General features: G+C 37.7%; 4 protein-coding genes, 3 long non-coding RNA genes, 4 other non-coding genes and 4 pseudogenes across 21 annotated transcripts; 7 read left to right on the forward strand and 8 right to left on the reverse strand.

The window, feature by feature from the left end:
* Positions 1-25,729: 25,729 nt before the first annotated feature.
* On the reverse strand, positions 25,730-26,985 carry LOC145630968 (uncharacterized). The gene is made up of 3 exons (XR_014112316.1): positions 26,561-26,985; positions 26,240-26,355; positions 25,730-26,108 (listed from the first exon to the last, which is right to left on the reverse strand). It is a non-coding gene; the product is annotated as an uncharacterized LOC145630968 (long non-coding RNA).
* Positions 26,986-40,411: 13,426 nt separating this feature from the next.
* Positions 40,412-40,518, forward strand: LOC145633509 (small nucleolar RNA R71). The gene has a single exon (XR_014112831.1). It is a non-coding gene; the product is annotated as a small nucleolar RNA R71 (small nucleolar RNA).
* Positions 40,519-48,644: 8,126 nt separating this feature from the next.
* LOC145633431 (small nucleolar RNA R71) lies at positions 48,645-48,751 on the forward strand. The gene has a single exon (XR_014112756.1). It is a non-coding gene; the product is annotated as a small nucleolar RNA R71 (small nucleolar RNA).
* A 16,477-nt stretch (positions 48,752-65,228) lies between these two features.
* On the forward strand, positions 65,229-65,957 carry LOC145633091 (F-box/kelch-repeat protein At3g06240-like). The gene has a single exon (XM_081685384.1). The coding sequence runs from the start codon at positions 65,229-65,231 to the stop codon at positions 65,955-65,957; it is 729 nt and encodes a 242-aa protein (XP_081541510.1).
* A 3,402-nt stretch (positions 65,958-69,359) lies between these two features.
* LOC145632215 (uncharacterized) lies at positions 69,360-79,329 on the forward strand. 4 transcript variants are annotated; one of them, XR_014112527.1, is made up of 6 exons: positions 69,360-69,536; positions 70,511-70,759; positions 71,169-71,276; positions 73,781-73,850; positions 75,599-75,726; positions 78,450-79,329. It is a non-coding gene; the product is annotated as an uncharacterized LOC145632215 (long non-coding RNA). The 4 variants fall into 4 exon arrangements; XR_014112525.1 differs by having other exon boundaries at positions 69,361-69,536; positions 78,196-79,329; XR_014112526.1 differs by having other exon boundaries at positions 69,361-69,536; positions 78,201-79,329.
* LOC145632214 (myb-related protein 2-like) lies at positions 69,881-72,645 on the reverse strand. Of its 2 annotated transcripts, none has more exons than XM_081684526.1 (6): positions 71,998-72,645; positions 71,815-71,891; positions 71,540-71,597; positions 71,372-71,450; positions 71,101-71,284; positions 69,881-70,804 (listed from the first exon to the last, which is right to left on the reverse strand). In XM_081684526.1, exons 1-6 carry the CDS (start codon positions 72,200-72,202, stop codon positions 70,145-70,147), a joined length of 1,263 nt encoding a protein of 420 aa, XP_081540652.1. In that variant the 5' UTR covers positions 72,203-72,645; the 3' UTR covers positions 69,881-70,144. The 2 variants fall into 2 exon arrangements, with proteins under 2 accessions (XP_081540652.1, XP_081540653.1); XM_081684527.1 differs by having other exon boundaries at positions 71,215-71,284; positions 71,998-72,642.
* Positions 79,330-85,455: 6,126 nt separating the features above from the next.
* On the reverse strand, positions 85,456-85,893 carry LOC145633092 (uncharacterized). The gene has a single exon (XM_081685385.1). It carries the CDS (start codon positions 85,891-85,893, stop codon positions 85,456-85,458), a length of 438 nt encoding a protein of 145 aa, XP_081541511.1.
* A 3,542-nt stretch (positions 85,894-89,435) lies between these two features.
* LOC145633093 (epoxide hydrolase 1 pseudogene) lies at positions 89,436-121,491 on the reverse strand (annotated as a pseudogene).
* LOC145630969 (translationally-controlled tumor protein homolog pseudogene) lies at positions 92,922-93,835 on the forward strand (annotated as a pseudogene).
* LOC145631261 (isocitrate dehydrogenase [NAD] regulatory subunit 1, mitochondrial-like) lies at positions 94,991-102,679 on the forward strand (annotated as a pseudogene). The gene is made up of 6 exons (XR_014112381.1): positions 94,991-95,023; positions 98,178-98,528; positions 99,888-100,126; positions 100,299-100,377; positions 101,116-101,212; positions 102,134-102,679. The product of XR_014112381.1 is annotated as an isocitrate dehydrogenase [NAD] regulatory subunit 1, mitochondrial-like (transcript).
* Positions 108,861-112,803, forward strand: LOC145632216 (uncharacterized). Of its 6 annotated transcripts, XR_014112531.1 has the most exons (6): positions 108,861-109,007; positions 109,217-109,321; positions 110,785-110,937; positions 111,065-111,445; positions 111,976-112,111; positions 112,562-112,803. It is a non-coding gene; the product is annotated as an uncharacterized LOC145632216 (long non-coding RNA). The 6 variants fall into 6 exon arrangements; XR_014112530.1 differs by having other exon boundaries at positions 110,785-111,445; positions 111,928-112,111; XR_014112529.1 differs by having other exon boundaries at positions 110,785-111,445.
* Positions 121,492-138,868: 17,377 nt separating the features above from the next.
* LOC145632218 (epoxide hydrolase 3-like) lies at positions 138,869-145,920 on the reverse strand (annotated as a pseudogene).
* A 20,898-nt stretch (positions 145,921-166,818) lies between these two features.
* Positions 166,819-189,855, reverse strand: LOC145632217 (epoxide hydrolase 3-like). The gene is made up of 3 exons (XM_081684528.1): positions 189,272-189,855; positions 181,629-181,861; positions 166,819-167,323 (listed from the first exon to the last, which is right to left on the reverse strand). Exons 1-3 carry the CDS (start codon positions 189,749-189,751, stop codon positions 167,077-167,079), a joined length of 960 nt encoding a protein of 319 aa, XP_081540654.1. The 5' UTR covers positions 189,752-189,855; the 3' UTR covers positions 166,819-167,076.
* LOC145633553 (small nucleolar RNA R71) lies at positions 170,407-170,513 on the reverse strand. Its single transcript, XR_014112865.1, has one exon. It is a non-coding gene; the product is annotated as a small nucleolar RNA R71 (small nucleolar RNA).
* A 91,271-nt stretch (positions 189,856-281,126) lies between the features above and the next one.
* On the reverse strand, positions 281,127-281,233 carry LOC145633438 (small nucleolar RNA R71). Its single transcript, XR_014112763.1, has one exon. It is a non-coding gene; the product is annotated as a small nucleolar RNA R71 (small nucleolar RNA).
* Between the last annotated feature and the right edge of the window lie 7,125 nt (positions 281,234-288,358).

Raw genomic sequence — 288,358 nt, forward strand, 5'->3', positions numbered from 1 at the left:
ACCATATATCATAAGACCAATTCCGAGCTATAATGAAAAAGATATGAGCAAAACACTAAACGCGACTTAAAACCGACACCCTTCCACTAAAACGGCCATATATTAAAATAAAAAAATGATTTTGACCTGATTCCAAATGTGTTGGAAATCAGACTTGATAATATTTCCAATTATATATTATATGCTTTATTCCAATTTACGGATCAAAAGTTATCACAATTTTAAAAACGCGTAAAAAAATGGAATCGTCGCGCAGGCAACAAAACCACCGCGTCGCGGGGGAAAGTGACGTGGCACGGGGCCTGGTACAGTGACATGGGAATTCTTAACGTGTCACGGTTCCTGGTGCCATGACACGGGAATTCTCGTGCTTGTTTAAATTCCCCGCGTCACAGGGGATGATGATGTGGCACGGGGTATGGTATCGTGACACGAGATTTTTTACCGTGTCACGGTGTTTTCCTGTGTCTTTTCCGCGTTTCATTCCCCCACGCTTAAGAATCTGGACGCAAAAAATCCAGTGTGTCACGGCATGTCTTCCCGTGTCACAGTGCACACCCCGTGACACGGGATTGCTCCGTGTTTTCTCCGCGTAATCCCTAAACGCGTTTTATCCTCTGTAGGTTTGTTTCTGTCCCGCGTCACACATTTTTCCACCGTGTCACAGGATTTTCCCCCATCTGACGGTGCTTGACACCGTGTCACGGTGTTCTGTACCGTGTTGCTGTGTTATTTTTTAGGGTTTTTATCTTTTTAGGGTTCCGTGTGTTCCCTTTACTTATTTTCCCTATAAATACCCCCTCCTTTCTGCAGTTCGGGGCATCAAATCCTTCACTCTTCCTCTCTTTTACACCAAAAATCATTCTTCTCTCTCTCTCTCTCCCATATTCTAAGCCTTAAACCTATAATCCTAATTACACCATTTTTCCCTTAAGCACTCCAAGGAGTTTATACTTAACCCGAGGTTCCGTCCTTAAACCAAGGCGTGAAAGGTACAAATAATTGAGGGTTTGGACCAAATCAACTCTACTTTTTAATTAATTTAATTTAATTTACATTTGATTTTTATTTTTTATTGAAGTTACTAACAATTTATTCATGATGTAGCAATTTAAAGGAACGCGCAGAATGTGAGTAATTAATTAATTTAATTACTCTTATTTTATTTTAATATTGCTAGTATCATGATTAGGTTAATTTTATATTTGATTTTACTAACGATATTATTCTATTTATATTCATTGATCACCATATTATAAAGGGAATATGTAATTGAAAATCACGCCTAATAAGATAATTTGGACAACCGGTTTAGGTTCCTTTTTAATCTTGTTATTAATTCAAGTGGTCACAGATATTTTAGAATTATGTGTTGCATTAATATTAAACCAATTTAGCATAATAATAGTTTGGAGCAAATTGAATCTTTGTTTGCTTGCCTTTGAGATCGCAGGAATCACTTTTCACTATAAGAATCGAGTAGAGGCCAATACGGGCGAATGTGACTCCATGACTCACTTCGTACCATCATCCCCGATCCTCCTTTAGTGGTTCCGAACCATGTGGAGTTAGTAATCTCATAGATTATGAATGGGGTGTAACCTTCACGGGTCAATTGTTGTTGCTTTTATTGTCCCTTATTCGTGGTTGCCTTAAATGATCCGTGAACGGTTTACAAGTTCCTTAAAAACTTGTTGGCGGCTCCCTACTTTCCTTGTCCCTAATCGTATTATGTCAATTCCCACTTCCTATGAGTGCCAAGCATATTCACAACATGCTTTTATGTATGCGCACTTCGAGCGACGCCTACAGTACCTTAGTAAGAAGAGCAAGGATAACGTCAAAGTTGATGGTTCCAACCCCCCCCCCCCCCCTCACATACTCCCTCTCAGTTGGGGGAGACGACCTTCAGCATGTTCTTGGCAAACTGATGTACATCTGGCCTTCAGCTGACATCTGCACATTCAACATCTTGTAAGTAGCTGACATAAGCTCGACCAATAGACCGAGTATCTTCATAGCTGCTAGACGATTGCTGGTAGGATTTGACCCTAAAAGGGTAAGGAAGAGGATTAAAGGTTATAATACCTTGAGGGATGGCTACCTCCTTAATTATTCTTCAGACGCCTCTCAAAGTATAAACCTGACGTGTGCCTGCCTGATGCTGTTGAGCCGGTAGCAGCGATGAGTGGCTTGCTGTAGGAGTTTATTGGTAATACGCAGCGGAAATAACATGAATCATATTCATAAAGCACCTAAACCAAGAATCGCATGCGTAACACACAAGACACATAATCATACCTTTGATGCGTGAATTCCACGTAGCTATTCGATAGGCAAATCAGGGAGAGAATAGAGCCCCAAGCGTTGCTTAGTCCACAAGATTCGAACGAGCCTTCCACCAATACTAGATTGGTCGAGTGATTGAGGAAAACCGCGATCACCACCTTTACGGACAACCGACCACCGCACGAACAACCACCACCACGAGACACCACCGGCGCCGAGGAGGAGGAGAGAGCCAGGTGAGAGAGAGGACTTTGAGAGGGGTTGGGTTTCATGTTTGATAATTAGGGTTTGATCAATAGATCAGTAAAGTTGCATACACGCAAACCTAGGCACTTAGTATATTTATAATCTCATTATAATTAGACTAGGGCATGAAGCCCAAAACCCCTTCTAGTCCTCCATATGGCCGGCTACCTAGAGTGATGAGGCCCATGATGGGTCTCGTCCTCTAATGTTCGATCTAGCCCCTTTGTGTGACCTTATAAGATCTGTCCAATTGGGCTTTGGGCTATTTTACTAGTCCAAAGATCGTTAGTACCTCTAGTTATGATAAAACGACGAACCAAATGTACGAACAATATTATCTCCATAATTTGATCCAATTATATATCTATTAATTGCACACGACAAAGACATAAATCCTTCAATATCCCAATTGTCTGAGACAAGGGTGCAATATTCAAATTCCTTAAGTCAATATAGTGTCGATTTGATAATATAATTGCATCACATGTCGAGATCATATTAATCTACAAATCATTTCTTGAAATCTGAGTTAGAATTACAAAACCAAATTATTACTGTGTGATGCATTTGAACGCGGCCACGTATTTTCTGAATTCTCCCTCTTCAAGCGGCCATGACACATTTCCTAATTTAATAAGTAGACTCTATCCAATCTTGTTGTAACAAGCCTCCCACTCAACTTCTAAAATAACCAGGAAACACTCTTTATAACCTCCAGTTACGGCTAGACGTTTGAGTGTACCATAGTCATGACATCCATTGAATGAAATCAATGTTCCACTCGTGTCAAAGGAATCCACTAATATATGCGGAATCTCTATACTTGAACTTCTAAGTAGGGCATTAGTTCGATAATGCATCATTCATGCATATCCAAGTGATTGACCGAGCATAACTATGCCCGTATAGCCCATGAAACTGCGTTATCCAATCAATCTTACATGCTAGTTCATTTATTGAAATCATTTATGTCCACTTTAATGATCTCAAACTAGGAACTTAAATAATATATGAATTTTGTTCACCTGTGGGGTTTCAATTCACCAGGTCATCAACCTGATGAGCCCATCAATTCATAATTATTTTGGATTTAATTTAATTTCCAAAACCATAATTAAATAAGAGAAATAATAAATTCTATTTTAAATATAATTCTTCAAATTGATGCATTTCTCATGTAATATGTTTTCTCAAAACATATACAACTTAAATTACATAACTTGCTTCAATCCTAAGACTTTAATATGACTCTCATACCTTAGTCCATGGAAGGGGTTTAGTGATTTCTCACTCATAATAAAACTTTGCAGAATGTGATCTTTCGCTGGTCAATGATCTCATAACCGAGGTGATATCTCATATCTATAAGTTTGGATTTGTGATGTGACCCTGGCTCCTTTGTTATTGGGCAAAGGTGACCTGTTAGTCACATGATATTTTAATCCGAACTTCCTCTCTAACTATCTTACTATAGTTTAATACACATATTCTGACATTGAGTATGCAACAGTGCTCTGCTTTGAACTCTTTAAGCTCACTGTCCTTCTCCATCCATGCACAAATATGCATTTAGATCACCATCTAGAATCATCTTTCCTGTTTGGAAAACTTGCATTCGTGTAACCTTTTGACAACTTGCTTAAATTACCTTTTAACATAATAGCTAGAAGAATTCCTTTTAGTGCTTCTCAAGTACTCAAGGATCTGTTCTTGGTAATTATTCATATGCTTATTCTGAATTTGCTTAAAACCTGCTACACATGCACAAGTCATATGCAACATCTTACTTTGTACATTTCATGGCACAAGTAATGGATCCTTTTGCAGAAGCATAAGGTACACTACTTTTACAACTCAACTCTATTAGTTTTTGAAGGCACTGAGTTTTACTGAGCGTAGTTCCATGAGACATGGGAAGACATCCTATCTTAGAATCTTACATCTTGAACTTGTCAAGAACCTTATCAACATAAGTCTCTTGATTAGGTCCAATCATTCTTCAAGATTCACTTTGTGAATTTTGATTCCCAATATGTACTCAACATCTCCTAAGTGTCTCATATAGAAACAATCTTTCTAACCACTGCTTGACTTATTCAAGCATTGATATATCATTTCATATGAATTGTATGTCAACTACATACTAGACTAAGAAGACCAATTACTCCCACTAAACTTCTTGTCTCTACAAGATTCCCTTTTTGTTCTACTAAGGAAATCAAACTGTTTGATTGTCTAATCAAAACGAATGTTCCAACTCCTTAATGCTTACTTCAATCCATAAATGAATTTCTGAAGTTTGCAAAACTTTCTAGGAATTTCTTGATTTCAAAACTCTTAGGTTGTATCATATACATGTTTACCATCAAGAACATTTCATGAAGGTGATTTTGATATCCATAACTAGAATAATCCAAATAGGCTTACCCAACTAATAGGTTGGACCCTATTTGTAAGACTATTATGGACTAACAAATCTTTACAAACATGGAGTCCATACTGGATTTCATGGCTTTAAGCCATTTACTGAGTTGGCACTTATCCAAAGCTTGCTTGTAGGGCATGGATTCTAACTGTTCTAATAAGAAAATTTTAGTATCCACCTTTTCTCAAAATTTCAACAAACTGTTTGTCTTGATCCCAAGTAACCTAAAATAAGTATGAGCAACAATAGAAATATTTTCTTCAACTCTTTGAAGTCTTTCATTCAAGTGGGAAGATAGAAGCCTCGCTAGTGGAATTAGCTTGCTTCGACACATGGTTTATCAAATTAGATGATTTCATATGCCTTTATCTCTGATGTAGTGCTATCCACATCCATTTTTTGCTCGTCTCAAATCTCATTGAGATATAACTTTACTCCCACTTGGCTTTGTAGGAAGAGATTTCTTTCTATAAAGACACTATCGCGAGCAACAAACACTTTGTTTCTACGCGATTGTAGGAATAATACTTCTTAGTATCCATGAGAAAACCCATGAAAAACTATTTTTCTGATTTAGGCTGCACTATGTAATCTTTGTAAACATTATACATTGATTTCATAACCCTTAATCCTGTTTAGAAAAGATAACTTTTGGAACATTTCCAAATCATAACTCTTATGACATCTTTTCTACTGCTTTGGTTAAGTTTCCTGTTTAGTATATTCGCAATTGTTGTTGTAATGTATGTCCTCAAAACGATATTTGTAAATCATTAAATCTTGGATCAAACAATGGCAAGCAAAGTTTGATTCCTTCTTCATAAACATACACTTTAATTGTAATGTTTCTGGATTGTGAATTAATTTAAAAATTCCCTTTAGATGATCATTCCTTTTGAGTTAAATATTTATCACCACAATCATATTGTGGTGTTAAATTGTTTATCTCAAACTGATTTTACATTTCATTTTGGAATTTTGAACATTTCAATGTTTCCAAGCTTTACTTCATTAAGCAATTATCGATATATTTACTTAAATCGTTAGTAAAAGAAATGAAGTAGTTAAATCACTTTGCTAATTTTGAACTTATTGGTCCATATACATCATATGTATAAGTTCCATAAGGTCATTTTAGCTTCTTTTACCCTTTCTACTAAAACGCAACTTGGTCATCCTAAGTTATCAAGCATGACTTCTAATTCTCAAGTGATTCATAATCATATAAGAATAAGAGTCCATCCATAACTTTGGATGTGCAAATGGTTAATGTGACCTAACCTTACTTGTTATAAGTAAGTGTACTTTGAATCATCTTAATTTTACTTTTGTGATCTACTTATATCTAGAAAAATGAAAGCAATTTATTACCTTGGTCATGAATCAACACCTGTCCAAGCCAAGTAAACCAAATCAGTATATTAACAAAACTGAAATATTGTCTCATCAAAACTGGAAATTGTTCTAAAATCATGATAAACTAATCAAAATTTAAAACTATGAAGCTATCTTTGGCCACTCAAATACTTCTAGTGCACCTTCAAGATCCATTTCCTTGCTAGCTTCACTTGTTTGCAGTTCCTTCGCAACATCATAATGTTAAGCACTGTAACTTGGTATTACATACCTAAGTGAAAGTTAAAATGTTTATAACATAATACCTGAGGTTGATGCTCCATTCTTCTTGAGGAAGTCGAGGTATTTCTGGCAATTTCTCTTCCAATGCCCCTTCTTCTTGCAGTAAAAGCATTCACTTTCACTTGCAGCCTTGGGCTTTAGAGTCGCCTTAGGCTTTTCAGGTGCTGAAGCCTTGGCAATTTGCTTGCCCTTGCTCTTGGCACTAGCCTTTTGTCCCTTCTTCTTGAACCCCTTTCTCTTTTGAATCATAAGAACTTCCTTCTTAAGTTCCTTAGGGATTTGTTTCTCAGCACTAACCAACATTGCATGCAATTGATTCATAGTCTTTGCAGTGTCAGTCATGTTAAAATTCATGATAAACTGGTTGAAACTTTCTGGTAGTGAATGGAGAATGATGTCTGTTGCAAAATCATCACTATATGGGTGCCCCAGTTTCTCAATACTTTGAATTAGGCCGATCATTTTGAAAACATGATCATGAATTGTGGCGCCCTTCTCCATCCTACAATCCAGAATCTCACGATGGAGCTCATACCTTTCAACTCTAGCTTGTTTCTTAAACAAAGCTTTGAGTTCTTGCATGATTGAGTAGGCATCCTGGTCCTCAAAACGCTTTTGAAGACTAGGCTCCATGGTAGCAATCATTAAGCAAGCGATAGGTACAACTCTTTCATGAGCTTCCTTATGCTTCTTGATCTCTGCCGTAGTTGGATTTTCTGGCAGAGGTCGTGGGAATGGGGTGTCAATGACATCCTCTCTACCTTCAGATTTCAGAACAAGCCTTAGCATTCTTTCCCAGTTGGAAAAGTTATCCCCTGTCAACCTATCCTTCTCAAGGAATGGTCGAAGATTGTAAACGTTGTTGTCATTGTGATTACGGCTACCCATCTATGTCAAAATAAGGCTAAGTTTAATAATTATGTTTAATTAAATAATTAAAGTACCATAAACGCATTCATTAGGTAACTTTAAAACACTTAATTCAATAATTAATTGATCCTAATTGAATTTTAAGTGATTCCAAGATCCTTTATTTGAGCAATAATTGACCGGACTGAGGCGCTACCATCAACCATTACATTTTCAAGGTGAGTAAACTCTTTACTGATTACAACTCTTGTAACTCTTGGTTGAATAATTAATCATCACATGTTTAATTATTACCCTTAGCTTCAAGGTATTAAACTCTTTAGGTAACCTTGTTGAGTATAACCAATTAAAATTGTAAAACGTGATTTACCCCAACTCCCCAAAGATATAATATGACACCCAGCTGATGCATGACCCATCATAATTAAATATCAAAGGTTTCATCGGGTTTTTAATTGGAAAAGCTACCTCAATATTACTAGGACCTAGATTTATTATGTTGTGATTATTTAGTGAACTCTAGTGCATCATCAATCAACAAAAATAAAATCTAACATGCATAATCTACTAATGCAATAAAATAAAGCATGACATAGTATGGCCCCTTAGTCCTAAGAAAACTAGAAATGAAAATGCTCCCACTTGAATCATCATGGATCTCCATCCACCTTGCTCCTTTGGGCCTTCACTTCATGGGCTTCTTTGGACTAACACTATTTAAATAACTGTTCTTTTTACTTTAAATAAAAGTTACAAAAATACTTAACGGTACGCAGATTGTATTTAGATTACAAAAATACTTCACGATGCGTAGATCGTATTTAAAAATCTATGGGTCATACTAGTCTATATATAGCAACATAATATCATATATTATAAAAGTTTCATATAATAAATCACTCAACATGCTTGTCTAAACTACAACATCGAATGTTCATAATAAAGTCAACACATTTCCTAAAATATCTTATATTTTAGTCATAATTAGATAATATCATATATTATTTATGACCGTTTATAAAATATCATATATTTAATTTAGTCATGAGATAGAATCAAATCATATTTTAATCAAGAAAGATAAATCATATTTAATTTTCTATGATTATCCTAACAAATTTAGGAGATTTTATCCTAATTACTAGCCAATCAAATAATTTTAAAATCAATTATATCCTAATCTAATTATGGGATAATCACATTATTTAAATCAATTATTATTCTTTTGGAATATGCTCAGAATATCCTAATCAATTTTATCCAAAATTAACCGCTTTAATTAGGATAATTACCACTTTAACAACTTTAAATATGGATAATATCAAATATAAAAACTTTTGAATATTTGATTTTATCCTAAAATAAAATATTTTATCCAAATAAAACCGATTTTATCATTTAAAATAAAAGATCATATTTTTAAAATATTTTATCTTATCCAAAATAAATCATATTTATCTTGAAATAATTTTTAAAATAAAATAATAATAATTTTTTTTATAACCGTGCCACTTATGCCGACCACCGTGGTTGCCAGCCAAAGCTAGCCACGGTGGCTGGCTGCTTATGCAGCAGCCACTGCCGTAAGGCAGCAGCGTGCAGCGCACCTGTTGTGGCTGTAGGCCATCGTGCGTGGCCAGTTAAGGCTAGCCACGGTGGCTGGAAGGCAGCCACTGCCGCAGAGCAGCAGCAACAACGACGCTGGTGGCCGTGGCAGCAGCCGTGCAACGCTTGCACGCTGCTTCCCACAGCCACCTCGGACCTCCTGCCCTTCCACCCTCCCTCTCGGACTGCCTCCTAGTTGGCAGCCGCGGTTGCCGACCTTAAAATTGTTTTTTTTTTTGGGTTTTCCTAAGCTGTACCCCTAAGGTATTCGAGTTTCTAAGGTGTACCCATGTTTTTTCAAGTTTCTAAGCTGTTCCCTTCAATTCCTTATCAATACTAAAATGTACCCTTATTAGTTATTTGAGAGTGTGATTTTGTGGCTTCAGTTTTCATTATTAGGGTTGCGGTGGCTAAGATTTCTTTCTCCTACCATTTCCTTACCTTTTATCATCTTTCTATTAAATTTATAGTTAACTTTAGGTGACGTGGAAGTCCCAAGGAGGGTACCATTCATTAATGGTAGTGAGTTGAGGGGCACAACTTAGAAACTTGAAAAAGCATGGGTACACCTTAGAAACTCGAATACCTTAGTGGTATAGCTTAGAAAAACCCTTTAATTTGTTTTGTGTTTTAATTTAATTAAAATAACTTTTATTAAAATTAAATTAAATCAGTCCAAAAATTAAAATTAAATCAACATTCAATCTTAAAATTAGGGTTCATCATAAAATTAATCCCAATTTAATTCTATCTTTTAAAATTAAATCGATGATCATACTCAAAAAACTTTTATGCATAAATCAATCCGATTAATATTATGAATTATAAAATAAATCGAAATCAAAATCAAGCACAAAAATCATATTTTAGGGCTAGTATTTTCGAAAAATACGAAAATTATTAAGGTTAGGGTTCGAAATTTCGAATGCTCTAGGGCTTAATTCGGTCATCTTCATGGCTATTTGAGCATAATTAAATCACATTTAATCGATTCCAAAAGTTTGATTACATTAAAATAATAATTGAACCATAATTAAATTAATTTCTCCCTCTTAATTGATTATAAAATTAACATGGACATCAAATAATCGTATTATTATGATCTAGCGCGTTCATGCAAAAGGCTAACTGATACCACTGTAGGAGTTTATAGGTACTACGCAGCAGAAATAACATGAATCATATTCATAAAGCACCTAAACCAAGAATCGCATGCATAACACACAAGATGCATAATCATACCTTTGATGTGTGAATTCCACGAAGCTATTCGGCAGGCAAATCAGGGAGAGAATAGAGCCCCAAGGGTTGCTCCTCTACTTAATCCACGAGATTTGAACGAGCCGTCCACCAATGCTAGATTGGTCAAGTGATTGAGGAAAACCGCGATCACCACCTTTACGGACAACCGACCAACGCACGAACCACCACCACCACGAGACACGACCGGTGCCGAGGAGGAGGAGAGAGCCGTGTGAGAGAGAGGACTTTGAGAGGGGTTGGGTTTCGTGTTTGCTAATTAGGGTTTGATCAATAAATCAGCAAAATTGCATACATGAAAACCTAGGCACTATTTATGATCTCATTATAATTAGACTAGGGAACGAAGCCAAAAACCCCTTCTAGTCCTCCATATGGTCGGCCACCTAGAGTGATGAGGCCCATGATGGGCCTCGTCCTCTAATGCTCGATCTAGCCCCTTTGTGTGACCTTATAGGATCCGTCCAATTGGGCTTTGGGCTATTTTACTAGTCCAAAGATCGTTAGTACCTCTAGCTATGATAAAACGACGACCCAAATGTACGAACTTAATTATCTCCATAATTTGATCCAATTATATGTCTAGTAATTGCACACGATGAAGACATAAATCCTTCACTTGCCACTCTTTTACACCTCATCGACGTCTTGCTTCTTTAGAGCTTCGAGGGAGGCGGGCAACTTGCCGCCATTGGTAGGGTGAGAATCTCTTCCAGACCTGGCGGACAAGAGAGTCTTATGCGACATAGTCTTTCTCGACTTGGTGGGAATTTGGACATCATTAGCTGATCACTTCTACGGCCTCTAGCCATAAGGAGGGCAAATGCAACTTGTTTTACCCCTCCTACAAAATAAGAAATCGAGGTATGTTAAGTGTCAGGCGGTAAAGGCCGCTTGTATACTAAAATAAATAATTAAAAGGGTCGTGAATCCTACGTGAGCCATGTAACACCCCCAAATCTCATTCTACGGAAATACTAGTAAAATACATATAATTATACCGTAGAGATAGACTTAGGCGTATTACTGCTGCGTGATTACGCAAGGATACCAAACTCTCTAAATAAAACCAATACTTTGCAGCAAAAAACTTCAATACTTTTTCTTTATTAATAAAACATATATAGTAACCACTGTCATGAGTACTCATAATTAAAGACAAGGACCAACATTCCTAATCTAGATGAAGACATTCCCGGGACTCCATATGCTCACATACTAACTTCACCTCAAATTAGTCAGCACTACTTCCATTAAGGCAAATAGGGCGAACCAAAACAAATAGGAAATACAAATTAGCAAAATATGCTAAGTACGATAAGCGCAAGATAATTAAATTCAATTTATTAGCAAACATGCTTTTAAAACTCAATACAATTAATTAATCCAATAATTATTCCAACTCATGATTCAAAACCAATTTCAATATTTCAAACAATTCCAATAACTCAATAATCCAATATTAATTAATGAAACCAATTCCTTTTTAAATCCAGTTCCTCACCTAAGTGTGCACACCCCCATGCTAATCTCCTTATATTGCAAAGCTATTCTTGAGGAAAGACTCGGTCATACAAAGTTCAAAGTCTTATCAACCAAATATACATGGAGGGATTACTAACATTCTTATAAGCTTTAATAATAATAATTCAATAAATCAATAAATTCCAATATAATCAAAACTCATTTTTATTTAATTCCACATGCTTTAAAATCAAACCTTTTTAAACATGATTAATACTTTAATCAATCACAACATGTTATAAAATCATTCCTCAATTTATTTATTAAAACCAATTATTAAATATACTTTTATTTCACAAACCACAGTTTTATTAAAAATCATTCAAGACATGATGTCAAGATCTATTTATTGAAACATATATTAAAATAATACTTTATTTCATAAATCACAATTCAAATCAATTTAATTCAATCACCAATAAAATCATATAAAACATGTTATTCAAATCAATCACTTTCTAAATAAGGTATCTGTAGGGAATATTTCAAGCATTAATCCCCTAGCTTGAACCCCACTGTGATCATACACTAAAGTACGGTGGCGTCCAAAGGGAAAGAAGATAGAGCAAAAGATTCGCCAACAAGTTTTTTAGGAACTTGTAAACCGTTCACGAGGTGAAGGTTATTACACCCTTTAACGATCCAAGAGATCGTTAACTCCAATAGGTCTTGAACCATGACTGGTAGTTCGGGGATGAATGTACAAATCTAACATAAAAAAGATTGAACCTGCCCTAATAATATGCCTCTACTTTATTCTGATCGTATTCATGTGCGTTTTCTGACTAACATGCAATCAATAGGATTAACCCTAAACCTGTTTATCTATGTTGGTTGAATATTAATGCACAAATAAATCTATTATCGGCGATCACTTGAATTATAATCATATTAACCCTATATAAGATTATTAATTATCTTATTAAGCGTGATTACAAGTACTAATTCCCTTTAAACATGCATAAAACGCGTGATCAAGCAATAATATAACAATAAATATCAAGCAACATAATAACAATAAATTATAATTATAATCATAATCATAATTATTATAATCATGTTAAAGCATAATATTAATAGCAAGATCCTAGGCATGATACTAACAAGATTAATAACAAACCCTATCATGTCACTAAACAATAAAAATCAAAGCTTTAACCCTAACATGGTACTAACAATCATAAATATTAGGAAAAACATAAAAGGCATCATACTTTTAATCATACTTGATATTACAGTTACCCTAGACATAATACTAGGAATTATAATAACAACCTAAGCATGATTTCTACATAATAACATCAATTAAACCATTAAAGTACTTACTTGGATGCCTCGTACCTCTTTCTAATAACAAAATACACACGTTAGTAACTTCAAGGAAAATAATAAACAAAACAATTAAATTAAATAACTGAAAGAGAGATTTGGGACCAAACCCTCAAAAATTAAACCTTTCACGTCTAGGGCGAAGGCAACTTCGAATATGGCTAGGTGTATCTAAGTCTTGAGAATGTGGAATTTTGTATTTGAGAAAAGGCTAGTTTAGAAAAGAGAGAGAGAGTAAGTAATCAATAAAATCTTGATGAGAGTTAGTGAATCAAGAAAATCCGGAAGTACAAATAAGGCATATAATATGTCGTTGGAAAGCTATTGAAGTCTACTTTCTAACCCAATTTTAATTAGATTAAAATATTTTGTAGATAAAAAGATATGGTCAAAATAGTGGAAGGGTGTCAGTTTTGGATAGAGTTTCATGTCTCATTCATATCTTTTTCGTTATAACTCGGTTTTAATATTATAATATATCATTGGAAAGATAATTTCAAGATCTATCCAACCATATAAAATTTGTATAAAGATTATGAGTCACGAAAATAAAATCTGAATATATTCCTCTTCGTACAAAACAAGGATTCTCAAAAGTAGTAGTTTTATTCAATTTCAAACTCTTTAAAACATAATTATCAATCCTAACTCCATTAGGATTTAAGAGAACCTTCTAGAGTATTCTAAAAGACTATAATCAATCCTAATAGTTTTAGGAATGATAATTAATAATAGGCCCTCCTCTAGATCATTTGGCCGCATATAAAAACCAAATCGGGCCCAGTTTAGTATTTTGGCCATAACTTCCTCATTATTCATCGCAATTGGGCTTATAATATATCGTTGGAAAAGTCTTTTCAAACCCCATCCAACTACACTATTATTGGACCCTTATAATGGACCAAACTAAACTATAATGCACGTTTTTAAAAAATAAGGTAAGAAAAGAAATATTTTAAAAAACAGAAAGAAGAGATATTTTAATAAAAACATCCTCATCACTAGACTTTTCACACTTTCGCTTTATTCGATAATCAAATGACGTGAAAGGTATTCATCACTGGGTTTGGTTTTGGGGAGACACAAATGGGTGTCTACAGAAGCCCCCACTTTGACTGAGTTTGGAGAAACGCAAGTTTCGAAAACAAAAGTCAAAGTATTGATAGGGACGGAGAGTAATTCAGAACGTTCTGCGATCCTTAATCATTCTTGTAATGCCGATACCTGCAAACTAGCGTTAGTTAAACAGATAAAAGAGTTAAGAAACGCGTATCTTGCACCGTCGAGCACACGTCTCTAAAGTAACCGATTTGTTGCTGCTTTTTCTATTTTGATGACCTCCTGCAAGTCAGAGAATGCCATCATGCTTGAAGACTGCTACGCTTGCAACTGCCTCCAATTTCTGCCTTGATAATCTTCCGCAAGCCAGGGAACACTATCGAAGATTGCTTTGCTTGAAACGATCCTCTTCCGCTTTATGACCATCCTCCACATTTTAGGGAACACGATCGAAGACAACTTTGCTTGAAATTACCTTCAGTTATTTGTGACAACTCTCCACAATCTAGGGAACGCCATCTTGCTATTTCGATATTCACTTGTCTCTGAACAAAGAGCTTCTTTTTTTTGGATATGTTCACGCGCCTCTGAACAAAGAGCTTCTTTTTTTAATATGTCCACGCGTCTCTGAACAATAGAGCTTGAAAGGATTGTCCACGCGTCTCTGAACAATAGAGCTTGAAAGGATTGTCCACGCGTCTCTGAACAAAAGAGCTTGAAAGGATTGTCTACGCGTCTCTGAACAAAAGAGCTTGAAAGGATTGTCCACGCGTCTCTGAACAAAAGAGCTTGAAAGGATTATCCACGCGTCTTTGAACAAAAGAGCTTGAAAGGATTGTCCACGCGTCTCTGAACAAAAGAGCTTGAATGTTTATTGCGATAATATTTCAAAGAAAAATTTCCGAAGACCAACGCTTGTCGATCTCTAAAGCTCGCTTAAACTTTGCTTCCGCTATGCCAGTACGTTGGCGGTTTGCTGCTTGTGAACCATTATGTCGGTGCCTCTGCTGTTTATGAACCAGTATGTCGGTGTCTCTGTTATTTAGGAACCAGTACGTCGGTGTCTCTGCGATGAGCCAATGCTTAGGCGCTTTAAGCTAAGTTAAACGATCTTTCGTCAGGTCGATCACCTATTGCGATTGTGATCAAGCTGACTACTTGATCATGTCAAATTGCTTATAGGGGCTAACTGGCGTACCAAGGAACCCGAAATTGCTCAAAGAGGTTGAAATATACTGCTCTGAGTGGTTGAGCTCTGTTGCCGTTGCAATGCCTCTGGCGCCGCGATTTGGCTCTGTCGCCAGATGCTGGGATCTAGCGCCAGGCGCTGAAATCTGTTGTCAGACGCTAGATGTTTTCGTCTGGCGCTGGAGTAGGGTCTTCCCTATTCTGCTCTTGCTGCCGCTGGAATGCACCTGTATTTATCTTTGACTATAGGACTTTGCTAATCTCTTTAATTATTTTAGGGTTGACATAAGGTTTAATGTCGCTTGACTCATTGATTTGACATGACTCAAGGTATAAACTTGACTCGTTGTGATTGACTCGAGGATGACTCGACTTAAAGTGTTTGACACATGTGTTAGACTCAAATTAAGGTTACATGACTTGTGTGTGCATTGTAATGTGATCGTGCGACTCGAAAATGCAAAAAAGCAAAAATTTTCCGTCATTTTTGTGGAGGGTACCGACTTTCTCCCAAAAAAGAAAGACGCGAAAAAAAAAGAAGTGAAGTTTTTGAAGGGTACAAGGATTGTAACATCTTAAACTATCCTAGATCACTCGATAATGAAAGTATTTAGGTAACTTAGGCACGTAGGCTAAGCACTTCATACTTTGTGATGCAATGATGATTATGATTGATGAGTGATTTTGATATGACAATAAATGCTTCAACGTTGTGTTAAGATTTCATGACAAAGGGTTCCTAAGGGAAAGTATATTTGGTCATGTATCTGTGCAGTGTGTGAAAGTGACACTAAAGTTAGGCCGCAAGGGCTAAGTGTGTGGAAAGATATTATTTGTTAAAAGAGTCAAATGGTGGTGACTCTTAGGCTAGGTAAGCTAATGATGTAGGGATCAAGCCCCCAAGTCTAGCTCTACATGGATAGGGATGAGCATAGGAGATCCCTTGATATGATCATGGTGTAAGTGTGTGAATTTGAATATGAATGCATTTTTATTACGGCCGCACCTCGATGTGAGGTTGCCTACGTATCCGTTAGGAATCAGGCCGAACGTAGCTCTAGCTGAACCTCGCACAAGTATGTGTATACCTCAAAAAGGTCTTTTTAAAGGTTGTAACGTGGTTAGGCTAAAGGTTATAGAAGAAGGGGATAAAGGCTCAAGACCATCGATAAGCCCCCAAGGTGTACAACTTTGCTTTTGAATATTTGTATTTTCATGCTTGAGGTTTTCTACTCTTTTTTAGCTCTTTCTTTTGCTTTAGCATTTATTTCATTTTTATAAGTGTGGGCAATCCCGATCATGCGGTCTATCACTCACTTGGTATTCATGTTTCTCAGGCACGGTACCGAGCACTCGATAAGAGACGCAATCTGAGACGTATTCATATCAAAGACATGTTCATGTCAAAGACATTGGAACACTTGCCCTTTTGTACACTTTTATTATTATTATTTTTTGCTTATTTTTTGCTATTTTAATCTTTTGAAGTCACTCAAGCTTTTTATGATATTGAAAATTGCATAAGTTGCACACTATCCCATCCCATGATTAGGTAGATATGGGTTGAAAAATGAAAGGTCTGTCATTAGACAAGGCTCAAAGTGGCTTATAAAAAAAAAGGATTGTATATTTGAAGGGTGAAATGTGATATGATGTGGCTACAAGAGGTGCCTCAAATCATTGGTATACCTTGTGCTTAGTTTGACATGGATTTTTTTTTTTTTTTTTTTTTAATTTTTTTTTATGCAATGCAATGTGATGATCATATGTAAGAGAATAAAATGCTCATTTTATTTAAGGAAAAGAAATAATGATCCTACAAAATAAATCTAAAGAGAATAGAAAGGTGCCTATGCTAGACTTATTGGGGAAAAGGTGAATAAAAAATAGAAAAAAGATAATGAAATCTTGTCGTTGAAGCTTTCTTCTTGTCCCTTGGCTCATCATCACTTGGAGTTCTTGCCGACTGGAGGTATTAGAAGCCCGTTATTGTCGATCAAATATTGGATTGCTTCCTTTAGTTTCCAACAGCTCTCAGTAGTATGACCCCTACCTTGATGGTACTTGCAGCGCACATTTGGGTTCCAACTAGGAAATCTCTTCTTAAGTGGGGGATCTTGAATAGGTTCAATAGGAGTAATGAGTCCCTTGGCATGGATTCGATCGAAAGCATTATCGTAGCTAATTCCAATAGGGGTGAAATCCTTTCTTAGTTGCTTTCTAAATCCTCGATTATCCATGGCTAAGATCTCATTAAGGTCGAAAGTACCAACACTGTTACAAGAGTAGGTGTTTTCGGAAGAAGAAGGATAGTCGTTCTTCTTTCCTTTACAACCACTGTTTTTATTGTTACTAATCTTGGCCTTCTTGTCGCGCGGGGGAACATGAAAGAGATTTGAATCAATGAGATCTTGAACACCATCTTTGAGGGCGAGACATGCTTCGGTGGTGTGACCACGACCTCTATGGTATCGACAGTAAGAATTTGGATCCCAATTGGGAAACCGTTTTTCGAGCGGAGGGTCTTGACTGGGACCAATGGGGTGAATAAGACCTTGATCGTGAAGATAGTCAAAAGCTTCATTGTAAGTCATTCCTATTGGTGTGTATTCTTCAATTGTCCATTTTGCCTGTGGCTTAGGAGCATTGAGTTCTTCATTAAATCCTTGGCGAGAATTTTGTTCGATAACCGTCACCCGATTTGCTAGTCCTTCTACCACATTCAAGAGCATGGCAACGACATCTTGCAGTTTTCGAACATCCTCTTTTAGACTTGACGAGTCTTTCCTGGTATTATCTAAGAAAAGACTTTCATCCTCCTCAATTATGGCCACTTCATCGAGAGAGGTTATATAAGCTGTCTCGATCATGGGCTCACCTACAGGTGTGATAAGATGATGGATCGAAGTATGTTTGATCTTCTTCAATGGCTAGAACCTCAGAAGTTTTATTGTCATCGATCAGATCTTGAATAGCTTCTTTGAGTTTCCAACACTCCTCAGTGTCGTGACCCTTTCCTTGGTGATATTTGCAGTGCTTATTAGGGTCCCACTTGGGTGGCCTGCCTTCTAGAACTAGATCTTTGATGGGCCCTATGGCATGACTAGTCCTTTGTGATGTAGCTTCTCGAAAGCTGTTTCATAACTCATACCGAGTGGAGTGAACACTCTTTTTGACCTTTGGATTCGCGATTTAGAGGCGTTCGTAGCATGTACCTCATTAATGGGAGAGGAAGAAGAAGGATGGTCGTTCTTATTTCCTCTCGCACTATTATCTTTCAAAAGGTCATCTTCAACGTAAATGCCTATATTATACACAACCTTGAAAGTATTCAAGTTGTGTTGATATTTTAAGTGCTTTGCATATTTTTCTTGAAGGTTTTTGATGAACATCCTTACAGAATCTTTTTCGGTAGGAACCTTAACCATATTAGCAGAAGTTTCCCTCCATTTGTTGAAGAAAGAAGTGAACCCTTCGTTTTCTTTTTGTTTTAACATCTCAAGTTGTCTGTGGTCTGTTTCGTCTTGAATGCTGCACTTATATCTATCTATGAAAGCGTTTGTTATGGAATCCCTAGAAGAGGTTTTCTCTTTGTCAAGGGAAAAGAACCATTGTTGACAAACGGTCTCAAGAGATAAAGAAAACAAGGAATGAAAGACTTTCTTATCAATCCCCTTAATGCTCATTATAGTTTCAAAGGCTCTTAAGTGAAGATAAGGGTTATCTGTTGCCTTGAATTTCGAGATATCGTTGGCATTGAACTTATGTGGAAGAAGTTTCTTATCCAACGAGACCCCTTGTGAACTAATGCCCTGAAACTTGTAGTCATTGGATATCTTGCTCAAGATCTCTTGCATGAACTCCATTTGTTGTTGCTTCACAGGGTCATTGATTTTGAGGGTTAAAGCCTTCAATGTTTCAGTCACGTCAGCCAACTGCTTCTTGAGTTCATTGACTTCTTCTTGACTTGCCATTATCTTCTTAGCTTTTCTTTTCCGACTCGTTGGTTTATCAAAAAGTAGAACTTGAACAAATATGTTGTCCTTGATTAATCGCCCTTCTTTTCTTGACCAAGTACTGTGGAAAGGAAAATTAGGGATATTCATTGTTAATTATTTGACTCAACTCTATTCAACATGCACATATGGAAGAAGGCAAGAAGAATGAAGGTTGTGATATGAAGGGATCATGTAGAAAATGGAAAGGTGATGTGGGTGGAGAGATGTGAAAAAATTAGGAATAGAATGTACCCCCAACTCGAATGACGGAAAAAAACTAACTCATGCTTGAACCTAAGACATGGTCATGGTGACATATACTCAAAGTGTGTGCTAATACTAGTGAGTGTAGGTAACATGTTAAGACTCGTGTCATGACCATGCGGCTAGACTATGTGACTAGACTCGAACAAAGACTAAGTTAAGACTTCACGTATATGCATTAAACTGGACAGGCTGTGATATTTTAGTCATAACTTTTTATCTGTGACTTTTATTGGGATGAAACTAACTCCAAATTAAAGATAAAACTCGGGGCTACAGATCCATAGTTTGTACGACTCGTAGTTCTTCCTAGAACTCCAGCTATGACCAAAACAAGTTGACGTTTGTGCAGTATACGGGAATAAAAATCCGGGTTAACTTAAAGATAATATGACTTGATTTTAAGGTATATTTATTAGCTCAATTTAATTAGTCAATTAATTAAGCAAAGTCCTTTAGATCTTAATTAGTTTATTTAGGCTTAATCACAAGTCAAACCAAACGGTTAGGAAAAAACACATAGAGTATGCACAACAAATAATGCACAATTAGTCAAGTAGGCACAATATGATGCAATGAGTTTGCAACCTAACCATGGCTCTAGTTCTCTAAAGTTCGGGATATGGGTTAGTCAATAGAGGGTCCATGGTTAATTGTCCGGATGCACCGCGCGGAAGCCTAACCGTGAAGGGTTGGCGCGAGTGGATGGGACACCGCAAGTTAAAAAACTTGCTTCCATGGTTTGGTGAATTCAACATTCTCGGATGTACCCTTTGTTGCTCAGAGCGTTCAATCAGGTAGATGGAGCATGAATTCCTAGAGGGTTATGTCCATATGTAGAACACATATAGGTTTCAGAAAAGTGAGAAAAACTCAATCAGGAAGTAGGATCGACCAAACAGTGCTAAAACTGGTCAAAATTAGAACGCATATTTCTGGCTCGGCATTGGAAGAACTTGGCGCCAGCAAACAGAGGCCAACGCCACTTTTTAGCTTTAGCGCCTGGCAACAGAAGTTGTCGCCTGGCGCTAACGTCAAAAAGTTGGCGCTACTCTTTGTTCGCTGACGCTAGTTCCTACATGCCTCAGCAGGTTTCTGTGCTCGATAAAATTTTCCAGTTTCGCGCAGCACTATTTCGATCCTAGTTGTGAAAGATATTCCTCAAATTTCCTACGTGTAAAAATCCTATGTTTTTACTCATTACGGATGGCCTTTCCAATGAGATCTTTTTTATGCATATGAAAATAATGTTAATCAAAATTACGCACATGAAATACTTAGAACTTTTCGAGTCTCATCCACTCATTCTAAATCTTTGCCGAAATAAATTTCAGGAATTAAAATAGAAATCCTCCCCAGTGGAGTCGCCAAAAACTGTAGGGAATATTTCAAGCATTAATCCCCTAGCTTGAACCCCACTGTGATCATACACTAAAGTACGGTGGCGTCCAAAGGGAAAGAAGATAGAGCAAAAGATTCGCCAACAAGTTTTTTAGGAACTTGTAAACCGTTCACGAGGCGAAGGTTATTACACCCCTTAACGATCCAAGAGATCGTTAACTCCAATAGGTCTTGAACCATGACTGGTAGTTCGGGGATGAAGGTACAAATCCAACATAAAAAAGATTGAACCTGCCCTAATAATAGGCCTCTACTTTATTCTGATCGTATTCATGTGCGTTTTCTGACTAACATGCAATCAATAGGATTAACCCTAAACCTGTTTATCTATGTTGGTTGAATATTAATGCACAAATAAATCTATTATCGGCGATCACTTGAATTATAATCATATTAACCCTATATAAGATTATTAATTATCTTATTAAGCGTGGTTACAAGTACTAATTCCCTTTAAACATGCATAAAAGGCGTCATCAAGCAATAATATAACAATAAATATCAAGCAACATAATAACAATAAATTATAATTATAATCATAATCATAATTATAATAATCATGTTAAAGCATAATATTAATAGCAAGATCCTAGGCATGATACTAACAAGATTAATAACAAACTCTATCATGTCACTAAACAATAAAAATCAAAGCTTTAACCCTAACATGGTACTAACAATCATAAATATTAGGAAAAACATAAAAGGCATCATACTTTTAATCATACTTGATATTAAAGTTACCCTAGACATAATACTAGGAATTATAATAACAACCTAGCTAAGCATGATTTCTACATAATAACATCAATTAAACCATTAAAGTACTTACTTGGATGCCTCGTACCTCTTTCTAATAACAAAATACACACGTTAGTAACTTCAAGGAAAATAATAAACAAAACAATTAAATTAAATAACTGAAAGAGAGATTTGGGACCAAACCCTCAGAAATTAAACCTTTCACGTCTAGGGCGAAGGCAACTTCGAATATGGCTAGGTGTATCTAAGTCTTGCGAATGCGGAATTTTGTATTTGAGAAAAGGCTAGTTTAGAAAAGAGAGAGAGAGTAAGTAATCAAGAAAATCTTGATGAGAGTTGGTGAATCAAAACGGAGTTTTTAGAAAGCTATTTATAGAGAAAATCAGCCAAAAAGATAGAAAATCGAAACAGAGTTCTGACGCGCATAAAACTTTATTAGCGTCGACGCTGGCAATTAGCGCCAGGCGCCAAGCCTTAGCGCCAGGCGCTAATGCTTAGCGTCAGGTGCTAATAATCAGTTTCACGTGTTATTGTTTTTATCATATCTTTTGATCCGGAAGTCTAAATAAGGCATATAATATGTCGTTGGAAAGATCTTGAAGTCTACTTTCTAACCCAATTTGAATTAGTTTAAATTATTTTGTAGATAAAAAGATATGACCGAAATAGTGGAAGGGTGTCAGTTTTGGATAGAGTTTCATGTCTCATTCATATCTTTTTCGTTATAACTCGGATTTAATATTATAATATATCATTGGAAAGATAATTTCTAGATCTATCCAACCATATAAAATTTGGAAAAAGATTATGAGTCATGAAAATAAAATCTGAATATATTACTCTTCGTACAAAACAAGGATTCTCAAAAGGAGTAGTTTTGCGGGTTGGTGTAAGAACAGGGGGTTGTGGTGGCTGAGTTTTGCGGTGAAGGAGATGGAGAAGGGGGCGAAAGCACGGGGGCTGGTGAAGATTGGGTGGGTTTGGAGGGTGGGGGAGTGGTGGGCGCCGTTTTCCGGCAGCGGGGGAGGGGTTTTCGGGGGTGGGGGTGTTTTTCCGGCGGGGTAGGGGTGGGGGTGGGGTGTTTACCGGGATAGGGGTGGTGGGCTGACTTTGGTTTTTTTTTTGTTTTTTTTGGACCTATCACGTGTTGACACGTGTCTGGCGACTTGCTATATCAGGTTAGAAAACCGGTTGGGTGCAATAGAAATTAATACCCCCTAAAGTTGGGAGTGATAGATAATAAACGAAAGTTGGGATTAATTTCGGCGGATGAGGCAAAGTTCAGATTAATGGGAGCAATTTTTCCTAATTAATAATAGGCCCTCCTCTAGATCATTGGGCCGCATATAAAAACCAAATCGGGCCCAGTTTAGTATTTTGGCCATAACTTCTTCATTATTCATCGGAATTAGGTTTATAATATATCGTTGGAAAGGTCTTTTCAAACCCCATCCAACTACACCATTATTGGACCCTTATCATGGACCAAACTAAACTAGAATGCAAGTTTTTCAAAAATAAGGTAAGAAAAGAAATATTTTTGAAAACAGAAAGAAGAGATATTTTAATAAAAACATCCTCATCACTAGACTTTTCACACTTTCGCTTTATTCGATAATCAAATGACGTGAAAGGTATTCATCACTGGGTTTGGTTTTGGGGAGACACAAATGGGTGTCTACAGTATCTAGCCACATAAAAGTACATTGATACTTGCTAGAAAAATCACACAAAAGAACCATAAGAACCTTAATTGAATGCACCCTACAAATAAATATAACCTTAATTAATTAAGGTTAACAAATAATCACAACATTGTAATTAAAAACCCCTAACTATGTGTACATGAACCTTATAAATTATTTTCTCATAAACATAATTAAAAATTTGATTTTTTTTAATTAAAAATTATCATAATAATTTTTATGAATCCCCTATAATAATAATAATTAATTAAATAAGAGAAGAGTAAATTAAAAGGTAGAATACCAAAGGAAAAAGAGGATGAGTGTAATACCCCGTATTTTCATACGTATTTTCTAATAAATTAATTAAGAAGTATTTTATAAAAAGGGTATTTTAGTAAATTTATTATTTGGAGCCAAAATAATATTTGAATTTTGGCGCCAAAAGCATTTTGAAAACTAATCATTATTTTGGATCAGATTTATTATCCATTTTTCTTATCTTAAAAACCGGATTATTTACATATTTCGGATATTTTAATTAAAGCAAAATAATATTATATTAATTATTTTATTACGGCCGAAATTTTCTAAATAATTAGCTAGGATTTTCGGATTTTCCATGTATGGAAAATCTGATTTTACTTGGTTGTTTATTGGTAGATAATTGGTAATTAATTAATTATTCTATATTTTTATACAATTATTTTATTCCTTAAAAATCGAGCAAAATCTTCCTAAATATATTTATAGAAATTTGAAAATTTGAGCTATGGTAAGCTCAATATTTTCGGCCCTAATAAATTATTTTGGGGGAATTTAATTGATAAAATTATATTTTTAATTATCTCCCATAATATCTTATTTTCCTTGATTCTAATTCTCCATCTTTTTAATATCCAATCATCATATTTTCTTTCCATTCATTCTTCTTAATTGTTCCCCAAGTAATTCTAATTTCCTTATTATTTTTCATGACATACATACCTTCCATATTCAATTATACACAATCTCTTTAATATCAAAACTTTCCTTAATTCTTTTACTCACTTCTCCAAGTAATCCCTTAAACCCTACTTACCATAATTATTCCCAAATTCTCTTGTCATAATTCTTGCATGAGCAAGCCTATAAATACCCCTTTATACCTCTCACATTCTTCACACCAATTCTCTTCTTTTCTTCTCCTCAATTTTACACAAATCATCCCGTTTATCTTTGAAGCCAATTTTCGGGAACTTATGGTCAGTTTTGGGGTATTGACGTTTCACTAAAAATTGTTACTCTCGAAAAATCCTTGAGGTTAGGCTCACGAATCACCCAATTCGGAGTTATAACAAAGGAGTTATAGCCTCTGCAAGTTCTGCCTATTCTTTCCAACGAAAATTCAATTCTCTTTAAACCTATTCCTTTATCTTCTTCATGGTCAGTTTTCCAAAATACAAATACCTATTTCAAAGCTATAATTTTATATAAAAGTATTATTTTAAGATTTTTATAGTCCATGCACATTAGATTTGAGTTTATATTGTGATAACCTTATGGTTATGTTATTTGCAAGGTGTATTCGTGATTGAACTTTGAAAGTGCGAAGTGTTGATTGATATTCGGAATCAAGGTTCTTGAGGTCCTTTTTGTGTGGTTTTTCTAGCAAGGATCAAGGTACGTTTAGGTGGCTAGATACCTTTTAAAGTGATTGGTTTGAATAACATGTTTTACATGATTTGATTGGTGATTGATTAAATTGATTTGAATTATGATTTTGAAATAAATAATGTTTGAAGGTATTGATTTTAATAAAAGCATTTTGAATGACTGATTTTTAAATCATGTTTTGAATGGTTTGGATTAGTTATCGTGTTTAATTAAAGGAATTTATTTTAAAAGGTTTGTTGAATTAAATAAAGGTTTTTCAAGGAAGAGTTGTTGATTTTGAAAAGTATTACACTACTACAAAAATTGGCAAAGAGACCCGTTGAAATATGCATGATAGACCGCCTCACAACGGGTCTCTATCTCAGGGGTCTGTTTGGTAAAGAGACCCGTCATTAGTGGGGGTCTGTTTTTGATGACAAAGAGACCCGTTGTAAGTGATGTCAGGTCTGTTACATGAGTTATAAATTTAATAAATTTGAAGAAAAAGAAACCCGTTATTAGAGATAGGGGGTCTGTTAAGTGGTACCAAACAGACCTACCATGTCAAATAACGGCTCTCTTTGTCCATTTAATTTTTTAAAAAAAATAATATTTTTGTTTTTTTTTATTTGGTACGGTTTTGGACGATTTTCATTTGAATTTTGAATATTCTACTTATATGCTATGTAAAAATTGGCGGATTATTTATAAATTGTAAATTACACTCTAAGACCACATAAAATATCAACAGATTAAATTAAAATTGATATAATAAGATCATCCAACATAAATTTGAAAAAAAAAATTAAAAAAAATCCTATGAATTTACTGAAATTTTACAATTATAATAACACCATATGTTCTTGAATACTCCATTTCCAATCTCCTCTGTTCGAGAATTTACTACTCGCATGACGAAATCACATAAACCTGACAAAAAAACAGAAAAAAAAACAAGACAAATTACTCTTAATGAAATTCATATAAAACAAAACAAATTCATTTATAAAACAATATACTACATCAAAAACAATTACTGTATAACATAGTTAGTTACCCACTTGAGTATAATCTCGGTGGAATGAATAACTCCCAAAAAATACAACAACTAGCTCCGCAAAACCTTCATGAATCAGCCCATCAAAGAAATGACCCGAAGGTGAGACCCGAAATAGGACTACAACCAAAATTGAAGATAAGTTGTAATTAAAAGCCGTAGCAAATGTAATTCATAAAAATGCAAAAAAATTGTAAAACTTTCATAACATTCAAATCATAAAATTTGTTCAATTTGAGAAAAATACAATTCAAAAGTTTAATAACAATCAAATCATAAATATAGAGACAATTTAAACTGAAAAATCAATATATAGATCAATTACCGTAATTTTAATCGGAACTTCAGTCATAAATTAGACAACAATTCTTCATAATTTGCAGATCTATTATCAAACATCATCGGAACTTAGCAAGTAGCGATATTCTCAAACTTTGGGAAAATAAGAGGATAAAAGGCAAGCATGTAAGAGGATAGAAAGAGCCATTTTTACCATTCTTAGAATAAATGTAGTGTTTTGATTTAATGGAGAAGAAGGAGATAGTATTGATTTAATGGAGAAGGGAAGAAGTGACGGCGGCACATTCATAAGGAAAGGATGAGGGTTTTAATTATGGGTTGGGCTTGCATTGGGCAGAGGATTTGTAGACTGAGAATAGGTGAATGACTTTCGGGAAATAATGATAAAATAAAAATAAATAGGTCAGGGCAATCTACTAGCATGAGTAAGAGCAAAGCTAAGAGACCCTTCATACTAGTCAACGACTTTTTCAATTTCCTTCTCTAATCAAAGGCGTGGGACCTAATTAAATAAGAGACCCGTTAGGATTGATAACAGGTCTCTCATTTCTCTCTCTCTCTCTCTTTAATACACATAAGAGACCCGTTATAATTAATATTGGATCTTTTATATCAAAGAGACCCGTTGGTTAAATAACGGGTCTTTAATTGGGGGTCTTTTTTCCAAGTTTTGTAGTAGTGTTAATGTGAGATTTTATTCTCAAGTATTTATTTACAAGGTTTGATTTTGAAAGCATATGGAATTAATTAAAAAGGATTTTGAATTATATTGGAACTATATGATATTAAAAGGATTTATTGAACCATTGAATTATTATTAATGCTTTATAAGCATGTTGGTAATCCCACTATGCGGATTTGGCTTATTGATAAGGCCTTGGACTTTGTATGACCGGGTCTTTCCTCAAGAATAGCCTTGTAATATAAGGAGACTAGCCTGGGGGGTGTGCACACTTGGGTGAGGAATTGGATTAAAAGGAATTGGTTCTAAATAAAGGAATTGGTTTTATTAACTATTATTTTGAATATGAATCATTAGCATCGGTTTTGGAATAATGAGTTTTGAATTTCTTGGATTAATTATTGGAATTGATTTTAAAAGCATGTTTGCAAATAAATTGAGTTTACATTATCTTGTACTTATCGTACTTAGCATAATTTGCTAATCCGTATTTCTTATTTGTTTTGGATAGCCCTGTTTACCCATAATGGTAAGCACTGTTGACTATTTTCAGGTGGAGTCATAAATGAGCATATGGGAGTATCGGGATTTGCTTCACCTAGTTTAGGAATGTTGGTCTTGTCTTTATTTGAGTACTCATAACAATGTTACTATTTTTATAAGTATCAATAAAAGAAAGTTGAGTTTCCGCTGCAAGTTTTGTTGTTGAGTTAAGTATTTTGAGTAGCCTTGGGTAATCACGCTGGGGTAATGCGCCCAAGTCTATCTCTACGGTATAATTATACGTATTATACTAGTATTTCCGTAGAGGGAGATTTGGGGATGTTACAAGGAGAGGTGGCGCAAGGTAGCCGGCGACTAGAGGCGGTGGCTGGTGACGGCAGGTGGCCTGGAGGTTGTGGCTAGTGTACGGTGGTGTTGGTGGTGGTGCACAAGGAGGAGAAAAGAAAATAAGAGAAGAGAATAAGAGAGAATTAAGAGAATTTGTATGACTGTTTGCTCATGAATTAAAGGAGTATTTATAGGCTAGCATAGGCATGAATTATGGTAAGAAAATGTAGAAAGAATTATGGCAAGAAGAGTTAAGGAATTACTTGGAGAAGTGAATAAATAAATATGGAAAGTTTTCATATTAAGGTGATGATTGCGCATAATAAAAATATAGAAGGTGTGCTGTCATGAAAAATAATATGGTAAGGGAGATTACTTGGGGAATAATCAAGGTAGATATAAGGTAGGAAAATAAGATGATCAAATATTTAGGAGATGGAAAAATAGAATTAAGAAAAATATAATATTTTAAGGAGATAATTAAAAATACAATTTTCCAAAATAACTCACCCAAAAAATCCAACCAAGTGGCCGAAAATTTTGAGCTTCCATAGCTCCAAATTTTCGAACCATATAGTAGTATTTAGGGAATTTTTGTTGCTAGATTTTAGCTTTAAAAATAATTGTGTCATAATATTTATTTTATAAAATAATTAATTAAATAAATATCAATTATTCACCAATAAAATAACTAAAAATATAAGATTTTCTATACATAGAAAATTTGAAATTCTGAGCCATAGTTTGGGAATTTTTGAACCTTTTTAAATAATTAATAAAATATAGTAGTTTTTGTTTTAATTAAAATATTCAAAATATGTAAATAAGCCGGTTTTTAAAATAACATAAATGGATAATAAATCTTTTCCAAAATCTAAAAATAACAAATAGGTGGAAGGAGGGGTGGAAGGAGGGGAGGCTTGGTGGTTTTGGGTTCGCACCGGTTAGGGTAGAGGAAGTGTGGGTTCCATTGGCCACTAAGAGGGGATGGCTAGTTCTGGGTTTGTGCCGGTCTTGGTAAAGGGTGGGTTTAATCGGCCGCTAGATGGGAATATTGCCAAACAAGGCTAGGGGTTAGGGGCTCGTGAGCATGGGCTGGGTGGGGGTTCGCGTTTGGGGGATTAGATGGGTGGGGGTCGCAAACTGGGATGGGGTTTCGTGGGAAGGGGGTGTGGGCGATTCACTAGTAAGGATGGAGGTGGCTGGTGGGTTAGAGGGTGGTCTGGCAATTGGGATGATTTTTTTTTTCTTAGTTTTAATAATAATAATAATAATAACAATAATAATAATGATAATATTAATTATATTTTTTGAGGAAATAATAATTATTAATACTTCTAATAATAATAATAATAATAATAATAATAATAATAATAATAATAATAATAATAATAATAATAATAATAATAATAATAATAATAATAGTTTTTTAGATCCATTTATTTATTTTAATGTAGTTAAATAACTAAAAAAACAAAAATCGGAAAAGTAAGCTAAAAATTATAGTTAAACTATTATTGAGATATACTATATTAGTTAGGTTTTAAATAAAATTAAAAAAAAATTATTTAATTTAAATCTCACCAATAACATTTTGACACATGGCACATTAACTTGTTATCAACCTATACAACCATTCCCGACTTAGGAGTTGATGAGTGACCATAAGGTTTGACTTATTTTTGAATTAGTTAAAGTTGGACTCAATATTGGAAGACCATTCAAAGTTTAACTTATTGCTATTAATTTTTCCAAAAAAGAAAAAAAAAGAAAAGAAAAAGGAAGAAACTTAGGTAGATTGAAAAGTCTACATTACTCTAGGTTTCTCAATACTAAGGCCGAAGGCAGCCAAATATGTCCCAATTGCCAACCACTCAAACTTAGGGATGTAGCTATGGGGAATTATCTCTTTCCTCTTCTTGCCCTCTATAGGTATTGTGGTGACTTTGAAAAGGTCAGGCGTAAGGATTTGGTCTCAACCTTTATTATAGACAGGCGGCAAAGTTGCCTTCTACCCTAGGAGATAGAGCCTTGACAGGGTAAAGTCGTATCCCCTAATCAAAAGTATTACCTAAGTCCTCTAACTAATGCAGATAGGGAAGTAGGGTCGAATCCACAGGGAAACAAGTCTTTTTACTCCTAATTAATTATTATAATCTAAATTATCAAGGTAACCAATGTTGTTGTAATTAAAGACTATACTACGAAGAATATGATCAGAGAAGATAAAGTAGGGAGAAATTAAATATTAAAAGGCATAGGGCATAGGTTCACTAATAAACAATATTCTAGGGCAAATCATAATAAACAATCATCAAGCATTGATTAACCAGATTATAAAGGGCTTTCGCTACGTATTACAATCACAGAGTTAATTTACCGGTATTAAATCTCATCTGTCGAATCTCGACTTAACCATTTATAAATTAGTCTGCCTATTGAAACTAAGCCTAAACATCCATTCTCATCTGTCGAATCTCGAATTAATATTGCTAAACTCATACAATTAAATCAGGCCAAACCTAATTGCATAGCATTAAATCAATCAATAGGAAATTAACCAAGCATTGATAATCAACAATCACAAATTTACCCCTTCATATTATTTATTAGATCTCCATAAACCCTAGAAATAAAACTACTCAAGCATAATTAAATCTAAACTAATCAAATAAATAAAGCAAGACATAATCAAAGAATTAAATAAAATAACTGAAATTAAAAGAGAAGAAATTGTTACCAAAAGAAATCTTTTTTATTGAATGTAATTAAGAACAATGTTGAGAGAGAGTTTAAGAGAGAGAAAACATCCTAAGTAGAGAGAGAAAATCTAAAAGAGAAGGTAAGCAAAAATTACGTCCCAAAATTCGTACTTAAACACTCCTCAAACAAAACCTTAAACAAACTAATCAGGTACACAGAAAAACACGCGCCCCATCGGGCGAAGGGCCGCCCGATCGGGCCCGACTTTTCCACTATGCCCTTGTTGGTGTGCTGCGCCCGATCGAGCCTACGCTCACCCGATCGGGCGCGCCTTCTTCCTTGATGCATCTTTGCGCGTGCCGGCCCGATCGGGCGTATGCTTGCCCGATCGGGCCCGGCTTCTTCTTCGAGGCTTGGATTTCAATTGGGCTCGATTCGTCGGCCCAATCCGGATTTCTTCATCGGGTCTTGATTACTTGATCCAATTGCCCCGGTATCACATACCGAGCCCTTAATCACCGGCTCTCACCGGTCCTGGGCTTCAATGATGGTCGTGTCCTCCTAACGCTCGTAGTCGCTTCGTGAAAAACCCGGAAAACTCTCCAAGTTTGCAATTTCCTACAAAACTCAAGCAAAACTACAAAAACACTAGAAAACACAAATTAGTAATAAAAGTGGCCCTAAAGAGCCAAAAACACTACTAATTATGACCATGGGACGGGGGTAAAACACTATATAAATTGGACATATCAAAATCCCCCAATCCAAACCTTTGCTTGTCCCTAAGCAAAGAGCTCATCAATGAACATATAAAACATGCCTCATCCCAATAAATAAAATCAAGCACAAACGATTCAAGATAAATCTAATGACATGCTTCAATGTCAATCAATCTCATTCATCTAATCATCCTTCATCCCCAACAATTGTCAAGTAGAGCAAACCACATGAGCATATAGAATTTAAGACTAGTGCTCACACACTCAACTCTCATTTATGTGACGAGTAAAAGATGTACTCGATCGCTCTCCAACCAACCCCTTTATTTGTGAACAATACCCTCCCAACTCACACTCTCGTGTGTTTAAAACAATGAACGCTCAACCTACTAGTCGACTCGAAATATGTCAAATCATAACTTGCATTGATAAACAACACTTTCACATTCATACAACTCTTATGCACAAAGGTCGGAAGGTCTTTAAAGCTTGTAATGTAAGGCTAGGGTAAAGGGTAGGATAAATTTAGGAAAATGTGAGAGTAAAGCCATGCTTAAGGGAGCCATATCCTAATAAAACCCAAGGTCACAACAAGTGATGACCAAAAGATATCCAATCACAACTCAACTCCACAAAAGTTCACCAAACAATCATATACACAACACAATCCCAACACTTACATATTCACTCACAAAATATGACAATATGAAATAGAGTGAATTAAAACAAACTTTGAACTACTTATTCTTTTTTCTTTCTTTTTTTTTTCAAAACTTGAACTTTTTTTTTCTTTTTTTTTTCTTGAGCAACCTTCAAATAGAACATTTGAACATATGAGACAACTTTTTATTCTTTGCTCTTTTTTACCTCATATTGGAAATTTTCAACTTTGTAGCACAAAACATTAATATTTTCCAATCATAATATCAAAGAACAATCACTCTTCTTTTATTCCCACATTGTGCAAATGATATGCACACCACAACTCCCTCACCTCACCAACTAATAGCTCCCCCAAGCCAAGCTTGGGACTAGTAACCAATGGGGCTCATATAGGCTTGTAATGTGGCTAAATAAACACTAAAAGGGCACAAGCAACAACATGGGTAACAAGAAGGGAACAAATGTATCTAATATCGTCTGAAGGCTTCCTAAGAGAACAAATGCCTTCGTCCTCCTCAATGTGCATAATATTGAGCTATATAAACATTACTAATAGTTGCAAACCAATACTCAAATTCATTGACATACCAGGAACTATCACACATTCCTAACCAAATCAACTAGTCAAGCACTATATTCACAAATAGTAGGCAAAATTGATGCATGTTTAGGAATCCAAACAATTAAACTTCAAATCATGATCAATAAATTCACAAAGCTCATTATCATATACCAAGGATCAAAAAAATATTTTCTAAGTATGGGACACAGGGAAGCATGATTTACAATTCATTGGAACGTATTTTTGAATTTTTTTGTTTTTTCAAAATTTTTTGTATTTTTTTCATAAAGGAAAGCAATAAAAACTACACTAGGAAAACAATAAATAGAGAAAAGAGAAAGAGAGTTACCATATATACAAGAAATCTCCCCCCAAGCCAAATTAAGCAATGCCCTCATTGACTTGGGAAGGTAGCTAGGAGAAGCTACTCTTCATCATCATCCATCCTCTCGTACCCTCCTCCATAGCTCGAGCCGGCATCACCCTGGCTCGTTCCAGCACCACCATAATCCGAACCACCTGCAAAGTAGTTAGGGTTCACATTTCCCCCCATACCCCCAAAAGGAGCATCACCCCCATATCCATGGACTGAAGAGTAGTTCACATAAGTACCAAAAGCTCCGGGGGTGGAATACCCACCTTGTGGGTATTGGAACCAAACGGGAACTAAGGCCTCGGGGGGAATAGCCCCTCGGCGTGCATAGTCATCGTACATCGGGTATAAACCCCTCCCGAGGTTCCTCTCTATATGACCCACCCGACTATCCAATGTGCCTAACCTAGCATCTAGGTTTTGCATCATCCCTTCCCCATCTCTATACAGTCTAGTTGGCTCCGAAAAGCCGAAAAGTCATAAGGGGCATTAGGGTCGATGTTATAATTGACTGAGGAGGTGGGCATGCCATAGGTAAAGGGTGGTGGTTGGGGGTAGTGTGTTGAATGGTGTTGGGGGGAATGTTCTTGGGGTGATTGGTGGGGTTGTGGTGAAAGCTAAGGTTCTTGAACCTCGCCTTGACCGTTTATCTCGAATGTGTAAGAAGGCTTCCCCTTCTCAAATTTGGTCAAGGCGGGGTTGGGTAGGGTAAAGACTTGGTCTCTCCTACCCGATTGCCGGTGGACTATCCACCAAGTCTCACCGCCCATGGGTTGCACCCAGTTTAGGCTCCCTAAGTAAGCTAGGTCCATAAGGGTTGAGCCCACTACTTTTCTATGCTCATCTGGGTTCCATCCTAGGTGTTTGATAGCAATATGGGTCACCAACCCCCCAAAATAGATAGGCGCCCTAGACCTACCCGTTTCGGCCGCATTGACCGCCCTTTGAAAGTGGTTGGCAATCCTATGAGGTATGTTTAATTTCTCAGCATTAGGGATCAAATAGGATGCCAACAATTCTAGTTCATCCCTCCTCACGTTTTCCGGTTCATGCCTCCCAAAAATTGTGAGACCGGCAAACCTTTGCCAAAACTTTGGGGCGGGGTGTTGAATCCACGTCCCTTTGGCGCGTTGGAGGTTAGCCAAACCCTCCCCAGTGAGTCTCTTGTAGACCACGGCAATGTGGTCTTGGGAGGGTTCGATAGGTTTGTCCGATTTTAGTTCAAACAACTTCCCAAATTCTTTTAGAGTTAATCGCACATCGTTGTTTAGTAATCGGAATTGTACATGAGTGATTAAAGCATTCATTTTAATAACATTAAAACTAGAAAAAAGTTCTAATGTCAAGTAATCATAAGTATCATGATGCATTTGGAAGAAACCACTCATGCCTATACCCTTAAATAATTTCTCTACATATTTATCAAGACCTAATCTAGATAATGTAGGATGATGAACAAAACGGGTTGAGTTACCTGCCTCTCGATGAGATTGAGCATCCTTGCCCGTTGTTCCGCCGAAATGATAACAACCTCCTCCCATCCCGGTATTTGAAGCTCTAGGTCGACCATTGGTTGCTCTTGCCTCGAACTTTCGCCCCTTTATTGTCTAAAACGTTTGGAAACCATTTGTAGAATGAAATTTGGGTATTGAAGCTTTCTCTCTCTAAGGGTTTTAAGAAATTATGAGAGAAAGTGGGAGAAAGTGGGTGGAAAATGTAGAGGAAGGCGTGAGGATTAAGAATATGTAAAAATTATAAGGTTTTGATGCATGAATTTGAGGAGAACTTGGAAAGAAGGTGAGGTTGAAGGTTTGAAAATGAAGGTTTTAGAGAGAGAAAGTGTGAATAGGGAAGAAGAAGTAAGAAAGAAAAAGAAAAGAAAAGGGGAGAAGGAGGATTAAAACCTCCGAAAAAATAGGTGCGCCCGATCGGGCAAGCCTCGCCCGGTCGGGCGAAAGTAGTTCCTTCTGGAATGTGAAGTGCACGCCCGATCGGGCGACCTCCGCCCGATCGGGCGCGAACACGAACCTTAAAATCGCCAGATTGCTCGCCCGATCGGGCGAGCTTCGCCCGATATTTCTTTTTGTGGCACTCGATTTCTCCAAATTTCCACCCGATCGGGCGGCCTCGCCTGATCGGGCGAAGATTCCCTTGATTTTCTTCCTCACTTGTGCGCCCGATTGGGCGATTATATGCTCCGATAAAATCCATATTTCGCGCCCGATCGGGACTCCTTGCCCGATCGGGCGAAATAATTCTCAATTCTGACCCTTAGGTGCGCGCCCGATCGGGCGAGCCTCGCCCGATCGGGCCCGTACCCAATCTTGGAGCTTCTCTTTTCTTCGCCTTTTTTCTTGAAATCTCCGTACTTTGTTATCTAAAACCTGTACAAAACACTTATGGAAGGTAAAATTTCACTCTCCTCACCTCTTTAAAAAAATAAAAATAAAAATAATGAAAAAAATTAGTCTAGAAAGCAAGAAATACGGGTTGCCTCCCGCAAAGCGCTGGTTTATCTAGGTCCCGCACGACCCTCTTACCACATTGAAGCTCAAAATGAATCGGAACCGCTTAGGTGAAGTAATTCAACTGCACCAATCGTATCCCCCTCATGATATAGCTTGAGTCTTTGGCCATTAACCTCGAACTCGTTTCCATGTTCATCGAAAACCTCCACAGAACCGAATTTATTGGCCCTTTTTACAATAAAAGGACCCGACCACCTTGACCTCAACTTTCCTGGGAATAGTTTAAGTCGAGAATTGAACAGTAACACTTTATCACCCTCTTTGAATTCTCTCGGAAGGATCATCTTGTCGTGCCACTTCTTTGTCTTCTCCTTGTAGACACGAGCACTATCATAGGCCGTCAACCTAAACTCATCGAGTTGGTTAAGTTGAAGTAACCTCTTTTCTCCCGCTAGTTTGGCATCCAAATTGAGCTCCTTAATAGCCCAATATGCCTTATATTCTAATTCGACCGGGAGATGACATGCTTTACCGTACACGAGTCTATATGGAGTAGTACCAATAGGGGTCTTGAATGCAGTTCTGTACTCCCAAAGGGTGTCATCCAATTTATCGCTCCAATATTTCCTTGACTTTGCTACCACCTTCTCTAGAATGGCCTTGATCTCACGGTTAGAGACTTCAACTTGGCCACTAGTTTGGGGGTGGTAGGCTAAACCTGTCCTATGGTAGACACCATACTTTTTGAGGAGGATGTCTAACTTCCGCTCATGAAAGTGAGATCCTCCGTCACTGATTATCGCTCTAGGCACGCCAAATCTTGGAAATATGGTCTTCTTGAAAAGTCTATGGACCACCTTGGCATCATTAGTAAGAGTAGCGATGGCCTCAACCCACTTTGATACATAGTCGACGGCGACAAGTATATAGCGGTTCCCTTTTGAGGAAGGGAACGGTCCCATGTAATCAACACCCCAAACATCAAAAATTTCAACTTCTAGAATTCTGGTTTGAGGCATCTCATGCCGCCGCGAGATGCTGCCAGTCCTCTGGCAAGAGTCACAAGCCTGCACAAAAATGTTAGCATCCTTAAATATTGTAGGCCAATAAAAACCCGACTCATTAATCTTGGCCACCGTTTTATTGGGCCATGATTTCCTCCATATGGTGAGGTGTGGCAACTAGTAAGCACACCGTGGACTTCCCATTCGGGAACACACCTGCGAAATAATCCATTTGCACACTCACGAAACAAAAAAGGATCATCCCAAAAATAATGCTTAACATCAGAAAGGAATTTCTTTTTTTGTTGGTAGGACAAGTCAAGAGGTAGAGTACCACCCACTAAATAATTAGCAAAATCGGCATACCATGGGTGTTGCTCTACAACTACATATAGGTTGTCATCAGGGAAAGAATCATCTATAGGAAGAGAATCCTTACCCTCATCATACCTGATACGTGACAAGTGGTCTGCCACTACGTTCTCTGCTCCCTTTTTATCTTTTATTTCGATGTTGAAATCTTAGAGCAAAAGAACCCATTGGAGTAGCTTTGGCTTTGATTATGCCTTACCTATCAAGTACTTCAACGCTGCATGGTTAGTAAAAACAATGACTTTAGAACCAACAAGATATGATATAAATTTTTCTAAAGCATATATAACAGCAAGAAACTCCTTCTCCGTAGTGGCATAGTTGACTTGGGCTTCATCCAAAGTTTTGCTTGCATAATAAATAGCATGCAAAACCTTGTTCTTTCTTTGTCCGAGCACGGCTCCTAGTGCAAAGTCACTCGCATCACACATGATCTCGAAAGGAATATTCCAATCGGGAGCACATATAATGGGTGCCGATATCAAAGCCTGCTTAATCCTGTTGAAAGCCTCAAGACACTCGTTAGTAAAAATAAAATGGGCATCCTTGAGCAAAAGCTGAGTCAGTGGTTTAGCAATTTTATAAAAATCTTTGATAAAGCGACGATAAAACCCCGCATGACCCAAGAAACTTCTAACTCCCTTAACATTAACTGGGGGAGGTAATTGCTCAATCACTGAAATCTTAGCTTTGTCTACTTGTATGCCCTTATCAGATACAATGTGACCTAGAACTACTCCTTCTATCACCATAAAGTGACATTTTCCCAGTTTAGAACTAAGTTGCATTCTTCACATCGTTTTAAAATTTTAGCGAGATTAATTAGATATGAATCAAATGAAGAACCATACACGCTAAAATCATCCATAAAGACTTCCATAATAGACTCTATGAAATCAGAAAAGATGCTCATCATACAACGTTGAAAGGTAGCGGGAGCATTACATAAACCGAAAGGCATTCTACGATATGCAAAAGTGCCATAAGGGCATGTAAAAGTTATCTTTTCCTGATCTTCAGGGTGAATCGGAATTTGGAAAAATCCCGAATACTCGTCCAAATAGCAAAAGAACATATGGTTAGCTAACCTCTCAAGCATTTGATCTATAAAGGGAAGAGGGAAATGGTCCTTTTTAGTGGCGATATTCAGTCTACGATAATCAATACACATACGCCACTCTGTTACAGTTCTAGTGGGAATTAATTCATTTTTTTCATTAGTTATCACAGTCATCCTACCCTTTTTAGGCACTACCGTACCTGCATAAGAGTTACCCACTTGGAGTCAAAAATAGGATAGATAATACATGAATCAAGTAATTTCATAACCTCTTTCTTGACTACTTCCTGCATGTTAGGATTCAATCTTCTTTGGGGTTGAATGCATGGCTTATAGTTATCCTCTAGATGTATCCTATGCATACAAAAATCAGGGCTAATACCCTTGAGATCATCAATACTTTACCCAATAGCTTTCTTATGGGTTTGAAGAACCCCTAGAAGTTGGGAAGTTTGTAGGTCATTAAGTGCAGTACTGATGATCACGGGGTATAGTTCCTGTTCATCCAAAAAAATATATTTTAAATGAGAAGGGAGAGGTTTTAGTTCAGGTTTCTTGACCTCTGCAGGTTTCGATTCCTGGACTAAATTTACTACCTTCATTGTTTCCTTGGGGTCTAACTCTTTTAAGGAAAGAGCTCTTTCAATATCCTGTACCTTATTACCCCAAATGCTTGCATTGTCTATAGATAAATTCCCGCAAAGAATTTCCTCCAGGGGATCCCTTGCAAGAACCTGTGGCAAGCTATCATCACAAATATCATCCATTATATCAATTATATCAATATAACAAAAATTTTCCTCTAGCATAGGCCCTTTCAAAACTTTCCCTAGATTAAAAGTAACATTATCATCCCCAATAGAAAGGGTTAGTTTGCCATTTTTCACATCAATAATGGCTCCTGTAGTATGGAGAAAAGGCCTACCTAATATAATGGGTATTTGCGTATCCTCTGCCATGTCCAAAACAACAAAATCAGCAGGAATAAAAAATTTACCAACTCTGACAGGGACATCCTCTAAAATACCTAAAGGGTATTTTACAGAACGATCTGCCATTTGCAAAGTTATATTAGTAACTTTTAATTCTTTCATATTAAGTTTAGCATATACAGACGATGGCATAACACTAACACTAGCACCCAAATCACACAAAGCTTTATCAATAAAAACATTCCCTATATGACAAGGGATAGAAAAACTATCGGGATCCTTTAATTTAGGAGGGGATTTATTTTGCAATAGAGCACTACACTCCTCTGTGAAAGCTACAGTTTCTACTTCATTAAAGGCCCTGTTCCTAGTCAGAATGTCTTTCATAAATTTAGCATATGCAGGAACCTGAGTGATTAAATCAGTGAAAGGAACTGTTACCTGTAGGTTTTTCACAACCTCTAAGAACTTACCAAATTGTTTATCAAACTTACTCTTCAATTGTCTATTAGGGAACGGTAGTTTGATAACCGGGCTCTGCTCATCTCCTCCCTTATCCTGAGATTTACCCTGCACAGAAACATTAGAAGGGTTAGTATCTGTTTGTAGCCCTGCAGGGTTAGTAGGATTAGCGTTTGGTATAGAAGAATCTAGATCAGGAACTGGTCCATCTTCCTTTGGCATAGGGGGTCCATCATAATGTGAACCACTCCTTAGAGTGATTGCATTGGCATGATCTGTAGGATGGATAGGTTGTGATGGTAGAGCTCCCTATTGACGGGATTGTAGGGTAGATGAAAGTTGTGCAATTTGATTATCCATGATTTTATTGTGGGCTAAAATAGAATCAATTTGCGCATCCCTACTCTCCATATGCTTTTGCATATTAGTAAGCATTGCTCTAATTTCTGTCATGGCAGGGTCGGAAGATGATGAGGGTGATGCTTGGCTTTTCTGGCCAGAATTTGGGTGGTAATACTTTTGTTGTGGTGGGGGTTGCTGTTGTGGTTGTGGTGGAGGTGGAGGGTTTTGTACATTGGTACTCCGGTAAGAAAGATATGGATGGTTCCGGTAACCGACATTATAAGAGTTGGAATATGGGTTATTCTGCCTATAGGTTTGAAAGGCATTAACTTGTTCCATGGAACTCCTACAATCTTGCTCCCAATGCCCTACAATTCCACAATTTTCACAAAAAGCTTCATTGTTAGCAACAGCAGAAACATTAGCTACAGAGTTAGGAGTAGTAGTAAGATTATCTAATTTTTGACAAATAGAAGTTAATTGAACTTGCAAAAAGGATACAGAATTGACATTATGTTTTCCTTTATTTGCAAACCCTCTCGGATTCCCGTATTGGGAATTGTGTATTGCCATGTCTTCGATAACCTGTCCTACATCGTCCACATTTAAATTCATGAATCTCCCACTGGCTGCATAATCTAGAACTGATCTAGAAGAATTTCCAAGTCCATTCTAGAAGGCTTGTATCAATTGCCATTGTTCTAGATTGTGGTGGGGGCATTCTCTCTGTAGATCCTTGAACCGCTCCCAAGCCTCAAATAGCGTTTCGTCAGCCTCTTGAGCGAAGTTCTGAATAGCACTCCTTAGTACCGCTGTTCTCTCTACAGGATAATATTTATTATAGAAATTCAAGGCAAGAGTTTCCCAGTCAGTAATACCAATTGCAGTTCTATTCAAACCATTAAACCATAATTTAGCTTTGCCACATAATGAAAAGGGAAAAAGAATCTCCCTGATTTGGTCCTGCGTGACCCCGGCTTGTCTAATGGTGTTACAATATTTGCAGAAATCTGCGATGTGAAGATTAGGATCTTCACCCTTAGCTCCACTGAATTGCTTCCTCTCTATCATAGTGATAAATTTGGGCTTGATCTCAAATTGAACTCCATCTAGAGCCGGAGTGGGAGTGAGGTGCGGGAAATCTACGAGCTTCGGCTGCGAGTAGTCACTGAGTTTCTTTTGGGGCGTCATCTCTGATTCTGAATCTGAAGTCACAAGAATCAGAGGGAGGGTCTCTTTGACTGTTGTCCTCCTCAAAACCCGCCAGAATTTGTCTATAAATTTTCCTTTGCCTGTGAAACGAGCGCTCGATCTCATGATCGAATGGAATGTAACCTGATCTGGAACACATGGGCATAAATAAGGAACTAAAAGATAAATATGAGAATTGCCTCAAAGAACTAACGTTCTCTGAGACAAAAGGGGATAATCTAGACTACAAAAAAAATAATTAGAAAATAAAAATAAAACCGTTTCCTCAGCAACAGCGCCAAATTTTGACGGGGTAAAGTCGTATCCCCTAATCAAAAATATTACCTAAGTCCTCTAACTAATGCAGATAGGGAAGTAGGGTCGAATCCACAGGGAAACAAGTCTTTTTACTCCTAATTAATTATTATAATCTAAATTATCAAGGTAACCAATGTTGTTGTAATTAAAGACTATACTACGAAGAATATGATCAGAGAAGATAAAGTAGGGAGAAATTAAATATTAAAAGGCCTAGGGCATAGGTTCACTAATAAACAATATTCCAGGGCAAATCATAATAAACAATCATCAAGCATTGATTAATCAGATTATAAAGGGCTTTTGCTACGTATTACAATCACAGAGTTAATTTACCGGTATTAAATCTCATTTGTGGAATCTCGACTTAACCATTTATAAATTAGTCTGCCTATTGAAACTAAGCCTAATCATCAATTCTCATCTGTCGAATCTCGAATTAATATTGCTAAACTCATACAATTAAATCTGGCCAAATCTAATTGCATAGTATTAAATCAATCAATAGGAAATTAACCAAGCATTGATAATCAACAATCACAAATTTACCCCTTCATATTATTTATTAGATCCCCATAAACCCTAGAAATAAAACTACTCAAGCATAATTAAATCTAAACTAATCAAATAAATAAAGCAAGACATAATCAAATAATTAAATAAAATAACTGAAATCTCGCATTGCTCTTCTCAACAACCGCGCCCGATCGAGCTAGCAGCTCACCCGATCGGGCGCGCCCTTGGCCACGCACCAGCACACTCTTGCGCGCCTTGCCTGATCGAGCTAAGCTTGCCCGATCGGGCCCTTGCTTCACCTCGAGGCTTGGAACTTCGATTGGGCTTATTTCTTCGGCCCAGTCTGGATATCCACTTAGGGTCTTGATCACTCGGTCCATATACCTCGGTATCCTGATTACCGAGCCCTTAATCACCGACTTGATGACTCTAACCGGCCATGGGCTTCAAAGATGGTCGTGCTCCTCTAATTTTCGTAGTCGCTCCATGAAAATCCGGGAAAATGCTCCAAGAGTGCAATTGCCTGTAAAATACAACTAAAACTACGAAAACACTAGAACACACAAATTAGTAATAAAAGTGGCCCGAAAGAGCCAAAAACACTACTAATAACGACCAAGGGACGGTGGTAAAACACTATATAAAATGGACATATCAAACTCCCCCAAGTCAAACCTTTGCTTGTCCTTAAGCAAAGATCTCATCAACGAATCAATAAACATGCTTCACCCCAAAAGTAAAAATCAAGCACAACGATCCAGGGTAAATCAAATAAACATGTTTCAAAATCAACCAATCAAATCCATCTAATTACCAATCTTCCCTAACAATTGTCAAATAGAGCAAACCACAAGAGCATATAGAATTCAAGACTAGTGCTCACGCACTCAACTCTCATTTTTATGGCGAGTAAAAGATGTACTCGATCGCTCTCCATCCAACCCCTTTATGTGAACAATGCCCTCCCAACTCACACTCTCGTGTGTATAAAACAATAAACGCTCAATCCTACTAGTCGACTCGAAATATGTCAAATCATAACTTGCATTGATAAACAACACTTTCACATTCATACAATTCTATGCACAAAGGTCGGAAGGTCTTTAAAGCTTGTAATGTAAGGCTAGGGTAAAGGGTAGGATAAATTTGGGAATAAGTGAGAGAAAAGCTATGCTTAAAGGAGCCATATCCTAATAAAACCCATGATCAAAATAAATAGTGATCATACATCTCCAACATAACCAACTCTAACATCAACCAAATATACTCCAAACAATATAAACAATCCCAACACTTACATTTTCACTCATAAGATATAATAATGAAGAAGTAGAGTGAATAAACAAAATTTATTTTCAAACTTGAATATTTTTTTCATTGAAGCTCTATTATTTTTCTTTTAATCAACCTCCAACTAGAACATTTGAACATTTTTTTTTCTTTCAAAGTTCACTTATTTTTTTCACATTTTTTTTTCTTTGAACTTCTCTTTTTTTTCATAATATCATGCTATATTTTTTCAAGAAAATATAACTCTTAAACTCATCAAAAATAAACATGAATAACAACAAAACAACTTCTCAAAAGCCCACCCAAGTTGTGCAAATAATAAGCACACTACAAGCTCCCTCACCTCACTCACTAATAGCTCCCCCAAGCCAAGCTTGGGACTAGTAACCAATGGGGCAAAATAGGCTTTTAATGTGGCTAATAAACAACAAAAAGTCAAGGCAACAACATGAGTAGCAAGAAGGGAACAAATGTATCAATAATATCTGGAGGCTACCTAAAAGAACAAATGCCTTCGTCCTCCACAATGTGCATAACAATGAATCATATAAATATTACTAATAGTTGCAAACCAATACTCAAATTCATTGACATACCAGGAATTATGGAACTATCACACATTCCTTACCAAATCAACTAGTCAAGCACTATATTCACAAGTAGTTGGACAAAATTGACGCATGTTAAGGTTTCAAGGCAATCAAACATCAAATCTTGATCAACTAATCCACAATGCTTATCATCAAATACCATGAATCAAAACAATTTTCTCAAGTAAGGGGCACAGGGAAGCATAATTTACAATTCATTGGAACGTATTTTTGAATTTTTTTTTTTTTTTCAATTTTTTTTTTGTATTTTTCATAAATAAGAAAGCAATAAAAACTACACTAGGAAAGCAAATAAAAACTATACTAGAAAGCAAATAAAAAGAGAAAAGGAAGAGAATTACCAAGTGAAAGAACACCCCCCCAAGCCAAATCAAGCAATGCCCTCATTGACTTGGGAGTGGAGCCTACTCCTCATCCTCATCCATTCTCGAATAGCCCCCTCCGTGGCTAGAACCGGCTCCTCCATGGTTAGAGCCACCACCTCCATAACCCGAACCACCTGCAAAGTATTTAGGGTCCACATCCCCCCCCAAGCCCACCAAAAGGTACATCGGTCCCATAACCATGGACCGATGAGTAATCGACGTAGGTACCAAAGGCACTTGGGTTCGTATATCCACCTTGCGGATATTGGAACCAATCAGGGACAAGTGAATCTGGGGGAATAGCCCCCCGACGGGCGTAGTCATCATACATGGGGTATAAACCCCGACCCTCCCTAGGTTCCTCTCCACATAACCTACCCTTCTATCTAAAGACCCTACTCTAGTATCCAAATCTCTAACCAAACCCTCAATTCTCCCTTGCCCCGTCTCAATCTGATCTAATTGGCTCCTAAAAGCCGAGAAGCCATAAGGGGCGTTGGGGTCTATGTTGTAGTTGGTAGAGGAAGTGGGAATATCGTATGTAAAGGGTGGAGGTGGTTGATAATGTGGTGAATGGTGAGGAGGTGAGTGGTCAATGGGAGAGTGATGGGGTTGAGGTGAAGGGTGTGGTGGTTGCACCTCACCTTGACCGTTAAGCTCGAAAGTGTAAGAAGGCTTCCCCTTCTCAAATTTGGTCAAGGTGGGGTGGGGTAAAGTGAAAGCATTATCCCTCCTACCCGATTCCCGTTGAATCACCCACCAAGTCTCCCCTCCCATGACATTAATCCAATTAAGGCCACCTAGATAGGGTAGGTCCATAATAGTTAGGCCGGCTACCTTACCCTCATCGTTAGGGACAAAGCTAAGGTGTTTGACCACTATATGTGTAACTAGGCCACCAAAGTAAATGGGTACCCTAGACCTACCCGCCTCGGCCGCATTGGCCACCCGTTGGAAGTAGTTGGCCATTTTATGGACTATATTGAGCTTTTCACTCCTAGGGATCATGTATGACCCTAGCAATTCAAGCTCATCCCGCCTAACATTGGCGGGTTCAAGCCTTCCAAAAATGGTAAGGCCAACAAACCGTTGCCAAATCTTTGGCACGGGATGTTGTATCCAAGTGCCCTTAGCATGTTGGAGGTTCAAATTAGGATCCCCCGTAAGGGATTGATAGACAACGACAATGTTGTCTTGGGGCGGTTCAAGGGGCCTATCCGATTTCAACTCAAAAAGTTTACCAAATTCTTTCAATGTCAATCTAACATCATTATTGAATAATCGAAATTGAACATGAGAAATTAAAGCATTTGATTTTATGACATCAAAACTAGAAACAAATTCTAAGGTTAAATAATCATAAGTATCGTAATGCATATTAAAGAAATCGCTCATGCCAACTCCCTTGAATAATTTTTCTACATGCTTATCAATTCCTAATCTAATAAGGGTAGGGTGATGAATGAAACAAGTGGGAATTACCTGCCTCGTAATGAGGTTAAGCATCCTCTGTTTTTGCTCTTGGGTGGTGATGACCACCCTCTCCCATCTCGGAATTTGCAAATCCGGGTCGATTCTCGCCTCTTGTTGCCTTGAGCTTTCCCCCCTTACCGTTCTTGATCTCTTGAAAGCCATGAGATTAGAAAATATAGGAATTGAATAGTTTCTATCTCTTAGGGTTTAGAGAAAATTGAGAGAAAATGGTAGAAAGTGGGTGTAGATTGTAGAGAAAGATGAAAGGATTAAAAATATGTAAAAAAAAAATTAGTTTTGATGGAAGGATTGGAGAAGATCTTGAAAAATAAGTGAGTTTGAAGGTGTAAAAATGGAGGTTATAGAGAGAGAAAGTAATGGGGAAGAAGATGAAATAAGAAGAAAGTGAGGAAAGAAAGAAGAGGAAAAGTATAAGGGGACGGCCAAAATAGGCGCGCCCGATCGAGCGAGCCTCGCCCGATCGGGCGGATAATTCTGATTTCCAAACCATAGTTGCGCGCCCGATCGGGCGAGCTCCGCCCGATCGGGCGCGAACAAGAACGAAAAATTCTCCATATTACTCGCCCGATTGGGCGAGCTTCGCCCGACATATCTTTCCCTTCACTCGATTAGCGCCCGATCGGGCAACCTCGCCCGATCGGGCAACCTCGCCCGATCGGGCGAAATTTCCTCGAGTTCCTGACTGCACTTGCGCGCCCGATCGGGCAACTTCGCCCGATGGGGCGAAGTAAGCTCCGATTTCCAATGGTCCTTGCGCGCCTGATCGGGCGAATTTAAGGTTGGAATTAAGCCTTCCTTGCGCGCCCGATCGGGCGAGCTCCGCCCGAACGGGCTCGTGCCCGGTCTGATTTCCTTAGCTTTTCTTCGTCTTCAAATTTTTCTAAGTCTTTCGACCTCTTAAACCTATACCTGTACAAAAACACTTATAAACGGTAAAATTGCACTCTCCTCGCCTCTCAAAAATAAAAAATAAAAATAAATAAAAAGGAAAACTAGACTAGAAAGCAGGAAATACGGGTTGCCTCCCGCAAAGAGCTGGTTTATCTGGGTCCCGCACGACCTTCTTACCAAGTACAATATCTAGGACCCTTGGCCTAACGCTTGATCGGGTGGTTTCTCACCCGGTCTAGCGGTGTTCAGGCTGTGATTCGGCTTCCTGACATACCCTGTGGGACGCCAAATTACCTTATCTGGTGGATCCTCCTTGAATTGGACTGGGGTATCTTCAATGCTACGCACTAAAAATCCTTCTTCGATCGAAGGTTGCTTCAAATTGTCATTGCGTTCAGCACTTGCAACTCGATTTGGCGGAACACTTACCGTAGGCTCGATTCGCACAACTTGCTCGATCGACTTCCTTCTGCCATTTTTTTATCTCATTTGAAAAGGATGCAACACAAGATACCGCCTCCAAGGGATCTTTTTCAAGAGCTTGGGGCTTGTTAGAATAATTTTCAACCCCATTAACACTGAAACATTTCTCCTCGGTCATGGAGCTTTTAGGGGCATTATTCAGATTAAAAACAACTTTATCATCCCCTACTGATAATGTTAACTTACCACTTCTTACATCTGTGACTGCTCCTGCAGTGTTAAGGAATGGTCTACCCAAAATAATTGGGGTTTGCATATCCTCAGCCATATCAAGAACAACAAAATCTACAGATATATAAAATTTACCTACTATAACGGGGACATCCTCTAAAACACTTAAGGGGTATTTGAAAGAACAGTCGGCCATTTGTAGAGTTATATTGGTAGCTTTTAATTTACCCATATTCAACTTAGAACACACAGATAGTGGCATGACGCTAACACTAGCACCCAAATCACATAATGCATTATCAATCAATAGATTGCTAATATGACAAGGGATAGAAAAACTACCCGGATCTTTTAATTTAGGTGGAGACTTATTTTGAAGTACGACACTACACTCTGCAGTGAAAGCTACTGTCTCTACCTCACTAATAGACCTTTTCCTCGTCAATATTTCCTTCATAAATTTTGCATACGAGGGGATTTGTGTGATTAATTCAGTAAAGGGAACTGTTACCTTCAAATCCTTTAACACCTCCAAGAACTTACCAAACTGCTTATCCAAGTTTGTCTTCAATTGACGATTGGGGAATGGAAGTTTGATAATTGGCTTTGGAGCATTATTACTCTTGTCTAGAGTAGCCACCTTCTCTGGAGTCGTACCCTGCAATGTAGAATTAGATATGTTAGTACTATCCTTTAGCCCTGCAGGGCTATCAACTACATTGTTTGGTTTAACGGAATCAAGATTAGCATTATTTAATAAAACAGGTTCATCAGCTCTGGGCATAGAGGGCCCTTCATAGTTTGAACCACTCCTTAGAGTAATTGCAAATGCTTGATCCGTAGGCCTAGTCGGCTGTGCCGGTAGAGCTCCCTGTTGGCGGGCTTGTAGGGTAGCAGAGATTCCGCAATTTGATTATCTACAATTTTATTATGCGCTAGAATTTGATCAATTGTCGCATCTCTACTCTCCATGTGCTTTTGCATATTAGCCAACATTGCTCTAATTTCCACCAGAGAAGGGTCAGAAGATGAGGAGGGTTGTTGTGGTTGGTTCTTCTGGCTAGCATTGGGATGATAATACTTCTGCTGCTGTTGCTGTGGCGTCTGTGGTTCTTGTGGTGGTGGATTTTGAACATTAGTGCTCCGATAGGAAAGGTACGGATGATTCCGATACCCAGGATTGTAGGTGTTGGAGTATGGGTTATTCTGCCTATAAGCTTGGAAGGCATTAACTTGCTCCACGGAACTCCTGCAATCTTTCTCCCAATGACCTATAATACCACAGTTTTCACATAAAGCCTCATTAGAATTATTATTAATCGCAGAAACATTAGCTACATTAGCAGTGCTCAGATTATCTAATTTTTGGCAAATAGAGGTCAGTTGAGCTTGCAAAAAGGATACAGAGTCAACACTATGCTTCCCCTTGTTAGCAAATCCTCTAGGGTTCCCATATTGGGAATTGTGTATCGCCATGTCTTCAATAACCTGACCTGCATCATCAACATTAAGATTCATAAATCTCCCACTAGCTGCAGAATCTAAAATTATTCGAGAAGAATTTCCAAGGCCATTATAGAAGGCCTGGATTAACTGCCATTGCGCTAAATTATGGTGAGGGCAATCTCTTTGTAAATCCTTGAACCTCTTCCAAGCCTCATATAAAGATTCATCGGCTTCTTGGGCAAAGTTCTGGATTGCACTCCGTAGTACAGCTGTTCTCTCTGCAGGGTAATACTTGTTATAGAAATTCAAAACAAGAGTTTCCCAGTCAGTTATACCAAGTGTAGTCTATTCAAGCCATTAAACCATAATTTAGCTTTTCTAGTTAAAGAGAAGGGAAAGAGAATCTCCCTGATTTGGTCTTGAGTGACCCCGGCTTGCCTGATGGTGTTGCAATATTGACAATAGTCGGCAATGTGAAGATTCGGGTCTTCACCCTTGGCTCCACTAAATTGCTTCCTCTCTATCATCGTTATAAATTGTGGTTTAATTTCAAATTGAACCCCATCAAGAGCCGAAGTAGGGGTGAGATGTGGAAAATCCGTAAGCTTTGGTTGTGAATAATCACTAAGCTTCTTTGGAGCCGTCATCTCTGATTCTGCGTCTGATGATGCCTCTGAATCGCTAGAACCAGTTGGAGGATCTCGGTGATTATTGTTATTATCACCAGAATCCGCCAGGATTTACTTGTAGAGATTTTTCTGTCTATGGAAGGAACGTTCGATCTCAGGATCGAATGGGATGTAACCTGATCTGGAACACCTAGGCATAAACAAAAAATAGAAGCAAATGTGAGATTTGTCTCAGAGAACTAATGCCCTCTGAGACAAAAGGAAAATAATCTAGACTACAAAAACAATCAGAAATAAAAATAAAATCGTTTCCCCGGCAACGGCACCAAATTTTGACATGGTAAAGTCGTATCCCCAAATCAAAAGTATTACCTAAATCCTCTAACTAATGTAGATAGGGAAGTAGGATCGAATCCACAGAGAAACGGATCTATTTTGACATGGTAAAGTCGTATCCCCAAATCAAAAGTATTACCTAAATCCTCTAACTAATGTAGATAGGGAAGTAGGATCGAATCCACAGAGAAACGGATCTTTCTATTCCTAATTAATTAGAATAATCTAGATTATGAAGTAACCAATATTTATATTTGAATAAGAAACTAAACTACTAAGATTGAGAATAGGGAGAAAACAATATATAAAAGGATCTAGGGCATAGGTTCACCAATAAATAATATTCCAGGGTAGAATATAATAACCATTCATCAATGCATACATCAATCAGATTATAAAGGGCTTTCGCTACGTATTATAATCACACAATTAATTTACCGGTATTAAATCTCATCTTTCGAATCTCGAATTAACCATTTATAAATTAACCTGCTTATTGAAACTAGACCTAAACATTAATTCTCATCTGTCGAATCTCGAATCAATATTGTCAAAGTCATGCATAAAAGATCAAGCCTAATCTAGTCACAGAGCATTAATTGAATCAATAGGGAATTAATCTAGCATTGATAATTAACAACAACAAATTACCCCTTCATATTATTTATGGATCCCCACAAACCCTAGAATGTAAATTACTCACACATAGTAGAAATTAAACTAATCAAAGGAATAAAGCAAGTCATGATGGAAGGAGTAAAGTAAATAACTGAGATTAAGAGAACAGAAATCGTTACCAAACTAACCTGTATTAATGGAAAATACTCAAGAACAAGAGTTGAGAGAAGAGTTAAAAGAGAGAAAAGATCCTCAGTAGAGAGAGAGAGTCTAAGAAAGAAGATAAGTGAAATTAATCGTCCTAAAACGTACTTAAACAAAACTCTAAACAACTTCCTAATTAGAAACTAATTGCTCGACAAAAGAGCTCTTCCAGAAACACGCGCCCGATCGAGCTAGAGGCCGCCCGATCGGGCGCGCCTTTTTCTCTCATTGCTCTTCTCAACAGCCGCGCCCGATCGAGCTAGCAGCTCACCCGATCGGGCGCGCCCTTGGCCACGCACCAGCACACTCTTGCGCGCCTTGCCCGATCGAGCTAAGCTTGCCCGATCGGGCCCTTGCTTCACCTCGAGGCTTGGAACTTCGATTGGGCTTATTTCTTCGGCCCAATCTGGATATCCACTTAGGGTCTTGATCACTCGGTCCATATACCTCGGTATCCCGATTACCGAGCCCTTAATCACCGGCTTGTTGACTCTAACCGGCCATGGGCTTCAAAGATGGTCGTGCTCCTCTAATTTCCGTAGTCGCTCCATGAAAATCCGGAAAAATGCTCCAAGAGTGCAATTTCCTGTAAAATACAACTAAAACTACGAAAACACTAGAACACACAAATTAGTAATAAAAGTGGCCCGAAAGAGCCAAAAACACTACTAATAACGACCAAGGGACGGGGGTAAAACACTAAATAAAATGGACATATCAGGCGCGACTTCTTCCTTAATGCTTCTTTGCGCGCGCCCGCCCGATCGGGCGTATGCTTGCCCGATCGGGCCCGGCTTCTTCTTTGAGGCTTGGATTTCGATTGCGCTCGATTCCTCGGCCCAATCCGGATTTCCTCATCGGGTCTTGATTACTTGATCCAATTGCCCGGTATCACATACTGAGCCCTTAATCATCGGCTCTCATCGGTCCTGGGCTCCAATGATGGTCGTGTCCTCCTAACGCTCGTAATTGCTTCGTGAAAACCCGGAAAACGCTCCAAGTGTGCAATTTCCTACAAAACTCAAGCAAAACTACAAAAACAATAGAAAACACAAATTAGTAATAAAAGTGGCCCTAAAGAGCCAAAAACACTACTAATTATGACCATGGGACGGGGGTAAAACACTATATAAATTGGACATATCAGGACTTTGGTTCCAAGAGTTAAATTTCCAATTTCTCTTGGTATCTGTAGGCGTCGCTCGAAGTGCGCCTACGTTAAAAGCATGTGTGAATATGCTTGGCACTCATAGGAAGTAGGAATTGACATAATACGATTAGGGACAAGGAAAGTAGGGAGCCGCCAACAAGTTTTTAAGGAACTTGTAAACCTTTCACGGATCATTTAAGGCAACCACGAATAAGGGACAACGAAAGCAACAACGACTGACCCGTGAAGGTTACACCCCATTCATAATCCATGAGATTACTAACTCCATATGGTTCGGAACCACGAAAGGAGGATCGGGGATGATGGTACGAAGTGAGTCATGGAGTCACATTCGCCCGTATTGGCCTTTACTCGATTCTTATAGTGAAAAGTGATTCCTGCGATCTCAAAGGCATGCAAATAAAATATTCAATTTGCTCCAAACTATTATTAAGCTAAATTGGTTGAATATTAATGCAACATATAATTCTAAAATATTGCGATCACTTGAATTAATTAACAAGATTAAAAAGGATCCTAAACCGGTTGTCCAAATTATCTTATTAGGCGTGATTTTCAATTACATATTCCCTTTAAACATGCAATATGGTGATCATAAAAATAATAGAATAAACATTAATATTGGAAGCAATTTAACAATAATATTGTAAGTCAAATCAAATATAAAATAACCTAATCATGATGCTAGCAATATTAAAATAAAATAAGAGTAATTAAATTAATTAATTACTCACATTCCGCGCGTTCCTTTAATTTGCTACATCATGAATAAACTGTTAGTAACTTCAATAAAAATATAAATCAAACGGAAATTAAATTAAATAAAAAGTAGAGTTGATTTGGTCCAAACCCTCAGTTATTTGTACCTTTCACGCCTTGGTTTAAGGACGGAACCTCGGGTTAAGTATAGACTCCTTGGAGTGCTTAGGGGAATTATTATGAAAGAATAAGGAGGCTAGAAATTAGGTTAAAGAGGGAGAAGAGAATGATTTTTGGTGTAAGGTGAGAGAGAATCATTATTGGTGCCCCGTACATCAGAAATGAGGGGGTATTTATAGAGAAAATGTGCTGAGGGAGCACACGGAACCCTAAAATGATAAAGACCCTAAAAAAGTATCCCGCGACACGGCAAAGTGTACCGTGACACGGGAAGTCCCACCGTCAGACGGCAAACTTTCCCGCGACACGGTACATTTTTAGTGTGACGCGGGAAATTTTCAGAAAACGGGAAAGAAAACGCGTTAAGGGTTTACGCGGAAAAGACACAGAATGTCCCGTGACACGACACAGGTGCCGTGACACGGCAGTATCCACCGTGACACGGTACAGTACACCGTGTCACGATATGGGAGACGCGGAAGTTACACGGAAAAACAGCTCCGTGTCACGGGGAATCCCACCGTCAGACGGTGTAAATTCCCGTGACATGGTGGAAAATGCCGTGACGCGGGAGTTGTTTAGGTACGAAGAACTCAAATAGGACACGGAATAGCCCCGCGTCACAGCAAGGGCACCGTGTCACGGGGATTCCCACCGTTAGACGGTGCAATTTCCCGTGACACGGTGGAATTGCACTGTGCGCGGTGATTCCAGGTTTTTACCCGTTTTTAAAACCATCATAACTTTTGATCCGTAACTCGAAATGAGGCACATAATATATCATTGGAAAGCTTATCAAGTCTAATTTCCATCCCAATTAGAATCAAGTCAAAATAATATGTAGATTTTAATATATGGCCGTTTTAGTGGAAGGATGTCGGTTTTAGGCCGAGTTTGGTGTTTTGCTCATATCTTTTTTGTTATAGCTCGGAATTGGGCTTATGATATATGGTTGGAAAGATTTTTTAAAGGCCTATCCAAAAAAATAATAATTGGATCAAAATTTTATATCCATAAAATCAGTTTCTCTCAGTTTTGCGATGTGGACACGAAAAGTGGAAAATAGGTTATGGTTTAGGGAAATGAGCTAGAAATTGAATTGGTTCATGAAATATGTTGGATAGAACATGGATTTAAGCACTCCAAAGGTTAAATACTCAACTGGACCAATAATGGCGGTGAAAGGTGTTCATCAACGGGTTTGGTTTTGGGGAGACATTTTTAGGTGTTTACAGAAGCCCCCACTTTGACTGAGTTTGTAGAAACGTCAGTTTCGAAAACGATAGTCAAAGTAGCCGATAGGGACGGAGAATTATTTAAGACGTTTTGCGATCCTTAATCATTCTGTATATGCCGATACCTGCAGAAAAATGTTTGTTCTACAGATAAAAGAGTAAAGGGATAGAATGCTTATCTAACACCAGTGTATTGGTGGAAAATGAGCTTGGTAGCTTCCTATGCTTGAAGGAATCCACCGGATGACGTCTGTTGAAATGCTTTCCATGCCTGAGGAAAGCCGACTGAGGAGTTTGGTAGTTTTCTAAGCCTGAAGAAACCTACCGGATAATACTTTCCATGCTTGAGGAAAGTCGAAGTATGAATTTGGTGTCATTCTATGCTTGAAGAAATCCACCGATGATGCTTTCCATGCTTGAGGAAATCCGACTTGGCGGTTTTCTATACTTGAAGAAAAATCCACCGATAACGCTTTCCAAGCTTGAGGAAAGCCGACTTGGCGGTTTTCTATACTTGAAGAAAAATCCACCGATAACGCTTTCCAAGCCTGAGGAAAGCCGACTGATGAATATGGTGTCATTCTATGCTTGAAGAATTCCACCGATAATGCCTTCCATGCTTGAGGAAAGCCGATTTGGCGGTTTTCTATACTTGAAGAAAAATCCACCGGATAATACTTTCCATGCTTGAGGAAAGTCGAAAGATGATGAGATTGCAAGTCTCTGTGTATCGAGAACCTTGCGTCATGAAATGATGGTGGTCCGCTTGTCCCCGGACGTGGGCTGTAGATGGTCCGCTTTTCCCCGGACGTGGGTTGTAGATGGTCCGCTTGTCCCTGGACGTGGGCTGTAGATGGTCCGCTTGTCCCCGGACGCGGGCTGTAAATGGTCCATTTATCCCCGGACGTGGGCTGTAGATAAGACCTGTAAAAATAAATTTTCCAATGGACTCGTATATACTGTGATTGACTTGATCAATAACTTGACCAAGTTTGACTTGATGTGACATGACATGTGTATGACTTGTGAGTGTGTGTGTGTGTATATTTGTGTGTGCAGACACAAGCAAACGAAGATGCAAAAGTAAAAAAATTTCCGTCAATTTTTGTCATGAGTGGAGGGTACCGACTTTCTCCCGAAAAAGAAAGATGTGAAAACTGAACTTTTATTTTCGAACTTCCTTCCAAAAGAAAAGACGCGAAAAAAGGAAAGAAGTTTTAAGCTTCCTCGTTGAGCAAGACAAAATAAATCGCATGGATTGAATTGCTTTACTTGAAAGTAATGTATGCATGATGCATGTTCTTAGGCTAGGAGGCTAAGGACAATTACATCATGTGACACGATGAATGAACTTAGGTCATGGAGCTAAGCATCATATATGGTGTAAAGAAACGATCTTGAACGTCACTTAGGTCTGGAAGCTAAGCACGTATACAGATGAAGTGATTATTGCATAATGAACGTTGCTTAGGTCAAGGAGCTAAGCACAATATGCTTTGTATGATTAAAAATCATTGATATATAAATGTTTCTCAGCACATTATGCGATGCATGAAACAATGAATATTGCTCACGTCAGGAAGCTAAGCAAGTATACAACGTTTCTTCTAATGAATGTTATCTTGAAAGATGATGAAGCATGTGCAGTAAGGAAATAAGATATCAGGATAAAGGGTTCCTAAAGGGAAGGATGATATGGATATGAATGTGTGAGTGAAATGTGTGAATGTGATACTAAGGCTGGTTGCAAGGGTTATGGCGATGGAAAGAGATGTGAGAAGAGTCAAAGTTGATGACTCTTTAGGCTAAGTAGGCTAAATGGTGTGGGTTCAAGCCCCCAAGTCTAGATCTAAATGGGTAGGGGTAAGCATTGGATATTCTTTGACTCGATCATGCATGGATATGAATATGAATGTGGCCGCACCTCGATGTGAGGTTGCCTACGTATCCGTTAGGAATCGGGCCGAATGTAGCTCTAACCGAACTTTGCACAAGTGTATGTACACCTCAAAGAGGTCTTTCAAGGGTTGTAATGTGGTTAAGTTGATGGTTTAAGGAAGAAAGGGGTAAAAGGCTCAAGACCCGAGAGAATCCCCAAGATGTGTAATTTTGAATTTGAAAATTTTGAATTTTGCAAGTTTATTTTCAACTTTTTTTTTTTTTTTGTTTTGAATTTCTTTTTTTCTCTTATTTTTTTTATTCTTTTGAATCAATGTAGACAATCTCAGATCATGCGGTCCATCACTCACTTAGCATTCATGTTTCTCAGGCACGGTACCAAGCACTCGATGAGAGACGCAATTTGAAACGTGTTCATATCAAAGACATTGGAACACTTGCCTTTAGACATTGTTTTATTGTTGCTTTGCTGCTTTTTTTTTTTACTTGCTTTTTGAATGTTATACAATTACACATCTTCCAATCCCAGGGTTAAGTGAATGTGGGTTGAAGAAATGAAGGCCAAACGTTAGACGAGGCTCAAAATGGTTGATGAAGAAATGGAATGTGATTGAACGGTTAACAGGGAATGACATGGTTGCAAAGGTGCCTCAAGTCATTGGTGTACCTTGGGTTTAGTTCGGTAATTGATTTTTTTATGTTTTTTTTATTGAGAATGAATGAATGAATGAAAAATTCTATGATCGAGATGTAAAGGAAAATTGCTCATTTTATTAATGGAAAAGGTGAACGAAACACATGAAACATATAAAAAAAATTCAAAGTGGAAAACCTATGCTAGACATGAATGGGGGAATGGAGAAGAATGATAAAGAAAGAAATCATGAAATCTTGCACGAAGGATCTGTGTGCCTTGTATTCATTACTTCTTGCCGCCTGGAGGGACAGGAAGTTTGTTTGCATCCATCAAGTCTTGAATGACGTCCTTCAAATTCCAACATTGCTCCGTAGTGTGGCCCCTTCCTTGATGGTACTTGAAATAGGCATTGGTATTCCATTTGGCGCTCCTTTCTTCAGGTTTTGGCTCTGGAAATGGCCCAATAGGTGTGATCAAGCCTTGACTGTAAAGGCGATCAAAGGCCGCATCATAAGTCATTCCTAAAGGAGTGTAAGTTCTTTTCTTCTTGGGCAATGGAGTATCAAGAGCTAACACTTCATTGAGATCAAATTAGCTTATATTGTTGGTAGTATTTTCGTGCTTAGAAGACGAAGAAGAAGGATGGTCGTTCTTCTTGTTTTTCCAAGTGTTATTATTGTTACTACCAGCAGTCTTTATTAGCTCATCCTCGATGTTGATGCCGATGTCGTATACAGCTTCAAAAGTGTTCAGTGGAAGAAATTTGAGATGTTCCCTATATTTATGAGTAAGATTTTGAATAAAGAGGCGAACCATCTCTCTTTCTTTGGGGGGATCTACCAAGAGTGAAGTTGTTTCCCTCCACCTGTTCAGATAAGCGGTGAAGCCTTCATTCTCTTTCTGTTTGAGAATGGAGAGTTCACGTTCAGAAGTTTTAGTTTGAATGTTACACTTGTAACGATTCATGAAACTTTCGGTGACATCTTGCCAAGTCACAGTACGCTTGGCATCTAGGGAATAGAATCATTGTTGGCAAGCATGTTCTAAGGAGAGAGGGAACACCGTAGGGAAGAGTGTTACGTCCAATCCCTTAAGAGCCATGGTTGCAGAGAACGCCTTCAAATGGAATATTGGATTGTCAGTAGGCTTGAACTTTGGAATATCAGCAGTGGAGAACTTTTCAGGGAGTCTGTCCTTCACATCCAAAGGAGTGGGAGGCCGTTCCACATAAGTGAAATCCTCAGAAATCTTACTCATTTGTTCCTTCAGTTTGTCAAGGGTGGAAACAGTGACCTTGTTTTGTTCCATGGTAGTGACCCTAGTGGTAAGGGTTTGCATCATGGCAGACAGTGCCTCGATGGATTTGTTGATATTCTCAATATCTTCTTTAGTGGCCATTGAAAGGTGATGCGTAATGGAGATGGAAAAGTTCTCTTTGAACGCCTATTAGATCTGAGAAATTGTTGCGGTATGACTCGAACCGTATTAATCTATCCCTGTTCCTTGACCAAGTACTGTGAAATAAAAATAATTCACTTAATTGTTTGACTCATTGCTCAAGATAGGAAAGGAAGGAAAAAATAGACATTTGAAAACAGGTGAGAAAACTCCACTAATTTTTTTATTATGACGAAAAAAAAAGGTGCATGAACCTAATATACGAACATAAACGACCTAGTGCACGACTCGAGTCGGAACATAAAGAAAGTGTGTGGACTATACTTGACTCGTGAGTGACTAAGTGATGTCATAAGACTCGTGGTATGATCGTATGGCTAGACATGTGAAAAATAACCAAAATGACTGACGCGAGGACCAAATTAACACGGAAGACTTAAAAAAAAGCCGACTGGATTTATTTCAAGGGCACCGTGACACGGAAGACTGTACCGTGTCACGTGACGAGCTGCCGTGACGCAGTGTTTTTTTTTTATTTTTGGAAAATCCACCGTGTCACGGTGGAAATTGCCGTGACACGGTGAAGTTTCCCGTGCCACGGTAAACATTCCCGTGCCACGGTGGATGCTGATGTGGCACGAGATTTTTTTTTTTTTTTGCTGCAGGTCCACCGCGCCACGGTGGACTGTGCCGTGACACGGTGGACAGTCCCGTGTCGCGACAACCCTTCCCCTTTTTTTTATTTTATTTTATTTTTCCTAATTACTAAGTGAGTACGGTCCGTTGGCAATCGTTAGTCATAAAATAATCCACCATAGACAAAGAAAGATCGTTAAGGTTAGGATCAAAACGACCAAACATAAAACATGTAGGCACAATGATGCAAAGAATAGTTCGCAACCTAAGGTCAAGTTCTATGTTTGACTATGGTCAAGTTTATTTGGTGTCAATAGGGTACCATGGTTAAGAGTTTGGACGCGTTAGCAAGGCAGCCTCTCTTGAGGGTGTATGCCAACGGGCGGCTCCGCGAGTTCGTGATGAAATCGAACTCGACTCCATGGTTTGGGTGGATTTAATAACTCGGATGAACCCTTATTGCCATGAGCGTTTTTGGGTTGATAGAGCTTAAATCCCCCGGGGCTAAGACGTATGTAGAACACATACGTTTTTTCAGAAAAATCGAAGGAAGTCGACAGTGAGGAAAGAAAATAAGCCACCGTCCTGATTTTAGGACTGCCGTGAAACGGCAAAAATTCCCGTGTCACGGTACTGTGCACCGTCAGACGGTGCACTGTACCGTGACACGGCAGATTTTGCCGTGGCACGGCAGTCAGAAGATCTGACTGGTGCCCAGTTTTCCTTCGCGCGCAACCAAGTTATCCAATTTTTCCTACGGGACAGACCTGAATGCGACGTTAAAACGTCCATGCAGATGCAAAAATGCCAAATTAATCACAGGAATATTTTTTTCAAGAATCTTCAAGTCTCATCCACTCATCTTAATTAAATACCGATCACTCAAATCGATAAATAATCAAGAATCCTCCCCAGTGGAGTCGCCAAATTGTAGGCGTCGCTCGAAGTGCGCCTACGTTAAAAGCATGTGTGAATATGCTTGGCACTCATAGGAAGTAGGAATTGACATAATACGATTAGGGACAAGGAAAGTAGGGAGCCGCCAACAAGTTTTTAAGGAACTTGTAAACCGTTCACGGATCATTTAAGGCAACCACGAATAAGGGACAACGAAGGCAACAACGATTGACCCGTGAAGGTTACACCCCATTCATAATCCATGAGATTACTAACTCCATATGGTTCGGAACCACGAAAGGAGGATCGGGGATGATGGTACGAAGTGAGTCATGGAGTCACATTCGCCCGTATTGGCCTCTACTCGATTCTTATAGTGAAAAGTGATTCCTGCGATCTCAAAGGCATGCAAATAAAATATTCAATTTGCTCCAAACTATTATTAAGCTAAATTGGTTGAATATTAATGCAACATATAATTCTAAAATATTGCGATCACTTGAATTAATTAACAAGATTAAAAAGGATCCTAAACCGGTTGTCCAAATTATCTTATTAGGCGTGATTTTCAATTACATATTCCCTTTAAACATGCAATATGGTGATCATAAAAATAATAGAATAAACATTAATATTGGAAGCAATTTAACAATAATATTGTAAGTCAAATCAAATATAAAATAACCTAATCATGATGCTAGCAATATTAAAATAAAATAAGAGTAATTAAATTAATTAATTACTCACATTCCGCGCGTTCCTTTAATTTGCTACATCATGAATAAACTGTTAGTAACTTCAATAAAAATATAAATCAAACGGAAATTAAATTAAATAAAAAGTAGAGTTAATTTGGTCCAAACCCTCAGTTATTTGTACCTTTCACGCCTTGGTTTAAGGACGGAACCTCGGGTTAAGTATAGACTCCTTGGAGTGCTTAGGGGAATTATTATGAAAGAATAAGGAGGCTAGAAATTAGGTTAAAGAGGGAAAAGAGAATGATTTTTGGTGTTAGGTGAGAGAGAATCATTATTGGTGCCCCGTACATCAGAAATGAGGGGGTATTTATAGAGAAAATGTGCTGAGGGAGCACACGGAACCCTAAAATGATAAAAACCCTAAAAAAGTATCCCGCGACATGGCAAAGTGTACCGTGACACGGGAAGTCCCACCGTCAGACGGCAAACTTTCCCGCGGCACGGTACATTTTTAGTGTGACGCGGGAAATTTTCAGAAAACGGGAAAGAAAACGCGTTAAGGGTTTACGCGGAAAAGACACGGAATGTCCCTTGACACGGCACAGGTATCGTGACACGGCAGTATCCACCGTGACACGGTATAGTACACCGTGTCACGGTATGGGAGACGCGAAAGTTACACGGAAAAACAGCTCTGTGTCACGGGGAATCCCACCGTCAGACGGTGTAAATTCCCGTGACACGGTGGAAAATGCCGTGACGCGGGAGTTGTTTAGGTACGAAGAACGCAAATAGGACACGGAATAGCCCCGCGTCACAGCAAGGGCACCGTGTCACGGGGAATCCCACCGTCAGACGGTGCAATTTCCCGTGACACGGTGGAATTGCACTGTGCGCGGTGATTCCAGGTTTTTTCCCGTTTTTAAAACCATCATAACTTTTGATCCGTAACTCGAAATGAGGCATATAATATATCATTGGAAATCTTATCAAGTCTACTTTCTAACCCAATTAGAATAAAGTTAAAATAATATGTAGATTTTAAGATATGGCCGTTTTAGTGGAAGGGTGTTGGTTTTAGGCCGAGTTTGGTGTTTTGCTCATATCTTTTTCTTTATAGCTCGGAATTGGGCTTATGATATATGGTTGGAAAGCTTATAAAGGCCTATCCAAAAAAATAATAATTGGATCAAAATTTTATATCCATAAAATCAGTTTCTCTCAGTTTTGCGATGTGGACACGAAAAGTGGAAAATAGGTTATGGTTTAGGGAAATGAGCTAGAAATTGAATTGGTTCATGAAATATGTTGGATAGAACATGGATTTAAGCACTCCAAAGGTTAAATACTCAACTGGACCAATAATGGCGGTGAAAGGTGTTCATCAACGGGTTTGGTTTTGGGGAGACATTTTTAGGTGTCTACAGTATCCGGCAAAGAATTAATAAAAAAAATTATTTCACCAATCATTCCATTTGGACTCCCTACCAACAACCATCATGTACCCCTTATGGCTGGTCAAGGTGTACCAGCCGGAACCACTTGCTTTGGGAGTCTTGCTTAAGTAGTGTATCTTGGCACTTGTAGAAAAAAATTCTATTTGAAACGGGCTATTTGTAACCAACAAAAAATATTTAGTTACAAATACCATTTTTGTAATTGACAAAATTAAATTCCGTTAATATTGGTTGAAAATTCAAAACATCTAGACATTAAGCATCTCACAAGCGACAACATACCCCATTATGTTCACCAAAGGATTTGGGGCAAGTTTCTAGATATCCAGACAGTACCCATCAAGAATTCTCTCCATAACCGAATGGAGAGGGAATCTAAGGCCTGCTTGAATGGCCGCTTTGTAACAACCAGAGGATTGGTCCCCATAGACGGCTAGACGGTCGTGTCATCTAGGTTAGGGACATGGATTTCATAACCAGCCCCCATGATATGGGTGGCATGTAATTTTTCCAGTTAACTTAGACATAGATTTGTGTGTGTTTGCAGTAATGTGGGTGTAGTACAGGGCAAATTCCTCTTGAGGAGAGGTGGAAGTCTCACCTCTCCCTCTCTCTACACAGGGGACCTCTTCTACTAATGCAAACAACGTAAAATCAACCTCAAAAACCTCAGACTCGTCATTTGACACAAACGGCTCTAATCCCACCACAGAACTACCAGGCGCATCCGACTAAGATGACCTCTGTACAAATCCAGATGCACTATTTTTGGATCCTCGTGCGACTCGTTCAAAATAGTATCACGTGGCTTGGAGGGTCGAGTGGATAGTTAAAGACCTCATTTCTAGGCACTTCAATGGTGTCGTCATCATCATCACTATCTATATGGCCTTGGGTCGTCCTCTTGGTTCGAGCCATGGTGTCCTACATTAACACAAAGACAGTCGGTTTTAGGGATATTCCTAGGGGAGAGTCTAACAAGGGGCAGGCGACACTCCTAGTCCTAGATTTAGCCATCCCGGGTGACCGGTTGTCAACTATCCTTGGTTGTGCCGTGTGTGTTGGTGAAACCATTTTTAAAAAGAAAAGCAAACACATACGGTAAATAAAGTAAGATAGAGAAGAAGAACACGCGGTTACCTTGTAAAAAGAAGGTACCGATTGAATTTGTTGAAAATTTGTGATAGGTGCGATGCAAGCGGATAGATTACAAGCAACATAAGTATTTCTCTCAGAAAGTCCAAATTGTCTCTCAAAGATTTTTTGTGAACGTACAAAAATGGGGGGGTAAAATCCATTTATAGTGGGGTAAATTTCAAGAGCACCTCGGTAATTTCCCCGGAAGATGAAACGGTTAAAAAATTTTCCACCTCTGCATGCGTGACAAGTGTCCTAGGCGTCATGTGGTACGCCACGTTAACCTTTTGAAAGGAAAATGATTAGGGTAAAAATGGCCAAGCCATGTAGACCAACCAAAACACGACACGTGTAACCCTAGGAAGCACCCAAAATGGTCCAACAAGGATAAAACATGTGGCACGCCAATGCTGAAGGGAAATGACGGCATTCAAGGGCCCAATTCCCGAGGCGTTGTAAAATAGTGCAATCCACCAACGTAAGTTTGGAGTGACCTATGGAAGGGCACATTTCCCAATGCCCTATGAATAGGGACATTTACCATATTTTGGGGACACGTTTATTAATTACAATTCACCCAATTATTACATCAATTACTATCCTCTTAGAATAGAGAAACACCTAATCTCGGGATCTAAGAAGATCTACTTTACTTTCCGCATATTTTCCCACTTCGACACGTACTAACTTGATCATCGAAGGCGGAACTCCGAACAACCAGAGCTTTTGTTTGTTGCAGGTACAAAGGTACGAGGATCCAGTCTTGGTGACGTAACTCTCCCGTAGGACACATCAGAAACCCTAAAACAACAATTATAATAAAGGACAACGAAATGCCACAACGATTGACCCGTAAAGGTCACACCCCCTTCATAATCCATAATGTTACTAACTCCATATGGTTCGCAACTATGAAAGGATCAGATTATCGGGGATGATGGTACGAAGTGAGTCATGGGGTCACATTCGCCTGTATTGGACTCTACTCGATTCTTATTGTGAAAAGTATTTCCTGCGATCTCAGAGGCACACATACAAAGATTCAATTTGCTCTAAACTAAATTAGGCTAAATTGGTTGAATATTAATGCATACATAATTCTAAATATTATTGATCAATTGATTAAACAATAAAATTAATAAAGGAACCTAAACCGATAGTCCAAGTTATGTTATTAGTCGTGATTTTCAATAACTTATTCTCTTTTAAACATGCAATATGGTGATAAACAAGAAAATAGAATAAGCATTAACATTGGAAGCAATTTAACCGTAATAACAACAATTAGTATATGACAAACATAACAAAAATTGTTAGAAATATAATAGGAACAAAGGAACATGATTCCTTACTTAGGATGTGTTTGCTTGCAACTATAAAACAATAAACATGTTAGTAACTTCAAGGAAAATTAAATAATGAAACGGAATTTAAATCAAATGAAAGTGAAGTTGATTTGGGGCCAAACCCTCAAACAGTTCTACATTCACGCCTTGGTTTATGTATAGAATTTTGCATAAAAGTACAAACTTCAGGGAGTGCTTAGGGGATGAATTATGATAATAGGGAAGGCAATTATTTAGGCTAGAGCATAAGAGAAGAGAATGAGAGAATTATTTAGTGCCCCAAAACTGTGAAATCAGCCTCGTATTTATAGAAGAAATTAATGGGGTGAGGCCTGTAACCCTAGAAATGAGGGGCAGCAGAAGAATAAATTGCTGCGCCACATCATTTTTGTCGTGGGACGATATATCTGTCGTGGTATGATAGTTTATTCTATCATTTCTTAAGGTCAAAATGTGTAAAAAGATAAAACCGGGTCAAAAGAATCGACGTGGCACAACAATGTTTGTCGTGGCACGACAATTTATGCCGTGGCAAGGCAAAGTCTGCCGTGGCTTGGCAATCTATGCAGTGGCATGGCAATAACTGCCGTGCCACGACAGTTTATTTTTCTGGAAATCTGCTTAAAATTCATTATTATCTTATATTTCACATAAAGTACAGAATAATTATGCGCCTTTTTCAGTTATTTCGGACTCATTTTAGGTTAAGGGTTTTAACATTTATTAATAGGGCTCAATCAATAAATAAATGAAATGGATTAAAAACGGTTTGAGCTAAACTGAGGATTGGACTATGCTTAACTAAATACTTGGACTGAAAGGTGGACTGATTTGTAAACTATGTTGGATTAATTATGGATTTTAAGCACTTCCGAGATTAAATACTCGACCCGACCAATAATGACGATGAAAGGTTGTTCATCATCGTGTTTGGTTTAGGGAGACATTTTAGATGTCTACACGTACACACTTTTATGCTTCCTACTGTTATTGCTACACATTTTATTAATGACATGCCAGGCTGCCAGCCTAGCTGATTAGTTTTTTTTCATGTGAGTAAGTTTACTAGATAAATTTTTCATTAATAAAATCACACTTTTGTATAGAAAATCAATGTTTTCACATTGACATGATTTCTTTCCAAATATACAGACTTAGTCAAAAAGTCTTAATTTGCAATCTTATTATAAATTTTGAAATATATAGACATACAAGTTTAATATAATCCTCCCAGCCTCCATTTTTATCTTACTCTTTCTAATATAAAGCATTCATTTTTTGCTATCAAGTATGGTGAAACAAAGGGAAAGTGAAGTTCCAATAGTCACACTACCAATAGATATATATATTCAAATACTCGCAAAATTACCAGCAAAATATTTACTTAGATGTCGTTGTGTGTGCAAGGTATGGTGTTCTTTGATTGATGACCCAAAATTTCCTTTACTCAATTTTAAAAACTATCAAATCAATCAAAAAATTTCTCATCTGCTAGTTCTAGAACCACCTCGAACATTTAGTACTTAATTTTTTTTGTGCAATTCGTAGTGCTAATAAATTCAAAAAGATGTATAAACTTGAAATTGATTGCACATGGTATGAACGTTACCAAGTTATTGGTTATACCAATGGTTTGCTTTGCGTAGGAAAATTCGTGCTGCAAAATCAATTTCACAAAATATTCTTGTGGAACCCTTCAATTAGGAAAGCCTTAGAACTCCCCTTTCCCCAATTTTTGCCAACTGTAGGTCAAAGGTTTAATATTGATTATGCTTTTGGCTTCGACAATATTAAGAATGACTACAAGGTTGTTGCAAGTCTTAATGGAAATGACTTTCAAAATCCTAGATTTGCTGAGATTTTTACTCTTAGCACTTTCTCTTGGAAGTCTGTTGATATTTCTAACAGGCAATGTTATTGGCATAATGCTTGTCCGAAGGCTTTTCATGATGGGATCATATATTGGTCAGGGGTTGATGTTCTAATTAATACGTTGAAAGTTAGGCGTTCCCATTTTGTGTCATTTAATGTACATACCGAGGCATTTAAATATATTATATTGCCTAAGTGTGAGCTTGTTAATGAATTATCAGATGATTGTTTAAGGTATCCTGTCGTTCTAGAACAATCAGTTGCACTCATGGAGATATTTAAAACTCACTGTCAAATATGGGAGATGAAAGAAATAGACGGCACACAATCATGGACTAAAAGGTATAAAATCAACTTACAATTATTTGGTAAGAATTTATATCTCAAGATGGATGGCGAGTTGCTGGTTTGGGAAAGCACCTGATGTGCAAACTCTTACAATTTAAAAAATCAAGAAATAAAAGTTCTTGGAAAAGGTTACAAGCTTTCCCCACTTTTCACTACTACTTACATGGAGAGTTTGGTTATGCTCAAAGGAAATTTCTCGCAGAAACTTACAATGTTTCCCTATTAGCTTCTTTTGGAGGGCTACAATATATCAGGGCAAATATTATTACTTTTTCTTCCTTAATCTATTTTATTTTCTATCTGTCTTAAAACAGAACTTTAATTTATTTTGTATTTTGTTTTTAGTTAGGCTTATTTTCAAACTTGGAATTTAAGTTTTACTTTAACCTTTATAGCCTTAATGTTATGTTAATGACTATTGTTGAAATGAATAATTAATTTTTTCATAATGTTAGCAAGATGGATTTTATGGCTCTTTCATTAGTTTCCTTTGCTAGCAAAGAATTTGCAACTTTAATTATTAGTAGGGGTGTGCAGAAATGGACCTAGACCGAAAAACCGACCGGGACCGGACTGAAATTGGACCGGACCGGACCGGCTGATTCCGATCCGGTCTTTGGTCCTCACAAATTGGGGATTTCGGGTTTCCGGTCAGGGTAAAAACCGGGATATTCCAGTCCGTACCGGAATGGACCGAAAAGTGTATTTTTGTAATTTTTTGGGTGACTTTTTAAGGGTATTGATCACCATAAATCATTACACTCAAAGGAAAATAGTGGCTCAAGTTATCACTCCAACAACACATACTTTTTACACTAACTACCATAACCAAATTCTTATTTATACTCCCAAAATAACAAGCTTCGACTTTTCTTTTGCAAAAATCCTTCAATTGTTAAGTAAAAAAAAAAGAAGATATGTTCAATTAAACTTGACCTTTTTGCAAAAAAAATATTTTCAAAACGCTTATGCTCTCATTTCACTCCAATAAGTGTTAGAATCTAACCCTATAAGTATGTATTAGATGCCTTTTCATTGCTTTCCTAGACTTTTCTATAAGTTTTCTATACTTTTTAATGTGACACTATCATTTCAGTGTTCACTAAAGACTGTATATATAATTGAAAATTTAGACTCTTTAGAGGGCAAGTGGTTAATTAAATGAAATCGAAAAGCCTTCAATCTGGTGTAGCTTTGCTTTTATGCTTGTGTGTACTTAGACTTTTATAGATATTGTGTCTTACTTGCATAATAGCTCCCCTCCCAACTCATTTTATGCTATAAGAACTTGTGGTTTGGACCTGATGTGGATGCCTTAACTTGTTGGCTTTCACAAACCTTGATCACCCGCACTTCCTCGCTAATAAGCGTGAGCGCCCTTGAGATATTGTTGCACGCTTATGTTGCTTTGTGATCACAATCCCCATTTCCGCACAAGGCTTGCTTCCTTGCCGCCAAATGGCAAGAGTGTGTCGCACGATTCGGTGCCAAAACACTCGAAATGATTTTCGAGGGGAAGGAGGGAGTTTTAGGGTGGGGAGAAGATGGTTGAAGAGAAGGGGAGGGACTGGGTGGTCAGGGTCTAGGTTAGGAGGGTATCGTGGGTGCCCGGTAGGGGAGCTCCGAGCGCCAGCGGGAGTGGGTGGTGGTGGGGTGGATGCCGATAAGGAGGAGGGGTTTTGTTTTACTTTTTTTTTTATTTAATTTCAGTTTTTTTATTATTATTTTAAGTATTTTGTATTTTTAAGGTTTAAAAAAACAAAATTGTTAAAAAAATTGATCAACAACATTGTGACACGTGTCATAGGTAAGCTATTAAATAGGTTACCAAAAGGTCACGTTCCATTTCGGTAAATGTGTGTCAAAGGTCCTTCCATTTTGAAATAATCTAAAGGTCCTTGCATGTTGAAATAATCTAAAGGTCGTTAGCCCGATGAAAAGTGGTGGTATTCCTGACAATTTATCCTTGTATTTTAATGTGTAATTTCTAATAAATAAATGCTTTGCAGGCTAATATGATTAATCTAATTACATTATAAATATTTTTAAGGGTAAATTTTTTGTTAAAATAGTAACTTTTGTAGTATAAAGAGTAACTTGAAATATTTTTAGTGTCACTTTAACACATCTTACAATAGCTTAATAAAAGTTCACCTTTAAAAAAAAAAAATTGAATATCATTAGATAATCAATGGTACCATATATGCATAAATTTAGTATATTATTAAATGCTTTTATTGTATCACTACATACATATATAATACCTACCCCATAGTATTCATTGGTATTAGAGCTGGCAATCCTGATCCGACCCGAATGACCCGACCCGTGATCCGAAATTGACCCAAAAATGTAGACCTAAAATTGACCAGAACACAAAACTGACCCGACCCATACCCGATTCGAAGTAGAGTTGACCCGAACTTAGCCCGATACTCGAATTGTCCCGACCCAAAATAACCCAACCCGAAGTTGACCCGATACTCGAAGTGACCAGACCCGAAAGTGACCCGATACCCGAAGTGACCTGAAATCGAAGTGACCCGACCCGATTTTGACCCGAATTGATTAACTCGAACGAACCCAAAGCCCTAGCAACCCGAAATGACCTGATCCAAAATTAACAAATATTGAAAATGACAACTTTACCCAAATAAACACTTATCAAAATTAACCTAAATTAAAAATTATATTATTGTGTGTATAATATTGTTGAAATGTGCGTATAATTTAGTACTCGTAATTCATAAATAGTTACATTTGATTAGGAACACTAGTTATTGTTATTGTTATTGTTATTATTACTATTACTCTTAGCTTCTTTTAAGTGTTACATTGAATTTTTTTTTCCACTATTCACTTTATCTAATTTGAATAATAACAAATTCAATGATAGAGATCATACACATGAAACAATACAGTCTTGTGTATATAGTAATGTTAGAATTGTCTAATGAATATATTATTAATATTCAATTGTTATACTTTATACTTATTCATAATTATAATATATTATTGGTCAAATTTCTACATCGACATAGACGAAGATTGACCCAAATTGACCAGATCCGAACTCAACCGGACTCGAATTTGACCCGACCCCAACTTGGTTCTATAATTGGACCTGAAGATTGACCCGACCTGAATTGACTCGACCTAAAATGACCCGACCCAAACTTAACCTGACTCGAACTCGACTCGAAGTGTTGACCCGATACCCAACCCGACCCGAATTACCATTGACCCGACTCGAACTGAGTTGACCCGTACCCGAGACCCATTTGTCAGGTCTAATTGGTATTATCATTTTATCATCCAATGTTAGTACTCAAAATTTAGGATATACGAAGTATATATTTGCTCATACATACATATAATTACTTATATAGCCCTTGTTATGCACAAGCCCGGCGGTGCCTCTTGCTTGCTTAAACCAGGGTTTGGGCCCGTTTGGGTTGGTTTTTTGGATAGCACAGCTCAAGCCACAAGGCACGAAGCCAGTGGGCCGCACCTAGAAGGTCCTTGACAAGCACATCTTCTTGTCATCTTCTTGCATATGGATGTGGTCCACTGAAGTGCGCGGGAGCCTGAACAATTAAAATACAGTTATGATGAACGAATTGAGTTCGTTGGCCTCTGCTTTGATGAATTCAAGGTTCGAATTCTCAAATTTTATGACAATTATCTTCAATTTTCTGTGAATTTATTGTTTTGGATTAGATGATTTCGTCTATTGTTTATCGTTTAAGCTTTGAAACCCTAACTTTTTTGCAAAATTCTCGAATTTTGCTCCTTTTTGTTCGTCGAATAATGTTGTTCTGAACAGATGCAATGGACGAGGATGGAATTAAAGGGGATTTGAAACATTTGGGGTGTGAATTCATGTATTAAATTTATTGATTTTTGTTTAAGTGAATGTCGCCCATAATGTGTTTGATGAAATGTCTCTATGAAAATTGCCATGGTAGAAATATGGGATGTTTTGAGATGATTTCATGCTAAAAGTAACACTTGTATATGTTATTCTGTCTTTCCTGTCAATTGAATAGCCATTAATGCTAAATTAGCGTATGAAACACATGATCAAGAAAAAGCCTCATAAATCTAATGGTATAGGAGGCGTACAAGAGGACTAAATTCGTGTCATTCAATTCTGTGAAAGGCTATGCTGTCAAACTGTTATATTGCTGAAAGTTCCATACTAGTTGAAGCGATGGATGTTGGTTCCGAATTTTGAACCTTTTGGTGTTGTTCAAGTCACTCTTATGCCCAGCTTAATCCGTTGAGGTCCAAGTGTCTGATGCTTGAAGGAACATCATGCTCATCTTGGGCATTTAAGTCTAGATCACTACTAAATGGAGCAAGTTTGTAGTTCTTATTATCGAGCTGAAATGTGTTCTTCTCAAGCTGATCTTGTGTATCTCCTCCGATCCCGACACTCATGGACAAATCACTACATGTTCCTTCCATTTGAAACACCATCTTTTCTGTGTCTTGTTGAGTTGTTGTAGGAAAAAGTATTGTTGCATGCTCTTTTAGATTTCCATTGAAATCATTTCCCTCCAAGAATCTGGTATCGTTGTATGGTCTTAACCCCAACTCACTATTCTGCATATCTTGCTCTCTCAGCTGAGGTCCATCACATGAGGTTAAGCAGCTATCAATTGAACAATCCCCTATCGGTTTGTGGGGTTGTATTTGCTGCTTAGGGCATACCCCGTGCTGTTCTTCTGCCATCTCCGCGAAGGCTAAGTTCAAGCATTGGTTGGATACCTTTGAAACCAATTCAGAGAGCTGAAGTTTCGCTGCTTCCAAACCAACTACACCAATATTCTGCTTTCCAAGAGTCTCCTGAGCTTTTTCTAAGACTGACTGAAGGTATTTTCCTTGAGCCTCTATCCTTAACTGTAAACGCCGCTGCACCTAATTCCACATAAATTCATAAGGGGATAAATAAGGGTTTATAATCTCAGAAGTAATTAACCCAACAAGAAAAATCTTGGAATAGATTAATTGTCTCATACATGTATCAAGCTTTTTCAGATGAGTGTAAATTTGGAAGTGTTTTAATTAATTAATTTATTTATTTTACCCTTTTATCCTGTAGTGACCTAACACTTTCTTGATATTATTTTTATTACAAAGCAATGCATATGAAGTATCGTTGGCATGTACAGGCACAAAATACAACAAAATTTATTCTTCATTTTATACCCCACATCTTTGTCACGACTGTTCTTAGGATGTCTCTGTAAATTCTGAGCAGCTGTTGTTGTTTCCGCATTAGATGAAAGGCCATTCTGTTTGAATTGGAAGTAGACAGGATCATGTACCTCAAGCTGCTCGTGTAGCCTTCTCTGGACTTCGATTTGCATCTGCAATGCTTCGTTTATATGCAAGTTCCTGAGTTTTAATATAAGCTGTTAGTGCAAATTATGGCATAAAAATCATTTTGTTGGATTTAATCACAGTAATGGAAATCATATTTACTTGTTTGTTTGGTGGGCAATGTTGATGCTGCTGGTATGGGAAGGACTGGTTTCTGGTATTTTGTCGCCAGACATGACAACTGTAAATGTGTATTATCAGTTAAATTTAACATCTTAAGATATTTTTTTAGAAGTATTATAAAGGATTTTGATGAGAAGGTTATCCTACCAGTTTTGTTGGCACCGCTTGAGGTTTGTCCATGAATATTCTTGCTCAGTCTGTATTTCTGCTAACCAATAATGAAAAGAACGTTAGAAACTGCAATTTATATTCCTCTTCCCAAGAAAAGAGTTGGAAAAGAGGATGTATTGGAACTTAGATGACCATCTTGGTGCGTATGAACCAAACCGAAATGTAAGGGGTTGCCAATTATGCCAGTATGCAAAATAGACAAATCAGCAAGGGTGAAGCCTGAACTCTGTCATTTAGAGAGTGATAATCACCTGAAGATGACTCTTTAGGTGGTATAAAGTCAGCCCTGGAATTCCCATGAGTTTCATAACTGTTTTCGGGGTAGCCTCTGCAAAATATACAAGGAATAGAATTGGTTAGCTGACCTATTTTATATTACATGTCTACTGCGTATCCCTGTTCAATATTTAACTTCAGGTTAGAGTTAGACATACTATCTGCTCCCCCGAGTTGATTTACTGCTTCTACAAATCGTTCGTGAAGATCAGGTGTCCATTTCAGTCTAGGCTTTGCATCAGTTGAAAGGACAAGATTTGAATCCCTAGAGCCATTTCCACCTTGCAGGAAGAGCTGCCTTTCCTGAGGAGCTGGCATTCTTGTAGAAGCGTACATGTTTGTTTGGGTTGGGTGATGAAACATATCCTGCCTTGAAGATGACCGATCTTAATTTGATATAAATCTAGAAAACATCAATTGCTCTTATCTTGTTGGAACTTTTACCTGAGGAAATAGATGTTTGCTTTTGTAGTAAAATTTACGAGGCTGAGCCTTGGTTTTTCCAAATTTTTTGGTTGTTTTCTTTGCTTCCTAAATAATATCTTATACTCTCTTGAGAAACCAAATTATCTTCTACTTCTTATGGAGAAAAAAAGGCAAGCTATGGGAGGCTTTTATAAGAAGGAGAAGAAGAGGTGATATAAAGTTGTGAGAATATGGAATCTTGGACAGAGCCAACAATGAACGCAACCTAATCTATTTTTCATAGCAACTCAAAAGAGATCTTGTCCTTCCTGTTCTGTGGTCCACTTTCCACACTCAGAACCAAACTTCTAGTTTGAATTCCTCTGAACTGAACTTTTCAGAACATCACATAAATTGCACTAAGTACCAGAATAAATGCACAGCAGTTTTCTATTATATCTGCTAATTATATTCTTAGTTTATGAAGCGGCTCCTTTTTTCTCCCCAAATTTATATTCTTTGATCTGGCAAAACTAGAACCTTATTCCCTGATGGTATATAGGAATCCTCTGACTTGGACAGGAGAATCCACTAACTGTATTCTCCTGAAATTTTCAAAGTCGTCCCTCTTACTGTACATCATATGGTAAATATTGCAATTTTAAGCCTTGTTCATTGCCTTCTAATAAATCATCATTTATTATCAATGACTTTGAATTCTATGCCGTTGAGGATGAACAACGACACCATGCTATTAAAGGGCTGAGATAGAGACATAAGCAAGTAAATGTAACTGTTTCTAATGTGGAAATTGCGAGGGGAAGATTCTGTTGACTGGAGCATCATAAAACTTTAGTATATGATATTGACAAAAAAAAATGAAGAAGATGCTTAATTTGGGACATTGTTTGAGGGAAAAGCATGGAATATGGAATACATACTATTATGTCTCCTTCAGTAAATATGGAACTTATTCAACCCACTTAATGTAAATACATCGGTGGACCCAAATCTGTCTCACTGCCATTTGGCTTGAGCAACTAGTCCCACACTGATAGTTTTAGAGATTAAGGCCTGGTAGAATTGCTGAGTATTGTACTTGCTTCTTTTCTCAAAGATGTGTCTTTCTTTTGTGTAGGACCATTTACCTTGCTTATGACTTGTTCTGTGATTCCCTCCAAATACACATTTAATACTCTGCTTTACTATTAAAACAATAAAACATGCATATACACATGTATTTAATATATATGTATATACCATGTGAATTAATTGAGTTTGGGCATGAATCATGATCCTCTTCATATTGTGTTATGTACTTTTTGTAAATAACATATGCTTGTGTAAAATCATGTCTGCTGCTGTAAAAACTGTGTAGATATGTCTGCTGCTGTAAAACCGTTGCAGATACGAAGTATATACATGCATATAATGTGCTCTTGTTTTTTTGCTCTTATATGTATTGTGCCCTTCTTGCAATTTGTACAAATCATACAAAAATTATTCTTCATATGATGAATATTTTTTCCTCTTCAGGTCTTTTGCACATAGACACACTGAGAAGCAAACTTTTACAGACCCTTTTGGAATACCATCAATTGGCGAGGTATTAAGGTTCTTAATAATTCATTGCAAGTTATTCTTGATGCTCTTTCTGAATTTATTTCATGAGATATTATCGTATACAAGTCTTTTCTGTTATAATAATGACAAAGTTGACAATCCATCAATTGTTAGCAGTACTAAAACTGGTGACTAATCAATGATGATAATGATAATAAAAGAAATGCTAGTGCTTTAACTATATCTACAACATAAGACTTCAAGAACAAATTCGTATTTTCAGCATTGATTCCAAATCAACCCAATAACTCAAAATCCACAAAAAAAAAAAAAAATAAATAAAATAAAATAAAAATTGTCGTACTGCCTAATCAGTATTTAACAAGCAATATTTCGCATGAAAGTATCTAAAAATGGGGAACTTTTCTTTAATCTTTGCACGGAAATTGGGGAATTTAAACTAGCGAACATTAATATATAGCATCATAGCAACTCCAGACTCAGTTTGCCTTTTTTTGTGGAGGATAATTTGATTCTGATTTGTCAGGATATAAATTTGGAATCAATAAGCCTTTTGAAAAAAAAAGTTTTAAAGTGACTTTGTTCACTAGTTACTTGGCATGTGGAAATGGAATAAGCTTCACCATGATACTTTCTACCATTATGATTCTGTTTATCAACAATTTGTTTAGGCAATTATCCTTTCATTAGGTTATTTAAACAAACTTGTAAACCTTGTTCTTAAAATCATTCTCTGTAATATGGGATCCTTTAGAGCCATGGTGTACCGGGTTTTGATTTATCTGCAACCTAGTTGGTTCTTCGTATCATTGTTCAAATAAAGAGCATTTTCAAAAGTTGGTGGAGTTTTTAAGAAGTGAAGAGAATGCCTATACGGTTGTAGTAAAGTCATGACGCATGAACCCTGACCCATGACATATCTACACGGAAGCAATACTTTGTTCAGTTTGATACGGAGTGAATTTTTTTGTGTCTTCTGCAAGAGTGCTCTCATACATATATTCAGATAAAAAAAAAAAAAAAAAAAAAGCAGTGTACCACCATTTTGTCAATTCTGTGTATAAATTCTTAGTTCATTTCCTTATACTTGGATGCATATTATTGCTCTCTTTCTGTTATATGCCTCTGTCTCCTGTTGCTCGCACTAGTGTGTGTTTCCTTATAATTTTCTCTGTATGTAGTTCCTGGATGAAGTCCTACCCAAGTAATCCTTTTACTCTAGACTAGATATTGAATGACTTCTGCTTATGACACATTGTTAAATATTCTAAATGCCCTGATGTTAAACAGTCAATGTTATACAAACTGACAGATTTACCCTTACGCAATGAACTAGAAAAGTGAAAATTGCAAGGCATGGTAAAAAAGTAAAAAAAAAAAAAAAACAGCACTCTTTCCCCCCTATTTTACCCTTTTTATTTGGTTAATGCTTTTGGTGTACTCAATAATATTTAAAAGCTAATGATAAGGTGATAATCAAATAGTACTGTAAAATACCTTATTGATTCTCTATGAAATGAACCGTCTGTTTTATTGGCTTCCAAGTTTGTCTTAGGCACTTAGGCATCTCTATGACTGTTTGAAGACTAGGAACTTGGCTAATTATACTATATGGGCCAATAACACCTGGGAAAGATGCTTCATTTCTGCTTGACAAACAAGTTTTATATTTATCAAAAATTTGTAAATGCAAGAGTATTAACTATTCCTTGATGTCCCAGAAAACCTTTTTCATCTTATCTTTGCTCACTTTGTTTGCTTCATGTGCAGGCTAGGAATAAGAATGCTCATTGTTGTACATTAGAGTACTCGCCTTTTCCACTGTTTGGATTTACTGTGGCTATCTTCTCCCAAAGGCGTATGATTCTCCACATTGGTGAAAGAAGGAAACTTATAAGGTATTGTTCGATTTCTGTACTTGCATTTCCTTTTAAGGCCCCTTATGTGATGTTAAGGCATCTAGTGATGGAAAAACAAATGGGGTGGGGTCGTGTTTGGATGCTCAAAGTCGACCTCCCCCCTCATCCCCAAAGCTAAATCAAAGGGGAAGGGGCCTACTTAGGCCGATCCATCCATCTCATACTATTTGGCTAATTTAACATTATTGAAGTTGTGTTACTTTCCGTACCTAATTATAACCAGGTGAAATGAACATTACCTTACTTTCCTTTAGAATACAACTATTGTTTCTATTATTATATGGTTCAAAATAATCTTATGATAGCCCTTGAAAATTTGTGTCAATATCTATATGCTCGACCACCTTACCTTAGGTACCTAGAAATTGAACTAATGCGAGTCACATCAAAAACTAAGTGGTGGAGGGAGAACCACCGCACTCGTGCGTGGCCTTTCCCTCAAGGTGGTGTCATAGATGCTCTTTGGAAGAGAAGCAGCTTGGTCTATGTGATGTTTTGATAGTACAAATCAAGCTGAAGTTGAACACCAACATGTGTTAAGATGCTTGATAATTGCTCCTTGTTGACCACACAAGGGTGGCCCTTGGATTTCCAATAGAAATTAAAAGTGAGAAATGACCACGGAATGATATTCCTTGTTGTAAAAAGAAAGTGGGGAAGAGCAGTATAAAGGTTATTTTATTTTATTATTATTATTATTATTATTATTATTATTATTATTATTATTATTATTATATTTTCCCCCAAATTCTTAAAGAATAAGAATATTAGAATCATGACTCAAAGTATAGCCGGTGGGTTTTATTCTTTAAGTCTAGAATTTTAATTTGTATTTATTCTCACAATTTGAAACCACTAAAAATGGGTGCGCATTTGTACTTTCATTCTTTACCAATATAGGATTTTAAATTGTTTTTATTTTCAAAAATTCTACTTTTAATAATGTTCATGATTGATTATGAATATGATCATCAGGGTTACATCTTCTATTTTTGATAGTGAAAGGTTTACTGCTGATGAATAATGAAGTTCATCAGTCGTCACCATCCTATTTTTATTTACTTTATTTAGATAAAGCTTATTTCTGCTTAAAGAAAAGACTACGGCGGCTCAAATTCTGTTTAGTAATTTAGAGGCCACTGAAATTTTTTTTACTAAAACATACTTCGTATTATTTTTGAAGCCATACAATTTATTCACGACCTTTTGCTTGAATATGAACACATCCAAATTGAAAATATTCCAATATCATTGAATAAATACTCCCTCGTTTTCAATTAAGACAGATGAATTATTGAGAATTCTTATTGAAAAAATGCTTATCAAGATTTAGTTTTTTTCTCAATTTATAGAAAGATTTTCTTAGATAATAATGCTAAAAGAATGACAATATCTTCATTCTTCAATTGTTGATTTTACAAATTATAGCTATTTTTTTACCGGTTCCAACAAACTGTCTATTTAATGAATTTTTTCTTAGTGAATCCCTCAACTTTGAATTAGTAGTTTCAACTAGGAAAAATGTAGACTCAGTAATAGTCAGCAATGAATCGCTAATTACGGTTCAATTATTATAAATTTGCTAAGTGCTAACTTAAGCGATTTACTGCTGACCGAGTCAGTTTAGCTGCTAGGGTGAAGAAAAAGTATGAAAACTTTTGTAAAACAAAGTATATGAGGAATTTTGGCTTTTTTTAGTAATGATCTTCTTTCAGATTTTTTTCTAATAAATCTCTTGGCTTTGTTATCCTCAGTTTTATTTTAGATAAGTCAAAATAAGATAAGAAAAATGCTAATAAGTTCAAACAAGATAAGGGCTAGTAATGCCTAATAATAAGATAAGGCTAATAATTTAAGATTAAATAAGACAAGGATTAATAATTCCTAATTAAATAAGTAAAATCCTAGTGAAAGTGTACCTATATAAGTGATCCCCTCTTGAGTAATCTTTGATCTTAGAGAAACAAAAGGGTTAATACACTGATTGAAAGCCACTAAAACAAGGTGTTTCTTCAAAATTAAAGCAAAAGTGATAGTTGCATTAGAGATGTGAGAAATGACATTATTTATTGCATTGTTGTGCATTGAAAATTTTAGCATTGGTAATTTATTTCTGCCTTTTGTATTTGGGTTGTTTGCGTATGTAAAGACATAAAGAGAGTGGGCTTAATATGTGATGTAACATTAGACAGAAGCAAATGATGAGGGAGGATCTTTGTGGATGACCAAAATGAGATAGACTTCCGGTTCATCCAACTGACTCCTCTTTGGGAAACGGCTATGGCTTTATTTTTCTCTTGACTCTTGTTTGTCTATGTGAAGAGATGATGAATGAAAAATGAAAATTAGAAACGTACAAAGAAGATGAATTTGGAGATTGATGAAGTTTGCTTTTTGAAGTGAAATAAAAAGTAGGTCTTGAAACTGATTTAAAATTTTTTTGTTTAGGAAAGGTCACAAGTCAGGCAAGGACAACACTTGGGGAGGTGGAGAAAACACACATTTAAAATAAAATCTAAAAACAAGGGGAATATATAGACATGTCATGCAAATTTTCATTTTATAAAATACTTAATAGAATATTCCAAATTTTCATGTAGTGCTCCATCCAATCTTAATGTTTTATCAATTTATTGCAACATTAAATATCAAGGGGGACTCAAGTTAAATGTAGATGCCTCCTTCGCTGGAGATCTGTCTAGATAGCATGGGAAGGTGGACTGCTGAAGTACTGATTCCGAAATCAACTCAGCTCCCTACATCACTGTGGTCTGCAAAATTTTCGAGCTGTTATATATGCCATGAGATGGTGCAGGAATTATGGATGAGACAATGTGATCATTGCTACAAAGCTGTAAGGAAAGTTAATTATTCCACCATTGCTCATCCTTGGAAATACCTGTGTACAATGTGCAGGGGAACAGCCTGCTAAGGGAGAGAGCCTGAGGAAGATTTAGTTTAAACCAAGATCAAACAACGCGGTAGGAAAGTTGATTGTTCTACCATTGCTCATCCTTTGAAATACCTGTGTACAATGTGCAGGGGTGTTGCCTGCTAAGGGAGAGAGCCTGAGGAAGATTCAGTTCGAACCAAGATCAAACAACGCGGTAGTTGATCACCTTGCAGGAGAGGAAATAATTAGTGGAAGTTTAGTGAAGTTGAATTAGTTGATCTTTAAGTTTTTGCTAAGATTGTTGTTATGTGGAACTGCTTGCTGCCTGTAATGCTAATTTTAGAACACGTGCCCCTATCAAGTTCCCTTGCATTCAAAAATAGAACTATGGAAAACAGGAAGGAGGGATCACTCATATTTCTAATTTTGATTTTTTTTTTTTTTTTTTTTTTTTTGAAATAAATTGCTAAACATCACCAAGAATTGCTAGGTACCGCTTCATTTTTGACGTCTCGTCTCCCTCTGTTTTTTTAATCTCCCTCCTCTCACAACCTAACTCCCAGTACCACCTTAGCTGCCTACCCAAAAACAATAAAAATTACGCCATCCAAAGACAGTGGAATGCGCCATTTGAATGATTGAATGGTGTCTGTGGTGATGATCATGGCGTGATTGCTATTAATTTTAATGACACCCTTTTTAGAGGATTCAAAATTCTGAAAGAAAAAGGATAAAATTAATTAATTAAAGGAGTCAAAAGTCCAAGAGGGAGCTAAATTGAAATAAATGATGGTAAAATGAGAAAAATAAAAATAAAATAATATTAAATCGAGGTCGGGTCAAAAAAAAAAATATTAAATCGAGGCAAGTAGGGTAAAAAGACATGAAATCATGCATGAAATTACTGGGAAAAGAAATACAAGCATATAAGAGAAGAATAGCGTGGTTTTGGGTGTAAGTGTGTAATTGTTGTAGCCTAATGCAATAAGAATGAGATGTACTTTTTTTTTTTTTTGTTGTTGTTTTACCCGGTTCACCCTTTGGGCTAATTCGGATTCGGAGATCAGTTCAGGGTGGTTAGGTTCTATTCTCCTCCCAATTGTTGTTACGGGGGATTGAACGTGGGTTTTCCCTATCAAGTGTAGTCCCAATTACCACTACACCAACAGCCAATTGGTATGAGATGTACTTTATTAATAGAAAAATTGTAATCTAATAATCTCACCTTTAGTCGATCTTCCATTAACAATCCCACCTTTTGAAATTCCAAAAACAATCCCACCTTTTACCCCTATCTTTCATTAACAACTCCTGACCAGTTGGATTGTTTTTGTAACGATTTTCTTAAGTTATAAAACATGTGTCAGATTTTAATAGGTTTAGTCTAATTTATAAATAAAAAAAAAATCTAATTAAAAAAAAAAAAAAAACCCAGCCCCGCCACTAGCCTAACCCTGCCACTGCACTCCTCTCCCCATCCCCGCCTTTGCATTCCTCGAAAACCCCTGCAACCACCACCCTCAAACCGGAAAACACCACTAGTTGCACAACACTTCCACGACCCCCGAAAACACCACCAGTCGCACACCACTTCCACGACCATCAATTTCGCCAATCCCGGAGTTCAACGATGATATAATTCGAACACCCAACTAGGCATCCTTGCGACCATAAATCGACAACTGAGGAGTGAGAGCGTTGGAGAGAGGGCTGCGGCGGAGAGAGGGGTGTGGGATTCCGTCGAGGCTGGCGGTTGAATTTTGAGGGCTAAGCTAGGTGGGTGTTTCGAGATTAGGGCTTGAGTTTTGAGATTTTCGTGGGGGTGGGATTTCGTTGGGGTGGTGCTTGGATTTTGTGGGGCTTTAGGCGTGGGTTTCGTGGGGGTGGTGGGTTTTGTATAGGTGGGTAACATGGGTGATTTTTATGGAGTTTTTCAGGCTGAGGGTTGAGTTTTTAGGGGCGGGAGGAGTTTTTTTAGGGCTATGGGTGGTCTTTTCGGGGCTATCGGTGGTGAAATCAGGGCCGTGGGTGGAGTTTTTGGGGCGAAGTTTGGGTTTTGGGGGCTGTGATGGTTTTCCGGCGTGGTTGGAGTTTCGTAGTGGCCTAATGGGTGGAGGTGGGGGTAAAGGGTGAGGGTTGGGGTTGGGGTGGCCATGGTGGTAACTGGTGGTCGGAGAAGAGATAAAATTTTTTTTTTTTTTAAAAGGGAAATTTTTTTTAACATGTTTAACAGGTTGTAGGTCAAAGGGATTGTTAGTGGAAGATCCCTATAAAAGATGGGATTGTTTTTGGAATTTCAAAAGGTGGGATTGTTTGTGGAAGAGCGACCAAAGGTGAAACTATTAGATTACAATTTTCCTTATTAATATAGAGCAGTCAACACCAAAGATGAAACAAAGATGGGTTAAGTGAAGACAATTAGGGCTGTTCATCGGTCCAGAACCGGACCGACGATAGAAAATTAGAATTTTAAGAACCGAATACCGGAAAGATTAAGCTAGGACCGAACCCGGACCGGACCAAAAGAATCGGTCCAAAACCCGAACTGGACCGCATTGGACCGATTTAAGAATTTTTTTAAAACGAGTACTAAATTTTTAATAAATTTATGGAAAAATCATAAAAAGTAAAGGAAAAACTATATTTTTACGTTTTTTTTTTTTTGTATGTTTAGTATAAATAAACTTAAAAAGTTAAAATTTTCTAAGCTTATTAAGGATAATTTTAACCATTATTTAAGGTTTTACTCATGTTTTTTTTAAAAAAATCGGTCTAATCCAAGACCGGTTTTTATAGGGTTTTGGACCGAACCAAACCGAAGACCGAAAAAATGAATTTCAAGACCTGAAGACTGGATCGATTAATTCGGTCTGGTCCGGTCCGGGGTGGTTCGGTCTAGTTTTTCGGTTTGAACTGATTTATGAACACCCCTAAAGGCAATAGGACGAAACTCTACCAAAGACAAGAAATGATGTAATAAAGACAGGAAATCATAGACGAATGTGAGAAGTTACACACTTATACTATCTCATTTTTTATAATGATCTTAACACTTTCTATTTTCACCTTTACTGTATACACGTTGAGGCAATGAGAATTAGGTATGTGGGAGACTGGTTTTGATTTCCCTGTTTAGTGTTTTAGTTAATGTTTGAACATTTTAATGTAAGACACTAAGAAAAACCATTCATGTTTTGGAGTAATATAAATTTCATGCAATATTTTATCATTATGTTTGCTATCTAATTGTAGTTTATGATTAAATAATGAGTCCATTCGATTATGAGAATATTCAAAATAGGGTATCAAGACCGATCTTGGTAAGGAAACACCTATTAAGTGAACATTGAATATTATAATCGAAAATTATCCCTAATCAAGGTTATTTAAATGATGGACGATTAATGACCATTTGAGATTAGTGTGTAGTTTGATTTATAACACCGTTTCTTGTGCCATAAGGACATGATTTTCATAAATCATTTGCACAGTATTGGTTTGGAACCATACTGGGTCGACATATGAGAATACTCTAAGAGATTAAAAATCGTCATAAGTATACTTCTTATTATGGCTATCGGAACCTATTTCCTCGACCATGAGTATTGTGAGTTCTCTTGTTTGAGTACTAGTCCGCTTTGATGTTGTCAACGTCTGCCGTAAAAGGGGATTATAACGACAACACTCGGGCGGCTAGGTCCTCTTAGTAAGAGAAGCTACATTACAAGACTGGGAATGTCCCCCTACTAAAAAATAGGGAAGATGTCTTTATTGTTTACAAGGCCTCTCGAAGAGCGAGACTATAAAATGCATAGCCGTGCTCGGATGGATTCTAGAAATCATCTGTTTATTAACAATCGGACTCGGGATCGAGAAACACTTCTGAACATAATAAGGATGACGAATAAACTAACCTTATAGTTCAAGAAGAGACATTAAGTGACATAGGAAAAAGACTATACACTAAATGCGCAGTTTTCCGGAAGGACAAGTGGGAGGTTGAAAGGAATGATGTCCTTCGAACAAGTATATTATTCCGATAGAGGGTTCGGAATTATTAGAAAGCTAATTATTCAGCGAGATCAAGTGATCGGAATGCCTAGATGGAGGCCGCTTCCGATCAGTAATATTAATGTATAATTAATATTACATCTTAATCTTGACTTAACCCTTCGGGTCACACCCAAGCAACTAACGGAGCGAAGCGACGAATTAAATCAGAAGAAATTAATGAGTCGCCCAAGTAATTAATATTTAGATGCCGGAAATTCGAGCTTAGAGCGTCGAATCTGAGCATCACAAGTCGAGTCAAAAATAATAAAAGACGAGACGAGAAAATTACTAATATATCAACAAAATGACTAAAATACCCCCAGCATCGGAATGTCCGAGTGATAGGGGCATATGGCCTAGCAAGGTGGCGAGCAATGTGTGCTAGTGCACCTTGGCTGACATGGCTAGCTAGAAGCCCATACCTAGTGCGAGGCATACTAGCAGCAAGTCGAGGCTAGCAGCCCGCACCAAAGTACGAGGCTTGCTAGCAAGCTGCGGCTAGCAGCCCGCACCTAGTGTGTGGCGTGCTACCATGCTATAGCTAGCATCCCGCACAAGTTTTGTGGCTTGCTAGCAGCAGCCTTCGGCCATAACCAAGCCCGCACAGCAAGCATGCGTGGCCTACTGGGCTGAAAAGGGTAGCAGCGGCAAGGCAGCCCACCTTGGGTGCCTTGGTGCCCAAGTGTGGGGCTTACACGTGGCGCGAACTAATTAGATGTTTGGTGTTGTGTTGGCCGGCTATGGGAGAGGGAGTGGGGAGCAAGTTTGGTCCCCCCCCCCCCTTCTCCAAATGGTCCTCACCTAACCTCTCTTAAGAGTATGACACTTGTTGATTATTAGTAACTTGATTATTAATTTTATTTTTAATTTAAAATAAAATGGAAAAATTAAATCTCCCACATTGATGGGTGAGCTTTTCTCACTCTTGCATTTCCCTATAAATACCCAACTTGGGGTATTAGGAAAAACACTAGAGTAAGTGTTGAAAAAGGCATCACCATTGTGAAAACCTTTGAATACAATTAAATTACTCGGGTTTAGGTCGGGCTTAGATAACTCCTAATTTAAGCAATAGACCATTTTCGGTGCTCGGGTTGCGTGTGAACTTCGTTGGAGGTCCTCGTGTGAGCGGGGCTAAGAGCTTTCGAAGTAAGAACTCAATTAGTGAGCGAAGCACGCGCCAAAGGTATTAATCTCTTTCTTAATCTTGTGTTTAAGTTAATTATGATTCATGGTTATAATTATTACAAGTGTGGTCTTGGCTCGGGTTTCCTTTCGTGATGGGTCGGACTCACCGAAATCCAACACTCTCAACCCTAGGCACTTAGTCTACTTATAATCATATTATAACTAGACTAGGTTAGGAAGCCAAAAATCCTCTAATCTCCTCTACATGGCCGGCCACATTAGGGGATGAGGCCCATCATTGGCCTCGTCCTCTCATACTCGATCTAGGCCCTTTGTGTGACCTTATAAGATCCGTCCAATTAGGCTTTGGCCTATTTTACTAGCCCAAAGATTGTTAGTACCTCTAGCTATGATATAGCGACGACCAAAATGAACGAATTTAATTATCTCCATAATTTGATCCATTTATATATCTAGTAATTACACATGATGAAGACATAAGTCCTTCACGGACAGCCCTCTCCCGAGCTTTGAGTTACTTCGTCTGATTCTGAGGACGAGGAGGAAGATGATGAGTAGGAGGGTGAGACTGAGCCGACTGGTGAAGAGGAGATAGCCAAGGTGTAGCCTGCCGATGATGCGACCATCGAGGGAGAGTCGACCTTGGAAGAGCCTACAAAGGATGATAAGTCGGCCGAGTGAAGAGCTCGGGTTCTCCAGCAGCAATTTTTTAAGATTTCAGTACTTAGTTATCTCTTACTTCACATTCGGTAGCATGTTTTGAGCGGTCTTGCATAAATTTGATTATACCGCCTTGTTTTGAGCGGCTTGGTTTTATGCAAGTTCTTTCAGTTTAGCATTTTTGAGCAATTTTTCATGCTTTTCCATACTTATCATTTTTGAGCAATTTTTCATGCTTTTACCTTTTCATACGACTGCTACTAGGGATAAGCCTCTTTGTTTGGCATTTGCCTAGTCCAAATTCTCAAAGGTTTGATTAACTTATTAGATTTTATGCCTTGAAGGGTATGAAGACTAGTAAATTAATCAAATCATAATAATGATTGCCCTTGGACAAGGTTAATGCTGAATTATCCCTTATATATACGCCTGTTGTATTGGATTTGTTTGAGATGTCCTTTGACACTATCGCTCGGACGCAACTCATGAAATTTAAAGTAATATCTCAACTTGGAAAGTTTTAAGTATTGGCTGGGCTCATACGCGTAGGCGTGCCCTTGCCTACATTTGGGTAGAAGTACCTTAGGCGATTTTTATGGCAACCTGATGCTCATCCGTCCGACCGTGGTGAGGTCAGACAATTTTATGGACTTTTCAGTCTTTGTGGCTGAGTTGTTTAACTAAGGGATGCCCTTGCTAAACAATTACTCAGACGCTCTGAAATGCCTTTTAGAGGTTGAGCTGCTATGTTACAAGCATCGTCGTTATTATTTTCATTCGGCATTTCTACTTAATGAATAGTCATAAATAAATGGCAAAAATTTAAATAACACTGTTTGACTTTTCATTAATTTTGTCAAAATTACATTGTTGGGGTCGTAAAGCATTGATTACAATGCTCGGTCATCTAAACCTAGCTGTATATACAACTTTTTTGGCTAAGTACAAAATTTTTAAGCATAATACTTTCTCAAGTTGTCCGTATTCCAAGTACATGGAATAGGACAACCATCTAGGGCTTCGAGATGATAGGTACTATCTCGGACTTCCTCTTTGATTCGGTAGGGCCCTTCCCAGTTTGGGGTTAATTTCCCATCCTCATTGGCTCGGCCTACCGCTTCCATCTTCCGTAGCGCCAAGTCTTCCATCTTCAGCGGCCGCTTAGACCTTTTGCGGTTATATGCCCTTGTCATTCTGAGACGGTATTCATGATTAAGCGCCGCATTGCCTCTAGCTTGTGGAAGGAAGTCTAAGGCGGTTTTCATGGTCTCCCAATTAGATGTTTCATCAAATAGCATTACTCGGAGAGTAGGCTCGGACATCTCATTTGGGAGCATGGCTTCAACATTATAGACTAGGAAGAATGGGGTTTCTCCTGTTGAACTTTTCATAGTTGTACGTATGGACCATAGTACATTGACCAACTCGTCTGCCCATTTGCCGCGTGCTTTCTCAAGCTTGCACTTTATGTTGTTAGAGATCAGCTTGTTGTAAGCTTCTACTTGGCCGTTGGTCTGTGGGCATCCGACCGAGGCAAAACAGTGAGTGATGCCCTGGTCACTTAGCAAGTTTTTGAGTTGGCCCGATTCAAATTAGGGTCCATTGTCGAATACCATTGACTGCGGCACACCATAACGAGTGATGATATTTTTCCAAATAAAAGATGACTCATCTGTCCATTTGAGCCTCAGACGACCTCATCTTCAACCTATTTTATGAAGTACTCTACTGAAGGATTTATGTCTTCGTCGTGTGCAATTACTAGATATATAAATGGATTAAATTATGGAGATAATTAAGTTCGGACATTTAGGTCGTCGTTTTATCATAGCTAGAGGTACTCACGATCTTTGGGCTAGTAAAATAGCCAAAGCCCAACTGGACGGATCCTATAAGGTCTCACAAAGGGCCTAGATCGAGCACGAGAGGACGAGGCCCGTGATGGGCCTCATCCTCTAGTATGGTCGGCCATGTGGAGTGAGTTTGAGGGTTTTGGGCTTTCTAACCCTAGTCTAATTATAATGAGATTATAAATAGACTAGGTGCCTAAGGTTTGCTAAGCAGTAACTATACACTTGAATTATTTGATTTCCTATGTTTGATTTTTCAGTCCTAAATCTGCAGTGTTTGATCCTCACAACTTGGAGCTGTGGCTAAAGGTGTGTTCACCATATCAAGTTGTGAAGTTTTTATTAGTGAACATTAAAAGTGTTTCTGTGCCTATGATTATTTAATAAAGATCTAAACTAGTTTATGTGACGAAAGGTTAATGGAGAAATAAAGCAAAAGGGGTCAACAAAAGATATGATATTCTCAGTTCCATTCCTCGTCAGCCATATAAGCTCTTTTGTCACACTTCTGGAAGGAGATGTGATCCTAACAGGTACTTTGATATCTTATTTATTGAAATTTTCTCCTTTGATATAAAATTCTGACTATTCTGCATTTTGTGCTTCGATCTATCATTGGTCATTACTGCCTTTATTTTTTTGCCCAACTGATTGGGAGCTGTGATTTTCTGGGGAAATCATCATTAATTTAAATAGCAGATTAGCACAATGTCAACAAATTAGCTGTATTTTCCTCTAACTCAGGATTTTCATTATGCTGTATATTTTTGCTATCCATTAAATTACCTCCCTCTGTTTTGTATTAATAGTCATATACTAATATATACCGCGAACCAGTTTAAATTGCAAGAAAAATGTCGCCTCCTTTCCTTAAAAAGGACTGTTTTGTGATTGATTTAACCATTATACCCTTGCTAAGAATGTATAGTGGAGAGTAATGCTATGTTTGGATAACAAATTAGAAGGTAAATGGAAGGGAGGGAAATAGGAGGAAGGGGAAGGAAGGGAAAGTGGAGGAAATGATGAACTCCATTTTCCCTCCAAATCTCTCCAATTTTGAAGGGATGATCTTTATTAAAGGAGGAGGGAAAATGGATCCCTCCCTCCCCCTCCCCTTCCCTCCCCCAACATATTATCCAAACAAGGAACTTTGTCTCCCTCCCTTTCCCTTCCCTTCCTTTCCTTTCAATTTTTGTTATCCAAACATAGCCTAAAAGTCATCTCTTGCAGAGGATCTTTGAGTGAATCTGTATCAAATACTCAATTATGAATGTTTAAGAACAACGTAACTATTTAATTCTGACTGAGGGAAATTTTTCTTGGTTTGCCAGACGCAGCTCTACACTATCCAATAGATAATCTCCTTTATGAGATTAACCTGATACTGTATGGCAACTTCTTATATTGATATACCGATATTGTATTTACTGACGCATAAAAGCATGTCTCTCCCCTGCACTGTCATCCTCTATTCTTTTGTCCCTGAAACCCATGCCTTCACGTAGCTAACATGTCTATTTTCAGCTGAAAGTTCACTGGTTATATTGTGCAGGCACCCCAGAAGGCGTTGGTCCTGTCAAACCAGGTGAAAATATAACTGCTGGTATAACAGGTCTCATAGACGCTAATTTTAAGGAAAATTTGCGAGGAAGGTCCTTTTATGAGGTCGACCTTGTGTGGAAGGTCCTTTTATGAAAAAGGTGGCACGAAAGGTCCTTATATGAACATTGGGTTGTGAGGAGGGTCCTTTGACCAAATTCCGGCGTTGACCAATTTTTTCCGGCCAAAAATAATTACGTGATGTGCACGTGACCACTTAAATGAGGTTTTTTTTTTCTTTTTCCCTCTTTTCCCTTGATTTCCCTTTCCCCCTTTAAATTAAGCTCGGAAACAACAATTACAATTAGAATTATGGTTGTTAATTGTTATGGTGTTTGATTTCACCAGAACCAGAACCGGCCACCTACGAAAACCACCCATTAAAACCCACACCTCGAACATCCACCACCTAAAAAACCTCAATTAAGTGGTCACGTGCACATCACGTGATTATTTTTGGCTGGAAAATCTTGGTCAACGCCGGAATTCAGTCAAAGGACCCTCCTCGCAACCCAATGTTCATATAAGGACCTTTCGTGCCACCTTTTTCATAAAAGGACCTTCCACACAAGGTCGATCTCATAAAAGGACCTTCCTCGCAAATTTTCCTAATTTTAATGTTGAAAAACGGATTGCACCAGTAAGGAGTTGATCCCAACAGTTTGGCATGTTATCTGTTGCGGTTGGCTCTGGTCTTTCTCCAAGCTAGTGGATAGCTAAGATGGGTGTAATAAAACAGTTTGCAATATGCAACTTATACTTTTAGTAAGTTGCAGAGGCCGTAAAGCAACCATGGTTCGAAAATGCGGTTTTGGTTACGATCACGGGAACGGTTGCGGTGTCGCGGAAACGCTTATGATGCGTTGGTTGCGGACCATGTCACGGTTGTTTCCATGCAAATTTGATTTCAAGATAATAGAGGATTAGAGCCATTAGTGAAGTGATATGGGGGCATAATAAGAGATTTGAGCCATTAGTGGGGAGATATGTGGGAATCTTTAACTATATCTTTGAATAGAAAGTAACTTTTGTGTAAAATAATAGATGTAACTTTGATTAGAAAGTAACTTTTGTGTAAAATAATAGATGTAATTTTCAATGAGGGATGATTTAGGGTAGAAATGTTTGATTCGGACAAAATCCAGGGTTTTTAATACCCTTGTTGATGCGGACAATCTCAGTTCGGTCAATTGAATTTTCTTTACAAAACGGCCCAACCAAGACTTCGCGTCCGTGTTTTAATACTATGAAAGCAACAATCAAGAAGTTGCAGAATTCCTTATTGCCTTTTTTTTTAAAGAAAAACTAAATAAAAATTTGGGTTGGTGGCTGTTGTTGTTGAGGTCATACATATCATTTGTTTAGCTGAACTATTTAAATAATTTGATGAAAATTATAGTAAATCAGCGTCTTTATGTTTTTTTTTTTTTTTGTTTTTGAGGAAACTTTACTTAACTTTGTTACTACCTCTGTCCGAAATTTGTTCAATTAGAAATTAATCTTTTATCAAGGGAAAGCCGGATAAATTCGTAGGTGTGATTGGATATCAAATCAGGCTTCTCTTGCTGTAAAAAATGAGCTACTCCTTCAAGTATGACCACATCCTTCAGAAGTGGTACATCGTTTTTCATCCCCCCGCCTTGAACATACTCCTTCACTCCAGGCTTAAGGTAAGACAGATCCAATTCTCCAACAATGAACTTCGCTGGTACGTTTACATGCGCTCCCATCCATGGTGCCATGAGCTCCCAATTTCTGCAGTAAAAATAAAGATGGTAAACAAAGAATGACCAGACAAACAGCATGCTTATTTATGCCGGTTTGCAGGATGGCTAGGCTGTATAACTTCAGTCTTAAGAGTCTACAATGTACTCAATATGAAAAACAGTAACACCGAAGACACTGAAAACGCCATCCTACACACTGCTAGCAACGGTGTGTTGCAACACTGAAATTTTCTCTATGGAGGCGGATGCACGATGCTTCGTGCATCCGTTTTCTCTTAAAAAAGGCAGAATGAACATTCCGTTGTTCAGTAAAGAACATACATTTATTTTGTAAAAAACATATAGCTATTTCATAAAGAACATCACATATAGCTGTATTGTAATGAACATATAGTTGTTTTATAAAGAACATATAACTATTTTGTAAAAAAAAACATCCAACTTCATGTTCTTTATATACATCTAAAGAACATCCGTAATATTAATTAAAAACATGATAATTAGAGGTGATCAACTTCGGCCCGACCCGAAAATAAGGCGGGTTAGACAAGCCTAAAAATGCATTTTTAGTTAAAAATCCAAACTTGGCCCATTAAAACCCGAAAAGCCCACTACATTTTTCGGGTTTTTTGGACACGAGATATTATGTTAAGGCCCAGTCCAACCCAAAATTTTTATCACCTCTAATGATAATATAATGTAATGAACATTATTTTTATTCAATCACCATAATCTAAAGACAAAATTCAAAGAACATTCAAAATAAACAATTAACATATGTCACAAATAAAAAGTATATTATTTGTGACATTCAAAGAACATGAACATAAAGAACATTATTTAACTAGACGTTATGTTCTTTACAATTTATAACATATTCTTTGCACTTTACTGAATGTTCTTTACATTTCTATACGATGTTCTTTATAATTCTATAATATGTTCTTTTCACTTAAACTAAATGTTCTTTATATTTCTATGCAATGTTGTTTCCGCTTTTTTTGGAAGAGATGCACCATGTGGATCGTGCATCCGTCTGCACGAACCATGCATTCTTAATAGTCTACAATGTACTCAATATGAATAACAGTAACACCGAAGACATTGAAAACGCCATCCTACACACTGCTAGAAACGGTGTGTTGCAACACCCAGCAATTTCTCAAGCTTGGAAGATAACCAGCACCCAACATTCAGGGATGCTGATGAAACTGAAGCAACAACCATTTTGGTGCTAACTGTTTTAAGTTTGCGAATTCCTTGTCATTTCTAGACAACCAAACATGCATCCCACAATGTTCTTCTGAGGCATGGCAGTCTCTAGCCATTGTTATGCATTCATTTATACTAAATAGTTGGATTAGTATCCCACTATCGGCTTTTCCCACTAGTGTAATAGATGAAGACTAAACATGAGTGTAAGTTTGAGGAGGGACATACAGATTTATAGCACGATAATAGTTCAATCCTCCACTGAAGCCGGTATGTGTAAATTTGTCCCGGTAGTAAGCAACATCTTCTTCCGACAACCAATTTGGATAAGGAGGCACATCATTGAAGGCTTGTCCTTTGGGCAACATTAAAGGTCCTGGATGGCGGTACGAAAATAATTTTCTTAAGAATTTGTCAGCACAACCAGCTTCAGCAATCTCGGACTCTATTTCTCCAGGTTCCTTCATGTATTAACCATCATTCATTTTTGTTCTGTATCAATTTAGTATTCACAAGATTGATATGAAAACTTTGAAAATGAAGCACTTGAATGATTAAAAATAAAAGGAATTGAGAGATAAACAAGAAAGAATTCTTGTATTAGTTATGTACTGGATTCTTATAAGCATTTATGGTACTAATGAGACTATTTTTACTCAGTAGGAACATTATCAAATGAGCGAATAAGCAAAAAAATAGTGTTGTATTATTATGCAACTAGTGGTAGCACAAACTTAGTCACTTGTATTGTCAAACAAAAAAAAAAAAAAAACAAAAAACCTTAGTCACTTGTGTATACGCATATAAATGGTGGTAAATACGCTAGATGTTTGGGACGATTTCCCTAGACATTGTTGAAATCAAAATTAATTCTTACTTTGCATTGTTTTAAAAATCTATCCTTAAATGGTGTCCACATAGTAACGGATGTTAGCTTTTTTTTTTTTTTATAATTTTTTTTAATATGTGTAGAACCGCAAATCCGCAAATAATAATAGCGGCTTTACCTTTACTGATTTACATGATACTACTGTAGTACGAGTACACAGTACAAATCTGCACAATGATGATAAAAATTCAAACTCTATTTTTCCATTTTCTCTCTCCTCTACTTTCATTCTTGTTTTCTTAATTGTAAACCTCAAATCTTGTTTGATCTTCTCTGTCCTTCCTTTCTCTAAACTCAGCTTTTAATTGTAATTTTGTTTTGATTTTCTAGATAATTTTATACAATTATGAATTTAGAGGAATATCTCAGCATTCAACCTCAGGAACTCCAATTCCATGTTTTTTTTTTCTTCCTGTTTTTCTTTGTAATTTTTTGCAATTGAGGCTGTTAATAAAAACTTGCAGGGTTAAATGGTGAGATTATATCAGATTATCAGTGGGATGGTTAAAAAAAACTTGCAAAAAGAAACGCCAATAGAAAATTAGCAATATTGTTTCTTCAAATACAACCGGTACCAACAATTGCGGTTGTACATGTAAAACCGCTATCATTACTTGCGGTTCTACACATAACCAAAAACCAAAAAAAAAAAAAAAAAAAAAAAAAAAAAAAAAAAAAAAAAAAACTAATATCCGATCCTACATGGACACCATTTAGGGAATAAGTTTTTAAAACAATGCAAAGTAGGAATTAATTTTAATTTCTAGGGAAATCGTCCGAATTCCAATTCACACTATTTAAATAAAAAAAAAATAGAAAATATAGCCAAAACTAAGTTATAGAGTGTAAAGTTTATGAAATAAAATCAACTCTGGCAGCTATAATCAATTTTTTGTTAAAGTTTTAAGAGATTGATGTATAGTTTAGGAAATTACATATCTTGTATGCTACGTTACCTTTGTTAGGTTTCCTTAATTTTTTCACTCCGTTTTATTTTAGGAAAGAAAAGTTTCCATGCCTTTGCAAAATTTGTAATTCTCTAGGATTAGGTTACTTAAAGGCGGTTCAAGTTTCTCTATATATACTCATAACAATATTACATTAAGACCAACAAAAAAATACACAAGAAAAAAAAATAGATTGATTCTTATTCTTAAAAAGAAGAGAGGAAAAAAAAAAAAAGTCTAGAACAATGATCGTGTACGAGGATATCATTAGCGGCGACGAGCTATTGTCCGACTCGTACCGGTGCAGCGAACTCTTCAATGGGTGTCTTTGGGAGGTAGAAGGGAAGTGGGTTGTGAAAGGCGGTCACATTGAAGTCGACATTGGTGCCAACCCTTCTGCCGAAGGAGGAGACGATGAAGAAGTTGTTGATGACGAGGAGGCTATCAAGATTGTCGACATTGTCGACAACTTTAGGCTGCAAGAACAACCTGCCTATGATAAGAAACAGTTTATTGCATGGGTTAAGAGGTACATCAAGAACTTGACTGCCAAGTTAGAGGGTGATAAGGCTGATGAGTTTAAGAAGAACGTCGAGGCAGCAACTAAGTTTCTGATGTCGAAGCTCAATGATCTTCAGTTTTTCGTGGGTGAGAGTATGCACGATGATGGTGCTACGGTCATGGCTTACTACAAGGATGGTGCTACTGACCCCACTTTCTTGTACTTCGCTCATGGTTTGAATGGAGTCAAGCATTGAAGGGTGCTAGTGCTAAGGGATTAATATACATGTAGTAGTGTTTGCCATAATTCTAGTCTTTTAGATTTGGTTATTCTGTTGTTTAAGTTTTTCTTCTGCATTAATTTGGTTAAATTTTGTTATGCACTCCATAATAAATTTCCTAAACGCAATTTTTTTTTCTTTTTTTTTTTAGAAACTCCTAAACGCAATATAATTCTTACTTTCTTTGCTTATATTGAAATTATGTTATCTTGCTAATATCTCTAATAGTACCATAATCCCCACAATAACAATATGTAATCAGTATAATTGAACCATAAAATATAAATAACAAAAAAGAATTAGGTACTTTCTTATCATTTTTTTAAACAAGACTCGTGCTGATTATATTGTTTATACATAACTTTTTATAACATCTAATCAAGTTGGCTAATTCTGGGTTATTTTGCGCCAAATTTCTAAGTAGATGAAAAAGACCACAAGATTTCCAAATTTCAAGATTAGAATATAACTTTCAATTATATATTTGCTCTGATCATTATACAAATTTGAACACACTTTTTACAGGTTTGGGCCATAGTGTTGCCCATTATTATGAGAAAGATTGGAATTTGATATATTTGGGTTTATGTAATTGGGGTGAACCAAATTGGAGGAATTTAATGAAATAAAATGAAATATACTGGGAATTCGATCTGGCCTGGGTTTTTATCTAATCATGGGTTTTGAGCTATGAAAGTTGAAAAGAAAGAAATTGGTTCTTTGATGAGAGTAAAAGTCACATAGAAAAATTGGTAAGAATTTGGTTTTAGTTTAGTGAGAGATTGTGCATAAGATGATGCATTTTTAGGAGATTATATGAAAGAAGTAAGATTAGAAGTTATTTGGGATTTCAAAAACCGTAGAGAAAAATCTCATAAATTTATTGAGAAATTAGAAAAATCAGTTGGAGAACCTCTTAAAAAAACCCTAGCCTTCTTTTCACTCTTCTCTCTCCTAAACCTAGTCTCCATTGTCAATTTTAAAGGGGCTTCCATCGGATTTCACCGGTGGAAAGCCCCAATCTTTATTTACTTTAATTTTAAGCTTTTTGTTTTGAGGTTGCAATAATGTCTCCCTCGAAATAAAGGGTTTCTCTCCTTCGAAAGACAAGATTTTTTCGATCTCCTTCGAAAGACAAGGTTTTTCGTACTCTTTCGAAAGACAAGGTTTTATTTGTGCTTAATTTGGTCGCCGGTTGTGCAAGGCTACTATTGATTGTGGCTCGGATTCGGGTTACGGAATCAGCACAAGAATTTACTTTCTCACAAAATTGCGAAGCGACGACGGATCCATTCAAAAAGCTGTATGAGACAACGAATCGAGAATATATGCCGAATTGTTAAATTTATGTATTTGGATTCTTAGCCCTTCCCCGATTAATTCTTGTTTGATTTTGTTAAATTCGTTTTCATTAGCGTTTATATTAATGAAATTTAGTGTCCTTTAGGACTTTTTTCAAAAAAAAAAAAAAAGAAAAATCAGATGGAGGAAGGTGTTGGCGGGAAACCCACAACTGTTTGAGAAAGTTTAGGCCTTTTCATATAATCACTTGGAGGAAGGTTTTGATGTTTATTATGGGCTGGCCTTTGGCATTTTAAGACACATGTGCGCCTCACATTGGGTAGCAAATCGGCTAGAGGTAAAGATGACATGGGGATAGAATGGCTAGAGAGTAGAGACACGAATGATTTCCTTAGAAATTGTTTAAATCAAAATTAATTTCCACTTTGCGTTGTTTTAAAAATTTATTCTCTAAATAGTGTCCCTGTAGGATCAGGTAATATCCCCTGTTTTTCCATTTTCTCTCTCCTCAACTTGTTTTTCTTTTTTTTTTTTGGTAGAAAGATAACGATTAAATTATGGGAGGTTTAAATAAGTTACATCATAGTTTCTAGCGTTTTGGTTAGATGGTGTATGAGTGTATGACCATCAGTAGCATCATTACAGACAAAAGATCGAGTTTTGAGTATCTCTTCCAAAATAATACTACTACAGACCAGGGGAGGGGAGTTAAAAACATTCAGCTTGTACAAATGATCGATTACTTTCGTGAAATGCTTATTCATGATTGATCAAATTTTTGCAGGTGGGGCTATTAAAAAAAAAACTTGCAGATGACTACATGTAAAATAGTGAGATGATATTAGTGGAATGGTTAAAAAAACTTGCAAAATGAATTGTCAATAGCAATATTAATTCTTCATATAAAACTGCTACCAACGATTGCGTTTGTAGTTGTAAAACCACTACCCCCAATTGCGGTTCTACAGTGAACTAATAAAAAAATATTAAAAAAAAAAAAAAAAACAAAAATAAAGCAAATACCCAATCCTACGTAGACACTATTAAGGGAATAAGTTTTTAAAACAAAGCAAAGTGGGAATTAATTTTGATTTAAACAATTTCTAAGGAAATCGTTTGGATGTTTGTTTGGTAGATTGTAAAATGTGGAAATATAAGATTTGCAAATTTATGAAAGTATGATTGCCCATAAAATTAGCTACTTTTGTGTGTGGCCAGCTAATACACGAGAAACCTCGCTCTGACCAACTAATCCCTAATTGAGTAACCCCTAATCGAGTAGTCATTGATCAAATTAAATAATCCTTGACCGACTGAGTAACCCTTGACTGACCGAGTGAGTAACCCTTGACTGACCGAGTAACCCCGACCATTCTTTCATAAAAGAAAAATTGTGGCTGGTTACAAGGTGTGATCAACCACATATGAAAGTTTGTGCCACAAAATACATGGAAATTGGCCCCCACTTAGTTACTCAAAATTCTTATTATTTGCGTGCAAATGTCTTCACAACAACAAAACGATCTAATATTTCTACGAAATTTGATGTAGATTTTCAACACCAATAATATAAAAATTCCTATGAGCATTTAATTCTCATGCCAACCAAATAATACCTCTAGATATCTCATGACTAAACAGTTTATGGGGTAACCATTGGCCTTGTGTACGTGATCTATTCCTCGACTAGAAAAGAAACAAAAATATCAACTACTCTGTATTAAAATTCTCAATGGTTAACGATTATGGTAAAATAATCAATTATATCACTTTCATCTCCAGATTTGTTTTAGATAGACAACTCTCAATTAATACAGGAAAAGGGACCTTGCATAGGTAATTAATAATTTGGTCAGTGGTGTTTCTGTCTGGGTCCGATAGCCCGAGAATCCGAACCCGAGATCCTGATTCTCCTATCGGCAAGCTGAGAACCTACACAATGAACAGAAGTTAGCTAGCCCCGGGGTGATCCGGGGATAACCACTCCGATGATAAAGTTAGAATGTGTTTAAGAGAAGGTAAGTACGAGAAAGTAGAGAGAGAAAGAGAGAGAGAGTGTGTGTAATAAATGCTTACCATTTAATGAAGCTTAATCTACTATTTATGATAAATTTCATGACAGGTGGTTATAAGACATGCAAGGCTTTTCTCGCCAAGTATCAATGATAAAACTGCCACGTGCCAAGTATTGAAAAGCCAATATGGCTGATATGTCTGCTTTTTGGAGCATATCGACCCTTGTCACATATCATCCCATACAACTAGCCCCCCAAGTGAGGACGTTCACTAGTGGAAAAAATCTTATTTGTAACAAGCTATTCGTAACGGGCATATGATTTCCCGTTACAATTACATCATTTGTAACGAGAAAATTCAATGTCCGTTACGAATAACTAACTAGCCGTAACCAACAAGTCTTGCCCGTTACGAATAACCAACTAGTCGTAACCAACAAGTCTTGCCCGTTACGAATAACCAACTAGTCGTAACCAACAAATTTTGCCCGTTACGAATAACCAACTAGTCGTAACCAACCAGCCTTGCCCGTTACGAATAGGTTTCAAAGTAAACCCTAACTTTTAATTTCCCCTTTCTCACTCTCTCTCTCTCAAAATATTATTTCTCCTTTCTCTCTCCAATGTTGAAGTAGCTCGGTCGTCTCAGATGCCTCAACTCCATTGAAGCAGCTCGGTTATCAGCTCAAGCTCCACTTTTTCTCTCTCTATTGAGAATCGAGGATGTCAGGCGTATCGTTGTAGTGCGGAGATTGCAGAGCTCTTCTGAAATCCGTAGAAGAATCTCAACAACATGCGGAGCTCACTTCTCACTCCAATTTCTCTAAATCTACTGAGCCTGTTCTTAATCTCGTCTGCTCTTCCTGCGGCAAACCCTGCCTCTCCAAAACTGTTATCTCCTCTCTTTTTTCCATTGTTCATATTCAATTTGAAATTAGGGTTTTTTTATTTGTTGAATTTGATTTATCAGGAGTGTGATTTTAAAGTAAACCCTAACTTTTAATTTCCCCTTCTTCTTGTTCCCCTTCTTAGGGTTTTCGATTTTTGGAGCTCAGATTTTCTTCAAGTTTTGCCGTCATGGGAAGAAGTAAGATCTTCATTTATGCGCTATTTTTTCTGGATTAGTGTTTCGATTGTACTGTCAGTTGTCAATTTTGTTTTTGTATGTTCAATCGATTTTGTGAATTCAGTTTCTTCGTCGAATTGGGGTTAATAGTCGAATTTCGCTATTTTTTCTGCTAGTTTTTGCTTGAGTTTTTGTGTTGATATAATCATTTTGAGTGATTATTTTCTATGAAGTCTGTAACTTTTCCTATTTTTGTTTCGATTCGATCAATTTCTTTTTTTGTTAGGGCACAGTCGAACAAGTTATTGATGCAATGCACGCGCCAATCGTGTTCGACAAGTACGAGGTTCATGGTGATATAAAGAAGATTCCAAAAGGTGTTCTTGAATCAATTCGAGAGAATAAGGTTTGTATCAAAGGTGGGTTGATGACACCTGTCGGTGGTGGGGTTAGTTCGTTGAATGTTCATCTGAGAAAGGAGCTTGAACTTTACGCTTCATTAGTTCATTGTTTTAATGTCAAAGGTATTCAAACTAGACATGACAATGTTGATATTGTTGTTATTAGAGAGAATTCTGAAGGAGAGTATGCTGGTTTAGAGCATGAGGTTGTTCGTGGTGTTGTTGAGAGTCTCAAGGTAAAAATGGATTATTTTTGTTTAATTACTGTTCTTATTATTATAATTTTAATTTAATGTGTGGAACTATTGTTAGTTTGTCATATTAATATTCTTTTATGCATAATTTTATGCTAAGTGTATTATAATGATTTTTACTTTCACATAGATTGATAATTTACAATTCTGTAGTGACTAATGGTATCTTGGAAATGATATGTATGCCCATCAGTGATTTATGGTCTGACTTTTCACTATTTTTGAAGGTATGCTATAGATATATAGATTCTAATATGTCTATTAGGAGGCAGAAGGATCATATTCTTTTTATTACTTTTTATTTAGGGATATTAGACCGAATTTCTTTTGTTTTGATTATTATCTTTATAACATTTCTATGTCATATCGTGGCTTTGAGGTTCTAAAACTAGTTTCTGTTTTGTTGGTAAACCAACTACATGGTGCAATGATAACCATCTTGTGTCGTCAGTGTAAGTTAGCTAGTATGTACTATCAACCATAGAAACCCCCCTGCCCCCAATTCATACTGTATTTTTTGAAAGAAACCATCCAACTGAAAGCACTTGAAATCTAATAAGTGTTGACTGTTAAATGATGGGAGTGCCGGACGGTTAATGTGGTTTTCTTTTGGTATTCGTTGCAAATCTCCTTGTTCTGTTCCACCATTGGAGTTGTCCTACCCTCAAGCTTACCTTAATACTTCTACAGTGTCATTACTTGAGCCATTCATTATGTTACGAGTACAACATGGCTCTTATTAGACCCATTACTGACTATGCAATGAGTATGCTACTATTGTTTAATTTTGCCTTGATGCTAACTAGGGCTTGTATATATGTCTAGATTTAATGATTATGAGATTTCAATCTGGTTTTTAATGACCTAAAGGCTAAAGCCAAAAGCTTTACCTAAATGAATGTATTCACCTATCTAAGTCTAGAGTATGTGGCCGTTAATGTGACCATTGTGGTAGCTAAAAAGCAATTTGGTTTATATCAAACTATTCTTCTAGAGCTCTATATCAATTTGGTTTATGTTGGCCTCTTTTTATATTATCTCTTGCTATCTTTGTATGTGCTTCTAAATGTCTGCAGATCTATCTCATCTCTGCAATGTGAAGTCATTTGTATTGCCCTGTAAGGGCTGTCAAGAAAAAAAATAAGAACTCATTTCTTTTGCAATTGACATTATGCTACTAAAAGTTCTGTTTGAAACGCAAAGCCATTGTGTTGCTGATAGTTGGCTTTTTTTTTCCTCTATGTTCTAAAAGATTGAGTTTAATGCTGTTTTTAAAATCTCTGTATAGTTATTGCCTTTATCTTATTGTCTAAAAGATTAAAGCTAATTCTATTGTACTAGGTGATAACAAAGTTCTGCTCTGAACACGTTGCAAAGTATGCATTTGAATATGCTTACTTGAACAAAGAAAGAAAGTGATTGTTGTGCATAAAGCCAACATCATGAAACTTGCAGACGGGCTTTTCTTAGAATCTTGCTGGGAGATTGCAGCACAGTACCCTACCATTGAGTATAATGAGATCATTATGGACAACTGCTGCATGCAGCTTGTGTCAAAGCCTGAGCAATTTGATGTGATGGTATATATCCTAATTCCTATTTCTTCTCTTCCTCATGACTATATCCTTTAATATCATGTAATATACTCTGACTATTCATATAGTCATATTCTCATATGCTTTTGTGAAAATAGACAATGACAGTATGATAATACATTTTCTGATGAGGTCTGTTGTGTTTTACATTTGACAGGTTACGCCAAACTTATATGGTAATCTTGTGTCTAATGTTGCTGCTGGTATTGCTGGAGGAAGTGGGGTCATGCCAGGAGGTATTGTCCTTTAACCTTTGCAACCTCACTCTTTTTCAGTTTCCTTTTGTTCATTAAATTTGCGTGTCATAAGAACTCTTAACTTTATATTGGTCTGCGCCATATCCGAAGTATATGCTTTTGGTCCTGTTTCTCTTTTTTGAAGAATTGGTGCGATGATTCAATGTTACAATTTTATTCTACCCTGAGTCTTTTGTAATGGGTTGTTTGACCTTCATAATTAGATTACTTACTTATTAGATCTTAAGTTTTAGTGGTCAATGAGGGGTGAGGTGGTGGAGGGGAATGTTTAAGTGGATTATATCCTGTATTGTGGTCGCGATGGTGGATAGTTGGACTTATTAGATGTTCGTTTAAGGTGGTTCCATCTTGAAACCAATTGGAAATTGTGGGAACGTCAAAGTTACACTCTAGTCGTTTAAAGTAAATAAACCTTTTTGATATGGGACTATTCATAAGACATTAGCTCATTACTCACCTATAAACTTGTTAAGTTGAGCAAATTGGACAGCTAATGACATCCTATTGGGGTTAAGTATCCGATAGATATTAAGTTCTTGCCTAGTTGCTTGATTGACAACCTTGAAGAAGTGCATTAGGTTCTAATACCTTTAATTGGTTTCCATTTGTTTCTCCAGGAACCTTTTTCTGTATCTCTTTCTGCCCTCAATCTTGCCATACAATTTCACGGTTGGATATAATTCTTTATTCTTGTTTATTACAAGTTGCCTTTGACAGATAAGCGGAAGACATATTATGAATATTCTGGATTGTGGCATATCTATGGTGTCTTGGCAATGAATTGTTGGTTCTGGGATGCAATTTTCCACAGTCGGTTAGTACTCATCCTTTTGTATTTTGCTGTGTAATTCATTCATCAAATTTATGCATCTCCAGTAGCTTTAAGATATCCCTGAGTTCTGCATCCTAAGCTATGTATGTTTTTGATAGCTTCTAAATACTTTTATGTTGGCATCTTGGCAAAAAAAGTGCAATTCAAGATTGATTTTTACACTCACACGGTTCTCACGCAAGGGAAAAGATATAAGCTAGAACGAACAAGACTTTTATTTAGTTATTTATTTTAATTATATATTTTATACTTATAAAATTGTTATATTGAAAGCTTAAAATTGGTAAATCTCTCTCTCTTTTTTTAATCTATTTAGTTTGTTGACTCTATGCTGGTAGGAATAGCTGAATCTGTGACGTGCCCTTTCTTACGGTGACAAGTAAACTAGCTAGACTTGAGAAATATTTGGGACCTTGATCATTACTAGTGGGCTCATTGTTGAAGCACATGAGCACCTAGTTTATGTATCAGGAGGTTGAAATCGAAACAATGTTGACTAAAAATTAGTTCCGTCAGTGGGTGGGATTGAAGGCTGATGCTCTTTATGGATGTCATGAATTTGTTGCTCAATTACTTTTAATATATACACGTATAATGTATGGTAGTAAGGCTTTGATTAATTGATAAGAGTGTATAATGTTGTTTTGTTCCTAATGGCCAAAGTTGGAACATTGACACTCTTTTGTAAATTGAGTATACACTAGAGTTTTATATGGATTATAAAAGATAATATACTTGTGAAGTTGATGAGAATATTTATCAAGATGCCTTCTTTAGTTCTTTACATGGGCTGTGACCAGATAATTTTTATGTGGTGCTATGTAGAAGTCTTTCTCTACTAGTGTGTTTTGTTTATAGTTTTAGTTTATCCGGACTATTAGATTAATATTGTTTTGGTTTCAGGTCTTGAAGTATACAGAAGGCTTGTGCTGGGTCATGCATTATTATTATGGAGTCTGCTCATGGGAGTGGTGAGGTAGTTTGACCACCATCTTCCTCTGTCATGCATAATCTTCCTGGTTCGATCTTAGGGAATATCAATACTGGTGATGAGTCCGAGAGACCGGTCAATAGAGTTGCAGGGGATATGTTATCTGCAAGTGATGCAGATAAACAACAAGGTGAGGAAGAGAATGCTGACAAGAGAATGCAGATGCAACTGTTCTAATGATGTCAGATGGAATTTGTTGTGAATTTTAACAGGAAGTCATAAGTGTATATAGGAGAGTATAAAAACCAAGTAGTAGTACAGTGTGTAATACATGATTTGTCTAGCATTTACATGATATTTTACTACAAATATGCAGGTGTTATTAATATTGTTGTTTGTCAAGGAATAATTAGTCTTTTAGAATGTAATAATTTGGGTGGTAAATGGAAAGAAGAATAGGGGTATTTGTAACTAGCACCTGAAATGCTAGTTACAAATGCCCCTAATTTTTTGTCTTATTCGGAGATTATTCGTAACGGACATTGTAATTGCCCGTTACGAATAAGTAGTTATTCGTAACGGGCACTTGAAACGCCCGTTACGAATAAGTAGTTATTCGTAACGGGCACCTGAAACGCCCGTTACGAATAACTACTTATTCATAACGGACATTGTAAGTGCCTGTTACGAATAAGTAGTTATTCGTAACGGACGGTGCCCGTTACGAATAATAATGGCCATCCGTAACGGACGCTGCCCGTTACGGATGGGCCCTTTTTGCTCGTTACGGATAACCTTTTTTACACTAGTGGTTGGACTATTGATCAACGTTCTCACTTTAGGATACTAGATAATTTAATGTTATGCTACGTTCAGGCTTTCTTTTCCTATCATCAAAATGTGTTATTAATTGATTTGGTTCAATACTATGTTTCTTGTACTCTGTTGAGTATATTTGGTAAAATATTTACTGTAATGTTCGGGGTTTTAAAAAAAACTCTGTTTTCCCCCCGAGTGACCTTGTGTACCGATAAGACACAAGGTCTACTTAATAAAAGGACTGGAAGCCAAAAAACTCCGTTTTCCCCCTAAGTGATCTTATGTACCGATAAGACACAAGGTCTACTTAATAAAAGAAGGGGGACCTTGTGTACCGATAAGACACAAGGTCTACTTAATAAAAGAACTGGGAGCGAAAAAACTCCGTTTTCCCCCCAAGTGACCTTGTGTACCGATAAGACACAAGGTCTACTTAATAAACGAAGGGGGACCTTGTGTACCGATAAGACACAAGGTCTACTTAATAAAAGAACTGGGAGCGATAAAACTCCCTTTTCCCCCCAAGTGACCTTGTGTACCGATAAGACACAAGGTCTACTTAATAAAAGAACTGGTAAAACGTAGTCGTTTAGGAGATGAATCGTTTGCTAGGTTTTAGTAAAGTAAGCGGGAAATATGCATTGAGGCAGGACACGTGTTGCTAATCTAATGGTTTGTATTTAAATTTTACAAATTTTCCTAGCCATTGGATTTCTGACTCAACCGTCACATCAGTTTTTTTTTTTTTTTTTTTAAAAAACAAATTTTCTCCTTCACTCTTATATTCCATTCTCAACTATAAACAAAAAGCAAAAAATCGGTTCAAAAGAGAGATTTTCAGAAAAAAGGGGTTTCATCTATACCTCCATTATTGCCATAGCAAAGTAATCGCCGGTCTTTCAGTTCGTCACTTAAAAGCACAATCGAAGTTCTACACTTTTGGCGAATAGCTTTAAGGTATTTACAGAATTTAATTATTATATATATATAGTTTTTTAAAGGATTTGCATGCTTCGTAATTCGATTTTTGTACCTCTCTTTTTTTTAAAAAATTCCAAGTTAAGACATTAGATGTCCAATAGTAGTATTGGGGAAAGACCTTGGTCGTTCTGGAGGGACTGCTTCTTCCCTTTCTGACAATATTGACGATCCATTTTAGCCGTTATCCCTAGAAGAACAAAAGAAAGCTTTTTACCGTCACAAATTGTTAGCCCACTGTGAGAAGGCTACTCGCCCTGTTAATCCTTGTATTTCGGAAGACATTGAAATTCTTGAAATCGAACCGGTTAACGTCCGTTATCATCTGAGGAGTTTTGATAATACACACTTTGATCAATACGGTTCTAACGTCGGGAATATTGGTGTAAGTACCACTTCTATGCCGAGAATGAAGCAAACAAGTTATCAGCCCAAAGTTGCCGCCAGAGAAGCTGCAGAATCAAGCAAAAAACCTGGGCAAGGCCAAGTGGTAAGACCTAGTTCTTCCGACTCCGATAAAGAGGAGCGTCCTCCAACTCGGCTAGAAGATCAATCATCTCATGTTCACGAGTCTGTAGTAAATTCGGTTCTTGGGGATGAGGATGATGACAATTCTGATGATGAGAGTAGGGACGATGTTGTTGACTTAACGGCAGAGGTAATTCAAGAGGAGAGATTGGATGAGGGGTATAACTCTAAGACCAATGACAATGATTTTTGGTAACCTCTTGTTTTATCAAGGAATAGTAAAGTAGCGAAAGCTATAATAAGCGACAAATTCAGAAAAACTGTAATAGAAAAAGATTATTGTCGTCGTGCTAAACGATTTTATAACCTACCCGATGGCTATAACCTTTATCTCCCAGCCGCAGGATCTTCTGTACTAGATTGCCTTGTTGGCCATGTTGCCGTTTACGCTAAGCACTTTGATTTTGGCTTACGGTTTCCCCTTCATCCGTTCGTGGCAAAAAATTTAAAAGCTTGGAACGTATGTTTAGTCCAGATAACGCCTCCCACAATTCGTGCCGTAATCGCCCTTGTGTGGGTTATGCTGTATAGGAATTTTCCTCTAACTCTTAATGCTTTTCGGAAGCTGATGACCTTAAAAAGAGATGGTCAATCTGAGGGCTGGTGGTCTTTATATACTGCTTCTAGGAAATACACAGTTCACCCCAAATTATCTAGTTGTAAGGGGTGGCAAGACAAGTTTTTCTTTTTATCTGTTCCCGATGATTATCCTATTCGGAGAACTTTTTACCGACCACATCCTTGATTTGACACTAATCATGAGAGGGAACTTGGCCGTCATGAACTCAGGGCCGTCAATTATTTTGACATTGTTGAATCCCAGGATGATGAAGGTAGATCTCGCCTTGCTCCAAAGGTGTGAGTTCCTTATGTGGGGTACATTCTCGGCAATGCCCCATTGTCACATGTCGGTCTATGCTGGACTGGCTGTTATGGTATTAATCCACCATTTATTATTATTTTTATGATTTTACTTTCTGTTGCCTTATATTTCTGCCTTATCAGCTTAATATAACTTTAACCCCCATTTTTTATATTTTATCTTTTATCTTTTTTTTTTTAAAACAGGTGTTGATAAGCTAGACAATAAGCAGCTTGGATTGTCCGCTGACGGGAAGAGAGTCATTCGGAGGTGTCCTAGAGCTCCCAGCTCCAGTTACGACACGCTTGCCTCCTATTGCAGCCGCGCTTCCCGAGTCAATCCCAAAAGAAAGGCTGAAAAGATGGCTGACGACCAATCAAAGAAGAGAAAGCTATCAACTTTGAGAAACCGTCGGGGTGGCAATGTCGGAGTAGTCAACACTAGACTATCCGACATCCAATCTGAGAAAAAATCGAGGGAGAACGACAACCAGACTAAACGTCCCTCTCCGTCTTCAAAGCCTGCTACAATAGAAGACAAGACAGTGGTTCAAAGTTCTGAACCAATTACTAAGAAGATGACTGATGGGGTGGAGATTGAAGATCTCACTCGAACCTCCGAGTCTCCCCCTCTACAACCTAATGAGACAATACCACCACTTGGCCCAAACATCCCCATCACGATCGGTGGTTCAGACACCAGTATTCCTGGGCTAATTTATCGGTCTCATCAATGGATCGAGCGCCCTGAAGGGAGATTTCCGGAAGTTGTTTTGAGAGGGTTCTCTGTTCCCCCTGGCCATTCGGGAGATCAATGGCAGCCAAATCTCGATGTGTACCGAAATGAATCTCTCTACACCGACGACCCAATGCAAGGTGGGAATCTCGGCTACCGCCTTCTGTGCAACTTGGCTCCTCCCCTGGATAGGCCTGTGGGCGAAATCGGTCCCCTCGTTGCTGTTCATATGCATAACATGATGAAGGTACTCAATTTGCACTTTGTCCCCTTACTTTTTATATATTATTTTGTTTATACATACACATATCTTTTTATTATAATATTTTATTTATGTATGCGAAATTGTGTTTTCTTTTCACCTTTTACTATATCGTCCTTACGTTGTCGTCTATGCTCTTATATCTGGACGACTTTTAAACACAGGTTGTTATGTCTGGTACCGAGCTTGTTGAGATGTACCGCTATTACCGGGAGCAACATCATCAATCTTCTGCCAACCAAAATGCCTTACAAACTGCCTTGGACAATGCTGACAAGGCTTTAAATCTACTGAAAGAAGCTAAGAAGAGGGATGGCCTAGAGTTGGCATCTCTAAAGGATAAAGCTGTCAAGCTCGAGGGACTCGAAAAAGAAGTCCAACAGCTAAAAGGTCAAATTGCCGAGAAGAACCTCGCTCTTGAGCGTCTTCCCTCCCTTGAGAAAGATCTCAATGACTCCAAGGCAAAAATTTTAAATCTTGAAGAGAAGGTTTAGAAGATGGAGGCTGACAAACCCGGCATTCGGCAAAGAGCGGTTGGCCATTACTTGGCTTCTAAAGAATTCTTCACGCGGCTTCAAGACCGCTTTGATGGAGGTTGGACAGCCGCTCAGAGATGCATTGCCCATGCTTCCGGCTGGAAAAAGGAGGATTGGGCTAAGGTTGATAAAGCCTTTGACAACGAAGCCTACAAGATACCTTCCGGCTTTGAACAACAACAATTTGCTGAGGAAGATTTTTTTAACTATGAGCCGAGCGCTGATGAAGGCCCCAAAGATCCCAGCATTTTGGATTCCCCAACATCTGATAATAAACAAGCTTGAAGGGGCGGGCAGTCATCACCGACATCTTCTTGTGGGTCTTGTGTTGTTGGACCTTATCAGTCTTAGTTTCAAGTGTTTTTCCTGTTTTTATCAAACTGTTTCTTTGTTCATTAATGCTGCTTTATCGGCATATACCCTTTTTGGTGGTGTCTGTTGATTGTTATCTCTTACTGTTTCAGACATGTAATCGCTTTTCAGTTTCAATAATTTATATTATGTGATTTTTATGACTACCAAATTTACATGTTAGTTAATTGCAACTCTTGCCTTTCATTACAAACTTTGTACATAGATCATTGCATTAACAATTTATCTAACAAATTCGCATAGTTACGACATTACTGGGCTTAACGCCCTAATTTCACTTTTTGGGTTTAACACCCTAATTTCACTTTTTGGGCTTAACGCCCTAATATCGCTTTTTAATTTCGACCTGTCAGTAAGACAAAGGAGATATTAAATTAACTCTTTTTCCCATACTTCCTGCCCCCCTAATGCATATGTTTGTTAAACAACTGTATGCACTAGAACGCATTTTTCGTTGTTGATTCAGAGTATAATACCGGTCGCTTACTGCACCAACTTCACTCAGTTAAGCACCCTCTCGGTGATCATTATCAAAGCTACGCCTCTCGTCGGCGTATACTTGATTTGATTTTACCGGAATTATATTTTGAACCAGCAACCTCGTGATTTAATGATCATAATTGATCATGTTGCGAGTACATTACCCTCACGGAAGCGGTTTTTAGCTGTCCGTCCCACTTAACAATGTTTTGTTAAGTAGAGGATGCCTTTTTCAATAGTAGAATTTGTAACTGATAATTTGTATATATTCGCTATTAATACTACTGTTATTAACATCAGGTTTGCTGATTACAAAATTTCTTCATACTTCTTAAACATAATACTTTTTTAGTACTGCAGTATTCCAAACATTCTTCAATGGTTTTCCATCCATTGTCTCTAAGTAAAATGATCCTTGCATCACCATGTCTCTTATCCGGTACGGCCCTTCCCAGTTTGCCGTTAACTTTCCATCTTCACTACCTTTCCCTGTGGCCGGTGTTCTTCGCAGCACCAAATCACCTTTACTCAAAGGTCGATATGCAACCCGTTTGTTATACGCTCTTTACATTCTATCTTTGAAGGCTGCTGATTTGACTTCTGCCTTTTCCCGTATTTCAGGGAGAAAATCTAACTGTTGCCGTAATAGCAAATCATTCTAATCTTCACAGTAATGCTGAATTCTGAATGTTGGCAACCCTACTTCTACTGTAACCACCGCTTCTGTTCCAAACACCAATGTGAATGGTGATTCTCCTGTTGCTTCTCTAACTGTCGTTCTATTTGCCCATAAAATTTCTGGTATCAAATCAGCCCATATACTAGTAGAAAAAATGCTATTTGTAACTCCCTATTAGTAACTAACATAAGTTAGTTACAACAAGAGTATTAGTAACTAACATAAATAATGCGGGTTAGAAATAAATTATTATTAGTATCTGGCATAATCAAGGCCAGTTACATATAGCAGGTCAATGATAGGCTGACTAACTATTAGTAATGGGCATAAAAAAGGTCAGTTACAAATAATAGGTTTAACTTTATTGACTTTATTAATTGTAATGGGCTATGCTAAAGTTAGTTACAAATACTTGCACGACTTTTTTTTTTTTTAAGGGAAACAAATACTTACACGACTCACCCTTCTTCCTTTTCCCCATTTTTTCACAAAATCCATAGCTTTTCTCTCTCCTCTCAAAACTGCTCTACAGCTCCTCCAAAATTGCTTAAAGCTTCTCCACAACCAAAACTCATTCTTCAACAATATCATTAAGGTACATATGCTCTCGATCTCCACCTAATTTACATTTTTTTAATCATTAAGCCATTAGTTAATAAAAAGATCTAAAAACAATTCTAGGGTTTGTGCTTCTGTTTGTCAATTTAATTTAATAGAAGTTTTGGGGTTTTATTACTTTCCGATTGCAAACTCGTTCATATTAAACTGGAATTAATGAAAGTTGATCTACTTTTGAGATGCTAGGTTGCGATATTTATGAGCTGATAAATTGAAGCTTATAATTCTTAAATCGGTGTCTTGTTGAACAATTTGCTGGGCTGAAAGATTCGGTATGGCTCTTCAATTCAGGTAAAATCTTTTATTGTGATATATAGTGTGTCTTCTTTTTAAATACTTCTATGAGAAATTTTAAAATTTTAATTATCACTATTTTAAGGGATTCAAAATTAACAAATATGGACAAGCTTCTAATTTGAAGATTTTAGTGCATGTGACTGGAAACGTTAGTTTTCGAAAAATTTTAAGCCAAAATTTGAGTTTATTTAGAAATTTTTGCTTGTGCTAGGGTTGCAAATTTGTGATTAAAGCCTATCTAGAGTTTGAGACACCCTATTGTCAAAAAAAAAAAAAAAAGAGTTTGAGACACCCTGCTTGAAAACTCAATTTATCTGTTTTATAGATAATTTTCATCTGATAAATTCTCAGGAAAATTTTCGACCACGTGATTAGAATTCATAAATATTGATAGTTCTTGGTTCCTGTGAAACAAATTTTGCTGCTAGTTTCTTAAAATGTAGGAATTGGACAATCCATACAAAATATGAGCTTGGAGCCATTCATATCTCTGTACTCAGATCTCTCATATATGTAGTATATTGATGCTAATTCTAATAACTTTAGTGAAACTTATCTTATTTATCTTATGGAAAACTTTGATATTTGAAAAATAAAAGTCGAGAAACATGAGTGCATAACTAAAGCTCATATGGCTAATAATTTCAAGTATTGACATATGATACAAATTTAGTGTTTTTAATCTAAATTAGCATGTATCATTATTGCTGAATTTTCCTTGCATGACTGTCTTACTGCCCTCTTAACAAGGCAATGTTGACTGTATTTTGCTTGATCTTCTTATTCCGATTCTTTTAGATCATCTTTCACAACATTGTTTTGTATTTTGCAAGTCGCTTAAGTCTGCGTAGCTGTCAGATCTCTTGTTTGAATTGAGGACCATGATGTTTGGATAGATAGTGAAGTAGTTGCTATTAATGGTGAAAATATAATGGTCTTTTTTTTATATATATGGTGAGTGTTGAATTGCCTAGTCTCATACTCTCATGGCATATATCTTAATGTATATATATAGCTTTGATTATAGCAGAAATGTTTATTTAAAGTAGGTTTGTATGAAGCCTCTCTTTAAAACAGTGTGCAAGTGTACATGCATGGCTGCTTACTTTCCACCAGATTACTTTTTATGTTCATCTTTGTTTATATATTTTTTTTCTCCAATTCAAGGATTTCATGTTTATTTTCAAAGATAATTTTTATCATGTTTTGTGATAATTAGTGACTAAAAAATGGTTTGTTAGTTGTTGATTTTGTAATTTTATTACTTTTGAGGAATATTAAGCCAATTTTTTTATTTGATTGTGAAATTGTTGCTTGTACTAGGATTTGTGTATTAAACGTAGAATAAATATGAACTCAGGTTGCAAATTTGTGATTAATACCTCTCTAGATTTGCTAACAATAAGGTCTTATCACAATTGAAAGTCCAAAGATTAACTAATCGTAATGGAGTACAGGCCGCATCAGGGAATTTGTTGTTGAAGTGGTGGCGCTTAGTCTAGCTGATCACCCTAATCTTGTGAAATTAATTGGGTACTGTGATGAGGGTAATCAGAGGTTGTTGGTGTATGAGTACATGCCACTAGGATCCTTGGAAAGCCATCTACACGGTACATAGGCGCCTCTGTGTGTTTTTTTTTGCTACAGTAGTCCTTCTCTAGCAATTTTTTTTCATATCCTAATGCATTTTTTTGTATTCCCTTGATAATGAATGCTGGAGACCTCTGAAATAAGCAGAAGGTTCTTGATTGGAACAGAAGGATGAAAATAGCTGCTGGGGCGGCTAGGGGATTAGAATATTTGCATGACAAGATGGAGCCACCTGTAAAATACCGTGATTTGAAATGCTCAAATATCTTTCTAGGCGAGGGCTATCACGTTAAACTGTCGGATTTTATTGGGCTGGCCAAAGTGGGTCCAATTGGAGACAATAATACTCATGTATTGACTCGGGTAATGGGTACATATGCTTATTGTGCACCAGATTATGCAATGACGAGTCAGCTGACTTTTAAATAAGATATATACAGTTTTGGTGTTGTTTTATTAGAGCTTATCACAGGAAGAAAAGCAATTGATAGCACAAAAGACGGGCGCAAACAGAATGTGGTTGCTTGGGTAAGATTGTTTTTGTTAGAGATGTTGTTTGGATGTGAAGTATTACCGCTTCTTTCTAACTTTAGTTGCATCTTATTGGGTTGACCTTACTCTAAATTGGCTGATTATATTGATTATGTTTACATCAGCTTACAACTTGTCTTGAGGTTCGATATCTAAGAGATTGAGAGCAAAGTTAGTGATTATAATTAAAGTCTTAGTCCAGATTTGTTTACTAAATATGGAGTGTTATAATTAGAAGTACTATGTCTTTTAGAGGTTAATTCTTTCCTTTAAATCCATTAATTATTGTCCATGATTCTGTTCTATGTCAGGCACCTGCTTTTACTGTCAAATCATGTGTTGTTTGAATCAGGGCTTATCTCAAACTATGGGCTGCTAGTGTCTAGCTTATGGAATATGGAAATAACAATTAAGCTTTGATAAATTGCCTTGAATTTTTGTGCATCTTTAGTAATTAGGTTGTATATTTACAATTATAGGTCACATGGCTGCTGTTCTGAAGCTCTTTTGGTAATTTACAATTATAGGTCACGTGGTACATATCTTCCTCAAAGTCAAACATTTATTGGTGCAGGCTTATTATTTGCTTCCAATGATTGTAGGCTCATTTGTTTTGCAATGGTCGGGGCTCATATGTTACTTGTAATGATGCAGGCTCATCAGGTATGCAATTTAAAAGGCTCACTTATCTTGGATATTTCTACAACTATAAGTGATGAAACATTGACCACCCGCCACTTCAGAAAAATAGATTATGCTAGTTCAGGCACCTAAGAAACTGAAAATTGAGCTAGTTTAGGCACCAAGCATCTGCTACCCTATGTTTTGTTGTATTTTATATGTGGGGTTTTGATTTCTGTATTGAATTTATTTGTAAATAGTTTTGTCTAATAATTGAAATTACTGGTTTTGATTTATGTGTTGAATTTATTTGACTAGTTTTGTCTAATAAGTGACTGAAGTTTTTCATGTGAGTTTTTATGCTTATTTTATTCTTTTATATCCACTCAATTTGTGCATTGACCATGTTGGAAGAGTTTACTTGGTGACTGTCTGAAACAACCTTTTTTTAATTTTGGCTTTTTTTTATGTTTTTATTTCTTTTCCATGCAGAATTTTGTTGCAATATCAAGTGCTTAGTGTGAACTGCTGCTATCCCATACAGAAGAGTCAAATTTGTGAAGCAGACAGAGACAAAATCGTCAAAATTTTAAGGTTGACCATTGTATCAATTAACTAACTAGCTTTTTTTAGTTATAGAGTATTGTTTATTGTGAATTGTGAGATAAATATTTGTAATTTACAAGTACATCAATTCAATATAATTTACAAGATGTCGTTTAAAGTTGGTCTTATATTGGTTAGATTGATAGTTATTGTATTTTATTAACAAATAATGGTCTTTACATTAAAAAAAATATAAATGTAGTGTACGGGTGGTGGCAGTAGAGGAATTTGCTATTTGCTACTGCTACCATTTTTTTTATATTTTTTTTTTATAATAAAAACACTATTCGTAACTGGCGTTAGGCTATTCCAGTTACAAATAATATTCTATTTGTAACCGGCGTAACTTAACGCCAGTTACAAATAATATGCTTTCTAACTTGGAAAATAGCCTATTTGTAACTGGCGTTAGTTTAAGCCAGTTACGAATAGTACATTATTTGTAACTAACATTAGCCGGTTACGAATAATTTTCATTAGTTGTAACGGTGGCATTCGTAACCAACAATGCCAGTTACAAAAAGTCAATTTCGCCAGTTACAAATAGCATTTTTTCTACTAGTGATAAACCCTTTGCATCCTCTATCTTCTTTTTGATTGCCGCTATAATTTGCTTGTTTGCCGATTCCGCCTGGCCGTTTGATTGTGGGTGACATACCGCCGCATACGCAAACTTCACTTTATACATAGACAACAAATCCTTTACTGGTTTACAGTCAAATTGAGATCCATGATCAAAGACCATTGCCATCGGTAACCCAAATCTTGTGAAAATATTTTTCCAGATAAACTTCTTCACCTCTGACGCTGTTATCTTTACTACTGGCTCCGCCTCTATCCATTTTGTAAAATAATCCACCCCCACTATGAGAAACTTCCTTCCGCCCGTTGCTGAGGGAAACGACCCTACTATGTCCATTCCCCATTGTGCGAAAGGGATTGGGTTAAGTATTGGCGTTAAATCATTGGGTGGCAAATTGATAGCGGGTGCAAATTTCTGACATTTCTCACATTTCTTCACATACTTAACAACATCTTCATTCATTGTCGGCCAGTAATACCCCCTTCTCATTGCTTCCCGTGACAATGCTCTTGCCCCAAGATGATTTCCGCATGTTCCTTCATGTATCTCCTCAATTAACTTGACATATTCAAGATCCGTTATGCACCTTTGTAACGGCAACGGAAATCCTCTCTTGTACAGCTGGCCTTGATACATTATGAACCACACGCTATCCCTGCGCAGTTTTCTCGATTCTTCCTTATTAGGGGGTAAAACTCCATACAGTAAATACGCCAGTATCTTGTCAAACCATTTTATGCCGTTATCGACATAACACACTTCTTCTGATTTTTCTTCTATACTTCTATGTTTTAACACCTCCACCATAACTGTTCTCTCCAAGTCATTAAAACTTGAAGATGCCAACCTTGCCAAGGCATCAGCCTGTGCATTTTGTGCTCTCGGCACTAGCTTGATTTCAAAATACTGCAACTCTACTGTTAATTGCTTCATCTTTTCAATATATTTTATCATTGTTGGCTCCCTTGTTTCATACTCCCCTGTATACTAGCTGAGAATCGGTGGTCAAAATTATTTCGCTTTGCTTCAGCCGCCATCGATAACTGGATCCCTGCTATGGCTGCCTCGTACTCAGCTTCATTGTTAGTGGCCTTCAACTTAAATTTGATTGCATACTCAAAAGTTTTTTTTATCTAGGGCTGTTATCACTATCCCTGCCCCTGAACCAGTTGATGTTGCGGATCCATCTACTGATACCTGCCACATTGCAAACTAATTGTAAATATTAAATACATTTAATATTTTTGTATCTTAAATGTTTAACTTTAAAACTTGTAATTGATTTTTATATCATAAGTATTGGATTATAAACCACTGAAACCTGCGAAGTTCCCAATTCTTCTTCTTCATCATTGTACGTGGTTTCCACAATGAAGTCAGACAAGGCTTGTGCTTTTATTGAAACTCTGGGCTTATAATTTATCTCATACTCGGACAGCTCCACAGCCCACTTTAACATCCGACCTGATGTATCCATCTTGCGCAAAGATTTTTCCAACGGATGGTTTGTCAAGACATCTATCGGATGTGAATCAAAATACGGCCTTAATTTTCTAGCCGCTGTGACCACTGCCAATGCCATCTTTTCTATTATCGGATACCTACGCTCAGTCGCACTTAGAACATGACTGACAAAATACACCCGCATTTGTATCTTCTTCCTTTCTATCAATAATACTACAACTATCGTCTTTAGGGAAGCCGAAATATATAACTGTAACAACTCCCCCCTTTCTGGCCTTGGCACTGTTGGAAGGGACCTTAAATGGTTTCTCACCACTTCTAATGCATCCCTTTGCTCCTTTCCCCACTCAAATGCCTTGTTCTGCCTTAAAGCCACAAAGAACGGAAGTGCTTTGTCAGCTGATTTACTGATGAATCGAGTTAACCCTGCCATCCTTCCGGTTAACCTTTGTATACCTTGGATAGTTTTCGGTTGTTTCATCTCAAGCACTGCATTCACCTTATCGGGATTAGCATCTATTCCCCGTTCACTAACCATAAAACCCAAGAACTTCCTTGATCGAACGCCAAAGACACATTTCTCTGGGTTCAACTTCATCTGATATTTCCGCAATGTCTCAAATGTTTCCTTCAAATCAGCTATGTGATCCTTCTTTTCTCTACTCTTAACAATTGTATCATCTACATATACCTCTACATTTTGACCCTTTTGCTTCTCAAAAATTTTGTCAACTAACTTTTGATAAGTTGCTCCTGCATTCTTTAACCCAAACGACTGTAGACACCCATTTGTGTCTCCTTAAAAATCAAACCCAGTGATGAGTACCTTTCGTGTCGAATCATAATCGAATGAAGCGAAAGTGTGGAAAGTCTAGTGTTGCGGATAGTTTTTAATTTCTTTTCTCTTCTTTCTGTTTTTGAAAACTTATTTTAAAGAAAACAGTCAATCCAGTTTGGTTGGTCCATGATATGGGTCCAATAGTAGTGTAGTTGGATTGGGCTTAACAAGAGCTTTCCAACGATATATTATAAGCCCAATTCCGATGAATATTGAGGAAGTTATGGCCAATTTACCAAACTAGGCTCGGTTTGAGCCTTATGTGCGGCCCAATGATCTAGGGGAGGGCCTAATATGATTTATCATTCCTAATGCAATTAGGAATGGTTTTAGTCTTCTAGATTCTTCTAGAAGGTTCTTTTCATTCCTAATTCAATTAGCATTGATAAATTGAATTTTGTTGACTTTTCAGAGTTTTAATTAAAATCAAATAGCATTTTTGAGGAAAAGATACGATTTTATCCCCCAGTACGGCAAACTTATCTGATTTTTCAAAACGCGTCAAAAACAGGCTCGGCGCCTGACTCCAGGCATTAGCGCCTGGAACCAGGCCTGGTGCCAGCTCTGTTTTGCGTGCGCCAACTTCGTTTTGCGTGCGCCAAGTGCTCTGTTTTGTTTATTTTATCTTTTTGGCTGATTTTCTCTATAAATAACGTATTAAAAACTCCGTTTTCATTCACCAACTCTCATCAAGATTTTCTTGATTATTCTCTCTTTTTTTTTTAAACTAGCCTTTTCTCAAATACAAAATTCCGCATTCATTAGATCTAGAAACACCTAGCCATATTCGAAGTTGCCTTCGCCCTAGACGTGAAAGGTTTAATTTCTGAGGGTTTGGTCCCAAATCTCTATTTCAATTATTTAATTTAATTGTTTTGATTATTATTTTCCTTGAAGTTACTAACGTGTGTATTTTGTAATTAGAAAGAAGTACGAGGCATCAAAGTAAGTACTTTAATTGATTAATTGATATTATGATGTAGAAATCATGTTTAAATTGTTATGATATTCCTAGTATCATGTCTAGGGTAATTTTAATATTAAATATGATTGTTGCGATGCTTCCTATGTTCTTCCTAATATTTATGATTGTTAGTATCATGTTAGGGTTAAAGATTTGATTTTTATTGCTTAGTGACATGCTAGGGTTTGTTATTAATCTTGTTAGTATCATGCCTAGGATCTTGCTATTATTATGCTTTAATATTAACATGAACATGATTATGATTATAATTGTTATTATGAATATTATTATTGTTATTATTTTTGATGATGATTATTTTATTTAATATGATGATTATGAATGTTATTATTATTGATTATTATTATGTTGCTTGATGATATTTTATATTTATTGCTTGATCACGCTTTTTATGCATGTTTAAAGGGAATTGGTACTTGTAATCACGCTTAATAAGATATTTAATAATCTTGTTAGGGTTATTATGATTATAATTTCAAGTGATTGCCAATAATAGATTTATTTGTGCATTAATATTCAACCAACATAGATAAACAGGTTTAGGGTTAAACCTATTGATTGCATGTTAATTAAAAAGCGCACATGAATACGATCAGAATAAAGTAGAGGCCTATTATTAGGGCAGGTTCAATCTCTTTTAGGTTGGATTTGTACCTTCATCCCCGAACCCTTATTTGGTTCTAAACCTTATGGAGTTGACGATCTCTTGGATCGTTAAGGGGTGTAACCTTCACCCTGTGAACGGTTTACAAGTTCCTAAAACTTGTTGGCGACTCTTTTGCTCTATCTTCTTCCCTTTTGGACGCCACCGTACTTTAGTGTATGATCACAGTGGGGTTCAAGCTAAGGGGTTAACGCTTGAAAATTATTCCCTACAACGACATTGCCTTATAGCAATATACACCCACATCTGTAATGAAGGTCGTTTTTGGTCTATCTGCCTTATGGAGACTGACCTGATGATAACCTGAGAAAGCATCCCAAAAACTGAGCATTGCATGACCAGAAGTAGAGTCTACCAATCTATCTATCCGAGGCAACGGATAACAATCCTTGGGACAAGCCCTATTCAAGTCGGTAAAGTCTACACACATTCGCCACTTCCCTGTTGGTTTTCTCACCATGACAACATTTGCTAACCACTCTGGATATGTGCAGGGCTCTATAAACCCTGCTGCTAAAAGCTTGTTAACTTCTGATTCTATGGCTTCTATCTTTTCAGTAGAGAAATTATGTTTTTTTCTTCCTTACAGGCCTAAACCCTTTGTTGACATTCAACTTATGCTCCATTACCCCAGGGTGTATTCCCGGCATTTCACTTGCCGAGAAGGCGAATACATCGGCGTTCTCGCGCAACAAAATTATTAAATGACACCTCATATCTACATCCATATCTGCCCCAACCTTCACTGTTCGACTGAGATCTCCTGGCTGTAACTCTATCTGCACTGTTTCACCTCCTGGCAACGGCCTTGGAGTTGCTTCCCGCCTTGTATCGAAGTTACTCATGGCCAGATCTCGTACCGTTGGCTCCAACTCTTTCTTAGGATTACTTATCACCACATCCTCCCCAGACGGATTTTTCAAAGCTGTTACATAGCAAGATTTTGCCATCACCTGCCCTCCGTGAACCTTTTCAACAACTCCTAAATTTGATACATAAGCTATCGTCAGATGGTATGTCGATACAACTGCTTGGACATCACGAATTATCGGTCTGCCGATAATGGCATTATAAGCTGATGGGACATTGACCACCAAAAATTCCGCCATCACATCTCTCGTAGTTGACCCATCACCCAACCGTACCGGCAAAACTATGCTTCCTTCTGGTCTCACTGTCGATCCATTGAACCCAATAATCGGGTAAGATACCTGCGTCAGATACTACCTCCCAATCATCATTTCATTAAAATCTTTCATGAACAAGACATTCGCAGAGCTGCCACCATCCACCAGGACTCTCTTAATATCAGCTCCATTAATCTTTGTTATGAGCACTAGTGGGTCATCATGTGGAAATACAATGCCCCTAGCGTCTTCTTCCGTAAATACGACATCTGGGATTGAAGCTAGCCGAGGGCGGTTGTCGGTATCCAGGGCATTGATAATGTGACGATGCTCAGACAGATATTTCTTGGCCCCACTAACTGTTCCTCCATGAAACGGCCCCCCAGTTTTCACATCTACCCCTCTTCCTGTTGATAGGGGAGGCATTCCACCACCTCCTTGTCGGACCACTGCACCTTGCAACCTTTCAGGCCTTACCTCCAACTGTTGTCTTTCTACCTGCCGAGGAGGTGGTTGAGCTCCTCCCGCACTTAACCGATATTGAGTCAAGTGACCTTTCCTTATCAACTCTTCAATATTATCTTTCAATTGTGTGCACTCTTCGGTATAATGACCCACATCTCTATGAAACATACAGTACTTCTTAACATCTCTTGGTCTTGCCTTCATCGGAATCGGCCTTGTCCAGCCTGCTCTATTCTGATTAACTAAATAAATTGCTGCTCTCGGTGTGTTCAAGGGCGTATATGAACTGTATCGCATTGGCGGTTTTGCAACTCTGAACTCCTGTGGATTTCCCCCTCCCCTTCCTGGGGTCGAAGTTCTCGGCCTTCCACTTCCAGAGGCTACCCCTTCATATTGATGTTGACCTTTTCCAGCAGCTACATTCTTACTACTCATTTTCATCAACTCTTCACTCTTGATATAATCATTGGCTTTGTTAAATGCAGCCGTCAATGTCTGAAAATTCTTTCGTGTAAGATAACTCTTCAACTCAAAATCATTTAAGCCATTCATCAATGCCATCACAGCTATCTCTTGTTGCAATTTCGGGATCGTATTCGCCTCATTGTTAAACCGTCTGATATAATCCCTTAGAGACTCATCCGGCCTTTGCTTTACTGCCATTAACTCCCCTGATGTTCTTTGCCGCACACTGTTGCTAACATACTGTCCCACAAACACCTCGGTCAACTTCTCGAAACTATGTATCATTCCATTTTCCAGGTTGTTGAACCAATCGGCTGCAGCCCCAATTAACGTAGTCGGAAAGACTTTGCACCACACAGCATCTGAGTTTGTGTAGAGCATCATATGCCCTTCGTATGATGTTATGAATCTACCTGGGTCTCCTCTTCCGTCATACCTACAGGTCGACATCTTAATTTTTTCCATCGGCTGATCTAAGATGCTTTGCGCAAACGATGATGCTCTTAACTGTACCACAGTTTGCGGCACCTGTCCTTTAACCTGAGAACTTCTCTGCTGATGGGTTCTTGTAATAACAGTACGGCTTGATGATTGCCCCTCTATGTGATGCGGTGTGGTATGTGTCCTTACCGGCGTTTCTTCCCGGCGGTGCCTTGGTGAATTCATTGCTTGATTGAACTGTTCACCATGATTAGCTAGCGACACCCCCCTTCTACCTGAGCCGTTTTAGCCTCTTTTCTCTTTTTACTTATTGCAGTCATTACTCTTGCTGCTACTTGCAATTCTTCTGGTGTAAACTCCGCCATGGGATCTACTGTCGTTCCCACTTGCCTTTCCGGAGTTAACGGCATGTGGAACTGATTTTCTTCCAATGTATGTGTTTCGTCTTCTACCTCAATTTCTGGCTGTGTTATAATCGGTCGATTTACCGTTTTGCTTATTATTGGTGTTGCATTGTTTTCGGCCATAACTATCGTTACTTTGTGTGTTAGGTTCTTGGGCGATAGAAGTAATCACTAGTCCCCTCCTTCTAGCGCCAAATTGTTTCGGTTTGGGTCCGATAGCCCGAGAATCCGAACCGAAGATCCTGATACTCCTAACGGCAAGCTGAGAACCTACACAATGAACAGAAGTTAGCTAGCCCCGGGGTGATCCGGGGATAACCACTCCGATGATAAAGTTAGAATGTGTTTAAGAGAAGGTAAGTAAGAGAGAGAAAGTAGAGAGAGAAAGAGAGAGAGAGTGTGTAATAAATGCTTACCATTTAATGAAGCTTAATCTACTATTTATAATAAATTTCATGACAGGTGGTTATAAGACATGCAAGGCTTTTCTAGCCAAGTGTCAATGATAAAACTGCCACGTGCCAAGTATTGAAAAGCCAATATGGCCGATATGTCTTCCTTTTGGAGCATATCGGCCCTTGTCACATATCATCCCATACAAGTGGTCCTTTAATTTATTTCTTGTCACACTTAAAAGTTCTACTAATCCGTAATCACCATTGAACCAACTCAATTATTTAACATAAATGTATGATCAACATCACTAACAGTAGAATATCATATGCTACCTCCGTTTATTTATAATTATAATAAATGAGTATTATTTGTTTGACATAAAAAATTCTTTTTTATTAATTAAAAATTAATAGAAGTAATATAACAGTTTATTGCTTTATTCTGAAATGTTTAAATCATCACATAAAAATGCATAATTTTTGCAATAAAGCGGGAAATAAAAAAACAATATACCTGAAAACGGCAAACATAGTAATCATCACCATAGACAACATGAAGCCAATCCACCGGGTTCCTATTAGGATTTCGGGGAGGATAAGCCACGCTAAGGTTTACAAGCGCCTTCACACAATCAGGCCGAAAGAGGCACAACCACCAAGCCATGAGTGCACCCCAATCATGGCCTACAACAAACACCTCATGTTCCCCTAGTACATCAATCAATGCAACTAAGTCTCCCACAATGTACCCGTATGTGTACTTACGGGCATCTTGTGGGGCATCTGCGTCGTCGTAGCCCCTCATGGCTACGGCATGGTAACCAAGCGCGGATAGTGCTTGGATTTGGTGCCTCCAGGAGTACCATAGTTCAGGGAAGCCGTGGATAAAGAGTACTATTGGTGCCCCTTCGTCTCCTTTCTCGGCGATGTGCATGTTAATGCCATTTACGTTAAGTGTTCGGTGTTTAATGCCGTCTAAGGTGATCATTTGTGTATGTACAAAAGAGGGTTATCCTAAGTTTGAGTTATTGACATTTTTTATTATTGAATTTTTCTTATCTTAGTAAGCTCTTTCAATGGTTACAAAGAAATTGTAGAAAATAGAATTAATTTGAATATCACCCACTTATTTTTCTATTTTCAATCCTATTCATGTATTAATTTAACCACCATAAAATAAAAAATAAAAAATTAAATCATTTATAGATTAGGAATGAAGCGCGAAAAGTTTAATTTCTCTGATACATTGCATGATCCGAATCCAAATGCTAATTATATACAAAGTATTATATTTTGGAAAATTTGTAAATAATAATCCCAACTTTGCTCCATTTTCTTTTAATAATCTCAACTTTAGATTATTCTAAAATAATCCCAATTTAGGGTTGTCTCTTTCTTCAATCTCAAACCGGTCAACAAATGTCAATGACCTCTAATAGCAGGTTACATTACACGTGTCAGTTTGCCATGCATTGGTGCAAACAAATAAAAAAATAATAAAACAAGAAAAAAAAAACCTAGAAACCACCTAGCCTCCCACCAAAACCCCCAACCTCATCCACCGCCCGAGCTTCCCCCAGTTAATATGCCATATTAACATGCTATGCTAATATGATGGCAATTTTGTAAATATGAGAGATGATCAATTATTTTTTTTTTATTCTGTTGTCTTCTTTTTCCTCTTCTCCTTCGTCAGTGTTAAGTGCTCAACCATGCTCAACCCAGCAACACCATCTTCCCAGCTTCGCCGATGGCGAGATCTTAAATTGCTAAGCCATGCTCAACCCCAGCAACACCATCTCCGGCGGGTTTGCCGCCGAATTTAACAAAAAACCCTAAGAAAATTACATTAAACAAGGGCATAATTAACCATAAATGGTAGGTGTTAATCATTGTTTGAGAGTTGAGATCTTGTTAATGGTGAGTTGTGGAGATGAAGATCGCGAATTTCACGATGGACTTCGTGCATCTTGACGGAGATATTAGTCGGTAGTTTGTTGCTACTCTGTTAGATGAACTTCGTGCATCTTAACAACTTTACCCTTTCTAAGTAGGCGGAAATGACACTTTAACCCTCATATGAACAAAACCTGTTAATATGCCATATTAACAGAAAATTTTATCTCCACCGCCCTGCCCTCCGCCACCAAAAATCCATTCCCACACCTCGAAAACACCAAACTCCCCCTAAAACCTCCCCTCGCGGCAGACTCTGATCTGTCAATCCAACATCAAATCTTAGCCGCTCGATCAAAACCCGCTTCGAGTTTTCTGCAATAGACCAATTGACGTCACCTGAGCAGCTCTGGCATCTCAATTCCTACTTATCAAACACCGCAACACCTTCCACAACAACAGATTCAATCGTTGTCTCTGATTTACCTTGCTGCTGTAAATCTAAGGCATAAGGTGAAAAACGGATTCAAGCAGTGTCAAATTATTGTTGGAGGTATCGAATTGCTATTGGAGGTGGTGAATTGCTATTGTAAATCAAAGGTTTAAGGTTTAAGTTGTTAATGTTATTAGAGGCTGAAATTAGGTGTCGAATTGCTGATTGCAGGTGGCGAAGTTGTGTTGAGGTGGAGGCGGGTGTTGCGGTTGACGGTTTAGGCTAGTGGTGTTTGGTGTTTGCGGGTTGTGCGGTTGTTTGGGCTAAGTTGCTGGTGTTTGTTGTTGTTATTTGTGGTTGTAACGTGTGTGGAATGGGGTGGCTGGCCGGGGGGAGGAAGGTTGTGAGTTCCCTAGTGGGCGATGGGGTTAGGGTTCCGGTGGACGGTGTGGCTAGGTGGCCAGAGAAGGGGGTTTTCTAATTTTGACTAGTTTATATATATATATATATATATATATATATATATATATAGCTAATTAACTCTTGACACGTTACGTAATCGGTAATTGGGATTGAAGAAAGAAAACTACCCCTAAAGTTGGGATTATTAGAAGAAAATGGAACAAAGGTTGGATTATTATTTACAAATTTTCCCTAAAATATTAAAGAAAAAGCCAAACATATAATGAAAAACATTCTAATAAGGTACAAATTTTGGATTATTATTTACAAATGTTCATGCCACCTAACGTTTGACATGGTTTTTCAAATAGGATTGCGTAGAGAATCGAAGAATTCTTAGTGGATGCATGGAAAACTTGCTTTGGGAATTAAACCTAGAGGAGATCAAAATTCGGGTTGGGCCTTAGTATAAAATCTCAAGCCCAAACGATATAGTTGCACAATGCCTTATAAAATAAACATTCTGTAAAAAAATATGAACACATAAAAAATATGAATATGAACACGTAAAAAATGAATTTTCAGTAATATGTAAATGAACACGTAAAAAATAAGCATTATATTTTTTTTTGAAAGAAGAAAGAAAAAAAATAATATAAAAAATAAGCATTATATACTAAAAAGTGAATATGTTTAAAAAATAATCATTTTGTATTTTAAAAATGAACATAATTATCATATAATCATAGAACTAGTTTTTGGCCTGGGTGATGCCCCGGGTCATTGCTTGTATATTAAAAAGTACAACAAAATAAAGTGAAATATATTGGTGGTTTTTTAAAAATAATATCATTTGTTAAATTTTGTAAATGTAATTGAACATCAAAATTAATTATTTAGCATGTAGTAATCTAAATGTTATATTGTATTAGTTTGTCGTAACTGTTAAAGGGATTTTACTGTCATAATTAATAAATTCCTTTGATTAAATATATTTTGTGGTAAAAAGAAAAAACATGTAAAATTGTTATGCATTTTTGGGTTACATATTTTAATTAACACCTATATGCATTATTGTTAAGTAACTGAAAGAAACGAAATAAATTTGTAATCATATTATTGTTGAAATATACACATATTAGTTCACAATTATAATTTTATTTGTCACAGTCACTTTCGGGTCGACCTAGGCAAGGCCGTCGACCACCCCGCAAAGGCGCGCAAGGCCTTCGTAACCCCACTTGCCTATACGAGCAAGTATGCGCTCGGTTCGAGAAGAACGAGCCAAGTGAGGCTAGAATAGCTCACTACCATGTCTAAGGAATGTGAGGTTATCAGGGATGACCTTCGGGTGCTTAGACCAAAAGTGCTAGAGAAGCACGGGTCAACTAGGCCTTGGAGTGTTTGGTCGGGCAAAACTCCATAACAACCTTTGATACTTATTGAGGGGACTTCTTAGGACACTAATAGATCATACATGGCCTAAGGGCCAAGGTTGGGTTCAAGGATCGGACTTGAGAGTCCATTATTGTGTTATTGTCAGTTGGGTGTTCACTAGTATTCTAAGGCTGGTGCTAAATAAAGCTCTTTAGGGGGCGAGTGCTCACTCAAGGGTCAGGGGCTGACCTAAGGGTTGCCTTAAGGCTATGGACCTTAGGCATGGTCTTGGACATAGGATGGCCTATGGAGGCCATAGCAAACTTAGATGGCTAGGGTGGACACCCAATAGGACAAACCGACTCGGTGGTCCCGGCTAGGAGGGGTGCGGGCTGACTAACGAAGGCTGAGGGCTTAGTACGGTGCATGCTTGCTAGTGGTGCGTGGTTTGACTAAGGGATGCTCTTGGGATCATGTTAGGGTGTATTTATGGTGGTAACCATAGTGCTCCCGGCATGGAGGAACGAGTGCGGTCCGGGTCAACGATGTCTTTGGTGCCTTCGACGAAACCATGGACTTGCGTGGCCACATACTCGATGTTAAGGAAGGACCTTGGCTTGTAAATGGTCTAACCAAAACTCTCCTTAGGGGATTACTTTGTAGGGACTCCTTGACGGTTATGCCTAGTCACCATTATGGTATGCGGTTGCCTTAAATCTAGGGATTGGCTAAGTAGTGGTGGATGGTGGGCGGTTATGCAAGGTAACAACCCACGTTGCACCACTCTCCCTAAATTATAGGGACGGTTATGCTTAGGTGGGAAGAAGGGCTAAAGACGGTTCCTAAAATATAGGACCATGTCGTTCGTGGGTTGACTACCAGTTATCTTGACCATGATCTTTGCCGTGGTCAATCGGGAACGCGGTTAAGCCACACCAGAGGATGGTTCCTATAAAATAGGAGCATCCAAGGGTGGTGGGTGGTAACCATTTGGACGTGGGTAGTTATTCCAAAGGGATAATGCCACGTCATGTGGAAGTTACCCCCACTCACTTAGTGACCCTAGAAAATAGGAGCACTAAGGGAGTGGGCGGTTATACTGAGCAGGCAGTTACAATGGCTAGGCAGTTGAAGTGCCACATAGGCACACTGATGCATGCCTCCTAAAATATAGGAGCATGGCATAGTGGCAAGTGACGGTTATCAGACGGTTACAAGGACATACAGAACGTGGATAACTTCCCTGACTACGTGGATAGGTCCAGATTCATCCAAGTGTGCATCCAAGTAGTGGGTAGTTACAAAATCATGGGTGTAGTGGGCATAGTGGGCAGTTATCCTATCTGACTGGGTTGTAGTCAGTGCCTATAAATAGGCCAAGGCATTCATTTGCTGGGCATCAGATTTTGGAGTTCTAGAGAGAGATTCTAGAGAGAGAAACTCCTATAGTTTGTAAGCCATGAAAATCAATAAAGTGTTCTAGTCGTTCTTGTCTCTTGTCTTGTGTGTTCTTCTTTTAAAGTGCTTAAGTGTCGTAGGCTGGTCTAGACTCGGTCTAGACGCCATCACGGGAACCTCCTCGGTCCCTAACTTAGAAAAAAAAAACTAGTCTCTAAATTTTCCCGTGACAATTTGGTCCGGCCTGCCGGAAAGGCGAGTTTAACATAAGCGAAGCAACAAGATGAGACCTCCTCTCTCTCGATCAGAGAAGAAATCGTGGCTAGTATCAAATCTGACGGTTAGGAAACTGACCTTCAGAAGAGACATCTCTAAGGGCGTGTCGGTCAGTCCAATCGCTGCTAGACCTCTACGTGCTGTTTTTGGAGAGTCGAGTGGTTGTGTGCCTCCCCCGAGGACAAGCACCCCTCAACCCTCGAAAGAGCTAGAAGATATCTTGGATGAGGATCCCCTATACGCCAAGGTCATGACCTACTTGGGGGATCTTGCAGGAGAGGTGCTACATTCGAGCGACCCGTGGCTATCTCTTAGCCAATTAAAGTCCCTCGTGAAGGAAAATCGCGAGAAACTGGGATTTAACCTTGAGGATCCGTGGTCCACTTGGTGGAACCAGGTGAAGGCTGGGGAGATGTTCTCCATGGACGACCGCCAGGCGGAGGTCATGGAGCAGTGGTGCCACCGCGTGTGGGATGTTAGCAGCAACTTCATCTCACAAATCCCCTCTCCGAAGTTGGAGGTGGGCTCGATGACTAACTTGATTCCTTGCAATGCTCTTGTTTCTCATGCAGGTGGTTGATTGAGGATCCTTCGGTGCAAGGAAGTAAGGAAAATGCTATGCCTAAGGGAAGGTCAAAGAAATTGGCGCAGGCGGCCAACATCATCAAGGTGGCGACCAAGGCCGTGGAGGTGGTCAACCTTGAAGATTCTGAGGATGAGAGCGAGGATGATGCTCCTGCTAGGTCTGAAGGCTCTACTAGTTTGAATGGGCACCACTTCAGCGATGACGAGGGGAACATGGTGATTCCATCACCGGAATACCACCCTACTTGTGCATCGCCGGAGTACAACCCTACCACTCCTGAGTATGCCAAGATCAAGACTGATTTCGTTCCCTTTTGCCCGTGAAGATAAAAGCATTTCCTATGTGAGGAATTTATCTATCTACGTTTATTGTTGTTTATCATGCTGTCTTTTCATTTCGTTTTTGAATTTCGTCTGCTTTATGTATATATGCAAAGTGTAAATTAAAGTATTAATGAAAAGAAATGTTGCTTTTGGTTCATTACCTTGCTTGTTTCGATAGTCACGGTGTGTTATGCGATAACACACTAGCTTAATTGATCGATGTATTGATTTAAAGCTGGAAGTGCGTACGAGGTGCCACTCCACCCAGAAATAAATTTGACTTGAAACATTGCGAGTGTAACCATTGTGGAGGATGGGTGGTAAGTCCTTAGTAGCAATAAGGTTCCTTGGGAATCACACTTAACTTTCGAGAATTCCAACCGGAATGGGGACATTCTACAAAGGTTGGCAGTTAAACTGGGGGTTACGCCTGATTCTTAAAGTATAAGTGGGGATGTCGAAGGAATGGAGCTAATAAGAAGGCAAGACCCCTCCCAATGAGATCCAACGGCAGAGTACTAAACTTTGCAAACTTAGCTTGGAACGGTGAGCAAGCTAAGGAAAGCAACAAAAATGTACCATATGGTTGGTCACATGGTCTTGAGCACCATGTCAATCCGAATGTCTAAGTTCTGGGATGAACTATTGGGAACCTCTTAGCGTAAGAGGAGGATGACAGTGAGCATCCTTGCAACCGGGGTGTTGCACCCATGTTAGACTTAAAGTCTAGGGCATTTCGAGAGAGTGACTCTCATGCTTGACATTGCGGATCCTCTTGCGAAGGGTTGAGTATGGGGAAACCCATAGATTGGGCAAGAAAGTAGGGTACGTGACACCATTTCTTGGCCCCAAGGCTATATATGTAAATGAAATTACGCCAAGAATGCTACTCTTGTGTCTGCGTAATTGTCATTGATGCAATGTAAAGCCCAGATCAAAGGGGAAGGCTCCCTAAGATGACCTAAAAGGGGTCAGTGGCGCCTAGGTTTAACCCAAGGCTGGCCAGAGAAGCAAGCTGGAGTGCTTGTGCTCAACGCAAGGGTAGGAGCGTTGAGGTGAACATTGTTCAAAATCTCCAATCGATGCTATGAGGATGATGATGCGATCAGGTAAGTCCGAGTCTTAGATTTTTCCAAATTCGGTTGGCTAGTGGAATCGAAAAGTTGTGGAAGGCCACAAACGTTTCTCTAGGCAACACTCTTGTTGATGCTATGCAAATCGCCTTAGAAATATGCTCCAATCGTGGGTGATTTGGGATATCAAGGGAGTGACCTTGACTACGATCACCTAAAATTTGGATGCCAATTGAGGAAGGTTGCTATTATCAAAGGGAATGTTCGAATCTTAAGCCTATAGAGTTTGAAAAACTAAGAGGACCTTACACCCATAGGCATCACCATGACTGGTTGAGTCATATGTGAAGGATTGCGCAAGACATGTTCATAAATTTCGTGGAGTAAGGTGAGACCTTACTGCCCTAGTTTCTCATGAGAAGATGAGAATTGTTGAGTGAACTCAACGATGAATTATTACCATGGTAAAGAGATTACTCTGAGAATGAGTTGGTCTATGGACCAGCAATCAATGCGATTGGTTGCAAGGCGGTTGAAGAGCAATGACGATTGTTTCCAACTGAGCCAAGGTTAGCAAAGGCTAACAAAAGTCTTGGTGATAGAGCTTGCATGTGGATCCCCGGGAACATGAGCACTTCCAAGCGAGTAAGTGGTGAGTGTAGGCCATAACTCCACCCATTAAGGTGGTTACCCGAGCGAGGGGTGACACTTGGGTGAGATGTGAATCATCTCGAGATAAGCTCCGTGAGAGGGAGCAACCCTATGAGATTGCACTCGGGAAGAATGAGAGCAAGTCCAAAGTATTCCGTGCCGACTTTTAAAAGGAAATTTAGATAAGGGTAATGAAAAGGGATCTATGAGGTTGCCTAAGTACACGTTGGTGCTACAAGGTAGCCCAACCGGGTGTCAAGAAGGCTAGGCGTGCGAGGCACGGCCAATCCCGAGTAAGGGAAAATCATGATCCAAAGGAGATACTAGGAAGTATCGTAAAAGTTAGAAATGTGACTAGACACCTCTAACAAGAGAAACAAGGGATAAGACCCGGATTGAAAGAAGGCGTTGTGCTTGGAAAGCATAGGTCACGCGGTGACCTACCTTCTCGATCTTTGACGAGGACGTCAAGCTCTTTTGGGCGGGGGAGGTTTGTCACAGTCACTTTCGGGTGGACCTAGGAAAGGCCGTCGACCACCCCGCAAAGGCGCGCAAGGCCTTCGAAACCCCACTTGCCTATACGAGCAAGTATGCGCTCGGTTCGAGAAGAACGAGCCAAGTGAGGCTAGAATAGCTCACTACCATGTCTAAGGCATGTGAGGTTATCAGGGATGACCTTCGGGTGCTTAGACCGTGGTGCTAGAGAAGCATGGGTCAACTAGGCCTTGGGCCTATGGCCAGTGTGCGTGCGCGCGCGCTAAAAGATCCTCGGAGTGTTTGGTCGGGAAAAACTCCATAACAACCTTTGATACTTATTGAGGGGACTTATTAGGACCCTAATAGATCATACATGGCCTAAGGGCCAAGGTTGGGTTCAAGGATCGGACTTGAGAGTCCATTATTGTGTTACTGTCAGTTGGGTGTTCACTAGTATTTAAGGTTGGTGCTAAATAAAGCTCTTTAGGGGGCGAGTGCTCACTCAAGGGTCAGGGGATGACCTAAGGGTGGCCTTAAGGCTATGGACCTTAGGCATGGTCTTGGACATAGGATGGCCTATGGAGACCATAGCACACTTAAATGGCTAGGGTGGACACCCAATAGGACAAACCGACTCGGTGGTCCCGGCTAGGAGGGGTGCGGGCTAACTAACGAAGGCTGAGGGCTTAGTACGGTGCATGCTTGCTAGTGGTGCGTGGCTTGACTAAGGGATGCTCTTGGGATCATGTTAGGGTGTATTTATGGTGGTAACCATAGTGCCCCCAGCATGGAGGAACGAGTGCGGTCCGGGTCAACGATGTCTTTGGTGCCTTCGACGAAACCATGGACTTGCGTGGCCACATGCTCGATGCTAAGGAAGGACCTTGGCTTTTAGATGGTCTAACCAAAACTCTCCTTAGCGGATTACTTTGTAGGGACTCCTTGACGGTTATGCCTAGTCACCATTATGGTATGCGGTTGCCTTAAATCTAGGGATTGGCTAAGTAGTGGTGGATGGTGGGCGGTTATGCAAGGTAACCACCCACGTTGCACCACTCTCCCTAAATTATAGGGACGGTTATGCTTAGGTGGCAAGAAGGGATAAAGACGGTTCCTAAAATATAGGACCATGTCGTTAGTGGGTTGACTACCGGTTATCATGACCATGATCTTCGACGTGGTCAATCGGGAACGCGGTTAAGCCACACCAGAGGATGGTTCCTATAAAATAGGAGCATCCAAGGGTGGTGGGTGGTAACCATTTGGACGTGGGTAGTTATTCCAAAGGGATAATGCCACGTCATGTGGAAGTTACCCCCACTCACTTAGTGACCCTAGAAAATAGGAGCACTAAGGGAGTGGGCGGTTATGCTGAGCAGGCAGTTACAATGGCCAGGCAGTTGAAGTGCCACGTAGGCACACTGATGCATGCCTCCTAAAATATAGGAGCATAGCATAGTGGCAAGTGACGGTTATCAGACGGTTACAAGGACATACAGAACGTGGATAACTTCCCTGACTACGTGGATAGGTCCATATTCATCCAAGTGTGCATCCAAGTAGTGGGTAGTTACAAAATCATGGGTGTAGTGGGCATAGTGGGCAGTATCCTATCTGAATGGGCTGTAGTCAGTGCCTATAAATAGGCCAAGACATTCATTTGCTGGGCATCAGATTTTGGAGTTCTAGAGAGAGATTCTAGAGAGAGAAACTCCTATAGTTTGTAAGCCATGAAAATCAATAAAGTGTTATAGTCGTTCTTGTCTCTTGTCTTGTGTGTTCTTCTTTTAAAGTGCTTAAGTGTCGTAGGCTGGTCTAGACTCGGTCTAGACGCCATCACGGGAACCTCCTCGGTCCCTAACTTAGAAAAAAAAAAAGTCTCCAAAGTTTCCCGTGACAATTTGGTCCGACCTTCATGGGCATCAGACTAGTTTTTGTAGAGCTTATAAAGTATATCGGGCGAATCTCACAGGGAGTGAATTGAAATCACAAAGGCAAAAATTGCAATTCATACAAATGGAGGTAAATACATTACTCACCCCATATTGTTATACACTGTTCACTTTGAAAACAAAATTTTTAACTATTTGTTATATATACTAGTGTGCTCAACAACAAGGAGGCGTTGAATGTGGCTACTACATTATGAGATACATGTATGAGATTGTTACTTCTCACTTGGAGTGCAAAGGTGTCTTAGAAGAGGTTAGTAGTTTTTTTTTGCAAATTTTGAAACTTTTTTAGCTCTATACGCTCCCAAGAGTAAGATAATGGTCAATTGTTATTGATTTCAATTCATAAAAACCAAAATATAAGGTAATTAAGGATGTTTAGTTTTATATTGTGTTAATTTGAACCAATACATGAAAGATAGAAAAGGTAGAAGTCCCTTAGGCAATTTTGAAGCGTTTTTGGCTCTATACGCTCCCAAGAGTGAGATAGTGGTCAATTTTCATTGATTTCAATTCATAGAAACCAAAATATAAGGTAATTAAGGATGTTATGTGTTATATTGTGTTAATTTGAACAAATACTTTAAAGATGGGAAAGGTAGAAGTCCCTTAGACAATTTTGAAGCGTTTTTGGCTCTATAAGCTCCCAAGAGTGAGATAATGGTCAATTTTCATTGATTTCAATTCATAAAAGCCAAAATATAAGGTAATTAAGGATGTTTAGTATTATATTGTGTTAATTTGAACCAATACATGAAATATGGGAAAGGTAGAAGTCCCTTAGGCAATTTTGAAGCCTTTTTGGCTCTATACGCTCCTAGAAGTGAGTAAATGGTTACTTTTCATTGATTTCAATTCATAAAAAAAAAAATATAAGGTAATTAAGAATGTTTAGTATTATATTGTGTTAATTTGAACCAATACATGAAAGATGGGAAAGGTAGAAGTCCCTTAAGCAATTTTGAAGCCTTTTTGGCTCTATACGCTCCTAAAAGTGAGTAAATGGTTACTTTTCATTGATTTCAATTCATAGAAACCAAAATATAAGGTAATTAAGGATGTTTAGTATTATATTGTGTTAATTTGAACAAATACTTGAAAGATGGGAAAGGTAGAAGGCCCTTAGGCAATTTTGAAGCGTTTTTGGCTCTATATGCTCCCAAGAGTGAGATAGTGGTCAATTTTCATTGATTTCAATTCATAGAAACCAAAAAATAAGATAATTAAGGATTTTATGTGTTACATTGTGTTAATTTGAACAAATACTTGAAAGATGGGAAAGGTAGAAGTCCTTTAGACAATTTTGAAGCATTTTTGGCTCTATAAGCTCCCAAGAGTGAGATAATGGTCAATTTTCATTGATTTCAATTCATAAAAACCAAGATATAAGGTAATTAAGGATTTTTAGTATTATATTATGTTAATTTGAACCAATAAATGAAAGATGGGAAAGGTAGAAGTCCCTTAGGCAATTTTGAAGCCTTTTTGGCTCTATACGCTCCTAGAAGTGAGTAAATGGTTACTTTTCATTGATTTCAATTCATAAAAATCAAAATATAAGGTAATTAAGGATGTTTAGTATTATATTGTGTTATTTTGAACCAATACATGAAAGATGGGAAAGGTAGAAGTCCCTTAGGCAATTTTGAAGCCTTTTTTGGCACTATACGCTCCTAGAAGTGAGTAAAGGGTTACTTTTCATTGATTTCAATTCATAGAAACCAAAATATAAGGTAATTAAGGATGTTTAGTATTATATTGTGTTAATTTGAACAAATACTTGAAAGATGGGAAAGGTAGAAGGCCCTTAGGCAATTTTGAAGCGTTTTTGGCTCTATATGCTCCCAAGAGTGAGATAGTGGTCAATTTTCATTGATTTCAATTCATAGAAACCAAAAAATAAGATAATTAAGGATTTTATGTGTTACATTGTGTTAATTTGAACAAATACTTGAAAGATGGGAAAGGTAGAAGTCCTTTAGACAATTTTGAAGCATTTTTGGCTCTATAAGCTCCCAAGAGTGAGATAATGGTCAATTTTCATTGATTTCAATTCATAAAAACCAAGATATAAGGTAATTAAGGATTTTTAGTATTATATTATGTTAATTTGAACCAATAAATGAAAGATGGGAAAGGTAGAAGTCCCTTAGGCAATTTTGAAGCCTTTTTGGCTCTATACGCTCCTAGAAGTGAGTAAATGGTTACTTTTCATTGATTTCAATTCATAAAAATCAAAATATAAGGTAATTAAGGATGTTTAGTATTATATTGTGTTATTTTGAACCAATACATGAAAGATGGGAAAGGTAGAAGTCCCTTAGGCAATTTTGAAGCCTTTTTTGGCACTATACGCTCCTAGAAGTGAGTAAAGGGTTACTTTTCATTGATTTCAATTCATAGAAACCAAAATATAAGGTAATTAAGGATGTTTAGTATTATATTGTGTTAATTTGAACAAATACTTGAAAGATGGGAAAGGTAGAAGGCCCTTAGGCAATTTTGAAGCGTTTTTGGCTCTATACGCTCCCAAGAGTGAGATAGTGGTCAATTTTCATTGATTTCAATTCATAGAAACCAAAAAATAAGATAATTAAGGATGTTATGTGTTACATTGTTTTAATTTGAACCAATACTTGAAAGATGGGAAATATAGAAGTCCTTTAGCACAATTTTGAAGCCTTTTTGGCTCTATACGCTCCCAAAAGTGAGTAAATGTTAACTTTTTATTGATTTCAACTCATAGAAATCAAAATATAAGTCAATTAAGGATGTTATGTGTTTTGTTTCTATATTATGAGTTTTATTTCTATAATTTGGTTCATCACATTTATTCTAATGATTGTTTTTATTATGGATTGTTTTTATTTTGTAACCTCTTTCATATGTTTTTTTTTTCAATAGGATTTTTGTCCAAGGACCGCCCCGTATGATGTTGACGAGTTGAAGGTGGTTCGAGAACAATGGGCGCAATACTTTAGAAGTAAATATTTATTGAATGCTTAACTATTAGCTTAGGTAGAACAACGTAATATTTTTAGTGTTGTTGTATATGTTGGATAAATTTATACAAGTTTTTATTTGTAATGTGTTACTACTTCAGTTTTTATATTACGTCGTATTAATTTTTACGAAAGATTGTTCGGTATAATTGCTTTTTACAGGAACAGGTATATTATAACAGGTTTTAATTAATATATATTGATTATATATAAATACATGCTGTCGAAATTAAATAAAATGAAAATTTAATTTAATAATTATTTGTAACGGGCAGCAAAATTGTCAGTTACAAATAACCAGTTATTCGTAACGGGCACTTTTGTTGCCCGTTACAAATAAGTGTTAAATTATATACAATAAAACTCTATTCGTAACGGACATTTAAGATGTCAGTTACGAATAATCACTTATTCGTAACGGGCGTTCTATGTGCCCGTTACGAATAAGGACTTGTTTTAATACAAAAAAAATTTATTCGTAACTGACATTTCAGATGTCCGTTACGAATAACCCCTTATTCGTAACCAACATTTAAAATTTCCGTTACGAATAATGGGTTATTCGTAACGGACATCTAAAATGTCAGTTACGAATAATGGGTTATTCGTAACGGACATCTAAAATGTCAGTTACGAATAATGGGTTATTCGTAACGGACATCTTAAATGTCAGTTACGAATAATGAGTTATTCGTAACTGACATTTAAGATGTCCGTTACGAATAACCCATTATTCGTAACTGACATTTCAGATGTCCGTTACGAATAACCCCTTATTCGTAACCAACATTTAAAATTTCCGTTACGAATAATGGGTTATTCGTAACGGACATCTGAAATGTCAGTTACGAATAATGGGTTATTCGTAACGGACATCTTAAATGTCAGTTACGAATAATGAGTTATTCGTAACGGACATTTCAAATGTCCGTTACGAATAACTCATTATTCGTAACGGACCGTGCCCGTTACGAATAACAATGGCCATCCGTAACGGCCGCATACGTAACGGACGCTGCCCGTTACGGATGGCCCCTTTTTGCCCGTTACGGATGAGGATTTTTCCACTAGTGCAAGCATGCACCGTACTAAGCCCTCAGCCTTCGTTAGTCAGCCCGCACCCCTCCTAGCCGGGACCACCGAGTCGGTTTGTCCTATTGGGTGTCCACCCTAGCCATTTAAGTGTGCTATGGTCTCCATAGGCCATCCTATGTCCAAGACCATGCCTAAGGTCCATAGCCTTAAGGCCACCCTTAGGTCAGCCCCTGACCCTTGAGTGAGCACTCGCCCCCTAAAGAGCTTTATTTAGCACCAACCTTAAATACTAGTGAACACCCAACTGACAGTAACACAATAATGGACTCTCAAGTCCGATCCTTGAACCCAACCTTGGCCCTTAGGCCATGTATGATCTATTAGGGTCCTAATAAGTCCCCTCAATAAGTATCAAAGGTTGTTATGGAGTTTTGCCCGACCAAACACTCCGAGGATCTTTTAGCGCGCGCGCGCACACTGGCCATAGGCCCAAGGCCTAGTTGACCCGTGCTTCTCTAACACCACGGTCTAAGCACCCGAAGGTCATCCCTGATAACCTCACATGCCTTAGACATGGTAGTGAGCTATTCTAGCCTCACTTGGCTCGTTCTTCTCGAACCGAGCGCATACTTGCTCGTATAGGCAAGTGGGGTTTCGAAGGCCTTTCACGCCTTTGCGGGGTGGTCGACGGCCTTGCCTAGGTCGACCCGAAAGTGTTTGTGACAAACCTCCCCCGCCCAAAAGATCTTGACGTCCTCGTCAAAGATCGAGAAGGTAGGTCACCGCGTGACCTATGCTTTCCAAGCACAACACCTTCTTTCAATCCGGGTCTTATCCCTTGTCTCTCTTGTTAGAGGTGTCTAGTCACATTGCTAACTTTGACGATACTTCCTAGTATCTCCCTTGGATCATGATTTTCCCTTACTCGGGATTGGCCGTGCCTCGCACGCCTAGCCTTCTTGACAACCGGTTGGGCTACCTTGTAGCACCAACGTGTACTTAGGCAACCTCATAGATCCCTTTTCATTACCCTTATCCAAAATTCCTTTTAAAATCCAGCACGGAATACTTTGGACTTGCTCTCGTTCTTCCCGAGTGCAATCTCATAGGGTTTCTCCCTCTCACGGAGCTTATCTCGAGATGATTCACATCTCACCCAAGTGTCACCCCTCGCTCGGGTAACCACCTTAATGGGTGGAGTAATGGCCTACACTCGCCACTTACTCGCTTGGAAGTGCTCATGTTGAAATATACACATATTAGTTCACAATTATAATTTTAGAATTCAATTATGAACATAAATAACTCTTTTTATAATATAACTTTATTATCATATAAGATGTGTCATTGGATCAAAGTTCAATTTTAATGAATATGAAGGTTATGGCTTAATACTAACAAATAATAAATTTTTGTGAGGAAACATTGATAATATAGGTGACATGGCGACACGTGGCAAGATTGACAACACGGGGCAAGATTACAATCCTTACCATGAGTTTTAATATATATATTGATTGATTGCTGGAACACAACCTTAAAATGAACATTTAGTAAAAACAAAATTATGAACAAATAAAAAAATGAACATTTTATAATTAAAAATGAACATTTAGTAATAATAAGTGAACATGTGAAAAAAAAACATAATATTAAAAATGAAAATTCACCATATAAACATAGAATAGTTGGATGCCTAATAAAATGAACATTTCATAAATATATATGAACACATTAAAAAATGAACATATCAAAACAATTAATGAACATTTGTTATATTAAAAATGAACATGGTTTTCATATATTCATATATATAGGTTCAGATTCATTATATATAATTGTTAATGAAAAATAAAGATAATAAAATCATTAAAAAGGAAAGAACATATTATAAAAAACAGTAATGAACATAACTATAGTAAAAAAAAAAAAAAAAAAAAAAAAAATACTAATAAAATGTAATGAACATATACCTAGAATGAAAAGATCATATGTCTAGGTTATGTTCATTCTTTGATTTTCAATTTAATGCACTTTTTTTTGCGACAATGTTCATTGCTTATTGCGAAATGTTATTTGAATTTTGTCTTTTAATTATGGTGGGTGTATGTAAATAATGTTCATTACATAATATAAACCATGTTCATTATGAATATCACATTAAAAAAAAAACCCCATAAAGCTAGATGTTCTTTACAAACAATTATATGTCTTTTACAAAACAGCTATATGTTATTTTCGTATTTTTTGTTTGTACCATGCTTTGGTAGTACATGTACCATAAAATATTTCAATATAAACTGACCTCAACAATTTTTTCATGAATACCAATTAAATCCATTACGAATAAATACAAAAAATAGAGGACAGAGAAAATGATAAAAAAAAAAAAAAAAAAGATAATTCCAAAAACAAAGGAGACAAAAAAAAAATAAAAAAAAATTCAAAATTAAGGAAAGAATTAGGAAAGAGAGAAACATTTAACATATAAGTAAGAATTAATAAATAAGGAAATAAATAAGGTAAGGAAGGAGAAGTAGTATATAGTATGTTGTATGTGCATTTTAGGTATAATAAATGGGGGTTTTTTAATGACTAGTGTAACAATTTTAGATGCACAAGGGCACATCCAAGAATTTTCCGAGCCAAAGTTGACTTTCAGGTTTTTTCTAGGTCAAAGATTAGGTTTTAATACCATAGTTTGTCTTCTAAATTGTCAAAACTCGCACTTTGTTTATGTCAATCGGACCATTATTAATCATCTCTAATTAAATTGGCTTAATGTTAATTTGAATAGACCACATGCTAAAGTTTATAAAGATACTATGATTCCTTCAAAATTTTGAGATCATATATAGAGAAAAGGCATGGTTAACCCAAACAAGGAGAAAGAGTGAGCTCGGTCCACAAACAAAAGCCATGAGCGAGGTTCTCTACTAAAAGCAATTGATAATTGTAGACAAATGATTGTTTCTCCCCTAAAATCAAACCTAGTGATGAGTACTTTACATGTTTTTGATTATCGTGTTAGGTGAAAAGTTGAAGAGTATCGTGAATTTCCCTTTAGCCTTAACCATTTTTAGCCATTTTCCTAAATGTTTTAAACCAAAATAATTCATTTTGTGTCCTTAAAATCATTCATTTCATGTCCTCTTTATAAAAATGTCTAAACCAGTTTATTTCGGTCCATAATATGGATCCAATAATTGTGTAATTAGTTGGGGTTTGAAAAGAGCTTTCGAATGATATATTATAGCCCAAATCCTCAATATTTACCTCAATATATTACACAAGATTTATCTTATTATTTATTCTTGAAATATCCAAAATGATAAAACGATAAGTTTTACATAAAAAATTCAAGATCGGAATAAGTGTAACCCGAATTTACACAACCTTAAATTTAACCCATTGCATCGTCTAGAGATGATAATATCGGCAAATAACCTTATTGTTATGGCAGGTTAAATTACTTACAAGGGCCTTAGAATATTTTGATGAAATTATAGATGTGATTGGAGATAACATCAGACTTCTCTTGCCGTATGAAATGACCTACTTGTTCAAGTATGACCACATCTTCTAAGAGTGGTACATCCTTTTTCATCCCACCTTGATTAACGTACTCCTTCACACCAGGCATATAGTATGTTAGGTCCAAGTCTCCTACGATAAATTTTGCTGGTACTTTCACCTTTGCTCCTGTCCATGCTGCTGTGAGTTCCCAATTTCTATAACAAAAATGAAAGATGGTATGATGGATGGAAGAAAAATAAACTAGTTGTTATAAAATAATGAAAGATTGTAAAAAGACGGATAGATTGTATATAAAATGTGAATTAAGTAGGAAAAAAAAAAGTATGTACGTACAAATTAAAGAAATCTATTTACAAGTAGTAGTACTAAAGGCATTTGACAAATTTTTTAGTTAGCGAAATGATATATGACAAAAGAAAAATTCTATGAAATCAAAAACTAATTTAATTATATTTGTTTGAACCTTGCTAACGAGCACCCCAAGACATTAGATAGCTGATTAATAATTACTTAAAATAAAATTAAGTTCGGATTGCTTGACAAACTCACACGTCGATTGATAATTAATGTTAATTATGTTTTCACTTTTTTCTCTCTTACCTAATGCCTATAAATTCTCGTTAGCTTGTCCCTATCTATTTTTTTAATTTAGATTTTTAAAAAATCATATGAGATTAGTTCAATATTTTCAATCCAAAGTCTAATATACCTAGTTTGCAGCAAACTAAGATGTGTTAATGTTGGTAATCGTAGTTTTCTAAACTTAGCTAACCAAGGTAATTAAATTAAGAGGATGAGAAAGAGGAACATACAAATTATAAGCACGATAATAATTCAATCCTCCAGTGAAGCCAGACTGTGTAAATTTGTTAACGTAATAGGCAGCTTCTTCTTTAGACAAAAAAGAAGGAAAAGGGGGCAAATCTTTGAAAGCCTACCTTTTGGGCAAAAACAAGGGGCCTGGGTTGCGATTCGAAAAATATCTCCTCAATAGTTTTTCAGCACCACCAGCTTCAGCAATCTCACTTTCAATTTCTCCAGGTACCTTTTCAATAATTTTAAAATGTGATCAATTTATAGAACGGATATATATATATATATATATATATATATATATATATATATATATATATATATATATATATATATATATATATATATATATATATATATATATACATACGCACATAATTTAAAGTGAATGATGTATAAGTAATATACACTCTTCCTCCGTTTCTATTTAGTTGACACGTTCAATTTAGGCACACATATTAAGGAGAGGAGAGAGTGAGGGAGAGAATGATAAAGCAAGTGGGGTACACTTAAAAAACAAGGTATAAACCTTACCCAAAAAGGAAATGTGTCAACTAAAAAAAACTTCCTAAAAAGGAATACGTGTCAACTAATAAAAAACGGAGTTAAGTACTTCCTCCATTTCTTTTTACTTGCAACACAGCCTTGTGGCACGTGTTTTGAGGTCGGGTTTATATAATGTAAACGGATAAATTATTCATTATAATTTTTACAAATGATACTTAACCCTATTCTAATCTTCGTATAAAAATTATATTGACAAAATCGCTCGTTTACCCTCACTAATTATCTCCTAAAACTGCGTGCTTAAAAGGTGTGTTGCAAGTAAAAGAAAACGGAGGAAGTATATGATAGTGCAATTGTAAAATAGTGACAATTGGATTGGGGACTTAAATTAGGGAATATAAGTGAAAGGTTAATTATATCCTTTTATTTAAATCTCGTTTGATCAACATTATTTTTATTATATCGACTGTAATTCACACTACTTTTTTTCATCCTATCCATCTAAAGTAAATGCATAATTTTTTTTTTTTTCATTATCCAATGCAAAGATGTAAAAAACTTAGTCAATCTGAGAAACTGGTCTGTAATATATAAACTCGACATGTTCCCGATGAATAATGGAGTGAAACTTATGAACTATTACCGGACTTGAAGCAACTCGATGTTAACCGGCAACCTACTTGACTCGATGAACTCAAACCTACATCCGATTTGATATTAACAGACAATTTTTTAACCTAACAATGATCTAAATTGAATTGACACCTAAATAAATTACAACTTGAAACTTTTAGTTACCCGACACAACTTATTATTAATATTACCTATGGAGACTTGTAACTCAATCTTATTTGACTCATGATTTTTAACTCGACTAGTCGTTGACTAGACCCAATAAAGACATAAAATAGAACTCAACTTGGCCTGTTTTATTACTAAACCCTGGCCTTAATAAGTTTAACAAATAATGATTTTACCTAATTAAGCTTATTTAATTTCAATGTAAGACAATAGAGCTCTTTTATTAATATAGGTTTTAATTTTAGGTTAATAACACATCGATACATTTTGTTCATATCATGACTATGCTAATAAAAAAATTAATAATAAAGGGTTTAATTTTTGGTTTAAGTAGATTATGTGAATAATGCAAAAAGTTAACATGAGATTCTTTAATAAAAAAAAGAGGGAGCACTCCTTGTAAGCTATCATATAAGTACAATAACAAATTTATATTGTTTGGTTGAATTATGAAAATGTGATGTTGATTCAACATCCACTTGTCCCAAATCATCAAAGATTAACCCAACTTAAAAATTATCCTGCTTGATAAATTTTTGACCCAAGCCTAACCTGAACATGAAATTATTATCCATTTAATTTCCCCAAGCTTGACCTTGTGCAACCCTAGCCTAAAAATATGTGAACCCAACTCGAATTTGGCTTCAAATGAAGCCAACTTGCAATCAAAAGGTTCAAGGATGTAACATAAACCATATTGAAATTGACCTAACCCTAAACCTAATTTGGATGCTAAATATACCTGATATGACTCGATTTGAATTTGTTTTGAAACCTAAGTTAAAGCAACTTAAAATTGGCTGGAATAGTAAATTGACATCTTTTTATTAAACTGTATGTAAAGTGAATATCGGATATTTTTTTTTCTCATGTTAAATGATTAAAGCCCAAATATAATGTTTATGCTAGTATATAATTAATAATTTTTATTTTTCAAAAGATTTCTTTTCTAGAAATGATTATTTTTCACGAAAAAAATTAATTGAGTCTATTATAACAAAATTTCCTATATATAGCTAGTGAATGGCAAGGCCTAAAAGCTAGTTTTGTATAGTATCTATATTAAGATAACTAGTTTTTTTTTTTTTTTTGGAGCAAGTAGATTAGTTTTTTTTTTAAAGAATACTAAGTCAATAAAAGATGGTTTGGCTACAAATCTTTCCATGTTTGCTAATGTTTCATGCCTATCTCGTGTAGACGTTTAGTGGTGTTTTGGCCAAACTAGTTTTCCTTTAAACGCAAATTTTTTTTTGCCAATTTCGAGCTCAATTTGGGTCCTTACTCTTAAAGAGCTAAATCGACCCCTAAAATCTTAATAGAACCTTTTTGGCACGTGAAACGAGAAAAAAAAATTAATTAGCTAACCACTTACTAAACTACTTAACATTAGGTTAATAGCAAGGGCATGGTATGTTAAAAAATTAAAACTAATGGGTATCATGTGAAATATATATGGAAAAACAATGGGCACAACTTTAAAAAGTCTCTTCCACAAGGGAATTATAAAGAAAAACCCAAAAGTTATTAATGACGACCTGGCATGTGTACAATTTTAGGATAAGTTAATGTCAGCAGTTGTTATTTTTGTATTAGTTATAGATTCTTCTGACCTACAACTTATTTTATAGGTAATTGTTTTTTGAAAAAATTGTTTTAGTAATCCCAACTTTACCCGATTTTCTTCTAATAAAAATTTGTTTTAATACTCCCAACTTTAGCCGATTTTCTTCTAATAATCCCACATTTGGATTATTCTGAAATAACCTGAACATTGGGGATTGTTTGCTTTCTTTAATCCCAATGACCGGTGACCGATTGAATGCAATTTTTTTTATTTAATTTTTTTAAAAGTCACGTGTCACAAGTTAATTGGTACAAAATTTTTTAAAAAGATAATAAAATTAAACATTTGTTTTTTAAAAAAAATCACCCAGCCCCTACCCCTTCACGATTCTCACCCCCCCCCCCCCCCCCAAATTGTCCGGCGGCCACACAATCCATGACGCCGGTCGGCCGCCCCATCCCCTTCCTCCCCCAGACCAGTAACTACAACCCTTAAACGACCACCCTCCCATTCCCTATCCCTTGAAACGACCTCACTCACGAAACTACCGGAACCGAAACCACGGTGCTTGAAGTTGTTGCGAGTTGGGCAGTGGTAACGAGAGGTTGTGATAGTGGCATTTAGTGGTCGATGCTAGGAGTGAGGATGTTGTTGTTGTTGCGAGTTGGCTAGGCGAAAGTAGCCGGTTGTACGAAGGTGGTTGGTGGTTATTGGGCGAAAGAGTGAGCGATAGCTCGAGTGTTAGAGCTTCCCTTCCGATTCCAAGTGATCCTGAGATTGATTCTCACCCCGCCCCCGTGGTTATCTAAACACCAATAAAAAAACAAAATAAACTAAAAAAGAAAAAAAAACTAAAGTATAAAGTTTACTAAAAAGGATATATTCCTAACTTAGTTACTTATCCTACTCTTATACCAAACAAATATCAACACGTACTATTTTATCCTTATATCATTTACTCAAAATTTTCTGTCCTATTATCTTATTTATTTGTATGCGTTGAATTACAAACTTTTAAATGAATCTGGTTCACAATCAATCTAATTTATTGTGAACCAGTAACATTAGAGACACTATGGTTGTTTAATTAATAGGAAAAAAAAATTCACTATATCAAAATAAATAAAGGTTATTATGTTTAATAAAAGTCATTTGGTATATAATGGCCATAAGAGGTTAAGTTTTGTTAATGAATTTTTTACATACTGATCAATATGAATAATAAATAATAAAGGTCACCACGTTAAAATTAGGATATATGTTCAACATAACGTCGTAATTCAAGTTGTTTACAGTAACACTAAAGGTTATTCAAGTTTAAATAAAGGTTTACTATTTTAAAGTTAGGGTCACTAAATTAAAATTAGAATTACTGTTATATCACTATTAAATAAAGTCGATCTCGCAACCAGGCCATGAGACGACAACACTTGGCATTCTAGTTTTTCGCCAAGTGTCAAGCCACATCAATTACAAATAAGTATTATTATGAAACATAAAATAGTAAGGAAGAGAATTTTGGATAGATTTTTAAGATAAAATATTTTATAGAGGTTTATTATTGATATGATATGCTTCTAATATTTCACATATACTCCCTCCGTTTTTAAATACTTGATCCAATTTCCTTTTCCGACCTATTTTAAATAATTGCTTCATTTCCCTATTTGGAAAACTTTTACAATATTTAATCAATTTCTCTCACCTAGTGGACCCACCATTAATTATATTTTATAAATTTCATGTTATCTCTCCTCCAATTCTCTCCACTACTTTTGCTTTTTACAATTTTTTTATTCTTTCACCTACCCCACTACCTCCATATTTTATTACTTTTTCCAATTTTCCCTAAAACTCCGTGCATGAAAAAATGGAGCAAATATTTAAAAACGGAGGGAGTACAAAATTAATCATAACTTTTAATAAATATCCTATAATCCTGTTCTAATTCATCATAATTTTTTTTTTTAAAAAAAAGTTCATTAAAATAAAATCCTTTTTAGTATATTTAATTTATTTTTAAAAATAAATACAAAATCAATAAGAAAAAAAAAGTTTTAATTAGTAAAAATAATTTTAGTTTGGTAAAAATTAAATACTTTCAGTTCAGTAAAAATAATCTAAGTTTGATAAAAAAAAATAATTCAAATCTATAATAACATAGATATCTATTACCTCTATTTCTTATTATTCGCATCAAATGAATATTTTATGTCTTACAAATAATACCCCTTTATTGCAAATAATAAGAAACAAAGGTAGCATTTATAAACAAAACTACATAAAGTACAAATAATAAACACAAATTCTTATATATGTGGTTGGGCACACAGTGTCACCAACCATCATCATCGTTAGTGTTATAGGGTTTACTCGGTCATTGTAATAAGGTTACTCGGTTAGTATTACAAGTGTTACTAGGTCTGTGTTATAAGGGTTAGTTTATTATTTTACAAACGGCCACATGGCCTGGTGTGGCCAGCCGCACATATGACGAGTTGCAATTATTATATAAATAAGCGATATGATATTTAATATCTAAATATTTTGCATTATCAAAATGAATTATGACCTTATTTAATATTTTAACATTCAAGCCAAAAAAATTTATCAACAATCTTGTATAGCTGGACACAAAATTAGTACGTATTCAGTATTTGGTGCGTATAAACTCAGGTCCACAATAATGTGGTCCACGCAAGTTTTTGTTGTCGTTAAACCAAACACCCCGTAAATGAAATATGCTCCACGAGAAGAAAAATCCCTAAATGATCACCAAAATGTTACCTGAAAGCGGCAAATATAATAGTCATCACCATAAGCATCGCGAAGAGCATCAACTGGCTTGGCTTTAGGATCCCGGGGAGAGAAAGCAACACTAAGATTCACCACCGCCTTCACACGATCAGGCCGAAAGAGGCACAACCACCAAGCAATCATTGCACCCCAATCATGGCCTACCACAAAAACCTCCTCCACCCCTAACTCATCAATCAAAGCCACCAAGTCACCAACGATATGCCCGTCAGTGTAGCTATGGAAATCTGTAGGGGCATCTGTATCGCCGTAGCCCCTCGTATCAGGGGCTACGACATGGTAACCAAGAGCCGAGAGGTCCATTATTTGGTACCTCCAAGAGTACCATAATTCAGGGAAACCATGAAGGAATTGAAGAGTACAATAGGTGCCCCCTTAATTCCTTTCTCGGCTACATGCATGTTTGTGCCATTCACATGAACTTTCTGGTGTCTTATGCCGTCGAATGTTTCCATTTGGCTCTTGCTAAAGTTTAGTTTTTAGGTGGATAATGAAGGTGGTTGGTTGGTTTAAGATGTTTGTTGAGGTCTTATTATTTGTGGTACGTACTTAAGAACTTTAAAATTAAAACGTGATGAACAAGGACGACTAAGGAGTAGACAAAGTGTCATTATCTGTATGAAAGGTGCATGAATTCTAGCTTTCACAATTTGTTGAGTCATAAATTATGTGGTGTCGTTGTGTAACTTCTTTCTTCACAATTTTGAAATATATGTGAATGGTGTGTATGCTTTCTCCTAATGTATACATACAATGACTACACATGAAAGTTACTACCAGTGGCGTATCCAGGAATTCCGAACTGTGAGTTCGAAATCTTAAAAAAAAAACGATGATCATATATTGATTAAAGGTAAACAAAAAGCCGCATCTTTCTCCACACTATATTCAAGCCAATCATATTTATCAAACCAAGCAACATTAAATCGACGCATACTTCCTATTTGTCTTCGAGGGAAATTATGAGTGCATGGATCACAACGTTTCATTGTAATATAACCTCTTCTCACAGCATCTCTATCAGTAGCAGGATATTCCAAAATTGGAATTCTTTTTCCAGGATCATGTGGAAGAAGATGAACATCATAAATGCGAGTATCATCAGACTCAACACTAGCATTTGGATTACTTTGAGTTGTGTTTTCAGGGATTGGAATTGAAGCAGCCACTGGAACCGCATCATTATTAGGAGACACGACACCCGCATCATCATTAGGAGACTCAATATCCGCATCATCAATAGGAGTTACAACATCTTCTTCTATTGGAAGATTCCTTGAACTAGGTGAAGAACAAGTAGAGGACTTTTGTGACTTCCCGGCACGTTTCCAAAAAGACTCTAAACTCATGGTAACAAAAGCTCTACAATCTACAATAATACACAAAATACACAATTAATTATCAATTAAAATCACAAGTCCCCAATAAACACAAATTTGACAATATAAACTTCTAATTATCAAATTTCAATTAACAAAACAAGTAAAAATTTATAATTCTAAGTTTCTAACTTCTAACTTTCTACAATTCAATTTCTCAACAATTCAAGAATTCAACAATATATCAAAACCATAAACCAATTTAAAAAATAAAACAAGCAAACCAAGATTAAGAATTAATAGGAGTAGACTAGTAGAGGAATAAGAGATTAAGAGGACTCACAAGTCACAATTGTAGAACTAGAAGAACTCGAAATCTGACAGAACACTAGAACAGTCGTGACTCGTGAGTCACTGAGTCGTCCCTCGTCCACTCGTCCGTGTCTCCGTCACTCCGTGAGGACGTGAGGTGGTCGTCGGTCGGTGTCTCGGTGTGCGGTGCCGCGACGGCTAGTGGCTACTGGCTAGGGTTGTGTCAAGCCGTCAAGGTTAGGGTTTTGGTGTTTGGGAATTTGGGGAAAAATGTCTGATGTTTGATAGAGGGCAGTAGGAATCGAACCTAAGACCCAAGGTATTAAAGGGGCGCGCTGCTCTATTATTCAGAGAATTACCAATGCACCAAACTTACCCGTGTGATAATTATTCTCACAAAAATTTCTTTTAAACCTTTTTCTTTTTTCTTTTTTTTTTAAGAAAAAAAAAACTAAAACTTATAATTTTTTTCCAAAAAACCTGTGGGTTCAATGAACCCCCTTGAACCCCCCCTAGATCCGCCCCTGGTTACTACTTCCTCTGTTTTTCTAAATGCAACACTTAGCTAGCTAATGCAATATTTTGACTTTTACACCATTCATATATTTTACTTTTACTAACTTTGATGAATTATAATTAAAGAAAAAAAATAGTTATGTGTGATCTTACTAAATTTGTCTTGATTTATATATAATTATTTAATTTTTAAATATTAGTAATAAAAATATGAAGTATTAATAATTGAAACAATCAGGGCTTGCCCCTCGTTTCGACCAAAATAATACCCCAAAATTGCACATAACATTTAACGGAGGTAGTATATCTCTTGAGTCCCATTAATTGCCCCCTTTTTAATCTTCATACCCTACGCATAACTTTTGTAATATTAACGTTATTCTCACATCTCTTTTCTTTACAAAAGTTATAGGAATAATTGATTCTAATAATCCACCTTTAGTCGGTTCGCGGTTAATAATCCCACCTTTAGATTATTATTTAATAATCCCACCTTTATATAGGATCCTCTTCTCTATTAATCCCAAACCTGTTGGTAACCGGTTTTAAGAGAATAAGATGCCATATGTCGTTTTTTAATTGGCTGAAAAATAAAACTTAAAAAAAAAACAAAAAACAAAAAACAAAAACAAAAACTGGAAAATTAAAAAACAAAACTGAAAAAATAAAAAAACAGAACCCACCACAGCCACGGAGCCAAGCCCACCCACTGTGAACCCAAACCTCACCCTAGCCCCACCAAAAACGGCCGACCGCCACCCAAAACCCCTGAAAATGGCCGGTCGGAACCCCCCCACTACCGAAAACTACCCCGCCGACCAAAAACAACCCCTAAAATCATCCCCTGGCCCGAATACCACGCCCGAAACCACCACAACCACCACCCTTAAAACCCCTCCCAGACGCCGAAACACCCCTCTAACCGCCGAAAATTACCGAAAAAACCCAAAAATCTTACCCAAATTCAACCTCAAGCCATCCCTTGAAATTGATTCAATGAATTTTTTTTTAATTCATCGATAGTAAGGGCTTCGATGGTTTTCGTGGGTGTGAAGGTTGGAATTGGGCCGGTTTTTTGCTGGGTAAGGGTGGGAACAAGGGTTTCGACTGTGGGGATGGGGGGTTCGGCGGTGGAGGAGTGGCTGCCGGAGGATGGGGTTAGGGACCTTAAAGTGTTCGTTGGGGATGGCTGGGTTTTCAAAAAAATTAAATTAGGTTTTTTTTTTTTTTTAATTTTTTTGACCATTTTTTTTAGAGATTTTTTTGACCAATTATTTAGTAACACATTTCACTCAAATTATATATAAAAAAAAATTACCTAATGTAGGGGTGTCCATAATTCGGATAAAAACCGAAATCCAATCCAATCCAAACCGAATTATCAATTCGGATCGGATCCGAATTTTAAATCGGATTGGATCGGATTAAGATTTTTTGGAAATTCGGATTTTCGGATTGGATCGGATTTACCCTAATTGGATCCAACCCAAACCGAAAACCGAATTTTAAAATTAAGCTTGTATAAATATGGATTTCTGTATTTTTTGAAGTTTAGGTTAAAAAATTGAAAAATTGAAAACCGAATTATATTTCGGATTGGATCGGATTTGGACTAAATCCAAACCAAAAACCGAACGGACACCCCTAACCTAATGTTCAGGTTACCGGTCATAAGAGACCAATAGAAGAAGATCTCATATAAAGGTGGGATTATTAAATCTAATATATATAAATAAAGTAGGCATTTTTGGAGAGCATTGGGAGCGCAACATAAGAAAACGTATATTTTCGACCAATCAAAAATTAGATTTTTATTTTTTTTTATAATTAAAAAAATCACTTGCCACCTAAACAAAAGTGACGAATAAAATTTTAAATTTTTGCCACGTAGGTAAAAACGACGAATAGTAATTTATTAGGATTTTATTTATTTAAGAACACTAAATTTTATCATTTTTATTTGTAACAAAACTAAAAATTATCTTTAGATATAAGGATTTATATTATTTAAAAAACTAAAAATTATATTTTGATATTTAATTAAAAAATATAAATTATCACTTGATGTTAATGGTTTTATGTAAATATCTGATGATATGATACTTTCATACAAAATTTTAAAACTTATAATGCAAGAAAAAAAACAAAGAGATCACCAAAAAAAAATATTTATATACAAAATGTATATAAAAATTTGTGCATCACACGCCACATAAGAAAAAGTAATATTTCGACCAATGAAAAATTAGATTTATATATTAATTTAGAATTTTAATTTTCAGTGGCCATTTAAGAAAAAATTAACAAATGAAATTTGAGAATTGAAAACAAAAAATAGTAATTTAGGATTTAAAATATGAAAAAAAAAACAAAAATTATCTTTTATATTATCTTTTACATTAGGATTTATATTATTTTAACAAATAATTAGAAATTAAAAATATATTTTGATTTAATGATTTTATCTAACTATCCAATGAATGAGATAATATTTATTTCAATTTATAAATTCAAATTCTATGTACGTAAAATTTGAATAAGAATAATTTAAAACTTAACAAAATATTTTACCTTAAATTAATGTTAAAATAATAGAATAGAATATAAAAACAAAAAATATTAAGAAATTACAAAAAAATATACACAATGATATATTTAAAAATCGTGTATCGCACGGGCTTACATCTAGTAAATAAATAAAGTAGGCATTTTTCGGAAGCATTCGGGGTGCCACATAAGAAAAGTAAATATTTCGTCCAATGATAAATTAGATTTGTATTTTAATTTTGAATAAAAAAATTGTATCGCCACGTAGATAAAAGTAGCGAATAAGATATGGTATTTATCTTATAAAATTTTAATGCCACATAAAAAAAATTGTATCGCCACGTAGGTAAAAGTAGCGAATAAGATATGCTATTTATCTTATAAAATTTTAATGCCACGTGGATGAAAAACCACAAATTTTATTTATCATTATCTTTATTTATCTTATAATAATTTTCATCTATCATTATCTTTATTTGTCTTATAATAATTTTTTTTGGAAAAAAATTATCTTAAAAAGAACAGTGCACAAATTTTACCAACGTAGAATAGGAATGACAACTCCACTTTAATAATGCAACCGAATCAAAATTATCTTATAAATGATTTTTTTTTTAACCATTAAAGTATAATAAGTATGATAATTTCACTTTAATACTTAACACTTCCGGTCAAATAAAAATTTAAGGGAAAATTATCTAGCTTGTGACACTATATCACAAATACTATATTTAAATGATAAAGTATCATTATAAGATAAATTTTGATAGTGTTTATGATAAGAAATTAAAATTGTTCATTAATCATAATTAAATTAATTTTTTTTTATACCTACTGTTATAAATTGACACATATACGACACCAACAAAATTTCATATTTATACAAAATTCACATCTAGAGAATTTTGTATTGGTAATTTTGTGTCAGTTTTAGGTCATCAATGGTAGGGTACTTTTTAGCTTAATTTCATATGTTTATGTTTTGTTTGATGAATTTCGTTTTTACATGCAGATCAGAGAATTATATTCGAGCAAAAATGATTAAAAATTCAAAGTATGAGTTTTTCACCTGTTTGATTTACTAAATTTCCGCAAACAAAATAGCTTAATAAGTCTGGATATGGTAATATTGGACGAAGAGGTATTTTTAAAAACAAATATTGTGATTTGGATTGCATAATCAACTTATTAAATTAATTTAATTTCTTATTTTTAATTTCAGGGTGATTACACAAGTTCATGCCTCAATTTAAAGCCTACTGTGTTCAATGTTTTCGTCCAAACTTGATTGAAGACTATGAAATGTTTACTCCATTAGAAACTTTTCAGTCGTACCAAATAATGAGCAATATCGCGTTGTCATATCGACAACAAAATAATGATTCAATAATTAATGATGAAAAAACTCCAATGCATAGATTTAATTTTATACATTTACAATTTTTAGATCTATTCCGCAACAATTATATCGATATTTTTTATTAGGTTTAAATAATATTCTTACATATATTTATGTGTATCTAATAATTTTTTTTTTACATTTTGCTTATGTGTAATTTTTTTAATGTTCTTATTGAAATATTTATTAGGAAAAACAAGTTTATGTAAAGCTTTGGAATAATATTTTTGTTGAGCATACGAAACAGAAAAATCAACTTAAGTTTGTTTTTTTAAAAAAAATTATTCTTATTCATTAGTCAAGTATGCAAAACTTCAATTTGTTAAATTGAAATAAACTATGAAAATATTATCTCATTCGTCGGGTGGTTAAATAAAATCATTTAGATCGATCAAAAGATTTTTTTAATTCTATTAAAAAAAATTAATTTTTTTTAATTAATTTTTTAAAATATTCTACTTCTAATATAAAAGATAATAAAAATTACAAAATAATATACAAAATGAAATACAAAAAAACCGTGCATCGCATGGGCTTACATATAGTAATAATCTAAAAATGGGATTATTAACAGCGAATCGACTAAAGGTAGGATTATTAGAATAAAATTTTCCAAAGTTATATTGTCTTTGTTAATTGCTATCTACAAATTTAAGGGACTATTTGTGAGATAAAAAAAAAAGTCTAAAATAACAAATAATAATCAACGGAGGTAGTAACAAATTCAAACTAACCACATAGAACTATGTGGCAGTCAAATTTTTTTTTTTTTATTAATTTTTTTTTAAAGGACGTAGTTAGTTGGATGATAAGATCTACCTACCTCTTATTGATTGTTTGCATAATTTGCATTTGTACGGTCTTCAATAAAACATATGTTTAATAATGAATTTAGTATTTTACTCCTTTTTTTATTGTTACACTTTGATCAAACAGACATACATGTTGAGATACAACTTTGACTATTATTTTCTCTAATTATATGTTAGTAAAACTAATAAAGAGTTTTTTTTTTTTTTTTTTTTTTTTTTTGAAAAGAAGAAAATGTATGTCATTAATAAAATATAGCCAAACGGCATTTACATATAATTCCTAAAAAATTAAGAATTCCAACATAAGTACACACCTTAAACTAAATACATTGTAGATTTGATTAATAATCGCCTTAATAAAAAACTTCATCTGAAGCAATACAATCTGTGAGTTCGCATTCATTTGGCTTGAAATCCACAGATGCGTAGTCGTTTGAGTGAAAATATTCATGTGTTCCTCCAAATTCTCATAGAGATTATGAAACCCTAGATCTTCAATTTTCACAAACAAACACAAAAAGAAAATAAACTCAAGAGAAAAATCAACATCACAAGAATGAGATCTATTTATTTAAAGCAATTGAAAGGTTTTTGGGGCTTATTACTGGTAAAAATACCAGTGGAAGCCTATATATATATATATATAAGAATATTCATTGGTCGGACCATACCCATTGATTATTTTTATTTTGATAAATATATGTTCATAGGGCAATTCCTAGTCGAGTATTTTGACAATCTAATGAAAACACATTTAGCCGATGCAATTTTATGATATTTGTTTTGGTTATTTTTATCCTGCCACGTGGACCTCTCAAAGCGTGACACGTGTCACACTAGAAAGAGTCCAAAGTGGACCAACTGGGGCATGACATGTGGGAGACGGATACCCCATAAGGGATTGATGGGCTTTCAAATCCAAATTTTTGAGACAGCTAAAAAACTGTGCAACCCACATTCCTAGGTTTCCGTGACCTAGACATGGACACATATCTCGAGGACCCTGTAAATAGGGAGATTCCCCCATTATTGGGGCACATTCAATCATTACATCATTTATTACTCTTGAAAACAGAGAACACCTGATCTCTGAGAAAATATTTACTTTTCGTACCTTTTTACTCCGATCCGAACCTTCACTTACTTGATCGTTAGAGGCGGAACTCCAACTGTTTTGGGGGTTTTTGTTCCTCGGGAGAGTTACAACACTGAAACTGGATTCAACTGAGGATGCCTGTACCTGCAAAGCAAACGGGCCGCCGGATGGTCGGTGGTCCGCCTTCGAAGATTAAGTCAGTAAACGTTCGAAAATAAAACGTGCGGAAGTAAAGTTATCTGCTTGAATTCCAAGCTCAGGTAAAGTGCTGTGTGTTCCTTGAAAACGACAGCTCTGTGGTAAGTGACGTATTGTCTCGTATTGCGTGTCAAAAATTCTCTCTGTCATAAATGACATCATGTCCCTATTTATAGGGTCCTTTTGAAAAGTGTGTCTTCCTAGGATCTGGTGACCTAGGAATTAGGTCACGCCGTTTTACGGCGCCTCGGGATTTGGGCCTTAGAAGGCCGCCATCCCAGGGCCAATGCTTGAGTGACACGTGTCACTGTGCCCAAAAGGATTTTGAAGCACTTTTTGTGTGACACGTGTCGCCCCCTGAATGGTCCCTGCTGGACCTTCAGTCCACGTAGGATGGAGAAGAGTCCACCCTCCACGTGTCATCATTCCATAGGTCCAAATGTCACCTATACGGAAGACACGTGGCGCTTTCTGATTGGGCCACCTGGCCGGGTATAAAATACCCAAATCATTTTCCCCTCACAGAGGTCACGTGCATTGTACGTGACTCCTGTGACAGGTGTCAGTATCTGAGTGGTCAGATTAAAAAATTACTGGAGGGAAAAAATTAGGGTTTTACCCCCCTATAAATAGTAAGGTTTGACCCCCCCCCTTGGATTCACACCTTGGCGAATCTCTGGAGAATCTTGGACTTTTTGACTTAAAGAATCTCAAAATTCCCTAAGCGTTTTTCAAGCATCCGACACTCGGCTACCAGTCCGACCGTTCTTTAGTCAACCAGGCGTCTTTCTCCCTTCTTCTAAAGGTAACGCCTGTATTTTCTTTTTACTCTTCATTTTTTCTTTGTTTTCGAAAAAATGGCTCCCCAATTGCATGCGGCACGGCGTAGGATAGTGATCAGCCGGTCACCGGGGACGGCTGAATCTAGAATTAGCAGTGCCGAATGCTTGGCCAAAGACTCTGCTTTGCGAACTTCTCCGAATCCGACCGTTTCCGTGTCTGTGCAGGACACTATGGCCAGGACCAAAAGAACAGCAAGGCAGTGTAGCTCCGATGGAGTTTTCTACCATTCGGACGGGTCGACTGTTTATTCAGACGGCTCAATAAGAGTGCCTCGAAGTGAGCTGTCGGAACACCCTGACAGCCCTACCTATTACCATTCGCCCACATCTAGTGGAACTCCCAGTGATGGAATCCTGGGGGAGGCGGATGAAGAATATCAACCCGGGCCTTCTGGACAGGCGCCGGAAGAGAGTCTAGGGGAGGACCCCGCTGGCACCGGTTGGCGGTCCCCTAGCTCTGATGACGAGTCGGCCTCGTCATCTTCTTCAGAGAATGCCTCCGTAACTTCAGAGGAGGCTAGATCAAACATAAATTCTGCCAGAGAGTCCTTGGCAATGGATAGGGGGGAAAGCTGGGCCGAGCCGAGTGCTTCCAGGCGCTTGGAGAGAGCCCCCTACTATCAGCATGTTCCGCCAGGCAGGCGGAGCGCCATGGCATCCGGCCTTGCCTATTTTAGGCGCAAGGTCGTCCTAGGCTATGGCTACACTTTGTCGGTCCCTAACGAGGGCGACACCATAACCTGGCCGAGCTTGGCCAGCTATCAAGACAAAGCTTTCGGCTGCTATGAAGCGGCCTTCCAGGCTGGCCTCCGCTTCCCTCTCTATCCGGCTACCAACTGGACGGATACCAACTGGGTATCTGGCAACTTGTACCCAACTCGTGGATCAATATTCTGGGGTACGTTGCCGCCTGTGAGATGCTGCAGGTGGAGGCAAGCTTTGAAGCGTTCGCCCACATGCACTATCTGAGCAGGGCGCCTGCTAGGGGCGGTGAAGGCTGGTACACCTTGACCACTTGCAAGGGGTACATGATGGTTGTTGGCAAAGAGAACAAGTGGAAAGACTGGAGGACTAAGTTTTACATAGTCAAGTCTGCCGACAGCCGCCTGAACCAAAAGTATAACAGGTGGAATAAGGATCCACCTCTCCTAGCAGGCAGGAGCGCATTGCCGCCTATTCCCAGGCGGGCAAAGGAGGAGATCATGGACGCAGGGTTGTTTACCGTGTCCGTGTGGACGAATGATGAGGGGGACAAGGAGGTCACCCCTCAATGCTATCTCCCTTTGTACAAGTGGTTTGAAGAAGGGACATTCTTAGCCGTCTGTGGGCTAAGTTCTGAGATGCCGAGAGGTAGTCGGCCGTCTGTTTTATATGCAATTTGCATTTGCTTTTCAGTACTTGTTTAATGATGCTAATCACTTGTTCATTTTTGCAGACAAAGCAATGGAAAAGCTCTCGGCCACAAGGAAGCCGGCTGTATCTGCTGCTCGATACAAGTCGAATGTCCTAAACAGGGCAGAAGTACCCACTCACACCAAAGTGGACGAGCAGAAAACTAGCGGCACCTCCAAGGTAAAAAATTGTTATACTTTCATTTCTGACCAATATTAAATTTGCCCGAATGATTTCTAACTTGCGTTTATCTTGTGTTGATGTAGGGTGCGCCTTCCAAATCTCCTTCAAAACCATCCGACCCTAAAATCCAAAAGACTAGGGCGGGTGATGTGAGCGCATCCGGCAAGGGCGGCCGGAAGCACATTGCTCATAGGCCCAAGAAGGGCCCAGACGCCTCTTCTCTCGAAGTTGAAAAGGAGATCAGCAAACCGGATGCCTAGAGGGTATCGAAGGGTGGCTTTAAGCAACCCACCACTGCTGTCGGCTCAGCAGGAGAGAAGAGGAGCCTGGGGAGAGAGGAGGAACAGAAGGACAACGGTAAAATCCATTCGCCTCTATTGTTCTTCCATTTAGATGTACTTGAGTTATTTTTCTAACTTTCTTTCCTTCTCAGTTCCTGTGCAGAGGCCGACTGTAGTCCAGATGGCCAAGTCCATGCTGAGGGCGGTTGATCCTGACGACAAGGCGTCTGTCAGAGGAGTCGGCACCCTTGACTTGGATGACATCTTGGGGAACCTCTGCGAGGTATGAGTCTTAGCTCAAGAAATTTTTTTTTTCGCCTGGTTTCAACCATTCGGCTCTTTTGCAGGCCATGCTGCGCGTCCAAGGGCTCAGGCAACCCCTCAAGGAGAAATCCAAAGAGGTAACAGTCGCTAAAGCTCGGGCCGAGTCCGCCTTGGATCGAGCTCAATTTGATATTGCTCAGAATGAGCATCTAACGCTTGATATGATGTATTCGCAGGCGGAAGCCAATATGCAGGTGAAGAAGGACCTGGACTCGGCCCGCCTGCGCATCACTTCCCTTAAGAAAGAGATTACAACTCTTAAGGAGAAGCTCGAGCCTCTTCAAGATGCCAAAGAAGAGGCCGAGAGAGCCAAGCAGAAGGTGGGCCGCCTGGAGCAGCGCCTCAGCAACCAGGAGCATCAGCTGAAGTCCAAGTTTGAGTCCGTGGCTGATCAAGAGAGAGAGGCTCTTGTTAAGCAAATGATGAGCGATTATGAAGCCATCATGCGGGACACTTGGGCGGCTGTACAGCCGGACTAGGACTATCAGATTTGGAAATCCAAATTTGACGAAGCCAGCAAAGCATTCGACGCTCACCTTATTGAAGAGGCTGAGAATGCTGAGGCCGAGGAAAGTTCTGGGTCCGACTCTTCTGGGGAGTCGTCCTCTGGTGGCGAGGAGGAGGATCAGGCGGAGGAGCAAGAGAAAAAGGATGAAGAGCAGCCGAAGGACGACAGACCGGCTGTCACTGAAGAGGCTCTCCCCTGATCACTTAAGCTTTTATGCTTTTCTGCGGCCGAATGGCCATGTACTTTTCTTTTCCGGCCTGCGTGCCGAGTATTTGTATCTTTACCGACCAAGGGGTCGGGTAATTTGACAATCTTTCTGGCTTTGCCAGATAACAATCTTAACCAATCGTCTGGTGACGATTGGTCTTTTTAATTTGAATCATTCGGCCATTTGGCTGAAGTTATCCATATTGTTGTCCTTTGCATTTTTAATTTTTCATTGCATGTTTTTGGCTAAGTATTATAACCTGTTTACCATGCGAATGTTCTTGCCCCTGGACGGATGTCGAGTGGTTTCGGTTTATTGGATTGATTGACTTAGAAATTTTTGATACTTAGAAGAGTATGCATGGTTTCTAAGTCAATCAATCACTATGGTGATTGCCCCAAACCACGCGGCAGACGTCCATCCAGAATTGGCAAACATAAGTGTTCATTCGGCCATTGGCTCGAACTAACTCAAATTTCCAACTTAGCTAATTTGCTAAGGGTAAACCTCCGCCTGTTCTGCCCCATAAGCAAAAACAAGCGCCTCCGGCCATAGGCCTCTTTGAGATAAAATGCTAAGTTTGTAACTTAACCAATTTTCTTTAAAAATAATTGTCCGCCTGTCTTGCCCCATAGACAAGGATCAGGCGTCATCCGGCCAATAGCCTCAATAAGTGCTAAGTAGTTAACTTAACTTGTATATTAATCAAATATTCCGCCTGTTTTGCCCCTGAGCAATAACAGGCGCATCCGGCTTTATGCCTCGCTTAGCCTCTACTTATGAAACAGTGACCATTTCTGAACTGCGCTAGACAGAAAGTTCAGGTCTTTTAGATTTCACTTTCGATTAAAACAAACGACTGCGAATGCTGCCTTAGCATTCAGTAGGGCCGCTTGATATGTTTGTAGAGCAATGTGCCACCCAAATGGGAGATGCTTCTCCTCGACGAATTCGCCCAAATGGACGTCGCCGGTTATCTGGCTCATGTTGGAGCAGACTGTGACCATTTGGTCTCTTTTTGTTTATTAACATCCGGCCATGGGCCTCATCATGATTTTATCTGGCCTTAGGCCTCTTTAATGATTAAGTAAATATTCGTCAAGTGTTGGTGTAAACTTGATGAATTTAGTAGGAACGACTGTTCTAAAACAATCGGCTCCTTCAGAGGGATTGGGGCGTCTGCTGTTGGGACAGACGCTTTCCAAACATATTGGCCGTCTGCATTTGGTATAGGCGACACTTAAAAAACTTAAATAAAAAGATAAGTTGGGAAATGAAGGCATATTCTCATCAACAATACGTGAGATTTACAAAATTGAGGTTTTTACATTCGTACTTAGAAGTAGTACTTTTTCAAGTTGTCTACATTCCAAGTTCTGGGCAGCTGCCTGCCGTCTGGGTCTTCCAGGCGGTAGGTGCCGTCTCTTACTTCCTCATATATTTGGTAGGGGCCTTCCCAATTTGGGGTTAGCTTTCCCTGTTCGTTCGCCCTACCGACTGCCTCCATTTTCCGTAGCACAAAGTCCCCCACTTTGAGAGGACGCTTGTGTACTCTTTTGTTGTATGCCCGAGTCATTCTCAGACGGTATATCTCATGACACAAGGCAGCATTTCCCCTGCGCTCTGGAAGTGAGTCCAATGCTAGGCGCATGGCCTCCCAATTCGCCTCTTCATCATACAACATGATTCGAAGGGTCGGCTCATAGTGCTCAATGGGCAGAACAGCTTCTGCACCATACACCATTAGTAATGGGGTTTCTCCCGTTGCCCCTTTAGCAGTCGTTCTGATGGACCAAAGGACGTGTGGTAATTCATCCGCCCAAAGGCCACCAGCCCGCTCAATTTTCTTTTTAATCCCGTCTGAGATTAACTTGTTGAAGGCTTCGACCTAGCCGTTTGCTTGCGGCCGGCCGACTGATGCGAAGAAGCTTGAGACCCCCTGGTCTCCCAGCCAAGTCTTGAGTTGAGGCGTCTCAAATTGAGGACCATTGTCAAAAACCATAGACATGGGCACCCCGAAACGAGTGATTATGTTCCTCCAGATAAAGGAAATGACGTCTTTAGTCTTGATGTTTTTGACTGCCTCAGCCTCTACCCACTTGGTAAAGTAATCCACAGCCACCAATATATAGCGCTTGCCGCCTGGTGCAGTTGTATATGGCCCCAGAATGTCCATGCCCCATTTGGAAAAGGGTATTGGGCTGTGGATGGCCGTCAGGTCTGTAGCCGGACGATGGATGAGCTTGCCAAACTTTTGGCACTTGTCACATTTTTTCACCATTTCCATGGCATCCGACTCCAGAGTTGGCCAAAAGTAAAGCCGCCTGGCCTTGGCCGCGAGGGATATGTCGCCTATATGGGAGGCGCAGAATCCCGAATGCAACTCTTCGAGAACTTCCTTCCCCTTTTCAGGGGTAACACACTTCAACAGGGTTTTCAAAAAGCCAGCTCTGAAGAGCTCTCCTAGTCGCAACTCGAAGTTAGCTGCTCGTTTTTTTAGAACAGCCGCCTCCCGTGGTGAGTCAGGGAGCGTGCCGTCTGCAAGATAGGCCCGGATGCTGTCCATCCAGGTTGAGCTTCGGTCAAGAATTCCAATGGGGTCTTCCTCAGATATACTTCTTTTTTCCATGACCTCCCACAAGACTGACCGAGGCGTTTCACAGGAGGCGGATGATGCCAACTTGGACAGAGCATCCGCCTGATTGTTTGAAGACCTGGGCACTTGAGTTAGAAGAAATTCTTCAAGTGACCCAACTTCACTCTTGACCGCCTGCAAATATTTTACCATGGCCAGATGAGTGGCCTCGTACGTTCCATTAACTTGGAGTACGGCCAGTTGAGAATCAGAGCAGGCGGATATCTTCTTCGCCCCTGCCGCCTTGCAATACCGGATGCCGGCCAGCAGGGCCTCATACTCGGCCTCATTATTAGAGACCTGAAACTTGAACCGTAGTGCGTATTCGTACTTATCTCCTTCAGGAGATTGACAGATAATCCCCGCACCACAGCCGTTCACAGTGGAGCTCCCATCCACATACACTTTCCAAACCTGGTCAGTATTGTCCGGAACAACCGGCCTTGTCATTTCGACAATAAAGTCAGCGAATGCTTGTCCCTTTATTGCCTTCCTTGGTTCGTAAGTGATTTCTAATCCTTGCATTTCAATCGCCCATTTGAGCATTCGTCCAGAAGACTCCAAGGTTGTGAGTGGCCGTTTGATCGGTTGGTCAGTATAGACCTCTACCGCATGCGCCAAGAAGTAAGGTTTAAGCTTCTTGATGGCCATGTAAAGGGCAAGGCCGAATTTCTCAACCATGGGGTACCGAAGCTCCGCATTTCTCAAAACATGGCTTATGAAATACACCGGGAGCTGGATGCCGTCTCTTTCTGCTAAGAGGACAGCACTGAGGGCATGATCAGAGACGGCTAAGTACATGAAGAGCTTCTCTTTAGGCAAAGGGCTGACAAGCCTCGACAAAGAGTGCAGATGAGTTTTTAGCCTTTGAAAGGCCGCCTCTGCATCATCCCCCCATTCAAAGTTTGTCTTCTTTTTGATTGCCTGGAAAAAGTAGAGACACTTGTCACCTGAACGGCTGAGGAATCTCCCCAGGGCCGCCAGACAACCTGTTAGTTTTTGCACTTCCTTCACAGTACGGGGCGACTGCATGTCGATCACCGCCTGTATTTTCTCAGGGTTGGCCTCTATTCCCCTTTGGTCAATAAAAAATCCGAGAAACTTCCCAGACTCAACACCAAAGACACACTTTTTTGGGTTAAGCATGACCTTGTGCCGCCTGAGTGTGGCGAATGTTTCTCGGAGATCAGCAAGGTGATCCGCCTGCTGTTTGGATTTGACTATCATATCATCAATGTACGCCTCTACATTCCTTCCGATTTGATTAATGAAGACCGTATTAATCATTCGTTGGAAGGTAGCAGGCGCATTCTTCAAACCAAACGGCATCACCGTATAGCAGAACAACCCCTGATCAGTGACGAATGCCGTCTTTTCTTGATCTTTTTTCCACAGGGGGATCTGATGGAAACCTGAATAGGCGTCCATGAAACTCATCAGGGCATGTCCGGCTGTTGAGTCGACCAGACTGTCGATCTTAGGCAGTGGATAGCTATCCTTTGGACATGCCTTGTTGAGGTCTGTGTAATCAACACACATCCGCCAAGTTCCATTCGGCTTTTTTACTAACACAACGTTAGCTACCCACTCAGGGAAGTTGCACGGCCGAATGAACTTGGCATCTAACAACTTTTTTATTTCGGCAGCTGCCGCCTGACTTCTTTCTTCACCGTGGTTTCTTTTCTTTTGCCGGATGGGCTTCTTTTTAGGATCCACGGCGAGTTTGTGGACAGCGAGATCCGGGCTGATGCCTGGCATCTCCTCCACTTCAAAGGCAAAGATGTCTTTGAATTCCTTGAGCAGCTGGTGAAGGTTTTCACCCAGCTTTGCAAAGGCAATCGTCCCCACCTTAACAGTCCGCTCTGGACGGCTGTCATCCAGAGGGATATCAATGTGTTCACCAGCAGGCTGGGGACGAAGATCATCCGACCGTTCCCCGGTCAGTGATTGCTATTGCTTTTCTTTTTTGACCACCACCAGCTGATCAGTCTTTCTTTTCTTTCCGGCTGGTGGGGCCGACTGTTCTTCATCGACATCGTCGAGGTCAATCATTTGCTTGCCCCGGCCGGATGCTGCGGCCGCAGGCTTGACGTCCGAGAGATAACACTCTCGAGCCGTCTTTTGGTCCCCATTAAGGGAACCAACTGTTCCATCATCCTTCTCATACTTGAGTAGCATGAGAGCAGGGATGATGACGGTCTTACACTCATTAAGAGTGGGTCGGCCAAAGATGAGGTTGTAAGCCGTGAGCTCTTCAACCACTAGGAAACGGATGGTCATGTGCCGACCGTCTCCCCTGCTTCCCAGGCGGACAGGTAGGTCAATTCGTCCGACTGGGTGCACAAGTCCTCCCCCAAACCCAACTAAGGTGTGGGTGACCTCCATCATGCTATCCGGTTTGTACTTGAGATTGGACAAGCATTTGAGGCTGATGAGGTCAGAGGAACTTCCTGTGTCAATCAGAATTCGGCCAACCAGCTGGTTGGCGACTTTACACTCAATGACAACAGGGTTATCATGCGGCCGACGGACTTTGCCTCTGTCCTGTTCGGTGATGACAACTTTAGGGAAGGTGGATGTGCTAGCCGTATCCCCCTCCTCAACAGAATTGAACATCTTTCTTAGATGGTCCTTGGTACCCCGAATGGTCGGGCCACCACCGGCAAATCCTCCTGCTATGGTGTACACCGGTTCTTCATCTGTTTCGGCACTCACAGCAGGTTGGGGAGTCTTTTTCTTGGACTGCCCTGGATTTGCTTTTGAAGTCACTTTGGACTTCACATAGGACTTCAGCTATCCTTTATCGGCCAGACGGTCGAGCTCCCGCTTGAGACTAAAGCAGTCGTTCGTGTCATGGCCAACATCCTCATGGAAATGGCAATGCTTGTTCTTGTTCCGATTTTCAGCGGAACCTTTCATAGCAGTCGGCTTTTCAAGAGTTAGCCGATCCTTAATTTCCAAAAGGATGGAGCAGCAGTCCTTGTGGAATTCGTACCTTGGGACGTACGGTTTCCACTCTTTTTTCTTCTTCTGGGCCGGTTGATCAGAGTTATCAATGGCCCAGACTTGCTTTTTCTTTTTGCTCTCTTCTGGCTTAGGAGCCGGCTGAGCAGGCCGACTCTCTTTCTGCCGGTCGGACTTCTTATGGTCCGACTGCTTATTGGAGGAGCAGAGTTCGGTCGCCTGTATGTAGGCTTCCGCCTCTCGCAAGGCTCCTTGTAGGGTAAAGATTTGTTTGCGGACGAGTTCATACTTAAAAGTAGACCCGTCCTTCAGACCCTTAAAGAAGTCTGTGAAGGCGACCTCATCAGACAGCCCATGAATCTGGATTCGGACCAGATTGAACCGCCTGACGTAGGATCGCAAACCTTCTCTATCTCCCTGCTGTACATTGCCCAAGTCAAGACTTGTCTTTTTGGCAGGGATGTTCATAGAGAAGTTTGATGCAAACAAGAACGCAAGCGTCTTGAAGCTATTTATGCAGCCAGCCGGCAGGTTGCCAAACCACTGCTGGGCTATGCCCTTCAAGGTGGCTGGAAAGTAACGACATCATGCGGCATCATCCAACCCCTGTAAATACATGAGGTGGGTGTATGCCAACAGGTGGTCCTCTGGGTTGGAGATCCCGTCATAGGCCCCAACCAGAACGTTTTTAACTTTAGCCGGCTGCACAGCTTCAGTTATTTCTCTGGAGAAAGCAGAGGGTTGATCTCCAAAGTGTTGCAGCCTAAGCTGCCAGTCCATCGGCTGATAGCCGTATGCCGCCTGTCCCCCGTAGAGGGTAAGCTGCATGTAAGGTACTACTGGCGCCTGGTACAGTGGCGGTGCCATGTACTGGGCGGACTGAATCACATGCGGCCCAGGCTGAACCCTTTGGCTGCTTGCTGGAGTCTCATGTACGGACTGGGAACACCTCACATAGGTATTCTGAAAGCTATCATGATAAGTCGACATTGAAGCCGACTCTGATTGCTGAGTTCTCCTCTCCTCAATGTATTGCCGAGCGTCAGAGAATGTTTTCTTGCTACCATCCAGCTGCATGTGCCGGATGGGTTTTCTTGCGCCCGCTTCTGGGAAACGGAGCCGATTAAGGTCAAATTGGGGCCTGGCCTTCTCCTTAGGAGCAGGATGAGGAGTCGGCTGACGGTCCCTGACCGACTTCTGTTTGCCAGATTGGGCTGGCTTCTTGGCCGACTGCTCCTTTCTAGGAGTAGGCGACTTCTTTGAGGCGAGCTGCTTGATTTCACCCCTGAGGCTGCTCAGGAGTGACATTAGCTCATCCCGAGTGACGGGAGTTGATCCTGCCGCCTGGGAAGGATCAACCGGCCGCCCCGAGGGCTTCTTTGGTTGACCAGCAGCTTTGCTTGGTCCTGCCTGAACATGGGGACGCTCTCGCCGTTCCTTACGGCGGATGCGTTTAGAGATGAGGGATCCATTTGGATCCACATAGGTTTCGACATCAGCGTCGTCACCTGAGTCATGGTCCGTTTGGACCAGTACATCATTTGGAGGCCAAATGGCCTCCGGATTTGGTACAAGCTCTTGTGAAGCCATTTCAGAGGTACTCTCCCCACAGACGGCGCCAAATGTTTTGAGGGTTTTTGTCCCTCGGGAGAGTTACAACACTGAAACTGGATTCAACTGAGGATGCTTGTACCTGCAAAGCAAACGGGCCGCCGGATGGTCGGTGGTCCGCCTCCGAAGATTAAGTCAGTAAACGTTCGGAAATAAAACGTGCGGAAGTAAAGTTATCTGCTTGAATTCCAAGCTCAGGTAAAGTGTTGTGTGTTCCTTGAAAACGACAGCTCTGTGGTAAGTGACGTATTGTCTCGTATTGCGTGTCAAAAATTCTCTCTGTCATAAATGACATCATGTCCCTATTTATAGGGTCCTTTTGAAAAGTTTGCCTTCCTAGGATCTGGTGACCTAGGAATTAGGTCACGCCGTTTTGCGGCGCCTCGGGATTTGGGCCTTAGAAGGCCGCCATCCCAGGGCCAATGCCTGAGTGACACGTGTCACTGTGCCCAAAAGGATTTTGAAGCACTTTTTGTGTGACACGTGTCGCCCCCTGAATGGTCCCTGCTGGACCTTCAGTCCACGTAGGATGGAGAAGAGTCCACCCTCCACGTGTCATCATTCCATAGGTCCAAATGTCACCTATACGGAAGACACGTGGCGCTTTCTGATTGGGCCACCTGGCCGGGTATAAAATACCCAAATCACCAACCAACCAGAACTTTCATGATTTTGTAGGTACATACGGTCGGAATCCAGGCTTGGTGACGTAACTCTCCCAAGGGACACAGAAAACCCCGAAACAATATCCAATACAAGAATAAAGGATTTTATTTTTATTATTATCATAAAAAATAAAGGATTTTATTTTGATATAAGTGTATGTTCATAGGGCAGGCCATGTCCTAGATACGCCCACCCCTAGAGCCATCTATACATTGTGATGTTGCAGTATACTCTCTTCCTTACAATATTTGGAATCTTTGATTTTTTTTATTTTTTTTTTAAAGAGAATCTTCTAAATTTATCCCAATCTATAAAAACAAGTATAGGCATGTGGGATATGCTTTGATTCGTTGTAGTGAGTGCATTATTAATATTTAACTTTATTTTATATATAACTTTTGCTAGTTTGAGTTTAAAGGTATTTGCGGTCAAATATATAAAAATTTGCATCGATTTACGTAAACAGGAACATCATTCTGAAACGGATGGAGTACTATACAACAACAATTTGTATTAAATAACCAAGACAAAACCATTATATGAATAGTGAAAATCTCGAAGTATTTGTGTATCTATATTTAATATTTCCACCGTATTTTTACAACATTTTAATATTATATATATATATTTTTTCTTTCATGGTCTTCAAACCCACTATTTTATTAGTATTATTTTTTTTCACATCATTAATTTTTAATAAACTATTAACCTTACTATTTTCTTTTTACTATTTTTTAATACTCCCAACTACCTCACTTACCTCTTATTTTATTTAAGTCAACTAATGACCATAAATTATGTGTCAGTCAAAGTATAACGCTTATTAAAATAAGGATGGAGTACTAAATTTTTATAAAGATAATTTAATCCCTTCAAATTTGAAGTCAAGCAAGGTAGGGAGAACGTAGACTTAATGGAGTTCAGTGAAACCTTTATAAATCTATATGTTCTTTTGTTGCTTGTCATCGTTTTATCGTTTAATTGCATTTTGTGGAGCCAGGATCTATTGTTCCCCTTGCTCGAATTTCTTTTACAAGAATGCTAGTTGTTCTCTTAGTTCAACACAACCCCCCTCTCCTCTTAATTGACTACTAATTTCATTTTCAACTTCACAAAAATAAAATAGAAATAGGCAAATTAAACAAGCCTTAGTAGCACCACCTATAGACTTGGAGCAAAAATTAGTATGCACGACTTATTAATGCGAGTGCGCTCCACAACATCAGTTAAGACCCTATTTAGTTCACCTTAAAAAAATAATATTCAATAAAAATAATTTCAGTTCGGTAAAATTAGTTAGTTCAGTAAAAATAAGTTTAGTTTAGTAAAATAAATTTCAATTCATAAAAATATTTTTTGTTCAGTAAAAATATGTAACTGTAGAAGAAATACAATAGGGAATCAGTAAAAATAATTTTAGCTTAGTAAAACTAATTCCAGTTTAGTAAAATTAATATCAGTTCAGCAAAAATAAGATGAAGTGAACGAGGCCTAAGTATAAATTATTGGGTTACATAAATGACATCAATGACCTGAAAAATTGCCAAATTATGATAATATACCCTTAGTCCGAATTCAAGTTAGTGTGGAGTTTTGTGAACCAGATTTGGTTCAAACTTCACAATTTACCTCAATATATATTACACAAGCTTTATCTTATTATATCTATACATTCTTGAAATATCAAAATGCCATAACAATAAATTTAAAATATAAAGTTTAGGATCGAAATAAGTGCAACCCTTAATTTACAAAACCTTAAATATAAAAATTGTATCGTTTAGGGACAATAATATTGGAAAAGAGGCCTTATTGTCATGGTAGGTTACATTAGCCTTGATTAGAATCTTTTGATGAAATTATAAATGTGATTGGAAATAACATCAGGCTTCTCTTGCTGTATGAAATGACCTACTTGTTCAAGTATGACCACATCCTCTAAGAGTGGTACATCCTTTTTCATTCCCCCTTGATGAATGTATTCCCTTACACCAGGCATATAGTATGTTAGGTCCAAGTCACCTACAATAAATTTCACAGGTACTTTCACCTTTGCTCCTGTCCATGCTGCTGTGAGTTCCCAGTTCCTGGAACAAAAAAGAAAAATATTATGATGGATGTGAATTTTATATTATCATCCCTAGTCGATGCAATAAGTTAAACGTTTAACTTTTTTTCGTTAAATAATATCTTTATATTAAATTATTTCACAAGTACTTTCACCTAAATAATTGACACGTTTAACTTTTTTTCATTGTTCATACACAAATTTGGAGCATCGTTTTTTTTATTTTATTAATGTACTAAATATAAAATTTATCATGAAATATATGATAGTTAAATAGGTTATAATATAAAGTTTTATAAAATCAAATTTTTTATATATATTTACTACTCCCTCCGTTTCGTAATAATCTCAACACTTTGACTTTTACACCATCCATAAGCTTACTTTGACTATACTTTTTACTAATATATGAAGTATAAAAAATAATATATATATATATATATATGTTGCTATGCAAACTATTTTTGAATTAGTCTTTATGCATATTTTCTTTAAATTAAAGTTTTATATTTTTTTTAATAAAATGTAATTACAAATATTAATAGTCAAAGTTGTGAATTGGTATGTGTGTCAGGCTGTCAGCCATAGTGTTGCGATTATTATGAAACAGAGGGAGTAATATTTAATCATATATAACTTCAAACTAGTGCATTGACATGTATGTCAAATTTTCCTGTATCAATTATATTGGAACTGAGGGAGTAAAAGATTGTAAAAAAATGGGTGGGTGTATATAAAATGCAAATAAAGTAAGAAAATGTGTACGAGTAAAGAAATCTATATACTTATACTATAACGGAGTATATAAAATGCAAATATCCTTTTTTTAGGTAGGCTATATCACTCCTAAACTTTATTTTATTTTATTTTATTTTTAGATTTTGGAAACTCTCTTTGGTACTCTCCAATTTTAGAAAATTCTCCATGGTAAACAAAGTTTTATGAAATTATCTTTGATACTCAGTAATTACCGTTTCTAATTCAATGATGACATTAATGATATAAATATGCAATTAGTTAACTAAAGGAATAATGATTAATATAACCTTATGATGTGTCTAATTCATATAGTATTTTATCCCCGTCCCTTGGTCATAATTAGTAGTGTTTTTGGCTCTTTAGAGCCACTTTTATTACTAATTGGTGTTTTCTAGTGTTTTCGTAGTTTTGGTTGAGTTTTGTAGGAAATTTCACTTTTGGAGCATTTTCCCGGGTTTTCATGTAGCAACTACGGACATTGGAGGAGCACGACCATTTTTAAAGCCCAAGGCCGGTTAAAGTCATCAAGCCGGTGATTAAGGGCTCGACTTGTGGAATACGAGCGTTGGACCGAGTATTCAAGACCCTAGGTGGATATCCGGATTGGGCTAAGAAGAAAGCCCAATCGAAGTTCCAAGCTTCAAGGAGAAGCCGGGCCCGATCGGGTGAGCATTGGCTCGATCGGGCGCGGCTGTTCAGAAGGGTGTGCGAAGAAAAAGGCGGGCTCGATCGGGCAGCCCTTCGCCCGATTGGGCGCGTGATTCTGGGGAGACATCTTCGGCGATTTCTTAGTTTCTAATTAGGAGTAATTTGAGATTATTGTTTAAGTACGATTTGAATTCTTTTTCTTAGGACTTCTTCTCTTAGACTTTCTCTCTCTACTTAGCTTTAGATTAGTTTTCTCTCTCTACAACTTTGTTCTTAATTCAACTCCTTAATTCTGATTACTTTGGTAACGATTTCTTCTATTTTAATCTCAGTTATTTACTTTATTTCTTTCGTCATGTCTCCTTTAATTGATTTGTTTAGTTTATATTTAATTATGTCTGAGTAGTTTTATTTCTAGGGTTTGCGGGGATCCATAAATAATATGAGGGAGTAATTTATTGTTGTTGATTGTCAATGCTGGACTAATTTCCTATTGATTGGTTTAATGCTATGTGACTAGATTAGGTCCGATCTTTTATGCATGAGTTTGACAATATTGATTCAAGATTCGAGAGCGGAGAATTGATGTTTAGGTCTAGTTTCAATAGGCAGGTTAATTTATAAATGGCTAAGTCGAGATTCGAGAGATGAGATTTAATACCGGTAGATTAATTCTGTGATTGTAATAAGTAGCGAGAGCCCTTTATGATCTGATTAATTGATGGATTAATGATTGATTGCTATGTTTTACCCTGGAATATTATTTATTGGTGAACCTATGCCCTAGGTCTTTTATCCTTTGATTTTCTTCCTACTTTTATTCCTTCCCACTTTTACTCTTTTTATAATAACGAATTGGTTACCTAATAATTTAGATTGCTTTAATTAATTAGGAATAGAAAGACCAGTTTCCCTGTGGATTTAACCCTACTTCCCTATCTGCATTAGCTAGAGGATTTAGGAATTACTTTTGATTGGGTGATACAACTTTAGCCTATCAAAATTTGGCGCCGTTGCCGGGGAAACGGTTTTATTTTTATTTCTGATTGTTTTCTGCAGTCTAGGTTATTTCTTCTTGTCTCAAAGAACGTTAGTTCTTTGAGGCAAGTCTCATATTTGCTTTCTAGTTCTTTGTTTATGCCCAGGTGTTTTTGATCAGGTGATATCCCATTCGATCCTGAGATCGAACGATCCTTCCATAGACAAAAGAATCTTTACAGGCAAATCCTGGCGGGTTCTAGTGATAACAATAATCGCCGAGACCCTCCAACTGATTCTAGCGATTCAGAGGTATCTTCAGATCTAGAATCAGAGATGGCGGTACCTAAGAAGCTCAGTGATTATTCGCAACCAAAGCTTATAGATTTTCCACACCTTACTCCCACTCTATCTCTTGATGGGGTACAATTCGAGATTAAACCCCAATTTATCACGATGATAGAAAGGAAGCAATTCAATGGAGCTAAGGGTGAAGACCCAAATCTTCATATAGCAGACTACTGTCAGTATTGTAATACCATCAGGCAAGTTGGGGTCACACAGGACCAAATCAGGGAGATTCTCTTTCCTTTCTCTTTATGTGGAAAAGCCAAATTATGGTTTAATGGATTAAATAGAACTGCACTTGGTATAACTGACTGGGAGACTCTTGTTTTAAATTTTTATAATAAATATTATACTGCAGAGAGAACATCTGTACTAAGGAGTGCTATTCACCACTTTGCCCAAGAGGCCGATGAAACTCTACATGAGGCTTAGGAGAGGTTCAACGATCTAAAGAGAGAATGCCCCCACCATAATCTGGCACAATGGCAGTTGATCCAAGCCTTTTACAATGGGATTGGAAATTCATCTAGAATAATATTGGATTCTGCAGCTAGTGGGAGGTTTATGATCCTTAATGTTGATGATGCAGGTTAAGTTATTGAAGATATGGCAATTCATAATTCCCAATATGGGAACCCCAGAGGCTTTGCTAACAAAGGGAAACATAGTGTCGACTCTATATCCTTTTTACAAGCTTAATTAACCTCTATTTGCCAAAAATTAGACAATCTTAGTACTTTAAATGTAGCTAATGTTTCTGCAATTAATAATAATGCTAATGAGGCTTTCTGTGAAAATTGTGGAATTGTAGGTCATTGGGAGCAAGATTGCAAGAGTTCCGTGGAGCAAGTCAATGTCTTTCAAGCTTATAGGCAGAATAACCCATACTCTAACACCTACAATCGTGGGTTCCGGAATCATCCATATCTTTCCTATCGGAGCACCAATGTCCAAAATCCGCCACCTCCACAAGAATCACAGGCGCCACAACAACAACAACAGAAATATTACCACCCCAATGCCGGCTAGAATAACCAACCACAACAACCCTCCTCATCTTCCGACCCTGCTTTGGCAGAAATTAGAGCGATGTTGGCTAGTATGCAGAAGCACATGGAAAGTAGAGATGTCCAAATTTATTTGATCATAGCACATAATAAAATTGTAGATAATCAAATTGTGCAGATTTCTACTACTCTATAAGCCCGTTAACAGGGAGCCCTGCCAACACAGCCAACCAGGCCTACGGATCAAGCTTTTGCAATTACTCTAAGGAGTGGTTCACACTATGAAGGGCCCCCTATGCCCAGAGATGATGAGCCTATTTTTAATGAATAATGCTAATCTTGATTCCATTAAACCTGACAATGTAGCTAATAGCCCTACAGGGCTAAAGAGTAGTACTAATATTTCTGATAATACATTGCAGGGTACGACTCCAGGGAAGGTAGAAGCTCCAGATAAGAGCAGTAATGCTCCAAATCCAGTTATCAAACTTCCATTCCCCAATTGTCACTTGAAAACAAATTTGGATAAGCAGTTTGGTAAGTTTCTGGAGATGGTTAGATTTGCAGGTAACAGTTCCCTTCACTGAATTAATTACACAAATTCCTGCATATGCATAATTCATGAAGGAAATATTGACTAGAAAGAGGTCTATTAGTGAGGTAGAGACAGTCGCTTTTATTGCAGAATGTAGTGTCGTACTTTCAAAATAAATCTCCACCTAAACTGAAAGATCCGGGTAGTTTTTCTATCCGTTGTCATATTGGCAATCTAATGATTGATAATGCATTATGTGATTTGGGTGCTAGCGTTAGTGTCATGCCATTGTCTGTGTGTTCCAAGTTAAATATGGGTAAATTAAAAGCTACTAATATTACTCTACAAATGGCCGACCGTTCTTTTAAATACCCCTTAGGTGTTTTAGAGGATGTTCCTGTTAGTGTAGGTAAATTTTATATACCTGTTGATTTTGTTGTTATTGATATGGCTGAGGATATGCAAACCCCAATTATTTTGGGTAGACCATTCCTTAACACTGCAGGAGCAATTATAGATGTAAAATGTGGCAAATTGACACTATCAGTAGGGGACGATAAAATTACTTTCAATATGAATAATACCCCTAAAATCCCCATGACAGAGGAGAAGTAATTAGTGTTAATGTGGTTCATAATTGTTCTAACAAGCCCCAAGCTCTTGTAAAAGATCCCTTGGAGGCGGTACCTTGTGTTGCATTTTCTACAGATGAAATAGACAAATGGAAAAAGGAAGTTGATGCAATAGAAAGAAACCTCTACACTGTCGGCCTTGGCTTTGAAGATGAGAATTGAAGGTGGAAATAAACAAGGATGTTGTGGAAATTGAGCTTACAGTAAGTGTCCCGCCAGATCGAGTTGCAATTGCTCAATCTAGTGATAATTTAAAGCAACCATCGGTCGAAAAGGGGTCTAAAGTGTGTATTAAAGAACCCCCTGTTCAAGTCAAGGAGGATCCACGAGATAAGGTGAATTGGCGTCCCACAGGGCATGTCAGGAAGCCGCGTCGTGGTGTAAACACCGCTCGACCGGGTGAGAAACCACCCGACCAAGCGGTAGACCATGGGTCCTAATTTTTAAACTTGGTAAGAAGGTCGTGCGGGACCTAGATAAACTAGCGCTTTGCAGGAGGCAACCTGTATTTCTTGCTTTCTAGACTAGTTTTTTCGTTCCTTTATTTTTTTTATTTATTTTTTTTAGAGAGGTGAGAAGAGTGCAATTTTACCTTTTCAAAGTGTTTTTGTACAAGTATTGAATCAACAAGTAAGGAGATTTAAAGAGAAAAAGTAGAAGAATTTGCGTACTCCGAGCTGGGCACGGGCCCGATCGGGCGCGCAAGTAAAGCAAGAAATCGAGCAAAAATTCTCCCGATCGGGCAAGGAGCCCCGATCGGGCGCGCAAGTAAAGAAATTTCAGAGGTTTAACTCGCCCGATCGGGCAAGGCTTGCACGATCGGGCGCGCAAGTGAGATAAGAAATTTGAGGGAAATTCGCCCGATCGGGCGCATTTTTGGAAAAATCGAGTGAAGCTAAAAGATATATCAGGCAGAGGTCGCCTGATCGGGCGCGTAATTGCAGCTTTGAGAATCAAGTAATTTGCCCGATCGGGCGCGCCTAAATTAGGCCGACTTACTTAACTTCTTTTTCTCCTCCCTTCTATTCTTTTCTTCCTTATTTAATCTTCTTCATTCACTCTTTCTCTCTCTAAACTCCATTTTCATACCTTCAAACTCACTTTCTCTCTCTAAACTCCATTTTCATACCTTCAAACTCACTTTCTCTTCAAGATCCCCTCAAATTCTCCCATCAAAACCTATAAATTTTCACATAATCTTCATCCTCTCACCTTCCTCTACATTCTCCATACAATTTTTCCCACTTTCTCTCAATATTTGTGAAAACCCTAAGAGAGAGAAAGCTTCAAATTCCTACTCCAATGGCTTCCAAGAGATCTAGGCAACAAAGGGGTGAAATTTCAAGACAACAACCACCAATGGTTGACCCGAAACTCCAAATTCCGGGGTGGAGCGAGGTGGTGATCACCTCAACCGAACAACGGGCTAGGATGCTTAACCTCATTCAGAGGCAGGTAATTCCTACTCTCTTTGTAATTCATCCTACATTGTCTAGATTAGGAATTGATAAACCGGTAGAAAAATTGTTCAAGGGTATTGGAATGAGTGGCGTTTTTCAAATGCACTATGACACTTATGATTATTTGACTTTGGAATTTATTTCTAGTTTTAATGTGATTAAAACTAATGCTTTGATTACTCATGTTCAATTCCGATTGCTTAACAATGATGTGCGAATGACTTTGAAAGAATTTGGTAAATTGTTTGAGCTAAAATCAGATAAACACATTGAACCTTCCCAAGACCATATTGCCGTGGTCTATAAAAAAACTCACAGGGGAGGGTTTAACTAACCTCCAAGATGTCAAGGGAACTTGGATTCAACATCCCGTGCCAAAATTTTGGCAACAGTTTGTTAGCCTCACCATTTTTGGGAGGCATGTTACGGCTAATGTAAGGAGGGATGAGCTATAGTTGTTGGCCTCATATGAGATCCCTAGCGCCAAAAAATTGAACATCCCGCATAGGATAGCCCAACACTTCCAAAGGGCATGAGGTAGATCTAGGGCACCTATCTATTTTGGTGGGTTGGTTACCCATATTGAGGTCAAACATCTAGGTTTCACTCCGACCGGCCATAGGAAAGTAGAGGGTTCTACTCTTATGGACCTTACTTACCTAGGAGGCCTTAATTGGATCCAACCCATGGGTGGTGAGACATGGTGGATAATCCACCGAGAGTCGGGTAGGAGAGACCAAGCCTTTAAGCTACCCAACCCCACCTTGACTAAATTTGAGAAGGGTAAGCCTTCCTACACATTCGAGTTAGATGGTCAAGGGGAGGCTCAAGCGGCTCACCATACACCACCCCACCCACAACCTCAATTCCAACCACCACCCCAACACTACACACATGACATCCCTACCTCTTTTGTTGATTATAACATATACCCTCATGCCCCATATGACTTTTCGGCTTTTAGGAGCCAACTCGATAGGATTGAGAGGGGACAGGGAAGAGTAGAGGGTTTAGTGCAAAACCTGGACACTAGAGTAAGTTATCTAGATCGAATGGTTGGGTATGTAGAGAGAAACCTAGGGAGGGGTTTATACCCCATGTACGATGACTATGCACACCAAGGGGCTATCCCCCCCCCAAGGCTCTTGTTCCCGACTGGTTTCAATACCCCCAAGGAGGGTATTCGACCCCCGGTGCCTATGGTAGTTATGTGGACTATTCTTCGGTCCATGGTTATGGGGCCGATGCTTCTTTTGGCGGGATTAGGGGGAATGTGGACCCTAACTACTTTGCAGGTGGTTCGGGTTATGGTGGCGTTGGTATGAGCCATGGAGGTGCTGGCTCTAGCCATGGAGGTTGCTACTCGAGGATGGATGAGGATGATGATGAGGAGTAGCTACTCTTAGCTACACCCCCAAGTCAATGAAGGCATTGCTTGATTTGGCTTGGGGGGAGATGATCTTGTACATATGGTAACTCTCTCTCTCTTTTCTCTATTTATTGCTTCCTAGTATAGATTTTATTGCTTTCTAGTGTAGTTTTTATTGCTTTCCTATATGAAAAATACAAAAAAATTGAAAAATAAAAAAAAAAATCCAAAAATACGTTCCAATGAATTGTAAATCATGCTTCTTTGTGCCCCATACTTGAAAAATATTGTTTTGTTTCTTGGTATATGATAATGAGCATTGTGACTTTGTTGATCATGATTTGAAGTTTGATTGTCCGGATGCCTAAACATGCGTCAATTTTGCCCAACTACTTGTGAATTAAGTGCTTGAATAGTTGATTTGGTTAGGAATTGTGTGATAGTTTCTGGTATGTCAATAAATTTGAGTATTGGTTTGCAACTATGAGTAATGTTTGTATGGCTCAATATCATGCACATTGTGGAGGACGAAGGCGTTCATTCTTTTAGGTAGCCTTCAGATGATTTTAGATACATTTGTTCCCTTCTTGCTACCCATGTTATTGCTTGTGCCTTTTATTGATTATTAACCATATTACAAGCCTATTTAGCCCCTTTGGTTACTAGTCCCAAGCTTGGCTTGGGGGAACTTTTAGTTAGTGAGGTGAGGGAGTTGTAGTGTGCACATTATTTGCACAATGTGGGAATAAAAGAAGAGTGTTTGTTCTTTTGATTTTGTGGTTGGAAAAATTGTTGATGGTTTGTTGTTCAAGAATGAAAATTTTTTTGCAATGTGAGATAAAAAGAAAAAAAAAGAGCAAAAGAAAAAAAAATTGTTTCAAGTATCCAAATGTTCTATGTGAAGGGTGCTCAAGAAAAAAGAAAAGAAAAGAATTCAAAAAAAAAAAAAAAAGTTCAAGTTTGAAAAAAAAAGAATGAGTTCAAAGTTTGTTTTATTTCACTGTTATTCTTTATTATCATATTTTTATGAGTGAATGTGTAAGTGTTGGGATTGTTGTTATGTATGGGATTGTTTGGTGAAATTTTGTGGAGTTAAGTTATGATTGGAGATGATTTGGTCATTGTTTGTTTTTTACCTTGGGTTTTGTTAGGATATGGCTCCCTTAAGCATGACTTTTCTCCCACATTTTCCTAAATGTTTCCTACCCTTTACCCTAGCCTTACATTACAAGCTTTAAAGACCTTCCGATCGTTGTGCATAGAGTTGTATGAATGTGAAAGTGTTGTTTATCAATGCAAGTTATGATTTGACATATTTCGAGTCGACTAGTAGGTTGAGTGTATATCTTTTTAAACACACGAGAGTGTGAGTTGGGAGGGCATTGTTCACATAAAAGGGGTTGAGATGGAGAGCGATCGAGTACATCTTTTACTCGCCACATAAATGAGAGTTGAGTGTGTGAGCACTAGTATTGAATTCTATATGCTCATGTGGTTTTCTCTACTTGACAATTGTTGGGGAGGAAGAGTGATTTGATGAATGAGATTGATTACCATTGAAGCATGTTTATTAGCTTTGCCTTGAATCGTTTGTGCTTGATTTTAATTCCATGGGGTGAGGCATCTTTTATATGTTCATTGATGAGCTCTTTGCTTAGGGGCATGCAAAGGTTTGGCTTGGGGAAGTTTGATCTGTCTAATTTATATAGTATTTTATCCCCGTCCCTTGGTCATAATTAGTAGTGTTTTTGGCTCTTTAGAGCCACTTTTATTACTAATTGGTGTTTTATAGTGTTTTCGTAGTTTTGGTTGAGTTTTGTAGGAAATTGCACTTTTGGAGCATTTTCCCGGGTTTTCATGTAGCAACTACAGACATTTGAGGAGCACGACCGTTTTTGAAGCCCAAGGTCGGTTAGAGTCATCAAGCCGGTGATTAAGGGCTCGACTTGTGGAATACGAGTGTTGGACTGAGTATTCAAGACCCTAGGTGGATATCCGGATTGGGCTAAGAAGAAAACCCAATCGAAGTTCCAAGCTTCAAGGAGAAGCCAGGCCCGATCAGGTGAGCATTGGCTTGATCGGGCGCGGCTGTTCAGAAGGGTGTGTGAAGAAAAAGGCAGGCCTGATCGGGCGCGTGTTTCTGGGGAGACATCTTCGGCGATTTCTTAGTTTCTAATTAGGAGTAATTTGAGATTATTGTTTAAGTACGATTTTAATGCTTTTGCTTAGGACTTCTTCTCTTAGACTTTCTCTCTCTACTTAGCTTTAGATTAGTTTTCTCTTTCTACAACTTTGTTCTTAATTCAACTCCTTAATTCTGATTACTTTGGTAATGATTTCTTCTACTTTAATCTCAGTTATTTACTTTATTTCTTTCGTCATGTCTCCTTTAATTGTTTTGTTTAGTTTATATTTAATTATGTTTGAGTAGTTTTATTTCTAGGGTTTGCGGGGATCCATAAATAATATGAAGGGGTAATTTATAGTTGTTGATTGTCAATGCTGGACTAATTTCCTATTCATTGATTTAATGCTCTGTGACTAGATTAGGCCTGATCTTTTATGCATGATTTTGACAATATTGATTCGAAATTTGAGAGATGAGAATTGATGTTTAGGTCTAGTTTCAATAGGCAGGTTAATTTATAAATGGTTAAGTCGAGATTCGAGAGATGACATTTAATACCGGTAGATTAATTCTGTGATTGTAATAAGTAGCGAGAGCCCTTTATGATATGATTAATTGATGCATTGATGATTGATTGTTATGTTTTACCCTGGAATATTATTTATTGGTGAACATATGCCCAAGGTCTTTTATCTTTTGATTTTCTTCCTACTTTTATTCCTTCCCACTTTTACTCTTTTTATAATAACAAATTGGTTACCTAATAATTTAGATTGCTTTAATTAATTAGGAATAGAAAGACCAGTTTCCCTGTGGATTCGACCCTACTTCCCTATCTGCATTAGTTAGAGGATTTAGGAATTACTTTTGATTAGTTGATACGACTTTAGCATGTCACCTTACTATATAAATAATAAAAAAAAACCCAGACATCCCAACCCCAACCCACTGCCAGCCCCCTCCCCCGGCGGCTAGCGACCCTCTCCCTCCTTTCCCTTGGTGCCGACGGCCTTCTCCGTGGTAGTGACACGCTAAAATTAGCCACTAATCTCCTTCCCCCGATTCTCTTTAATCTCTTTCCCCGATTCCCTCTAATCTCCTTCCCCTGATTCCTATCCCATCCCAGCCACCCCCAGTGTCGGCGTCACATTGAACCGACACTCCGCCGCCACCCATGAACCACCTGCTGCATTCTCCTAATTATTCGCTCATTGTAATGCCAAGATTGGTTGAATTTCTCCTAATTCTTCACCAAGGTATTTGGATGATAAAATCTGGGGGATAAATCCTTCGAATGCTATGTTTCTAGGTTCAATTCGCCTCAATTCAAGGTTTGTTAGGGTTTTATGGGTGGTGGTCAAGGTGGTGAAGAGGTGGTGGCGCCGTGAAAGAGAGAGGGGAAATGACCGGTGGGATCATACTCAATCAACCTCTTCGTCTAGGACGAGCCATAGTAGGGCGGCGCCCAATACACCAGCAACTCCCATCGGCGCCAGCTTCGGGGTGGTGGGTAGGCAGGGGCTGGGTTGGGGGAAGAGGGAAGAACTGGGTGGTTTTTTTTTTAAATATGGGTATTTTGGGCATTTTTCTTTTCTCTCCCTTTTAAAACATTAACCATGGTTAAAATTCCGAAAATTCTAAACTTGTGTTACCACTAAATTAGTTTTAAAAATTATAGATTACCGAAGATAATTGGATATTTTAGTGTTTACTATTGAGGAGAAGAAAAAATATTAATGAGTACCATTGAGAATTTCCCATTGATTTTTACATAATTATTAATTTGCAACTTTATAATTTAATTATTTAGTTTTATGCACATATTTCTAAACATTTTTATTTTTTAATTTCAATCAACCTTAGTTTTATAAGATATTATTTTTAATTACGCTTTATTTTATAAACCTAGCATGAATCGAGAAATATCTAATATGCTTACAAGCAGTACTAAAGGCAATTGACAAAAATTTAAGTTCAAGAAATAATCTATGACAAAAAAAAAAAAAAAAAAAAAACAAAAAAGATTAAGATTGGGTTAAAAAATTATTTTTTATTTATTTTACTCTTGAATAATCTATTAACTATTACTAAAAAAAACATTGCTGACATCATCAATCCTTAAATTATCCTACATGTCATTCTAAGGATAAAAATTTTCTCTCCATTTTCTATGTGTGATGTCATCATTTATTTTATTTTTTTAACCTACACTATACATTTTTCTAACAAAAAAAAATTGCCACTCTTTTATACACAAATGATAGAACTTTATTTTATGCATAATAATAAAAAATAATTAAAGCGTGCAATGCACGAGTCTAATCTAGTTAAGATATATAAAAAATAAAAAGTTCACATTACATTAGTTCAAAATTTTCAATTCATTAAAGTCAAATTTACCTAGTTTTCTGCAAATTAAACTAAAACAAGTAATTGGCCCATGCAATGCACGGGTTATACTTGTTGCTTAAACATTTTAATATTTTTTAATTCATGAATTGTTACGTTGTACATTTCGATTGCTCTTAAGTATAATTTAAATCTAATTATATGTAAACATAAATTGCATTGTAGTTGTAAAATAAAATACCACTTAAAAGTAATTGCATTATTCTTAATTAAAAAGTTGTGTTATGTTGATTCAAAAAGAAAAAGCTGTGAAAAAAATATACAATTTTTATTTTTTGACAAAGAAAAAAAAAATAAAAAATAAAAAAATAAAGCTAAGTCACGAAATTTATCAAATTATAAATAAAAGTTAGGATAAGATCTAGTGTTTTAAAAAATCAAACGAACATTTAAAAAAACTATAAATGAAAAAAATCATTTTTAAAATGCAAACTAAAAATTCTCCAAAACCAAACATATAGTTTAGTGGATCTAATTCAAAATTTAGTAAAAACATTTTTTTTTTTTGGGATGCAAACAAAAACAGATTAAAAACTCCAAAAAAAAAAAAACCACAAGCAAAGTTCAACTATCTATAACTATAACTAAAGAAAAAACCGCTTACATCAGCTGTGTACACATGTCATTTTATCATTAAAAAATTTCTCTCCAATTTGCTTATGACATCATCATTTTTTTTTCCTATTTTTGTCTTTCGAAATTCAAGATCGAAAAAACTAATTCTTAAAAATAAATAAAAGTGTGAACATCAATTAATCAAAAACATATTAATGACTTTTCTCTTTTCAAAAACCCTCATTTTGTGGTTAATTATTTTACACTCTCTTATTGATTTTTTTTGTAATTCTAATTAAATCGTGCATCGCACGAGTACTAATCTAGTATAAAATGTAAAATAATTGCAAAGATTTATAAATAAAAAAAATGAAATGAAATGGCATTATAGAAAAAATTGTAAACTGTTAATAAAAAAAAATAAAAAGAAAATCTATCAAACTGAAAATATCTTTATAAAACGCTAGATGAATTTCTAAAGCACGATTTGTTTTAAAATAAACAATTGCACAATTCACAATTAAAAAATATCAAAAAGAATTTTTGGAAACAAATTTGACGAAAAACTACCATTATAAATTTAAACTAAAAGGGAGTTCTTATAATTCTCCTCTTTATACAACGTAAAATATTGTATGTTGAAAGTCAAATTAAAAGATGAATTGTAAACAAAGTTGAAATTTTTTACCTACGAGGAGAATCATATAGAGAATGAAGAACAAAGAGGAGAATAGCGAGAGAGGGAAAATATTTAACGTAATGGTTTATAGTGATTTTTTCGGGGAAATGGTTTATATTGAATTTAAAGGAACCAAGAGATCCAATGTACAGTGAACAAAATGAAGAAGCGTTTGGTTTCAAAAAAAAGAAAAATATGCCACACCAGAAATAACACAAAATTTCAGCGATCTTCCGAGAATAAAACGACCATTGAATTATTCCAAAATGAAATGACCTTTGATACACATCTGCCAAAAATAGAACATAACCGGTTGGTGACCTATTTAAAAGGTTACCTGTTAAACGTGGCACACTATCATTGCTCAATTTTTTTAACATTTAAACAAAAACTCAAGGATTCGTTTGGCATTGCTGTGTTTTGCTGTTTTTTGTTTTGTTTTGTTTTTTTTTTTTTTTAAAGTATATGATATATATCCCATAATGAATCAAAAATTATATAAACTTATTATAATCATGATAATTTTGAAAACTGACAACAGAAAAATGAAAACACCTTTTTCTTGTTTCGTGTTTTTGGTTTTAAAAAAAAAAAAAAAACAGGAAACTGAAAACAAAAAATGATGCCAAACAAGCCCTAAAAAAACAATAAAGGACACATGGTTTCTAGATTTCTGATAAATTTTCGAGTTATAAAATATTAGTATAGATGTGTTGAAGTTTTCTTCAAAAAATATGTGTTAAAGTTAGTAATCATAGTCCTCAAAACTTAGCTTACCAAGGTAATTAATGTAAGAGGGTGAGAAAGAGGAACATACAAATTTAGAGCACGATAATAATTTAATCCTCCAGTGAATCCAGTCTGTGTAAATTTGTGAATGTAATAGGTAGCTTCTTCTTTGGACACAAAAGAAGGAAAAGGGGGCACATCTTTGAAAGCCTGTCCTTTGGGCAAAAACAAGGGCCCTGGGTTGCGATATGAAAAAAATTTCCTTAACATTTTTTCAGCTCCACCTGCTTCAGAAATCTCACTTTCAATTTCTCCTGCTACCTTTTCAATAATTTAACAATGAGAACAATTTACATTACAGAGTAATATATAGTGAGATATTTATAATCACGTAAAGTGAAAAATGGATAAGTAATAAAAATAAATGACAGTATATACTAGAGTAGTCTTTCTTGGTACGTATCTTGATCGTGTACAACTTCTTTCTCCTTAATACCTAGATATTTATAATCACGTAAAGTGAAAAATGAATAAGTAATAAAAATAAATTAAAACAGGCCCTAAACCGGGTAGTCTTTCTTGATACGTATCTTGATCGTGTACAACTTCTTTCTCCTTAATACCTAGATCTTTGGATAACATTGTTTACATTATTATTATCTTTAATAATCTCTTCTCCAGGCCAACGTCATTATTAGGATATTTTGACTTTTACCACAAAAAAAAAAAAAAAAAAAAAAAAAAAAAAAATCAAAAACTTGTTTTTTATCACCAAAACTTTTATTTTACCACCAAAAAATTCTAAAAATTGTTTTTTACCACTTAACATCGAGAAAACCGTTAAATCTAACAATTTAAAAATAATTCTTCGAATTTCGTGCGCAAAACATGTTCTTCATAGGTTTAGGGGGGCATTTGGCCCTATTGGTCCAATTTGAGGTCAGAATAGAAAATAAAAAATGATCGGAAATGCCTCGTTTTGCGTGTTTCACAAAAATCAAGGTATTTTTAAACACGCAAAATTAGTCATTTTCGATCATTTTTTTGTCAATTCTGACCTCCAATTGGACTCAAAGGACCAACATGCCCCTAAAACCCCTAAACACCATGTGTTTGATACGAAAATAAAAATTTTTTAAAAATTCTGTTAGGTTTTTAACGACAGGTGGTAAAAAAAACAATTTTTAATTTTTTATTTGGTGGTAAAATAAAAGTTATAGAAGTTTTGGTGGTAAAAAACAATTTTTTTGATTTTTTTTTTGTGGTAATAGTAAAAAAAATCCTCATTATTATCCATTATTCTTTTACCTAATTTATTGTCAATCTTTTGTTGAATAACTTCAATAATTAGAAGGTCTAGATAATCTAACTTCTTAAATCCCATTTAATTATTTTCACTATTTCATTATCAAAAGCAATCCCTTTTTCATAAATTACTTTCATGATTTGATTTAGTTTATCAGGGTCTTCTTTCTTATCAAATAAGATTTGTAATTCTTCAAGCATTTTCTCCTGAAGATGATGATGGCTCATCTTTAATGTCTTTGTTCTTTTCCTTTTCACTAGTGGGTCTTTTAGGGAGTGATACTATAAACTTCTAATTTTTATAAATATTCTAAAAATGGTATTGATATTATTTATAAGGGACAATTTTTCTTTATTAAGTGATACTTATTTATTAGACTGATGTCAAACTTCATTTGTTAAAGCAAGTTATATTTATTTAACTTGTCCTTTTAGCTCACTTAAATTTTTATTAATATGATATTTACGTTGTTGTTAACAGCTTGTTCTCAATATTAATACAACAAGCATATATGCTATCAACTTTTATTTTTAATTAACCAATTTGATCTATTATATCATTAAGAACTAGGCTAAAATTAATAGTATTTTCATGAATGTGAATAATAGTGTTTAAAATCAGGTTTTTGTACATTTAGTAGACGGCCTAGTATCATCTACTTTTACTTTATTATTAGTTTAATTAGCAACTTGACTTAATCTTAACCGTATGGCTCTAATACCAAATTAACACAACTACTAAAAAATTAAGATTATTAAAAGAGATTATAAACATTAATAAAGTACAGAGTAAAATTGCTTACTAAAAAATCAACTTATTTGAGGTCTACCACTGAATACTAATTTGATACCATTGAGCAATAATTTCCTACCAGTGACACTTAAAATAAAAGAAATTTTTTAAATTGCAGTCATTTAAAAAAAAAAAAAATTGCATATTGCAGCCCAAAAGTTGTTATAAATTGTAAATTGCAACCCAATTCAATATTTTCATCGATTTGCGTATCAACAAATGTTCGGTTAAGGTTTTAGCGTCCATTTTGAACCTTAAATACTTACTCCACTTTTCATTTGCAGTTGTTTTAAAATAATTACGCTGTCGTTTTAAAATAATTAGTTCTTTCATCTTTAAATACTTTCTCTACTTTCCATTGATGGTCGTTTTAAAATCTCCATTTCCCTATTTAGAAAGCTTTTACAATATTTAATTCATTTTTCTCAACTAGTGGACCCAACATAAATCATATTTTATAAATTTAATATTCTCTCTCCGCATCCAATTCTCTCACATATTTTTGCTTTTTACAATTTTTTATCCTTCCATCAACCCCACTACCTTCATATTTTATTACTACCTCCGTTACATATTATCTGCAACAAAAAGATCGACACGGACTCCTAGAAAAAATTTGTATGTGAGTGGTAAATGGAGAGAGAAATATAAAAAAGCATGTGATGAAGAGAGAGATAGAGAGAAATGACAACCAATAAAAGGAAAAAAAACATTTGTTACAAATAAAGTGTAGTATCTATTTTTAGTAAATGTTGCACATAATATGAAACAGAGGTAGTATTTTCTCCAATTTCTCCTAAAATTCCACACATGAAAAAATGAATCAAGTATTTAAAAATGGAAGAAGTAATTATGTACTGTTTGGTCTTTAAAATATATCATTGTGACCTGTAATGGTACTACAGCTTTTTACAAAAAGTTTTTTTTTTTTTTTTTTTTTTGAAACATTTACAAAAAGTATATTCTAATATAGTGAAATTCCTAAATTATCCCATGAGATTTGCAGCTCCCTGTTAGCCGTTGGTACTTCCTTTCTTTGGAATCCCTCAAAAACTAGTCCGATCCCTAAACATAATTTCCAATGGATACTTTCGACAACCAATATAAACCGTTGGTTTTGTGACTATCCGACTGTGAGATAGAAAGAACTAAGGCACCATCTCTTCATCATTATTATTGCTTAGTACTTACACGACAGTGCACCAACTTTTTAATTTAAAAATGGAAAACTCTCTCTCGAATAACCCTCAAAGTGCGACTAAGAATGCGAAAAATGGTGCTCCATCCCTTGAAGAAATAGACTAATTGGATCAATCAAACAAGAAAAAAATAAATAAATAAAATCAACCATTTAATATATAATGCTACTGCTGAAGATGATGAGGAGATGGCTGATGCTTGTGTCGAGAAGCAATCAGAATAAGGATACTACCATGGGGAAAAACAGCCTATGGCAGAGCAAACTGGAGGTACAATTTCCTTTAGAGATTTGCTAAGGGGTGAGTCGTCTATCCCCAAAGGTCCTCAAATGGAGATTCTGGATATAAAGGATGAAGAGGAGATAGAGTCAGATGATGAAAGTATCCCTGAGGAAATTCTTAATGATGAAAGATGTCCTGTGATTAGGTTATCATAGGAGGAAAAACAAGGCTTCGACAGCCATGGAAAACTTGTTTGATAATAAAGGTGTTTAATGGTAAGATTGGTTACATGGGATTGATGAGAAGACTGAAGAAAAATTGGAATATCAGGAGAGAATTAGTCCTCACTGATATTGGATGCAGTTACTACATAGCAAGATTCACAAACAAAGCTGATTACAACTATGTATTGACTCAAGGTCCATGGTTACTTGATGATAATTACCTCACGATAAGGAAGTGGGTTCTTAATTTCATTCATGATGAAGCACCAATCAAGGTCCTTACTTTTTGGGTACGTATACCCAACTTTCCATGGAATATTTTGATATCAACTTCCTTTACAAAACTGGTTCGAAAATTGGCAAAGTGTTATGGGTTGACAAAACTACTGCTCAAGCTAAACGGGTTTAATTTACTAGAATTAGTGTGGAGATTGATCTCTCAAAGCCATTATTGTCCAAGTTTTGTTTATAAGGAAGAGTTTGGAGAGTCCAATATGAAGGAATATGTATGATTTACTTTAAGTGTGGCAAGCTTGGACATGCTGAAGATGATTGTTCTCTGAATCATGAAGAGGACCAAAGTATTGCTATGACAATTCACAATAAAATCCCTTGCATAATCATAATCCTAAGCCTGAAGAGACTGAGGACTTTGGTTCATGGATGATGGTGAAGAAGCCAGGCCGCAAAAAGAACGAGGATGTCCCAGTTTCTCATGGTGAAAAACAAATTTTATTTCTCACATGACATTTTCGTAAATAAACCAACAATTTTGTTCAACTATGGGGCCCACAATAATGAAAAAGTTGTTGATTTATTCACAAAAATGCCCCCGTGAGAAACAAATTTCGTTTCTCACCATGAGAAGCATGGAATTTCCCAAAAAGAACACCAAACAGGACAAAAGCCCAATTGGAGGAGCAAAACCAAATTCGGGTGGAGTTCAAATTTTGGAAAGAAATAATGTTAATCTTGGTGGAGCTGGAAACAAGGGATTGGGGTCAGATTCAACATGTTGGAAGGTCAGGATGAGGAAATTTTGGAGAATGAAAAGGAGAAAAATAAGGAGGCAGAAAATATGGTTGAAGATAAAGATGGAAGTTTTATCGAGACGATTGATTTAGGAGAAAAATTGCAAGATCTTCTACCTAATGAAGGATATGTTCCTATCTTTAGAGTAAATAATATTCCCTCAAGTCAATCTCATTCAAAAAAAAAAAAATCCTACAATAGTTTATCGGGAAAAAAAGAAGATTTTATCTTCCAAAAATAACACTGAGCCTCTAAAGGAAATTAATGATAATCAAAATATTATCATTAACAAAAATAATAAGGAAGTCCACGCAGGAAAGGGAAATCCATCTTATTCCTTCGATGCCCTAAAGCAGCCGACACAGAGGAAAATATTCAAACAAATTCAAGCATTCTAAAGGCTAGCAAGGTGATCATTCAAGAAGCAGAAGTGCAAGAAGAAGCAATCACTCATGTCTCAAACTCTTTCACCGATCACCCTCAAAGTTCCTACAAACAAGATACTTTGTATAGGACACTCAATGGAGGAGCCATACATGGTAATTTTGAATCCCCTGATTCATGTACTGGAAGTGCAACTCGAATCAATGCTACCACCAACTACAACCCCACTGGAGTTGGTGGCTACTATGAAGATTCCCAATGAGTTTAAGCGTTTGCTTAGATTCATTATTGATGCATATATTTCCTCTTTACCTTCTATACGTTTTTCTGTGGAAGATACAATCCCGAATTTTGCTCTGGACTCTCTACCAATTACTTGTATGGTGTGGAACGTGCAAGGTGCGGGTAGTAGAAATTTTATCTCTTCTCTTAAGGATTTGGTTAGGATTAACAAGTCTAATGTCCTTACTTTGGTTGAAACGCATATGGGTGGTGAACATGCTCTTAAAATTGCTTCGATCTTTGGCTATGGTGGTCATGTGAGAACGGATGTTGTGAGGTTTAGTGGTGGCATTTGGGTGTACTAGAAAAAAGATGTTGTCACTGTTAGCCCAATATATAAGCACATATCACCATGGAAATCTCACGTGATGGAGCTACACCATGGTACTTCACGACAGTTTATGCAAGCCCGAACCCTGCTAAGAGGAAAGAATTATAGGATGAGCTAGAAAATTTTGCTCATACTCGATCATGACAAACCTTGGCTTATGGCAGGGGATTTTAATGACACTCGATTCCCATCGGAAAAAAACACTACTTCTTGTAGTGAGACTAATAGAAGATCAACTAGGTTCAATGAGTGGATTGAAGGCATGGACTTATTAGAGGTGGAGTTTTCTAATGCAGCTCACACGTGGGATAGAGGTAAAACTCCCGAAACAACATATGTTAAAAGAACATAAGTTAAAGAACATACGTTAAACAACGCATTATCTTTCAAAAAAAAAAGAAAAAAAAAATCGAGTCAAATTCAAAGAACATACGAGCCAAATTAAAAGAACATATTTTGTATTATTGAAATCCAAAAAATATGTTTTATCAACATATGTTAAAGAACATAAGTACATAAGAACATATTATCAAACATATATAGGTATAATCTTTGTCAAACACAAACATGTTCTTTTTCAAACACTAGCATGCATGTTCTTTTTCAAACACTAATATGTTTTTTTTTTCCATGTTTTTAAAATATGCCTAAAATTCTTTCTGGATGCACCATGCGCATGGTGCACTATACTATTTTCAGTAAGTGAAAGTGTAAAAATAAAAGTGAGTATTAACATGCATGTATATCCCAGATTAAAGAAAAAAGAAAAGTGTGTTCACTTTAATTTATAAGGCTAAGATCGATGCCACTTCCCTCATTAGCATATAGTTTAAAGTGTAACCTCCTTAGACTTAAAAAGTAAACACACGTGACGGGTCTGTCCGGTTGAGGGTTGTTTGTCACCTTTTCTAATACGGAGTAAGTTCTTACTCTATTACAATGGATGAATTTCCTAAAAGAATAAAAAATAAAAATTGGATAGTCTTTTGTTAAAGATCTATATATTTTTAGGCCCTAATTAGTGTATTTTACAAAATTTGACGTTGTTGTAAATAATACTCCAATTTGTAGCTATTGGAAGGTCATCTTAATTCTCCAACGAACCTCCTTATTGATCTAAACTGGTTCATTAAACTTTGTATCCACTCTAATGTAACACTAAAACAAATAGAGTACTTGTAAAGAAACTTAAAAGCATCAAAATAAGCTAAACTGGTTCATTAAACTTTGTATCCACTCTAATGTAAAACTTACACAATTGAAATGAGAAACTTTAAAGCATGTATGTTTAGGAGATAAAAAGAGAGGGGTAAGGATTATGGGAAAGAATCATTATAATTTCTATACCACGTAATTAATAATTTTAGAGAGGGATAGTAAAATAAAGAATTAAAGCTCTCCTTATCCCTCAAATTCTTAACATGGTATAAGGGAGAAGGGATGATGATTATAATGTAAAACCATATTTACCCTTTATGAAAAGAAATACTTCGTATAAAACTAAAGGAAGGATAAAGTTTATTAACAAGGATATATTAGTAAAAAGAAATATAAAACTAAAAGAAGGATAAAGTTTACTAATAAGGATATATTAATAAGTGTTGAATCCAGGTCACTTTGTTACTAACCAAATTTAACAGTAATTTTGTTACTTATCCTATTTTTATACCAAATAAGGGTTACAAATTCCAATATGTGGCTAGCCACACGGTGACCAGTCATTATAGGAGTTACTTCGTTAGTATTACAAGGGTTACTCGGTCAGTTTTACGGGTTTTACTTAATCAATGCTATATAGGTTACTCAATCATATTATAAAGGTTAGAAATTATATATTTTATTAATTTACAAGCGGCCATATGATATGATCAGCCAGACACAAAACGTGTTGAGTAAAGGTTAAGACTATTTTATCCTTACTCCAGCTAATAATACCCTAAATGATACTCAATAAATTACCTGAAAGCGGGAAACATAATAGTCATCGCCATAGGCAGCACGAAGCCCATCAACTAGCTTGCTTTTAGGATTCCGGGGAAAGAAAGCCACGCTAAGGTTCACCAACGCCTTCACACGATCTGGCCGAAAGAGGCACAACCACCAAGCAATCATTGCGCCCCAGTCATGGCCAACCACAAAAACCTCCTCTACCCCTAACTCATCAATCAATGCCACCAAGTCACCCACAATGTGCCCGTAAGTGTAACTACAGGCATCCGATGGGGCGTCTGTGTCGCCGTAGCCCCTCATATCGGGGGCTACGGCATGGTAACCAAGAGCCGAGAGGGCCAAGATTTGGTGCCTCCAAGAGTACCATAATTCAGGGAAGCCATGAATGAAGAGTACAATTGGTGCCCCCTTAACTCCTTTCTCAGCTACATGCATATTTATGCCATTCACATGAACTTTCCGGTGTGTTATGCCTTCAGATGTTTCCATTTTTATCTCACCAAAGTTTAGTTTTTTGGTGGAAAATGAAGTTGGTTGGTTGGTTGGTTTTATGGTTTTCGCTTTTTTTGTTGTGGTCTTATTATTTGTGGTACTTGAGAAGTTTTACATAAAAAAACGTGATGAGCAAGGACTAAGGAGTGGACCAAGTGTCATCATTTATATTAAAGAGGAAATGAATTCTATCCATAGATTTCACAATTTGTTCTGTCATTGTAGTGTCAGTTGTTTCTTTCATTTAAGAGAGTACAAATTACTTCAATTATTTTCTTTAGGACACATATGAATTGGAAATTTTGACATAAAAGTGAATGGTGCGTGTATGCTTTTCATAGTTTTGTTTTTTTGGTTAAAAAGAGCGACTAGATTAATTCAGAATAAAGTTAATGTTAGTACAGTAAATAGTCATAACACTAGTTGTAGTTCCCATGTGTTACATCACCAAGCATGTAACACAATAAAGTTCTTGAGCCACTGCACATCCGGGCTTGATGCTCCCTGAGCTAGTTAGGCCTTGTTTAGTTCACCTTATTTTTACTTATTTAAGAAAAAATAAGTTCAGATCAGGAAAAATAAGTTCAGATCAGGTCAAATTAGAAAAAATAAGTTCAGATCAGATCATATCAAAAAAAATAAGTTCAGATCAAATCAGATCAGAAAAAATAAGTTCAGATCAGATCAGTTAAGTTCAAATTAAATACAAATTATTATTATTATTATTATTATTATTATTATTATTATTATTATTATTATTATTACTATTATAATTATTATTATAATTATTATTATTATTATTATTACATATTATTATTATTATTATTACATATTATTATTATTATTATTATTATTATTGTTCAAACAATAAACGATAATAATTAAATTTTCTTTATAAGCTCCAAATCATAAACGTTTACAAATATAATTTCCATCATAAGAAGTTCCAAATTTCCTTCGCTATATTAAGTTGTACTTCGTTCATTAGGCCTTACGGTTCTCGTTAAACAAATCATAATCTGCTCTTGGTTCGATTTCTATACCACTATCAATGGGTATATCCAACTCATGTAATCGAATAAAATTGTGAAGTGTGAATGCAGCAACCATAATCGCCAATTGATGTTTAGTGTCCATATTTGGCATCATTGTGAGTATTTTCCATTGAGATTTGAATTGTCCAAAACATCTCAAATCATTCCAATGATTTGTTACTAGTTTGATATTGAATTGCTTTCCACATTTTACGATCAAAGTACTCACTATTCTATCCCAATTAAGCTTTAAATATCCAAATTCTTTCATCTCCAAGCATATGTCCAACAATATCTCCGTACATTCTTCAGACCATGCTACCCAGCCAGCCATTACACTATGATAAAGAGCACTTTGGAATCAATATTTCATGCATAAATTATAGACATTAATGTTGAATTGGCACCAGGATAATAATCAAAAGGATTCTTTTGAAATAAATGAACTGAAAATAAAATATTAATTGTGCTTTACATTTTCATCGATATTACTTGCATTAGGTCAAATGTAAAATTCATGAAACAAATAAATGTATATTTTTTTACATTATCTAAAAAACAATGGACAAATGATAAAATTAATGGCATAGAGTGTTGAAGTATTTACCTATGATGGAGATAAAAGACAAACAACCTATTGAACAAATGAATAGAAAAATATTTTAGGAGATTGATTTAGAGTGTGAAAATTATGACACTAAGATGTTGTTTTATATAGGAAAATCGAGGTGTTACCCATAGTTGTTCAGAATATTGAAATATGAAATGATAATTTTCAATTCAATTTAATCAACCATTTTACATTACCAAAAAATTTGTAAAATTCCCTATAAAGCTATGACAAATTTAATCTGCAATTTAGGTTTTTTAGGATCCCATTTTAATACTTTCTTATAAACAAATTCATTTATGATGTTGGATATTGTAAATAATAAAATTATCAAATATTACAAGTATATTACCTTATACTATCTGATAATATTAATACTTTTAGGTTTCTTTTAAAATATTTGTAAGGGATCTAAAATATTTTATAATAATAATAATAATTTTCCTAATAATAATAATAATAATAATAATAATAATAATAATAATAATAATAAATAATAATAATAATAATAATATTAATAAAACATTAATATGTTTTAAAAAAAACATTAATATTGATTAAAATAAAAGTAGAATATTGAAATAATTAAAATAAGTTCATATCGGAAAAAATAAGTTCAGATCAGATCAGATTAGAAAAGATAAGTTCAGTTCAGATCAGATCAGAAAAAATAAGTTCAGATCAGATCAGATCAGACCAGACCAGATCAACTAAAATCAGGTGAACTAAACAGGGCCTTAGAGTCCTTGTGGCTAACTTAACCTGAGCATCTGCTACTTTGAGACGGTCTCTAGGAGCATGATCCATCTGCATCCCTCGAAGTCATAGTGTATACAATGCCTATTCCCTACCTTTTATTAACAGTGTTTGGACAATTTTATCATATCCTTAAAAATGTCTAATTACTTGTTTGCCAATATAAATGTAAATTGTTTTTTTTTTTTTTTTTTTAAAAAAGAAAAACTTTTATGAATAGGGGTATGCAAATATCTATACCCCTAAAAATATGTGTTTAAATAATTTCCAACATTAATTCTGCCAACAAAAAAACTTATGACATAAGACTAAATCAAAATTTTCCCTGGACATGGCTAGCTATGGCGTGCACATCACGCGTTTAAGCAACCTTAGTACATGAAGGTTATTATTCCCTTCGTTTTTTTATTACAACACTTTTTATAATTGGTATTTTAAAAAAAATATATATAATGCAATACTCTTTTTTTTACTGGAAATACTATTTTATAATTCCTCTTTTCTTTTAAAAGAAATACTTTGACTTTTACATTATTTATATATTCCACTATAACTAGCTTTGATAATTTATAGTTGAGGAAAAATATAATCAAGTGTATTCTTGTTAGATTCATCTTGATTTATATTAATATCAAATTTTCACAACTTTTAGATATTAGTAATAAGATATATTAGTAATATTATAATAATGCATTGACAAGTGTGTAATGAAAATAACAATTTTATTGTATAAAAACGCTATCACTGTTAGCGGTTCTTCTAATTAAGGAAGTAGATAGAAGATTATAAGTCAATAAGTGTGATATATTTAAATTAGAAGAACCGATAATAGCGGTTTTATTGTATAGAACCACAATTGGTGGTAAATTTTGTCAAATAATTTGTTCATTAACTTAGTTTAATATTTTCGTCAAAATATGTTTCAAAATACTACTTCCTCCGTTTCTATTTAGTTGACGCGTTTGATTTAGGCACATATATTAAGGAGAGGAGAGAGAGTGAAAGAGAATGAAAAAGAAAGTGGGGTACCTTGTAAATGCAAGGTAAAAAATTTACCCTAAAAGAAAACATGTTAACTAAAAAAAAACTTCCTAAAAAGGAATACGTGTCAACTAAAAAGAAACGGAGGTAGTATGTTGCAAGTAAATAAAAACGGATAAAATACAAGACCAAAGTAGTAACTTTCTTTCTAATAGAATTTTCTTCTATTATTGGAAGGCAGCATATATATAAGACTAGAGATCTACACTTCTAGAGTTGTAACCCTTTATTAAGCACACAATTGTTCTTTGAAAACAAAAAGACATGAACACGCAACACAAACAATAGAAGCTATTACAAATGCAAAGCCTTAAAATTTGTCGATGAAGTCATAAATATGCTTGGCAATGACATCAGGCTGTTCTTCTTGAAGAAAATGACCAACTCCTTGAAGAACTACCACATCCTCTAAAAGTGGCACATCCCTTTTCATTCCACCTTTGTGAATATAATCCTTCACTCCTGGTGCACTATATGTCAGATCCAAATCTCCCACTATGAACTTCACTGTTACTTTCACTTGTGCTCTTGTCCATGGTGCTGTTATTTCCCAATTTCTGCAACAGATTAAAATTAATTGTTAGTCATTGATTACACCTTTTAATTTGTTATTGTGATTAAATATTAGACATTTACATTTCTACTCATTATTAGTTGTCGTATATCTACTCATTACATATAATTTTTGCTAATTACTATATTTTTTTTGCTGAATTGAAACTATTTTTGTTGAACATAAATTTTTTCTTTTATTAAATATAAATTAATTTTACTGGATTGAAATTATTTATGCTGATCTGTTTACTAATTCTCTATTATATTGCTTGTTTAAATTTACTGATTTTTACTAAACTGAAATTTTATATTAACTAAACTGAACTTGTTTCTTATAAACAAAACTTTTTTTTACTGAACTAAAGCAAAAATAGTGTTAAAATATATTATATCCCACTTGTGAGTGTCCCACATTAGAGAAAGGGAAGAGGTGGTTCCACTTTATAAGGTAGAAGAGTTACTCCTACTATTGCCAATGGTTTTAATATGGAAACTCCTAAGCCTAGTTTGTGGACCAAACTCTCCTCCTCCTTGTTCGGGTTACTCAGATCCATTTTATGGGCCGGTTTATTTTTACTTAATATTATTTTTAAATGTGAAGTAAGCAAGGCCTAAAAAGTGTAAAATCATTACCATAAATATTGACACAAATAAGATTTTCTTAATAAGAGTTGAACATAAATTGAAAAGTATATATATGTAATTGAAATTACGCCCTGGTAAACTTAAAATGAAAAAGCAATGGAACTAATACGATATGTGGAAAAATATGAGACAAGAAGATGAGAAGTCATACAGATTTAGAGTGCGATAATAGTTAAGTCCTCCTGTGAAGCCAGTTTGCGAGAATTTATCACAATAATAAGCGGCATCAGCCTCAGACAACCAGTTGGGGAAAGGGGGGAACCTCACATAAGGCCGGCTGTCCTTTAGGCAACATGAATGGAGCAGGGTTGCGATAAGCAAACACCTTCTCCAGTAGCTTGTCCGCACCACCAGCTTCCATTATTTCACCCTCTATTTCTCCAGGTACCTACACAAATAATAGGTACATCTATAACTATTACTAAAATAGCAACCGCTGATGTCATTTTTTCTCAAAGTTATATACATGTCGCTATCTCATGAAAAAATTTCCCGCTAAAATGTTAAATCCATCTATCTATATATCTAAACTATATTACATTTCTTTTTGGAGGGAATTTTCTCTCCTAAACTCTATTTTTTCAGTTTAGATTTTTGCAGAATTATTTATGTGTAGAGAAACTTTATATTTTAATTAACTATTATAATGAAGGACTTTTAGAGAACATTTTTCCTGAGACTTCTATATTTAATTTTAATTATCCTCATTAAAAACCGAGCATGGTTCGGATATTATCTAGTTGTACATTATATCAGAGAACAAATTAACATGATCTGTTTTAAGTTTAAAACAACTGAAAATTCTACCATAATTTTAAAATTTGGCGGCTATTATATAATTATTTTTGAATTATTTTTAAATGTTAAAAAAATTTATAATTATTTTTTTTAGTTTTAGGAAATTCATTTAAAAATTTTGAAAATTAATTATTTTAATTTTTTAATTTTTTTCCAAATTAATTTCTGAAATTCAATTTTAATTATTGATAAAAATATAAATAAAAAATACATTAAAATTTTAGGAAATAATTTTTAAAAATTGACACCAATAATAAAATTTATTTTTGATTAGGCAAAAGCTATCGAACGCCCCAGGGGCGCTGGATAAGCTAGCTAAAAGTAGAAAGATTAAATTAAAATGAATATTAATTACACCGATCGACGCGTGATTTTGTCATGATTTCCCAAGTTTATACCACTTTTAGTAGTATTTTAAATGCTTATCCAACACCCCGAGGGCGTTCGTTAGAAAGATCCAATTTATTAATATTAATACTTCGTATTTAAAATATTTAAAAATAATTAAAAAAAAACCATTAAATCTGAACCGAAATTTTTAAAAATTATGGTTCTGTAGGGAATATTTCAAGCATTAATCCCCTAGCTTGAACCCCACTGTGATCATACACTAAAGTACGGTGGCGTCCAAAGGGAAAGAAGATAGAGCAAAAGGGTCGCCAACAAGTTTTAGGAATTGTAAACCGTTCACGAGGTGAAGGTTACACCCCTTAACGATCCAAGAGATCGTCAACTCCATAAGGTCTTGAACCAAATAGGGTTCGGGGATGAAAGTACAAATCCAACCTAAAAGAGATTGAACCTGCCCTAATAATAGACCTCTACTTTATTCAGATCGTATTCATGTGCGTTTTCTGACTAACATGCAATCAATAGGATTACCCTTAAACCTGTTTATCTATGTTGGTTGAATATTAATGCACAAATAAAACTATTATTGGCGATCACTTGAATTATAATCACATTAACCCTAAACAAGATTATTAATTATCTTATTAAGCGTGATTACAAGTACCAATTCCCTTTAAACATGCATAAAAGGTGTGATCAAGCAATAAATAAATATCAAGCAACATAATAATAATAATAATAATAATAATAATAATAATAATAATAATAATAATAATAATAATTAATAATAATAATTAATCATAATTAACATAATCATATTAACGCTAAAGCATAATAATAGCAAGATCCTAGGCATGATACTAACAAGATTAATAACAAACCCTAGCATGTCACTACACATATAAACATCAAATCTTTAACCCTAACATGATACTAACATCATAAATATTAGGAAGAGAAATAGGAAACATCATAACAATCATATTTGATATTAAAGTTACCCTAGACATGATACTAGGAATCAAAATAACAATCTAAGCATGATTTTTACATAATAACATCAATAAAAACCATTAAAGTACTTACTTTGATGCCTCGTACCTCTTTCTAATAACAAAATACACACGTTAGTAACTTCAAGGAAAATAATAAACAAACAATCAAATTAAATAATTGAAAGAGAGATTTGGGACCAAACCCTCAGAAATTAAACCATTCACGTCTAGGGCGAAGGCAACTTCGAATATGGCTAGGTGTTTCTAAATCTAATGAATGCGGAATTTTTATATTTGTGAAAAGGCTAGTTTAGAAAAGAGAGAGAGAGAGAGAAATCAAGAGAATCTTGATGAGAGTTGGTGAATGAAAACGGAGTTTTTACGACGTTATTTATAAAGAAAAGGGAAATTCTCTTTGGTAAACTTCACTTTTATAAAATTCTAAGTGGTGAACAAAGTTTTATAAAATTATCTTTGGTACTCATAAACTTTTTATAATTATCAATGGTGTCATTAATTATTATATTTTATTAAAAATTTAACTATAGTTAGGTTTATTTTTTATTTTTTTAACAATAACATTTAACTATAGTAAGGTTTTTAATTATTTTTTAATAATTTAATAATTATACTAAAATTTAAAAAAAATAAAAAATCAACCACCCCTTCCTCCCACCCACTGCCAGCTCCCCCTCCCCCTGCCGGCGGCCGGCGGCCAGCGCCCCTACCCAACCCCCGGTGCCGGCGACCCTATCCAGCTGCCGGTGACTGGCGACCCTACCTTCTCTCTTTCCCCCCATCCCAACATCGCCCAAACCACCACCTCTAACCCTCCAATAGTCAGCCACCTTAGCCCAGCAGCCACCCCGAAATCCCAAAACCTCTCCCCGTCCTTCCACCTTAGCCGGAAGCCCTTCGTCGGAAGCCCAGGTTCCCACCTCCACGTCGTCGCCCACCATAGCCAAAAATACCACCCTGAAACCCTTAAACCCCAAAATCAAAACCCTAAAAATCGATTAGGGGCTTTAAATTTTGGGGTTCGATGTGGTGTTTCGGAGGGTGGAGATGGCAGGGCTAGGGGCGGTTTGGATTCGCCGGTGCGGGGATGATAGTTTGGACACCGGCGGTGCGGGGGGGGGGGGGAAGGGTTTTCGAGGGAGAGAGGAGGTGATTTTTCAGATTGGGGAGTTGGTGGTTCATGGGAATTGAAGGTCTCCCGCTCGTGGGTTGTCGCGTCGGGTTCTGGGTGGCGCCGGTAGGGGGAGGGAGGTCAGGCGTCGCCGGCAGGGGCCTAGCCGCCGGCAGGAGGAGGGGTTGTTGGTTGGGTGGGGGAAGGGTTTTTTTTTGTATATATATATTTTTTTTAATTATTAATAAAAACTAACTATAGTTAAGGTTTTTTTATTAAAATAACACTTCTCAATGGTAAGCAATAATTTAAGTCAACCATTGATAATAAATTTTAAGAATGTTTACCACTTAGATTTTTAAAAAGTTGGAGTTCACCAAAGAGAATTTCCCTAAAGAAAATCAGCCAAAAAGATAAAACTTCAAAAACAGAGTTCTAACGCAAAAAACTAAGTTGGCGCCAAACGCTGACCTTGGCGCCAGACGCTAAGGCTAGCGCCAGGCGCCAAGTGTAGCGTCAGGCGCTGACTCAGAAATTCACGCGTTTTCTTAAAATCAGATAGAAATTGTCGTACAGGAGGATAAAATCGTATTTTTCCTCAAAAATGTTCTTTGGTTTTAATTAAAAACTCTAAAAAGTCAACCAAAGTCAATTTATCAATGCTAATTGAATTAGGAATGAAAAGAACCTTCTAGAAGAATCTAGAAGACTAAAACCATTCCTAATTGCATTAGGAATGATAAATCCATATTAGGCCCTCCTTTAGATCATTGGGCCGCACATAAGGCTCAAACCGGGCCCAGTTCAGTAATTTGGCCATAACTTCCTCATTATTCATCGGAATTGGGCTTATAATATATCGTTGGAAAGGTCTTTTCAAGCCCTATCCAACTACACTACTATTGGACCCATATCATGGACCAACCAAACTCGATTGACTGTTTTCTTAAAATAGGTTTTCAAAAACAGAGAGAAGAGAAAAGAAATTAAAACTTTCCGCAACACTAAACTTTCCACACTTTCACTTCATTCGATTATGATTCGACATGAAAGGTACTCATCACTGGGTTTGGTTTTGGGGAGACACAAATGGGTGTCTACAGAAGCCCCCACTTTGACCGAGTTTGGAGAAACGGGAGTTTCGAAAACAAAAGTCAAAGTATCGATAGGGACGGAGAATGATTCAGAACGTTCTGCGATCCTAAATCACTCTTGTAACGCCGATACTTGCAAACTAGCGTTAGTTAAACAGATAAAAGAGTTAAGAAACGCGTATCTTGCACCGTCGAGCACACGTCTTTGAAAGTAACCGATTTGCTACTGTATCCTTGTTTTGATGACCTCCTGCCAAGATAATGCCTTCTCGCTACGCTTGTAACTGCTTCCAATATTAAAGATTGCTTCGCTTGAAACGATCCTCTTCCGTTTTGATAATATTCCACGTCCAAGGGAATATTATCGAAGATTGCTTCGCTTGAAACAATCCTCTCCCGCTATGTGACCATCTTCCACGTCTAAGGGAACATGATCGAAGACAACTTCACTTGAAATCACCTTCAGTTGTTTGTGACAACTCTCCACAATCTAGGGAATGCCATCGAAGATATCCTCGCTTGAAGGTATCCTCATTTGTTGCGATAATTTTCCAAGGAAATTACCGAAGATCTCCGCTTGTCGATCTTTAAAAACTCGCTTGAACTTTGCTTCCGCTATGCCTGTACGTCGACGCTTTTGTTGCTTTTGAACCTGTACGTCGGTGCCTTATTGAATTATGAACCAATACGTCGGTGCCTTTTGTTAATGAGCCAATGCTTAGGCGCTTTAAGCTAAGTGAGACGATCTTTCATCAGGTCGATCACTTTATGTAATCAAGCCGATTACTAAAAATCGTGTCAAATTGCTTAGAGGGGCTAACTGGCGTACCAAGGAATCCAAAACATATTGCAAAAAATTAGAACAACCGCATTGAGTGGCTGAACATTTTGGCGCCGCTGAAATAACGTCAGCGCCACATAACTGGCCGTAGCGCCAGACGTTGGGATTAGCGCCATGCGCCAAGCCTATCTGTTGACGCCAAGGTCTAGAGCTTGGCGCCATAATAGGGTATTCCTTAAATACCCTTTTCTTCTTCATTTTCGCTGTTGCTCGTCGCGTTTTTGCTCGAAAATTCCAAGAAATTCATTTGCTTCGTTCTTGCTCGTTTTTCAACCAAATTTGCTCAAATTTGTTGCAAATCAAAGCTCATTTCATCCATTCTCCCGATCTATGTAAGTTTTCTTCGAACTCACACCGGTTTTAAGGAATTTTGCATGTGTTTATTCTCGAATTTCATGAAAATTCGAAACTTAGAATGCTCAATTCTCTTTGTTTGTCAAATTTTATGCCATGAAATTGCTTGATTATGTTTATATATTGCATTGGGAGTAATTTGAGACTTGTTTGACTCAATTTGGTGAAGAAATGAATGAATTGCCATTGTTGGGCCTCTTAAGGTCAGGAATACAATGTGGCTTGTTCTTGATGTTTTTGCTAGCAATTCTTGTCCAATTTGTCACAATAATTACTGTAGCATTGCAAGAAATTGTTTGATTGCTTGAAAAATGTCATTATGCTCAATTTGAATTTGTGCTCTGTTTTAGTACTACGTACTCTGTTTTTTGCGAACATAGTATCATGCGGCTAGGTGAACTAGAGCTGTCAAAAGCTGACCCGACTCGAAATACCGACCCTAACCCGACCCTAACCCTTACCCGTCTGAACCCGAAAAAAATGGTGACCCGAACCCGACCTAACCCGACCTGAAACCAATCCTAGACCCGAGTTGACCCGAGTATTTGAGACCCAAACCCGACCATAACCCGACCATAACCCGACCTAGAGAGGACCCGACCCGAATGTGACCCGTAAATTATTGACCTGAACCGAACCCGACTCGAACCCGAGAATGACCCAAACCCGATTTAACCCGTTAAAACCTGAATTCAACCCGACCTGTTACTAACCCGACCCGAGGTCAACCCGACCCGTCCCTAACCCGACTCGAATTTAAATCCGACCTGTTACAAACCCGACTTGTTATTGATCCGACCCAAATTCAACCCGACTTGTTATTGCCCCAACCCGAATTTAAACTCGACCTATTACTAACCCGAATTTAAACTTGACCTATTACTAACCCGAATTTAAACGTATTTGAGGCTATATGAGGTGAGTGAGGTGAATCGATGATAGTGATTTTGTTTAATTAAATCAGCCAAATGATTTTTTTTTTCTAAATTTATCTTCAAAATAAACTTCCATATAACTACTTATAATCCTTTTATTGATCCTTTTTTTTCAAATTTTAGTATTCACTTGTTTATTTTAATATTTTTTAAAATGTTTTAAATTATGCAATTTGATTTGGAGCTTAAAAAAAAATTAAAAAAAATTTTATTGACTTGAACCGAACCCGACTCGAACCCGAGAATGCCTCGACTAGGAAATGACCCGACGTGATTATAACCCGCAAATTATTGACTTGAACCGAACCCGACTCGAACCCGATAATGACCCGACCTGATTATAACCCGCAAATAATTGACTTGAACCGAACCCGACTCGAACCTGAACAGGACCCTAACTCGTTTAAACCCGTAAAAACCCGAATGTAACCCAACCTGTTTTTCACCCGACCCGAATGTAACCCGACCTTTTATTGACCCGACCTAAACTCGACCCAAACCCGATAAGATGTATGACCCGACGTGACCCGACTCAAGCATGACCCAACCCGAACCCGACCCGCATAGGTCCCGACATTAACCCGTACTGACCCGACCCACACTAACCCGACTCAAACCCGACCCATTTACCTGAATTGACAGCTCTAAGGTGAACCTTAGGTACTATAGAACCTTAATTTATGATAATTCTGCACAATGTGGCATGGCTAGACAGCGAGGTTCCGGTTCACGGTCCCGAGATATTCGACGGGAGCTTGAGCCCGTGGAGGATGATGCCGAGCCGTCCACTTCGCTTGGTCGACTCCCCGAGTGGGATGAGCGGACCCTGCACTTTTCTCCCATCCACCACATTTCTGAGAGGGTGAGACGGGGCATCACTGTTGGGAGGACGCGCTGTCATGGCTCCGGCTGTGACGGCTTGGGCGATCTGTATAAGATGTACATCGCCAGAGATGTCGAGACAAGACTTCTATGGGAGTCTTGCGGTCTTACTGCGTTGTACGAGACCTCCGAGGCGATGGTTGCCTCCAGCGGGGGTCACCATGTAGTTAGTGCTCTGGTGGAGTTCTTTTGGGACACCACCAACACTTTCCACTTTCCTTGGGGTGAGATGATGGTCACTCCTACCGACTTTAGCCTCATCAGAGGAATGGAGTTTAGTTCTGTGCCACTGCCGTTCGACAGTGGGATCGATGTCTTTTCCCTGAGGTCGAGGAGATGTTGGGTCCGATCGCTGTTCGGGCTCGAGCTGAGGTAGAGTCGTCTTAGTTCAGCGCTAGGGGGATTCGCCGCTCGACTCTAGCAACGGCTCTTGACGATGGTGAGACCACCCGAGAGCAGCGGGTGCGCATCTTTGCACTCATCTTGCTGTCAGGGACGTTCTCCCCTGACAAGGGTAGTAGGGCGCTGCTTTACTACCTTCCTTCCGTCTGCGATCTACACCGGATCGGGACTTATAACTGGGCCAGCTTGGCCTATGCTGATTTCATTTGAGCGCTGAGGGACTCGTGTCGACATTGGTCCTTTGGGACGAATGTTGCTTTGTTCGGCTTTTGGAGGGTCGTAGAGGTAAACCCTATTCCCCATAAAGTTTAGCTCTACATTTTAGCCGACATTTATTGATAATTTTAGCTTCTTGTAGATATGGTTCTACGAGTACTTCCCTTCTGCTGCGCCAGCGAGACCGTCGCCGCGCGGGTTTCTAGTTAGTGCTTCCTGGGGCAGCCGCCGTGTGGGGATGTCCATTGCGTATGTCCGAGATTGGATCATCGCGGTATGATTCTTTTCTTATTTGCCATTTTGTGATGCTTTAGATAGATTCTCGCCTGATTGACGCTCTTTGCAGGAGCCTGAGGTGTTGTACCGGCCGTGGGTCAGCCTGGCAATCCCTGGGTGAGCCGCACAGTATTCTGCTAAGCGTCGCTATTTCTTGGGGACTTATGGAACGACTGCATACCTTGGAGAGAGGGTTGCTAGACAGCATTCCTCCGATACCTTTGTCGTTTCTGCTCCTCCGCCACATCACATGTTTAACGCCGCGATGTTGTTGAGCATGTCAGAGGGAGCTGGTACCCCTTGGCGATCTTACACGATCCCTAGGCGATGCTATGCGGAGGAGCTACTGCCGTTGTTAGCTCCAGTTCCTGTACCGGCTGAGGATGTGGCGGTACGATTTTTCAACTTTTACCTTTCGTTAAGTAGCCCCCAAGTGACGCTTCAATGACTTTGTTTTGCTTTATCAGGACGATGCTGCTGAGTTCGTGCCACCCCGTATGTCTATCCATTACCAGGGGACATATGGGCCGATTGAGGAGATGATTCCTCCGGCTCCTGAGGACGAGCGCTTCGTAGAGCGGTCGATTCCTCGCCACCAGACTCGGGTAAGCTTGTTTATTTGCAACTTTCGTCCATATACATTATGTATGTTTACTTATTTTATTCTCTTGACAGTTCTCGCGCGAGGTGGTTTCGGCGATGGCACGATGTATAGATGCCTTCCAGAGCCAGCTTGTCCGGATGAGGAACGTAGCTACCTGCCGTCGGGACGACGCCGTTTAGGAGGTAGTCTTTCTTTCATATGTTTTACATTACCTGCTTTGATTTTGCCTGTTTCTGATTTTAATTTCTTTTGCAGGGTCAGCCGATTCCTTCTCGTACCCGCACGAGACCTGAGGTGTGATAGGTTGTCCTACACCTGTCAAAAATAAATTCCTAACAAATCCAACTAACAATGTAGCAGGGTAAGCAGGGTCGAATCCACAGAGAGATGGTATTCAATCTAACCTCTAAGAAATTGGAGAAACTAAACAAGTCACGAAATTCGGATAGAAAAGTAGTCTAAATTAAAAGATGGATAAAATAATTAATAAAAAGACCTAGGGTTATGGTTCACCATGTTTATAGCTCTAAATCTACCAAATATCAATAAAAATTCAATCAATCAATTATCTAGAGCAATTGCTAAGCCTACGGTCGGGTCTTAACGCTCTCAATTCAACATATGCAGTACGGTCCCTAACATAATCAGAATTGCTAATTGTAGGGAAGCATCTAAAAGTAAGATCTTTCGATTCAAACTCTTATTAACATGAATTAATCAAACAATTGATCAGGTTGCAAGATTAACAATAAAACACTATCAATTAGAGAAATCAATAATCAAAATATTAAAATTATCAATCAAGATTCATAATATAAACATGGATTCCCAAACCCTAGAAATAAACTACTCTAGCATGAAATAAATAATTAAAACTAAATTTAAGGAAAAAAACATAATTAAAAACAAGAAATAGAAATAAAATACCTCAATGAATTGAAATAATAAACCCAAGAATCATCCATGGAAGAATCCATGGAGATGTCATGAGAAACTAGGGTTCAAGAGAAAACTCAAAAGAACGTAAAAATAAAAAGTATAAAAAGGCATAAGGGAAAATATTAATCCCTTGGGATATTTATAAACTTCCTAAATCTAATCTAAAAATATTTAAAGAAAAGAAATAAGAAAATAATATATACATAAGTTGCAATATTATTGGATGATAAAGGATGACGTGGCACGAAGACTAAGTACGATGTGGGACGACGAAGCTACTCGAGGCTTCAAGGGCTGCTCGACCAGACCTGCGGGAGCAGGCCTAGCCGCGGCCTGGCAGTAGCATCAGGTGGCCTCGAGTGGGCGCGGGGCAGAGGCGCAGCCAGCCCTGCGGTGTTACACCTCGTCGCTGATTGCATTGCTCAGATTGAAACGGCCATATCTTCTGTTCTAGGAAGCTTCTTTGGGCGTGTGACCTATCATTGGAAAGCTCTTCAAGTCTAGTTTCCAACGCAATTTGAATCGCTTCAATCCAATCTTTAGAACTCAAGTTATGATCGAAAGAGTGATCAATGGTCTATTTTGCCACTTTACAAACCTTCGTTTTTCTTCGTTTCTAACTCAAATTCATTTCCGTAAAGTACATAACGACCCTTGTGAATGCTATATTCATGTCTCATGCACATATTAATCAAAATCAACATCCACAAACATGGGATATCCAATTAATAAACTCAATTCATCGGCTTCAATCCAAATATCATTCGAATCAACTCTAAACACTACGAAAGCGTCCAAAAATGTTTATCAAATCACCTGAAACATTAAGAAAAATACAAACGCAGCGTAATAGAGTACAAAACAAACAACTTATGTATTTACGACCTAAAAAGCGACTAAAAGACCTTAAAAGCAACTATAAACTTAGCATAAATGTGCCTATAAATCCTATTTAAATGTGATTCATCAAATTCCCCCAAGCTAAACCGTTGCTTGTCCCCAAGCAAACTAGACTCAAGACAGAGAAACAAGACAAATAAGACTTCCAGGGAACCAGAATAAGACCGACCTGACTCTCGAGCAAACAATCAAACCAAAGTTATTAAGACCAAAATTTTGCTCGGATACAAATAGAACCACCTAAAATCACGATCCACAATTGGAACCAAACTTGGCCACAAACAATTTCCCAATCAAGCTAGTCGTCGCCGCACACCTTGTAGAATATAAATATTTGATGCAACAAAGGGTAACTTGACGATAGCAAGAAATAACGTTTAGTCAATCACAAAATACACATGCCGATCAAAAGGGCTTTACAAGCTTGTAATGGGGCAAAGGTAAAGGGGTAGGATAATATTTAGGAAAATGTGAGTAAAGAGCCAACTTGGGGAGCAAAAAATAAACGCGATCAAATAATGATCTAACTCCAATTGACATCACTAACTTTCTCCAAACATAATATAAAACCAAGATTGAAATCAACTATACATCGTCATGAATAATTTTTTCTTTCTTTTTCCTTTTTCTTTGCCTTTATCTTTCATTTCTCCGGCTTTTTCAATGAAGTACACATAAACAAGATTTTTATTTTTATTTTATTCTTTTTTTTTCCTTCTTTCTTTTTCCAAGTAACACTTCTCAACTATAGAAACAATTTTTTTTTTCAATATATATTCCACCATATTTTGCATAAATTAAAGCTTGACACTCAAACAACAACACCACATCAATAAGCTCCCCAAGCTAGCTAGACTTGGGAATAGTAACCAATGGGGCTAAAGTGGCTTGTAATGTAGCTATATATCAATAAATGGACAAGGTAACAACATGGGTGAGCAAAGGGAACAAATGTATCTAAATATCATCTGAAGGTTACCTAAAGAACATGGCCTTTATTATGTGCGGCATGCGTGAATCATAATCAAATTACTAATAAATCTCAAGCCAAAGTCATTGAAATAACAAATTGCATCAATCACACAAACACAAAGTAAGGTGACCTAGCAAGAGAATTGGCTAGCTATACTTGATATGGGACAACCAATCTTTCCACAAACCATTCAATTGATTCACATAATTTCAAGTAGTTAGCAATGTATAGCACAAACCGACTAAATTTTAGAATTATAACTAAGATCAAAAGAAGCTAAAGAGAGTCAAACCAAATCCGCACACGGTTCGAAGTCAAAAATATGAAAAATAGACACAAGTATGCACTATCAAAACAACTAAAAAAAACTAAGCAATACATTGTTTTTCGTTGTATGTAAACTCATACTCCTAATGAATGGTACAAACCATACAACACCTAAAAATCAATAAAAAAATAAACTAAACACAACTAACATGCACAAAGTAATGATTATAATCATCCTCCCCCAAGCGAAACATCACATTGTCCTCAATGTGAACAAAGAGGAACTAAAACATAAATAAGGGAGAGACACAACTCACAAAGGGGTGGGTAAGAGAAGGGAGCGTCAAAGGTATAGACACCTCCACCACAATTGGTAGTTGTAGTTGGGTAGCCGACGTAGCCAAGGAACTTAGCTATGTTTGTACCTAGCAAAAGACGTCATCACTAGAACACACTTTAGCATTATTATTTAAATAGCGAAAAAAATGAAATAAAAATAGGAAGTAGAAAAAAACGAAAAGAAAATTGGGTTGCTGTAGGCGTCGCTCGAAGTGCGCCTACGTTAAAAGCATGTGGTGAATATGCTTGGCACTCATAGGAAGTGGGAATTGACATAATACGATTAGGGACAAGGAAAGTAGGGAGCCGCCAACAAGTTTTTAAGGAACTTGTAAACCGTTCACGGATCATAAAAGGCAACCACGAATAAGGGACAACGATAGGCAACAACGATTGACCCGTGAAGGTTACACCCCATTCATAATCCATGAGATTACTAACTCCATATGGTTCGGAACCACGAAAGGAGGATCGGGGATGATGGTACGAAGTGAGTCATGGAGTCACATTCGCCCGTATTGGCCTCTACTCGATTCTTATAGCGAAAAGTATTCCTGTGATCTCAAAGGCATACAAACAAAAATTCAATTTGCTCCAAACTATTATTTAACTAAATTAGTTTAATATTAATGCACACATAATTCTAAAATATTGGTGATCACTTCAATTAATAATAAGATTAAAAGGATCCTAAACCGGTTGTCCAAATTATCTTATTAGGCGTGATTTTCAATTACATATTCCCTTTAAACATGCAATATGGTGATCATAAATATAATAAAACAACATTAATATTAAAACCAAATTAATCACAATTCCAACAACATAAAATCGTTAGAAAAATAATAAAAATAAAAGGAGCATGACCCTTACTTTGATTCTGTTTGTTTGCAACTACAAAATAATAAACGAGTTAGTAACTTCAAGGAAATAATAAAACAATAACTAAATTAAATTAAATGAAATAAAGTTGATTTTGGGGCCAAACCCTCAAACAGTTCTACCTTTCACGCCTTGGTTTAAAGGACAGAACCTCGAGTAAAATATGGACTCCTTTGAGTGCTTGAAGAAGGAATTTTGAAGTGAAAAGGGTAGGCTAGTGTTTAGGCTAATAGCATAGAAGAGAGAAAATAAAATAATAAAATTACTCGGTGCCCCGTACATCAGAAATGAGGGGGTATTTATAGGGAAAATGTGCTGAGGGAGCACACGGAACCCTAAAATGATAAAAACCCTAAAAAAGTATCCCGTGACACTGTACACTTTTGGAGTGACGCGGGAAATTTTCAGAAAACGGGATGAAAAACGCGTTAAGGGTTTACGCGGAAAGGACACGAAATGTCCCGTGTCACGGCAGACCTCCCGTGTCACGGGAAGTCCCGCCGTCAGACGGGAAGGATTCCCGTGACACGGTGGCAGTCTGCCGTGGCGCGGGAACTTCCAATCCATTTTCCGTCTAAATTCATTTTTAACCCTAACTTCTTTCGGCTTTTTAAGTGCCGATTGATAATTTCGGGCTTTTTCTGGCTTTTATTATTCGGGCTAAAATAAGAAAATAATTAAATAAAAATAAATAAAGAGTTTGGGTCAAAAATAAGTAATAAAACAATAAAATAAATAAAAAAAAGGTTTGGACTTAAAATAAGTTAGGCTGAAATTAAAACTATGCTTTTACCAAACATCAAGACTAATCCATGGACCGTTCAAAAGTATGGATTTAATAAAATACGATTTTTTAAGCACTCTCAGGATTAAATACTAAACCCGACCAATAGTGGCGGTGAAAGGTTATTTATCATCGGGTTTGGTTTTGGGGAGACATTTTTAGGTGTCTACAGAAGCCCCCACTTTGACTGAGTTTGTAGAAACGTCAGTTTCGAAAACGATAGTCAAAGTAGCCGATAGGGACGGAGAATGATTTAAGGCGTTCTGCGATCCTAAATCATTTTGTATATGCCGATACCTGCAGAAAAATGTTAATTCCACAGATAAAAGAGTAAAGGGGTAGAATACGTATCTGTCGCCAGTGTATCGGTGACAAACGAATTTGGCAGCTTCCTAAGCTCGAAGGAATCCACCGAGTGACATTTGTTGAAACGCTTTCCATGCTTGAGGAAAGCCGACTGAAGAGTTTGGTAGTTTTCTAAGCCTGAAGAAAGCTACCGGATAATACTTTCCATGCCTGAGGAAAGTCGACGTATGAATTTGGTGTCATTCTATGCTTGAAGAATTCCACTGATAATGCCTTCCATGCTTGAGGAAAGCCGACAAAGGAATTTTGTGGTTTTCTATACTTGAAGAAAAAATCCACCGATAACGCTTTCCAAGCCCGAGGAAAGCCGACGATTGCTGAAATTGTTAAGTGTATGATAGTTCGTGGGCCGCAGATGATTCTCAATTTTAAGCCGATTATCTGACCATATTAAATACTTAAAATGCCGAAAAATAGACTTTGATGCTTGCCGGGGGTAAAATGGTAATTTTAGTCCCTTTTAAGTATCAGTTAGAATTTTCCGCGTGATTCCAGCGAAAAATAATCGCCCAATAACCTCGAAAAATCGTTCAAACTGGTCAAAAAACGTCAGGAATATTCGCTGACAATGCACAGAATTGCCGCGCCACGTCACAGCCTTGCCGTGACACGGGAATAACTCTCGTCAGACGGGACAAAATCCCGTGTTACAGGGACTAGTAGGGATACTACTCCCCGTACTCGGATGGTGGAGGGACTCTTCGGTTCGTCGTTCCCATATGCACAGGGTGGAGACGATACTGATTCTGGCTCTAGGGACTTTTGACCGAGGGTTTTTATTTGTACATACTAGACACTTGACATGTTTATTTATTACGACTCTTTGTACATTATTTACGGTTTATGTATTTATTATTGTGTGTTAGTGTGTGCTTGAAACTCCTTGTGTGTGATTGTGTATTTATTAACGACGCGACGAAAAAACATAAGTGGAGTAATGGAGGGTACCGACCTTCCCCAAAAGAAAAAGAAATAAAAAGACAAGCAAAATAAAATTACCTTCCCCAAAAGAAAAAGAAATAAAAATAAAATGATAAAGAAATGAAATTACCTTCCCCAAGACAAAAAATAAAATGATAAAGAAATAAAATAAGTGAAATTACCTTCCCCAAAATAAAAAGAAATAAAAAGACAAAAAATAAATAAAGTGATAAAGAAATAAAATCTTAAAGTGATGAATAAATAAATAAATAAAATAAAGATAATAATAATAACAAGAATATAGATAAAAAAAAGTGAGAATTTTATTAGAAATAAAACTCTCAGAAAAACTGAAAAATAGACGGTGAAGATAAAATACTATAAAAATCCGGATAGATACAGGAAAAGATGAAAAAAGAAAACGCGTGAAGTGCCGTGACACGGCACTGTGTACCGTGTCACGGCAGAACATGCCGTGTCACGACAAAAGTTCCCGTGACACGGTGGAACTTCCCGTGTCACGGGACGCGTATTACTCAGCGGTGTGTTTTACGCGTATGAAAAGATAAATTCTGGGCAGTGTCGAGCGGTTTTACTATAAAATAAGACCAGTTTATTTATGATATGCATAATTACGAAACACAAAATAATTTAGAATTTCATATTTCAATAATCATGTCTCAGAATTTTGATAATACATTGCGCGACTGGTCTTATTCTTTAACCAATGCTGAAAAAAGAGAGTTAGAACTATTTCATGTCAGGGGTTTGCTAGCCCTGCGACACGTAGCTATTGAACATGATTTTCTTAGGGCAGCATTAGATTTTTGGAATCCAGAAACACACTGTTTCAAATTTGATTATGATGAAATCTGTCCCTTGCCGGAGGAATTCGGCGCAATCTTTGGATTTCCTGCTAGAAATCTTATTGCCATGCCTACCCTACGTGAATATTATTACCAAGATTTTGAACGCCATCTGAATCTAATAGATCCAGATTTGAATAGAATTGTTTGTGGTAATGAAGTAGACTTAGAAAAACTTGCTAATTTATATTTTAATCGCCCTATCTCTGAGTCTTATCATGTATATCGTAGAAGGGCATATATTTTTTGCATGTTTAGCAAGCTCTTATTTGCAAACGGTAGGGTAGGACATGCTTGTCTAGCGTCTGTGCTTGAACATGTCGAATCTGGAAGATATCCTATGCCGACGTGCCTTGGAGAGACATTTCGTGGCCTTGACGAGGCAAAGGCTGACCGGAAAGCCATCAGGAAGGGCTCTCTGGTACTACTGCAGGTAAAAACACGCTTCGAATAACCCCCGTGACACAAAACAGGCACCGTGTCACGGTGGGTGTTTTCCGTGACACGGTTAAACCTGCCGTGTCACGGGAATCTGCAAAAATTTTTTTTTGACTGATTTTTTCTTTCTTTCTTTTTTTTTTTTTTTTTTTTTTTTTTTTTTTTTTACAGATTTGGTTGATGGAGCGTTTGGAACTATTCGAAGCCCCCGACGATGTTGAAAAATATGGCCCTAACGACCTAGTCCGCAGGAAAAAGAATTACTCTGCGAACATGTCGTATGATGATTGGAAAAATTTCTTTGCAAAGAGGGAATTTTCCATTGGGTGGTGCCTTGGTGGAGACTTACTAGGATGGTTGGCACGAATGAAACTCCATATTGTCGTATTCCTAGTATCTCCAAACTGACCTTTTATTGTCCCTCTCGACTGATTCGACAGTATGGACTTGAACAAGTAATTCCACGCTATAACGATAGTCCTCGTGAAGGTTCGTTGCATGAAAGTAACGTTCACAAGTACGAGGCTTATTGGATTGGAAGACCTTTGTGGACCGTTTCTGCAAGTGACCAAGCTCCTCCTCCTTTATCTAGTGCATACAAGGCATGGTTGAACCCTAGAAGTAGGAGGGAACGATTCGGATCACGCAAGTCTGATGTGAAGAGTTGTCTTGGAAATAAGAAAGCTCCTTTATTTCAGCCTTAAAAATAAAAATTACAATGACTTTTATTTATTATTTATTTATCTGAGTCAAGGAGTCGGACGCAATGGAAGAACGAAAATAAAAACTCGAACAATGAATCCGCAAAGAATGCGCCACTATTCTAAAAATAAAACGGAAAAACTGAAATTCCACCGTGTCACGGTAAAAATTCCCGCGTCACGACAATTTTCCTTTTTTTTTTTTTTTTTTTTTTTTGCCGACAAAAGGTGGCGTGGCACGGGAATTTCTCCCGTCAGACGGGATAATATCCCGTGTCACGGGAATTTCCCTTCCCTTTTTTTTCGTTCAGGCCCACCGTGTCACGGTGAACAGTACCGTGACACGGTGGGATGTCCCGTGTCGCGGCAATTTTCCTTCTTCTTTTTTTTTTTTTTTTTTTTTTTTTGGCCGTGACGCAATGCTGAACTAACGCGCATATTTGATCAACAGAGGGAGGATTTTTTATTTTAAAGTGGTCGGGCCCCCTTGAGGGGTTGCCTACGTATCCTAAAAAAGGAATCAGGCCAAACGTAGCTCTATCGGGTCATGAACCCATGCGACTAGGCATAGAATTTCTTGAGTTGATCTAAGTTGGTTAAATTATGGAAGCCGTTACCGTCCATGTCTACCAATTGTGCCGCTCCGCCAGACAGGATGGCTTTAACAATGTACGGGCCTGACCAGTTCGGTCTGAATTTTCCTCTTGGATCTAACACATTTTTACGAAGTGCCTTAAGCACTAGGTCACCCTCTTTGATATTTCTGGTCTTGACTTTTTTATTAAAATGTCGCGCCATACGCTGTTGGTAGGTTTGGACATGATGCAAAGCTGCCAAGCGTTTTTCATCAAGCAAGACCAGTTCGTCGTATCTTGCTCTAATCTAGTCGACTTCATCTAGTTGGCTTTCTAATGCGATTCGAAGAGAAGGGATTTCGAGCTCGATTGGTTGTATAGCTTCAACTCCATAGACCAAAGAGAAAGGGGTAGCCCCCGTTGATGTACGAACAGAGGTTCGATAACCCTAAAGGGCGAAATGTAGCTTACTTGGCCAATCCTTCACTAGGTGAAAAAAGGCATTTGGCAGCGGTTCAAACCCGGTCTAAGGCACCGGTTTGAACCGCTGCCTATGTGAGGGGTGCCAAAAACCAAGTTTTTGGCACCGGTTCAAAACCGGTGCCATAGGGTGGAATAGGCACCGGTTAACCGGTGCCAAAAAGACCCACTAATTTTTTTTAAAGTTTTTGGCACTGGTTAACCGGTGCCAAAAAACCCCCAAAAATCATTTTTTTTTGTTTTTTTTGCTTAAAAATTAAATAAACTTATTTAAATAAAAACACAAAATATAAATCAAACATCACAATCAATATAAACGATTCTATTTAATATATAATCAATAAAATTTTACAACATAGATCAATAAAAAAAATTACTTATAAGTAAAAAAAAATTACAACATATAAATAAAAAAAAAAAAACTACAATATAAATAAAAAAAAAATATTACAACATCACAATCTAAAAATCCCCATATTCTTTATTCTTGATTCTTGATTCTTGGATTATGTATACCTGCGCCAATTAAAACATCAAAAATAAATTGATTAAAATGAACAAGCTGCCAAAAAAATAAAAAAAAACCCAGAAAAAAAAATCGAATTAAAATCGATTAAATTAAAAACAAAATCGAAAAAAACCCCGAAATAAAAAAATCAAAACAAAATCGAAAAAATAAAAACAAAATCCCAGAAAAAAAATGAAAAAAACCCAGAAATCATAAAAATAAAAACAAAATCGAACAATTAAAAAACCCAGAAATCAATTAAAATAAAAACAAAAACAAAAAAAAATTGAAATCGAAGATTACCCAGAAAATCGAGAAAATCCAAAAAATTGAAAAAAAAAATTAAAACCCAGAAAATCGAGAAAATCCAAAAAATGAAGAAAAAATTAAATTAAAACCTAGAAAATCGAAGAAAATTAAAACCCAGAAAATTAAAAAAAAATGAAAAAAAATTAAAATCGAAAATTACCCAGAAAAAAAAAATAAACGAAAAAATACCCAGAAAAAATTGAAATCGAAAACCAAATAATAATCCCAAAAATTGAAAAAAAGTTCAAACCCAGAAAAACTTGAAATCGAAAAAACACACAAAAAAAAAATTGAAGTCGAAAAAAAAATCAAAATCTAAAAACAAAACCCAGAAAACAACCCCAAAACACATGCATGAAAATTAACCCAGAACTCGATTAATTAGCCCAAAAAACGATTATTTTAATCGAAAATTAACCCAAGAAAAATCGAAATAAAATCTGAAAAAAGATTTAAATCGATTAATGAAACCCAGATTAATAGAATTAAAATCCAAAAATCGATTTAAATCGAATAATTAAACCCATAAAAATCCAATTAAACCCAAAACTCAAATAGCTAAACCCAGAAATCTCAAAATAAAGAAAAAAAAAACCCCCAAAAATTACATGCATGTACCTAGAATCGGTGTTCTTGGTGGTCTTGGGTGTTGGTCTTGGTGGTGGCCTTTGGTGGTGGAAACGAGTGAGAAGGAGATGAGAGAAGGAGATGAGAGAAGGAGATGAAATCTCGAACAGAGAAGAGAGATAGAAGGAGGAGAGAGAAGGAGAAGGAGGAGGAGAGAGAAAGAGAAGGAGGAGCGGCTGAGGGAGTGAGGGAGAGTTAGGGTTATATATGGGGCGGGTTTTTTTTTTTAATTATGTAGGTGAACCGGTTTAGTGGCACCGGTTCAAACCGGTGCCCTTTGTATTTTTGGCACCGGTTTGAGTTGAACCGGTGCCATTTCTCTTGGTCTGAAATTCCGCCCATTTTTAGGCAGGTATTTGGCACCGGTTTGGCCTGAACCGGTGCCTTTTGGGGGTTGCCTTTTTGTATTTTTCTACTAGTGCTTGTAATTTTCTGTCATCTTTTCGATGATAGTTTTCACATTTTTGTCGGCCGATTCGACTGCTCCGTTTGTTTGTGGTCTGTACACTAGGTGAAAAAAGGCAATTGGCAGCAGTTCAAACCCGGTCTAAGGCACCGGTTTGAACCGCTGCCTATGTGAGGGGTGCCAAAAACATGGTTTTTGGCACCAGTTCAAAACCGGTGCTATAGGGTGGAATAGGCACTGGTTAACCGGTGCCTAAAACTGCTCTCCCGCCATTTTTTTTGGTGGTGGATAGTTTAGGCACCGGTTGCTGCCTAACCGGTGCCTATTAACCAATTTTTTTTTTTCGTTTTTTTTTTCCATCGTGCAATAATATTTAAAAAAAAAAACCTGCAATAATAATAACCTGTAATTCCAGCAATTATATTAAATATAATAATTAATAATTATATTATTATAATAACTAATAATAATAATATTAATTATTATATACAAAAATATACAAAAATAATATTAGAAACAAGAATTCAATTATATATATAGATATAATAAATATTCCCAAACGCAATACAAAAAAAAAAGTTGCTTACATATACAAATAATAGTAAGTACACATATATAATGAATAATAAGTTATATAGTTCAAAAGTTAACATAAATAATTTACAATTACAATGCCATTTACATGTTGAAGGTGATAAAAGACGTCAACATGTCACGAACTTCATTAAGCTCCTTGATTGTCAACGGACCATCCTTTTGGACCTTGCAAAACTTGAAATACAAAAACATTATTTTAAAAATAATTAATTAGGCAAACAATATGTATTTTATCAAATATTACCTATATGACTTCTATATAGCCCATTTACTACATTACTTATCAAATGAACTATTTATTTCTCATAACATGTCAATATTGGATAGTTGTATGTGTGTAAGCCCTAAAATTGTATAGGAGAGCATTTTGTTAAGGTTTATGACGCTTTTTACCCAAAATGGCCCGAATATGGTCTATATGACCTTACTTTTCCCATTTCCTACATTTCTTATTAAATGAACTTTATTTATCTCATAACATGTCAATATTATCTAGTTATAGGTGTATAAGGAAAGAAATCACATCAAAAGAGCATATTAACACAAAATGGCCCTAATATGGCCCATATGACTTCTATTCAGCCCATTTTCTACCTTTCTTGTGAAATAGCCTTTTTGTTTCTCATAACATGTCATTGTTGGATAATATTAGGTGTCTAAGGCTATAAATCACATCAATATAGCATTTCAAGAAGTTTAACAACGCATTTTACTCAACATGGCCCAAATAGGGCTTATATGACATCTATATAGCCCATTTACTACATTACTTATCAAATGAACTATTTCTTTCTCATAACATGTCAGTATTGGATAGTTGTATGTGTTTAAGCCCTAAAATTGTATAGGAGAGCATTTTGTTAAGGTTTATGACGCTTTTTACCCAAAATGGCCCGAATATGGCCTATATGACCTTACTTTGCCCATTTCCTACATTTCTTATTAAATGAACTTTATTTATCTCATAACATGTCAATATTATCTAGTTATAGGTGTATAAGGAAATAAATCACATCAAAAGAGCATATTAACACAAAATGACCCTAATATGGCCCATATGACTTCTATTCAGCCCATTTTCTACCTTTCTTGTGAAATAGCCTTTTTGTTTCTCATAACATGTCATTGTTGGATAATATTAGGTGTCTAAGGCTATAAATCACATAAATATAGCATTTCAAGAAGTTTAACAACGCATTTTACTCAACATGGCCCAAATAGGGCTTATATGACATCTATATAGCCCATTTACTACATTACTTATCAAATGAACTATTTCTTTCTCATAACATGTCAATATTGGATAGTTGTATGTGTGTAAGCCCTAAAATTGTATAGGAGAGCATTTTGTTAAGGTTTATGACGCTTTTTACCCAAAATGGCCCGAATATGGCCTATATGACCTTACTTTGCCCATTTCCTACATTTCTTATTAAATGAACTTTATTTATCTCATAACATGTCAATATTATCTAGTTATAGGTGTATAAGGAAAGAAATCACATCAAAAGAGCATATTAACACAAAATGGCCCTAACATGGCCCATATGACTTCTATTCAGCCCATTTTCTACCTTTCTTGTGAAATAGCTTTTTTGTTTCTCATAACATGCCATTGTTGGGTAATATTAGGTGTCTAAGGCGTGAAATCACATCAATATAGCATTTCAAGAAGTTTTATGACTTACCTCATCAAGCTGTTGAGTGTCCGTACAATGATTTACAATGTCAAGCATGAATCTCATCACATACAAAGCACAATCAAGTCCATTCTCTTGTTGTGCGCACTAGCATATGACAAACAAATCACATCAGTAAAACATGCAAAGGAAATGAGCAAATATTTACTACCATAGATTTTCAAGATAATCACAATATCATGTAAATTACCAACGGTGTCTTCCATGTTGGACCCTTTGGAGCACGACAATGTAGCTTCTTCATAACACTGTAGTATAAAAAAGTACATTCAAATTTGATTAGTCGTATGATTACTAAATTAGTTATTATAAGAAATAATCATCACTATAGGTTGCTATATATATTTACTTTTGCAATATAGACTTCACGAGCCACTTCTCCGATGATCGAGCTGAATCAAGGTGATAAATTGTGTTAGTGGAATTACAAATCACCATGAGGCTCCAACGCTCCCTACATAAGTTCACAATAGACAAAGTAATTAATATTTAGGAGTCAACATATAATGAGGCCAAATCTATTGAATTTGACATGGTTAGACTTACTCTCTATAACATGGGGCGAATATGAACTTGTCTCCCGCACGCGCTGATTCCCTTATACTCTGTTCAACATAGTACAACACGTCATGGGGGTTGCCTATGATTTTAGTAGTGGATAACTGCTCGGGGCATAACCACCCAACTTTACAAGGAGAATCAGTGTCAGTTAAGTGCTCCTGTAGTGCTCTGCGTGCATGAACATTGAATAATTTATCAAATGTAGGATAATCACCATCAATTTGAATAACTTGAAAAAAGTATACATTATGTGGGCATTGAAGTACCTCATGAATGTTTGAATGAGGGAAATGTTAAGCTTTGCACCACGTAGAAATTCCTTCACATCTTCTTTGCTGATCCATGCAATTGCATCCTCATCATAGTGGAACATTGCCTTAGGAAGTGCAACTTCCATGGGATCGACCAAATGACAAGCACGGTTGTGAAGAAAGGTCATGTCAGTAGAGAGCGATTGAAGAACAATGTCTTCAACAAGTGGAGTAGGTGGCATGGGTGAACCTTTCGAAGAGTGCAACTTCGACGCTTGTTCACTCTTGGACCGTTGTTCACTTAGCTTCTTCTTAGGTTGATCAATTCTTTTAGGCTTCTCAACCCTCTTTCTCTTTGAAGTTTTGCTTCCATTGGAAATCTGAAATAGTTTGAGAAATAATAAGTTTCAACTCACAATCACTTATACATATGTAATTATGATATGGTATGAGAATGTATAAGTTTAGTAGTTGAGAAATGAAGAAAATAGCCAAGTGAGTAGACATTTCGGCTCAAAATGGCTTTATTTTGATGAATTGGACCCAAAAACTTAGAACTTGGCGATTTTTATGTAATTTCAAATGACAAACACTCATAAATATGTGATTATGAGTTGTTTTGAGATGCAAGGAGTTTATAAGTTGAGAAATGAAGAAAATAGCCAAGTGAGTAGCCATTTCGGCTCAAAATGGCTTTATTTTGATGAATTGGACCCAAAAACTTAGAACTTGGCGATTTTTTATGTAATTTCAAATGACAAACACTTATAAATATGTGATTATGAGTTTTTTTTGAGATGCAAGGATTTTATAAGTTGAGAAATGAAGAAAATAGCCAAGTGAGTAGCCATTTCGGCTCAAAATGGCTTTATTTTTATGAATTGGACCCAAAAACTTAGAACTTGGCGATTTTTATGTAATTTCAAATGACAAACACTTATAAATATGTGATTATGAGTTGTTTTGAGATGCAAGGAGTTTATAAGTTGAGAAATGAAGAAAATAGTGAAGTGAGTAGCCATTTCGGCTCAAAATGGCTTTATTTTGATGAATTGGACCCAAAAACTTAGAACTAAGCGAATTTTATGTAATTTCAAATGACAAACACTTATAAATATGTGATTATGAGTTGTTTTGAGATGCAAGGACTTTATAAGTTGAGAAATGAAGAAAATAGGCAAGTAAGTAGCCATTTCGGCTCAAAATGGCTTTATTTTGATGAAATGATGAAAATTGCTTAATTTTTTTTTTTTTAAAAAAAATACAATGGCAGCCGCACCGGGACACCCGAGGGAGTCGCCCCCGCTGCCGGAACAGCGAAGGCAGCCCGTGCCGAGGCCACAGCAGCCCCGACAGGTGGCTGCCAAGGCTGTAGCAGCCACGACAGGTGGCTGCCAGTCTGCTGCAGCCTTGGCAGCAGTCTGCCTGGGCTGCTGCTGCCTCGATAGGCGGCTGCCATGGCTGTAGCAGCACAGGCAGCACCTGCCGAGGCTGCAGCAGCCATGGCAGCCGCCTGTCGAGGCTGTAGCAGCCCAGCCAGGCTGCTGCCGAGGCTGCAGCAGTCTGGCAGCCACCTGCCGTGGCTGCTACAGCCTTGGCAGCCACCTGTCGGGGCTGCTGTGGCCTCGGCACGGGCTGCCTTTGCTGTTCCGGCAGCGGGGGCGGCTCCCTCGGGTGTCCCGGTGCGGCGGAAGTTGCTTATTTAAAAAAAAAAAAAATTTGAACTAGGCGATTTTTATGTAATTTCAAATGACAAACACTTATAAATATGTAATTATGAGTTGTTTTGAGATGCAAGGAGTTTATAAGTTGAGAAATGAAGAAAATAGGCAAGTAAGTAGCCATTTCGGCTCGAATTGGGTTTATTTTGATGAAATGCGCCAAAAACATTAGAAGTTTGCTTTTTTTATGCAATTTCATGTCACAATCACTTATACATATGTAATTATGATATGGTTTGAGAATGTATAAGTTTATTAGTTGAGAAATGAAGAAAATAGGCAAGTGAGTAGCCATTTTGGCTCAAAGTGGCTTTAGTTTGATGAATTGGACCCAAAACCTTAGAACTTAGAGATTTTAATGTAATTTCAAATGACAAACACTTATAAATATGTGATTATGAGTTGTTTTGAGATGCAAGGAGTTTATAAGTTGAGAAATGAAGAAAATAGGCAAGTAAGTAAATAATTTACCTCCTTATTAATTAACTTCACCCATGCACGTGGCCAATCAACGAAGCTACCTACAGCTTGCCAAAGCGCTGTTATCTCAACCTCCTCTATCGGTACGGGTAGTGGGATGTCTTCGAACCCCGCAACCACTGAATCGATCCCAACCGAGTAATGATGTGGCCCCGCCGTAGCACCCGTCGTCGGTTGGGCACTACCATACGCCACCAAACTCAACACGGTACTATTTGCATGCCCCGGGGCTAGAAGTGCACACCGGGTGTCTTCCTACACAAGTATATATATAAAAAGAAGATAGTTAAATAGGACTTTTACAACAACATAGATATAACAAAATTCATTAAGGTAGAGGGTTACAAATCACCTGTAACTCTGGAAATTCATGCGGTGTTGGATTTTCAAGCTCCCTCGAGTCTGCATGTGTAGGAGTAGGAACCTGCAACAGTACATCAATCATTTCACCTCAAATCTCAATTAACTCGGTATTTTAAAACTTTTAATAACCTAATTGATTTTACCTCAGGTGGCACATCTTCACCACGTATCTCATCTCCTCCATGTCTATCACCTTCTCCTTGTCCTTTTGGTTCAGAACATGAGGCGACCGGGGTACGAGTGAGGAACGGCAAAGTCAGTAAGTTCATCATCTTCGCCCAAGCATTCAATTCACCAACTAACTCGTTGCGTACTTGTTCCTTAATTGATGCCACCTTGGCATCCAACTCCCCCGGTGAGTTAACACTGGATCGAGATCTACCCGATTTTGTGTATTCGGGACCGATCACCTTATTCCATCCAAGCAATGACCCTCCCGAACCTACTACTCGTCCTGGATGGTATGGCCTTCCCAAAGCCATGGTGAAAGGGTCATTCTCCACACTTGGTTCAAATTTGCCCTCCACCATCTCTTGAGTGTGCTCAAGCTATAGCATAAGGAAAAATGAGGTCAGTAAAACAGTTAATGGTTTGTACAGTGATTAGATGCAAAAGTGACTTAATTTCAACAATTCATAGGTAACTTACTAGCTTATCCGCCAGTTTTTTAGCTTTCGGACCGTTGATGAACCATTTCCCGGTTTTCTTATCAAACGAATGGAGAGAACAAAAGAAATCACCGGCACGAATCACCAATGTAGTGATCGTGGAACTAGAGGGTTCCTTCGATGCCACTAGAAGTGCTTTAGGGTATAAACCCGAAGCGGCCCACTCAGGTCTCTTTTCAGCAAAAGTCTTAGGACCCATACGATGGACGTATTCCTTCTTTTCTGCATTCGCTTGATTTTGCTCTCGAAGTTCCTACAAAACAAAAAATGGTAGTCTCATTAATACAAAAAGTGTCAAGCTATTATTCAATTGACATCAGATTTACACAAACTTACAATGGCTTTCTTTTGACTCTTCATTCTAACGAACTCTTCCCAATCATCTTTTGACACGGTCGGCCATATTTGCCACGGGAGACGGTCATCCTCTTTGGCATTCTTCTTCTTTGTTTGCACCTTCTTCTTCTCGTGGATCCACCGATTAGTCAACTTGGTCTTAAAGCCTCTGAATCTTTCCCCTAATAAAGAGACAAACACCCTTTTCTTCTCGGGATCATTAGGAATAGAAAACTGCCTCTGCAAGCACAAATTAAAACCGATTATTAGTTTCTATTTAAAAACAATCATAAGGTTAAGGTATCTTAAATTGTCTAAATGTGCCAAAAACACACTTACCCTTGTATCATCCCAAAATGCTTGAATCAAACCTGGAGGTACTTGCCGCATTACAAGTGTAATGGGGATTTTCCGCGAACATAAGCCAACTTGATTAGCATATTGTCGACGCCATTTGGGCCCGGGTTGGCCTTTGTTGTCATACTCCAAGACCATGGGACCGTCCGGTTTCTTAAAGCTTCTCGTCGGACCCCTTCTTTTTCTTTCAGCCGGTGCCTTTTCCCCCCCTCCACCACCTGTGTTGTTTTCATCTTGTCCTTGGCCTTGACTTTCAGGAGTCGGGTTCTCACCAACAATCTCACGTGCTGTATTTACAATGGCCGGTGCACGTTCAGCTGACATTTCAAAATCGTCAAGCCTACGCTCGAACTCATCTTGAGCCTGATCCTCTGGCTCACCCAAGTCATCCTCCTTATTCACATCATAAGGAGCATCACTATCATCGGAGTCGTCATCCTCGTACTCGTCCTCATACTCATCATCGTCAATGTCCTCTACCAAAGGAGGATCATGATCGTCCGCCATGAGATATAAGCACCTGTCAAAGCAATCATAAAACAATATTAGTGTATAGTAAAGTATATGCATGATAGTTATTATGGTTATGTAGAAGCTATTTTAGCCATTTTCACCTACTTATTATGGTTCTATAACCTTGTATATGCATGATAATGAGTACAAAATGCCAATTTCAATCTACATATGGAAAATAGGTTGTTAGAATGAATAAATGTTAGTTCATACACAAAACAAAGGAGTTGGGTTAAGTAGAAGCTATTTATGTCAGTTTCACCTACTTATGGTCCTATAACCTTGTATATGCATGATAATGAGTACACTTAGGCAATTTCAAACTACAAATATATCATTTTCGCCTACTTATGCTCCTATATACATGATAACTAAACTATATTTGCAATGAAACCATTACTAACTTTTAATCAAACTACCTCATTCTGAAATTCCTTCATTGTGGTCTGATCGCATATAACCTGCTTCGTTGTCTATGTCATTTAGTACAACAGGTCTAGGAACAGTGAAAGGTGCTGAATCATCAAACGCATCATATTCTTCCTTATCCTCAACATCTCCAATGCCTAGGATTCTTCTTTTGCCAGCTAGCACTATAGACCATTTTGAATCCATTGGGTCAGTTACGTAGAACACTTGCTTAGCTTGAGATGCAAGGATAAATGGTTCCGCACTATCATTCAAGTGGCCAAGATCTACAAGAGTAAAGTCCTCATGTTTGACGTTACGCCTGATATTATCAACCCACTTACACTTGAAAAGAGCAACCGTGAAGTCACAATAATCAAGCTCCCATATTTCTTGAATTCGACCATAGTATGACAACTCTGCATCGACAGGTGATTTATCCTTAGAACTTGCAAACTCCCTTGACGATGCCACAAGAGTTACACCACTGTTTTGGGTGGAGGAAGATTTCAAATCACGAGCCTCGGTCCAAAAAGTGTACCCATTGATGTCATATCCCTCAAATGAAAGGACATCATCCCTAGGACCGTACGCAAGCCACCGTACTGTATCGGTCACATTAGTATCATTCAATCCACTCATTACTCGTTCACGAAACCAATCAACAAATTTCTTATTATGCAACTGCATAAGTGCCCTTTCACCTTTGGATGGAAATTCGGCACGCAAACAAGCCATGTGCTCGTCTAAATATGGGTGCACATCTGAAACATTGTGCAACACATAAAGGTGTGCTTGTAAGAACTGATCTCGGTCTGGTGACATTCGTTTCGACCCAATTGTGCCATGACCATCAAGTCTACCTTCATGTCGAGAAGTAGGAAGACCAATAGGTTGAGCAAGGGCTATGTAGTCCGCCACAAAGTTACCTATCTCCTCACCCACTGTCCCTTGCATTATACTTCCTTCAGGGTGAGCTCGGTTTCGTACTTTATCTTGTAATGTACCCATGTGTCTTTCAAAAGGGTAGCACCACCTCATGAACACTGGACCGCACAACTTAATCTCACGCACCAAATGAAGAACCAGATGAACCATTATGTCAAAAAATGAGGGTGGGAAATACATCTCAAATTTGCACAAAGTCACAACCACATCTGCTTGCAAAGCATCTAGTGTACAAGGATCAAGAACTTTGCTACAAATTGTATTGAAAAACGAACAAAGGCTTGTAATCGCTTCCCTCACGTGTTTCGGTAGAATACCACGGATTGCAATCGGTAGGAATACTTACATCATAATGTGACAATCATGGGATTTCATACTTGTCAGCTTCAATTCTCCATTTAAGGTTACAAATATTTTCATGTTAGATGAGTACCCTGATGGAACCTTAATGCCGTACAAACATGCACAAAACATACGTTTCTCTACCCTTGACAATGTATAGCAAGCCGAGGGTAAATAATTCTTTTCATCCTTCCCTTTACCCTTAAATTTATTCTTTGACGCATCTTTGGCCTTTCCCTTTCCCTTGCTCTTCTCCTTCCTTTTTTTCGAAACACTTTCATCTTCTATTCTCGGCTCCTTCCTCTTTCTAACCTTTTCTTGAGGCCACAATTCTGGACGAATCCCCATCTCTTTCAAATCTAACCGTGCACCCTTTCCGTCCTTTTTTTTGCCTGGGATATTCATAAGCGAACCCAAAAGAGCATCACACACATTCTTCTCTATATGCATCACATCAAGACAATTCCTAACGTCATGTTCTCTCCAGTACGGCAGCTTCCAAAAGATTGATTCTTTCTTAAACAGAGCAGCTGAGACCACAATTTTTTCTGATTTTCCAAACACCGTTTGTATCCCTTTCACCCGAGCACTAATCTCAGCACCAGTCAATGGTCTAGGCGCAGTATCCTCTTCCACGGTTCCATCGAAAGCCTTTTTTTGCCTATGGTACGGGTGATCACGCCTAAGGAACCTTCGAGTCCGTAGGTACACATCTTTGTGAGAATGAGTCAGGTATACGCTTGATGTGTCATCAATACATATGGGGCATGCTTTTTTCCCTTTGACCTTGTACCCACACAAGTTGCCATATGCAGGGAAGTCATTCATGGTCCACATAAGGGCTGCACGCAATGTGAACATCTCGTTCTGATGAGCATCGAAAACGGAAACCCCTTCGTCCCACATCTTTCTCAAGTCGTCAATAAGCGGCGCAAGGTAAACATCTATGTCGTTTCCAGGTTGCTTAGCACCAGTTATTAGCAATGAAAGCATTACATACTTACGTTTCATGCACAACCAAGGAGGCAAATTATAAATCACTAAAATTATCGGCCATGTGCTGTGTTGGGTACTAAGAGTGCCAAATGGATTCATCTCGTCCGTGCACAACCCAAGCCTTAAATTTCTGACTTCATTACCAAATTCCTCAAACTTCAAATCAATGTTCTTCCACTATGGAGAGTCAGCTGGATGCTTCAGCATTCTGTTTTTCTTTCTTCCCTCTGCATGCCACCTCAAGTTTTTAGCGTCTTTTGGTATTGAGAACATACGCTTAAACCTTGGAATAATGGGAAGATACCACAACACCTTAGCAGGAGGTCCCTCCGTGCCAGGATTGCAACTCATGCGATTTTATCGCGACCGATTGCATCGTGGACACTCCTGCAGTTTTTCATACTCATTTCGATACAAAATACAGTCATTAGGACATGCATGTATCTTCTCATACTCCAAACCAAAGGGACACATGAGCTTCTTTGCGTAATAATAAGACTTAGGAATTTCATTCCCATCAGGCAACATATCACTTAATGCGGTCAACAAAGAAGTAAAACTGATGTCCGTCCACCCATGCTTCGACTTAATGTTGAAAAGTGTTAGCACGGCCGATAGTTTGGAGTATTTTTTTGCACCCGGGATACAAAGGCTTTTTGGAAGCCTCCGATAATAATTAAAACACTTCACCTTCAACACCTTGCAACATCTCATCCACTTGTTCATCCTCGACCTCATCCGCCTGATCTTCATCGGCTCCATCCTCACCATTATCAACAATATACTCATCATTCTCGTATTCCTCGTCCACATGAATCTCAGTGCTTCTAACATGCACATCATTCCGATCAAGATCCCCACTGTACTCTCCACTTTCTCCGTGCCAAATCCACACATGGTAAAATTGCCTAAACCCACGACATAATACATGATCTCTAATGATTTCAACACTATCGACCACATTCATACAATTACAATCAACACAAGGACAATAAAGGCCTTTGCCTCCTAGTGTGCGTTGATAAGCTAAAGCCCTCTCGCAAAACTCTTGAACCCCATTCCAAAATTCCAATGTATCGCGTCTACCATACATCCAACCACGATCCTTCTCCATTTAGTAAATTGTCTCTAAACATATATATAGCACCATATAATTATAATGTGTAAGTGCTACATATTTTATGTAAATCAAATTCAAGTACAAAACGTGAATATACCATTCATATAGTGAAAAAATGCATGTTTCCAAAGGGTCCTTATCAATCCAACCTAACCCATCCTTGAATGTCTACTCTCACTAGTGAATGTATGTCAACTTTCCAATTTTAAAGAAAATCCGGCAGCATTTCCCCCTAGTTCTCCAAGTACACGATGTAGATAATTAATTACCCACATATGTACCCAGAGAACATAGTGAGGAAATGGTAAGCCAAGATGTTCCTTAAAATCGAAAAGAAAACATACATTCACCACCTAAGTGAGAGTACACATTCAAGAACAGTCCCAACCGGGGACTATTCAAGACTTTCTCCTAATGAGAAAGCCTTGAACGGGTATCTAGGCTTATGATGATGCAATTCAAGTATTCTATATATTGTTGTATTTATTTGCAATTAAACAATACACAAGTTGCAATTTCATGAATAAACTTTTATTAAATGGATGAATAGAAAGAAATATAGCTAAGTAAAGTTTAGTAGTCATACCAATATAGCAACTACCCACTTGAGCTCAATATGTAGTCCTCAAGCTAATTAAACTCTTGCTTCAATTCACATATGAATCTATATATTAAAAAAACAAAAATTAGCAACGTCACTAATTCTCTAATATATTCACAAATCTCTAATGTATTCACAATTCTCTAATTTATTCACAACTAATTAAGTGGCAATATCACTATTTCTCTAATTTATGCACAATTCTCTAATTTAATCACAATTCTCTAAATTATTCACAAATCTATAATGTAATCACAATTCTCTAATTTATTCACAATTTTCTAATTTATTCACAATTTTCTAATTTATTCACAACTAATTAGAAGCAAGGTCACTAATATACACATTAAAACATACAAAAACTCAACTAAGAAACAAGGTAATGCAAAATTACTAATATATTCAATCGAGGATCAAGAGTCAAAGCATTCAATCACAATAATTTGACTAAGAAATCACCATCTGGAACAAAAAGAAAAGTGCATGGAGAAAAATAAACTCACTCTTTTCCACCAAGCTTCACTGTAGTTCCTCCGTATTCACAATATCCCCTTCTTTGACAGCAACAGGAATATGATTCCCCGTCTTGTCACGAAGGCCAGGTCCAACAGCAAGAACTTTGCCAGAATTCAGCTGAAATCGAATCCAAGCAACAAAATTCAGTAATAAATCCTTAAAATGATTCAATTATCAAAAACCAAACTCCCCAAAACAAGGCATCATAAACAAATTTCACAGCCAACAATGTAGCACAAACATACAATTTTAATCCCAACAATGTAGCACAATTTTAATCTAAAATAAGATGAACCCATTAATTTTCTTTGCATTTCATATACAATCTAAGCACAATTTTAATCTAAAATAAGATGAACCCATTAACTTGAAAAGATGAACTTACCCTAAATTAGTTGGAGGTGGAAGAAGCTAAGGGGATGAGAGAATGAAAAGACCCACGCTGGTGGAGGAGGCGGTGCGTGCTGGTGGAGGTGGAGGCGGTGCGCGCTGCTGCTGTTGTTAATTGTGTCGCACAGAGAAAGGCGGTGGAGACCGGCCGTGAAAGACAGAGAAGGGCAGGGCAGGGAGATTCACGGCGGTGGTTTTCGACACCTGAAAGCGCCGGTGAAGGTGGCGGCTGTAGTGGAGGGAAAAGGTGGAGGCACGACTTCAAATACTCTGAGTGAGAACGAAAGAAGGGATGAACGAATGAAGGGAAGGAAAGAGAAAGAGAGGAAGAAAAGAGGAAAAGACGCGGTTTTTTTTTTTTGAATTTGGCACCGGTTTGAATGGCATCGGTTCAAACCGGTGCCTTTTTTATTTTTGGCACCGGTTTAGGCTGAACCGGTGCCTTTTCTCTTTTGGTAAAAACCCGCCCAATTCTAGACCGATTTTGGGCACCGGTTTAGGCTGAACCGGTGCCATATAGAGGGTGCCTAATGCTTTTTTTCTACTAGTGGTAAGGTGATGATCGGTGATGCTTGATATGATATTTCTGTAATAATTCCGCGCATTCGGCTTGGAAATGTGTTCCATTATCACTGATCATCTCATGTGGTACCCCATAGCGGCATATGATATTTTTCTCAATGAATTGAGCTACGTGTTTTGCCGTCAGCTTGACATATGAGGCAGCCTCGACCCATTTGGTGAAGTAGTCGATTGCTACGAGAATGAATTCATGCCCCCCTTGTCCTGGTGGTGTTATTTTTCCAATGATGTCAATGCCCCAAGTGGAGAAAGGCCATGGAGAAGTATACGTGTAGAGAAGCGAAGGTGGAACATGCTGTAAGTTTGCATAGACTTGACACTTCATACATTTCTTGACGTATTCGTGACAATCTCTCTCCATAGTAGTCCAATAGTAACCTTGTCGTTGAATCTTTTGGACTAACATCTTTGCATTCATGTGTGTTCCACATATACCAGCATGAAGATTTTCCATGGTTTTATGTGCTTCTTTCTTGGCTATGCATAAGAGATTTCTTCCCATTGCAGTTCTCTTGTGGAGTTCTCCCCTGATGAGCACATACTGTGAGGCCAGGAGCCTCAAAGCACGGCGTGCCCTTTTATCAGTATTAGGAGGGTTCTCTCCACTTGTCACATAATTAAGGATGTCCGTATACCATGGCTCTTCATCTTCTTCTTGTGGTTCTTGTTCATCGTCAAGTGCATGAACATAAGCCGGCTCATATCTTCTCTCTATGGTCAGTGGCATTCTGATTGTGTCAGCTGGAATTCGCACCATTGATGCTAATTTAGCTAGTGCGTCGGCGAACTGGTTTTCTTCTCTTGGCAAATACGTATATTCCACTTCATCTAGTTGCTCCGTGAGAGTTTCTAAATGAGCTTGATACGTAGCGAGACTTTCACTTCTCACTTTCCATCTCTTGGAGATTTGGTTAATGATTAGTGAAGAATCACCGTAGATTCTGAGTTTCTTAATTCCCAAGGCGACAGCTGTTTCTAACCCCAAAATGCATGCTTCATATTCTGCGGCATTGTTGGTGACATCAAAGTCGAGCTTCATGGAAATTGGGATGTGCTCTTCATTGGGTGATACAAGCAAGACTCCTACACCACATCCCTTTTGGTTTGAAGCTCCATTGAAATAGAGCGTCCAACTATCATCTTCGGTCATGAGTAAATCTTCGTCAGGGAAATCGTACTCATCTTCTTCTTTTTCAGCTTCTTCTAGCGGAAAGTCTGCTAAGAAGTCAGAAACTGTAGAACCTTTGATGGCTTTTTGTGGCACAAATCTCAAGTCAAATTGAGCTAGATTGACTATCCACCTTGATAATCTGTCGTTGAGTGTTGCTTTCTCGAACAAGTATTTGAGAGGATCCATCTTGGACACGACATGCACTGTATGAGTGAGCATGTAATGTCTTAGTTTCTGTGCGGCCCATACAAGTGCGAGACAAAACTTCTCGAGTGGTGTGTATCGCGTCTCATATCCTTGAAGTTTCTTGCTCAAGTAATAGATTGCATTCTCCTTGCTTTCGATCTCTTGTTCTAGCATTGCCCCCATCGTTTCTCTTGTGACCGTAAGGTAGAGTCGAAGAGGAAAGTCAGGTATTGCTAGCGCTAGCACGGGTGGGTTTGCCAAATACTCTTTGATTTTGTTGAAAGCCTTTTGGCAATCATCATCCCATGTGACTGGGACATTCTACTTAAGCTTCTTGAATGTAGGTTTACATATCGCTGTGAGCTTTGATATGAACCCACTTATATACTGCAACCTTCCAATGAAGCCTCGAATCTCCTTATCATTTTTGGGTGGTGGCATGGCCATGATCGCTTTTAATTTTGAAGGATCTATTTCAATCCCTCGAGAACTGATCACATATCCAAGTAATTTGCCTGACGTGACTCCGAATGCACATTTTGCTGGATTTAATCTCATGTTGTACTTACGGAGTCTTTCAAAAAACTTGCGAAGTGCAACAATATGGCCTGGGCGATCTTTAGACTTAACGATCATATCATCGACATAGACCTCCACCTCTTTGTGCATCATGTCATGTAACAATGCTGTAGCTGCTCTTTTGTAGGTGGCACCCGCGTTTTTCAACCCGATTGGCATTACCGTATAGCAATATGTACCCCATTGCGTGATGAATGTGGTTTTCTCCATGTCTTCTTCGGCCATCAATACCTGATTATATCCGGCGTAACCATCCATGAATGACAGGAGTGCATGGTTTGTTGTATTATCGACCAGAATGTCAATGTGAGGTAGAGGGAACCCATCTTTTGGGCTTGCTTTATTGAGATCCCTGTAATCAACACACATTCTGACCCTTCCATCCTTCTTTGGAACTGGAACCACATTTGCTATCCATTCCGGATACTTGGATACTCTGATGAAACCTGCGGCCAATTGCTTCTTGATTTCTTCCTTGATTTTGAGAGCAACATCTGGTTTCATTCGGCGCAGCTTTTGTTTGACAGGCTTCATACCTGGAATGAGTGGTATCGTATGCTGAGCTATATCCCTGTCAATTCCTGGCATATCTTGGTATGACCAAGCAAATACATCAACAAATTCACTAAGCAAATTAATTAGCTCTTTGCGTTCATCTTGACTTAGTGTTAATCCAATTTTTACTTCTTTAACAGTCGTATCATTGGAAATGTTAACTGTTTCTGTATCTTCAATAACTGCAGTTTTATTTTCGTGTTCTTCCATTGCTTTTATTATTTCTTTGTCATTTTTATCATTAGCAAAGCAATATTGATCAGGGCTAGGGGAATGGCACGCATCGTAAGCAAAGGTACTCATTTTATTGAATTCACTGGCTAATACATCAAGAGAGGCAAGGTCGGCTGCGACCTCACCAGAATTATTAGGACTAGAAAGAGAGGACTCAACAAGAGACTTAGGGTTCAACTCTATTGCAGAAAGAGGGTCGGCCTCAGACTCTAAGGACTCGTCTACAGACTTAGACTCACACTCGGATTCGGATCTAGACGACTCAGACTCATCAAACATAGGACCCTCGCCGACAGTTATTTCCAACTTCTCTCCACTCGGCGTAGTGATCCTCAATGTCTTGCGCCATCCTCTTGAAATGTTGTCAGCTTGGACGATTAACTCGGAGGGGTCAAAATCCTTGTTCGCTATGACAGCTTGAACGAGCTCGGAGCTATCATTGCGGACCGTCTTGGAATCATTTTTCTCCATTCCAAAAAGAAGGTTGATTCCTAGATCATCAGAGTTCAGGCTAGCTGGCTTCTCGGTTGTGAAGAGCTCTTCGTCTTCGTCAACGAAGTCACAATCGAGGAACACCTCAAATCCTGGTTCACGGATCCCATCATGGACGAATGGCTCAGGGAATTCATAGCATGAGAAGTCTTCCCCTTCTTTGATGTACTGGCCATTGAGGGTGAACGGATAGGGATCCATGGCCATTTCCGTCTTCGTGATTCGAGCGTTATTGCGAGCCTTCATCTTCAATGCAGCTCGTTTCAGATCTTCTTTTGTTGGCTTGAATCCCAAGCCAAAAGTATCCTTCTTGAGCGCACCAGAATGGCCCTAAGATTCAGCCATTTTCTTCTTGAGTCCAAGGGTCATTCCAGGGAAATGACCTTGCTTCTTCAGAATGGCATTGATACTGGTGTTTGAATAGGGATCGAAGTCGAGATGGAACTTTTCCTCCTCTTCGATCACGAGAACATCATCTAGTGAAAACCCCCAAAGATCTTCATCTTCTTCGTCATGTTCAACATGGACGATAGGAGTATCAATAACTTGAATGCGCATAGGAGAAGCATCGATAGTAATCGAAACCCCTCCAACTATGGTTTTCACTTTCTGGTGAAGCGATGACGGAATCGCCTTTAGCTCATGAAGCCAAGGGCGTCCTAACAACATATTGAAAGAGGCCTTAATGTCCACCACTTGAAATTTGGTGCGACGTTCAATGGTCCCAGTAGTTATATTCAGTATGATAGTACCCACGGCTTGACGGCGAGTATTATCATAAGCTCGAATCCCTTGAGTGAAGGGAATCAATTCTTCATTCTTTATACCCAACTTCTTTGCAGTACGGAGTGGGCACACATTGATTGCAGAGCCATTATCAACCAGGCTCATGGGAACATTCATCTGCCTACACACCACAGGGAGGTGTAAGGCCTTATTATGTTGGTCCCCTTCCGGGGGTAGATCCTTATCAGAAAAGGAAATCAGATTGCTAGTACTTGGCAGCTCAGTAGTAAGAAAGTTGACCAATCCTTGAGGAGTCATGTCATCATCGACTCCAATTTTCACCAGAGCATTCATCACAGCCTTTCGATGCTCATGGGAAGTGGCCAAAAGCTTCCATACATTCATCTCCACCTTGGTCTTTTGCAGTTGTTTGACCACATCGCTATTCACAGGGTCGATGGGATCAACTATCGGATGTGATTGTGGTGGAGGTGGAGGTGGGTTAGGTTGTTGCAACCGTCCACTTCTGGTGAGAACCTTGACCTCAAAGTCCCCCCAAACATCTTCACTGGTGCCGAAAGATGAACAGGCTATGTCTTTGAGATAGACGTCTTCATCATCACTATCCCAGATCCCATTCACTTCTTCAGTACTTGAGATAAATACAACTTCCGGCAGAGGTTCATTCACAGGTTGAATGAATATTGACGGATCAAAGAAGACTTCATCTCCCATGATAGCCAAAGCATCAGAAAGAGGACCTGTTTGAATGTTAGGCTTCTTGCCCCCTGGAGGGACAGGAAGTTGGTTAGCATCAATCAGGTCTTGGATTGCATCTTTCAGCCTCCAACACTTCTCAGTGTTATGACCCTTGCCTTGATGAAACTTTCAATAAGCATTGGGGTCATAGCTAGCGGTCCTATTCTCAGGTCGAGGTTCTGGAAATGGTCCGATTGGCATAATCAGTCCCTGACCATGCAAACGGTCATAAGCAGCATCATAAGTCATTCCCAAAGGCGTATAAACCCTCCTTTGCCTTTGGAATCTTTGAGGAGGAGCATTAAGGGCCAGCACATCATTGATGTTGATATTGTTGGTAGCATTATTGGGCTTAGAAGACGAAGAAGAAGGAGTGTCGTTCTTCTTGTTTTTCAAAGTGCTGTTGTTATTGTTGCTACCAACAGACTTCATCAGTTCATCTTCGATATTGATTCCAATATCGTATACAGCTTCAAAGGTACTTAGAGGCAGAAACTTCAAGTGTTTCTTGTACTTATGAGTCAGATTGGCAATGAACAAGCGAACCATTTCCTTCTCCTTGGGAGGATCCACCAGGAGCGCAGCTGTTTCTCTCCACCTGCTTAAGTAAGTGGTGAAGCCTTCATTCTCTTTTTGTTTGAGAATGGAGAGTTCACGTTCAGAAGTCTTGGCCTGGATGTTACACTTGTACCGATTCATAAAGCTTTCAGCAACATCCTCCCAGGTCGCGACATGCTTGGATTCCAAAGAATAGAACCACTGTTGACAGGCATGCTCTAAGGAAAGAGGAAACACCATAGGGAAGAGTGTCACATCTACTCCCTTAAGAGCCATAGTTGCAGAAAAAGCCTTCAAATGGAAAAGCGGATTATCAGTAGGCTTGAATTTGGGAATGTCAGCAGTGGAAAACTTCTCAGGAAGCTTCTCTCTTATGGACGAAGAGGTGACAGGCTGTTCCACAGAAGTGAACTCTTCAGAAATCTTGCTCACCTGTTCCTTAATCTTGTTCATTGCAGCAGTAGTGGCATTGTTTTTATTGTCTTGCTCTACAGTGCTGACTCTAGTGGTGAGTGTCTGCATCATGTCAGACAATCTTTCGATTGTCCTGTTGAGGTTCTCAATGTCTTCCTTAGTGGCCATTGGTTGAAAGTAGACTGGAGATGGATCTTGTGGAGATGATTGAGGTGGTTTCCTTGTACGCCTCTTTGGTATAAGAGGTTGTTGAGGAATGGACTCGAACCGTAACAATCTACCCCTGCTTCTTGTCCAAGTGCTGTGACACCGAAACAAACACACCTTTAATGACCAAACTTAACCTTAACCTATCCGGATTGAAAAAAAAAGAAATTTTATTTTTTCTTTTTAAAAAAAAATCTATAATTTTGAAACTCTACTTATTATTTTTAAAAAAAAAACATGGGAGGATAACATCCGACTTACTCCGAAAAAAAAAACGACACAAAAACGAGACTTCCCTAAAATACGGTCAAAAAATGGTGCACGACTAAAAAAAAAGTGTGTGAACATGATATGTGAGTGATTAGGTGAGGTTATAGACGCGTTTTTTGACCGTATAGCTAGACACGACACAAAACTGGACATAGCATTCGCACAAAAAATCGAGAAACAGACTGTCAGGACACTTTCCTGGGCACCGCGTCACGGTGCAGACTGTCGTGACACGGTGCAGTCTACCGTCAGACGGTAGACTTTCCCGTGTCACGGCACTGGTCACCGTGGCGCGGCAGAACATGCCGTGACACGGTACGCAGTTCCAGGTCAGTTTTGTGATTTTTTAAGATTTTAATCAATTTTAAGTCCGTACTAATTACTATGTGAGAATAAAAACCCTCGGTTATGGGTTAAACAAAAGAGCAAACACATGAGGGTTAGCACCAAACAACCACATAGCATTTAGGCACGATGATGTAAAAAAAGTTCGCAACCTAGAGTCGAGATCTATGTTCAACTATTGGTCAAGCTTTAGGTGTCAAAAGGGTACCATGGTTAAGAATTTGGATGCGTTAGCAAGGCAGCCTCCCTTGAGGGTGTATGCCAACGGGCGGCTCCGCGAGTTCGTGATGAAATCGAACTCGACTCCATGGTTTGGGTGGATTTAATAACTCGGATGAACCCTTATTTCCATGAGCGTTTTTGGGTCGATAGAGCTTAAATCCCCCGGGGCTAAGACGCATGTAGAACACATACGTTTTTTCAGAATAATCGAAGGAAGTCTATTGTGAGAAAAGAAAAATAAGCCACCGGACTGATTTTAGGACTGCCGTGACACGGCAGATTCTGCCGTGGCACGGCAGTCAGAAAATCTGACTGGTGCCCTGTTTTCTTTTGCGCGCAACCAAGTTATCCAATTTTTCCTACGGGACATACCTGAACGTGACGTTAGAACGTCTATGCAGATGCAAAAATGCCAACTTAATCACAGGAATATTTTTTCAAGAATCTTTCAAGTCTCATCCACTCATATTAATTAAATACCGATCACTCAAATCGATAAATAATTAAGAATCCTCCCCAGTGGAGTCGCCAAATTGTAGGCGTCGCTCGAAGTGCGCCTACGTTAAAAGCATGTGGTGAATATGCTTGGCACTCATAGGAAGTGGGAATTGACATAATACGATTAGGGACAAGGAAAGTAGGGAGCCGCCAACAAGTTTTTAAGGAACTTGTAAACCGTTCACGGATCATAAAAGGCAACCACGAATAAGGGACAACGATAGGCAACAACGATTGACCCGTGAAGGTTACACCCCATTCATAATCCATGAGATTACTAACTCCATATGGTTCGGAACCACGAAAGGAGGATCGGGGATGATGGTACGAAGTGAGTCATGGAGTCACATTCGCCCGTATTGGCCTCTACTCGATTCTTATAGCGAAAAGTATTCCTGTGATCTCAAAGGCATACAAACCAAAATTCAATTTGCTCCAAACTATTATTTAACTAAATTGGTTTAATATTAATGCACACATAATTCTAAAATATTGGTGATCACTTCAATTAATAATAAGATTAAAAGGATCCTAAACCGGTTGTCCAAATTATCTTATTAGGCGTGATTTTCAATTACATATTCCCTTTAAACATGCAATATGGTGATCATAAATATAATAAAACAACATTAATATTAAAACCAAATTAATCACAATTCCAACAACATAAAATCGTTAGAAAAATAATAAAAATAAAAGGAGCATGACCCTTACTTTGATTCTGTTTGTTTGCAACTACAAAATAATAAACGAGTTAGTAACTTCAAGGAAATAATAAAACAATAACTAAATTAAATTAAATGAAATAAAGTTGATTTTGGGGCCAAACCCTCAAACAGTTCTACCTTTCACGCCTTGGTTTAAGGACAGAACCTCGAGTAAAATATGGACTCCTTTGAGTGCTTGAAGAAGGAATTTTGAAGTGAAAAGGGTAGGCTAGTGTTTAGGCTAATAGCATAGAAGAGAGAAAATAAAATAATAAAATTACTCGGTGCCCTGTACATCATAAATGAGGGGGTATTTATAGGGAAAATGTGCTGAGGGAGCACACGGAACCCTAAAATGATAAAAACCCTAAAAAAGTATCCCGTGACACGGTCAGACTGTACCGTGACACGGGAAGTTCCACCGTCAGACAGTACACTTTCCCGTGACACGGTACACATTTGGAGTGACGCGGGAAATTTTCAGAAAACGGGATAAAAAACGCGTTAAGGGTTTAAGCGGAAAGGACACGGAATGTCCCGTGTCACGGAAGACCTCCCGTGTCACGGGAAGTCCCGCCGTCAGACGGGAAGGATTCCCGTGACACGGTGGCAGTCTGCCGTGGCGCGGGAACTTCCAGTCCATTTTCCGTCTAAATTCATTTTTAACCCTAACTTCTTTCGGCTTTTTAAGTGCCGATTGATAATTTTGGGTTTTTTCTGGCTTTTATTATTCAGGCTAAAATAAGAAAATAATTAAATAAAAATAAATAAAGAGTTTGGGCCAAAAATAAGTAATAAAACAATAAAATAAATAAAAAAAAGGTTTGGACTTAAAATAAGTTGGGCTGAAATTAAAACTATGCTTTTACCAAACATCAAGACTAATCCATGGACCGTTCAAAAGTATGGATTTAATAAAATACGATTTTTTAAGCACTCTCAGGATTAAATAATAAACCCGACCAATAGTGGCGGTGAAAGGTTATTTATCATCGGGTTTGGTTTTGGGGAGACATTTTTAGGTGTCTACAGTTGCCTCCCAATTAGCGCTGGTTTTAAGGTCTTGTACGACCTTACTCAATTCGTCAATCGGAATAATCCAATGCCTTGAGTAACTTATCATACGCCCCTGCAAACATATCATTGAGCAATCCAATGCCTTGAGTAACTTATCATACGCCCCTGCAAACATATCATTGAGCACCACATATTGGCTTGACTATAAGCACACACAAATTGAAATACAGGGGGTTAGAAAAAATAAAAGAAAAATAATCGAAAGAAGAAAAGTTAAAATAAAAAGAAAAAGGAGAGTATATACAACTTACCTTTGCTTGCTCCTTAGGCAATGTAAAACTTTTTGAATAAACATCAAGGTCTACATGGCCAAATGTATCATGGCATGGGGACATTTTAATAAAGTAAGGATGATTCAACATAGTGAATGAAGGAACTAGATTAAACCTCTGGGAAAACGGGATATAAAGGGTTAGTCGGTTAAGCTCAACATCAATGCATTTACCTTCAACTTCACCCTCATGAGTAAACTTGTCAGTAAAATCTTCAACTACCAAAATATCCAAAACCAATGGTTTCTCAACCAAAGACTTAACAATAATTGGTTGTTCTTCCTTTTCCACTACCTCTATATATTCATTCCAATAATTTTCACCATCAGAATCATAAAGAGATGAAAGATTATTCTCCTCTATTATACTTTCATTTGACGGGGATTAAATATCATGAGTCAAATTAATGCTTTCCTCCACTGAAATACAATTCTCAAAACCAATATCATTATCATCATGTATCACATGTTGGTTAGTATATTGTTTCACAGCAAGTAATTCAATAGATTTTGAAATACGTTGACAATCATGCATCAATTCATTAAGTTCTTCATGCTGATTAACAATAAACTCATTCATCATATTGAAAAGTTCCCTACACTCCGATGAATTGGGTTGAGTATAATTATCCACTTGGGGTTGGTAAGAGGAATTAAAATTAGGCATATAAGACTCACTAGGGTAATAAGAAATTTCACATGAATTCTTGCACATATTTTGTGAATTCTGATAATCATATGATGCATCAAACATAGAAACATTAGCATTACAATTCCCGAAATTATAATCATATTGCCCCTGGTAATTAAAATCATTCATCCCATACGAATTATAATCATACCACGCCATGATGACAAAATCAGAGTAAAACAAAAAAGAAGTATATACAAAATAAATAATAAAAATACATACAAGTTTAGTTCAACCAAAAATAAAAGTCAAATCAAATTAAGCCGTCTCCCCGGCAACGGCGCCAAAATTTGATAGGTTGTCGTACACTTGTCAAAAATAAATTCCTAACAAATCCAACTAACAATGTAGCAGGGTAAGCAGGGTCGAATCCACAGAGAGATGGTATTCAATCTAACCTCTAAGAAATTGGAGAAACTAAACAAGTCACGAAATTCGGATAGAAAAGTAGTCTAAATTAAAAGATGGATAAAATAATTAATAAAAATACCTAGGGTTATGGTTCACCATGTTTATAGCTCTAAATCTACAAAATATCAATAAAAATTCAATCAATCAATTATCTAGAGCAATTGCTAAGCTTACGGTCGGGTCTTAACGCTCTCAATTCAACATATGCAGTACGGTCGCTAACATAACCAGAATTGCTAATTGTAGGGAAGCCTCTAAAAGTAAGATCTTTCGATTCAAACTCTTATTAACATGAATTAATCAAATAATTGATCAGGTTGCAAGATTAACAATAAAACACTATCAATTAGAGAAATCAATAATCAAAATATTAAAATTATCAATCAAGATTCATAATATAAACATGGATTCCCAAACCCTAGAAATAAACTACTCTAGCATGAAATAAATAATTAAAACTAAATCTAAGGAAAAAAAACATAATTAAAAACAAGAAATAGAAATAAAATACCTCAATGAATTGAAATAATAAACCCAAGAATCATCCATGGAAGAATCCATGGAGATGTCATGAGAAACTAGGGTTCAAGAGAAAACTCAAAAGAACGTAAAAATAAAAAGTATAAAAAGGCATAAGGGAAAATATTAATCCCTTGGGATATTTATAAACTTCCTAAATCTAATCTAAAAATAATTAAAGAAAAGAAATAAGAAAATAATATATACATAAGTTGCAATATTATTGGATGATAAAGGATGACGTGGCACGAAGACTAAGTACGATGTGGGACGACGAAGCTACTCGAGGCTTCAAGGGCTGCTCGACCAGACCTGCGAAAGCAGGCCTAGCCGCGGCCTGGCAGTAGCATCAGGTGGCCTCGAGTGGGCGCGGGGCAGAGGCGCAGCCAGCCCTGCGGTGTTACACCTCGTCGCTGATTGCATTGCTCAAATTGAAACGGCCATATCTTCTGTTCTAGGAAGCTTCTTTGGGCGTGCGACCTATCATTGGAAATATCTTCAAGTCTAGTTTCCAACGCAATTTGAATTGCTTCAATCCAATCTTTAGAACTCAAGTTATGATCAAAAGAGTGATCAAAAGTCTGTTTTGCCACTTTACAAACCTTCGTTTTCCTTCGTTTCTAACTCAAATTCATTTCCGTAAAGTACATAACGACCCTTGTGAATGCTATATTCATGTCTCATGCACATATTAATCAAAATTAACATCCACAAACATGGGATCTCCAATTAATAAACTCAATTCATCGGCTTCTATCCAAATATCATCCGAATCAACTCCAAACACTACGAAAGCGTCCAAATGTCTATTAAATCACCTGAAACATTAAGAAAAATACAAACGCAGCGTAATAGAGTACAAAACAAACAACTTATGTATTTACGACCTAAAAAGCGACTAAAAGACCTAAAAAGCAACTATAAACTTAGCATAAATGTGCCTATAAATCCTATATAAATGTGATTCATCAAGGTGCGGAGGGATCTGGCGAGGTCTAGCTTGAGACGCCGCCGCACTACTTCGGGAGGTAGAGGTGGTCGTTCTGAGGCTGCTCGGGTAGAGGGCTCAGGTTCTTCCTCTGAGGGTGCATATGCTGCGCCAGTAGGCCAGGGAGAGGCTACCTCGGCTCTTAGAGGTGGTGGGATGGACGAGGTTGGCTCGTCATCGCAGCAGCCTCCAAAGCCTCAGCCTCAGGTTGATCTCGGGTGGACGGGCCTTACGTTGAGCTTTCCTCCTCCTGCGGAGACTGGAGCTGATGCTGGAGCTGGAGCCGGAGCTGGTGGAGAGGTTACTCCTCGTACTGCGGAGTTTTATGCGATGATGGTTTTACAGCCCCCGGCGCCGTAGTTTATACCTGTGCTTTTTATTTATTTATTTGACTTTGTATATAACTTTGCCTTTTAGTTAGACTCATTTCAGACATATTTTGTATGTACATACTATTATGAGTTTATTTTATTTATCATGTTTTTTCATTTTTTTATTATTATTATTGTGTGCATGTGTGTGTGTGCAAGAAAGTGGGACAAATAATTTTCCGCAAAAATTCCGTCATTTTTATTATTGATGGAGGGTATCCGACTTTCTCCCCCAAAAAAGAAAAAAATGAAAATAGGAAAAGTCAAATAAAATATTAGATTTATAAAAACTTGGAAATGAGCCTAAATAAAATCCAAAAAAAATAAAATATAATTAATATAATATCTATATTAATTAAAAAAAGGAATAAACGAATATTTAGAAAAATATAAGGAAGGCGTAAAGTCGTTAGCAAACTCGAATTAAGTTAAAAACGCGGTTTTTAGAAAGCGCGTACGATGAGGAAAATTGGCGCCAGCAGGCGCCACGCGTTTTGGTGTAGCGCTAGGCGCTACACTTAGCGTTTGGCGCCAAGCTCTGGCGTCAGGCGCCAATAATAGCGTCTGGCGCCAAAAAGCGCTGACTCCGTATCCTTCTTAGATTAAAACTGCTCCGATTTCGTGCATAAATAGCCCCCTGCCCAACCGATTCTTTTCATAATTTCATCAACTAAAATAATTCTTAGCTTTAGAAAAAATAATATCATGTGTTTAGTCACCAAGACTTTCACCAACTACACCCATGAATGGTGTCGGTCTCTTAATGCCAAAGAAAGAAAAGAATTAGATGTATTTCACTTGGGGGGTATTTATGGCATCAAAGGGGTAGATATTGACTTAGATTTTATTCATACCGCTTTAGAATATTGGGATGTAGATACCCACTGCTTTAGAATTGGGTATGATGAAATTAGCTCTTTGCCGGAAGAATTTGGTGCTATTTTAGGTTTCCCTGCAATAGATCTTATAGTAATCCCAAGGATAGATGCATATTATTATAAAGACTTTGAACGCTTCTTCAATTTAAAAGAAAGGGATTTATCAAAAATAGTAGATGGCAACATAGTTAATTTGAAAGAATTTTCCCGCCATTATTTTGATAAGCCTTACTCCGAATCTTTTCATATTTATAGAAGAAGGGCTTTCTTATTTTGTATGCTTAATCAATTTTTTCTTAGTAGTGGTAAAAATAATGAGGGTCAATCAATTATAACCACCGTATTAGAACAAATTGAATCAGGGAGAAATCCAATGCCATTAATACTTGAAGAGACTATGATTGGTCTTGATGAATTGAAGAGGAATCCAAAAGCACCTTTTCAGGGCTCTCCAATTTTAATACAGGTAGAAAAATAATATTTTTAATTACAGAAATCAAAAATATATTTTTGTATAGTAATAATAATTTATTTGTATTGCAATTTTTTTTTTACAGATGTGGGAATGGAAAGGCTGGAATTAATTAGCCCTCCGGACAACATTGAGAAGTACACTCCGAATTGTTTCGTGAGGAGGAAGAAACGCTTCTCTAAGATGGGGCGCCGCGAATGGAAGAAATTCTTCGACTCCTGCAATTTTGCCATCAAGTGGGTCATCCCTTGGTGGAAAATAGAAAGGATGGTTGGTGTCAACAAGCAACCATTCTGTCGTCTTCCAAGCTTGTCCCGTATGACTTATTATTATCCCTACAGGGTAAAAAGGCAATACGGCCTACTTCAGACTATTCCTTCTGGAGATCTTCGTCCTCCCTACGAGTTCCCTGTCTCCTAGGAAGTAGACAAATTTGATTCTTATTGGAGTGCCAGACCTCTATGGGAAGTAATTACCCAAAAGGTTCCTCCTTCCTTGCCCAATGATGTGAAGAAGTGGTTGCTGAAGAAACCTTCAAAGGGTTTGAAGAAAAATCAGGGTAAAACTGATGTGAAGAGTCGTCTAGGTGACAAGGTGATTCCTGCTAAGGAACGCTTAGGTGAAAGAGTTGAATTTAAAACACCTGCAATGCCTAGGAAGAAAAGTACTACGAAAGATAAGGGAAAAAGGAAAGCTGACACCACAGAGAAAAAAGCTTAAGTAGAAAAGAAGCGTGGAGTCCTAGCTGAAGGGGAAACTATCTAATCCAAGATTGAATGTAGGTCTCTAAAGGATTCCTACTAGCTAAGGTTATGGATGAGGAGGAAGAAGCAGACAAAAATTGGAAAAGGGCTAGGAACGAAAAAGAAGATTAAGAGCATTGCTTAATTTTCAATTATTAGACTTAGTTTATTATTTAAAGTTAATTTATTTAAGCTTTATTTAAATTCCATCAATAATGTAATTTTATTTTATTAATGAAATTCCAGCTTTTAATTAAATTATTTACTTTAATTTTATTTTATTAAAGCAATGAAAACTGAAAAAATTAATTTTCCAGAAATTCTTCGAGAACCGAAGTCGAAAATTTTCCGAAAAACACCGAAATATTCCCAGAATTTTAACTGTTAATTGGCGCCACGATTTCGGTACTGGCGTCAGTCACGGCAGTCTGGTGTCAGGCGACGGTGCCGTCGTCTGGCGTTAACGGTCCTCGGCTGGCGCCAAAATTTTTTTCTGCGACGCCGATCTTCTGTCGAATTTTTAATTAATTATGAGATGCGAGATTTTTAAAAAATAAAGTGGCCGCACCCGTAAAGGGTTGCCTACGTATCCTTTCTTAAGGAATCAGGCCAAACGTAGCTCTCTTGAGTATCCTACTCAAGTAATTATGGGTAGTATTTCTTAAATTGGTCAAGATTTGTCATATTCGAGAACTCATTGCCATCCATATCAGTTAATTTTGCTGCACCTCTTGACAGGATTATTTTGGCAATGTAGGGTCCAGACCAATTAGGTCTAAAATTTCCCCTTGGATCTAAAACATTTTTCCTTAATGCTTTTAATACCAAGTCTCCTACTTTGATGTTTCTTGTCTTGACCTTCTTGTTAAAATGTCTAGCCATACGAGTTTGATAACACTGAGTGTGATGTAGAGCTTCTAGTCGTTTTTCATCGAGTAGAATTAATTCTTCATATCTTGCTCTAGTCCATTCAACTTCATCGAGTTTACTCTCACACGCGATGCGTAGAGATGGAATCTCTAGTTCGACAGGTTGTACGACATCCATTCCATATACCAAGGAAAATGGCGTATTTCCTGTTGATGTGCGAATTGACGTGCGGTAACCCCACAATGCAAAGTGAAGTTTGTCAGGCCAATCCTTATAATTTTCCGTCATTTTCTCGATGATAGTCTTTAGATTTTTATTGGTTGCCTCGACTGCTCCATTTGCTTGAGGCCTATACGGGGAAGAATGATGATGTTGAATGCCATATTTTTGTAACAATTCTTCACATTCGGCTTGAAAGTGAGTTCCATTGTCACTTATCATTTCATGTGGGACTCCATATCGACAAATAATGTTTCTCTCGATAAAGAGTGCTACATGTTTTGCAGTGAGTTTAGCGTATGATTGCGCTTCGACCCACTTTGTGAAGTAATCAATTGCTACTAAGATATATTCATGGCTTCTTGTTCCTGGGGGAGTGATCTTGCCGATGATGTCAATTCCCCATGTAGAGAATGGTCATGGTGACAAGTAGGTGTAGAGCAAGGATGGAGGAACATGTTGTAAATTGGCATAGATTTGGCACTTAGGGCATCTCTTTACGTATTGATGGCAATCCCTATTCATTGTAGTCCAATAATATCTTTCTCGCATTATCTTTTGTACTAACATTTTGCCATTTATATGAGTGCCACAGATTCCTTAGTGGACTATCCTCATTGCTCTTTGTGCATCCTTTTTTCCTACACATAAGAGAGCTCGACCCTTAGGTACCCTTTTATGTAGCTTGTTGTCTATGAGTACATATTGGGAAGCCAAGAGTCTTAATGCTCGTTTTGCTCTTTTGTCAGCGTGGGGAGGGTATTCTCCTTTGGTGACATAATTGAGTATGTCCGTGTACCACGGTTCTTCTTCTTCTTCTTCTTCGTCGTGGACTACTTCGTCATCTTCTATAGCCTGGATGTATGCTGGTTTGTGCCTTTTCTCTATAGTTAGAGGCATTTGCTCGATTTCCGTGGGAATCCTAACCATTGAGGCTAGTCTTGCCAAGGCATCAGCAAATTGATTTTCTTCCCTAGGTAGGTATGTGTACTCTACCTTCTCTAGCTGATCAGTAAGAGTTTCCAGATAGGTTTGGTAAGGGGCTAGACTTTCACTCCTTACTTTCCACCTTTTGGATATTTGATTGATGATTAATGAAGAGTCTCCGAATATCCTTAACCTTTTTACTCCCAATGCCAAAGCTGTTTCGAGGCCTACCATGCATGCTTCGTATTCAGCAGCGTTGTTGGTAACGTCGAAATCAAGCTTTATGGAGATTGGAACATGCTCTTCTTTAGGTGATACTAGTAATACTCCAACGCCACATCCTTTTTGGTTTGAGGCTCCGTCGAAGTACAAGGTCCAAGTATCATCTTCAGTGACCATTAAGTCTTCATCTGGAAATTCATTGTCTTGTATTGGCGTCGAGTCTTCTATTGGAAAATCTGCTAGAAAGTCTGACACCAGAAATCCTTTGATAGCTTTTTGTGGCATAAACCTTACATTAAACTGGCTAAATTGACTATCCATCTTGATATGCGTCAATTGAGTGTAGATTTCGATCTCGAATAGATACTTGAGTGGATCTAATCGGGAGACTACGAAGACGGTATGCACTAGCATGTAATTTCTTAACTTGGTTGTGGCCCACACCAAGGCAAGGCACAACTTCTCAAGTGGTGTGTAACGTGCTTCATATTCGAGCATTTTCTTGCTTAGATAGTAGATTGCATTTTCTTTGCCTTCTACTTCTTGTGCTAGCATAGCTCCCATTGTTTCTTTGGTAACCGTCAAATACAACCTAAGAGGTATTCCGGGAAGTGCTGGTGCTAATACGGGAGGATTTGCGAGATAGGCTTTGATTTTTTCAAACGCTTTTTGACACTCGTCATCCCATATTACTGGTACATTCTTCTTAAGTTTCTTAAAGATTGGTTCACAAATCGTTGTCAATTTCGATATGAACTTACTTATGTATTGCAACCGGCCAATAAATCCTCGAATCTGTTTCTCAGTTTTGGGCGGTAGCATTGACATGATTGCTTTAATCTTGGTTGGGTCTATCTCTATTCCTCTAGAGCTTATGACATAACCCAAAAGCTTGCCTCAGGTGACTCCAAAAGCACACTTAGATGGGTTCAGCCTCATATTATATTTTCTTAGCCTTTCGAAAAATTTCCTTAAGGCTACTTGATGGCCTTGACGGTCTTTTGATTTCACAATCATGTCGTCGACATATACTTCAACTTCTTTATGCATCATGTCATGAAGTAAGGCAGTTGCTGCACGTTGGTAAGTAGCACCCGCGTTTTTCAACCCGAATTGCATTACCGTGTAGTAGTAAGTGCCCCATGGTGTTATGAAGGTTGTTTTCTCCATGTCTTCTTCTGCCATAAGAATCTGATTATAACCTGCGTATCCGTCCATGAACGAGAGAAGTGCGTGATTCGCCGTGTTATCTACCAGAATATCGATGTATGGTAAAGGGAAGTCGTCCTTTGGACTTGCCTTATTTAGATTTCGATAGTCGATACACATTCTTACCCTTCCATCTTTTTCGGAACTAGGACGACGTTGGCGACCCATTCAGGGTATTTGGATACCTTGATGAAACCTGCAGTTATTTGTTTTTGGACCTCTTCTTTTATTTTAAGAGCTACGTCGGGTTTCATTCGACGTAACTTTTGTTTTACAGGTTTCATTCCTGGAATTAGTGGTATAGTGTGTTGAGCTATTTCTCTATTAATGCCTGGCATATCTTCGTATGACCAAGCAAATACATCGATAAATTCTTTAAGTAAGTTAATTAAATCGGTTCTTTCTTGTTCGTTAAGTGTTAGTCCGATTTTAACTTCTCTTTTATTGGTTCAGTCATTTGAGATATCAACCGTCTCAGTTTCTTCAACTATCGGTGTTTTCTTTTTGAGTGTTTCCATTGCTTTAATAATTTCTTTGTCTTTTTCATTGTTAGTTAAGCAATGCTCGTCATCTTGGGTTAGAGAAGAACACAAGAAATAAGGAGAAGAAGAAATATTATTGTAATCTGAGATCATTACATCAAAGTGTGATATGTCCTGAGGGACTTGATCACTAACTATTCTAGGAGAAGAAATAGAGGGGGAAGGTGCTACTACTAAAGACCTAGATGACTCTATAGGGAGAGACTCCGACTCAGACTTTGACTCAGACGACTCTTCAAACATTGGTCCTTGCCCTGTCGTGATGGATATCTTTCTTCCACTTGGAGTAGTCACCTTGACGGTCTTGCGCCACCCTTGTAGTGATCCTTCAGCTGGGGTAATTAGCTTCGAGGGATCGAAGCTTTCGCTTTGTAGGACTGTTTGAATGAGCGAGGAGTTATCCTCTTTGTAAGTTGGCTCATTCTTTTCTCGCCCAAACAATAATCCCATGACGGTAAAGTCAAAGCATGGGGGTGCTTTTTCCTTATGGACAAGAGTTGGGATTTCATCTATGAAGTAACAATCCAAGAAAATCTCAAATCCCGGTTGCCTTATGCCGTTTACGACAAATGGCTCGGGAAATTCATGGCATGGATAGTCCTCTCCTTCTTTTATGAATTGACCATTAAGTGTGAGAGGGTACTGATCCATTGGGATTGCTTTCTTTTGTGTGCGAGCATCTCTACGTGCCTTTGATTTTTCCTAGGCTCGCTTGAGATCTTTCCGAGTCGGTTCGAAACCCAGTCCGAAAGTGTCTAACTTAGGGAGGCCAGGTGACTCCAGCGATTTTACTATTTCCTTCTTCTTTCCTAGGGTCATCCCAGGAAAATGTCCTTGTTTCTTTAGAATAGCATTTACAATCATGTTGGAATGGGGGTCATGGCAAATAGGGGTCCTTTCATCCTCCTGGATTAAGGAGACCTCTTCGTTAAAGCCCCATAAATCTTCATCATCCTCGTCGTGCTCCACGTTAATTATTGGATATTCTATGGACTTGATTCTCATAGGTGAAGCATCGATGGTGATAGGAATTCCCCCAACTATAGCTTTTACTTGTTGGTGGAGAGATGAGGGGACGACCTTTAGGTAATGAAGCCAAGGGCGTCCCAACAGTAGATTGAACGAAGCTTTAATGTCTACTACTTGGAAAGTAGTATCATGTTCTATTGCTCCCGCCGTTACATTCATGGTAATTTTACCAAGAGCTTGACGACGAGTGTTGTCGTAGGCCCTTATTCCCTGTGCAGACGGACTTAAATCTTCATCCCTTATGCCTAACATCCTCGCAGTTCTAAGTGGACAGACGTTGATGGCCGATCCATTGTCTACAAGAGTCATAGGGACGTTCATTCTCTTGCAGACTACCGTGAGGTTTAATGCCTTGTAATGTTTGTCACCTTCTGGAGGTAAATCCTTGTCAGAAAAGGTAATCAAATTGATTGGACTAGGAAGATCACTCGTGAGGAAGTTGGCTAACCCCTTAGGAGTGGTGTTAGAATCTATCCCTATTTTGTCCAAGGCATTCATTACAACCAACCTATGTTCTCGAGATGTCGCCAAAAGTTTCCATACGTTCATCTCAACTTTTGTTTTCTTAAACTGCTTGACAATATCGTTGTCTTCAATGATAGGTATGGGAACTTGTGGTATGGTTGGCATGGGTTGTGTTGAAACGGGAGGTTGCATTCTCCCGGATCTTGTGAGGACGTCTATCGATGAGTCTTCTTCAGCCCAAAAGTCATCCATGGCGTATGACACAGAAGGTGGAGATCGTCTTTTAAGTAGACGTCTTCTTCATCACTGTCCCAAACTCCATTAATGGTTGCATCGTCTTCTTGTGGAACTTGGACTAGTTTCTTTTCATTAATCATTTTCTGAATTAAATCCTTGAATTTAAAACAGTTTTCGATAGTGTGACCCCCTGATTGATGATACTGACAGTAATATCTATCTGTCCTTTTTCAGTGATTCGAATGGTCTCGGTTCGAGAGGTTTGATCTCGCCACTCTCGGAGAGCATTTCGAACATTTGTGCATATGGGATCCCAATTGGAGTGTAAATTCTATTACTCTTCTTGGGTTTTTCAGTGACTTGTAAAGGAAAACACTTTGCCTCATAAGTCGTTCTCATGGGTGTGAAATTCTCTCTTGGGTTCATCTTTCGGGAGTGGAACCTCGTCATATTTCTTTTGAAGTTCCTTTATAGCCTTGAGAGTTTCACGTAGCAAATGCGATCCTTCCATCATAGACAGTGTGAGCGATCGTATGTCTTCTTTACTTGCTGGTTCTGGAAGGTTATCCATGGCGTCGAAAAAGATCTCCTCCTCTTCTTCGATGGCATGGATTTCCTTGACAGGTTTAATGAGAGACGAGGGGTCAACCTCGATTTCCTCATCGGAGATAGCCAAGGCATGAGCGAGAGGTGCATTATCAATACTTGGCTTCTTACTGGCAGGGGGCAATGGTAGCTTGTTGTTATCGATTAAGTCTTAGATAGCTTCCTTAAGCTTCCAACAGTTTTCGGTGAGATGGCCCCTACCTTGATGGTACTTGCAATGTGCATTGGGGTTCCAATTAGCCGACCTCTTTTCCACTGGTGGGTCCCCAAATGGTCCAATAGGAGTTATAAGACCTTTTGCATTTAATCGATCGAATGCGGTTTCATAACTCATGCCAATAGGAGTAAAGTTCCTCCTAAATGTTTTCTTTTGTCCTTGATTGTTCATACCAAGGACTTCACCTAGGTTAAAAGTGCTAACATTGTTTGAGCGGGTGGTTTTTGAAGAAGAAGGGTTGTCGTTCTTCTTTCCTTTCCAGCCACTATTGGAGTTATTGTTGGCAGCTTTTAACTTAGCCAAGTCGTCTTCAATATTGATCCCAATGTCGTAGACAGCCTTGAAGGTATGGAGATTGTTTTGATATTTGAGATGCTTGGAATATTTTTCTTGAAGGTTTTTGATGAACAACCTTACAGATTCTTTTTCACTAGGAACCTCGATCATCTTAGCTGAGGTTTCTTTCCATTTATTAAAGAAAGAGGTGAAGCCTTCGTTATCTTTCTGCTTGAGAATTTCAAGCTCCTTATGGTCAGTCTCAACTTGAATGTTGCATTTGTACCTATCAACGAAAGCGTTTGCTATGGACTCCCAGGTGGAGGTATTTTCTTTTTTCGAGAGAAAAGAACCATTGTTGGAAAACGGTCTCGAGAGATAGTGAGAACAGAGAGGGGAACACCTTCTTATCGATACCCTTAATACTCATTATTGTTTTGAAGGATCTTAAATGAAAATAAGGGTTATCAGTTGCTTTGAATTTCGGGATGTCGTTGACATTGAACTTCTGCGGAAGAAGATATTTGTCCACTGAGACCCCTTGTGAAGTAAGCCCTTGAAACTTGTAGTCGCTAGATAGCTTGCTTAGACTCTCTTGCATGAGGTCCATCTGTTCTTGTTTCACGGGGTCATCAATCTTAAGTGTGAGGAGCTTCAGTGCCTCAGTCACGGTAACCAGTTGGTTCCTAAGCTCATTGACTTCTTCTTGTGTTGCCATTATCGTCCTAGCTTTCCTCTTACGAGCTATGGGTTTGTCGAAAAGTTGGACTTGTACGAAAAGGTTGTCTTTGATTAACCGTCCTTCCTTTCTTGACCACGCGCTGTAATTTAAACCAATTTGCGTTTTAATTACTTGACTTGAATCGACTTGACTTTACGGTTTTTAAAAGAGGAAAAAATTATAAAAAAAATGGGTGCATATTTTTTAGGAAAAAATAATGTTTATATTTTTAGGGAACTAAGTATAGTTTTTAAATTGGAGGATTAATATCCGACTTACCCCCTAAAAAAAATGACGAAAAAAACGCGCATACAAGACTCTCTTAGACATGGTCAAAGAGTGTATTGGTGTGTGCGTTGAGTGTAAGTGACATATTTGGACTCTTGTGTAAGACCATGGGACTTAGTGCCTAAACTCAATTAATGACTTAACAAAGTACTATTGACAGCGAAAATTAACCGAATTAATTAGCAAACTGGTTAATTAGACACTAGATGATGACTCGATCAATAATCCGAACTGTCGTCAAAACGACAGGACTGGCGCCGCCAATCTTTGCAGTGTAGCGCCAGATGACAGAGTTGTCGCCAGGCGCCACACTCCACAGAGTGGCGCTACAGTTCAGACTTTGGCGCCAAAGCTGGAGCTTCAATCTGAGAATGTTTTCGGTGTTATTAATCAACAGGGGCATGCCTAAAGTCGTACTAGGTCAATTTGGGTTAAAATATTAGACTTTATTTATTCAAATTAGTTAATTAATTAATTAATTAGGAAAATTTCTTTAAGTGATTAATTTATTTAATCTCAACACAAGTCAAACAAACGGTTAAGAAAACATAGTATATGCACAACAAATAATGCACAATTAGTCAAGTAGGCACAATATGATGCAATGAGTTTGCAACCTAACCATGGCTCTAGTTCTCTAAAGTTCGGGATATGGTTTAGTCAATAGAGGGTCCATGGTTAATTGTCCGGGTACACCGCGCGGAAGCCTAACCGTGAAGGGTTGGCGCGAGTGGATGGGACACCGCGAGTTAAGAAAAACTCGCTTCCACGGTTTGGTGAATTCAACATTCTCGGATGTACCCTTTGTTGCTCAGAGCGTTCAATCAGGTAGATGGAGCATGAATTCCCAGAGGGTTATGTCCATATGTAAAACACGTATGGGTTTCAGAAAAGTGAGAAAAACTCAATCATGAAGTAGGTCGAGCAAACAATACGAAAAACTAGTCGAAATTAGAACGCATATTTCTGGCTCGGTATTGGAAGAATTTGGCGCCAGCAAACAGAGATTGGCGCCAGGTTTTAGCTGTAGCGCCTGGCGACAGAACTGTCGTCTGGCGCTGCAGTTAAAATTCTGGCGCTAATGCTCTGGTCCCTTACGCTAATTCCTACATGCCTTAGCAGCTTTCTGTGCTCGATAACATTTTCCAGTTTCGCGCAGTGTTATTTCGGTCCTAGTTGTGAAAGATATTCCTCAAATTTCCTACGTGTAAAAATCCTATGTTTTAACTCATTACGGATGGTCTTTCCAATGAGATCTTTTTTATGCATATGACAATAATGTTAATAAAAATTACGCACATGAAATACTTAGAACGTTTCGAGTCTCAACCACTCATTTTAAATCATTGCCGAAACAAATTCAGGAATTAAAATAGAAATCCTCCACAGTGGAGTCGCCAAAAACTATAGAGAATATTTCAAGCTTTAATCCCCTAGCTTGAACCCCACTGTGATCATACACTAAAGTACGGTGGCGTCCAAAGGAAAAGAAGATAGAGCAAAAGAGTCGCCAACAAGTTTTAGGAACTTGTAAACCATTCACGAGGTGAAGGTTACACCCCTTAACGATCCAAGAGATTGTCAACTCCATAAGGTATTGAACCAAATAGGGTTCGGGGATGAAGGTACAAATCCAACCTAAAAGAGATTGAACCTTCCCTAATAATAGGCCTCTACTTTAATTTATTCAGATCGTATTCATGTGCGCTTTCTGACTAACATGCAATCAATAGGATTACCCTTAAACCTGTTTATCTATGTTGGTTGAATATTAATGCACAAATAAAACTATTATTGGCGATCACTTGAATTATAATCACATTAACCCTAAACAAGATTATTAATTATCTTATTAAGCGTGATTACAAGTACCAATTCCCTTTAAACATGCATAAAAGTTGTGATCAAGCAATAAATAAATATCAAGCAACATACTAATAATAATAATAATAATAATAATAATAATAATAATAATAATAATAATAATAATAATAATAATAATAATAATAATAATAATAATAATAATAATAATAATAATAATAATAATAATAATAATAATAATAATAATAATAATAATAATCATAATTAACATAATCATATTAACACTAAGCATAATAATAGCAAGATCCTAGGCATGATAATAACAAGATTAATAACAAACCCTAGCATGTCACTAAACATATAAACATCAAATCTTTAACCCTAACATGATACTAACATCATAAATATTAGGAATAGAAATAGGAAACATCATAACAATCATACTTGATATTAAAGTTACCCTAGACATGATACTAGGAATCAAAATAACAATCTAAGCATGATTTCTACATAATAACATCAATAAAAACCATTAAAGTACTTACTTTGATGCCTCGTACCTCTTTCTAATAACAAAATACACACGTTAGTAACTTCAAGGAAAATAATAAACAAACAATTAAATTAAATAATTGAAAGAGAAATTTGGGACCAAACCCTCAGATATTAAACCTTTCACGTCTAGGGCGAAGTCAACTTCGAATATGGCTAGGTGTTTCTAAATCTAATGAATGCGGAATTTTTATATTTGTGAAAAGGCTAGTTTAGAAAAGAGAGAGAGAGAGAGAGAGAGAGAGAGAAATCAAGAGAATCTTGATGAGAGTTGGTGAATGAAAACGGAGTTTTTACGACGTTATTTATAAAGAAAATCAGCCAAAAAGATAAAACATCAAAAACAAAGTTCTGACGCAAAAAACTAAGTTGGCGCCAAACGCCGACCTTGACGCCAAACGCCGACCTTGGCGCCAGACGCTAAGGCTAACGCCAGGCGCCAAGCGTAGCGTCAGGCGCTACAGCTAGAGTTTGGCACTGACTCAGAAATTCACGCGTTTTCTTAAAATCAGATAGAAATCGTCGTACAAGAGGATAAAATCGTATTTTTCCTTAAAAATGTTCTTTGGTTTTAATTAAAACTTTGAAAAGTCAATAAAAGTCAATTTATCAATGCTAATTGAATTAGGAATGAAAAGAACCTTCTAGAAGAATCTAGAAGACTAAAACCATTCCTAATTGCATTAGGAATGATAAATTCATATTAGGCCCTCCTCTAGATCATTGGGCCGCACATAAGGGTCAAACCGGGCCTAGTTCAGCAATTTGGCCATAACTTCCTCATTATTCATCGGAATTGGGCTGATAATATATCGTTGGAAAGGTCTTTTCAAGCCCTATCCAACTACACTACTATTGGACCCATATCATGGACAAACAAAACTAGATTGGCTGTTTTTTTAAAATAGGTTTTCAAAAACAGAGAGAAGAGAAAAGAAATTTAAACTTTCCGCAACACTAAACTTTCCACACTTTCACTTCATTCGATTATGATTCGACGTGAAAGGTACTCATCACTGGGTTTGGTTTTAGGGAGACACAAATGGGTGTCTACAGGTTCCGTTAAGAAAATTACTCCATATACATTCCAATTTCCAAAGTAAGAGTCACATTCACATAAAATCAACACACATAGTTTTTACTTTAAGATAATGTGTAAAACAAATCATGAAACTCTAATGCCCTATTCTGATATGATTATTTTCAGTTCAGTTCAGCTCTAATAAGTTCAGTTTAGTTTAACTCAGTTCAACTCCAAATTTCCTTTTCTTATAAAACACTCACCTCAGCTCAGCCCAGCCCAACCCAGCCCACCCAGCTCTAAAACACTAATGGATGATGGCCTTGTTGGGTCTCCTAAAATCCTAATGTTACAAAAATATTTAGTTAATCAAAAGTGTTAACACATGGTTATAGATCAATAAGCTGATGTTATAAACTATCGGGTTTTTCTAAGCTATGCCCCTAAGGTAGTCGAGTTTCCAAGGTGTACCCATGCTTTTTCAAATTTCTTAGTTGTGCCCCTCAACTCACTACCATTAATGAATGGTACCCTCCTTGGGACTTCCACGTCACCTAAAGTTAACTATAAATTTAATAAAAAGATGATAAAAGGTAAGAAAATGATACGAGAAAGAAATATTAACCACAACAACCCTATTAATGAAAACTAAAGCCACGAAATCACACTCTCAATTACATTTTAGTATTGATAAGAAGTTGAAGGGCACGGCTTAGAAACTTGAAAAAACATGGTTACACCTTAGAAACTCAACTACCTTAGGGGTATAGCTTAGAAAAACCCTAAACTATCAATCGAAATTATTAATAGGGAAATGCATGCACATCTGAACAAGTTCACGAAATAATGATTTTGGACTTCTAATCATAAAATGATTATTTGAAAACCAATAGATTAAATCTCAAATATAAATTTGATAAGTTTGGAATCAAATCAAATGCTTTGATTCACATAAATGAAAATTGATTTTATGCAGCTCAAGTATCATGATTAAAGTTATTACATTTAGAATAAAATCAACTATATTTGGAATCAAATCAAATGTTTCTAATAAGTGTAGTAGCATAAAACCAAGTGTGTCAAAACTCAAAACTGATAAAATTAAATATTGATCATGTGAGAGTGAGGGATATCTCAAGTGGTTAGAGCTTCCCTCCCGATTCCAAGAGATAATGGGATCGATTCTCACCCCCGCCCTTGTGGCTCTCTAAACACCAAAATATATATATATATATATATTGATCATGTGATGCTCATGACCATGAACCAACAAATTTCTCAAAGCTAATAAAATAAAATTTTGCTTTACTTACTGAGTACTAACATGTTTCACTTTATTTTGCTCATTATATAATACTCCCTCCAATGGGAGGACTTCTGACTCTTTCACCCCTACTTGTGGTCTCCGACAAGGTGACCCTCTTTCTCCATACTTATTTTTATTTTGCATGGACGTCTTATCTCGAATGTTATTGCTTGCTGAAGACATAAATTGTCTTAGTGGAATTAAAATCTCTAGACGAGCTCCCACCTATTTTTTGCGGATGATGCTATGTTCTTATTTAAATGTTCTCAAGAGTCCTGTGAAACAATAGCAGATATCCTTGCTAGGTTTGGGAAAGCTTCTGGTCAACAGATTAATTTTGCTAAATCATTCGTTAAATTTAATTAGCCCCTCGGTTTCTCCAGAGATAGCAAACTTGTACAAATCCACTCGTCGAGTTCCTATTATTGATAACATGGGTAAGCATTTGGGAGTGCCTATGGACATTTTCGGAAGGAAAGGGCCCTTTTTCGTGGAACTTGTTGAACGAGTTAAAAAGAAAATTATTTCTTGGGCCCACTGCAAGCTCTCATATAGTGCTAAACTCATTCTTATTAACTCTGTTCTTTTGGGTATGGTGGCTCATGTAATGAAGTCTTGCAAGCTCCCGATTTCCATCTCCAACAAACTCGATTCCGTTTTCACTAGGTTTTGGTGGGCTAAAAGTGGAGAGAAAGGCATTCACAGGGTAAACAAGCATCAAATTCAGCTCCCTAAAGGCATGGGGGGTCTGGGCATCCGTGCTACGGGCATTTATAATGATGCCTTATTATTTAAGAACATCCTCAAAATGCATATAAATCCTCAACTTCTGGCTGCTCGGATCTATAACGCAAAGTCTGATTGTATCCTGTGCCCGACTTCTGACTTGCGAAAGCCTCCTCCAGCTTCCTTTTCTTGGGTTAGGAAGACTATGCACTCTCTTTCAATGAAGATGAGAAAAGGCTTCACTTGGAAAATTGGATCTAGGAACAGTGTTCTGGCCTCTAGCTTCCCCTGGGTCAACGATAAAATTCCCATTGTGAACTCTAACCAAAACCTCATACAGAGTACTTTATGGAAGGTCAAGGTATTCATTACTCCTCTTCGCTCCTGGAATGTGGGACTTATTCGAGAGCGTTTTGAGTGGGATAGTGCGCAGGAGATCTTGACTATCGATCTCCCTTCAGAAGAGGAGGAAGATTTCTTGTATTGGCCTTGGCATAAAGCAGGCACATATACGGTTAAAACAGATTATGCTTTCCTTGCCAACCTTACTGGTCGGGCTGAGCCCTCCCACAAAAAAAGAAGTTCTTGATTTTTTTCAGAATTTTATGGCATCTGGAGATTCCCCCCAAATGGCGTATTTTTTTATGGAAACTTCCTGTCAATGGTATTCCTGTTAAAGCCAATCTTCGATCTAGAGTAATTGTCAATGATACCTTATGTGACTATTGTGGTGAGAAAGAGGAGGATGGTTTTCACCTCTTCCTTGAGTGTTCTATAGCTTGGTATGCTTGGGTAAATTGTCAAATACCGAACTGCATAAAACTTACAGGAGCTACTTCTCTACAGAATTGGATCCGAAGTCATATTCTGCTCTTTTATAGTCAGGATGGAATACGTAGCCATCGTATTCAAGCCCTTGTGGTTACTTTATGGGCTATTTGGATGAAAAGGAACAAGTGTGTCTTTCAAAATGATAATGGCTATCTGTTTAGAAACCTCACAGAGGCTTCTCAGTTGTTACATGACTTTACAAAGATAGATACTAGGCGTTAGGGCCTTGTTTCTACTACAGATTTACCCACCCTACCACCCCCAGGTTTCTTACAAGCCTCTCTAGGACTTTTGCATCATGTCCTACTTTTCACCGACAACTTATCCTTAAGCACTTTTAGAGTGGATGGTTCTTGGCACAAACAAAGTAAGCACTATAGGATAGGTTGGACAATAGGCCTACGACAACTGGGTGAAAGGGAGGCTGGTGGTTCTTCTGGAATTGCTTCTTCAGCCTTACAGGCTGAGTTTTGGGCCTGTCTTTATGCTTTAAGATGGGCTAGTGAAAATGGGTATAGATCTATTAAAGTTTTAACTGATTCTGCGTTACTCGTCACAGCTTTAAGGAACAAGAGGCCCTCGGATATTCACCAATTATGGACCATGAAGGAAATTATTAAATTTGGTAGCACCTTTCAGCATTGCATCGTTCTTAAAGTTGACAGAACAGACGTCAATCTCCCCCACCAAATAGCTAATCAATGCCGAGCCAATGCAAGCAGCTTTTCAACCTCGGCAATTTTTTTTATGTTTTTTAGGTTTTATTTTGTGTTACTTTCCTTTGTTTCTGCTGTTGTAAAAAAAAATGTCCCATTGATTATCATATATGTCAATACTAAATTTTGATCAAAAATATTTTTTTTGTTGTTTAGAGAGCCATAAGGGTGTAAGGAGGGTGTTCCCATCATAGGGGATCCTTCTCCTTAGATGCCCATGGCCCTTTAAAGCCTAGGACTTTACACTTGTTAGGGTGTATTAGGATTTGAATTCCTGACTGTTTGGGAGACCTTTGAATTAGAGATGATTCTATCATATACGCGTTTTTGTAAGAAACAACTAGGAGTCGCCAATGAGTTTTAGGAAAAACCCATAAACCTCGTTCATGCCTTTCTCCCAAGTAGAGTTCAAGGGATATTTAGCATGAATCATAAGTTTACCCATGCCCAAATTGGTCTAGAAAACCATAAATGAGTTCGGGAGCGAGGGTACTAAGATAATGTTCCCTTTAGAGGGGAATCACGATCCTAGCCCTAGTGCGGCCTCTACTAGCTCTTCCTTTGCACAATTTTATTGCCAAACAATATATGCAACGTGATACCTAAAAACTATTTTAATTGATTTTATTTACACACATTAATTTACATAGAAATTACATCGTAAGGTCGTTATTCTTATTTAATCAAATTCGTGAAAAGAACAATAAAATAAACAATATTCGCCTTGATTTAGGTGATCAACCAACAATTATTTTATTCAATTCTAATCTTGATTAACGAAAGAATACTATGTGAAATCAATTAATTTATTATTTTAAGGCGATCAAACAACACTAATTAATTAATTAAAGTTCTTTTAAACAATAAAAATAATGGTGATTTAACTAAGTGCTCGGGAATTTACCACTTCTCTTTGCACGCAAGATCTCCGTTTAGAACACTTATGGACTCCTTCTTGTTGGGGAACCTCCACCGTAGTAACAAAATATCGAAAAGGGTGAGTGTTTAGGACAAGAGGCTTTGGATGCACAAGTTCACAAGTATTCTTCCAGAGTTTAGGTTAATTTTCTGTGTCTTGAAGCCTCGGATTAGGGTCTTATTTATAGGGAAGGATTAGGTTTAGGGTTTAGAGCATTCTGCCGCAACAGGTGTCGCGCAACTGAGTAGGTTGCGCGCGGCTGTCGCGCGCAAGTGAATAGGTCGGGTGCATTATACGCGCGCAACTATTTGTCTTGCGCGCAGCTCTATGGTAAGATTCGATTTTCCAATATTTTAATATTCTGAATCTTACGTGAGCGCATCTCTGAAAGTTGCGCGCGACTGCAGAGCGCGACTTTGTGAGATGCGCGCGATACTTTCCGCAGCAGCTTTTATTTTAACCTAGACGCTCCTAAATCCGTCATTATTGGGTTTTAAGCACGGGCTTAAGCCTAATTATGATCGGGTTTAGTTAATTTGGACCTTGTGTTGGCCTTGTTCTTTTATCTGGGCTAGTCTTTTGTGTTTTGTGGCTTAACCAGTTATCCATAAGCATTCTTTACTTTGATCCAACACGAAGATGGTTTTATTTATCATCATTGCACTTCCTATCGGGACAGGAGGCTAAAAGTAGATGTCTACAGTTAGCCCCCACTTTGATCGAGTATAGAATAGACGATGATCAAAGTAGTCAAGGAAAAATCCGAGACTCATTCTGCGAAGTTCTCCAAGGTTAGAGAATCTTTCAGTAAGGTTTAAGGATGTCGAAACAGTCCTTGGTTCTCTAAGTGTTTGAAACAAATAGCTATTAAGGCTAGAAAAAGATTCCTTTACTCTTAATGCGCTAAAGAATCTAGATTGATCCTTTGCAATTGTAGAACGCTTTTACAAATAAAGGTGTTCTGGGTGATGTCAAGTCATGAGAAGAGATCGGTTTTAAAAGAATAAAAGGGGATGATTTCCTCCCAATCATGTCATCGTTGGTCTAAAGTCCCTCGATATGTCATTGAAACTTTAGCCTAACTTTAACAAAGTAAAAAGAATGAAAAGGGGTTTTCGATATGCGAATCGAAAAGGGGTCCGGTATTCGAGCCGGGTCCGGTATTCGAGCCGGATGTCCACAAGATAGAAATACATGTCTCAGGACTGGAGGCATATATCAAAATCCAGTGAGAGAGAAGAAAGTCAGCAACTCTCTCAGCAGTTTTGTCCACAAGATGAGTACACGTGTCTCAGGACTTGGGGCACGTGACTACATGGGTGCGACATCGTTCCGTCGCTCTTTATACAGGGGGTGGACGAACACCTTAACTGTCCGATAAGTTAGTAAGCTCACTAACTACCGTATTTGCTTCCCTTCATGAAGTGCCTGTTCTTGAAGGTTCGGTGCGCCTGTCGAATCGTGAGCTAACGCCTACAGTAAATAGTCTACCTTTTAATTCCGAGAGGTAGATCTCGCAAAGCTTGGGCTGTGGTGAAATTTTACGCAACACATACGCCGTACAATTTTACGATGTACGCTACGCCATTTGTATTTTTACGCTGCATGAAAACGCCTTCCTTTTGCTTCGTACGTGAAAAAAAAGAAAACCCGGACACTTATATCGTCAGTACAGTAAAATGACAAACCTGTCTATGGGTGCTTTTACGTAAAGCACCACCACGGAACGTCTTAAGGCACGCTTACGAAAAACGTTCAAAACGTATGCTTGGGGAAGGCACAAAGCACGGTGTGCATGCAAAGATGATGCAAAAATCTATCAAAGAAGAAAATAAACTACAAATGCAAAGCAATTTAAAAAGGATTTTGATAATTCGCGTGCTATTAAGTCTAATAACGAGCGAAAACCGTTGAAAAATGGTCAAACGGATCAAAATCCGGATACCAGTCATTTTAGTGACCAGTATCCGCGCGCAACTCAGTAGGTCGCGCTGGCCAGGCGCGCGCATCTTTCTGAGTTGCGCTCGTGTGTCACGCACAACTTCTGAAGTTGCGCGCGACATTCAGTTCAGCAAAAAGAAAATCGCAGAAGCGATTTTTCATTTCGCTTTCTCTCTCTTTCCTTCCTCCATTTTCGCCCCTTTCTCTCTCTATAGAGCTCGGATTTTCGTGATTTTCGAAGCTAAAGGAAGCAAATTTTGTTCTTAATTCATTTTTTCCATAACCCAATGTAATTCTTTTGCCATTTTTTGCTCTTTTTTTTTGCTGAATTCGAACGATTTTCGAATTGTTAAACCCTAATTTTGGAATTTGGGGTTTTTCAATTTCATCCATTATTCTTGAAATTGTTTGTTCCATGTTGTCATGCTATGCTTAAGGAGTGTTTTGCAACAAATTTCATAAAAAATGGTTAAGTATTGAACCTTGTATGAGCATTTCTTCGCTTAAGTTCATTCTTGCCTTTTTTTTACTTGAATTCTGCTCGAATTTGTTTTTTTCTTGCTCATTTTGGTTATACTTGTTGATTATGAAGTAGATTATAGTATTAGAACTAACATTACTTTCATAATTCATATTTTGTAAGTTTTGAAATTGAAAAATGGCGCGAAGTATATACTTAGTTTGTTTTTGCCATATTCGAACTTCAAGATTGTTTGGTTGACGATAATTGCGTTTTGTTGTTACTATTATTCGCCGGAAAATAATTGATTCCTTGAGATTTTGAAATATAATATCTTGAATACTTAATTGAAACTGGTATAGGATGGCTTTTGTGGGTGTTTGAAAGCCCCCATTTACTGAGCTAAATTGCAGGATCGTAGTCCCCAAGCATGGGTGGCATTCGATTTTCGTGTTTCATCCTATCCGTAGCCGTTATGCTGCCGAAATGGATCTAGAACACGTTTATTAGCTTAGTTTAGAAAGTAAACTAATAGAGAAACCTCGTTTATCATAGCATGGACTCGCCTCCATTCGTCGATGCTGAGGAGATTTTAGTAGGTCCTGACGAGGTAGTTCACCCTCGAAAGAGGGTGACCCGGCCTCGTGAGGAGGTTCGAGAGCAACGTGTTGCTGCTTATCGGCGTCGCCAGGAGGATGTGGTTTGTGAGGCTCCTCCCAAATGGGACCCTAGGGTCCTTAAGTGGGACCCAGACCATCACGTCTCGGTTCGAGGGTGGCGTGGCATCGTGAATTTCTTACGCCTCTTTTTCTTTCCCTCTTTTCTTTTAGGAACCGTGTTTTATTATCTTGGTTCTTCTTCGATTTTTTTAGGGTGAGTCTAGCATGAGACTGTACGGTTCTGGTGACTTGCTGACCCGTTTTAGGAGCTTACCCGACGTGGTAAGGGACATTGTGGAGCTTTCCGGGATAGGCCGCGCGCTGGCGGCTCTTCGGGACTTGTCGAGTCAGTCTTCTTCGTTTGCTTTCCTTCGCGGATTGCTGGAGTTTTGGTGGGATTCCACCAACACTTTTCACTTTCCGTGGGGATATATGACGGTCACCCCATACGACTTCTCTATTATTACGGGTTTCCCTTTTGTAGGCGAGTCTGTAGTTATAGAGACCGTAACGGGGTCGGACTCGAGACTGAGGGACCTCGTGGGGGATCGTCTAGCGGCGGTCCTTCATGTGCATCCTCAGACTTGTCCGTACCCGATTCTTGCCTACGAGTTGTCGGCTGATGAGGTTGATCGGCAGTACACACCTGAGAAGCTGGCTCGGATATACATTGCCCACATTCTTTCCGTCACTCTCTTGAGTGATCGGGGAGAGCGTTTCCCTATCGGGTTACTTACTTGCCTCTCAGACTTGGGGCAGGTAAGTATCCTGAACTGGGCAAAGGTGTCGTATGCCCGTATGCTTAGAGCTATGGGCAAGGCGACCCGGGTAGTGGATCCTGTAGCAGCTATTGAGGTGCCTCGGATTTACCTTACATGGCATGGTCGTATCCTTGAGGTATGTACCTTTAAATTTTCCTTTTAACTCATATAAACATTTTTTTTAAAGCCATTTTTCTTTTTGTTTAGGCTTGAGGATACTCGTACCTGCCTTTCTTAGCCCCTAGGGTGCTCGGGGCTGCTTGCTTTCCTATCGGCCATCGACTGGCCATGGTTAAGAAGAAACGAGCTACTTCAGCCGGCGACTTTCGCCAAAGGATTCTTTCGGCGACTCGTGCGTCGGTGAGTATTTTGACAACACATGTATTTCTCTTTTCTCCTTTTTTTTTATTTTGTTTTGATGATTTTCATGTGATTGTATTAAATCAATCTCCGTCCTTGGAGTTTGATCGTTGGAGTTCCTGAGGATATCCGGTCTGGCATGGTTCTTTGCCAGTTCCGGGCTCTCTACTCGGGACTTCTAGTACTACAAAGGACGGACGCTTGGTTTTTAGGTGAGCGCGTTCTCTGGTAGCATTCGTTAGAAGAGCCTGTGGTCCCTATGCATCCTCCGGTCCGGATGCTACGCCCGGATTTGCTGTCGACCGAGGATCGAGCTCAGGCGATCCTTGGTTATCCAGCGAATCAGCTAGTGTTTTCAGATGCTTCCTATCCGGCTTTTATTGCATCCAGGCCGACTCCTTTCCCAGCTTTTGTTCCGGTTAGTATCTTGATTCTCTTTTTTTTGTTTATATATTTTTTTTCGGAACTTCGACCCTCTTTTTTTATCGTTTTATTTTTTTTATATTTTTTAGCGGGTCGAGCTAGGTGGTTGGGTGCCTCCTTCAGCGGAGATCACGTATACCGATGCCGTTGGATCAGTATTTCGTGAGATCCTTCCAGCAGCGGAGGATGATGAGGGGATACTGTTTGTTCCTAAGACGGTTGAGTCGGTATGTCCTTTTGTATATGTACTTAAAATACTTCTATTTTTGTTTCATATACATTTATCTATTAACTGTCCTTGCATTTTTTTTGGAACAGGTTCCGCGGGAGACCGTGAACGGCATGGTGAGGACCTTACGTGCTTTCCGAGCTGCTTATCGGAGAGCCCTTGTGACTTTGTCATGCCGTGATTATCGGATGATTGCGGTAAGTTTTATCTATATATTTTTTTGACGAAGTTATTACATTGCATGTATTAATCTTCGGTTTAGGATTTTACAGGATGTACAGCAGCCGTCTAGCAGTCGCAGAGCACCTTGAGCCCTTTTGTACACATTTTATTATTATTATTTTTTAAGAAACATTGTACATAGATTTCTTGTTTTTGTTGTACATATGACACACATTTTTTTTTTTTTTGTATATGTCATATTATTATTATTTTTTGTTTCCATGTGTACTTAAATAAAACACAAAATTTTTCGAGGGAGGGAAAGGGTTCCCGACTTAGCCCCCTCGAAAAAAATAACAAAAGAAAGAAAGGAAAAGGAAAGAAAAAGGAAAAAAGAAAAGAAAAAAAAAAGAAAAAAAGAAAAAAAGAAAAAAAAAGAATACAAGAAAAAACAAAAATAAAAAAAAATAAAAATAAAATAAAAGGAAATAAAGAATACAAGAGTTAGCAAAAGGCAAGCATATTATTAGTCTTAAGATTTCGTTAAGATTCCGTTATTATGTAAGTCAAAATACGGAAATAATCCTAAACCACATGTCGCGACAGAGGAGACGTGCGCATCTGACGGAGTTGCGCGCGGATGTCGCGCGCATGTGATTTAGTTGCGCGCGGATGTCGCGCGCAACTTCATGAGTTGCGCGCGCCACCTATTTCTGAACTTTCCTTTGGGAAAAAATTGCCGAAAATTTGCCCCTCTTGGGTTTATTTAAGCATGGCTTCGTATAGGTTTCTGATCATCTTGCATTCATTCGCTTAGTAATTTTATAAGAACTAAAAGAATAATCTCTCTAAATTCTTATTTTCTTCTTTTCTCTCTTTTTTTTTTTTAATATTGAACAATGGTAAAAACCTTTGAACAACGATTGAAGCAATGGGTCACCTCCCTTTCAAACGAGGACAAACTAGCTTTCAAAATTTATCACCTAGATCCTCTATTGAACTATATGCAATTAGTGATTAATTTTGACTTCCTTCATGCCGCGGTTAACCATTGGGATTCCAACCACCATCTTTTCTTATTTAAAGGGGACGAAATTATTCCCCTTCCTGGTGAGTTTGAGGCCTTGCTAGGCTTCCCTACAAATACTCACCCTGTGACTTATTCGCCTCCATTGTCAAATCCCAAACATGTATTCCAAAGATTTTTCGGCTTGTCTGAAAATGACAAGACTAATATTGGAACTGATGAAGGCGTGAATTTAATTCAATTTATTGAACATTTCGTCGCCCCTCGTGACAACATGACTAAACAACGCTTTAAAATTCGTGCTTTATGTTATTTTCTTGTTGTCAACTGTTTACTTAGGACAGGCAAAGAATATGGAGACTATTCCATGGTGTCTGTAGTTGAGCAAATAGAGGTATGTCATTCACCCGCTCCTTTGGCTTTGGCGGAAACTATTCTATGCTTGAATCGCCTTAGAGGAGATCCTAACAAAAATGGTTTCACGGGGAGTCCACTCCTATTACACGTAAGTTTTTTTTTCGTATTTTGAGCGCATATTAAGGAGTTGCGCTGGCACTGCCAGCGCAATCTCCTATGCTGCGCGCGGATGGCGCGCGCAGCTTCTTAAGATGCGCGCGCCACCTGCTCGTGTAAAATCGCAAACTGATTTTTTTTTTCAGATTTGGCTCATGGAGCGTTTGCAAATAGTCGACCAGCCACAAAACATTGAGGCCAACGGAGTGCGGACATTCTCTGGACGTCGAATCCTTTACAAGCATAAGAATGAAGAGGAGTGGACGTCATTCTTTTGTCACGGGGTTCCTAACATACGCTTCGTGATTCCTTGGTGGAACATAAATAGTATGGTTGGGAGTAGTCACAATTGCCCTTACATTAGGCTTTTAGGCCTATCTAGCGCTACTTACATCTTTCCTTGCAGGGAAATGAGACAATATGGGATGAAACAGATTATACCCCCGCAAGATTGTGACGCACCCAAGGATGTGTCTTTTAGACTTGAGCGAATTTTCCGTTGGATAGAGTATTGGTCAAGTCTTCCAAGATGGGTAGTTGTAGACACCCATTTGTGTCTCCCCAAAACCAAACCCAGTGATGAGTACCTTTCACATCGAATCATAATCGAATGAAGTGAAAGTGTGGAAGGTTTAGTGTTGCGGATAATTTTAATTTCTTTTCTCTTCTCTCTGTTTTTGAAAACTTATTTTAAGAAAATAGCTAATCCAGTTTGGTTGGTCCATGATATGGGTCCAATAGTAGTGTAGTTGGATGGGGCTTGACAAGAGCTTTCCAACGATATATTATAAGCCCAATTCCGATGAATATTGAGGAAGTTATGACCAATTTACTAAACTGGGCCCGGTTTGAGCTTTATATACGGCCCAATGATCTAGGGGAGGGCCTAATATGATTTATCATTCCTAATGCAATTAAGAATGGTTTTAGTCTTCTAGATTCTTCTAGAAGGTTCTTTTCATTCCTAATTCAATTAGCATTGATAAATTGACTTTTGTTGACTTTTCAGAGTTTTAATTAAAATCAAAAAGCATTTTTCGAGGAAAAGATACGATTTTATCCTCCAGTATAGCAAACTTATCTGATTTTTGATAACGCGTCAAGAACAGGCCTGGCGCTTGACTCTAGGCATTGGCGCTTGGAACCAGGCCTGGCGCCTGGCGCCAGCCATTGGCGCCTAGTGCTAGCCATTGGCGCCTGGCGCCAATCAGCTGGTGCTGGCGCCAGCTCTGTTTTGCGTGCGCCAAGTGCTTTGTTTTGCGTGCGCTAGCTCTATTTTGCGTGCGCCAAGTGCTCTGTTTTGATATTTTATCTTTTTGGCTGATTTCTTTATAAATAACTTATTAAAAACTCCGTTTTCATTCACCAATTCTCACGAATATTCACCTACAATCAGTTTTCATTCGCAATCATTAATTCTCTAATTCTTTATTTATCATTCACCAATTCTCATCAAGTTTTCTTGATTATTTCAATCATCCATCCCTCTCTTTCTTTCTTTGCTTTTCACATACAAAATTACGCATTCGCAAGATCTAAAAACACCTAGCCATATTCGAAGTTGCCTTCGCCCTAGACGTGAAAGGTTTTAATTTCTGAGGGTTTGGTCCCAAATCTCTATTTCAATTATTTAATTTAATTGTTGTTTTATTATTTTCCTTGAAGTTACTAACGTGTGTATTTTGTTATTAGAAAGAGGTACGAGGCATCAAAGTAAGTGCTTTAATGGTTTTAATTGATGTTATGATGTAGAAATCATGTTTAAATTGTTATTATGATATTCCTAGTATCATGTTTAGGGAAAAGGTTATAATATCAAATATGCTTATTATGATTCCTGTGATGCTTCCTATGTTCTTCCTAATATTCATGATTGTTAGTATCATGTTAGGGTTAAAGATTTGATTTTTATTGCTTATTGACATGCTAGGGTTTGTTATTAATCTTGTTAGTATCATGCCTAGGATCTTGCTATTATTATGCTTTAATATTAACATGATTATGATTATGATTATAATTGTTATAATTTATGATGATTATGATTATTATTATGATTATTATAATGATTGATTATTATTATGTTTCTTGATATTTATTGTTATTGCTTGATCACACCTTTTTATGCATGTTTAAAGGGATTTGGTACTTGTAATCACGCTTAATAAGATATTTAATAATCTCGTTTAGGGTTAATTGTGATTATAAATTCAAGTGATCGCTAATAATAGATTTATGTGTGCATTATATTCAACCAACATAGATAAACAGGTTTAGGGTTAATTCTATTGTTTGCATGTTAATTAGAAAGCGCACATGAATACGATCAGAATAAAGTAGAGGCCTATTATTAGGGCAGGTTCAATCTCTTTTAGGTTGGATTTGTACCTTCATCCCCGAACCCTTATTTGGTTCTAGACCTTATGGAGTTGACGATCTCTTGGATCGTTAAGGGGTGTAACCTTCACCTCGTGAACGGTTTACAAGTTCCTAAAACTTGTTGGCGACTCTTTTGCTCTATCTTCTTCCCTTTTGGACGCCACCGTACTTTAGTGTATGATCACAGTGGGGTTCAAGCTAGGGGTTAACGCTTGAAATCTATTCCCTACAGTAGTACAAAATCCTACTGCGAGCATTGTATTATCTTCCATTTATAAGGCTTGGATGAATGCGGCGAACAAGGGCGAGTTAAACAAAGCCCGTTCTCAATATCAAATTGCCACAACTCGCAATCCACCTAAGCCTCTAATGCATTCGACCACCACTACTCCTCCTAGTGGTCTAAACAAAGGAGTGGGAAGAAAATTGGACTTCTCATCTCCTAAGGCGCGTTCAAAGGAATCCAAAAGGAAAGCTCCTTCCAAACCTGCACAAAAAGGCGTGATAATCAAGGAACCTTCGCAACAAACCCGAAAAAGGACTCTAACAAAAGCTTCGGAAAAAGGAAAAAGGGTTGAAAAGGCTCATATTCCCAAATTGAAGAACAATGTATGGGTCAAGAAGAAGAATGTAGGGGAGTGTTCTAAGGTTTCTGAAAATACTGCGATGGAAACTACTCCTCCATTATCCGTGACAATCGAGGATATAGTGAAGCCTTAGAATGTTACACAATTTTATTATTTTTTTTTAATAAAGTGTAATCACTACTATGCCTTTTTTTTTTTTGCTTTACAATTTAGTTCAACAATGTCCTTTCTATTTATTTTTTTTTTGAATGAAATAAAATGAGCTTTATATTTCGATATTTTGATATGACCGAATCTTATATATTGCCTACGTATTCGCATCACGAAATCAGGTCATTGCGTAGTTCTTTTTTCTTTATATATATTTTTTTATTTTTTTCTTGAACTCCTTTGGTAAAAGTTAAATGAAAAAATTAATCAAACTTTGTTTAATAGAGAGTTAAATCAAAGTTTAATTTTTTATTTTCCGAGTATATGTTTATGTTTATGAAACGCCCTTCTTTTATTGTAAGTAGAAGTTACAACTTCGTTCAAATAAAAAAGTTCGGGTTCGCAGTTTGACAGTCAGGTGGCGCGCGCAACATCTGAGGTTGCGCGAGCATGTCGCGCGCAACTTAATCAGTTGCGCGTGGTATCCGCGCGCAACTATTCTAGTTGCGCGTGACACCTGTACTACGAGTGTTTCGATTTTTTTTTTGTGCTATTTACCCCCCAAGTGTGAAGATTTTTTTTTGTGAAGTTCGAAGAAAATCTAAACACTTAGAATGGTTTATTATTCTTGAATTACTCCCCCAAGTGTTATATATTTTATCGTGTTGTTCGATAAAATGCATAACACTAAGAATCTTTTAGTTGAATGCTAATTTAAAGTTGGTTGTATGAATGAACGAGTAATCCGGATTTCATATGTAATATTTTTTAAGTCGATCAATGTTTATTAATTGGCGAATTTCATCTCCTCCAATGTCCATTAATCTGACGGCTCCTCCTGATAGGATTTCAATAACGCGGTAGGGACCGATCAAATTAGGTTTAAATTTTCCTCTTGGATCAGTAGGTGGACCCCTAACCTCCTTTAGTACAAATTCACCTTCTTTTATGTTTCTAGGTTTTACCTATTTATTAAAATGATGCGAATGCGCCTTTGGTAGACTTGTACATGATGCAAAGCCCTTAATCGTCGTTCATCGAGCAATAAGAGCTCTTCATACCTCGCTCTTACCCATTCAGCTTCCGGCAGCTTACTTTCGAGTACGATGCGTAGGGATGGTATTTCCAGTTCGACTGGTTGAACTGCGTCCATTCCGAAAACTAAGGAGTATGGAGTTACCCCTATTGATGTTCGTATAGACGTTCTATAACCCCATAGTGGAAAGTGTAGTTTATTCGGCCAGTCTTTATAATTTTTTGCCATTTTCATAATGATGACTGTTATATTTTTATTTTCCGATTCTACAGCTCCATTCATTTGAGGTCTGTATGGGGATGAGTGATGATGTTTTACTTTATAACGAGTTAAGAGGGTCTCAACTTCAGCTTTGAATTGTGATCCCTGATCACTAATTAGTTCGTGTGGAACTCCATATCTACAAAATATGTTTCGTTCGAGAAACTTTGCGACATGTTTAGAAATGTTATTAACGTAAGAAGCATCCTCAATCCACTTAGTGAAGTAGTCGATGGCTACTAATACGTACTCGTGCCCTCCTGCTCCTATTGGAGAGACCTTTCCAATTATGCCAATACCCCAAGTTGAAAAGGGCCAAGGGAAAGTGAGATTATATAGTTCAGATGGTGGAAGGTGTTGTAAATTAGCAAACATTTGGCACTCTGGACATTTCTTGACATATTGTATGCAATCATGTTCCATAGTGGACCAATAATACCCTTATCGTGAAATTATTTTTGCGAGCATTTTACCATTCATGTGAGGTCCACAAACACCTTTGTGAGTATTCTCCATAAGGCGTGTGGTTTCGGGTTGGTCTATACACAACAAACTTTGACCATTAGGTCCTTTTTTGCATAATTGACCATTTAATAGACCGTATTGAGCCGCAAGTGTTCGTAAGGCTCGTTGGTCTTTCGATGAAGTATTTTCGGGATATGTGCCATGCGTAATATATTGGAGGATATGATCATACCAAGGATTGTTTCCTTCGATGTCATTTATTTCCTCTATTGCGTTGCAATATGATGGTTCTTCTCTTCTATCAACGCATAATGGCATCATATTTAAGTGATCTGGAATGTTGATCATTGAGGCTAATTTTTCTAGCGCATCGGCAAATTGATTATCATCCCTAGGGAGATATTTGAAGTCAATATGTTCAAAATGCTCGATGACTTGCTCTAGGTGTGCTTGGTATAATATCATTGTGGAGTTCTTTATTTTCCATTTTTCAGTATGTGATTTATAAGCAAACTGGAATCTCCATATACCTCTAATTTATGCACACCTATGCTAGCTGCTGCTTCTAATCCAATAATGCACGCTTCACATTCCGCGACATTATTAGTAACCTCAAAGTCTAATTTTATAGAGATTGGAGTATGTGCTCCCTCTGGAGTTATGAGTAATACTCCTACGCCACATCCCTTTTGGTTGGATGCACCGTCGAAGTACATTACCCATTTTTCATCTTGTGTCATGAGAATCTCTTCATCCGGAAGATGAGTAGTTTCTGCATGACTTGTTTGAATTGGATGTTGAGCCAGAAAGTCGGAAATTACTTTTCCCTTCATTGATTTTTCTGGAATATATTATAACTCAAATTCGGCCAACATCACCAACCATTTGGATATTCTTCCTTGTATAGGTGGTTGTTCAAACAAATATTTTATCGGATTTTGTTGAGAAATCACATGAGTGGTGTGTGGTAGCATATAATGTCCTAGTTTTTTAGTTGCCCACACTAATGCTAAACTCGTCTTTTCTAGAGTGCTATATTTTGTTTCATATTGGATCAATTTTTTACTTATGTAATATATTGCACGCTCGACTTTTTCTACCTCTTGTGCTGACATGGCTCCTGTGGCCGTGTCTATAACTGTTATGTATAGCCTAAGAGGTAGTTTGGGTACTAGTGGTGCTAAAATTGGTGGACTTTTGAGATAATCTTTGATTTTCTCAAAGGCCTTTTAGCATTGATCGTCCCATTCATGTTTTTCTTCTTTTTTCAATTTTTTGAATATTGGCTCACAAGTCATAGTCAATTTGTTAATAAATCGACTAATGTATTGCAATTTGCCAAGGAACCCCCTAATTTCTTTTTCTGTTTGAGGGGGAGGCATGTCAACAATTGCCTTTATTTTCGAGGGATCAATCTCTATACCGCGAGTGCTTACTACGTATCCGAGTAACTTGCCAGAAGTTACCCCGAAGGCGCATTTTTGTGGATTTAATCGCATGTTATAATCTTTTATGCGAGTGAAAAATTTGCGTAAAGCTTTTATATGTCTCATTCTATCTTTGGACTTTACGATCATATCATCCACATACACTTCTATTTCTTTATGCATCATATCACGCAAGTGAGTCGTAGTCGTTCTTTGGTACGTAGCTCCTGCATTTTTTAAACCAAATGGCATGACTGTATAGCAATACGTCCCCCAAGGGGTAATAAAACATGTCTTTTCTTCGTCTTCTTTTGCCATTAAAATTTGGTTGTAACCTGCGTATCCATCCATAAAGGATAAAATCGCATGTTCAGCCGTGTTATCTACCAATATATCAATATGTGGTAGAGGAAAATCGTCTTTAGGGCTAGCCTTATTAAGGTCCCTAAAGTCGACACACATGCGAACTCGTCCATCCTTTTTAGGGACTGGGACGATGTTCGCTACCCATTCTGGGTAATTACATACGCAAATGAAACCTGCATCCAATTGTTTTTGTACTTCTTCTTTTATTTTTAGTGCGGCGTCAGGTTTCATTCGTCGAAGTTTTTGTTTTACTGGTTTAGAGGTAGGGTTTAAGGGAATGGTATGTGCCGTGATTTCCCTATCTATTCCAGGCATGTCCTTGTATGACTAAGCAAACACGTCTTCGAATTCTTTGACCGTCGATATGAGGGTCGATCGCTCTTCCGGATTTAGAGTTAAGCCAATTTTGACTTCTCTTTTGTTTTCATTAGTTCCTATATTGATTGTTTCAGTTTCTTCAATGATAGGGTTCTTTTGTTCATCTTCATTAGATTGATTATTATAGCATTCAAAAGATTCAAAAGAAGGCATATACTCGGAAATAGAGCTCATATTATTAGAACCAAAAGAAAGTACATTAAGAGAATAATCCTTTTTGGAATCTTCATCCTTAGAACTAGAAAATAAAGACTCAGTAATGGCCACAAAGCCTAAATTTTCAGCTTCCCTAAAGTCTATAATAGATTCGTCGTCCGATTCTTCAAACATCTTCCCTTTGCCTGTGACGATTTCCAGCCTATCGCCTTTGTGATTGGTCCATTTGAAAGATTTCTTCCATCCATGCTCCAAGGTTTCATTAGAAGGGGTGATCAATGAAGTTGTGTCAAAAGCTTCATCCTGGATGGCATTTTGATTGGTCATTGTAGCGACATGATTTTGCTCTAGTCCAAATAGCAAGTTGAATGCTTGCCTATCATAGCACGCTGAAGTTGGGTACTTTGATTTAACGATACTAAAATCGTCATCCAAGAATTAGCAATCGTGAAATATTTTGAATCCAGGCTTCTTGATTCCTTCCAAAACCAATGGTTCTGGAAAGTCATAGCATGGATAGTCTTCTCCCTCCCTAATGAATTGTCCATTAAGGGTTTGTTGATAGGATGGGAGTAAAGTGACTATCCCCTTGTTGTTGTCATCTCTACATGCCTTTCTTTTCGCATCGTGAGACTTCAATTCTTCTTTAGTTGGTTTGTATCCCAATCCAAAGGAGAAGCTTTTCTTTGGGATAGGAAGTAAGAAAAATTTCTTTATTCCTATTCCCAAAGGCATCCTAGGAAAGTAACTACTCTTAAATAAGATGTTGTTTACTATCTGGGTGGAATATGGATCAAGCTTGAAAGGTTCTTCCAAGTCTTCTTCCATTTCTATTGTGCAGATTGGCTCTGCGGCGAATCCCCACATGTCCTCTTCATCATTGTCATGTTTTATTTCTAGGAGTGATTGATCGTTTATTGCTATTTTTAGTGGAGAAGCATGTATAGTCATAGGAAGCCCTTGATAGTTTAACCCAATCATTTGATGAAGTGAGGATGGTATTGCACCAAGCTCATGTATCCAAGGACGTCCAAGTAGAAGGTTGAATGTAGGTTTTATGTCCATAACATGGAATTCAACCATCTTTTGTATTGGGCCTGTGGTAATTGGTAGCTTAACAGTTCCACAAACCGATCTTCTCGAGTTGTCATAGGCCCTAATGCTTTGTGTTGTTGATTGAAAATCTTTTTCTGGATTAAGGCCTAAATATTTTGCAGTTCGCAATGGGCATACGTTTACAGCTGACCCATTGTCTACCAAAGTTAGAGGGATGTTATATCCCTTGCACCCCACAGTTAAGTATAATGCATTGTTGTGGGTAGTGTCTTTTGAAGGCAAATCATCATTAGTGAAAATGATTGACTTGTCAGATTTCTCGCTAGTAAGCAAGCTAACGAGATCTTGAGGGGTTGTGTCCGTGCTTACAGACAAAGTCGTTAGAGCGTTCATAAGGGAATTCCTATGTTCTTTAGAAGTACTTAGGAGTTCCCAAATGCTAACATTCGCCTTGGATTGGCGAAGTTGTTTGACCAATGGATCTTCCACCTCAAGAGGAGGTGATATTGTATTTTGTACTTGACCTTGATTTTGCTTGGTCGAAGATCCACTTGGTGGTGGTGCCTGGTCAATTCGTTCAGAACGAGTTAAATGATCTATCTCGTTTGGATTAGTTGTAGGACTTATGAACCAACTTTCTTCTAGAGGCTTTGAGCGTGCCTCCATTTCAAGATGTTCCATGAGTTGAGCTTGTTGCCATTGTTCATCCAAGGAGAGATTTGATAAGTCATGTGACTTCCCCAAGAAATGATCCTAATCAAACGCTCCATTTGTTTCATTTTGTAAACAAGATGGAGGTGGGACGGCGGCATACATAGAGATATATAAGTCTTGAAAGTCGTCATCCCATAGCCCACATACTTCATTAGTTGCCCCTATGAGTATTGTGAGTAGAGGTTCTCCTATAGGTGTGATGTAGTTCAATGGATTGAACGTATCGCTTCCCATATGGTCCTCATCAATGTGAAACACCCCCAAGGGGGACACATTATTGTTTGGTTTAGGTGTGGGAATTCTCCCATCGTCTACCAAATCCTGTATTTTATGTTTTAAGACAAAGCAACGTTCAGTGTCGTGTCCATTGCCTCTATGATAAGCACAATAAGCATTACCATCCCAATTAGGAAACCTTTTTTCTGGTTGAGTGGATGGTTTTGGTCCTGTTGGTGCAAGTATGCCTTTTTCATTTAATTTTTCTAACAATTCTTTATAGCTTACAGGAAATGGAGTAAATTTTCTTTCTTTTGTCCATCTTTTCCTAGGATCATTATATTGATTTGTGTTGTGGTATTGCGTGGAGGTTGCAAATACATCAATAAAGGATGATGAGCCATCATTCCCCTTCATGTAGTTATTTTTAGGTTGATGATGATGAGGCTTATTTGCTTTTTCTTTAGCAAGATCATCTTCAATCCTAGTAGCCACGGAATAGACCTTTTGGAAAGTGTCTAAACCAAGGTAACGTAGATGCTTGTTGTACTTTTCATGACAATTGTTAATACACTTTTTTACTAGCTCGAGTTCGGGCGGCCTTTGGGCAAAGTGGGCCGCCTTTTCTCGCCATCTACCATAGAAAGCAAGGAAACCTTCATCGTCGCCTTGCTCAAGCATTTCGAGTTCATGTAGAGTGGACTTGAACTCTACGTTACTCTCATATTGGGTAATGAAAGCCGAAACTACATCTTCCCATGTTTCTTTAAATTTTGGGTCTAACCCATAGTACCACTCTCTTGCGGTTGGGTCTAGAGACAAGGGGAAAGTCAAAGCGTAAAACTTAGGATCAACCCCCTTTAGTGCCATGGTGCCAGTAAAACACATTAAATGATTTTGTGGATTATTGGTCACCTTGAATATTGGTAAGTCCGTAGCTACGAACTTTTCCGGTAAAGCAAGTCCTACGGGAGGAGCAAACTTTTCTGCATCAAAGTACTTGTTCCCCATTGTAGAACGAAGAGCTAGCTTCTCTAACGACTTTTCTTTGATGGATAATTGTTCCATCTTTTCTTGTAAGGCTAAAGCTTCAACATTTTTCTTACTAGCCTTTTCAATTTTCTTAATTCTCTTTTCCTCGGCTTCTTGAGCCTTTTCTTCTCTCAAACGAAGAATCTCATCTTGAAGTTCTTGAATGGTAGACATCATTATTGAACTAGGACTACTTGTCGAAGGATAATGGTTTGAAAGGGTTGGATCTTTAGGTGGTAAACGTAAAAGGCGAGCGCTCGGTATTCTTCTTTCCCAAGATTGGAAACCGGCCCTAAAGAAGTACGAAAGGATAAGTAAACCAAGCTTGCTTAGAAGGGGAAGAAGGAAAAGAAAAAGAAAAAAACCATGACGCAAGATATATTCGAACGGATAACATTGCCCCCAACAATTCTTGAATAAAGATATCCTTTTAACGAATCAACTTGTTTTTTGCAAAATCAAAACTGATTCATACAGTGGGTGCACGCAAGTAATTTAGTTGCGCGTGGATGTCGCGCGCAACTAATTTTCTTGCACTGGGTATAGGCGCGCAACTCTGTGAGTTGCGCGCGCCACCTGCTCGTATGACTCTTTTTTTTTTGTTCGAGCGTTTTTTTTTTTATTTTCCCTTCTTTTTTTTACATCGTTCTTTTTTTTATGTTACTCGTTGAATATGACTCTAAATTACGAAGAGACAACTTCGTAATTGGGAACCTAGACCAAGCTAAAAAGAAGAAAGAAATCTATCCTAACACGTTGCATATAGTCATGTAATCACATAAGCATGCCACAAGTTATAATCCACATATTGCCATTCTAAGGTCGAAAAGGCTTGGGTGTCCAAGGTACCATATCTTAAGAAACGACGCACAAATAAATCACTCAACGAGTTAACTCATGACATCACTCTCCCAACGTTTTGTTGGTGATATGGGTGGGACGATTGCTATTGATTTCGGGATAGAAGCCTGGTGTTGGCAACCCCTGGTCAATGATCCAATCCCCATGGTTTAAGTGTGCTATACTTATGCATGATGCAATGTTGCTTGTTTGACTTTTAGTTTTGTGCAAAAGGAAGATACTATGCGTTCAAGTCTCGCTCTCTAACTAGAGGTTATCCAAGTTAGCTCTCGTTACAACCCATAGGTAACCTGGTGTTGGATACCTTGGACCATAACTACGAACTAATCATGTAACCTCTAAGTCCCCAGTGGAGTCGCCACTGTAAGGAGGGTGTTCCCATCGTAGGGGATCCTTCTCCTTAGATGCCCATGGCCATTTAAAGCCTAGTACTTTACACTTGTTAGGGTGTATTAGTGTAGAAACCCATTTGTGTCTCCCCAAAACCAAACCCAGTGACAAGTACCTTTCGCGTCGAATCATAATCGAATGAAGCGAAAGTGTGGAAAATCTAGTGTTGCGGATAGTTTTTATTTCTTTCTCTTCTCTTTGTTTTTAAAATCTTATTTTAATAAAACATCCAATCTAGTTTGGTTGGTCCATGATATGGGTCCAATAATAGTGTAGTTGGATGGGGTTTGAAAAGACCTTTCCAACAATATATTATAAGCCCAATTCCGATGAATATCGAGGAAGTTATGGCCAAAATACTAAACTGGGCCCGATTTGGTTTTTATATGCGGCCCAATGATCTAGAGGAGGGTCTATTATTAATTATCATTCCTAAAGCTATTAGGATTTATTATAGTATTTTAGAATACTCTAGGAGGTTCTTTTAAATCCTAATGGAGTTAGGATTGATAATTATGTTTTAAAGAGTTTGAAATTGAATAAAACTACTCCTTTTAAGAATCCTTGTTTTGTACGAAGTGGAATATATTCAGATTTTATTTTCGTGCCTCATAATATTTATCCAAATTTTATATGGTTGGATAGATCTTGGAATTATCTTTCCAATGATATATTATAATATTAAATCCGAGTTATAACGAAAAAGATATGAATGAGACATGAAACTTTATCCAAAACTGACACCCTTCCACTATTTTGGCCATATCTTTTTATCTACAAAATATTTTTATCTGATTCTAATTGGGTTGGAAAGTAGACTTTAAGATCTTTCCAACGACATATTATATGCCTTATTTGGAATTTTGGATCAAAAGATATGATAAAAACAAAAACGCGTGAATTTATGAGATCAGCGCCTGGAACCAGGCCTGGCGCCTGGCGCCAGCTATTGGCGCCTAGTGCTAGCAATTGGTGCCTGGCGTCAATTAGCTGGTGCTGGCGCTAGCTTTGTTTTAGGTGCGCCAATCTTGTTTTGTGTGCGCCAAGTGCTCTGTTTTGATATTTTATCTTTTTGGCTGATTTCTCTATAAAAAACGTATTAAAAACTCCGTTTTGATTCACCTACAATTAGTTTTCATTCATCATTCACCAACTCTCATCAAGATTTTCTTGATTATTCTCTCTGTCTTTCTCTTTTTCTAAACCTTGCTTTTCAAATACAAAATTCCGCATTCACAAGATCTAGAAACACCTAGCCATATTCAAAGTTGCCTTCGCCCTAGACGTGAAAGGTTTAATTTCTGAGGGTTTGGTCCCAAATCTCTCTTTCAATTATTTAATTTAATTGTTTTTATTATTATTTTCCTTGAAGTTACTAACGCGTGTATTTTGTTATTAGAAAGAGGTACGAGGCATCAAAGTAAGTACTTTAATGGTTTTAATTGATATTATGATGTAGAAATCATGTTTATATTATGATATTCCTAGTATCATGTCTAGGGTATTTTTAATATTAAATATGATTGCTATGATGCCTGTTATTCTCTTCCTAATATTTATGATTGTTAGTATCATGTTAGGGTTAAAGATTTGATTTTTATTGCTTAGTGACATGCTAGGGTTTGTTATTAATCTTGTTAGTATCATGCCTAGGATCTTGCTATTTTTATTATGCTTTAATATTAACATGAACATGATTATGATCATAATTGTTATAATTTATGACGATTATGAATATTATTATTATTTTTATGATTATTATTATTTTAATTATGATTATAATTTTATTGTCATGATTATTATTATTTTATGATTATGTTGCTTGATTATTTATTATTTATTGCTTGATCACGCCTTTATGCATGTTTAAAGGGAATTGGTACTTGTAATCACGCTTAATAAGATATTAATAATCTTGTTTAGGGTTAATTGTGATTATGATTTCAAGTGATCGCCAATAATATATTTGTTTCTGCATTAATATTCAACCAACATAGATAAACAGGTTTAGGGTTAATCCTATTGATTGTATGTTAATCAGAAAGCGCACATGAATACGATCAGAATAAAGTAGAGGCCTATTATTAGGGCAGGTTCAATCTCTTTTAGGTTGGATTTGTACCTTCATCCCCGAACCCTTATTTGGTTCTAGACCTTATGGAGTTGACGATCTCTTGGATCGTTAAGGGGTGTAACCTTCACCTCGTGAATGGTTTACAAGTTCCTAAAAAACTTGTTGGCGACTCTTTTGCTCTATCTTCTTCCCTTTTGGACGCCACCGTACTTTAGTGTATGATCACAGTGGGGTTCAAGCTAGTGGGATTAAAGCTTGAAATATATTCCCTACAATTAGGATTTGAATTCCTGACTGTTTGGAAGACCTATGAATTAGAGATTATTCTATCATATACGCTTTTTTGTAAGAAACAAGTTGGAGTCGCCAATGAGTTTTAGGAAAAACCGATAAACCTCGTTCATGCCTTTCTCCCAAGTAGAGTTCAAGGGATATTTAGCATGAATCATAAGTTTACCAATGCCCAAATTGGTCTAGAAAACCATAAATGAGTTCGGGAGCGAGGGTACTAAGATAACGTTCCCTTTAGAGGGGAATCGCGATCTAGCATATTTATTGATTCATTGATGAGATCTTTGCTTAGGGACAAGCAAAGGTTTGGCTTGGGGGAGTTTGATGTGTCCTTTTTATATAGTATTTTACCCCCGTCCCTTGGTCATAATTAGTAGTGTTTTTAGCTCTTTAGAGCCACTTTTATTACTAATTTGTGTGTTCTAGTGTTTTCGTAGTTTTAGTTGTATTTTACAGGAAATTGCACTCTTGGAGCATTTTCCCGGGCCTTATTGGATCGACTACGGAAGCTAGAAGAACACGACCACTTTTGGAGCCCAAGACCGGTGAGAGCCGGTGATTAAGGGCTCGGTAATCGGGATACCGAGGTTTGGACCGAGTATTCAAGACCCGAAGAGGAGATCCGGATTGGGCCGAGGAGTCAAGCCCAATCGGAAGTCCAAAGCCTCGAGGAGCCACAAGGGCCCGATCGGGCAAGCTTAGCTCGATCGGGCAAGATGCGTGCTGGTGCGTGGCCCAAGGCGCGCCCGATCGTGCGAGGCTTAGCACGATCGGGCGATGCTGTGAGAAGACCTGTGCGAGAAAAAAGGCGGGCCCGATCGGGCGGCCTCTAGCTCGATCGGGCGCGTGTTTCTGGAAAGGCTCTTTTGTCGAGCAATTAGTTTCTAATTAGGAGTAGTTTTTAGTTTTGTTTAAGTACGTTTTTAGGACGCTTAATTTGACTTATCATCCTTCTCTCATAGACTTTCTCTCTCTACTTAGTTTTCTCTCTCTTAATCTCTCTCTAAACCTTTGTTCTTAATTTCTTTCATTAATCCCAGATTTATTTTGGTAACGATTTCTTCTCCCTTAATCTTAGTTATTTATTTTATTCCTCTCATTATGATTTATTTTATTACTTTGATTAGTTTAGTTTTTAATATGTGTGAGTAGTTTAATTTCTAGGGTTTATGGGGATCTAATAAATAATATGAAGGGGTAAATTATTGTTGTTGATTATCAATGCTAGATTAATTTCCTATTGATTGATTTAATGCTCTGTGACTAGATTAGGCCTATCTTTTATGCATGAGTTTGACAATATTGATTCAAGAATCGAGAGATGAGAATTAATGTTTAGGTCTAGTTTCAATAGGCAAGTTAATTTATAAATGGTTAAGTCAAGATTCGAGATATGAGATTTAATACCGATAAATTAATTGTGTGATTGTAATAAGTAGCGTGAGCCCTTTACAATCTGGCTAATTGATGCATTGATGATTGACTATTATTGATTATTGGTATTTCATGATAATTTCTTATTGGATTGTTTTAATGTTTTACAATTGCGGCTTGTAAAAGTATAGCAATATTAAATTGATGAATCGAGCAGATGTTAATTTGATATTAAAGGCTATTTTCAATAAGAACTTAGACCTAGTAAATTGCGAGAGCCTGTTAGATCTATGTTGATTAATAAATTGCGAGAGCCTGTTAATCATGTTATTTATGCAATGTCAATGATTGATTACTATGTTTTACCCTGGAGTATTATTTATTGGTGAACCTATACCCTAGATCCCTTTATATATCATTTTCTCCCTACTCTTATTCTTTGTAGTTTAGTTTCATACTTAATTATAAATATTGGTTACTTAAATAATTTAGATTATAATAATTAATTAGGAGTAAAAAGACTTGTTTCCCTGTGGAGATCGACCCTACTTCCCTATCTACCTTAGCTAGTGATTTAGGTAATTATTTTTTATTAGGGGATACGACTTTACCCTGTCAAAATTTGGCGCCGTTGCCGAGGAAACGGTTTTATTTTTATTTCTGATTGTTTTTGTAGTCTAGATTATTTCTCTTTTGTCTCAGAGAGCGTTAGTTCTCTGATACAAATCTCATTTTTGCTTCTAGTTTTTGTTTATGCCCAGGTGTTCCAGATCAGGTTACATCCCATTCGATCCTGAGATCGAACGTTCCTTCCATAGACAGAAAAACTTCTATAAGCAAATCCTGGCGGATTCTGGTGATAATAACAATAATCACCGCAATCCTCCAACTGATTCTAGTAATTCAGAGACATCATCAGACACAGAATCAGAGATGGCGGCTCCAAAGAAGCTTAGTGATTATTCACAACCAAAGCTTACGGATTTTCCACATCTCACCCCTACTCCGGCTCTTGATGGGGTTCAATTTGAGATCAAGCACCAATTTATAACGATGATAGAGAGGAAGCAATTCAGTGGAGCAAAGGGTGAAGACCCGAATCTTCACATTGCCGACTATTGTCAATATTGCAACACCATCAGGCAAGCCGGGGTCACTCAAGACCAAATCAGGGAGATTCTCTTTCCCTTCTCTTTAACTGGAAAAGCTAAATTATGGTTCAATGGCTTAAATAGAACTACACTTGGTATAACTGACTGGGAAACTCTTGTTTTGAATTTCTATAATAAGTATTATCCTGCAGAGAGAACAGCAGTACTACGGAGTGCTATTCAGAACTTTGCCCAAGAAGCCGATGAGTCTTTATATGAGGCTTGGGAGAGGTTCAAGGACTTACAAAGAGAATGCCCTCACCATAATTTAGCACAATGGCAGTTAATCCAAGCCGTTATAACGGCATTGGAAATTCTTCTAGAATAATTTTAGACTCTGCAGCTAGTGGGAGATTTATGAATCTTAATGTTGATGATGCAGGTCAGGTTATTGAAGATATGGCGATACACAATTCCCAATATGGGAATCCCAGAGGATTTGCTAACAAGGGGAAACATAGTGTCGACTCTGTATCCTTTTTGCAAGCTCAGCTGACCTCTATTCGTCAAAAATTAGATAATCTGAGCACTACTAATGTAGCTAATGTTTCTGCGATTAATAATAATTCTAATGAGGCTTTCTGTGAAAATTGTGGTATTGTAGGTCATTGGGAGCAGGATTGCAGGAGTTCCGTGGAGCAAGTTAATGCCTTCCAAGCTTATAGGCAGAATAACCCATACTCCAACACTTACAATCCTGGGTATCGGAATCATCCATACCTTTCCTACCGGAGCACTAATGTTCAAATTCCACCACCACAAGAACCACAGGTGCCACAGCAACAACAGCAGAAATACTATCATCCCAATGCTAGCCAGAAGAATCAACCACAACAACCCCCCTCATCTTCCGACCCTTCTTTGGGGGAAATTAGAGCAATGTTGGTCAATATGCAAAAGCACATGGAGAGCAGGGATGCGACAATTGATCAAATTCTAGCGCATAATAAAATTGTAGATAATCAAATTGCGCAACTCTCCGCTACTCTACAAGCACGCCAACAAAGAGCCCTGCCGGCACAGCCGACTAGGCCTACGGATCAAGAATTTGCAATTACTCTAAGGAGTGGTTCAAACTATGAAGGGCCCTCTATGCCCAGAGTTGATGAACCTATTTTATTAAATAATGCTAATCTTGATTCCATTAAACCAAACAATGTAGTTGATAGCCCTACAGGGCTAAAAGATAATACTAACATATCTAATTCTACATTGCAGGGTACAACTCCAGAGAAGGTGGCTACTCCAGACAAAGATAAGAATGCTCAAAAGCCAATCATCAAACTTCCTTTCTCCAATCGTCAATTGAAGACAAACTTGGACAAGCAGTTTGGTAAGTTCCTGGAGGTGGTTAAAGATCTGAAGGTAACATTTCCCTTTACTGAATTGATCACACAAATCCCCTCGTATGCAAAATTCATTAAAGAAATTTTGACAAGAAAAAGGTCTATTAGTGAGGTAGAGACAGTAGCTTTCACTGCAGAGTGTAGTGTCGTACTTCAAAATAAGTCTCCACCTAAATTAAAAGATCCGGGTAGTTTTTCTATCCCTTATCATATTGGTAATCTCTTGATTGATAATGCATTATGTGATTTGGGTGCTAGTGTTAGCGTCATGCCATTATCTGTGTGTTCTAAGTTGAATATGGGTAAATTAAAAGCTACCAATATAACTCTGCAAATGGCCGACCGCTCTTTCAAATACCCCCTAGGTGTTTTAGAGGATGTCCCCGTTAGAGTAGGTAAATTTTATATACCTGTAGATTTTGTTGTCCTTTATATGGCTGAGGATATGCAAACCCCAATTATTTCGGGTAGACCATTCCTTAACACTGCAGGAGCAGTCATAGATGTTAGAAGTGGTAAGTTAACACTATCAGTAGGGGACGATAAAGTTGTTTTTAATCTGAATAACGCCCCCAAAAGCTCCATGACTGAGGAGAAATGCTTCAGTGTTAATGTGGTTGTAAATTATTCTAACAAGCCCCAAGCTCTTGAAAAAGATCCCTTGGAGGCGGTATCTTGTGTTGCATCCTTTTCAGATGAGATAGACAAATGGCAGAAGGAAGTCGATGCAATAGAAAGAGCACTCTACAATGTTGGTCTTGGTTTTGAGGTTGAACAAGTGGAACCGATCGAGCAAGTTGTGCGAATCGAGCCTACGGTAAGAGTTCCGCCAGATCGAGTTGCAAGTGTTGAACGCAATGATAATTTGAAGCAGCATTCGATCGAAGAAGGGTTTTTAGTGCGTAGCATTGAAGATCCCCCATTCCAAGTCAAGGAGGATCCACCAGATAAGGCGACTTGGCATCCCACAGGTTATGTCAGGAAGCCGCATCGCAGCCTAAACATCGCTAGATCCGGTGAGAAACCACCCGATCAAGCATTAGACCAAGGGTCCTAAGAATTGTACTTGGTAAGAAGGTCGTGCGGGACCTAGATAAACCAGCGCTTTGCGGGAGGCAACCCGTATTTCATGCTTTCTAGACTAGTTTTCCTTTTCTCTTATTTTTATTTTTATTTTAGAGAGGTGAGGAGAGTGATATTTTACCATTTTTAAGTGTTGTTGTACAGGTATGAATTTGACAGGTAAAAAGACTTAGAAAAATTTGAAGAAGAAAAGAAATCGGAGAAACTCCAGGGCTTGGTACGGGCCCGAACGGGCGAGGCTCGCCCGATCGGGCGCGCAAGTGAGGCAAAAATCGGAGAAAAATTCGCCCGATCGGGCGCATATGCCCGATCGGGCGCGCAAGCAGAGCTGATTTCGAGGCTAATTTCGCCCAATCGGGCGAAGCTTGCCCGATCGGGCGCGAGAGGAGATCTGGAAACGAGTTCTCTTTTCGCCCGAACGGGCGATTAAAGGGCAAAAATTTTGTTCGCGTTCGCGCCCGATCGGGCGCGCAACTTGTATTCTGGAAATTTCCCCAGTCGCCCGATCGGGCGCGCCTACAGCCCGTCCCCCCTTTATTTTCTTTTCTCTTCTTTCTTTCCTCACTTTCCCCTTATTTCATCTTCTTCATTTCACTTTCTCTCTCTAAAACCTCCATTTCCAAACCTTCAACTCACACTTAAATCCAAGATCTCCTCCAATTCTTCCATCCAAACTTAAAAATTCTTACATTTTCCAACTCCTCTCATCTTCCCCTACAATCTACACTAAATTTTCAACACTTTCTCTCAATTTCTTCTCAAGCCCTAAGAGAGAGAAAGCTTCAATTCCTACTACTTTCACATAAAATGGCTTTCAAGAGGTCTAGAACTGTTAGGGGTGAAGGATCGAGGCAACAAGCACTCAGCATTGACCCGGAGTTGCAAATTCCGGGGTGGGAGAGGGTGGTCATCACCACCCAAGAGCAAAAGCAAAGGATGCTCAACCACATCACACGGCAGGTAATTCCTACCCGTTTTATTCATCATCCTACGTTTTCTAGACTAGGAATTGATAAACATGTTGAAAAATTGTTCAAAGGAATTGGCATGAGTGGTTTGTTCAATTTACACTATGATACTTATGATTATTTGACTTTAGAATTCATTTCTAGTTTTAATGTCATAAGATCAAATGCTCTAATCTCTCATGTTCAATTTCGATTGTTTAATAATGATATTAGATTGTCCTTGAAAGATTTTGGAAAATTGTTTGAATTAAAAGCCGATAGACCAATTGAACCACCCCAAGCCAGCATTACTTTTGTCTACCGTGCTCTAACGGGGAATCCTAACTTAAACCTCCAACATGCCAAGGGCACTTGGATTCAACATCCCGTGCCAAAACTTTGGCAACGGTTTGTTGGCCTTACCATCTTTGGGAGGCATGAACCGGCTTATGTGAGGAGAGATGAACTAGAACTATTAGGATCATACATGATTCCTAAGAGTGACAAGCTTAACATAGTTCATAGGATGGCCCAACACTTTCAGAGGGTGGCCAATGCGGCCGAATCGGGTAGGTCTAGGGTCCCAATTTACTTTGGTGGGTTAGTAACCCACATTGCGGTCAAATACCTTAGTTGGACCCCTAGCGATGATGGTAAGGTAGCCGGACCAACCTTAATGAACGCACCCTACTTAGGAGGCCTTAATTGGATAAATGTGATAGGGGGTGAGACTTGGTGGGTGATTCATAGGGAGTCGGGTAGAAGAGACAACGCTTTCACCTTGCCTAACCCGGCCTTGACTAAATTTGAGAAGGGTCTTCCCTCTTATACCTTTGAATTAGGAGACCAAGGGGAGGCCCAAGCACACCACCAAGCACCTCCCTCACCACCACAACATTTCCACCAACCATCACCCCAACACTACACACATAACATTCCCACTTCCTCAACCAACTACAACATCGACCCTAACGCCCCATATGACTTTTTGGCTTTTAGAAGCCAATTGGATCGGATAGAGAGTGGGCAAGGGAGGATGTAGGGTATGGTTAGGAATTTGGACACTAGGGTAGGAGCCCTAGATGCTAGGGTTGGGGTTGTGGAGAGGAACTTAGGGCGGGGTTTATACCCCATGTATGATGATAATGCCCGTCGGGGGGCTATTCCCCCCGAATCACTTGTCCCCGATTGGTTCCAATACCCCCGAGGGGGATACACGGACCCAAGTGCCTACGGTACCTATGTGGACTATTCATCGGTCCATGGATATGGGACCGATGCTCCTTTTAGTGGGCTTGGGGGTAATGTAGACCCTAACTATTTTGCAGGTGGTTTGGGTTATGGAGGTGGTGGTTCGAGCCATGGAGGGGCCGGTTCTAGCCATGGTGGTGGCGGCTATTCGAGGATGGATGAGGATGAGGAGTAGGTTACACTCCCAAGTCAATGAGGGCATTTCTTGATTTGGCTTGGGGGGGTAATCTTTCGCTTGGTAACTCTCTTTCCTTTCTCTCTATTTACTTGCTTTCTAGTGCAGTTTTTATTTGCTTTCTAATTTAGTTTTATTGCTCTCCTTATTTGAAAAATACAAAAAAAAATAAAAAAATCCAAAAATACGTTCCAATGAATTATAATTTATGCTTCCCTGTGCCCCTTACTTGAGAAAAATTGTTTTGATTCTTGGTATTTGATGATAGGCATTGTGGATTAGTTGATCATGATTTGATGTTTGATTGCCTTGAACCTTAACATGCGTCAATTTTGTCCAACTACTTGTGAATATAGTGCTTGACTAGTTGATTTGGTAAGGAATGTGTGATAGTTCCATAGTTCCTGGTATGTCAATGAATTTGAGTATTGGTTTGCAACTATAAGTAACGTTTATATGATTCATTATTATGCACATTGAGGAGGACGAAGGCATTTGTTCTTTTAGGTAGCCTTCAGACATTGTAGATACATTTGTTTCCTTCTTGCTACCCATGTTGTTGCCTTGACCTTTTGTTGTTTATTAGCCACATTACAAGCCTATTTTGCCCCATTGGTTACTAGTCCCAAGCTTGGCTTGGGGGAGCTATTAGTGAGTGAGGTGAGGGAGTTTGTAGTGTGCTTATTATTTGCACAATTTGGGTGGGGTTTGAGAAGTTGTTTTGTTGATTGATCATGTTTATTTTTGATGAGTTTGAGAGTTATATTTTCTTGAAAAAATAAAGCATGATTATTATGAAAAAAAAAGAGAAGTTCAAGAAAAAAAATGTGAAAAAAAATAAGTGAACTTCGAAAGAAAAAAATGTTCAAATGTTCTATTTGGAGGTTGATCGAAGGAAAAAAATTGAGCCTCAATGGAAAAAAATTCAAGTTGAAAAATAAAGTTTGTTTATTCAATCTATTTTTTTTCATTATCATATCTTATGAGTGATAATTGTAGGAGTTGGGTTTATTTATTATGATTGGAGTATATTTGGTTGATGTTAGAGTTGGTTATGTAGGAGATGTATGATCATTATTTATTTTTGGTCATGGGCTTTATTAGGATTTGCTCCCTTAAGCATAGCTTTACTCTCACTTGTTCCCAAATAATTCCTACCCTTTACCCTAGCCTTACATTACAAGCTTTAAAGACCTTCCGACCTTTGTGCATAGAATTGTATGAATGTGAAAGTGTTGTTTATCAATGCAAGTTATGATTTGACATATTTCGAGTCGACTAGTAGTTTGAGCGTTCATTGTTTTATACACACGAGAGTGTGAGTTGGGAGGGCATTGTTCACATTAAAGGGGTTGGATGGAGAGCGATTGAGTACATCTTTTACTCGCCACAAAAATGAGAGTCGAGTGTGTGAGCACTAGTCTTGAATTCTATATGCTCTTGTGGTTTGCTCTATTTGACAATTGTTAGGGAAGAAAGGTATTTGGATGGATTTGATTGGTTGACTTTGAAGCATGTCTATTTGATTTACCCTGGATCGTTTGTGCTTGATTTTTACTTTTTGGGGTGAAGCATATTTATTGATTCATTGATGAGATCTTTGCTTAGGGACAAGCAAAGGTTTGGCTTGGGGGAGTTTGATGTGTCCTTTTTATATAGTATTTTACCCCCGTCCCTTGGTCATAATTAGTAGTGTTTTTGGCTCTTTAGAGCCACTTTTATTACTAATTTGTGTGTTCTAGTGTTTTCGTAGTTTTAGTTGTATTTTACAGGAAATTGCACTCTTGGAGCATTTTCCCGGGCCTTATTGGATCGACTACGGAAGCTAGAAGAACACGACCACTTTTGGAGCCCAAGACCGGTGAGAGCCGGTGATTAAGGGCTCGGTAATCGGGATACCGAGGTTTGGACCGAGTATTCAAGACCCGAAGAGGAGATCCGGATTGGGCCGAGGAGTCAAGCCCAATCGGAAGTCCAAAGCCTCGAGGAGCCACAAGGGCCCGATCGGGCAAGCTTAGCTCGATCGGGCAAGATGCGTGCTGGTGCGTGGCCCAAGGCGCGCCCGATCGTGCGAGGCTTAGCACGATCGGGCGATGCTGTGAGAAGACCTGTGCGAGAAAAAAGGCGGGCCCGATCGGGCGGCCTCTAGCTCGATCGGGCGCGTGTTTCTGGAAAGGCTCTTTTGTCAAGCAATTAGTTTCTAATTAGGAGTAGTTTTTAGTTTTGTTTAAGTACGTTTTTACGACGCTTAATGTAGGGAATAGTTTCAAGCCTTTAAAAATCCCACTAGCTTGAACCCCACTATGATCATACACTAAAGTACGGTGGCGTCCAAAAGGGAAGAAGATAGAGCAAAAGAGTCGCCAACAAGTTTTTTAAGGAACTTGTAAACCGTTCACGAGGTGAAGGTTACACCCCTTAACGATCCAAGAGATCGTCAACTCCATAAGGTCATGAACCAAATAAGGGTTCGGGGATGATGGTACAAATCCAACCTAAAAGAGATTGAACCTGCCCTAATAATAGGCCTCTACTTTATTCTGCTCGTATTCATGTGCGCTTTCTGATTAACATACAATCAATAGGATTAACC

The sequence above is a fragment of the Chenopodium album genome, chromosome 5 (assembly GCF_948465745.1).
Source record: "Chenopodium album chromosome 5, dcCheAlbu1.1, whole genome shotgun sequence".
NCBI lineage: Eukaryota > Viridiplantae > Streptophyta > Magnoliopsida > Caryophyllales > Amaranthaceae > Chenopodium > Chenopodium album.

What these genes read in the sequence shown, in the direction of transcription:
- LOC145633091 (XM_081685384.1), top strand. Translation starts at nt 65,229, where the DNA reads ATGTATAAACTTGAAATTGATTGCACATGGTATGAACGTTACCAAGTT.
- LOC145632214 (XM_081684526.1), bottom strand. Translation starts at nt 72,202, where the DNA reads ATGTTTCATCACCCAACCCAAACAAACATGTACGCTTCTACAAGAATG. An exon ending in ATTGCCCACCAAACAAACAA is followed by an intron (nt 71,285 to 71,371) that starts GTAAATATGATT and finishes ATTAAAACTCAG; the next exon opens with GAACTTGCATATAAACGAAG. An exon ending in AGAACAGTCGTGACAAAGAT is followed by an intron (nt 70,805 to 71,100) that starts GTGGGGTATAAA and finishes ATGTGGAATTAG; the next exon opens with GTGCAGCGGCGTTTACAGTT.
- LOC145633092 (XM_081685385.1), bottom strand. Translation starts at nt 85,893, where the DNA reads ATGAAAAGTTCAACAGGAGAAACCCCATTCTTCCTAGTCTATAATGTT.
- LOC145632217 (XM_081684528.1), bottom strand. Translation starts at nt 189,751, where the DNA reads ATGGAAACATCTGAAGGCATAACACACCGGAAAGTTCATGTGAATGGC. An exon ending in ATTATGTTTCCCGCTTTCAG is followed by an intron (nt 181,862 to 189,271) that starts GTAATTTATTGA and finishes ATTATTGAAAAG; the next exon opens with GTAGCAGGAGAAATTGAAAG. An exon ending in TATTATCGTGCTCTAAATTT is followed by an intron (nt 167,324 to 181,628) that starts GTATGTTCCTCT and finishes TTTTTGTTCCAG; the next exon opens with GAACTGGGAACTCACAGCAG.